This window comes from Phalacrocorax carbo, chromosome 16 (assembly GCF_963921805.1).
Source record: "Phalacrocorax carbo chromosome 16, bPhaCar2.1, whole genome shotgun sequence".
Classification (NCBI taxonomy): domain Eukaryota; kingdom Metazoa; phylum Chordata; class Aves; order Suliformes; family Phalacrocoracidae; genus Phalacrocorax; species Phalacrocorax carbo.
Genome location: NC_087528.1, coordinates 12,336,344 through 12,621,630, shown reverse-complemented (window position 1 = coordinate 12,621,630; position 285,287 = coordinate 12,336,344). Strand labels below are relative to the sequence as shown.

The 285,287-nt window shown below is 49.5% G+C and overlaps 5 protein-coding genes across 10 annotated transcripts; 3 read left to right on the top strand and 2 right to left on the bottom strand.

Moving 5' to 3' along the window:
* The first annotated feature begins 31,833 nt into the window (after positions 1-31,833).
* Positions 31,834-35,288, top strand: PIRT (phosphoinositide interacting regulator of transient receptor potential channels). The gene has a single exon (XM_064467123.1). It carries the CDS (start codon positions 31,852-31,854, stop codon positions 32,248-32,250), a length of 399 nt encoding a protein of 132 aa, XP_064323193.1. The 5' UTR covers positions 31,834-31,851; the 3' UTR covers positions 32,251-35,288.
* A 28,480-nt stretch (positions 35,289-63,768) lies between these two features.
* Positions 63,769-64,434, bottom strand: RNF222 (ring finger protein 222). Its single transcript, XM_009501800.1, has one exon. It carries the CDS (start codon positions 64,432-64,434, stop codon positions 63,769-63,771), a length of 666 nt encoding a protein of 221 aa, XP_009500095.1.
* Positions 64,435-77,388: 12,954 nt separating this feature from the next.
* On the top strand, positions 77,389-105,897 carry NDEL1 (nudE neurodevelopment protein 1 like 1). Of its 4 annotated transcripts, XM_064466812.1 has the most exons (10): positions 77,389-77,480; positions 86,893-86,990; positions 88,520-88,673; positions 89,935-90,083; positions 91,755-91,891; positions 94,014-94,187; positions 95,009-95,100; positions 97,434-97,585; positions 100,789-100,823; positions 105,632-105,897. In XM_064466812.1, the coding sequence occupies exons 2-10, from the start codon at positions 86,905-86,907 to the stop codon at positions 105,637-105,639; spliced, it is 987 nt and encodes a 328-aa protein (XP_064322882.1). In that variant the 5' UTR covers positions 77,389-77,480; positions 86,893-86,904; the 3' UTR covers positions 105,640-105,897. The 4 variants fall into 4 exon arrangements, with proteins under 4 accessions (XP_064322882.1, XP_064322880.1, XP_064322883.1 ...); XM_064466810.1 differs by lacking the exon at positions 100,789-100,823; XM_064466813.1 differs by lacking the exon at positions 100,789-100,823 and having other exon boundaries at positions 105,610-105,897.
* A 2,690-nt stretch (positions 105,898-108,587) lies between these two features.
* MYH10 (myosin heavy chain 10) lies at positions 108,588-216,676 on the bottom strand. 3 transcript variants are annotated; one of them, XM_064467311.1, is made up of 42 exons: positions 216,569-216,676; positions 213,568-213,945; positions 200,152-200,308; positions 177,431-177,458; positions 163,649-163,751; positions 157,592-157,621; positions 153,597-153,689; positions 149,022-149,085; positions 147,283-147,381; positions 146,190-146,333; positions 145,788-145,883; positions 142,245-142,363; positions 141,643-141,795; positions 141,071-141,244; positions 139,123-139,296; positions 137,237-137,351; positions 133,504-133,697; positions 133,113-133,234; positions 132,728-132,797; positions 132,468-132,628; positions 131,736-131,844; positions 131,521-131,652; positions 129,988-130,194; positions 128,649-128,786; positions 127,982-128,105; positions 125,665-125,836; positions 124,698-124,910; positions 124,452-124,596; positions 122,821-123,027; positions 121,648-121,752; positions 120,452-120,604; positions 119,861-120,109; positions 119,102-119,314; positions 118,395-118,607; positions 116,195-116,356; positions 114,608-114,736; positions 113,255-113,343; positions 112,883-113,006; positions 112,570-112,778; positions 111,621-111,729; positions 111,059-111,231; positions 108,588-110,230 (listed from the first exon to the last, which is right to left on the bottom strand). In XM_064467311.1, exons 2-42 carry the CDS (start codon positions 213,910-213,912, stop codon positions 110,086-110,088), a joined length of 5,961 nt encoding a protein of 1,986 aa, XP_064323381.1. In that variant the 5' UTR covers positions 213,913-213,945; positions 216,569-216,676; the 3' UTR covers positions 108,588-110,085. The 3 variants fall into 3 exon arrangements, with proteins under 3 accessions (XP_064323381.1, XP_064323382.1, XP_064323383.1); XM_064467312.1 differs by lacking the exon at positions 216,569-216,676 and adding an exon at positions 215,763-215,780; XM_064467313.1 differs by lacking the exon at positions 157,592-157,621.
* A 17,431-nt stretch (positions 216,677-234,107) lies between these two features.
* CCDC42 (coiled-coil domain containing 42) lies at positions 234,108-284,404 on the top strand. Its single transcript, XM_064467432.1, has 9 exons — positions 234,108-234,175; positions 235,821-235,959; positions 280,052-280,185; positions 280,543-280,648; positions 280,774-280,878; positions 281,419-281,616; positions 282,374-282,595; positions 283,683-283,841; positions 284,330-284,404. The coding sequence occupies exons 1-9, from the start codon at positions 234,108-234,110 to the stop codon at positions 284,402-284,404; spliced, it is 1,206 nt and encodes a 401-aa protein (XP_064323502.1).
* The last annotated feature ends 883 nt before the right edge of the window (positions 284,405-285,287 follow it).

Genomic DNA, 285,287 nt, shown 5'->3' with positions numbered 1-285,287 from the left:
CTTGCAGTGATTCTCTGCAAAGAGGAAAGTCTTCCCATGCAAATATTGTTTTCTTTGATGAGTATACACTCTCTCCCATGCTGAGAAGTATTCAAACCAAGGTTTGCCACACTGAGATCCAACAGGCAGCCTCATCACAGACCAGAGCTGTGCCCAGGCCAAGCTCCCTGCCTCTCTCTTCCATTCACCTCATCTCATTTCCCCTCTGCTCTGCCACCTTTCTCCCCTTCACCTCCTTTTCTCTGCATTCCTGTATTGCAGCATTTCTGCATCCCAGTCCCTCTTCTCCACCTGCCAGGCCAACTGAAGACCTGTCATCTCATCCCGCCACAACCCTACGATGAACCTACCACACTCTCCGTTGCCCCCAGCTCACAGCTCTGCTCTTGTTTTTCTTTCTTACCTACTGATATTTTAGCCTTCCCAAGTGAAAAATGCAGCCAATCATTGTGCAGAGACTTCAGGTAGGGTGAAGAGATGAAACACAGACACACAATGGAAGTTGCTAAGTGAGAGCAGGTAGCAATGATCCACTCAAAAATATTTTGCTAACACTTATGTGAAAAATGTCCCTCTGCAAGACATTTTTTAGTCTTTCTTTGAAAGAATCGCTTGAAGAGTTTTCAGCAATCAGTTGAACAGATTTGCCCCTGAACTTAAATATTTCTAAAATATTTTTGACAAAATACCAATTTCCAGCTGAACATCTGTGTTTTCAAGTGAAGATCCAGAAACATTTCAATGCTTCCTTGTGGCAAAAGTTAAAATATTCCATTTCAATGAATCTTCATTTTTAATTTAAATTTCCATGGGAATCCCTAAACAAAAATCCAGAAACCTGCCCTGTGTGCCTGCCCCATCCTTTTGACCTTTTTATCACTTACTATTTTGTTTCACCCGCAATGTTATTGTCAAATTTAAGGCACGTAGTTGTGTGCATCCAAGTTTTGCCAATTTAGTATTCATTTTCTGACAACACTGGGTTCAGATAGCCTCCTAATTAGTTACTGGCTGCAGTGGAGAGAATTATTGTGAAGAAACACTGGCCTTCTACCCATGGGATCTCATTTTTCTTTGCTATCGCTAGCTAGAAATTTGGAACAGAGCGATGCTTAATCCTGCTGGCCCTGCCAATCTTAGTTCCCCATCTCTCTCTCTAAAGAAACGTGAGGCCGTGTACTGCTTTGCTTGCAGAGGGCTGCTCCAAGCAAGCTATATCTTTAGTAACAAAATTTCTGCTCAAGATGACATGGCAAAACTCTGCAGCAGTTCAGCTTAAGAGGACCTGGGCTGAGTTTTAGTCCTACTTAAGTCAGGGTGTGTCTGGAGGACCTCTCTGGGAGGGGTGTTCTGGCAGGGCTGCTGAGATAGGGATCTCTCTGCTGCACGGTGTTGGTAGCAGAGAGCTGTTCACGCTCATTGTTTATGCTCTCGTTTACTTTTCATTAGTTTGTTAGGCAAATCTTCTTTCAAGTGTTTTCATTCTCATCAGTCAATAAATGATAAAAAGTCAGACACAAAATGTTCTAAAAGTGGAACCACAAAAAGACCTGTTTCCTGTCAGCCCATATGTTCTCAGCAAAGAGAGCTGTATATCCCAGAGGAAAATTAAAGATCTGAAAATTCATCAGCTGAGTTTCTCAGCAGATCTCAATTGCACAGACTGGAAAACAAGAGCCCAGTTCTAGCGGACAACTAAAGATCGCCACCTACTGAAACGGAGTAACGGGACAGCCTGCCGCGTTGCAGCCTTCGCGGGAAAAGGTGAGAAAAATGGCCTTCAATTAAACGGCAAGTTTAACATCGGTGCTGCCAGAACACCTGTTCTGACAACAATCTCAGTACCGTATCGGTGCCGTGAACAGCAGCCACCTCGCAGCTTGCAGGTGGAAGGTGGGATGCCCAGCCCAACAGCATCCCCGCTCCGGGTGCCCGCGGGAAGCCTGGCCGCCACGATGGCGACAGCCACGACCTGTACAAAAAGGGGTAACGCTCAAGGCTCCGGTAAACCTCCGTGTGGCCAGGCTCCATTAGGAAAGCACTAAAACTCCCCTCTCAAAGTCCTAACCCTTACCCAAGGTGATCATGGCTCTGTATTAACTACAACCCAACGAATTACACAATACAGTAATGATGTTTTTTGGCTGGGAACCTTTCCATGAGATGACATATTTCCTTTTGATGGGATTACCCACTCTGTTGCAAGCACAAGGTAATTGTAATTTCCTGGACGGCTACCGAACGCATAAAGGTTATGGGTAGTCTTATTAAGGCTTTCATATTAGTGGAAAATTGTATGTTATGAGCTGTGAGAAAATTAATGGCCATTCTTTTGCTGTTTGCATACAGTTAATTCCCTAGGGGACCTTCCTGTTTCATCTGAAACAGGTGATGTGCACTTTATTAAAAACCCTTCCTTCCAACTACTATGAGGCTCAGGGTTATTTCTTAATATGTCCCGATGAGCTTGCAGAAATGTGTGACCAAACTTCCCAGCTCTGCCCTGCTCTCCCTGTGCCCAGCCAAGAGCAACCTGCTCTTATGCTATTTGCAAAGAAAGCCTTTTGGATGAAGAAGCCAGCTTTATAGGTGATTTATAGGTGATTACGTTGTGGTAGCTACGTGGTGGGTAGCTGAAAACCAAAAAGCGGTTCTCAGAAAAGGCCACAGCAGGGGGAGATTTCAAAGCTGGAGGCTACGCACCTCCAGGAGGTACCTGGATGTTACATAGCTCCAATGCTACAAAGACATCCTCATGTTAGGCTTGGGTGGATGTAGGCCCAGTCGGGCAGTTCCCAACTTGGGCCAGGCTAAGATGTCTCATTTTATCAATGCTTCGTCTTGTTTAAAGGATAACACTGCTGATACCCCTTCATTGCAGGCTTCCTTGCAGCCCTGATATTAGGGCTACACCCACCCTATATTCAGGAGGTGTGAAACCTCCACACTGACTTAGCGTCGATCCAGTAGGCATGAGGAACAGCAAGGTTGATAGAATAGACTAGATAGGTAATGTCTGCACTTCAGCACAGGGCTTTCACATCAGCCCAGGACACAGGATATGCAGCTGGGCAGCTAAAACGTACTTCGGTCCGGGTCTCCATGTCCTTACAGTGACCATTACCACCAGACATACTAGAGCAAACCGCACACACTGTTACAGTCTTCCTGAATGCAAAGAAAAGGATCTGGAGAACAGGAACAAATTTTCTTGGGAGAGGCACAGCATCTCAAAAGTATGTCTGAAAGCTAGGTACAAGTTCTCTCCCAAATGTAATATCTTGGCCAGTCAGTTAAATGGATTTGACCATAACTAAAATGCATCAAACGTGTTACTTCTTCCAGGATGACAGTGCATCTTTGCATATTTTAGATTTCATAAAACACTTTTCTCTCATTTCATAAAAATAAGTATTAATTATACTTTTACTGCCACCCCCACATTTTTGTAGGACTTCAGTTAAAATCTCCTGCTCCAGCATCAGCTCTGAACTCTGGCTGTTAAATTTGGTTACACAATAAAATAGATCCTGATTCCTTGTCAGTGGCCCCAGACTGTCGGGGAGGCAGGGACATCTCACGGAACATGCTTTCAGAGTACACATTTCCAAACTTAGGTCAGTGCCTTGCTTCATGCTACATTTTACCTTTTCTGTGATGAGCACTGATAAGGAGAAATTGTTGTGAAGTTGCTGATGGGGCTGGAACTGAAGTCATTGCCCACATTTTGACAATACCTTCTTATTGCTTCCCATTACGTGGGGATGAATAACTAAGTCGAGATAAATATGGAGGAGGCTGGAGTAAGAATGTAACCTGAGTCATGAATCTTCAAATCAGGGGATAGGAGGGAAAATTGTTTTCTTAGAGAGCCAGAAACATCCGTAAAATTGGTCCTTATCCAGTAACCCTGCCGTGCTCTCCCAATGGTCCATCCGTCTTGTCTAAAACTCTGCCAGATTCCTCCGACCTGCTTCAGACTTTGTTTTGTGACACCAGCAAGGTATTGAAAACAGAAGAGCTTAATGTTGGCTCCCGCTTTGCCAATAGCAAGATCTACGTGCCGTAACTTCCCTTACTGCAAGCGAAGCTTGGTTCAAGAAAAATCAGTTTGTTGTGGTCTGCCTAGGGCTCGTCACTGCAAGGATAATGTGTGCTCCTGTTTACCATGTGGGAACATAAAACTCGTTTGGGCTGAAGTATGATTCATTAACTACCCCCAAATGGCAGTCGGGCTAAAATTATTTTGGTTTTGTTTAACTGAAAAACCTCTCTCCCCGCACGCACGGCCAGGGAGCCGAGCACGGCTCGCTGTGCCTCACAACCCCAGCGAGGACACGAGGCTTTGCCACAGTGCTCCCGCCCCGTGATGACTCCTCCGCCTTGTTCAGTCACATGGCAGATCTGGGAAAACGGACCTACCTTGGTAAATCATCCAGCAGAGCTAGGAACAGCGTGTTGGACCTCGCCTCTCTTCAAGGCTGAAGGCATGTGATGGTCCTTGGTAAAGGAGGCTTAACTTGGCCCCACTGTCCCTTTGCATTTGCAGCCCATCGCCCCACGGGCAGACCTCTGGCTTTGTGGTTCCTGCCTGCAGGAGAGGTCTGAGCTGGCTGTCACAGCTGGGCTGGCTGGGCTAGGGTCCTCCTGAAAGAGGTAACTTGTCCCCTTGTAGGAGTAAAAACATCCATGCAAACCTCACTGACAAGCTATGAGGTGGGGCTGGGACGTCAAGAGCAAGGAATCTCAGATGTGCTTCAAGTCTGACATGACACCTCAGCGCCACAGAAACAACCTAGTCACCATTACAGCACAGGCTGTGGCCCAGTTAAAAGTCTCGTACGGAGGTAAAGGTGGCAGATTAAGACTAATTCGTGCCCTAGCCTTGTCACATTCATCACAGACCCCGTGGTGTGAAACAAAATCTCCCCACCATGGCTACCTACCACTTTACAGGTTTATGCAGGTGATGATTAAATACAAGCTCCTCTGGGTCCTCTGAAAATCTGCAGAATTAAGGTTAAACTTAGTCCCACTTGAGTGAGCTGAAGCTGCCCTGTGCATTAAAGAAGTAAGAAATAACTATGCACAGGGGGAAGGGGACCTTACCTGGGTATTGCACTACCATCCTAATGGCCCAGCAGCTTCATCAGGGGATGCCTTGGGCCCATCACTGCTGAGCTAAATTGCAGGAGTTTAACTGGGAAAGCTGCATAACCTATCATTTGAAATCCAACTCCTTTTTATCCCGGATTCAGGGAAAGACTATTTCCCAATGAAGTCCAGCAGCATTTCACTCTGCCCAACTAACCTCAAAGTAAGGGCACCCTGCAGTTGATTTATGATGTGGCTTCTTTTGATTTAAGAGATAAATTGTCATTGCTTGAAGGTTGGTAGCTCCTTATACAGATCCTTTCGACTAAACACTGAATTCATCACATGCTGTGTATGAGGAGAAAGGAGGATAAAAAGAAAGTGGATCAGGAGGGACTTTTATACGTGATCTCCACATGCCCTTTGGTGGGTGAGAGGCTCTCCAGCGTCAGGCTTAGTTCTTGCTGGATGGCACAACAGAGAGTCTCGAGCAAGAGGCTAGCAAGGGCAACCCATAACCCTCAGAACAGGCTCGCCCTTGCCAAGCCAACACAGCCAAACTATTTGTGCATGAAGCAACCTCTGTCCCCACACACAAAAAAAGCAGCATGATAATTTAAGAGATGTAATCAGTCAAATAAGCCCGGCTTAACTGCCCACATCAGCCTGCCTGCTATGAAAAGCGAATGGCCCTATGAACTGCTTGCCCCAAAATAGTCAGCACCTGGGGCAGGGATGTCTTTCATGCCTTTCTCCCCAGGTGGCAATTTCCAAGTTCTTCTTCAGTTTGCAAATGGGTGTTCTGCTTCTGTCAGTAAAAGCAGACAGAAAATGTCCTTGGGAACCTTGGAGCAGGAAAGTACAGATATTCTTGGTCTGATAATCCAAGCAGGGCCCACCAAAACTTCTTTATTTTTTCGTTTGTTTGTTTTTTAATAGACAAATATTTTCCAGACTAGATGTAGCTACAGGCTGGGGCAAAGGTGACAGAGACAACCGTGCGCAGAAGGCTTGCCAGTGGCTCGGTGGCTGTAGGTGGTAAGAGGGCAGCTGTGTGGGAGGGGTCGTGGGTTCAGCACCTGCAGTAAGGTCCTGCTGCTGGAGGAAGAGGAGCACTTTCTGGGGATGTAGGAACACTAACCCCTGTAGGGTATGTGAGATAACCCTGCCTCCCTCCTCAGCACGGGTAAAGACCCACTGGAGGAGCAGAACAAGTTTGTGGCAGAGGAAAGATGGGGAGCAAGTGCAGAGTCCAAGACAGGGCAAGAGAAGAAGGCAAGAAAAATAAGATCTGTGAATGGCAGCTGTATGAACTGGGTTCATTTCATGTAGAGAAGGCTGAATGCAAACAGTACGGCTCCAGGTACAACTGCAAAGAGGAACTGACCGGTTGGTCCATCAAGTCCATCACGGACAGGACACAAAGCAATGGGTTTCAGCTGAAAAAAAAGTAAATACAGGCTGGGAATGCTGAGAACAAACAGAGCCAAGCAGGTGCCGGGGCGAAGGGCTGGACCATGACACGCTACGGTCCTTTCCAACCCCTGCTCTTCTCCCAGCATTTAGTTCAGGTTAGGAACCTCAATACTGTGAGCCTGTAATTTAAAAAGAAAATAATATCTTTAAGTCAAAACTGAAATAATTGGCTTAAAATTTTAATCGTAAAAGATGGTTGTCTGGGAACTGCAGAAATCTGAGGATTCTACAGTTTCCAAAACTACATAGGGGAAGAATCTCCTCTTTAGCCCACTCCAGGTGGCTGTTATGGTTTCAGAGCATTCATAGACTACATTTTCCACCCCCACTTCTCAAAAACAAAACAAAGCCTGATCCCAGGCTGAAAGAAACTCCCACCATCTCAGAACTTGCAATTAAATTCACCAGAGGTGACAGCACTGGAAATGCTTAAAAATAATCAAGCCACCTTCAAGTTTTCTAAGATTTGCTTGTTTGTTTTTAATGCCTTCCGCTCAGAGGGAGAGGAGGATTTCATTAGAGCTTGAAAACTGCCTCAGGTGGAAGCCACAGCTACGGGGCACCAGGCTGCTGCCTGAAAGGGTGTGGAAAGCTTTATGCTTCCCATTCTTTCCCCCCTCCAGACACAGATGCTTTTTCTTTTTTTCTAACTCAGTAACTCATAAAGACTTAAAGCAAAGGTGCTGCAACCTCAGGCTAATCGGGAAGGGTTTGAATCCTGGGGAGATTTGTTTTGGGGACCCACAAGAAAAATGAAAAAGGTGGATGGATCGGGATGGGAGCCAGGAGTCCAATGGACCTGACGGCGGGTCTCCATGGCCCAGAGGGCAGCCTGGGGCTGTGTGACCCCCCTCCCTGAGCTCTTCCACATACGGATGAAGCTTGGAGGTTCACCTTCCAAACAAATTCCAGCCTTCTCTTTTGGCCAGTGCTGGATCCTGCTGATTTTAAGGCTTGTCCAGGTGTATTGATTCTTCCAGCAGTGAAAACACTGGCATATAAATTGCAAATTGGAGCCAAAGGAAAGCAGCTGCAGTCAGAGCACATGGGATAAAAGAGATTTATAATAAGAGAAAGGTGTGTTTATTCATCTGTTGACCTCAGGCCCTGCATTACTACACTCCCCTTAGAGTGATGCTTGGTGTTGACCTTGAGACGATGGCTTAGCAGGGGCAGTGCAGCCAGCTTTTTATGAGTTTAGCAGAGGCAGAACTATTGCAAGAAAAATGCTCTAGAAAGAGATCCTGTCGAATCCAACACAGCAAAATTAACAGCCTCATTCTGGCCAGGTTAATTCCTTTCTTGTGATTATCATTATTATTCTGTTTTCATATTGCAATAAATAATGTAATTACTAAAAGCCAAGTGCTGATTAACAGAGACTCCCCGCTCTGCTGGCAGGGAGACAGTCAGGCTGGAGACAGGAGAGCGAGCCTCCAGCTCCTGCTGAGGGGTGCTGCGGTTTCCCCGCATGCCACTCAAACAGCAGATCGCTTTGGGTGATCACTTCAAATAAAGGGACTGACCTGGTGAGCCCCAGGGTCCCTTCCAGACCATGCCTGAGCGAGGGTGTGATTTACAGGGACTACTGTAAAGGGCGGAAGGCAGGGGCTACAGGAGACATGCGGATGCAGACCTCAGCGCTGTCTGTGAGTAACTCACAGGCATGTGGGAATCGGGCTACTCGCTCCATTTCTCCAGGCCTGGTTTTCCCACGAGTGTGATGGGACCTCAGGTCCATTCCTTTGCCCCTCAGGGAGAGGATGCAGGGCTCCGAATGCAGCGCAGGTCTGGCTCGGGGAGGAGCGAGGGGGGCACTGGGCACAGTTCAGCGTTCATGTCTGGGAGCCTTTCCGCCCCACCTCGGGTACAGCAGGCAGAAAATTTGGGAAAACAGTAAACTCTCGCTGCCTTTGCCAAACTGAAATAATGGAGAGATACTGAGATTGATTTCAGCTCTATTTAATGAGACATAATTAATCCACCCATCACAAGGCCATAGGATTACACTGGTTGGAAATTTTCCAGTTAATGCGCTATTTGATATTTCCGCCTAATTTTCAAGAGTTTAATTGATGTCTTAATTATGAAAGATATCGCTATTAACACCATTCTCAAAAAATTTCCTATCACTGCTGTAGTTTTACATAGGCGCATGGGCCTCTCACTGCGGTCCCCATGGCAGCCCCTACCCCTTGGAGACAGCTCCTGCCCATGCTTGCTGAGCCAGAACGGCCCAGGAGCAGCTTGTGCAAGTCTGTGTGGAGGACTAGGGCAAAGCCAGGATCAGGGTATCTTTTGTTAGTCCCAGGACAGAGTCCAGCCTTCCCCTTATGCAGTGCAGGTAGTCCTGTGCAAGCCCACATCAAATCAAATAATAAACAAATCAAGGTCCCTGCCAGCTCTCAACCCTTTGCCCCCCAATTTTTCCTAAGAGTAGGTGCAGTTGTAGAAGCCATTCACAGCTTTGCTTCTGTCAGGGACCAGCTCAGAGCTATAATAGAGAAATGGTGGTGGAGTGGTTAGTGTTGTGATGACAGACCTCCAGGGAGGGGGGACTGGAGATGGTCACTTGGAAACCAATGATGCTAAGCTGTCTCTACACTGCTGAAGAGGAAATGAGGCACAAACATCACTTTTGGGCCCCTGAGGCTAGCCTTAATTATTTTTTGCATGACTGTTGGCTAATGCAAAGGCACATGTAAATATGAGGCCACCTCCCAAAGGTACCTGATAGCATTTGTTATGACGAAGGCTGCTGTCAATAATACGCGTGGGAAGGATAGCTCATGTGGCTCCACCTGGTCAAGGATGACGTAAAGGTGGTCTTGATGAGTAGAGGCAGGTCTTGGGAATCTGAGCCATGGGGCTGTGAGAGAAGGGGAGGCTGAGGACACACTGCAAGAAAACTCTGTCTAGAGCAGAGCCCCACTCCTGCACATCCAACCTCAGCATCAGCTGAGACCCAATTAAACACACCAATTATTCAGGGATCACAGAGGAATATTCATTAATGATGTACCCAGCAGACACTTGCTTCATTACAAACACCAAAGGATAAATAAGGCATCTGAGGGATTGAAAGGAGATTCAGCACTGAAGAAGACACCTCTAAAGATCCTTTTCCTCTTCAGGGCCTTTGGAACCCCAAGAGCTGAAGGAGTCCAACCAGCTTTAGAGGTCCAACAACCCTTCCTTGCTTGGCCTCTAACTCTTGACCATTAGCTCAGGCCTTGCCTTTCACTTCTCATAAGCCCAACGCCTCCACCCTGCCTGGTTCCCCAGAGCTGGCGCCCAGGGTTCCCAGCTCACCCTTGAACTTTGCCCAGATCAGAGGACTGGGCGTAAAGGAGCTATAGATAGGTTAACCTTAAGACAGTCTCTCTTAATCTCTTCTACTAGAGATCATGTCTCATGGGGAACCTGTATGGCCCTTGTTGCCTTGACCAACTCATTCCTCCTGGGGAGCACTGACCTCCCAGACTTCCTCTGCTGACTCCTACCTGGCCTGCGACAAGTCTTTCTAAGGAGATGTCTGACCTTCAGGGCTCTTCTACTGACCTTAAAACTAGACAACCCCTCCCAGAAGGAATAGCCCCAAGCTGGAGACCCCAGGCTACCCAGACTCTGACCCAATACTCTGGGCAGGAGGCTTACATCAAAGACCACAGAAGTACAAAGTCTTCACCAAGGGGTCTCAACAGGTGCCCCAGGGCCCTCCTCTGCACCCAACTGTCTGGATGCCATCCACCCTGTGTGGGTATCCAAAGCAAGGCCAGCCAGAAGACAGGGAACAACTGCCAGGGAAACTGGGGGAGATAAGGACCCCTGCCAGCTCCATGCCCCAGCCCACATGTTTCTGAGGAGCAGGAGGAGCAGGCCATTTCTCATTAATTTTTCTTTCCAGGCAATTGTGATTTTGTTGGAAGGAATCTTCCTCATGTCCCGTTCTTTGAAGAAGAGAATGAGGTGACCCCAATTCATAAAAATGAGGAGAATTCACTTAAGAAGATAGATTAAAAAAACCCAGTCTGAACACTGGGGTGGCTGGACTTTGCAAGGCCACAGTGGTGCCTCTCAGGAGCTGGAGCATAGGCACTGTCTTTTCTGTGAACGGGGCTTCCTTTCAGCCTCCTCTTCCCATAGTCCTCACGGCCACACACCTGCCACTGCGCGCTGCTCTCCCAGAGGGCAGATCACCAGTCATCATCGGAGACACCCAGAACGGTAGGTCTAGAAAAGAGAACAGCAGCACCTGATTTCCAGCAAAACCTCCCAGGGATTCCTGAGGCATCTCCTCACAGTGAAAATATTGCGGCTTTTTCAGCTGTTTAAACTGCAGATATTTTTCGTAGGAATTTTCTGCACAGGAAGGAACGTCTTGTCAGCTCCAGGTCTCAGCCTCTCTGCCTGAGATTCACTAGAGCAGACACCCCCTTCCCAAGGCTGCGTATCTGATTCACAAGCTCAGAACAAGCCCCAGGTTATGGGCTAAGCGTATCTCCCAATCGGTTATTCTCTGCCTTTGCTGCACCTGTGTGACCTGCCTGGATACTGCCGGGCAGACCACGCCAGCCGTGCGGAGCGGGGCAGCGGGGACTGGCTGCCTCTGCCTCCTGGCCCCCTCGGAGCTCCACGGTCTGGCTCAGGTATCTCTGCAGCAGAAGGAAGGGGGACGTTGCAGGGACAGCCTGTTTGCTGTGCTTGGACAATGTTCGGCCAGCAGCATCTCGGGAGGAACTGCTTCACCTACAGGGGGTTGTTCCCTCCTGTGCATGCTGCAGCGCAGTGCCTAGGCATGGCTCTAGGGGTGCTTTGAGGGAAAATGCAGCTCAGAGTGGCCTCAAAAGCTTTAGCTGCTGCCATATGAATAACTTTCTTGCCATCCTTTCCCCAGCTGACCTAAACTCTCTTGGATGGTACTGAATTCACCCACAGGGCTGCAGAGAAAGAAGAGCAGGGCCATACCTGTGGGTATTTGCAAAGGCAGAGGGTCCGAAGGCCAGAACCTCCCTCCTCATCTCAGCTGCCAGTCCACCCAGAACCCAACTTCTGCCCACTGCCTCTGTACCCTGATATCCATTAATTGCTCTCGGCAATGTGGTGTGGGAGATGTTCTCTCTCATCAGTACCAGTTACAAATACAACTCCTGTGCAGAATTTGGTCTTCTGCAGCATTCCCAACTCCAGAATAAAACCACATAAAGGTCAAGTTCCCAGTAGGAGAGGCAGAGTGCTCCTGCTGCTGACCTAAACCTGCCTGGCAAAGCAAAGTCCTTTAAAGACCAGCATGAAAAGGCCCCTGGGTCTGAAGCAAGCCAGGGAAGGTGCCTCAGGCCAGTGTTTATGCCCAAATAGAAGAAGAGATGCCATAGTGGGGGGCAGGGAGAGTTGCACATCAAAGGATGCTGCTGAATGATCCCATTCCTTCTGTCTTTTCAAATCCTTCTCCTCTCAAAGCCCAAGGGCAATGGCCATGACCTGACCATGCTGGAAGCTGTCTCCCCAGCTTGAAGGGACTGTGTCAGACATCCTCCCAGTATGTTCCAGTCACACAGATCTCACCACAATTTAAAAATGCTGCAGCTGCCACAACAATTAAAAAGGCAAAAAAAGGAAAACAACATGCAAGCTAGTAAGAGAGCAGGGATGCACATTTATAGCTCCTTATGTACACTAGGAACAATGGAGCCATTTGGAGCTGAAATAGGCTTAGAGTTACCCTCTGTCATGGGGTGCCTGGTGCAGACTGCAGATCTCAGCCCCACCATGTGCCTCCTCGGACTAAGTGGAAGATGGGCCCAGCACCACCCCTCCACAGGACACAGCCTGCTTAGGGAAGATGACGGTGGTGGACCACCACAAGAATTTAGAGGTTTTACAGCCTGTGGGAGATGAGGTAGTGATGGGCAGATACCAGGTCTCATCCTGCTCCACACATGATGAACAAGGGGGAAGAGGTTGCCTGAACCCAGCTAGCTATTTTAGGGCAGCAAGAAAGGTTGCTTTGCCCTGCCCTCTACTGGAAAGCAGGAATTGCTATTACTCATCAGCAGGGACCGAGGCAAAACCCTGAAGACTGAGGTCTAGCAGACTCTCACAACTAATAAATTCATTTCAAAAGGTAGTTGTGAACTGCTTTTAAAAAGCGCAAGCACATGAAAAAGGGGTTACTGCTCCCTGAACATCACTGCCTGTTCTCATCTCATGTGCTGTTCAGGTAGATATTAAATCCATAGATGAGCTAAATGAGTTGATCGTGGCTAATGTTATTACCAGGAGTACCAGAGGAATCAAAGATGATTAGCCACTTGTCATAAAGTCTTAGCACAGAGGACAGAGAGAATTCATTTGTCCCACTGACCTGCTTTTTGTTTCCATGTGATTCTCATTGATGCATACTAGAAATATAGGAAATAAACAGGGAGAAGTGGAAATCTGATATTATAAAACAGTGTAAATACATGGGAAAAATGAGACTTGGAAGTGTTGTTCCAGCAAAGCAAGAAAGGGTAAAGATAGGGCCAGCATCAAAAAGGGGGAGCCAGAGAATTACCGACTGGCCACCGGTGCTCCGTCCGGACCGGAGTTACCCTGAGACTCTAAGCAGCGCTTCCCAGCAGAGGATGTTCGTTGCTCTCCCCCTTGGGAATCACCTTCCCAGCCAACACCCTCCAGCAGCACCGGCTCTCGCTTTGGGCCGGGCTGCCCCTCGCCTGGCCATTAACAGGTGCCTTCACAGATCAATAGGAATGGAGGCCGTGTCTTTCCCTAGTCGTGCCTGCTTCTTGCCTTTCCCTCAGTGCTGCCTTCCTTGACACAACTAATTTCCCAGAGGAGATGGATTGATTCTCTGCAACCACCATGGATTTAATACATGCTATTTATCACCCATCTTGTCACTCAAATGGAAGAAGCGTGTGCCTGCACAATATATATGCAAAAATCTCCATTGCATCTAGTTAATCCTCTGATGGCCATCCATAAATATGAGGGGCCTGGAAGTCATTCAGGAAGAATTTTAATAAATAAATTATTTACATACTTTTTTTAATTGTTGCTCCAATTCTCACCAGCCTTTCCCATTTAAAAGTGTGTCAACCCACAGCAGCTCTCTTGTTTTAATTATGTCAGTCTGCCAAAGCAGGAGAAATTGTGCTGGTTACATCAGTCCCACTGTCTGTGGAAGGGAACACATCAGAGGAAAATCAGTTATCATTGTTCTGACGTAACCATGTCCTACAAGCGATTGCCCCATGAGCTGGCTCACGGTTCCATCTGCTTTCAGAAACATTCAAAGCAGGACCTGGGCTGGGTCTTCTCTACCTGGCAGTAAGCAGGCCATCAACACTGCAACGCATGGTGGGTCCAGCTTCTCCAGAAAAGCACCTCACGCCTGGTGCAGCCGGACACTTGGATGGCAGCCCCAGACACGCAGCTGGGCCAGGACTCACAACGTCCCACGTTTACTGAAGCCAGATCAGACATCAGGTTAAGAATGGTGCACCAGTCATGTAGGTGATTTTTTCCAGTACAAGACGTTGGCATAAAGTAGGTCTCTGGGTACAGAACAAAGTCTGCCCTACGTGCAAAACGGTCCTCTCCAGGACTGGAGATGAAGTGTGGGTCTCCACCAGTTCTGTTCTCTGGAGCTTGTATTGCACAGTGTTCTTGCCCCAGCGATGCTAGCAGCGGGGATTACTGCATCCAATTCAATAAGAAAAATAGCTCCATTTGGCCAGTTTGATATTTCAGTACAACTTCCCCATTTTTTGCAGAAACCAAGCAGTAACAATTTCAAAATAGTTTTTCCAAAACCTATTTCCCATCATAAGCCAGTTTCCCTTTTAAAATCTTAAGATTCTTGTAATCAAATGTCTAGTGACACTTCTTCAGCCCTTGCTTACAGCCACCACCACTTCAGAACTACTCCATCACAAAGCAGTGAAGACGATTACCCAACTTGACCCAGACACTTTGTCCATCTCAGCCTGGCTCAGCTGAAAGAGTTTTCTTCTCATGAGTCTTCAGATGCCGCTACTTTCTCTGCCACCTTTTAATTGTCATTCTTAGATCAGTCCCATTTCTGTGGCACGAATACCTCAGTATGGTTGACTTTCTTAAGTACTGCTCATTATTTCATACAGAGGCTTCTCAATGTCTTAGACTATTCCCAACTGGTCTCTTTAATCATGAGCAGTTCATTGAGAATGCCTAAAATAGTACTTTTTTGCTCCTTATTAGAAGGAGGGGACCAAAGTTTTGTATAAAGGAAAAATTAATAATGAGGGTCTGATAAGGATATTTGGTCAAGCAAGCACTGAACTTCTGGGAAATGCTCACATTCTGGAAACTTTTCTGTGATCTATCAGCAGTTTTCTTCCTACCTGAGCAACGCACAGATTGCAAAGTGCAAGCAAAGACATAACATGCTTTTATTTGCAAATATAAGCATGAATCACTTTTCCCTAAATGCTCAACTGGCTCAAGAATCCATCAGATGTACTTTTGCCTGAGTTACCGTCTGTGAAGGATTTGTGAGCATCTGCAGTGTGTTGTTATTAACAGTCTGTGAGAAAGCTCCTCCGTAGCTTGTTTCTGACCCAATCCCCAGCGCAGTATCAAGCCCTGACAAGTGCAGCAGGACCCATCAGCCCACCCAGCTAGGAAACATGGCACCTCTTCTGTTCCCACGCCATGTTTTGCCCCATATAATTTCTGTCTAGGTCTATGGGATCCAGAGCTACCCAGCAGCCCAGGCATCCACTTTTTTCAAACAAGGATGTGACTAAACTTGCATAACCCAAAATGTTTGAGCCCTTTTGAGGTCACAACTCACATACACCTTGCAGATGTGCCAGCAGCTACTGCCTCTCCCTGGCTTAAAAAGGCATCTCCCCAGGAGGGGGAGAGAGGATGAAGAGCTGACTGCATCAGTGCTGCCCCATGGTGTGTGTACCGAGGGCTGGCACAAAGGAAAAGTCCCTGAAACCTGGACAGGCTGCAACTCCTTTCAACTCCAGTCCTGTCCTGCATTGCACAAAGAAGCTGTAGGAGGACACACGAAGGTCACCAGCACAGGGAAGGGAGTCTCAGATAACTTTGCAGGTGGAAAGAGAAAAAAACACCTCCAGGGATTACAATAAATTGCCACCTTCTTCCCAAAGGCTCCTATGAAACACTTGAAAAAGTGACCTCATTAATTAATGAGATGGGTTAACACTCTCTCCACATACTCTACTTAATTGCAATTCTGTCATTCCCAGTGAATTCTTAAAGCCGTATTGATTATTCAAAGCTCTGTTCAATCAATAGAGCAATAAACCATGTATGCTTAAAAACGCGATTAAAAAGATAAATACATGAGACACTTTAAAGAAGCCACGTCCTTCTGCAGCCCACTTAGCGCTTAGAGCAACCAACAGGTAAATATGTTTTAATGTCCTCATCTGATAGAAGTGGGTAATTTTCTCACAAATTTATTTTAATCCCTAATCCATGTACAAAGCATTTCCAAACAGAAATCATCCCAAACAGTAATGCGCCCTGTTTTCACTGGCTCCTTGCTCCGTGCCCTACACTAAAGCTAGAAATGGATGAGCCGGGTAAGAGAGGTCGTGGCCAACAAGTGAGATCATGTGAGCCTCCTGCCTCGATAGGGGCAGGTGATAGGTAGGAGACCACGGAAACCTGAGGGGTGAGTCTACCTGGGAAGCTGCAGAAACATCACAGCACTGTGGATGAAGTTTCCGTATTGCAAAAAAGGCAGCCGTGTACATGGAGTAGCCTTATTCAGCCCTGGCTGGAGCTGCATCTGCTGGAGTCAAAGGAGCAAGCAAGCCCATTCCTCATCCCTGACTATATCTGTCTGGGTCTCGACATGGCTGATCCTCCTCCAGCTTTGCTTTTTCTTGACTACAGCCTCCCTGCACTGAGCATCCACCGTAGCCTGCAAGGGATCCCTGCAGCCTGGTGCCACTCCTGTTCTCGTGGGAGCCGCGTCGCATAGCACTGAGGAGGAGTCAGGGAAACCTCGTGTCCTCCCCGGTGTGTGAGTACCGTCTCAGCCCTCACCGGCCTGTCATCCTGCCGTAGTTATGCTATCGCCCTGTAGATGTGGATCAAGGCAATCATCTTCACTCCCCCGGAGCCTACGATCTGATTTCCAGCTCCATGATGGTAACTGGTGTTGCTGGAATTTGCTATCATACTGAGTGAGGTTACTGGTGTCTCTGTGGGAGGTGAGACTTGACCTCCCGCTGGCCCAGTGTGACAGAGCTTTCCCAGCAATGCATCAAGGATCCCAACCCTGTCCCTGGCTGTACTGAGGGGGACACTCTGTCCGTCCAAGGCTGAAATCTGTCACTACAGTAAGCCAGGTTTGAAACTCTTCAGCAAGAAATACCCAGTTCCCATTTTGGCCAAGCCTTTTTCTCCTTTAGAGAAACAAATGATATTAATTTGTACAACACATGATGATTTTGGAGCTAACAGATCCCCAGGGCTTTGAACTAGAAAGGATCCAATGTAAGGGCTCAAACCTTGGGGGAGGGGAGGAAACACATTTCAAGGCTTGAGGTGGGTTTTGTCTTCTTCCTTTTTTTTTTTTTTACTCTAAACACTGTGATTTAACAACTACAGGCACTGTTGAACATAAATAAATAAATAACGTGGAGAACTGGGACACACTAAGTTCTGTGATTGCATAAATATTCAAGTTGAAAAGAAATGGAAGATTTCAAAGGTGTAAACCTAATTACGGACTTGTTATCTATCCCCCCGTAGTAATTCAAACATAAAGAATCCTTCCCCATGGGCTAGTAAGGGACCACAGTGCACATCTGAAATGCTGAACCTGGAAAATATAGCATCCTGCCACGGCTCAGCGTTGGCTCACCCTCACACACCCAATCTACTCAGTTAAACTAAAACTAAGGGCACAGCCTTTGCCTGCCCTGATTCTCCCATGAGCAAAGGGCTGGGGCTCATATCCCCTTCCTGGCATGTTGTCTCCTTCCATCACTTGCAGGCTAATGATGCCTTCATCTTGTCTCTCCTTGCAACGCCTCTACTGCATTTGGTGCCATGAGGGCGGACACAACCTGACACTGGTGGTAGAGTCATCCCATGGACCTCCGAGACCTTTCTGCAGCAATGCTGGGCTCTTCCTGCCAGGTTTTCTCCTGCCACCTCCCCTGCCAGGTCTCTGGCTGTATTCCTCCATGCCATGCACAGCCTAGTTTGTCACAGGTCTCACCATCCTTCTGCACAGCTTCCACATGGTCAGCCGGAGATGACTCTGTCCTGAAGGCCTAGGAAAGCTCCCATGGGCTGTGGGCAATGCTGGAGGGTGCTTCAGGTCCCCTCATTGCCTTGCAAACACCCACTCATCCAAGTTTTGCTACCAGTTTCTTATCCTGGGACTTGGGGGCTGAAAGCTCTCACCTTCCTGCTCCTGCCCCACCTCTGCAGCCAGACACTGCCAGCTCCGCTCGCTGCTGAGCTCCAGCTGGTGCCAGCACAGAGCAGCCAGGGCCAGGACAGCATAGCCCGTGCTGGCCCGAGAGCTGGGGCAGAAAGCCAGCAGCCAGCATGGTTTGAGAGGTGCTGAGACTTTCCCTGCCTCCATGGGCACTGAGGTGCGAATGCTACCTCTCCCCTCTGATCAAGACCCTGCAGCTGGTTCAGAAGTGAAAACCTGAGCATCTGAGTGCTCCACCACGTTGCCACAGAGGACAGTGACTCCAGGAAACCCTCCCTAAAGGTGGTTCATGGCCACCATTTGTACCCAGATCCCTTCAACCCCAGTGCTTCCCACCCTGGATTTTCAGGAGAATTGATCTTTATCGATGCAAAGACTGAAGCCGTGGCAGGACATTGGGACCAGGGAATCGAGCAGAAAAATGGGCTCAGGCTCAGTTTGCTCTCTTCCAGGAGATTAAGCAGATGCCCTTGGACATCCCTTTTCAGTGGTCAGGGGCTCCAGGGGCACTGCAAGCCAGCATGCTTCCTAACTGTTTTCGCTTTTATCTTCTTTCCCTCATTTTATTGGTTTTCAGAGCACAGCACACATAAAACCACAGTATGGGAGGAATTATAGTAGAAAAGCCCAATTTTTCGTATTTTCTCTTCAAATTCTTAATGGCAAATTACTTTTAGGGACCTTCCAGCACCAACTATTTGTTAAAACACAGATTAAAACTGCACATTAAGGTGACTATGACTTTCCCACACCATCCTCTGCTCAAGCCATCGGTGATGAGTAGGAACATTGCCCAGAGGGCTGCAGTGCCGGCTCTCCTGGCCTCGCTGGGGAGCATGGGCAGGGTCTGATGTCTCTGCTTGCTTGCTTGGGGCCAAATGATGTCAAACAGTGCAGTGCCACTGCAATCACATGAAACCAGGGCGTGCAGGTTTATGCCAGCTGCAGCCTGGCAATGCTGGATTTGGCCTCGGCAGGTGCGGGGCCAGCAGAGCAGACATGGGCAGCCTGTAGATGGGCTGTGGTTTGGGTCCAGCCATGGTTGCACACACTGTTCATCCTGTTTATCCAGGGCAGAGACAGCTTCAAAGTGATGGGCACAGCCCTTCCCTGGACCATTAAGCCACCAACACCAGGGATTTGTCCTGGGTTTTGCCAATCCTTACCTCAGGGAAAGTTCAACCCCGGAGAAACAAAAACACCACGCAGACCATCGACCCATCTGAGCCCCTTCTCACATGGCTTCTACTATAATAACAACTGAACATCCTTAACACACTGCATTTGACCACTAGTCTCTTTTCCGTATAATAGGATTATGGAAAAATGGCCCTCTACAATCTTGAAATCAAATTTTTAATTAACCTTTTAGGTTTTTCACTATAGTTTGACTTAAATTATTAGTTTTCTTTATCTTCCTTCTCAGGCTTGGGGTTTTCCAATGGGAAAATGTGATTTCTGCAATATTGTCTCTAAAGCCAAGAAAAAAAAGAAAAAAAGAACAGGTGAAACCCCTCCATCCACCTCTGGGCCAAGCTGTGCCATGATGGGAGACCTGCACAGGGGCTGCTCCCTCCCAGCCTCACATGCCCTGCAGCACCAGGAGCCCCACTCAGAGGTGCTGAAGCCACAGAGCTTTTTAGCCTGGGTGTGCTACAGGTGCCAATGCAGAGCTGCTCCAGCAGGAACTGATGACCTGCCCTGACTTTGCTTAGGAAATCAATGCCCCAGCCATGCTGAGCACGTGCTTTACAGCTGCTGCACATGCCACAGCTGGAGGTTAAGTTTCAGTTGCATCCCGGGGGAGGAAGGGGAATTGCAGCTGGGGAACTGGCTGCCACCAGGCTTGGTCAGGGCTCCCTCGTGACTCTTTGGACCATGCAAGCTCCATTTGCTGTGAGACAGACACCAGGGAGAGGATGCTGTGTCCTGGGACAGTGAGGATGGGATGCTAGTGCAGCACAGGGCTCAGCCCACACATCAGAGCACTGTGTACTGCTAAACCCTGTGAAAGCAGTGCCTGTCAGCTGCATCGCAGGTTTTGAGAGTGGCACTACTCGGGGAGAGGGGAAGAGAGTCTGGAAAAGGCTTTTTGGGGTGCAGGTTTCCCAGCCAGAGGCAGGTACTCCTCACATGCCAATTCAATTTGGATTTCACCCGCCTCTGCACAGCTGGGCATGCCAGCACCGCCCTGGCAGGGCAATAGCACCACCTACTGCTGCAAGAACCAGAAATGCTGTGCAGATCCCGCTCGTCCCCAGCAGCACTGTTTTACTGAGCACATCTCCAGTGTGAATTGGAGACGTCTTGTGACATGTCCCTTCATGGCATGTGACTTGTTCCTTGTCCTGGTCATACCCTGTAACAGTTCCACATCCATGGGGAACTGGCATCCCCTCCCACCAGAAAGAGCTGTGGCAGGGCAGATGCTTCTGTAGCACCATAAATATGCTCCTGTTGAGGACAGAGCTATGGGAAGGTGACGGGGGTACCCCATCTGCCACCCCAGATGGGAGGCACAATAGACAGCCAGGAGGAGAGCAGCTTTCCTTTCCCCCCTGCCCAGGCAGCTTCCAAGCAGGTCTCTGCTCTCTTCCGTAGAGCAACAGGAGGGAAAAGCCTTGTTTTTATTTATTTAACCCAGATTAAGGGACTTTCTCATGTCATTTAGGGCAGAGCTAGGATTTGAACAGAAACATGCCTTGCCCTGCCCACAAATCCCTCCTGTCCATCTCTGTCAGTTTAACAAACCCCAGGATGGTTTTGTTGGGGTCCATGGAGCCCATGAGCATTGTTGAAAGCTGCTTTGAATCAAGGATGTCTGTGGACAGGCCTCTCATGCCCGCACACATCCCTGAGCCTGGGGCAGAAGGTTTGGTCTCATGTCACCCACACCTCGCTCTGCCCCTGTAGAAGATGAAGGGATCAGCTTTATTTATAATTTGCTTTCACTGCCTCCTTTGAATGCCTGCAGCTGGCTGTCCTGTATCCTTGCAACCACCCAAGGCTGTCTGTCCAAGTCCTGAGATCCCAACTGAGAGCCCATGGGAGCCTGAGCTCGCTGAAAGCTCTGTGACACAACCACAGCCAAAAGCAATGTGCTTTTTTCCTTTTTGCTGTAGTGAAATGATGCTGCTCAGAAAAGACCTTCACCATCTACCTCCAATGCCACCCCCCTCTCAGTCCAGGGCATGGATAGGCACTGGGTGAGGAAGAAGCAGGGACATGAGGCTGGATACAGGAGGAGTCACAAAGAGGATCCCCTCAGCACGGAGGCATGAACAGGATGAACACAGCAGGACCATGCAGCGTGACCATGGATCAGTGCCTCATCTTTAACAGCTGATGGAGGCGGGCTCTCCTGCTCCCACACAATCATTTGGGCCACCTCAGAAACCACCGGTTCAACTGGAGAAAGTGGAGCCTCACCAACCATGAGACCAGCATGGAAACAACTTGAGGAGAGATGGAAAAGGCAGAGACCACCCAGGAGGGACATGCCTGGCAGGAGCAGTGCCCCAAGGAGCAGACCTGGGACCCATCTTGTTTGCTATTTGAACGAACACAGCTGTCTCACTTTTTAGGCAATTAGTGCCACAGAGGCCACAGGAGCCCAGCGCCCGCCCATCTTCAAGAGAGACCACGTCAACATGGGAAGGGACAGAGGAGAGCAGTGGGTGCTGGCAGGGCAGGGAGACCCTCCATCCGCAAGGAGCACTGCCATGGTGGTGGGCATGGCCTCTGTGAGTACATGAGGAGCAAACACAGGCAGGGTGCAGAGCTCTGGCGAGCAGCAGTGCTAGCAGCAGTGGAAGGACGATGAGCTGGCCACCAGCACGCACCAGCTGGAAGATAAAAGTTAAACCACAAGCTATAAAGGGCTGGATTAGTGTCCCCATTTAGCAAAGCTGGTCTGCCCAGTCAGGTTATGTCAGGAGCTTCATGACATCATGCCTGCGGCTACCTTCAGGACCCAGGAGACTCTGCTGGCTCTCTGGTCTTCTTGTAACACTGCTCTGTGGCACCTCAGTTGCCCCAGTGCTGGGTTCCCTTCTCTGGGCACCTCCTGCCTGCCCTACCTTACATCCCATCCCACCCCATCCCATCCCATCCCATCCTCCCCTACCCTACCTGTCCTAGCTTATAGCATTGCGCTGCTGAGTTGGCCAGCCCAGAGCAATTCAGGTGACACTAGGCATCTCTGAAATTACCTGAGCTGCTCATGGCTCTCTGGACATGGCACTCCTGACTGGAGTGAGTTTTATTACCTCCACCCCATCTACAAAAGGATTAATGGTCTGTGGTGGGCTTGGTCAGCCCTGACCAGTGCATCTGCCCTAGGAAGCAGGTTTGGAGGGAGGGGTGACAAGGAAGGGGACGAAGGTAGGACTCATGCTTTCATTTGCTGCCACTGTGTAGGGTGGTCACCATATCTCACTGTCCAAAGGGACCGGCAGTTCAATGAATTCCTTTTTCACCTTTTGTGCCTGCCAGGGAGCCGGCGATGAGCAAAGCAGGCCACATGGTTCCCCAGAGAGGGATGTGCCCCAGCTGACACGGCCCCACTGGGTTATACACTGGCAGCCACATCGTCCCGCCACTGTGCAGACATCGCTGCAAGCCAAATCGCTGTGGATTTTCCACCACCAGTGCTGCTGAGGTGCTTGGGGCTCCCTTTGCCCCGGGCTGGGGGACAGCGGTGTAACCCCTCCAATTCCAGCTGCAGGGATGCATCGCTGCAGGCACCACCCTCTGTGCATGCTCCTGCCGGTGAGGGGCTCTGGTGGGGCACGACCCGTCGCTGGTGGGCGCAGGGACAGCCTGGCCCTGCGTGCGCAGCATCGCAGTCGCCACCCCACGGTCCCGCGAGGTGGCAGCAAGTGTCCACGGAGGGAGCAGGAGGGCCGGGAGGCTGCGCGCTCCGGCGGGCCTGGGCGGGGGGCGGTGAGACCCGGCTGGGGTGGGGAATGCACCCACAGCATCCGCACGCGGGACCGCTTTGGAGGGATTCCCCCTTCACTCGGCACATCCAGCCCACAGATGACCCCTTGGGGCAGACTCCGGCACATGGGACATACCCCAGCCCCGGGGGGACGTACCTCAGCCCTTGAGGGGATATACCTCAGTCCTGAAGGGGTGTATTTCAGCGCTGGGGGGATGTACCCCAGCCCTGGAGGGATGTACCTCAGCCCTGGGTGGGCAGGAGCCATGTCTAGTAAATGTTTGGCCCCTGGTGCCTTGTTCAGGCTACCATGGCGCAAAGGGGGCTCCATGTTCAAAAGGCACTCCAGCCTGTGACCATGCTCAGAGCCTGTGCCCCTGTCCCTGCCTGCTCTCTGCCACCACAGCTTGGTCCCTGGGGCAGGAAGGGGGCACCAGGGACCCTGCAAGGGGCACTAGGCAAGTGGGAGATGGGAGGGCTGAAATTAATAGGGCCGTGTGATGGGGTAGCTGGCTGAAGCACAGAGCTGGCTGTTCCCCAGAAGAGCAGAACAAGATCAGTTCATCTTGGAGACAGTACAGAAGCAGGGTGTAAAATACATCCTGCTGCAGGTGCTGAAATGAAGCCTTTCCACCTCTATTTTTCCTTTTTTACCCCAGCTATTCCTTTAGGCTAAAAAATTTACCCACTTGCACCTGTACTAGGGAACCCAAATCCACTCAACTCTCCTAATTCTAGAGAATCTTTTCATCTGTTCAAATAAATACTCCCTGAACAATCCCAAAACAGCTGGCTCCTTTGGCTGCTGGTTCCCAGATCAAGGGGCAGTGGAGCTCAACCCGCTACCCCAAGGCTCGCCCACTGTGCACAGCTAACAAATCCACCTCCCATCAAGAGGTGACGACAGACCACAGACTAGGGTGCTGAGCTCATCCCACCTCTGCCTCTCTGCCCTGCCGCAGCCTGCGAGCCTGCTGCCCCAGCTGCCCCTTACTGAAGAGCTCCATAACCTGGCCCATGTCCACCTACTGCTGGCCAGAGGTCTGCATAGAGCTGGACTGAAAGACTTCATCTTGACAAACAGCCTCTAGTCTTCCTGCCTGAACCCTCCACACCTGGATGAGCTGGCTTCCTCCCACCCTGGCACGCAGCCCCTCTGGACCCTTCTCATCCCCTTCCAGCCCCATGTGCTGGCCTGGGATGCTCTGAAACCGGCCCACCACCCTCGTCTGGCATGCCCATCCCCATGAGAGCTCCGCAACTGCTTGCCCATCCCACCCCATCCCGCTCCCTGGCCAGGTCTGCGGCACAGCTTAGGTACTGTTACTTACTGCACCAAACCAACAAAGAGCCCTCAGGGATGGAGGCAGCCCCACCGATGCTGTAACCCAGCTCTGGCTGCCAGTAATGTTTGTGTCAGGCTGGATCCCTTCCCTGCAGTGAGTGGATTCACATTGGTATAAGAGGGTATTAAAGTTTGGCTGTGGGATTGTGAAAGGAGGCAGTACGCCAGAGCCACCCCCGCTATTCCATCCCCCTCCTTGTAATGGACTCTGTACATTAATTAATAGCTAATTCCTAATATCTTGCATCCCTCTAATGTCTCAACAAGGAACCTCAAAGTGCTTTGCAGACACTGGCTATGATACCCTGCTTTGAGAGTGCAGAAATTGCAGCCCAGAGATGTTTCAGGAACTTGCTGATGATCCAAGTCTAGATCAGCAACAGTCTTGGGTCCCTGCTCCAAGCACCACCCACACCAACTTTCCTGCTACACCACCGAACTGCCTCCCAGACTGTGGCCTTTTATAAAACCCTCCCAGGCAAGCTGCCTAGAAGTCAGCCTTGCAGGGGCCCGAGGCAGGGAAACAAAGAGTTAAATGATATACTGATAGGCTGGTGAGCTCATCGGAGCTGGGATATGCTCCATTGTTTATTAGACTCTTAACAGAGCCCAGTAGACAACATCCAGAGGGATGCGGAGCTCGGGGTGAGCCTGGCTTAGGAGAGCAGTACCTTCTGTTGCAGCCTGTCCCACTGCGGTGGGGTGGGCAGCCATCCCTCACCACTCGCTACGTAAGTAGGGTGGATTTCCATGGGTTTAGCTCTGGGGGTGGTGGAAAGGGAGAGGGGCTACAGCATGGCAAGGCTAGGGATCATCCTCTTGCTGAGCCCCAAAAAGGGACTTGCGGATGTTCTTTGCTCAGCAAGACCCTGAGTGTGTTGCTGGGACTGTCTGGGCGATGCTGCAAAGCTGCTCCAAGGGATCCAGGTGGCTGGGCCCAACCCAGCTCCACTACACCACCAAATGGACGCTGGCTCCGTCTCAGTTTACATCCAAGATCTGGTGGGGCTTGTAGGTGATGTGAACTCCCCCGACACATTGCCTTATTTCTCCACCCCTGGTCTCGGAGCAGAGCTAGCCAGTCTGCAGGCACGGCTGCTCACGTAGCCACCGCCAGCCTCCTCCTCGCTCTGGGGTGAGCAGGGCCATGGGGACGCGAGCAGAGAGGATGGGGCTTTAGCCCTCATGCCTGGCACAGACACAAGTCTCACGGTCATCTTCCAGAGCAGAGCTCCCTCAGCCAGCAGGATTCGGCACTCTTTGGGCTGACACACAGCGACAGAAAGCTGGATACTCCGAGCCGCTCCTCCTGTGCCCGCAGGAGCCAGCGGCTGGGTTCCTCCGCGGCGTGCTCAGGGGATGTTTAGTGCAAGACGCCGCCTCACCTCCCGCAGCGAGCCGCTAGCCACCAGTGACAACTGGGACGACAGAGGCACAGCATGGTGAGTGAGCTCTCGGCACTCGGTCCTTTCCCAGGGCATTCCCTGCCTTGACACCCACACAAGGAACAGGTGCTGCCCCCCATCAGCACCTCCCCACGTGCAGGTCCCCCGAGGCAGGCGTGCAGCTGTGGGGCTTGAGCTGTTGGCGGGATGGCCGTGGGCAGGGCAGGTCCCCCACCCCCACCGGGAAGCAGCCCCCCAGTCCCCAGCTTACTCAGTTTTGTGGGGACCTCAGGCACGCTGGCTCACTGAGTATACATCTCACTCTTATTCACTTTGTGCCTGATTGGTAGCCACTCCCGAACAAATTTGGCCAGTGCTAAGCCTCTAATAAAAAGTTTCTGCAAAGTGCATGCATGCACATGTCCATCAGTGCAGCAGCCTCATTTCCCACCCATCCCATGGTCACACACGGGTCCTCTAGAGCAGCTAACCCCTTCTCCCAGCAAACATGGACACACAGTGCTCATCTGGGGTGGGTCCTGTGCTGAGGTTACACATCAGGATTGATTAAAGAGTCAGACTGAGACACCCCAGAGCAGCAGAATAAGCCATGCCTGGAAAAGCCGTGCCCTAAAAAGCACTTCTCAGTTTCCCTCCATTCCCCAGCATTACCACTTCTTCACAGCTGGGACCCAACAGGGAGGGCTTTGCTGCCCACCCGCTGGGGTGGCAGGCAGGACACATCTTCTGGCTGAAGGATAAATGAACCCTTCGGGTCTTACCCCAAGACTTTGCAGAGCACCTGATGCTGCTGTTTGCCAGGGGTCCACCCGAAGCCATCTGGAGGCCACTGGAAAGCCCAGAGAACCATGGGGCAGTGGGGAGGGACTGGGGGCCCCCCTCTGCGGGGCAGCCTGGGGCTTTGGTGGGCCAGTATCTAGATCTGAGATGGCCAGGTCGGGGATGGGTGGGAGAAGCATGTGCACATGTTCAGGTGACCTACCCAACCGTTCCATTGCACCAGAGCTGCCGTTCACCCAAACCCAGTGGTCGTACTGGTGCCAGGCAGACCAGAGCCCGCTTGCTTTGCCTGCATGGGGACGGCTGCCAGAGTCTGAGCCCTCAGGAAAAGCCCCTAAGCCAGGCTGGTCTTTTTGCTTCCCTCCTGGTGTAAACCAGAACCACATCCATGGAGTGCAAGGCTCACTCTGTCTTTTCCTCAAAACTTTCTTATCCATGATGGTTGATTCCCAGAGGGATGTGGGGCTGGAGGTGGGCCTGGCTTAGGAGAGCAGAACCTTCTCCTAAGCTTCCTTCTGCTGCCTGTCCCACCCCTAGTGGGGTGGGGAGCTTTCTTCAGGAAAGTGGCTTGACAGCAGGCAGGAAGGTAAAATACATCTATAAACTTGGCCTGGATTTCCAGCACCATCTGGCAGATGGTTTGCAATATCCTTAGCCTTTCCCCCCATGACTTGTGTGGTAAAATGCAGGGCAGAGACCCCGAGTGCTGCAGCCCCTCTGCAGTGTCCTGCGCACAGCAGCACCGCCAGCAGCACCCACGGCTCTGCCCCCGGGCAGCTCCACGCTCGCCTGCACCACCCGTGCTCCCGTGGGGTGGCACCCGCTTAGTCCCAGCTCCACTTTGGGATGCTGAGAGGGGTCTTCACAAGGAAGAGCCAGATGGAGATGGACACCAGTCCCTGGGGTGATACTGTCTGAGCTGGGGAAGCTCTGGTGTCCCCGGCTGTACAGGGTAGGAGGAAGAAGTGGCAGAAAATGCTTGCAGTGAGGACTTAAGAGGAGCATGAAAGAAGGTCCTGAAGAATCATGGCTGCCTCCCCAAATAAAAAGGAGATGGCCAGGCTGAGGGCTGGACCGGGAGAGTAAATGCAGCCCTTGCATTGCCCAGAGGGCACAGGCCCGCGCTTAGGAGCAAGGACTTTATATCCGGCTGTTGCCCCACTTTTAGCACAACTCCAGCCACATCTGCAGGCTATTTGCAGCATCCCAGGTCCTCGGCTGCAATGCCAGTCCTGAGAGCTGCTGCTGCTGCTGGGGGTGGTGGGTGAGAAATCCCATCTGCAGCCGGCATGGGCTGAGGGACCCAGAGCAGAGCCCTTGGGTGCTCTGCTTAGTCCAGAGCTCTCTCCTCAGCACCCCCATGTAATGTCCCCAAGGTCCTGGAGGTACCCAAGCGCGTGCTGTGCTGCTTTGCCACTGGGATCCCCTCGGTGGGATGGCCTCGGTGGATCTCAGCTCAGAAACCGAACATCACCCCAGAAAGCACTGGAAGAGGAAAGGGAGTAGAAATAGTATCACATGAGGATCTTCCTTATGAAGGGGGAAAAAACCCCAGCGTTGCCGCCACTGCCAACAGCTGCCCAGGATTTCAGAGGCAGTAGCAGCACACCACCAGACATGAAATCTGAGATGTGCTCTGGAGGCATTTTCAAGCCAGCAAATGGTCATATGCTGATGCTCTCCTTACAACAATAACAATTTAAAAAATTGGGAGAAATCTGATAGCATTATCCTTCCAGGCTGCTCAGTACAACCATCACATTTTCAAGTATGAGCACATCTGCAATGAATTAGGGATGGAGCATGGGCAGAGCAGTAACTCTCCCAAGAGCTGCAGATACGTGCAGTGCTCGCAAATGAACTCCCAGCCACTTGCAGGGAGTGAAATCCTCCCCAGGCTAACAGTGGGGAAAATACACGGAGCCTCACGCGAAAGCACATACAGAAATACAAAGCAGAGTATATAAATTAGAGAAAAAAAATTAGAGAAAAGTGTGACCAAAAAAGCATTCTCTGCCAGGAAGTGCCAGAAAATTGATCACTGTCTGGAAATTGTGGTGAAAGGGGTGGTTATGCCAGAAAACAAAAGGGGGAAAAAATGTCCACTTTAGCGTAGATGCAAATATGACTGGAAAGCGATGGTTTCTGCATTAGCCTGACATGAATATCTTGCAAAATGAAGAGGAAGGTGCTCTGCAGCACTCAGAGTACCCCTGGATGCGGAGGGAGGGTGGCAGCACACGGGCAAGCAGGGAGTGGGGTGCCTGAAAGATGGGGCAGGGCAGGCTGCATTAGACTGCTGAGATATGAGATCTGGGCATTATTCCAGAGAAGAAAGCAAACTTCCAACTACAAAGCCAAATTAAAATTATAAAGTGGCTTGATGATAAAACCTCTCCACAATGAGAAAGACAAGAAATGCCAAGACTGCCTAGGATGAAATTTCAGGAAAGTCTTTGCAAAAGATTTGAGCTAGAAGAGGGGGATCACAACGAGCAACGCTATGAACAAGGGAGCTGCTGGACAGGCTGCACACGCCAGCCAAGCAAGAAGTTATCCAGGACCTGGACACATCTCTGAAAAGCTGTAGCTGGTGGGTTTGGTTTTGGGGTTCTTTTTTGGAAGACTGGGCTGACTCCGGGGCACGTTGTATAGGTGGAAGCAGAGCACAGGGTTTGGCCCAGGCAGAGCCAGCCTCACTGCCTCCCCCGAACACTGGACATTGTCGTCACTAGCTGGTTTTTTTGTCTGAGGAGCCTGTGGCTGCCTGGAGCTACAGCTTACAGGAGCAGTGAGGTGAGCTGCATCACAGAAGCTGACAGCAGAGGAAGTTGTACCTGATCACCTGCAGATCTAACACAGCTCTGGCCATCAAAATAACATCTCATGGCAGCTTGTGCTTCTGCGAAGCCAAGGGGTCAGCGTGCTCCACTGCAATCCGTCCAGCTTGCAGAGGTTGGGTTAGCAACTCAAAAGTAAGAAAAGCAGCAAAACTAGAGCTTGCTACCATGACCAAATTTACCTGCCTTGTCAAACACTTGATCATCCCTGACCAAGTGCTGTAGAAGATATATCTGGATGGCAGAAATGCCCCCGTGTCACCCCCAGAGAGGGGTGAAAGCTGCAGACGAGAGGCATGTAAATCATGTCCATTGCTCTTGGCTTTTTTTATTTTTTTGCTTGTTGGTCCAAGTTTGGCAAACCTGAACCATCACAAAATACGTCAATACCACTAGACCTGCATTCCTGCAGCAGTGTCTGTATTGGGGAGACTAAATTGAAAAATTGCATCTGTCTCGTTTCAAAATAAACCACAAAACTTGGCAGGGGACACAGGTGAAAGAATAAGGGAGGTGCTGGCTGGCCCCAAGCCATCAGCATCCCTAGATGGGCACTGGGCCCAGTATGGCCCAAATACAGGCAGGTTTCCTTAAGACCATGCCTCTGGAACTGTGCCAGTTTTGCAGCCTCTGTGCAGCTGCACTGACATGGTACATGCTCTCACATTGATTAGCAGCAACGGGAAACGAGCTGGGGCCGCCAGGCTTCATTCTCATCTCATCTACACCTCGCTGCTGCCCGCTGGAGCCGCAGGTCTTCCCATGGCATATGCAGCATGCAAAGCCAGCCCGGTACCACCCACAATGTGCACCTCCTGGCGAGCCATCCCAGAGGCCAGCAGTGGGTCTGGGTGCAGCCAGGGCTGAACTGAGCACCGTGGGCTGCGTGTGCCAAACGAGGGCTGAAGCAGGTTCGGATCAAAGCCCCGCATAGGCTCAAATCTTGTGCAGTGCTTAGGAAGAGCTGTGCTTGGCAGTGGAGCATGCACCAAGCTCTATTAGCATTGCCCATCCATCCGAGACTCACTGGGGGCTTGTGCCCAGGCCAGTATGGTCGTGGCTTGATCTTGACTGCTGGCCTGAACAGGGGAGCCCCACAGGGACAGCTCTGGGGCTGGCAGCAATAACCAGTGGCTCTGCCTTGTGGTGCTGGCAGAAGGGTGATGTAGGGTCCTGGGCTGCTCCAGGCTGGCACCGCTGTCAGACTCTTGCTGCAGAGCATCCCCATGCCCCAAGGGTGGGGACAGCCCAAACGCCAGGCAGAGGACAGGTCAGTCCCAGCCCTTCTGGCACCACTGACCCCTGGGAGAACACCTGGCAGCTCAGGTAGTTTTCTTTGCAAAAAAAACCTGATTCCTGGGTGCAAAGTTCTCTCTTGCCATCCTCAGCCCTGGTACCTGTGTGGGTTCATCCCTGCTGGGCTTCCCAGCAGCAGGTTAGACGATGCATCAGGAGCATTCCTTGATCCAGCCTCCTGCCCTTGTCTCCTCAGCAGAGCCCTGAGGAAATAGTGGTTAACATAATGCTCAGCCCTTCCCATTTACCATAATGGTTTCTCCGTGCTAAAGGCACTTTGTTTCTGGGAAAATGTGTTTCCTCCTTGAGTTGGTGAAAAAATAATGCCTCAAAAAGCCACACTGCTGACCCAGCCGTCACAAGGTTTCAGTGCTTCTGCTACTGAGCCCAAGAGCCCTCCCGCAGCAGCCTGCCCCAGCTTAAGCTGGAGAAATATTTCTTGTGTGACAAGCATTTCCCCACCTCCCACCTGTGCATTTAGATAGGAAATGAGAAGCTCCTGTGTTGCAGCTACTACAAGGCTGACATGTCTAGGCTGGATGTGGCAATGAGGAACATCCAGCCCCAGGGGGCTGAAGGAAGAACGCAGCTGTGGGAGGGTGCTTTCTGCTCTCCTGCTGAGCACTCCTGGTGTGGCACTCCTGTGCCTCAGTTTCCCCGCCTGCAAGAGAGAGACATGATCATGCCACAAGGTGCTGAGGTGTAATTTGGGGTCTTGGAGGGAAAGCGGGTCCAGGGATACAGAGCTCTTCCCCACCATCACCAAGCCCTGCTTGCAGTCCCCTGACACTGCCCTGAAAGCAGCCAAGAGCCCCAGGACGCTCAGGGTAGTGGGTCCCAATGGACATCTAGTCATCTCACCACTAAATCCCACTGGGAGCTGGTGAGCTGGAAGGTGTCAGGACAGGGACTGTGGGACTCCCACTGCCCATGGGTGGGCACTGGGACTCTGCAGGCATCCTCAGTCCAGCCTGTCTGCAGGACCCTGTTGCCTGTTCCTACATTTCATTGCTCTCATAGCTGTGATGCTCTTCTCTCCCTGCAGTGACCCACAAAGCCTTCTCCACCTTCATTTGACTTGGCACTGATTAATGACCAAATGGAAACCACCCAGTCCATCCTCCATCACTAGCCCTGCTCTGCTCTTTCTCTTTTGTCCATCTCAGGTCTCCTCCTCAGATCCCGTCACCATGGAAATTCCCCCCAAGAGCCCCAACGGGAGTGAAAAGTCTCCTCAGTCCAAGGAGCTGCTGACCAGTAACACGGCCAGCACCCTTTGCATCAGCTCCCGGAGCGAGTCTGTCTGGACCAGCACGTCCAGAAGCAAGTGGGACATATACCACAAACCCGTCATTGTCGTGTCTGTTGGAGCTGCTGTCTTCCTCTTCGGGATAGTCATCACCAGCCTGTCTTGCATCCAGATCAAGAATAAAAATGTTTATAAAATGTGTGGCCCGGCTTTCCTATCCTTGGGACTGATGCTCCTTGTTTGTGGCCTCGTCTGGATCCCCATCATCCGGAAGAAGCAGAAGCAGAGACAGAAATCACAGTTTCTGCAGAGCCTCAAGTCCTTCTTCTTTAACCGCTGAGGGCATCCCAGGACCTTCCCAGCAAGGCTTACCTCCCCTCTGTCCACCTGTGTTGGTTAGCCATAAAAAGAAACATGTTCTTGTATTCGCTTAGAGGATTTCAACCCAGCAAGTCTCTTCCCTACAGGTGAAATGCACTGTGCTAATCTCCCACGTGAAAATGAACTTTGTATTTTGTCCAAGTAATCCCAGAAAAAAAAAAAAAAGAGCAGGATTTTACAGCCCAGGCCAGCAAGGCAGGTCAGAGCTCTCTTCATCGCCCTCCTCTCCAGTGAGCAACCCAAGGTCACATATCGGGAAAAGCGAAACTCCTAAGTAGCCTGGCTCCACTCAGTAGCTTCTGCAAGATGCATCAGCAGCGAGCAGCCAGCCGACTGCAGAGTGCGACCAAAGCCAGGTGTGGACATTGCTGGCTGCAAACGGCAGCTCAGATGTAGAAACTGGGAGGCCAGAGGTGGTTCATCCAGCGTCAGTGGAGAGAAGCAGGAGAAGGTAGTTGCAGGCCACTCTGGATCAGAGGGGACAGCCAGAACAGGCAGCGCACATCACCAAAGCGTAGGAGGGCCAGATGTGATGCCCATGGTCAGGACTTTCCTGTCACCGAGCTATTATGACAGCTGGCTGAGAGACGGCTGCAAACGGGACCTCACTCCTTGCTCAGGGTGGAGCATTCGCAAGCTTTATTTATTGCTCCAAAGGGTCAAGGCGAGGAGCAGCATCACGAGCAGCACTTTTTTGCTCTTCCTGGCAGAGGGTGTTTACGAAAGGCTGTTCCTCCAGGCCTGCAAAGTTTTTTTGCAGCAACTCTGCACTTGCACTGGTGTCTGCCAGAGAAACCCATAAACCTGAACCATCAGCCTATTCGTGTGACCAGAACTGGACCACAGACAAGCGAGACAGGTTCGTTACCTCCACCACTATGTATTTCTGCCTTTAATAAATGTGTGCCCTGCGGCAATTCACCAAGGAAGGCACAGATCCTTTCTGCATGGTTTTTGCTTTAATTTTATATTTTCAGCAGGCCTGATTTACATTGAAAGACAAATTTTAAATGTAAATTCTCAGCCTGAAGAACTGGTCTCAGACTGGACAGAAAGATCCGGGTGCGTATAAATAGGCCTGTAATGTCCAGCTCCTAATTTTGGGTTCAGGCACTGACGAGAGTCTGATTCTTCAGAAGTGCTGATGCAGACTGGATCCCACGGCTGATTTTTATCAGCCCAGTGAGACTCTCCAGCAGAGCAAGCCCCAGCTCAAAGGCCCTGACACCTGCTACAGGATGAGGATGGGCTCGGTGCCGATCAGAAACAGAACAGGAACACAGAAGAGGAGACCCCACCAAGCTCCCCTTTGTAGTCTCCACCTCCACGGGGAACCGAGGCAGCCCCATTGCTTTTCCAAATGCTGTGGGAGGAAGAGAGGCTGGCAGGGGGTGCACTGAGAGAATTTGCAATGTGTTCGCCCTTTGGTTTCAAACAGACAGGGTGTGATAACCTCCATCAGCTGCTGAGGAGAGGAAGCTCGTGTAAGCCCTCAGGTTTCTCTAACCCAGTATCCCATGTCTACCAACAAGGACTACTGAAAAGCACAAGGAATGGGGCATGTAGAAAATAGTCCTTCTGGTTTATGTCCACCTCCCAGCTCACAGTAGCTCAGAGCCAAGCCAGAGGTTGCTCCAGACCACTGTTTCATGGTCACTGATACCGCCAACATGCCCAACTCCTCCTGATTTGCGCAATTTTTCAAATCAGTTTGCACTTTCAGGCTCTGCAACATCCTGGAACCACAATCCCTTCAAGTCCTCTAATTTGCCAGGCACGCTGGAAGCTCTGCATAGCATCAGGAGACATGACTAAAGCAGAGGGTCCTGCTGCTCCAGGCCAGCAGATGCCCAGCAGGTCAGTTAAAAGGGAGTGTTCGCTGTAATCAAGGATCATGAAGCTGTAGCTGTGGGAACTCTGCTCAGGGCCAAGAGCTGATTCCCTGTGGGGAAATATTTAACCTCATCCTGGTCACCTCTGGCTGAACTCCCTTATATCTGAAATTGGTGCCACATCAGCATCTTTGCCTGCAAGTATGCTCCAAGGTGCTCGTGGCCCAAAGCCTTCAAGTGGAAGCATTTGTGCTACCACAGTTTGGCTAACACGATTAACCAGGGAGCTTGGGCTCACTGTGGTACTGCTGCCAGGCTCCCACCAGTAGGTGAGCAAGGAGGACCAGTCCCATGCACCTGGACATCCCCCCCACCAGTGCTGGGAGAACTTGAGGAGGCAGCTCCCAGCCTGGCAGCTGACACAGCTGGGTTACGAGTATTCGAGCAGCTCATGTCCCTTTGCCCCAGGCTCAACTTGGCCCTGTGTTTTGTGTCCTGGGTGGTGCAGACTTGTGTGTCCCTGGCCAGCCAGTGCCAGGTTCATGAATGGGGTGTACAAGGTGTATGATCCGGTACTGGAACCAGTAAACCTCCATTTGTTTCTCAGCCATTCATCATGCCGTGCGAGGCTTTGCTTGTTTTTGCAACCCTGGCTTGGCCTCTATTGATTTAGCTGCCACGGGCAGAGGCCGCTCACCTAAAACTCCTGCTCGAGGGGCGGCTGCAGTGAGAAGAGCAGACAAACGTCAGGACGCATGAGGGGGAAATCATGGAGCAATGCGGGGAGCACCACCGGGTCCGGCTGGCTCCAGCCTGCAGATCTGGTCACAGACAGGTGTCCTAAAGCTGCGCAGTCTGGAGAAGGCACCTGCAACGGTCCCTGCTGCAAACAGCAATGCTGTTGCAAGAGGCTGCTCGGCCCAGGCTCGCTGGCCAAAGGGATGCGACAGGAGGACTAGAAGTACCAAATGTCCTGGAGAGAGGGAGCAGGAGTCCTGCTCTTCATGTCTTATGAGCAAGGATAAGGAGACAGTCAATGAAATGTTAATATGATAAGAAGTCACTGAGACCAAGAATCTAATGGGATTCCAGACTGGTCATTTATTTATTTATTTATTAAGAATATTAGGTTTAATTAAAGCAAAAATTACCCAAGGGAATTTCATGTTTCTGCTCTGGTCTCACGTCTCTCATTTTGTTCCTGCTGGTAGAAAGGGGAGGCTGCGTTATAAAGTGAGATGGATGATGTATCATCCAGGGGCCGCCGTGCAGCGGGGCACACTCAGGACACCAGGCAGAGGAAGAATGGGGCAGGTGCTGCAGGTTTGTTCCCTGGGTGAAGGTCTCAGGGCTGCAGAGGTGATCAGTGGTCACCTCTGTTGAGGTGTTGGGAGCACAGGGGTCGCACGGGAAAGTGCCTGGCAAAAGGATGGGCCCTGCCCAGGTGAGAGTAAAGGCAGCCGACAGACCAGCAAAGCTTGCTGAGAGGAGGAGGGGTGATTTATCAGGTGGATCTTACCATTTGCTGCTCAAATCTGTAGGGGGATAGTGAGGTAAAGGGAGAGAAATGTTAACTGACGGGAAAGCTAGATTATCAGCTAGAAGATCAACATGCATTTAAATCCCAGCAACAGAGTGGGAACTCTCCACTTCGTTGCATGGGATTTAAATGCCTGACTCCTGCTGGGAAGCTGGGTGGATTTTGCATTTCTGCATGCAATGCAAAAAGCTCCCAGCCCTGGGAAATGCATCGTTCTCCTGAAGTGAGAGAGGCTCAGCGGGAGCAATTTAGGGAAACAGAGATGCAGGCTGTCCCGGAGGCTGTTCACAAGGTGTCGTTAGGAGCTGATGTAAAATGGATGCCCTACTGCGGCGCAGCAAAACCCCAGAGGGCTGCTGAAAAGCGAAATCCTGCCTCTGCTGTGGGACCACTGAACTTCTACCTCCCACTGACAGGGGAGCCAGCAGAGGCAGGGGTTATCTGTGGCTTCAAACCAGGGTGACTGGCTACGGGTCAAAAAAGAGACAGCAGAAGCAACAGAGAGGGGTGTGCCCTCTAACTTCTGTAACATGAGAGTGGTGGATGCTGGAGAAGTCCTTGGGGATCAGGCAGCAGCAAGAGCTGAGCTCATGTGTTGCCTCCTCCTGCCACTGCTGGAGACAGCACTGGGCTAGAGGGACCTTTGATCTGATCACAGGGCAGTTCATGCCTTTGGGTCATTCCAACGCACCCGCAAAGCACTGTCTGACGGCTCCCCGATATTCCTCTCTACTCCCACTGAAGCCTGTTTGAATCCTGGTGTGATGCTTTGCATCAAACTAAAGAAAACCATGTTTTTAAAAAATACCAGGTTATCCAGCAAACATAATTATGTCCAGCTCTCACTACAGCAATCAGATGCAATCTGCCAGCTTTCCCTGTTCTATAAAAAGAACAGGAAATCCATTACAAAATTCATTATCTCTGCAGAGCAGTTCAAAGAGGAAATGTTTCTCCTGCATCTCAAAGGTCAGCCCCCAGCAAACCAGCCCGAGCAGGCTCTGCTGCCGATGACACCCTGCTACAGGGCACCTGCAACAGCTCCCTCACTCCTGCGCTTTAACAAAAGCTAAACCTGCCCACGGGTTCGCATACCCGTGGTGCATACCTCTCTGAGGGTGTTAAATTCTGTCTTATCCCACTTCGCATTAATTGGATTCACCCCCGGTATAATCTGCCCGTTTCGGAAGCTGCTGCTGGGAGTTGCACTAACACAAACCCCTCTCCTCTGGAGCATAAATGATTGAACTGTGGAAGGGAGCAGGTGACCACCGGTGTCCGTAAGCACACATATATTCCCCTGAACGCTCCCACCACTCCTTGCTGGAAACACGGCCGAGGGCTCAGGGGGCTGTGGGGGCTGATACCCCGAGTCTCCGCCGGGCTGTCAGCTCCATGCCTCTGGATATTAGCCGGGCTGCCAGTTCAGCGTGCATCCTGACATGCTGCTGGTGCTTCCTTGCACCCTGAGGAGCTGGTGACATCCTACCAGGATGAACTGCCATCGCCTAGCCCTTACGCAAAGCCAGCAGCAGTCCTTCCTTGTCCTTAATGAGCAGTAATGAGAGTAATAACTTTCAGAGGACTCTCAGCGCTAGCAGTGAGTTTGAAACCCTACAAAAAACTCCAGTCTTTCCTATTTTCACACTCGGTGTTAGGCACATGGAAACTATCGAACCAGCTCAGACTTGCACTGTGGCACCCCTCAGAAGGGTGCAGGAAAGCTGCAGAGGCAGATGTGAGCAAACACGCCCCAGCTTTGCCCCTTATCCTTGCTAAGGGATGAGGGAGTGCTGAAGCAGGACTTTCAACAAAACCATGTCAGAGACTGTAAATCTGCTTATTTCTCACTCAGATGTGGTGCTGCTGTGACCAGGGGTGGAAACGCCTCAGCCGTGCAGGCGCTCAGAGCTGCTGGGCATGTGTGTGCAGCCCCAGGGAGGGCTGGGAGTTCCCCCAGCTGGAGCTGGGTGTTGCAGCAACAGTAGTAGTTGTGGTTTTTCTTTTCTTTTCTTCCACTCAACCGGAATATCAGGTTGCAATAAGTCAGCATCAAAAAGGAAACTGTTTATTTCCAGTGCTTTGACCCAGGATATTTAAAGCTCGGCTCCGCTGCACGCAACGTCGGGGATGGGAAAACTTCCCGTTCTCCACATTATGGGGTTTGCAGCATCCAGCCCACCATGAACACCAAAGGTTCAAGGTCTTCAGAGATGTCAATCTCCTTCCCAGCCTCTTCTGTAAGCATCCCTAGGAAGGAAATACGATGAATCCCACCTTGCTCCCAAGCTGGCTGCTACAGCCTGGTTTTAATCCATCCTGAATCCCCAGTCCTGCCACAAACCCCCAGACTGCTGGGGTGGGGGGTCTGCCAGGACACCAGCAAGAAGCAGTTAAAAATGTCCCCCTTGCCTTGGTTTTCTTGGTTTCAAGACTTGCTTGGACCCCATTAGAGGCTATAAAACTTTCCAGCCCTTTCCATGCTGGAGAACCCTGGGATTGGGGCTGGGCAGTGTGGGGGCTCAGGTCCCAGCCATGGGTTGGGGTGGGCCATAGCCTGGAACGCTGGAAGGGCAGCCGGGCAACTTGTGTTGGTTAACCCCTATGGAAGGACTGGGGCAGGGACCCCCAGCCTGCCCAGAAAGTGCTTCCCTGCTTATTCATTTAACCAGGAGCTTCCTTTGAAACTTCTGAGCCTCAAAGTTTATCTAGTCTAAATTCCACCTCTGGGTTGCTCAACCCCTCTCTGATCCAGCATCGACCTTTCCAGCACGTGCCAGTCTGCAGCTGCAGGGCCCTCTGAAGGCAAGCGGAGAAATTTATCTCCCCCACCTCCCTCTTGCCCTCATGAGCTCAGCAGCCCTGGTTGGAGCCTGACTCACCTGGGGAGGGGGGACCCAAATACTCGGTATGTCTGTGTCTGTGCAAGGAAAGCCCCTTCCAACTGCATTTTTTAACCCTCAAGCTGAGTCCATGCATAAAACAGCACCCCGTAACTCTGCACTGAATGCACACAAGCCAGTAAGGCTCAATCTCTCCTAGACCGACGGGCAGTGATGCCCCGGTGCAGGGCTGCTGGTGATGGTTGATCTCCGGAGGGAAGGAGCAGAGCCCTGGAGAGGGTCCAGGGGAGGGGGTGCCTTCTGCAGGTCTGCCCTGCCAGGCCTTGGTACCTCACGCCCCTCTCCAGGTGAAGCATGGACTGCAGGTGTCTGTAGCTCCTGTGGTGCCCCCAGAAGGGACCGTTGCTCCTGACTGCCCCACGGTTCTGAACCATCAACCAGAATCTCCTGGGCAGCTCTCATAGATAGTTATTTATTTGGGATTTATAACTTTTTATACTTAACTGGTCCTTGTGGTGTCCTGTTTGCAGGATTCTCCCCCAACTCGGGGCCTGGAAAGACTTGCTCAGTTTAAAAGCAAAATCCTTGGGACCATTCCTCAGGCTGGCAGATTCAGCTGTCATCCTCCAAGGATGTCCATGTGATGAAGGGCTGGAATTGCTGGGGTGTGGGTGCTTTTTTTGAAGAAAACCTGATTTACTGCTTGGAGAGACCCCCAGGCAGTGTGGGTGGCCGTGGGTGGGTGGGGGCAGCAGCATAGTCTGTCAAGAAAAGAGCTGTCAGGGGAAACTGTCCTACTATCCTTCCACTCATCCTTCCACCCACCCTGCCCACACTGGTAAAAGTGGATTTTAATCCCTGAACAGTTACGACAGCCTGATGTTAATGGGTGCTGTGTGCTTTCAGCCCAGCCCAGCCCTAGAGGCAGGTACTGCAGTTGCCTGCAGCATCACCCACCAGCAGGACATGGTTTTTCCTCTGCCTGCCAATGGAGATCAGGTTGGTTCATGCCAGAGGAAGGAGACGGACTTTCCTCTGCTCTTTCCTTCTTGTCTCCTGCAGAGAACCTGCCTGCATGTCTGATTCTGGGCAAAGCCCTTGGAGGATGTCTCAGCCAGGCTTCGCTCCTGCCCAACCTGCTGCCTGTGTCTTCTTTTCATGGAAGAAATTATTTCATTGGAAAGTTTTTTCATGTCCTTTACCCTGGCAAAAGATAAAGCTGAGCACAGGTATAGGAAGGACAAACTGTTTGCAGAGCTGAAAGTAGCTCAGAAAGTCCCTGGTGGGTGCAGGCAACAAAAAGGGTGGTTCAAGCCCCCAAGCCTATCCCTGGACAAGGTACCAAACAAGGAGGAAGGGAGGGAGGTGGGAGCTTGGGTCTTCCACACTTGGTTACATGCTGGAAGCATTAAGCTGGGGGATTTAAGGGAAGATGCAGCTCTGGAGTATGTTGTGCCTGCTTTGGGAAGGGCCAAAGAACTCAGGGCATCCCACATGTCTGTGTATATGTGTCCCCATGGGATAGTAGGTATTTTGGGAAAGGGTCTCCAGGGAAAGCACTTGAGGGGAAGCTCCTCAGGGTTGTGGGCTCTTGATGTGTGGCTGAGATCAGGAGAGAACAACAGCCCCAGAGCTGAGGCTGGCATATCCCAGGGATTGCTTATGGCAGTAGGCTGGGCTCCCGGCATGCTTCTGCTGTCTCCAATGGCTGTAGGAGCCAGAAACCCCAAGAGGCACATAATTGACAGTCTCTTCTGCTGAAAGCAGCTCTCTCTACTCTTCTGAGAAGATCAGCAATTATTGCTGAGCTGGGCCCTGCAGGTAAATGGGAAGCAGGTCACCAGGCTTGCCCTATGAAAGGCACTGGGCGTGCGTGGCACTGCCTCTGCCACGGCAAGACTCAGTGGCCAGTGGCACCTCAGCCTGAGGGACTGAGGCGCTGGACCAGTGACGGCCCTGGTGGATCCTAGTTGAAATCCTTGCTGGGAAAACCTGCAGCCCCTCCCTCTGCCCAGTGCCAATAATTGACTCTGACTTTCCCTAGTGGTTACAGCCATCATTTAGTGCACGGGTTCCCCTCTGCTTGGCAGGGAGGGGAGGTCAAAGGTCTGTCTGGTTTTTCTGGCTGCTGTGAGTGCTCCCCCAGCCCTGGCTAGATCTACAGGGCTTGGGGATGTGGGGTGTCAAGCATAGGGTCTGGCCTGCACCCTGCCTGCCCCCATGCCTGGACCAGCCCTTAGGGTCCCACACGAGGCTGGTGTGCCCATGGATTACACTGCACAGATTTTGCACAGTGCCTGGGGTTGGGATAAGCCAACAACCCACCTTCCGGCTCTGCTTGCCTCCCACCCCCGAATGCAGCCTTAACCTGGGTCTTGGAACTCCAGTATAGGGAAGGGGTGGCTGGAAACCAGAGGCCAGTATAAGCAGTACTGACAGCTTATTCCTCAGCTGGACCACCCTCAGCTCAACATGTCTGTGTGCCGGTGGCTTGTGCCGGGGAAGGAGCCGCTGCCCAAGGCAAGCAGCGCTGTGCAGAGCTGATTGCATCATGTCAGCAGAGGAGCGGGCAGATAAGCTGTCCCCAGGGCACCGCTGCTGTGAGTGATCAGCAGCCCTTTGGCTGCTCACGGTGCAGGTGCGAGTCTAAGCCAGCTCTCGCCGGCTAAATCCGTTGCAATGGTTTTACAGCAGTGCCTGCCCGCACCGGCGGACGCTGCCATGCGGGTCAGACCCGGGCACTGCCTCTCCCCAACTCCTGCGGCACAGGTCTTACAGACGGGACTGCACAGGAGCGTCTCCAGCTGCTGGCCGCTCCTGGGGAGCATCTGCAGGCATTGCAGCAAAGCTTTCAACAGCCGTGCACCCACCAAAGCCATGTGCCAGCCACAGCTCGATGATGCTCACAGCACACAGTTGGGCAGGGGGTGCTGGATCCCCTCTGCACTGTGGCCTGGCTGGGCTGAGCTGCCCCTGGTCGGGGATATGAAGGGCCCTGCAAAGTATCTTTCAGCAGAGGGCATGTGTTAACCTACCACATGCCATCATGCTTTGAAGTGTTGAACTCTGTGGGATGCTTTCCAGAGGATCAGCATTACCAGTCAGGGCTCAGCAAGGCAGGAGTGCTGGGGGAAGGAGCCTTTCCTAAATCAGTGTTAATCCTGCCCAGCCATGATGTCTGGGCTCCTTTCCCAGACATACAAAGCGGTACAATCACCCAGTGTCTATCAATCAGTGTCTTTCAGGAGGGGGGAGGGAAGGGTGTGCTTCTTTTTACCATTCCTCCCCAGGGATGTGTCCTGAGGGTTCAATATAAATTGCTCTGAGCTTTCACTCAGTCAGGGAAGCTCTTCCTACACTCAGACCTGGGACCAGAGCACTTGGAGAGCAGCTTCACTCCTGCAGTCATGAGTCCCACATCTGAGACCCAGTCCCAAAATGCTCCAACCCTGCATGGAGCTGCAGTCCCTTGAAGGAAACCAGTCCCCTTGTGCTGCAGGAGGGATTTTGCCCTGCCTAAGATGAGCTCATCTGCAGCCCCTGCATTTACAGCAGCTTGAGCCATTCACCACCTCAGGCACAGCCAGCATTGACCCGTGGGGCTGTGGCTGGAAATCCCTGCGCATGAATCTGGGCTGCTGGGTCAAGCAGCACTGTGCTGCCCACCTCTTCTCTCTTCATCCCCAAGAAGATATTCTGTAAAAGCTCAGCCCATGCTACAGGGAGTTACCTGGGTTTCGCTACAGGACAAACTTTCTGAAAGATCCTTCTTGGGTTTGACTCCGCATGATGCAGTGAAGTAAATATTGACTGACTCCTGCTAGCAAAGATTTTGTCAGACCACTTCCATCTGCCTGCTCAAATTCTTGCTGTTCCAGACCAATATGTAACTTGGGGAAGCAGCGTTCATTGTTACCTGTAAAGAACTGGTTCGCTCTTGCCACATACTTTTGCAAACCTGTTCTGGGCCAACTCCAGGAACAAGTGTTTTCCGCTAACATCATCTTTCTAGCTATGGCAGAACTGGGCTAGGAAAAAAGCAGACGAGGTAGGCAGCGTTTTCTGCTCTTTTTCAGGTTTCTTTGGAGCAAAATGCAACTGTTTGCATTTTCCTGAGCCATTAATTGGAGGTGAATGAACTTCTGGAAACCTTTGGTTTCCTTTCCAACCCACAGAGAGACTTTTTTCAGTGTGTCACATTTCCTTTCGTGCTATGATGGGCAAATGGCTGCTCTCACCCACTGCTTGGCAGGGCTCAACATCACTGAAATGCACCCAGAGGGAAACCCTGCCTCCTACAGAGCAGATCCAAGCTGGGCTGCTGATACCCTCCCGAGAGCAACACGAGGCACTCACCTTGCAGCATCTGGCTCACAAAAACCAGAGGCTGCAGTGGAAGGAAGCCTGAAGGAAGCCTTGTCCGCAGTGGTAAACACTGCCCAGGCCACAGAGGTCCCCTGGAGGGACACCAGTTGTACGGGAAAGGCCATCCCACCACACAGTGTCTCTTCCAGAGGGACAGGAGTTGCCACAGCTGTTCCACCCTCCGGAGCGTGGTCAGCGATTCCCAGTTTCTGTGTGGCAACAACCTCCACAAGTTTTCTTGCTCTCTTTTTCATTCCTGGGCTTCCCCAGGCATGGGATGCCGTCCAGGAGAAGACTTCTTCTTCTGGTCTGGTGAGATCAAGGTGGCACCAGCCTTTTGCAGTGTGGGGCTGGACAGGCCTGGATTGAGCTGAGCTCCTTGCATCAGACCCATCTTCCATCATACTGTTTGCTTTTGGAGGGTGTCACTGGTCTGAGGGAGATTCCCGGGGTGTTATCTGCTCTGCCCCATGTGGCTAATGTCTGTCAGGATGAGACCCCAGGCTAGAAAGGACAGAAAAGTCTCAAGGCACCTTCTGGAGCTCTCTCACCACAATAAGAACTCTGTCTAATCACCTGGAAGAGCTCCCTGAAATTCAGTGAACAGAAGATAAAGACTCAGAAAAAGCAAAGGAAATGGGAACTGGATACAGCTGTGGGAGCAAGGTGGGACACAGAAAAGGTCCTTCCTTTCAGAGGGTGATGAGGCTCAGGCTCATCAGAAAACTGGCTGGAGCAGCTCCATCATCATCAACACTGAGCCTCAGGCGGGTTTGTCAAAATGTGGCTGAACTGGGGAGCGAAGAGCTGCAAACCTCTTTTTATGTCCTCTGTCCACCTCCACAATCACCGCAGTCCATTGAAAGAAGAGTTCAGTGAAGGGGTTTCAGTCAACTGAGTCAACTGTTAGTCAACAGCAAGCCAGGTGCTGGGCATGGCCCTGAGCCTTGTGTCACCTGTGGCAGGGCAGGGACAAGGGAAGACCACCGGTGTACAGGCAAACCCAGCCTGAACCCAGGGTTCAGGGGCTGGGGAAGCTTTGGCTGCTGAGCTCTATGTGACTCCCCAGCTCGGGTCCCCACGAGGCTGAAAGCACATGGAAGACAACTAGGAACTGGAGGATGGATTTGGAAGCAAGTGATTTTTTTGGCTAAGCACTCATGAAGGCAGATTTCAGATCATGTTTCATGCAAACAGAGTGACTGGACCTTGAAAGAAGCTGTGCCCAAGCACTTCCCTCCAGCCTGCTGGTAATTAAGCCAGGGCTGATCCTGGACCGGCAAAGAGCAGATTCTCCCCCAGGCCCTAGAGATTAGTTATTTATTTGTGTATTTAAAAGCCTTAATTGTTCAGATGCAGGGTAAAAAAAAATACATCCTGGAAACGGCAGACCCTTGTGATTGGAAGGAAAGAGCACACCCTGGAACAGATGGCTTGCACAGCGCTGTCTGCCATGTGTTTGCAAGCGCCAGCCTGGATAAGGTTAGGAGAGAGGACCAGGGGCCATGCTGGGCATCCTACTCTGCCACATGCTTGCTGTTTATGAGGTGAACACTGGGAGGGGGTAGGAAGGAGCATGGTGACTTTTAGCACCTGGGATTCCCTGGGCAGCAGAGGAAACACTCAGACAAAGTAGGTAAAGTCCCCTGATCCCTCCATCCATCAGCCTGCCCATGGCAGAGCGGCAGTGGGACTGCCCAGGTGGCAGACAGTCCCTGGGTGCCCTGGGTTTGGCAAGGAGATGGGAGAGGACACTCCTGGTGCAACCCCTGGCATCCCCTGGAGTTAAGGCTATCTCCAGGAGGTACTTGCAGCTGGGCACTGCTCCAGTCCCTGATGCTGCCCAGTGGTCCTGTCTCAAGGTTTGGCACCTTCTGCATGAAAAAGAGGTGGGGCAGAGAGCTGCCAGCCCACAGGCCATGCAGTGCTTGTGTCTTGAGATGGCTTTCGCAGAGCCAAGGACTCCCTGGGCGCTCCACCTCCCCCGGACTTGCCCTGTTTGCCAAGCGTGCGCAGACCAGAGCAGCAGGAGAGGAAGGATGTGCCCAGAGTCACACAGCCACCTGGGAGCAGAAAGCAGCAGTCCTGGATCCCACAGAGTGACACTGGCTGCTCAGAGACAAGTCAGGAGCTCTAGGAAATTCTGCCTTATTCGGTGATTCATCACTAACTTGCTTGTTTCCCCTTTTTGGGATGGGCAATGACATATGTTGTCTGACTTGTGGCTTTCCAGCAAGACCTGCTTTTTGGAGGTGTTGCAAGGGTGACTTATTTTTGACATTCTGGACAAATTCCTGTGCCTCAGTTTACCTATAAAGAGAGAGGAACACTGCAATGTTTCCAGGCTGTCACCGGGATGTCATAGCCGGTGTTGTGCAGACTTTGCTGGGACCTTCACATGGCAGATGCTGTTCAAAACTGACACAAGACCCCCCAGGCTCTCAAACTGAGGGAGCTTGTCCCATCTGTGGGATGGGTCAGGACGCATCTTGCACCTTTTAGGCAGGCTGGGTGTGATGCACCTACACCCAGGTCAATCACAGGGTATCCCGGCGGCAGGTCCCTTCCCTGGAGGGCTCACACATGCCGTGCAGAGAAACACACCCCTGGGATCTGCTCCAGGACAGGCAGAGGCGAGGCGGTGGCAGGGCCATGAAACAGTTAAAGCAGTATCTCCCTCCCGATTGTTCTGCAAGGTGTGTTGTGACATTTGTACTTCCTCCTGGCAGCCAGTGAGCAGAGGCAACAAGGGAGAGACTGCTGGGATACTGCCAGTCCCTCTCCCCCATCCTCAGGGTCTCTGCTGGGGGGCCCCACCATGGCCTTTTTCAGGCTCACCGGCCGCTGTGCTGTGATACTCTTCCTAGCCGTGCTGTGCGATGTGATCGGGTTGATCATCCTCTTCATAGGAATTTTTGCTCCGCTAAGCTCCTGGGACTTCTTCGTTTACTTGGGAGCTCTGCTGCTCGCCTCCAGCCTCGTCTTCTGGATCTTCTGGTACACATTCAACATTGAGATCCCCTTTAGGGAGCTAGGTTTTAACTAACCCGTGGCTCCAGCAAAGCTGAAATGGAAATCTGCACTTGGAAGAGCAACGTCACATGCTGGGAAGTTCCAAAGCATCATCCAGTTGGCGAAGAGCATCCAAAACGACCAAAGGGAAGGACCTGCTGGTCCCCGCAGCATCACCCAGCCAGATGGACCTCAGGGGAAAGGTAGCTACAGCTCAGCATGCACAGGGATGCTTTGCTAGCGTTGGGGAGCGCAGAGACATTGGCAGGACAGCCAGACCTTCCTGCTGGTGATAGCCACTCTTCAGGAATAATATTAGTTGTTAAAATGCTCTGGAATGGAATAATGATGGTTTTGATGAGATGAGCCTGTCTGAACCAATCTGGGGAGGGGGATTTTGGTGGAAATTGGAAGTGGCTAGTGTCTGGGGTTTATTTCCTCAATTCTTCCTATCAGGTGATGCTGTGAGTTGCGGGTCCTGGAGAGCCGCCGCTCTCTCCTGGAAACTTTGGTTGTGGAGGGACAGAGAGCACAAGTGGTCTCCCAGAAATACTGCCTGGGCAAATAGAGAAAGTCAATAAGAATAATCTAGATTTAGGCTGTCTCTTAGCACCAAAACCTCTGTGTAAATGGCATGTGATTGAGCAAACCTGCTCGTTGGCATACCCCCCATCACACCAATGTGCACTGAGGGGCTGCCCAGGTTGGGAAGGTTTTGCTGGAGGGGAATGTATTTCCAGCAAGGCAATGGGGAACAGTGAAAAACCAAGTGAAGGCTGTGCCACCAAGGCACCAGTACGATGCCCTGTACACAGCCTGGTGACAAATGCTGAATACACAGAAACTCGGTACAAAGGGCCATGTTTGAACACTGGCTTTGAGATTATGCTTTCTGAATGCCAGGCTGGTCTATAACATGCCCGGTTTGTTTGGCAGTCACCCAACGGGCAGAAAGGTCAGGCAGTGCGGACCCATACACCGAACATCAGCCTGCATTGCATGGAGGGGCTGGTGGTGACATGGAAACATCCAGGTCAGCTAAGAGCTGCTACAGAGGGCTTGGTTTTGGCCTCACGTATGAGCAGCAACACCGCTGCAAAGCCTAACGGAGGTGGAAATGTCCGTGTGTCTGGAGAGCACCGCTGCACGGATGGCGTCCTGCCTCCTTCCCAGCATCCCAAGTGGATATTCCTTCCCACCAGGATGCTGGCAAGGCCGGTGGAGTCAATTAGCCTGAGTTAATCATTGAGCAGCCCCACAGTGCTTGGAGCTGTACGGTACATGACAAAAGGATGATGACAGTACAAGGATAGCCCAGCCAGCAGCCAAGTGTGCACCCACGTACCACGAGCCAACCCTCACCCCAAAAGCTAATGATTTTATAACAGTACATGGGACAAAGTGAAGGCAGAGATGGGGGAGATGTCCCCCACTGACACGCAGGTGAGCATCAGAGCTGAGAACAGGCTCACCTTTCTTCAGTTTTGGCATCTCATCCAGGCCAGTGCCCCCAGGCATATACCTCTCAGTGCATAACACGGGAAGATTGCCAAATGACATGATCCCCATCCACGGGTCACTGGAGAGAAATTTCCTTTCACAGTTTTTTTATAAAGCCTCTCACAACTGGCGAGAAATATTCTTAATTATTATTGTTCACTAATTTTCTTTATTTTTTATCTTGTTGTCAGTGACTGCAAGAGGCAGCAAGGAATTTTTCTCGACTCTCCCGGAGCATGGAAGCTGCAGTGTGAGTCATGATCTTTTACAGCCTTACACTTACCAGGATGCCTGGACCAGGAGTTCAGCTTTAGCCTCCACTACCAGGTCTCAGGGTGTTTTTTCCACCCTTGTGCCCTTGGGACTACCACCTTCAAAAATTTCCTTGATGTGCCTCCAGATAGGAGGCTATAACAAGCACTATCTGGATACTGAAGCTATATAAAAGGAAGGGCAGCGGTAACCAACACCCTCCTTTATTTGCTCTGGGATTTTTAATTGCTAATTCTAAGCCTGTTCAGTCCAGCCTGTAAAGCTTGGCTGAGGGCATTGTCACCATTCAATGTCTGTCCCTTGCTGGGTGCATGCCTGGGTGCGTCACTCCCAGGGAGCTGGTGGCATCACCTAGGGAACCCAGGGGGAAATGGGTGCAAAGTCCCTGTCACCACTTGTCGCTCCTGCCTCCTGGGCCGGTGGGCCAGACCGCTCCTGAACGATCCTTGTTGGGGAGGCAATGTCTCTGCCAGTACCTGACATTGGAAGAACCAGTGCACATCACCAGCACATGGCTGCGGGAAAGCTTTGAGGTGATGAGGGGCGGAGGGTGATGCTCATGGCCAGGAAAGTGCTGTCAGCCCTGTGCCTGCACCTCCTGACATGCACCGATGAGGCCGTATCCAGCTCCATGGAGGAGCAGAGGCCTCCAATGCATCCCACTGCATGCCAGCTCTGGGTTAGAACCAGCACTGCATTTCCAGGGTGTTGCAGACCCCAGGATCCTGAGTTCCCCATGGGGTATTCCTGCTTGCATATTTTCCCCTCTCCAGTTCATCTGTGCTCTCTGATAGCAACCCAACTCACACAGCTCCAGGCAGGGCAGGCACCATTCCCGCGTGGGATGCACAATGGTGTACGAATCAAACCCAGACACATCTCTGTATTTGCACGTGTATGCAAGGTGCCTTCAGTGCCCTCCACCACCTCCAGGCAGCTGACATGGAGGGCCACAGCCACATGCTGGAGGGCCACAGCCACATGCCGGAGGGTGACAGGCACAGGCAGGCCGTGGTGGCTTCAATGCCGCTGGTGCATGGACAGAAGCAACTAGCCAGGCCCTGCGACTGGAGGGAAAGCATTCCACCTGTGTGTGCCCATGGCAGGGCTCTGCGGGATTTCTCTCGCCTCTCTGTCCCACCTTCTCCCATGGCGGGCACCCATGAGCCTGCACACGCCAGCACCACCAGCGCCAGCTCTGATGGTCTTCAATTCCCTTTCCATCCCAGGGACAAAGCTCATTCCTTCTTCTGCTGTTCCCAAACCACACCGGCTGGAGCAGAGTCCACCCCTACCAGAGCCAGCCTCACCAACAGCTAGATAAGCCCCAAGTGAAGCATCTATGAGTCCCTGTCCTTTGGAGGCTCAGTTCCGTGCAGCACTGGGAGAGCTGGCCCAAGCCCAGCACATTATTGACCCAAAAGCTTATCCTTCACCATTGTTTTTTTTTTTTTGTGGTTTTGTACTCAATCCGTTTGCTCCTGGCTGCTGGCAGTGTTTTACAGCCATGGGCACCGTGTAGCCCAATGGCTATGGCACAGTACCCGTATGTGCAGGGCACTGGGAGCCAGCAGCCCTCCTCCACTCCCTGACCACTCTGTGCTGCCCAAGTCACTCCACTGACCTGAACAGCCAGTCACTGAAAAACAGCACCCTCCAGCTTTTCCTGCCCTGATACTTTAACTCCAAAATGCTGTGGAAGCGCATGCCAGGAATCCTCTTTCACAATTCACGCAAGGTCTCAGGACCTTACACCTCCTCCCCTGTATGGCACCACAGCTGCAGTATCCTTTGTTCTGCACTGGGGAGGCACCAGGGGGAATATCAACTTCAGGGATGTCAAGTGTTTGCTCATGTGTCTAGATTTTCAAGGGGAAAAAAATCCTCCTTTTGTGACCAAATATCAGCAGCCTTACTCATACCCTGACCTGGGCTGATCCTGAATATCACTGGGCAGCCCACGGTGCCCAGCCCAGAAGCTGACATGACTGCATGCATGGGCACCCCAGACATGACGGACACCTTGTTTGCTCTCCAGACAGCAGTCTGCTCGTGCTTCCGTATCAGATCTGGATGGTGGTCAATGGTCCGCTGAGTCCCAGTGCTTCGATTGTAGATGTTTTTATCAGAGACATCTTGAATTTCTTAGGTATTATCAAGGTCTGTTAAAGTATTTGCATCTCTTTGCACTGTCTATTTATAGGGAAACAGAAAAGGACTGGAGTGTGAATGTAGGGGAGCAAGCAGATGAAGAGGAGTACCACCAGACAAGGACTCTGTTGTGCTACTCTTGCAAACCCGTCACTGAAAAATACAGATAGAGATGGCTATACTGATCTGCTGGGCGCATTGTTGCCACTCTGGGCACAAGTACTCAAGGCACTCCTTGGACAGTGGATATCCTTTTTGCGTCCTCTCCAAGCACATCACACTCACTCTACCCACTGATGTTGCCTCAGAGGGCCCAACACGAGCAATCTGGTAGCAGTGGAGCCACTGCAAGCTGTCCTGACCATAGGCCTGGTGCAGATCGGCAGGATCCAGCTGACAGGCTGGACCAGTTCCGCAAACCTCACCACACAGATATGAAGAACTGGTTCAACAGGGCTCACAGCTGGAGAGAATGCCTGAGGTGCAGCTGACTCCCCAGCTGGGGACCTCCCCTGTACATTGATGCACTCAACAGGAGGGGAAGAGGGAGACGACAAAATCAGGCAGGACAGAGGATTTTCTCAGCAAAATCCAGCTGGATAGAGGTCTTAGGTATATTTTACCTGATCTCACTAAGGTCCAAAGTACTTTCTAAGTGGCACTTAATGAAATACTCAGAAGATCTTGGTTCAAAGAATTAATGGATCTATGGACAGTTGCAAAGGCCTGGAAAGGATTTAGTGCTTCAGCTGTCAAACCTGCGGTGGCTCCACATGGAAACATACTTCACGGCTGACTCAAACTACAAATCTCGGGTGGGAGGAGAGGAGACCCAAAGACCCATATCTCCATCCTCTTGTGTTCCTGATGCTGCATTCAGCTGACCAGAAAGACCCAATGTAGGATGGAAGCACATATAACACCTATCGCATAGGTCATTCAGCACTTTCCACTGCAGATGCCTCTTTTCTGTTGTTTACAAAAATTTATTACTTTGTGATTTCCCATCCTGGAGAATCTGCCTCTGAGATGGAGTTTGGTGTTTCCCTTGGTCCTCCTCTCTGGAAACCAGCTGACAGGACAGTGCTGGCACTCAGTCACTTCTCTGTTAGTCAAGACACACTCCGATAAGTGGGCTCAATATGGAGGTGCATTGACCTGATGTAGGAGAGATCTCCCCCGCGATTCCAGAAATACCTTCACAGACTTTCCTGTGGTGATGGAGGTTTGATCTGGGCCTGATATGCACATGCTGCTTGTATCCATCAGCCATTTCATGTAGAGCGAAAGAGGCCCCAGGAAGAGCACACAGAGAACAAAACACTTGGGTCTCCAAAGGGAGGGCTGAGCTGGGGGTGCCAACCTTCACTGCTGCCTAGACAACAGCATGGACCCAATTACACTTTATGGGTGATATTTAGGCCTTTGCTCCCTTGCTGGAGTTAATTTTAGCACTTTGGACAATAGCAAAGGCAGTGGGGTTTATGGGCAAGTTGTTCATTGTGGGAGCTACTGACTGGTGGGGAACCTAGCAGCTCTTCTCTGTCTCTAGTTCCCAGGGCATGAGACCTGTGGCAAGGCTGGCACTGGGAGAGCTGCTCTGCAGGGAGATCTGGATAGGCTGGAGGAGTGGGCCAACAAGAACCTTAGGAAGTTCAACAAGGAGAAGTGTAAGGTCCTGAACCTGGGAAAACATAATCCAGGAGTGCAGCACAGACTGGGATCCACCTGGCTGGAGAGCAGCTCTGTGGAAAGGGACCTGGGGGTCCTGGTGGGCAGAAAGCTCAACAGGAGCGAACAGTGGCTGCTGCGGCCAAGAAGGCCAACAGGATGCTGGGTTGCATCAAAAAGGGCATCGCCAGCAGAGAGAAAGAAGTCATTATCCCGCTCTACTCAGCGCTGGCCAGGCCACCCCTGGAGTGCTGTGTGCAGTTCTGGTCCCCGCTATACAAAAGGGATGTGGCCAGGCTGGAAGGGGCCCAGAGAAGGGCCACCAGGATGATCAGAGGACAGGGAAGCTGCCGTACGAGGATAGGCTGGGAGAGCTGGGTTTGTTCAGCCTTGAGAAAAGGAGGCTCAGAGGGGATCTCATCCCCATGTACCAGTACTTACGGGGCAGCTACAGAGAAGATGGAGACTCCCTTTTTACATGGAGTCCCATGGAGAGGACACGGGGGATGGACACAAGTTGCTCTTGGGGAGATTCCGACTGGACACGAGAGGGAAATTTCTCACAGTGAGGACAGTCACCACTGGAATAATCTCCCCAGGGAAGGGGTTGGCTCGGCCACGTTGGGCACCTTCAAGAGTCGCCTGGACAGGGTGCTGGGCCGTCTTGTCTAGGCTGTGCTCTGCCTAGAAAGGTTGGGCTAGATGATCCCTGAGGTCCCTTCCAGCCTGGGATTCTGGGATTCTGTGATTCTGTGATCTCAGCGTTTGCCAAGAGGAGGCAACTGGTGCCCCTGTAGCCATTCAACCATCCTGTCTTCTCACCTGGGAAGGAAGGATCCCTGCTCAACTCCATGGATGTGTGGTGCAGGTCCCACAGCCTCAAAGCATTGAAACAGCTTAGATTTGAAACTTAGGCCTATTTGGGGCTTCATATTGACTCAGGTAGTACAGGGAACCACGTCCCAGTTCCCCAGAACATCAGTCAGAGAGCCGTCACGCTAAGGGATGCCATCAAGCAGGGTAGGAAGCTGTCTTCTGGGGATGGGAAGTGGACCAGAGCCCGTGCTGGGCTGTTCTGCAGTGTTCTGTTTTGTTCTGGGGGAACTGTTTTAGTGTCACCTTTTTGGGACTTTTTTATTAAAGTTGCTACCCTCCTTTTCAAAGCTGTTTCTTTACTGACAGTAGGTGGTGGGGTAAAGCAGGAACCTCTGGTTGCAGCAACTCTGTTGAAGAATAGCTCTTACACAAGGGAGAATCAGAGCTGGAAAACATGATAGCAAGCTTGGGATAAATCATAGAGTTAGAACATCAGTGGCAAACATCACCATTAACCCTTCTCTGGCAATATGAAGAGACCCCCTTCCTGTGCAAGTAAGCTTTTGATAAGAAAAGATCTTTAAAAAACACAGGCACTATTGGTTCTTCTGCTTTTGCAGTCAGTGCAGGAGTGGGCCCTCAGGAGTCATTAACAAAATTTTTCCTTCAAAGATAAAATCATGTTAAGAGGATCTCAGAGTTTTTTGCAAATTCCCATGACTCTAGAAGCAGGGACTTTTAGGAAACAGCGGTTATCAGGAGATCACTGGCCATAACCCTGAGGTAAGCAACTGCACCATCTCTGCAAATGACTGCCCTCTTCCCCAGGCAGGAGCTGACCTTCTCCAGGGCAGCCTGCCAGCATGAAGCCAGATATCCATCCATGGCTGATCAAGGAAGGAGCCAGCCTGCAGCCAGGAATTTTATCAAATAAAGGGTCTGGGGAAATTCTGAACTGACCCCACTGCTCACAGGGCCACCTTCACACTTCAGTCATAGGCAGAGCCAGCTTTGCTCGGAGGCAAGAGGTCGGGTTTGAAAAGGGACCAGCACTCTTTGCCCTGACAGGGCACCCAGGCCTGAGACCACAGACTCCACATTCAGACCCGCACAGCACCTTGCACCCAGGTGCTGGGGGGGGATAACAAGCAGGGTTTGTACGTCCTGCAGTAACTGTTTCTCCCAGACGGCACAAACCCTTCTGCAGCAGCCCCTGCCTCTCCCTGCACAGCTGCATCCACCCTCCAGAGCTCATGGTCTGGAGGGAGCAGGATGTCTGGTCCTGCAGGCAGTCCCTGCCATAGCCATGGCAGCCCTGTGTCCAGCTGGTGCCAGCACAGCTGGTGCGCTGGAGGGAGTGGGCTCTAAACTGGGATTTAACCCTCACCAGCCCTAACGGCTGCAGCTGCCCAGCCACGGAGGTGCCTGGGGCTGATGGATGGGGTGGGCTGCAGCAAGCTGAGCTGCTCCTCCACCCTCTGCACACCAGGCCAGCACTGACATCACCCTCAGACCATTTCCTTACACTGTCCAGGGCCAGGCACTGCCTTGCTACTTGCAGGATCATTTTTCTTTCCCCACCCAGTGGCACTGCAGTTCAGTTGCTGGTATCAGTCACATTCGGGGCACGCGGCACCTGCAGACACAGCGCAGTCAAAGGATCCCAACGCCTGCCCCATCCTCCCGCTCTTCCATCAAAGCAATGCCCATTCAAACAGCGGGGACATGACCAGTCCTGCGCCAGCCGGGGGAGTCAGCCCAGAGTGAAATGCAATCCCACGTAGGGGATCCTGGAGAGACAGGCTCCGGGGTCTGCTTCAGCAGGAGCTCCCTGGCTTGCTGTCGCTGGGAGGCAGGAGGGGCTTGTCCAACAGGTCCCCAGGGGGAAGGACTGTGGCACGCTGCTCTGCAATGTCAGGGATGTTTTCATAGGCACCCAGGAGCACGCACGCCTGCCTGCTACAGGCAAAGGCACTGGCACCAGTGGCTGGAGGCTGGTCTCTCAATACAACTTCTGCCTGTGTTGAGACAAACCAAGGTCTGCCTTTGCCAGGGAGCTCAGTCACGGGGGTCCCGATACTTAGGCTGGGCTGAAATGAAGCCCCCACTGGATCTGAGCTACAGACCCCTGGAGATGACAAACAACCCCTAATGGCAGTTCAGAACTTTTGTGCCACTCCTTGCTCTCCCGGTGCTCTGGGAAGTGGGGGCAACTGAAAATATCCCAATCCCAGTGATGCAGCAGGACTCACTAATGGGGTAGAGAAAAGATGGAGACAAACTCTTTCTGGAAGTGTGCAGCAAAAAGACGAGGCAATGAGCGTGAGCTGCACCGAAGGAAATTCCAGTGGGATGTAAGTTTTTAATAAAAACACAATGAGGCTGATCACAGCCTGGGACATGATTGTAGAAAGCTGGGGGCGATCTTCACCCTTGGAGCATTTCCAAACTTGACTGGACAAGGTCCTGGGCAAACTCATCTAATTATAAGGTCGATCCTGCTTTTAGCAGAGGTTGGACCAGAGACCTTCACAGATCCCTTCTGACCTGTGATAGGCTATACTCTGAGCATGAGCCCTTCCCTGCCATGTAGTGTCCGTAGGGGTCCTCGGAGGCACGCCCATCCCCCAAAGGTCTAGATGATTTCAGCTTAACACTTTCAAAAGTCACATAAATGCAGAATTTTCTGCAGCACACCAGCCACACTGGAGAGCTCTCTCCCAACTCCACAAGTCCTGAGTAGCAGGCCCAGTCCAGTGTCCTGTTGGTGTAAGGTGTCATCAGCACAAAGAATGGCTTGGAAGAGGCTCAGGACATGGGGGATGGTGCAGAGTATCCGGGACTGGCTTTGTTATGCTGCAACCAGACCAGGAAGGTGATCCACCTCCCTTTCCTCCTCACTCCTAGCAACTCAGCTGCCTGCTATCTCTCCTCCCCACAGAACGGATGGAGAACCCATCCATGTCTTCTCACAGCCTTTCTCCAAGCGACTGGAACTCCACAGACCTCAAGGACTGTTGGGGTGGGAGAGACCCCACCATGTCCCATGCAGGGTCTCTGACAAGGACTGCTCTAGTGGAGAGCTTCCAGATCAGAGTCACGGCTTCAGCTGAGCCCATATGGACCTTTGCTCAGAATCGGGGCAAAAAAAGCCTTGGGCAGAGGCAGACCTTGTCCCTGAGCCGCCTGTTGTAACAACACACCCAGCAGCTGCTGTTCATGCCACGGAGCTGTTTGTGGTGGTACATACAGGAGGAAAAGCATGATCGTGCTTGTTTTTCATGAGTAAGGGCAAGGACACCTGCCTCCAGCCTGCCAGCTGAAGCAGAAGCACAACCCTGCAGCCTCCGGGCTGCTGGGGAAAGGGAGGGATGGGCAGTTCCCCGGGGTCTTGCCACCCCTTCCATCCCAGAGCCCATCCCCGCCTCTGCGCCCAGCTCCGCTGCTCTGCCCAGCCTCCATTAACGAACCGGGCTCCGTTAATGCCTGCCTTAGCCCTGGCAGGGCTCCAAATGGATCAGCCAGGAGTGTTAGCCAGAAGCTAATTGCTGCTTATTTGAAAGGTAACTGAGAGCCCGCAGTCATTAACGAGAGGGGTAAATGGAAGTGCTGGTGTCACCAGCAGCCAGAGGCGATTGCCCAGGGGCTTTGCTTTGGCCACTGGGTGGGAAGCTGAAGAGCATCTCCTGGTGACACACACACCCCTCGTGCAGCGCCGGCATCCCTGTGCATCCCCAGGGCTGGCTGCTGCTCCACAGCCTGGCTGGGAGGAAACCAACTGCCAAAGCACCAGCAGCGGCTGCATGGCTCTGCCATCCAGCTGGGCCTCACAGCTAGTGCTTTCCCTGAGTGGCCACCAAGCTAATTCGTGACTGCCATTACCAATGCTCAGCGGTGCTTCATGGCTCCTCTCCACCCGCTCTCGATACAGCCAGTTCCCAGGGAGGGAAAACCTTGGGACCAAACCCTTCCACCAGGGCGGGGGCCAGGGCTGGCCGGGGCTGAGAGCTCGCTCCAGCAGATGCAATCATCAGCTCCCCCCCAAGGATGTGCTCCCACATGGGTCCCTGGAGATCCCTGATATCACAGCAGCTACCTGCAATCCTGGATTGTATCAGTGCCCAGCAGCTCCGACCCTCGAGGCATCTCACCGGGCAGGATGGGTTTTCTAGGAGGTTCCACACTTTATAATTAAGTAAAGTAACCTCAGGCTTTCCTGTCACACACCAATGTTTCTCAGCACGCAGCTTCTCATTAAACCCCTGAGTTTCCCGCATTCGGGCAGCCTGCGGTGGATTACAAACACTGCTCATCTTGAGCTCTGCTGCGGAGAGGACACGTCAGGGCTCCTGTACGCGTGTGCCAGGATCTGTCCGTGCACAGTGATTTGGGTGCCCAGCATGGGCCCGGCAGCACCCCTGGGCACACCCCACCTCGGCATCACTGATCCCCACCTGCACCCAGGGCCAGGAGCATCAGGCACAGGTCTGCCACCAGCAACCCCAGGGAGCACTGGCTATCAAACAGCAGAGAAGTCACACTTAAGACAAGGAAAGTGGATTTTGCAGCTCAATTTGCTGTTGCAAAACAGGACATAATTTAAAGCTAAACTCATTGAAAAGAAGCTCTTCCTAGAAAATACGTTTGTAGGTCTTTGCCAGCAGTTGCTGGAAATAGTGCTGATGATATTTCAGGTTGGTTTTTTTTTTCATGGTAGGTTGCTGAGTTTTGGGCAAAAAGGCTCTGTAAGAATGACACAGAGAAGTCTGAAACCTCCCCAGCCAGCTGAGTGGGATGTGTCGCAGGGTGCTGCTGCCAGGCAATGCAGAGGAGCGCGGGGCCGGCCACACGCTCCTCTGCGCCGTGGCTCTGCTGCGCCACGCTGCCAACAGCCGTCACAGGACAATAAATCAGACCCGCACCGAGGGACTGGCTCCAGCCCGGCGCCTGTCCCACGATCCCTCTGCTGAGGGCCTGGGGATCTCGTCCCGGTGAGCTGCCCCCGCCGAGGGCGTTCATCTCCCAGTGAGGACACTAGCTAAGCCCGCCGTGCACTGCCAAACCTCCAGCCCCATTGCAGGCTCGGAACACCCCACTCTTCTGCAAAGCCCAATAAGAGTCCGGCCCAGGGCCATGCCCCATATGCTGGCACAGGTGAACAATGTAGAAAGGTGTCTGCCATGTGCTGGAGATGGAGCCAAAAGGATCTTGCTGGAGAGACCCAGGCACGGGGACAGCCAGTTGGGTCCGTGTCACCTCTTGTCCATGTGCCACACTGGCCACATTGGACAAACTGAGCCAGCCCCACTCCAGTCTCCGACTGACCATCGCTCTCCAGGAGTCCTGGCTGGGTGCAGGGGAGGGGAGGGAGCTCAAAGGAGCTTCCTTCTCAATTATTGATGGTAAGATCTCAGCTGATGGAGCTGGGGCTTTCAGAGGCGTGTTCCTAATGGAGCCTGCTGACGTCTCTGGCCAGTAAGCACTCCTGGGCCCTGTGCAATTCCCACTTCTCCCATCTCCGTGCCATAAAACTGCCACCTTCTCCTGCTAATGATGCATTATGCAGCCATTACCCAAGGCTCATAGCCCTACTGCCATCATGCAAAAATCCTGAGCTGTTAGTGTGGGAAGTTTCCCTGCTCTCAGGCCAGGGAAATCACACATGCTGGGATCTGCCAAGGGTCCTGCCTGTGCTGGAGGCTGACGGAAGGATGACAGGCCATGTGAGAACAGCTTGCACAGGGAGGGGGAGAGGTACGAGTGAGACAACAGGCATAGCTAGAGCATAGCATGACCTACAGTCATCTCACCCCAGGTCTTTTAGACAGAGGAAGGGAAGGAGATGACAGAGGACACTCAGGGCCGCATCAGCTGGCACCCCAGGTGCTGCAGACCAGTTAGCATGATGTGCTGACTGCCTGCAGGACACCTCCACCTGCAGAGTCAAAAAATGCCATGGATGATGGGTGGAGGCAGTGGTGGAAGATGACTCGGGAATGGCAAAGTTAATGGTTGGACGTTGTGCAGGAGAACATGTTAAATACTGCATCAGGAACGCCTGCCAGCCTCTTGGCTGTTCTGGCTCTGTCCCTTTGCAACGCTGGCGAGGGTTTCCTGGGACTCTCACTTCCTGACCATGTTCCTATCCCACACATGCTGGGCAGGGCTGGAAACACAATCCTGGTGTATGCACAGCGCAAGGTGCCACATAATCAAAGAGGGGGTTCATGAGGGCCGCAGTATCATGGAAGGCTTAGGTCACCTTGCATAGTCCTGTGTATCATCCCCATGCCCACTTTATCTACTGTCCACCCCACATGGAGAGCTGTGGAAGTCCATCCATCCATTCATTCATCCCCACAGCCTTTTATCCTCGCACATGCATACCTCCATCTAATACCCATTTTCATACTGACCTGACACTCCATCTGTCCATCCATCTATTCATCCCCATGCACTCATCACCTGACTCTTCTTCCAGCTCAGACCAACGCTCCTCCCAGTGAATACTCATCTCTGAGTACGCAGGAGAAATGGCTCAAACCTGGGGCGGTTCTGGTGCTCTCCTAAAAAGAGAGCATTACACCCTTGTGCTCATAGTGTGGACCGGTGTTCCTGTAGGGGCTACAGAGGCGCAGGAGACCTCTCTTGGGAGGGCAGAGGACATGTTGATGGGAAGGATCTGTACCCACTCCTTCTTGTGAAGGTTCTTGTGAAGAACCATCCTCAGAAGACTCTGTACGGGCAGACAGCTGCCGTGCCCGAGTTTTCCCTCAACAGGCCCCCAAAACCCATAGCAGGTGATACGAGCTTGCTCCAGATGATAGCCATGTTTATAAAATCACAGAGCTGGCAGAGGCATCCCGACCCCTTTTCCAGCCAACTAGCACCCAGGGGAGGTCCCCAAGCCAGCCTGCCTGCCCGAATGGTGCCGATGCCCAGCAACACACACCGAAGCGCTCTGCCTGCAGCACGCAATGCCCAAGAGCAGGGAGGCTGGACACTGGTTTGGCATCATGTAGCACAGTGGATCCCATTGCCCAGGAGCCCTGGGACCTGCCAGGGGGTGAGTGGGAAAGGCTGCTTTCAGGCCTACACCTTGATATCTCCAGCATGGAGGGAGAGGAGATGTCCCCGGTGGGAGCTGGTGCCTGCTGCAAGGGGGTTGAGGGCTGGAGTCAGTAGCACAATCCGTGTCAGCGAAGACAGGCAGTTACCCCGAGAGCAGTGACCTGCACATCCTGGTGGTCAAGTTAGAGGGCACGTGTCTGAGCTCATCTAGATGTGGCCAAACTGCAGGGCTCCTGGGAAGAGATATGGTCTGGAGACCTCGTCTTCCACAGCAAAGAGGAGAAACGCCTCTCACACCCCAGGACTTGGGGTCCTCTGGCACCTCCACCCTTATGTCACTGCCTAGGACTGGGCTGCCCCCACTAGGCACGGCCAGGGTGGAGGAGATCTTCAGCCCCGCCATGATGGAGAAGAGGAAGGCATGGGCACTACAGAGAGATGGGGCACCCCCAAACTGACCCACACAGGGTGGGGCAGTGGAGAGAGGACTTTCATTTGCTTTAATGGAAGAATGTCTGTTAAACAGAAGTTTAACAGACCACGCCCCACCCCTACACACAAGAACCCACTCCCAGCCCGGGCTGGGCCTTATTTCTTGCCCAAGAAATACTTGGTTTTGCTGGTTTTGTTCCAAAACAATGCCGGGGATCCCGGCATCTTGCTATATCACCGAGAGCCCTTTGTGCTCATCACTGGGTCCTACACAGTCCCTCTCCACCAGGGACGGGTCCCCTCCTCCAGAGCTGCCTGGAGGATGTGTCTTTGGCCCGTTAGCTGTTCTGATGCCATTAGCTGGCCCTTAATTTTGTGTGCACGAACGCTGGCCTTCCTTATCTGCAGGAGAGAGCCATTAGCTTCCTCCCCACATGCACATTAGGAAATAATTGCCCTAATAGGCTCTGCCGGCCGCCTGGCCCATGCATTCCGCAGGTTACTGCCTTGGGCAGGCTGCAGCAGCTCGCGAACAGAGCCTGGCCACTGGGCTCGTACCCGCAGGCAGGGGTACATGACTCCAGCATCACCAGGGCCTCCCATGGGACGGAGGATGAGACACCCCAGCCCTCTCCAGTGATGGAAAGGGCGGGGGGGAGCCGGGCTGGGCCAGGCTGGTAGCATGGAGAGGATGTTGATGTGAGCCATGGGGTGGCCGGAGGGGTGTGTATGGCGGGGGGGGGCATTTGGGATGCAATACCAGTGCTATACAGGTGCAACGGAGCCAGGGCACTCAGGGCTTTGCCAGCAATTGCCAGCAGCTCCCAGCTCAAATCACAAGCGCTAGCCGTGTGCCAGAAGCCTACAGCTACGGGTGGGTGTGCAAGGTGCTGCATGGGGCTGTTCACCAGCAAATCTGGCCGTGAGGGAGTGACCCACTGCCCACAGCCCCACGCTGGCATCTCTGCTGACAGATATGGCAGGGTCAAAGCATGACTATGCAAGTGTCCCCACCCTGCAGGGATGTTTGTAGAGAACACAACCATCCAATACGTGTCCTGGAGCTGCAAGCGTGAGTTAGCCTTGGGGCATTACATCACCGTGATAAACCAAAGCACTGAGTTACTCAGGACTGAGCTGGAAATGGCTCCAATATCCTCTAATAGACACACGCCTGGTGGGAGGACAAGCAGGACAGCATCTGGGGTCTCTGGGTTGCTGGATATCCAAAACTCTTCCCCACGGACCATCAGCAGGGGAGGGCTCAGGAAGGTCTGGCTCTGGCCATCAGCTTTAATAACAAGAAAATAGGATGATGGCAGCTTTTCCATCTGCACAGGAAGGGGCTGGGAGCATCTCTCCCAGATGCAGGCAGGCCCTGACCTGAAATAACAGACACCCATGCCTGCTAGAGCTCCAAAGACGGGCCCTGCTGCCTGGAGATGAGGTGGCTCTGGTGAGGACATGGGGATGGTGGGTGCCCTGAGCACCAGACCTGACTGCAGACTGTTGCAGGAGATACCAGTGCAAACGGCCCTGGCTCAGGCCCACGGGCACAGGAGCATGCCACTGCCAGCAACGCTAGTGGATGCTCAGTGCAGGATTTCCCAGGGAATCTCCAACTCTTGCTGTCCGACCCTCACCGACAAAAGGCAGGGGCTGAGCGCCCAGCGTGCCATGCCCCAAGGCTTGTCCAGCCACTGTGCCAGCCCTGACAGCCGTCCCTGGCCAAGCAGTGCCACCCTGTGGCAAACGCCCTCCTCGCCTCCGAAGGGGGTGAGGCCCATGGACCCCTACCCCAGACCTCCTGGTCCGCGGCACTGGCTGCCCCTGCTGATAACACCCCCCCTTGGTCCCCTCTCTGCTGGTCCTGCTGGAGCCCATGACCCTGACACCATACAAGATATCCCATCTTATCCCAGTGCTGCCACTGAAGCTCTTTCCTGTCCCCATTGCCTTGCCAAAATATCTCCAGGACTCCAGCAACAGCAGCCGAAGGTGGGTTCTTCCAGCCCTACCCCCGAGGAGCCCCACTGGGATGCAGGCGAGGGGGGCCCCACTCCCACCTTCCAGCAGCCCTCTGCCAAGGGGCTGGTTCCCTGGCACCTTGCATTAATTCCCCAGATAGACTAATAATAAGGTTTATTATTAAATAATGAGGCATGGACGCGTCATCATCAGGTAATAATTTCTTATGAAATAGGATTTCCATTCCAGTGTGGTGTCTCAAGCACTTTTCCCCAGGCAATTTCCCAGTGCTTCATGCAGGGGTCAGTGCCATTGCACCCTGGGTGTGGGTGGGGAAACTGAGGCACGGGGTGGGGGAGTGCAGTAACAGCATCACAAGGAGAAGCCAGGCAGTCGGCAACCCAGCCAGAGCGTCATGCCCTGGATGTAACCCCAGAGGAAAGGGTGGGATGGCACAAGCTCCTCTATCCCAGACTGATCGTCCCTTTCCAGCCCCAAGCTGTTCTTATTTGATCACCAGAAATGTTCCGGCTGATCCCAAAGCTGCCTCGGTGGCACTGCTGGCTGTGTTTGTCCTACCTGATGCTCAGCCGTGCAGCGGGAACCTCACTGCAGGGGCATGGGAAGAGTGCACCAGCCCTCCACCCCTCTGTCACCTCCCACGGCGCTGGTGAGGTACGTCCTGCTCCTGCTCACGGGCACATTGGGGTGCACATGAAAGCGCCGTGGCCCTCAGGGCACATTCCCAAACGACGGGGCCGAGAGCAGCACCCACAGGGACAGGGACTGGGTCAGGAGGACAAAGGTGACAGCGAGGGTGCAGATGCTCATTGGGGAAAGTGCAATGGGGGCCCCAGCATCAGCGGGCAGCTCTGGCATGGGGGTAACCAGCAGCCCCCACTCCCCCTTGACAGCAGGCACAGAGGGTCCTAATCTCAACTGTGCCTCTCAGATGTCCACTCCCTTCCCAAACTATGGCCCCTGGGTGGGACCCATCCCAAAAAGGGCAAAGCCTGGGAGGGCTGAGCAGTGCCTAACCTCATTGGCACGGATGAAAATGAGCTGCTGGGTGTTAACCCTCAGGAGCTGGATGTAGGGATGAGGAAACATCACTCTGCCAAGGCACAGGGCTCTAGCAACAAGAGCAGGGTGGGATCCCAAATCTGCACCTTTATGCATGCCAGACCTTTCATTTAGGTCCCTGCCCCATGTCCCACTGCCTGTCCCTGGATCCCCAGGGCAGGAGGGATGCCTGGGACACTGGGATGATGGCCACAACCCTGGGGAGCTCAGAGAGAGCGGTGAGGGAGGGAAAGGCTGGGACTGCCTGGGGGATGAGCTGGTGCCCCTTCTCACCCCATCACTCTTCAGGGAGGGGAGTGTTGGTTGATGGCAGGGAAGATGAGCTCATGGAGGCTCTCCATCCTCTGGTTTCGCTGCCCTTGTTGCCCAGCAGCTACTCACATCTTTGGGATGGAAAGCAATGAGTTTCTGCTCCAGGGTGGCTGCACCATGTACCCCTATGACCTTGACAGCCAGCCAGGAGCCTGGGGACCTCCAAAAGCCCCAAAGACTGGCAGCATGACCCTCCAATGCACAGAGGCCTTGGCTGTCCTGGGCTCTGGGTTCCTGGGTGCCATGGTCACAGCCCCCCAGGAGCTGGGCTGGAGGGGGGGCACCAGCACAGCCCCACCACTCCCTGCACACGCTGTCACAGGGCGCGGGAGGAGCAGCCACCCTCTCTGCTAAGGCACGAGGAATCCACTAGCAGTGTTTGACCTGCCACATTTTAACCAAAAGAGGCAGCAAATGCCAGCATTGACACTGTGAGCGCCTGGAGATCTACAGAAAGGTGTCAAAGTCCATTCAGTCTCTGGCCAGAGGAGAGAGCACCTGGAGCTGCTTCTGGACTTTCTTACAGGATCTTTCAAGAGAGGTCCCAGCCCTTGCTCTGTCCCAGCATCAGTGACACCTCTGCAGTAACTGAGCTGATCCGATCTGTGCTACGAGTCCCTCTTTACCAGCAGCAGCCAAGGGAGCACAGCCGCCAGCATGGCCACAGTCAAGATGAGGAGGACGGCAAGGGCAATGGGTGACTGGCAGCATTTCACCCCCAGGGCCGAGCTGGATGACACCGAGCTCTGTGTTTCCGCTCTGCTTCTCCTCCCCAGGGAGCCACAGTCTGCATCCACCAGTGGCATCCCGTGGTCACTGATGACAAAGATGTGGGCTTCCCGTGCCAGCTCTCCTGGGACGCCCGGCGAGTCCATGGGGCTGTTCCCAGTGTTGCAGGAGCGGTCGAAGCTCTGCACCGGCATCACAAAATGGCTGGGCACCAGCAAGGTGTTGCTGGCCTCCATTTTGGTGAGATGGGACAAGGAGGAAGGTGACAGAGGCATCTCCAGTGTCCGAGCGTTGGTGCTTGCCTTGGGCGGCCATAGAGCCTTCTTCTTGATGAGGAAAGTCACGTAGCGGCAGACGGGGCAGATGATGCTGCTCTGAACCTGGCCGTCGAGCTTGGCGGAGAGCAAGCACTTCACCAGGCAGTCGTGGCAGAAGGTGTGCCCGCAGCTGAGCTTGCGGTGTGTGGCCTCCAGCGGGTGAAACTTCTCGTAGCACACGGGGCACTCGGCCAGGGGACCCTCCTTGCTGGATGAGGTCTCAGACATCCCTGCTCTATTGGCCACAGGGGCTCCCCAGCTGCGAGGAAGATGGGTGGTAAGTTAATAAGGGTCTCTGTTGCAACAATTAGCATAATCCATTTCTTCATCTCTCCTCCTCCTCCCTGCTCTCTTGCCTTTGCCTTCTTGCCTCTAACAGATTCAGTGGGTGGCTACTAGGCATGGTCTCAACAAGGGAGGGCATTGTCAGGAGCATTAAGCCTCTCGGTGTGGCCCTTGGGGCAAGAGAGAGATGATGAGAGTACCTCAGCTCCACAGCCACCAGGCCAACAATGTCCAGCTGCAAAACCACACAGAAAAAGGCATGAGCCCCTGGATGGAGCTGTGTCTACCTGCTTGGCACCCGGTACAGACAAAACAGGTTCAGCTTGTGTCACAAGTGCCTCCATGCTCTGCTGCCAGCTCCAGGTGTGCAGGGGGTGGGAACTCCCGTCCCACAGAGAAACCTGCCGAGGAAAGGGAGATGCTCCCATCCCAGGGGTCACAGAGGGGCCAGGAGGGGCAGGGGGAGGCCAGGTCAGTGGGGTGGGTGGGAGCACAGGACCCCATGGGGATGGAGAGGGAGCATGTTGTACCCAGGACGGGCAGCAAGCACCCGCACAGGCTGCTTCCAGGCTGCTGGAGGATGTCCCAGGCTAGTGGCCAGGCCACCCCCATCTCCAAGCCATGCTCCTCACTCACGCTGGAGCCAGTGTGGATGGCAAGCCCCAGAGACTGGCGTCTCCTGTTAGTCAGAGCGGGTAGGGCAGAGCCCGGGCTGCTCACCTGGCCCCCGCCCTGGCCCAGGGTGCAAGGGGGAACACAGGTCCGCTGTGATCCCCAGACCTGCATCTGGGCTGGGTCTGAGGCTCTCTTGTGCGTCTCCCAGGATGGGGAGCATTCACACAGTAGCTTCAAAGAGGGGAGAGGGAAGAGAGGAGAAGGGACAGAGGAGAGGGGAGGAGGGAGAAGGGGGGAAGGAAGAGAGGAGAGATTAAAACGGGGAGGGGAGAGGAGAAAGGAGAGAAAGGGTGCTCAGGAACTGGAGCTTCACAAAACCTTCAGTTTTTCCCCAACCCTGTAGCATTTTCAGACCTGACCCAACCTGGATGCCCTTTCTCACACGATTGTGCCCATGGGCATCCTCACAGCTGTTTCTGGATGTTTTACCATCCCCTCCTTGGCTGCCCTCCTCTTGCACAGGAGCTACCCCTGCACCAGGATGGCCACAAGAACACAACGAACCATCCCCTCCCCACACAAGAGAAGAAAGACCCAGTTTCCTGCTCTGGTTTAGGAGGGATCAGGGAGTTGATGCTCCCCCAAAATTGCTGCAGAAGGAGACCCCATCCCTGTGCATCCCCTCCATGCCCCAAAGCCCCCTTACCTGCTGCAGGGCACCAGGGCAGGAGCCCCTCCATGCACTCCACTGCTGTCCCCAGAAGCGGGGCTGGCCACGTCCCAGCCCCAGCACCGAGCACCAGCTGGGGAGAGGACTGGGACGCCTATATAACACGGAGGTGTTGGCTGCGCGTTTCATGCGGGTGCGTTGCGCAAAATCTGGAGCAGGGACAGGGACAGCTCCCGGGGAGTGAATGCGGAGGAACTCGTTCGGGTTTTAAAGGCCTGATATTCGCCTGGTTGGCCAGGGAGTGGGCGAGGAGCCGGCGTCAGGCGTTGGAGGGCAGGGACAGGAGGCACAGTCCTGCCTGCTTTCCCTCATGTAATAGGAAGCTGTAGCTGGGCTCAATCCTGGGGTCAAACCCCAATAAAACAGGGACTAAAGGGGATGCAGGGACCCCAAACCCCTCTGTTGCCACAAAGCAGTGTGAGCTGCAGCATCCTGCACTAGGGCTGGGCTCCTGCCAAACATTTCTCGCCTCCACCCATCACCGCTCCCCATCCCTCACCCTGGGCACATCTTTGTCCCCATGTCCCTTCTCCTCCTTATCCCCCAAACACCCATCCCCCCAGCCATGCACTCCCCGTCCTACATCGCTGGACTTTCACCAGAACCCTGGTGTGGCTGTGCATGGCCCAACAAACTCACAGCTGTGCAGACACAGGGGCCGCTGCTGCCTTTCATCTGCCCTGGGAACTGCTCTGGGCAGCGGCAGGAGCCCTTTGGGCTCAGAACAGGCAGCAGTGCCATGCTTGGCCACCTCAGCAGCTGTGGGTGGCTCGTGAGTCACCATCTGGCCACGTGCGGGCTGGAAACCCACATAGAGAAGGTTCCCTGTGGCCTTACCCATGTCCCACGGTGGTGCCCGGCCCTCACCCGACCCCCAGGCAAGAAGCTGAGAGGCACCTTCCATGCAAAGCCTTGCAAAAACTGCCAGCAGGGTGGATCATTCCTGCCACCATCTCGACTCTTTCCAGCCACCCCTCAGCCCAGCCGGTGGCCGTGGGGCTGCCAGCCCACACTCAGGCTTGCTGAGTGGCTTCGCTGGGATCTACGCGGGGATCCAGAGGAGGTCCCCAGAGCTGACATAGTGACCCCAAGGCACCCTAACTGCACACCTTCCCTGGCTCTGGCTGTGGCAGTGCACCTGCGGGGCCTGGATTTGCACTGCCAAGGAGCCTGAATGCCCTGGAGGGCTCAGGATCTCCATCATGGAAAGCCTTCAGGAGAAACCTTGACATACAGCAGGAGTCTTGCCGTGGGGCAGAGAGACGCTCTGCAGAAGCATCCCCAGCACTGTGCTCCTCCAGCTTTGCTAAGGTGCCAGGGCTCTGTAGGGTCTATGGGGCAGGCAGAAAAGGAGATGCACCCCTGGCACCCAAAACATGATGAGAAGGGCCCTGGAGTCCCTTCGTGGGCAGGAGGGGTGGTTTCACATGGCTGGGTGCCGTGGCAGGGAGCAGGTCTGCAGGCGTGGGCAGCAGTATCAGTCACTTGTGGGTGCAGCGGTTGCAGTAGTTACAACATGGGGCTGGTTTCTGGAAGGAGGAGGGTGGGTGCAGCCCTGCTGGGATGCCCCGTCTGCTGGGGCAGCTGCCAAAATGCATCTGCTCTCTGCAGAGAGCACCCATGGTGGGTGGCTTGTGCCCCAGGGGAGACATCTCAAGCCATGAAGCCCTGTCCCTCACTGGAAGGATACCCAGAGCACGTCAACACCTCCCACACCTCTGCTGAGGATTGGGGACCAAGCCACTCCACTCGTTACCCCGGTTTCCTTGGGATAGTCAGAAATTGAGGCTGAAACCTCTCAGGACAGAGAGTGCCAGGGCTGAGGTTGCACAGTCACCGCTGGGGTAAGCGTCCCCGTCCCTTGGCCCCTCCTTGAAGCTGCTGGAGGTGCCAGGTCTGCTTGCATCCACCAAAATCTCCACTGCTGGACAAGTGATCTGGACCAGTGAGAGCAGTCCCAGTGGGGCAGCCACGCATCTCCTCAGCTTCAGTTTGCTCTCTGCTGGCACCAAGGCGGGGTAGAAATTCCTGTTTCCCATACTTTGAATGCTCTCCACAGTCGGAAACTATGAGGTCATGGCTCTATACATAGGCACTGGAAAAACGAGTCTGTCTCCCTTTGCTGCTTTGACCACGCCAAAATCAAAGGGATTTTGGCATATCATGGCCCCAGCTCTGTCAGCAGTTTCGTTATTTCCCAGGCACGGCTTTTCTCGGTGCCTTTGCCCCACTTCCATGTGCAGCAGAGTCTTTCCCGAGAGACAGGATTGCACCTACTGGTGCCTGAAGGACAAGAAACCAGGTTCAGGGGCAAAGCAAGTCCCTAAACGCTGCCTGTATTTTTGTCTCAGGCTTTAAGTGCAGCTCGTGGCCAATGTTTCAGGCCCCTCAAACCCAATGCAGGGCCACAGGTTCCAGGATCCTTTTGTCCAAGCAAGAAGGTGGCACCAGCCTCAGCTTCTCTCCAGGGACCACAGCTGAGACGTTCTCTGCTCTGGGTCGGTGGCTTCCAGTGAACAAGGGACATTTCTGACCCAGAAGAGGACACAGCCCTCTCTGCGGGGCTTTTGGGCAGAGCTTTGCACCCTTTTGCAAGGGCAAGAGGATGCTGCAGAGAAAGCCCTTGTCTTCCACAGCATTGCCCAAAGTTTCCACTGTCAGTGACCAGATGGGGAGGAGGGAAATTGTTATTCTATATAGTTATGTGAAAGTGTTTATTTTCAAAGCACATTTAAAGCCAGAAGCTAGATCTTTATGTAAGCCTGGTGCCAGGCAAATATTCACCATAGGTCTCAATATTTCCATATCAAATCTATGCTGCACTTCTCCAAATCATAACAGATGAAGCAGGGACATTTCCAATGAGCAAAGATGTGTCCCCCATCCCTTCACTCAGCTGGGGCCAGGATCCCAGTGAGAAAACTCCCAGCTTTACTCCTGATGGCAAGATGTATGCGGGGAGCGTTGCCATCCAGCCACAAGCCACCCACGGGGCCAGTCACTCCTGGAAAGGCTGGGCTGGGTCAAGTCTCTGGCTTGGGAAGTCTGTAAATGAGTGATTGCCAAAAGCTGCAGGAGGGATCACCATACCTATATTCTCCTCTCTTGGTGGTCCATGAAATGGTGGCTGTGATGGCCAGTGTCCCTGCCCAGAGGTCTCAGCATGTCCCTGGTGAAGCTGCAGGGCAGGCCCGGTCCAAGTCCAGTGGGGATGCTGCCCCTCCTGCCTTTCCTCCAGCTCCTTTCCATGCTGGGGCCATTACACAGATTGTACCTTTTTCCCATCACCCTTGGGCCAGCACGTCTGGTCCATCCCTCCCAGGGCATGGCCAGTCCTCCCAAACACCCACCCCCCCCTCCAGGTTTTCCCTTAGCAATGCTTAGCCTGAAAATCTGAGGCTTTATAGGAGTTTCTGCTTTGCCCATTCTCCTCCCACCTCTTCCCAGCCCTGACTTAAACAGGGTGAGTGTTGGCATTGGTAGGAATGAGGTGAAGGGAAGCAGGGGGGAAAAGGTAAATCTGTGTTTTACCTTAGCCAGGGGCCATATTTCTGTCTGGGGAAGAAGCTTAGTGAAGGAAAATTACATTCCCAGGGCTGCACCGTGCTGGTGGAGGGTCCAAGGGTCCTGGCCCCTGCCTGAATTATATCCAGTCCTACGCTGTCAAAATAAACTCATAGCTGGAAAAGATGGATGAGCTCTAGGGGCACCCAAGACCTTAAGGACCTCATCCCTTTTTTAAGGAGCACATCCATCTTTTCCCGTGCTTGCTTTGCTTGAATGCAGAGTGGGAGAATCAGTGTCTTTTCCTTCTGGGTGTCTCCATCCTGCCTGTCGGCACCTGGCAGGATGGACACCTGCCATCAAGGTGCTGATTTAGCCAAGATGGCCCAAAACACCTAGCAGAACCTCTTCCTTTGGCTTTCTCCTCAGTGCTTTTTGCCGTGCCCAGGAGGTGGTGCTCTCGGATGTGCTTTGGCCACCCTAAAATAAAAAGTCTAGGGTGCACTGATAAAAAGCCCTGAGCCTACCTCTGCAGAGCTGCCAGTCTGGAGCTGGTGGTACCCACCTGCTGGAACGCTGTCTCTTCCCCACCAGCTGGGATGGGATCTGCTTAATCTCCTGATGATCAGAAATTTAGGTCCGGTCATTTGATGTGACGAATGCTTATCAAACTCCAAGGAACAACTGGGTATGTCCCCAAACCCCTCTCCAAACTGTTTTTCCCACCAGATGCTGCCAGCTTTGCGAAGGGACCTGTGTGGTACCTGGGCATCACAGATCTGACCTGCCCCTGCCTCCCTGCTGCTGGCAGCAAACCCTCCCAGGAATAACCCTGAGCCTGGCGTGAGCCCTTGGAGCCTTATTCTGACACCAAATGTTGGGGATTTGTCCCATGCAGTCCATGCAGAGCCACGCGGCCCCATGGTCATTGGGGTTTTCCCATGCCTGGGAGGGCAACTGCAGTCTCCAGGGGTTCCTTCAATGATTTTACCCCCAAAGATGCCCTCCACCAAGCAGGGCATCAGCTCGCTGCAGGAGCTGCCTATGTTGAGTCTGGGGGCAGCCCAAATGCAATCGCCTGAGATGAAGAGCAAGACCAGAGCTGCACAAACCCCCCCAGGATGATGCCATGAAAACTCTAACTCTAACATGGATGTGGTGGCAAGATCTGGCCCACATCCCCCTCCCCTGGCCCAGGGCTGCCCCTCCACTTGCCTCCCCATCACCCTGGCCCTAGTCCCACCTCACATCCCACCTCAGACCCTCCGGGATGCTGGTAGACAGCACAGGGCAGTTGCTGCAATGGTAACCCATGGCATCATGAGGGTGATGGGGAAACAATACAGTTCTGAAGCGAGCAGCAGATGCTGGGCAGAGAAGAAGCCATCTATTCAGCAGTGGCAGCCGGAGCGGGCAGCTGCCCACTTGCCTGTGCAGAGCCCTGAGCTGCTGGGGCTGCACAGCCTTCCTGGAGACAGGATGGGGAGCAGTGTATCAAAACCCAGGAGGGATCCATCATCACATTTAGTGGTAGTATTAAATGTGGCCAAACGATGGCAGATTGTCCCCTGCTTGTCCTCCCTCCCCGGTGCCCACACCAGCCCCTCTGGGGAAGCACACAAACCCGATGTAGACCCACTATGGTCCCTGTGACCTGTCTCTGCTGTGCCATGAGCCATGCCACCAGTGTGCCCTGCAGCAGAGGGCATTGCCTGGCTCTTTTACACCATCCCCTCTGGCTGCATTTTTACCAGGCAGCTCCCTCAAGCCTTATTCTGGGGGACACAGCACAGAAACCCTGCAATGTTAGCAGTGGTTTTGCCTGCCAGGCTGTGTTGCAGTTTGGGTTTTTCCTCCAAGACTCAGCTCCTGGAGCAAAGGGGTTGCTGCTTTTAACAGGAAAAAGTGCAGGTCAGCTTCTAGTCCTGCAACAACACATCCTGGAGCGGCACGGAAAGGAAAGGCTCAATGAAATGAGCACTGAATGCTTGATTTGGGTTCATTTATTGATTTTTCCAGGATCTTACCATCACGCAGCTAGCAAGGTGCTGTGAGCAGAGAATTTGCAGGCAGAGCTGTTCCACCACCCGGGACCACCCTGTGGGTCACCAACCAGAGAAACCTGAGCAGGTTATCAAAAGGAGGATGCTCGGCACAAAGTGCATCTCCCCAGACATGCTGGCACGAGCAGGAGGACTCTCCTCCCCATTCTGCCATCCTGTGGGGCCTGCAGACCCCGTAGTCAAAATAAGGGAAGGAAAACCCAGCCCTTCCTTCCAGCTGGGGTCAGCTGGAAAACATATAGGGTCCTGCCAACCCCCCAGCCCACAGTGTCCCACAGGGGCATGTGGTACCTGGGGTTCCCCTTCCGCATCCCAGGGGTCACAGAGACAGAATCCCGAGCCGGCGTCGGGGCTGTCGCCACTGTCGCAGCAGTTTCTCATATCTCCTGGGCCCTCCACCTCCATCATGAGGGAACCCCAGGGAAATGGGCACAAGCAGATCCCGGGTGCCTAAGGGGTCACCGCTGCACTCCATGAGCACCCGGGCAATAATCAAGTCAATCAGCATTTCAGGGTGTCTTTGCTTTTGACAGGCAAGTTGAGCTGCAAACAAGTATTTTTAGGAATCACTGGCAAAGTCTGTTGAAGGAAGCAATTTGGCAAATATTTCCCAGGCATTGAAGGCAGCACTCAGATTAGTCAATAAAAATAGCTACATTTATCAAAAAAAGTCTTCATATGGATGGATACAGCCAGCTCGGAGGAGGACTTTGGGTGCAGGATAGAGGGATGATAAATGAAGTGAACCCTTTGTTGAGTACAACAGAGGTTTTTCCTGCCTTCGTGCTAGAAGAAATATCCTGTTAAGTGTCAGCCCTTCCCCTGGCCCTGGACCCGGCCATCCCTCTGGCCAAGCAGCGAGGTCTCTCCCTGGGCTGACTCGCAGGGGATGGAGTCCTTCATCCCCCCCGGCGGGAGGGGGGATGTGGCTGCCGGCTGGTGGCAGCAGCTGCCCTAATGAAACACCTTGTCCTGAAGCTTTCACCTGACCTGCCTTTGCCTGGGGTGTCTGGGTAGCAGTCCTGCTGGGCCATCTGGATACATCCCAGGGGAGTGTTGGGTATCGGTGGCACATGGCTGTAGGTCGAGCAGTGAGACCTCAACATCCCCCCTCCCTGAAAATCAGCCCCAGGCTGCTGCAGGCATTGCAAGGGCAGGAGCCGTGGCCATACGCTGCACTTGGCTTCATCCAGACCCACTCAAATCTGGGGGGCAGAGTCCCCCCGGCCATGCCACAGAGCGGCGGCATGGCACTGCGTGGATTTGCTTTCCCAGCTCTTGCATCATCCCGGCAGGCTGCTGGGCCGTGGCGTGTGCCAGGCAAGCCGAGCCTCAGCCAGCCCCACTGCCGGCAGTGCCAGCGGCCGGGGGACACGCCAGCACAGAGCCATCAGGGTCCCTGCCCCCGGGCAGAGCCGCGGGGTGGCCCTACCTGCAGAATCTCGCTGTCGGAGCTGGGCAGGGAGCACTGAGGGTCTTTGCCCAGGCCAGTCGTCCCCTCCCAGAACCATTGCTGTGCCACATCTCCCTAGAGCTGTTCCCCATGGACCCACACTCCCCAAAGCCCTCCTAGTCCTTTGTCTCTCCGTACACTTCCCTCAGCATTGCCCTGCCATGTCCTTCACAGACCTGCAGTCCCTGTGCCACCCTCAGTCCTGGCCCCCTCCAGTCTCCCTATACCTCTCCCAGCCCCATCCTTCCCTGAATGGCCTCCCGTATCCCTCCCACACCCAGCCCTACACCCTCCCCAGACCTACCCATCCCAGTCTCACACCTGCTTACATCTCCTCCAGCCCTGTCCCTCCCTGCATCCCGCCCTCCCCGTCCCGTCCCTCCCCATGCTGTGTGCTGGGGGCACACAGAGCCTCATGGGACACACATCTCGAGGGCTCCACACAGCCATGATTCAACCCATTGGGTTACAAGGATGAAATATTGCTGCCACTGTTGTCAGTGCAGCACTTGGATGGGGACCACGGGGAGTTGTGGGCAGCAAATCTTGCATGCAGATGGCAGGTCCTGCCCCAGAGGCTGCCTTGGCCAGCCAGGAAAGGAGGCAGTGGGGTGGGGGTATGAGATCATGGCTCTTTGGAGGCAAACATCAGTCTGGACAGGGCTCTGATGTACCCCAGCACCTGCCAGCACTGAGCCTGGCAGACTCGTGACACGGGGTCCTCAGCTGGAGCTGTGCGAGGCCAAAGTCTGAAGGTCTGTGGTCACCTCTCCCAAGCCCAGCAGTGGCCAGGCTTGGCCAGTTCAAGCACCACAAAGCTCCTGAGGTGTAATGAGTTGACAGTTCTCAGATGACATCCAATGGGCAATGCTCACATCTCCAGAGCCACAAGGAGATCTGTATGCTGCCACCCAGCACAGATCAGTGCCCAGCTCCCCAGGCTGTCTCCCATCCCAGCTTCTGCATCACCCAAAGCCAGCCTTGGAGCCCTGCCAGGTCTCCCTGCCATGGCCGGGGCAGCTCAGGCACTGCTTTGCCTCACTGACGAGCAAATCCTTCACCGGGCAGCTGAGAGTCTGTGCACAGCATCCAGCTTTCCCCCAGCTGTTTCAGCTGGTTAAGGCGTACGGGCAGATGGGATTAGTGCTGCTGGAGTCAGGGAGATGTGAGGGGAGATGCCCACAGCCCCATGTGTCCCTCTGGGGCTGTGTCCTCTCTCTGGCTGGGCTGCTCCCAGCTCCATCGCCCCAGCCTAGATGCTCCTGGAGTCAGCAAGACACCCCTCCAAGGCAGGGGTTAGTGAGAAAATCCCTGCCCCTCTCAGAAACACAGCCCCAGTGGCTATTTCTCCCTCTTGCACCTTCGCCAGTGTCTCCCCAGAGGATGCCCAGGAGTACCTGAACTTTCTGGGGCCTCATGTCTGGGCTAATAATTCCCAGCCATAGCTGATCCACACCCACCCTGCACCCCACCCTTTGGGGCTGTCCCCGCCACGGGTCTCCCTGCACCATGGCACAGCCCTTGCAAATATATAACCTGTCCTGCCCCCTGTCCCCCTACTCACCCCACGCCAAAACAATCCCAAGCAGCCCCACACCTGACTGTGGGACAGACCAGGCTCCTGCCCGTTCCGTGCCCCCCTGCCCCCGTAAAAGACCCCCCCCTTTGCTCGAATCCATTACGGCTGCCTTGTCTCCCCCTGGCCTTTCAGCGGAGGGGCTTTTGCTGGCGAAACACAGACCCGGCTCAGCCGGCGGGAGACACGGCCGCATTGTGCAGTCGCTAATGCTAAGTGACTGCTCCTTTGTGCGGCTGGAAGCGCCGAGCCCCTTGGTGAATGGATGGGAACCGCTCTGGCTTACAATGGGGTGCAGCCGGGAGCGACCTCAAAGCAAACATTGACTTAAAAATCAGTGTTAACCAGGCAGGCACGCCAGACCTCTTGGGAAATACGGCCCCTGCCAGTGCTATGCCTTTGTTGCTGGAGGCAAAGCCCCACCAGGCTGGGACAGAGGTGGTTGGTAAAGGCAGCTTTGATGGAGCTGTGGCATCCATCCCTGGTCCTAGAGATGCTGCGCTGATGTCAGCAGCTGGCTGGGACAGCGGTGCTACTGGCCACAGGGAGACGCAAAGGCTATTTCATTAATCTAAGCTCCTGGCCCAGGAAAGAGGGGTCAAGGAGCTCAGGCTGGGGTTTAAAGGATCCCACCAGAGAGAAAAAAGACCCGGGATGTGCCACTCTGCAGGTGCCCCTGGGGAAATTCATTTAGGGTTGTGTAGATATGCCCTTGGCACTTTTATAAAGGGGACACCCCTGCCCCAGCGCACACAGCTCATTTCCAGTGGTCTTGCAGGTCGTGATCTCTGTGATGATTTAGCGAGGACGCAGATCCAGGTTTGGGTTATGCGGCACAGCGAGGTACCCCCACGCAGCCTGCGTGTTGGTGTGCAGCCCGGAGCCAGGAGTGGCACCAACCCCTGCCTCCCACAGACAGACGTCCAGAGGTGTGGACAGACGTGCAGAGAACCCTTGCACCGCCGCGGGTCCCCAGCGAGAGCTCAGCTCGTATCCTTGCAGATGACTGTAGTGCATGTTCATCCCCATGGCAGGGCCACTCCATAATTGAAGAGTGAGGGAAAAAAATGCACCAGGACCACGTGGGATGCACGATGCAACAGTGCATGGCATTTCCTCACAGTTTCTGAAGTGCAGTGAGAAAACCAGGCACCCAGCCTGCTCCAGAGCACGGTGGTGGGCACCCGACCAGAGCTGGGCTGTGCTCACACTCAGCAGCACCAGCTCTGGCTGCTCCCAGCTCAGAGCTGCCCAGGGCTGGATGCTGGGAAAGGAGGTGTTCTCCCAGCCAGGCCTCCAGGCTCTGCACAGCTGCCTTGATCTCCCACTCCGCTTTCCAGAGACGGTTTCAGAGAGCCAAGGCGGGGGTTAGTTGAAGTGAGAAGGTGGGAGGTGAAGGGGGTGGGCCAGGGCTGTGAACAGGGCCACCTGGGCACAGAAGATACAGTGGAAGGTGCACAAATACACACTGGGAAAAGGCTCCATTTCCAAGAGGGATGAGACAGCTCCAAGGGCAACTTGCCACCAGGATGACTTCTCACAGGACGCTGTGGCTTCCCCACCTCTTGCAGCCTCTAATTCAGGTGCAGTGCGTGGCTCGGAGCCGCGCTCTGCCGCACGTCCCAGGCTTGGCCTGACGCTGCTGAGCAGCATTTGTGGCCTTGTGTAATACCCAGGTCACGGAGGGTGACCCAAAGAGTCCTGCGCAGGCATCGGGGGGTGTCCGTGATGCTGGCTGGACGCCTGGCTGGGGAGGGAGTGGTGCGTGCTCAGGTTGCCCACAACCACCCATCCCATCTGCTGTGGGAAAAGGTGGGAAAGCACCGGAGCATGAGCCCTGGATAACCCCGCATATGGGTGGGTGGGACACGGCAGAGGAGAGGCTGTGGGGACAGACGCAGGGACAGAGACGGCTTTGGTGGCGCCCTGCCCACAGAGGGGACAGGCCGTCCCGACGAGGGCAGCCGGCACGGCCGCAGTTTCGGCCACTGCCGCGCCACGCTGCCAGCAGCATGAGCCCACGGCAAGGGGAGCAGGAGGGCATCCCAACAGTGCTGCCTGCTGCTAATGACAGGCTGACCAGCTAATTAGAGAGGGCAGGAAATTAAGCATGCAAACGAAGCTTAAGTATTAGGTCATTGCAAGGGAGCCGGGAGGTCAACCGCTGGGCAGGTCCGGTCCTGGAGGCTCCATGGAGGCACCCTGTCCTCCCCTGCCCGCCGCCCCGGGGGGCTGCAGGGACACGTGCGGCAGGCGCGAGGGCGGCGATGTGGGGCAGCGGGCGAGCCCCCCGCCAGCGGGGAGATGCTGCACCGGGAAAGCAGGGATTCGGAAAGCAGGGAGTCAGAAAGCCGGGATGGATCGGGGTGGTCTTGGAGGCCATCGGCTGCCCTAAGCCTGGCGCGGGGTCAGTGGGGTCCCCGAGGGGGGTTGAAAAAGCGCCTCCCCGCAGGGAGCTGCGCTGCTCTCGGGGCTGCCTGGGGACTGGAAAGGTGTGCAGGGAACGAGGGAGCGGCTGCCAGGATGGGGGTGCCGAGGGAGGGGGTCCCAGCGGCCGGGGCCGCTCCCGCTCCCTTCTAGGGGCGTCCCCTCTAGGGGCCCAGGTCTGCGGTGCCGGTGCCTGGGCCTGCCCTTCCCGGGGGCACCGGGGGCCGGAGCCGCGGGCGGCAGGGAGGCGGCAGCTCCCACCGGGCTGACCCCGGGGGCGGCCGGCGGGGCGGGACGGGACGGGGACGAGCGGCCGAGGCAGCCCCTCCCGCCGCGCTGGGGCAGGGTGCGGGGGAGCGCCGGCGGCTCCCGGGAGGGGCGGGAAGGGCACGCCGGGCACGTCCGGGCCGCAGCCGCCGGGCAGAGCCGGGACGGAGTCCCCTGCCCCGGGCGGAGGCGGCACCGGCGGCCAGGGAAGCCCCGCCCCCACCCCTTTGCGTGCAGCGCTCTCCCCGCCCCTCCGTTGCATCACGGGCGCGGGCCCGCCCCCCCGGAGTACCCGGATGAGGCAGAACCGGCGCCGGCGGGCGGTGCTGCGGCTGTGACAGGGGATGCGCCCCGGTGAGTGGCGGGCGGCGGAGGCCGGGGATCCCCGCGGCGGCCGCCAACCGGCCCGGGGAAGGCCGGGACACACGGGGCGGACCGGAGGGGGACGCGGCCGCGGCGGGGGTGAAGGGGGGGGGTGCCCCTCGCCGTGCCGGGGGCTGCGGGCCCCGCACCCTTCCGCTGATTGGCTGCAAACTGACAACGGGGCAGGTCCCGCCCATCCTCTGCTCGCAGTTGGCTGGCGCCGCAGCCCCGCCGCCTCCCATTGGCGGAAACGAGTGCCTGTCAGTGTCCGGTCCGGCTCGGCCCTGCCCGCCCGGCCACCGCCCTGCGCGAGCCGGGTCCCCCCGCGTCCGCCGCCTGCCGAGGGGCCGGGGCCGGCGGGACGGGCCGGGGCAGCGGGGCGGGTACGCGGGGGCCGGGCTCCCCTTCCCGGCGGGGCCGGCCGTGCCCGCCCGCGAGCGGCGCCTGCGGAGGGGGGAAACACCCCCTTTGTAAAGGTATTTTCGGCTGAGCGGGAGGGAGGGGGCCGGGCCTGGCGCGGGGCCGCCTCCCCGCGGCGGCCGGCGCGGGTTTGCCCTGGAGCTCCCGGGTCTGGCCCCGCAGGTGCCCGCACCGGGCCTATCGCACCGCGGCGCCTCGGTCCCCCCCGTCCCGCGCTATCGCGGGGCCGGTCGGGCCGGGGCCGGGCCGGGCCGGGGTGTCCGGCGGGGAGGGAGGGTGGCTGGGCCGGGGGCGGCGGCCCGGCGGCGCGCTGCTCTGGGAAGGGTCCGGCTGGAATTGCAGAATTCGGGTGGGTTGAGCCAAAGCCGCCCAACCCGCGGAGCCCGCCCGGCCCCGGAGCCGTTCCTGGCCGCCCTCGGGTCTGGAAGGGGACGGCGGGCGAGGTGACTCACGTCCCCGGGGCTGTGCGGTCCCTCCTCGTGTGATGGGGCAGGGCACCTTTTTTTCCTGCTCTCTGTTTCAATGTGGTAGCTACGCTCCCTGTCCGTCCCCGCCAAGTCCCAGGGAGGAGGGCAGCCAGGGCGGCCTCGTTGGTGGCGAATTGCTCTTGACTTTGCTCAGAGCGATTTCTGAATGCAAAGGGTCTTAACCACGTGCGTGCTCAGAAACATGCGGCAGGGTAAGTTCGTTGCCTTTCCTGGCTGTTGTGGGGGAGCACGGCTGCTCCCTTTGCAGTCACTGTGCCTCCTTTGTAGGTGGCTTTGTCCCAAAAGGGGTTTAGTTATCATCTGTCCCCAGTCACAGATGCAGAACTGGAGCTATGATTTGCCTCTCTTCCGTAAAATACTTGGTGGATGTGCCTGGGGCACATCTCTATCGAGTATTTTTCAGTAATTCTCTGTGGGTTTTCCTCCGAGGTTTTTATCGCCTCCCTGTCAGCTTAGCGAGTCCTGTTGTATTTTGTATAAACATGACCAAACTCAAACAGTCCCAGCCTCGTACTCCCCGTTTGATGAGTTTGACCCAAATTGCAGCAGGCATGCCGTAAAGGATGAACACATCCGACGCAAGAGGAAATACGTTGCTAGAGAGACTTCCAGTTAAGTGACTTCTCATTACTGCATCTCTCCCTCGTTCCTCAGGAGGAGGAGAGCTGTCCTCGCCCACCCGCAGTCCAGCTTCACCACCCTTGACCAGTTTGCGCTGGGAGTATTCGGTGACTCAGGGCTTCTCGCTTCCCTCTGACTTGGTCACGAGTGCGGAGAGGCGGAGGGCACTTCTGGGGGCCAGTGGTGGTTATTGCACTGAGAGCGGGTTAGGTATGTGAAGCCACAGTAGAAGTGTTCTTTGGATACTTAAGCAATTTTTTTTCTTCTTTTCTGTTTTTTTTTCTTCTTTTTCCTGGGCACCGCAGAGGGTAGGGTGGCCTTGTCAACGTCAGCGTTTTATTAGAGGTATTAGTAACTGTAAGAGGAAGGAGCTGTCCTGGGACAGAAAAATGACTAAGAAGGCTTTTGTATTTATTTATGTATATTTAAATTTGATGTGTCAGCAATGTGGCTGCACAGGCACGCCGGCTGATAGTGCCAGTTAACTGCGGCTGTACAGGATGTGACAGGTAGGGATATGTAGTGTGTTTTTTGGATTAATAGTGTTAGGTATGCCCTGGAAGAGATCCTCTGTCTTGCTTTCAGACCCAGACCTGGCTGGGCTCTGTATTTGTGTTGTGTACATGGAGGCAGAGCCCGAGCATTCTCTTTCTGGTTCGCGTATGTGAGGATTTGATCCTGCATGTCATTGGGAGTTATGGGGGTGAAAGTATGTGTTCAGAGGCATAGTGATATAATTTCCTTCCCCCCTTCTTCAGGGCAAAGCCCTGGTTTTTGGTTTTGGTTTGGGTGTTTTCTTTTTTTTCCTGACTCTGTAGAGGTCACAGACGTGAGATAATTCCTCATTTGGTGGTGAAGGAGAGATAAGAGAAAGGAAGAGAAGAAAGTGGAGAGAAACCACAAGGCTGATGATGTCTGTGACCTTGGTGCCACAAGGAGTCTTGTCTCTGGAGATGTGTCTGGGAGCAGACTGCCAAAAAGTATAGCAACAAAGTACTATTTATTCCCTCAGTCTATTGGAGTTATTTCTGAGAAACAGGGAAAGTCAGACTACAGGAAGGATATGGTCTTTTTTCAGTCATTCTTGGTGTTTCTGACACCACAAGCGTTATCAAGGTAAAGTATGAAATGAAGTATGTTCAAGCAAACTGTCTTTTTGCTGCTGAACCGCATTCATCCATGGGAAAAATAAGACATACCCATCAAGGCATATTTTTCTGCATATGATTGTGTCCCTCGAGGGCTCTTCTGTCGACACAGCTCAGTAGCAGATTGTGCTGCTTCCCTCTCCTGATCAATGTAGAGTTTGGGGATTTATTTTTAATTCTCATCTTGTTAAGTGCTTACTGAAGAGCCCTCAGGCCCTCTCTGTTGATGGCTGGCCTGTGACTAGCCTTTGGGCAGTGTTTTTCAAAACCTTTTTCCCCTCCTTGGCACTGATAGAACTTCAGAGGTGTAAAAGCAACAGAATTCACTCCTCTTGGAAGAAACCTGTGTAAGTGCTTTTCCCTTTAAGTTTTCTTGGTCACTTGTCATTCTGCAGTGTCCAGAAGCATCTTAGCCCTCTGGCCACCACCTTCCCGTTGAATGTTGTCATCGGGATGGTATTAATTGCTGAGATAATAGGAAAGCCCAAGGGACCTGTGTGCTGTCATTTGTCGCAAGCTCTTTGCTCTGCGTGTCATCAGCTGTCAGATAAATTTATTGCTTCTGGGTAGGATGCTCTGTAATCTTTCAAGGTTTGAAAAGAAACCAGGCAACCGTGACTTTGAGAAGATGCGAGCTGGGTGGATAATCTCCAGAGGTGGTGGTGGTAGGGGGTGTGCAGGCACGTGGCAGCTTCTGCCGGCTGGCAGCCTCCGTTGTAGGGTCAGGATCGGTGCTCCTGGTGCTCATCATATCTCACTGACTTTCCTAAGAGCGTGGTTTTCCAGAGAGCAAAGACTGAGGCAGGGAGAAGCAGCATATCCTTTTCACAGACTTATTTTCCTTCTCAGTTTGCCGTTTGCTCCACACCCTTCTGCTCTGCGTGGATTTGTCCCTTTGGGTTTCCCAGATACGGAGCTGGGAGAAAATTGTTCTCGTGGTGAGGATGTTCTGGGACATGCATGTCTCCAGGGGCCTTTTCTTCATCTCTGCAGATACTGAACTTGCATCAGGAGCACCAACCTCTTCAGATTTTTCTTTTTAAGGCTCTTCAGTGGTGTTACCTGGGAACAAATAGAGGTCGGATGTCTTAAACTTCCCACGTTTGTGAAAGGGATAAATGTTTTTTAATACTAAATTCTGATGCCTTTGGTAGTTGCAGCTTGATTTCTGAAAAGAGGCTTCTTGCGTCAGTACCTTTCTTCTGGTTTCAAGGCTTGTATCCTCGTGCTGGCTTAACTCATCAAGGGTTTTTTTTCCCCACTGGAAGTCACAAGGTGTGTGAGTCTTGGCCATGTGGCATAAAGCATACCTGTTTTATTTGATTAATAAGGCTGATTCCACAAGAAGCTGTTGAGATAAGAAGGCTTTATTGTATGGTGTTTGGTTATCTTAAAGGCTTTTAGTCTGAACCTGGCGCAGAATTCCTGCAGGTAGGATTTGGTTATCTTCTGCCTCCTCTGCTGTCCAATTGGAAATACAGGATTTATTATTACGCCAGAGGAAGGAGTGTTGTGCTGACGTTGTCCTCTGTGACTTTCTTTTTTCCTGAAAGCTCATCTGCTGCTGTTGTAAGAGGCAAGGAGGCATTTGTTGTGGTTCACCAGAGAACATTCAGTTCAAAAATAGTATTGCAGGAAAAGACAGAGGTTTGCTTTCCGAAGCAGTGATGGAAGCAGGCAGCACTCCAAAACGCATATGAAAATGCCTCCGGCTCCTATTTCAGGATGAGAAAAACAAGCACAAATTGATCGGTGAAATCTAATCCATGGCTTTTGTTTGTTTGTTTTCCATATTCTGATAACTGAAAGACAATGCAGATTTGCTTTGGGTTTTGGCTAGAGTGCTCAGGTTCCTTTGCTTTGAATCCTGACTGGGTTTTGGAAAGAAAGTCCAGAGCTTCAGGGGCTTGGGGGGTCCCCTGTTCGTTCTCCTGGTTTGAGAAGGTGAAGAACGGTGGAAACGGGATTTCTTCTGCTTTTCTGTTTGTGAATCAGCATAAAATGGGAAGAGGAAGAAGACCAGGTTGCTGACAGTCCTTCCTGCTCTTCATGGCAGCTCTGGCCGGTGCCAGCACTCCGTGGCAGAGCCACTCCCGGCGAGAAGGGGATGACTGCGGCAATCGCGTGGCGCTTGGCAGTTCTGGGGACTCTGATAGCCAGAATGGGTTGTTATCTTGAGAACTGAAGGCCAGAAGTGAACTTGGCACAATTTCTTTATCGAGTCCTATTTTAGGTATTTACTTGTTTAATTCCAAAGGTCGGCGGACATCTGCGTTGCCTTCAGTGGTGCGACAGCAAAGTGTGGATGGGGGAGTCGTAGCACTGTGACTTGTCGCACTCGAGTGGTCTTGGTTTGCTTAATTCTTCATGTTTGCTGTCTGAAAATATTGGGCAATATTGTGAGGGAGAAAGCTGGCGGCCCTTGTGCAGAAAAACAACGTGTTCATGGACATTAAATAATATTAATTTGCTTTATATGGCAAATATTTGTAAGTTAGTTTTAAATGGGAGAATGTGGGATGATTAAAAACAGGAAGAATGGTTTATCCATCCACTTGAGATGCTGCAGGTGCATCCTGGGTGAATTGCAGCTGCCCCCGAGTGGTACTCAAAATCATTTTGGATGTGCTTCTATTGCTCATCCTTACTGCGATGCGTCAGTGAACTGAGTTGACTCTGAGAGTGGGGAGGAGTGGATTCCTGACTGTGGGAAGGGGTGGGTAAAAGTTGAAGCATCGTGTCATAGTTCAACCTTAGTGTTTTGATCTGATATTTGATCCAAACCCAACAGCCGCCTCCAGTCACATGGAGGGCCCGGGAAGCTTTTTTAAGGTACCGTGTTACACGTCAAGCTGTGCTTATGTTTTCATGGCTTAGCTGAGACATGGCTCCATCAAGATTTTGGTTTGCCCTTGAATGCAATATTCCTTAAGCTACTTGAAAAATCCTGTCTGCATGTTAGTTTGGTTGCTTCTGCTACATGTTTGATTCAGCCTTTGGCTCTTGTAATATCCAGAGGATACTGAGCATCTCACTTGTAAGGAGGCTTTTGGAGGTGACAAACCAGATTAATCCTGTACAAAACCCCCTAGATTTAGAGAAGCTTTTAACCTACAAGCTGCATTTTTTTAGCATGATCACAGCGTGGAAAAGCTGTTCCATTTTAACAGTGGAGAGTTACTCTGTCCTGCTGACTATGTAAGGGGAGGCTTGAAAGGAGCCACCGCATTTTGAACATAGTTCTTGTTTGAGAGCTGCTTCGGATCCTGGAGTTATGCCCGCGTAGCTCAATTTTCCCAGGGTGCTGTGTGAATGCCTAGCTGTCTTGTAATGAATTTCGAGTGGGCAGCAGCATAAGCCTGCTCTCATTTTCCCTGGAAGACGCTGCTGCATTGTCTTGTCTGTATCCTGAAAGCCTCAGTGTTGTTTATCAAAGGCTTGATTCTGCAAGTGCCACGTATGCAAAGAAGCCCGTGAATAGGAAGGGCTTGCCGTGCTGGTTCTCAGCTCCTCACATAATGCCCAGAGCTGGGACAACCAGCAACAGGGTAAAGCAAAGCAGTTTTGTTAAACTCTTGGTATTCTGTGGGCATCCGCTCTCCCACACGTGAGATGTTTAAAATCGTCTGGTTATGCTCTGATGATGCCTAGAGTTGCTTTCTGCCAGGCAGATGCATGTGCTTAGATAGGCCTGTGTTTCTACGCCATAAATAGAGGGAACGGGCAAAGGCTGGCAGAAGTGAAATGATTTACTTATGGCCACATGTGTGCTGGTGGCAGGCTTGGAAGCTGTCCGCATCTCCCAACCCTCAGACTAGTATTTTGGCCACGAACCACCTTGTTTGCAGAGTGTTTGTGTGCTCTTACCTCTGTCTCTTGTCCCTCATGCATGTGAGGGAAGACAAGCGACGTAACTGGTGTACAAAGACTGGGATAGAGATGTTGGAGCTTGGTATTGCATGCTGGCCTTAGCATCTGGTGGAGGTGTTTATGCAGTGCAGTTAGCAGATGAAAAATCCATGCTGATAGTGTTAGGCATGATGGAAAACATGGGGCGTGAGTAGTCATGAACTCGCCTAACCAAGATCACCCGCTTAACCAAGGCGGGCAAGGGATGGTAGACTTGGAAAAGGTCAGCTTGCTCCAGCTGGGTGGGTCTGGGGGGAAGAGTTGGTGCCGAGGGGCCTGAGGTACCTCAGGGCTGCATCTGCTCCCTCTGGTGCCTAAAAAGAAAGAGCCTTTTGACAAGGGAGTGGTGGGGGGGCAAATCTCCTGCCGCAGCAGTTGGTGACTCTGTGCTTGTGGGTCCCAGGCAGCCCTTCCCGCGCCTCGCGCAGGCTGCTGTGTTCGCAGGGGTTCCTCGGGTGGTTATTTCCGAGGGTGTGCCCCACGAGCAGACACAGGAAGGAGCCTTGGGCCCGGGCGTACCTTTTCTCGACTACTTCTAGGAAATGATGTAAGATGCTTCCTTGTAGAAACTTTTTTCTAAACGCATCCTGCATTTGGCTGATGGGTGGCTTCCTGGATGTTTACCTTTTGAGATCAGCTCATCCGGCGCTGTGGGAGCTGACCCTCTGTGCTACACCTCATTTATTTTGGGGAGAATGTGCTTCTTGCTGATCTGAGCCTCTCAGGGGGTGCCAGTTTAGAGGGGAGTGCCTTGGAGGGAAAGGCCAGAAGGCTTTGACTGAAGCGGTTTCAGTGAGATCAGTGTAGGAGTGATGTTACGGGCAGCAGGCAGCGGCAGCCGAGCCGAGCTGTTCACCTCTGCCTTTTCCCGGCAATCTGCATCGCAGCTGAGGAGCTGCCTGACACGCGCCTGAGCCCCAGCAGATGTCTGCTCGCCTTAACGCACCCACCTGCAAAACCACAACAGTTTAGGAGGTGATTCATGGGCTCTACCCCCACCGTAAACAGTCTTTTGTATAGGATTTATGAGTTGTCCCTGTGTTGTGATTGAGCTGCCCTGGTAACAGGTGGAATGACTGAAGCAAGTACATCCAAAGAAATTTTTATCTGAAGAGGTACAGCAGGACTGAAAATATATTTCCTGGGGGAATTATAATGGCTCCACATGTGCGCTTTATTTTCCTAGTGCAGGGCAATGCAGAAAAGGAGACCCCATCAGTTCTCTTGGGCAGCACGGAGACCTGATTCATGACAAACTTGCTTCTACAATAAAGCTGTAGAGTTAAATAAACACAGTGCGAGAGTTGGGGTGTTTCTGGGGTGTTTAGCACCTTCTGGATAAACTCGATCTTGTGCCCTTGGATTGTAGCAGCTGCAGTCTCAGCTGAAGAACAAATGTGCCAATTCTGCGTCGCTTTGTATGTGAGATAAGTGCCAGTCTCTGAAATGAGCCTGTCTGCCCTCTGATGAAAGCATGGGATTGTTTTGTCCCACTTTTAGGTGTCTAGAATGTGGGTCACTGAGATGCGGGACATATTGGCGTGACAATTTTAGGCCTGAAGGGACAGCGTTGGCTATTGATGCCTGTTAGAGTGTGAAAGTCAGGACTTCTAGGTCAGCTCTTACTGACTGATGAGCTTGATGCAAGTGTTGTTTAAAGCCTCTGCTTTAAACAGAAAGGAGGTTGCTTTCAGATTATTCCTCAGGGTGTTAATAACCAAATTTGAGGCTTGGCTTTTGGGGAGAAAGAAAGATGCCTACTGGTAAAAGAGTTGTGGGGTTGCTCGGGGAGAGCTCAGAAATGGTACACGGTGTGGTGCATCTGGCTGGGGTTGGGAACTGGGCCTATCTGAACGCTTCTCTGGGCCATGCTGTGCACGGCAGGACCACAACCACCACTTCGTCGTCTTCATCAGCTGCTGAGACCTGGTGTGTGTCGAGGTCTCAAATATCTTGTGTCCCTGGACTGTGTATTGCTCTGTTACTGAGTACGTGTTGGGTTGTGTTTCTCACGCTGGCTAATAACCAAGCAGCGACGCAAATGGCATCCAGTGGTCCGAGCAGCTGAAGGAAGGCGGTCCTTATCCAGAGAGCGTGGTCCCCCTGCCTTGGCACGGAAGGTCTGAACACCTCCAGGCTGGAAGCGCTGTTGGAGGGCGTGACCATGTAATTTTATGAGAGAGACTGATCTTCCTTGTGTCTGTCTGAGAGGACAGAGGGAGCAAAACTGTGAGGATGACTTCTGTTATCCGCATGTCTTATACGAAAGCAGGAATTAGCTAAGACTCAATGTAGGAAGAGTAAATGGAATTTCAATCTCCGCAGCACAGTGTGTTAGTGGTCGACCTCACGGTGTTTGTCCTTGTTCATTACATGCCTTTGCAGCTGTAATAGTTGTACATCGCTGTGTTGGCGACAGGAGGGAAAATCTCTTTAGGAACATTTTATGAACAAAAGTGGAAGCTGTGACAACTGTAAATTTTAATGTCCTTATCAAGTGTGCTCCTAAGTGAGCTTGTGGCGTTAACTGCTGTTTCAAGCAGCAGGTACAAAATACACCAAAATTTCTGGTCTTATTTCAGGCTGCTGCACGAGCATTTCCAGAAGCTGGGTAAAATTACGTTGCTTGTTGCGGCAGGTCTCTGTGCTGAACGACGCTTGTTAGGGACCGTTAACATCCTGCTCGTGGGTGCCAAGTCCGGATGCCGCTGTAGGAAAGGCTGCGGCGATGAAGCCCAGTATTTAGCAGCAGTTTTGGGGGCGGTCTGCCTGTCTATTTATCCCGAGTGGATTCATTCTTATGTTTGTATCCTGCAGGTCATATTGATCATGGACAGTGAAGAAATCCCGACTTTTTCGAGTCCAAAGGAGGAAACTGCGTATTGGAAAGAGCTTTCCTTGAAGTACAAACAAAGGTACTGTTATAGATTTGGAGGCTGGATTTGGTTCTTAATGACCAGAACATTGTTTAGTCTATTTCTCCGTGAGGCTACAACATGATGGGTATTAGATATTTTAGAAAGAATCTCTGCACTTCCAGCTTTAAATCCAGCTTTAAGATTTCCAGCCTTGTGGGGAGGTGAGTGTTCCTTGCACGGCGCTCCCATGCCACGAACTCCAGGCTATGTTTCGAGCATGTTTGAGCATGAGCAGAGCCCTTTTGCGATCATGTGCATCTTTGTATAATTAAAGTGCTGCCTTAAGTAGTATCTTGATATTTTATCATAAGAAGGCGCCTTTGGGCTTGCCTTGTATCATTACTGTTCCCTCAAGCTTCTTGTAGTTGAATTACTGGTATGAAAAGTGGCTGTTTTGGTGTCCGCTGCAATTTATTGAAGTGTGCTGTGCCTCATAGTCCAGCCTGTACCAGTGGTTTGCATCTTTTGGGGAGCGCAAGGCTTTTTGGTTATCAAAAATGACAAAGAGAGGTTGCTGTCTTGAGTAATGCTGGGCTTCTTGGGGGTCGGGGAGTGTTGTTTGTTTGGGGTGGGTTTTTTGTTGGTTTTTTTTTTTTTTTTTTTGAGTGGGGGGCGTTGGAGGCTCCCAGTTTATTTTCTTTGGAAAGCTTTTCTTTGCATTCAGTATAAATCATCTGCAATTGAGGTGAAGCCAGTTAAAGCTCCCTCAAGCCCAAAAGCCCAAGGTGCAAGTTGCTTTTTTGTTTGGTTTTGTTGGTTTTTTTTTTTTGGGTGGGGGGAGTGTTGGGCATGTGGAGGGGCTCGTCCATGTGGAGAACCTTAAGCTGTTTGTGAGTGTCAGAAAATTCTGTGTTAGACACCAGTTTGAGACCAGTTTGAGGATATGTTGTTTCTTAAAGCCTTACTAGTTTTCTCTGCTGCTTGCTAAGAGCCCAAACTATTATGTATGGTAAAGAGGCAAATATAATAAGCAAGGTATGTGGAGTGGCTACTTCTAGATTTAATAACTTGCAGTGGTATAAGGTAGGCATGTGCTGGCTTCCTGCCGAAGTGCTCAGTAGCCCTAAGATTCAAACCTTCACGCTTTTCAAGAACCTTAAATTTCCATGTATTGCAGAGGTCCAGAAACTGTTGTTCTCTCTTACAATTTTTGACCAAAATCAGGTTAAATGTTTGCTTAATTCATTGACTCTATCAGGTCTGCTAGCAGTGAAAGCTAATGGAATATAAAGTGGTTTTTAGACTCCCATGAATCCTGTAAATAGCCTTGATACAGGTTTGTATTCACACATGCATTTAATGTGGCTGTTTGTTTTGATGTAAGAGAATTAATTTCCTTTTATAGCTAAACTTAATGTAATTTCTCTGTTTCCCCGTTTTTCTTTTTCCCCTTAGAGGTCTATGGATGACACTAAGTACTTTAAAACTCTTGGTTTTTTCAGCTTACTATTTTAGAAGAGCTGTGGATTTTGTTTTAACTTTTGGGAGATGCTGGATTTTCAACTGATGAAATCCTCTCCTTATAGCTTCCAGGAAGCTCGTGAAGAGCTGGCTGAATTTCAGGAGGGAAGCCGAGAATTAGAAGCTGAGTTGGAGGCACAGCTAGTGCAAGCTGAGCAGAGGAATAGAGATTTGCAAGCAGATAACCAAAGACTGAAGTATGAAGTGGAGACATTAAAGGTAGGTCTGTTCTGTAATAGCATTGCCTCTTCTTACAGGTACGTTTTGGATCTCATTTTAGATTGTCTGGTCTGTTCTCGGTCACTGAATATCCAAGTGAAGTAAAGCAGCTGACTGTTTAAGATCCACACTTAAGTATGGCAGGTAGTCCAAATAAGGCCAGCAACTTGCCAGGGAAATTTCTGGTGGAATTTTTCTTGTTCACATCGTGAAACTCTTGTCACGGAGTTAGCGCTCGTTTGTTTGAATTTGCTAGGCTTTGCCAAGTAGTAGCTTTATTAGTTACACGGGCAACATCAGCATAGCAACAGGGTGGATGACACAAGTATGCTTTCTCAGACCACCGTGTTGTCATCTTTCTTTGCAAAGTATGTTTTTTTGCCCAGAAGGTCTCCTTTTACGAGACCTTAAAGAAAGCTGAAGACGGGTGATTTGTGCACATCTATCAGAGAGAATCTCCTAATTCATTCTTAACAGCCGTATCTGTGGAGACAGGAATTGCAGAGTGGTCTGCATGTGCAGAAGGTAACTTTTAACTGGTGCCTCTATCTTAACAAGTTCGTTCTTCTTCTGGAGTCTTGAAAAAGCATCATTTTTGGTAGTTCTTGCGTTATTTTAGGGAAAGCAAAGGTTGGAAACTTACCCAGTGGAGGTAAAGTTTATGGGATTACTTGTTAGCATATCCAGTCCCAGCTGTATCTGTAAGGTCAGTACATGTTTTAGGAAGTCAGTAGTTTTTCCGTAAGTCCCTATCTGTCCCCTCAGAGCTGGTGCGAGCATGTTTGGGAGTCAGTTCTTCCAGTCATTCAACGATGAGCCTGGAGATTTTCTAAGAGATTTCAGTGCCTCCCATTTTTGCTAATGGAGATGCCAGACAATTTCTGGTAACAGTGCGGCTATTGTCAAGGGAGAGGCACTGAAGGGGAGGCCGTGCAGTTAGATTTGTCTCTGGCTTCCTAGATGTTCGAGGCTTCAGAGCAGCTGTCAGTGCAGGCTGCTGGGAACAGATGCAGGGATGCATTTCTGAGCAGCCAGCTGTGTCGTGGCGAGATGTCTGTGCACAATGCAGCGATTGTGGTTTTATACTGTGTCCAGCTCTGTTCAGAGCTGTTCCTTCTACCTCTCCAATTTTTGCTCTCTGTTACCAGCAATCCCAATCAGCAGACTGCAGCGAGGATGTTACTTCTTTTGTCCCGTTTTACCACCGATGGTTTGGAGAGTGTATGCGACTGATATTTATCTCGCTGCTTTTTTCTTTCAGGAGAAACTGGAGCACCAGTATGCACAAAGTTACAAGCAAGTGTCGTTGTTAGAGGATGACCTGAGCCAGACACGGGCCATTAAAGATCAGCTGCATAAGTATGTGAGGGAGCTGGAGCAGGCCAACGATGACTTGGAACGCGCAAAGAGGTGAAGGCTACAAACCTCTTCTTTCCTTAAAGTTTTCACTAGGTCTTTGCTACTCAGATTGATCATTTTATTATTCCTTAAAAGGGGAAAATTACATACACTCAAAAAAACCCCAACAAAGCCTAAGACATTTGATTCTTTGAGCAGTGCAGTTTATCCTTGGAGTTCACCTTCATCAGCTGGGAGCGTTGTGTTACAGCACGAAACAAAAGGCAGGGGGACCAAAGTGCTTTGTGCTCCTGTGAGAAACAAGCAGTGCAAGCAGGCTGAGAGCAAGCCAGGCCAGTGCACTGCTTTTGATACTACCAGCTAGGTGACTCTCATATTTGTGATCCCTGTAGCTCAAAGGCCCTTTGAAGTAGGAAGCTAATGCTTTACATAGTCTCATTTAAATAAAACAGGCCAAAGGAGTCTCCTCTTCCCTTGCATAACAGCTTAATGACTGTAGGGAACAAATATGTCCTTTATAAATGCATAAAATGAACAGGCTGCTGTCAGAAACGCCCAGTTTTGGAGTAGGTCATGCTTCCATTTTGCTGAATGGGAATTTTGCCATTGATTCAGCAGGACCAGGAATGAGCCTCTGGCTATCTGGCAAAAAGATCTGAGCGTTGAGGCCCTGTTTCCACAAGGTTCTTAACCTCATGACTAACTTTTGACACACATGAGTTATGCCACTGAAATCATGGAACGAATTGGGTCTTAGGTAATATCCCAGCGCCCTGCTTTCGGCATTCGCTGGGTTGTTGCCTGTCCAGAGCTCTGGAGAGTACAGCACCACCTGAGCTAATGCTCTGATTAAATGTATGGCTTTGGAGTGTTGTTGTGGTTTAACCCCAGCCAGCAGCTAAGCCCTACATGGCTACTCAGTCACTCCTCCCCAGTGGGATGGAGGAGTGCATCAGGAGAGTAAAAGTGAGAAGACACATGGGTTGAGCTAAAGGGGGTTTCATAGTTAAAGCAAAAGCTGCACATACAAGCAATGCGAATTAAGGAATTAATTCACTCCTTCCCAAGGGCAGGTGCTCAGCCATCCCCAGGGCAGCAGGGCTCCATCACACGTGATGGTTACTTAAGAAGACAAACAACATCACTCCAAACGTCTCCCCTTCCTCCTCCTCCCCCAGCTCCATGTGCTGAGCCTGACGCCATGTGGTGTGGGACATCCCTGGGGTCAGTGGGGTCACTGTCCCGGCCGTGCCCCCTCCCAGCCCCTTGTGCCCCCCAGCCCCTCGCTGGTGGAGTGAGGAGCAGAAACTACCTTGACTCCATGTAAGCCCTGCTCAGCTATAATGAAAACATCCCTCTGTTATCAACACTGTTCCAGCACAAATTCAAACACAGCCCCGTTCTGGCTACTGTGAAGAAAATTAACTCAACCCCAGTCAAAACCAGCACAAGCATGGCTTGGGAAAAATGGAGATGGGTGCACTGGACTGGCTCTTTCCCAGCTCTTTGTTACATCCCTGAGAGCCAGATGCTATCGTGTTCTTTTCATCTTACTCCCTTGCTTCTTTGGAGTTTATTAGTCCTTTCTAAGAAGCATTTCCATAGCTTTCAAATGACTAACTTGAATGTAGACCCTGCTAACATTTTTCTTCTATTATGTTTCTGAATACGCTTTTATGTTGGCTGAGCTGAAGAACCTAATATTCTGGATTTTGTTTCTAGGGCAACAATAGTTTCATTGGAAGACTTTGAACAAAGACTGAACCAAGCCATTGAGCGAAATGCGTTTTTAGAAAGTGAACTGGATGACAAGGAATCGTTGCTGGTTTCTGTACAGAGATTAAAGGATGAAGCGAGAGGTATGGCTTGCTTGATTAGTTCTGTGTCTTGGTACATTGTCAGCTTAGTAAGAGAGACCAAAGCTCATGTTTATAGAAAGCCTCGTGTAACGAAACTTGAACTGGATGCGTACTCGAAGCGTTGGGTATTGCTAACAGTATGTTCTCTGCTCTCTGTGTGTCCAGTGTAGCGAAGAGGAAAAATTTCCTTAGGTAGGGCAAAATTACTGTCAGATTAATTCAGGATTTTTAACACAGGTGAGTACAAAAATGCGATGTTCCACAGGTGTGATAGAATCAAGGAAGCGTGCTTCAAAAGTTCCCACTCGCCGTGGTTTTATGCCTTGTATAGGAAGGGAAAGCACAGGAAGTGAGAGGGAAGTGCATGATACATGGTTAAATAACTTTCTTCAAAATTCCTGTCTCCTGCGTTCCTTCTAAACCTCTTGGAAATAGCCTGGTTTATTTAAGAAATTCCAATAAAGACTGTGGTTAGACCCATGGGATCAGAGGTGTTTGGGACAGTGTTCTGGGATATGATCAGGAGTTGGGAATTCCCCAGTGGGTTCCACACTGGGGATGCTGGGGAAGCATATTTTTAACGGTTGGTGGAAACCGACTTCTCTAATACTGGGGGTGATCTGCACATAGGCCTGTGCCTGCCATTAATATAGTTCAGAGATTAGTGGTGGTCAACTTTTTGTTTCCCAAGTGAAGCCTTCTAAAATAATTCCTCAGTTAAGGCCTATATCTGAGCGGAAGGCAACACACTTGACAGGAGGCTCCGATTTTTTTGTTGTTGTTCTCCTTTGTGAACCTCTGAACCGAGTTTGTGCCCCACAGATCGAAAGCCTCTATTGGAAGCACAGGGTTTTTATAATAAACATGAAAAGGGAGAGTAACTATTTTCTGAGGAAATATATGTGTTGTAGTTTGGGGTTAGGGCAATAATACTGTAAAAACCAGCAAAACCTAGGGGACTGTTTTTTAGAACACTGGAATAATTGGAAAAAAAGACACCATGTTTCTTGGATGAGTCACATGGAAATTTTTAGCATTTGTTAGTGTAGCAAAGCTACATGTTATTGCCCCTGACAGCAAGCAAGAACGCTAGCCACTAAAAGAACTGTTATGGTGTCAAACTCAAATATAACATTTCTGATTGAACAGCCACAAATCCTCTTCTATGAGCCCAAATAGATTTTAGTTTCAGCTGTGCTGTTCTACTTAAAATCCGGTCTAAGTATTTATGATAACTTAAAAGCTGTAATGTACAACTAATTTTGCTCTTGCACGTTGTACCAGATTGAGGCAAGGAATAAGAAGTCTGTGAAAGATCAAGTAGCTCTGCCCAAAAAGGAACAACTCCCTTGTCATGCATTGTTTATTTACACCTAGTCCCTTCTACGGATTTTATTGATTCATTGCTGAGCTGTGGTGGATGCTCTTTGTAGGAAATATGTGTAAAAATGGGAGGGGACAAGGTAGGGTAAGCAGCAGTCTGGAGAGGAGGTGGGAATAAAACATGGGTTTCCTCATCTCCAGTCTCTTCCCTGTTGTTTGGACTACCCAGCATCTCCAGTCCGCTCTCTTGTTTGTCGAGGCATCAAGAAAGCGGACACAACCCTTTGACTGTCTTTGGGTAGTGCCGAGTCCTGTGGATTATTAACCAGAAAAATAATGTGGGGAATTGGAAGCGAGAGAATAGGTCATTCCTCCCTTTCTCCAACCCCTACTTGAGCAGCAGCTGAACGTGGTCACGTTTGTGACCAGCTACAGTTTTTTTAACACGCTTTCCATGGGACCCGCATGAGAGATGGGGAAGAATACTGAGGCCAAGTCACCTGCTGTGCTCGCTGGGACCACGCAGCTCGCTGGGACCACGCAGCTCTCTGGTCTGGGGGCTCTGTTTGCTGCCTCTCTGCTCCCGGCTGTACCGGGAAGTGATGGAATTGGGCTGTGACTGCCCTGCGGTGGGGGTTCTCGCTGCTGGCGAAAGCCAGCACCAGGCAATTAGTATAGGCTTGATGCAAAGTGTCTCTTCCTCCTCCCTCCCAAATGAATAGAGAGACTGTTTGTTAGAGAAATCGGTCGCTAATACGTATTTTTGGCTTTGTTTTTTTTTCCCTTCTCTCACCCTTAGACTTACGGCAAGAGCTAGCAGTGCGGGAAAGGCAACAAGAGGTTACCCGAAAGTCAGCACCCAGTTCTCCGACTCTAGACTGTGAAAAGATGGATTCGGCTGTCCAGGCATCTCTCTCCTTGCCAGCTACGCCCGTTGGAAAAGGATCAGAAAATAGTTTTCCTTCCCCAAAAGGTAAAATTCATAGCAGCTGTGTCTAGTCGTTTGGCGGTATGTTCAGCCTGTTAACAAACAATTTCAGACCCGGTGCTTTTTAGTGAACTTGAAGTAAATGTAGGTACGTGTGGATCCCACGCGCATTGCGTAAGGTGTGTTTAAATCCCGGGGCAGCATCAGGTGCGTTTAAGGAGAATGATGAGTAAATAGCATGGGAAAGGAGGACAGTGAAGCTCAGACACCGCTTCTGGGGGGCGGGGGTTTGCACTCTGCGGTAGATGCCTGCAGTAGACCGCTGAAGACATTTGGGATTGCCGGGCAGTGCAGTGGCCGATGGTTCTGCTGAACTGAGCAGCGGTGGCGGGTAAACAGTCGTCAGTAATTCTGACAGTCCGGAGTCTCTGTGACCACACGTACTTTTCAGGGGTCCTGTTTCCTCTGTGAGGCAGCAGGATGTTAGTCTGCTCCCCTCCCCCACCTGGAAGGCTCTGGACAATCACAAGGATTAATACATTATTTTTCAAATTAGAAAGCGGAGATTCCAGGGGAAGCTCTGGCTGGATTAGGTGGATTGCGGGCAGTGGCCTTGCAGATGGAGAGGGCATGAACTCTGCGTGTAGGTCTGATGGGAAAGAGGGCAGCGGACGGGAATTAAGCTGTCTTTGTTTTCCCCTGGCTGGTGATGAAGTATTCTGTGTGTTATGGTGGGGTAATTGTATGAAGGGTCTGCAGTAGGATTTTAGATTTACCTTTTTTATGTAGAAGTTGATTTATTTACATTTTTAAAAAATGAACTGTGGAGGAGTGGAGCATATAATAAAATGTGCCTGTGTTTGCAGCTATACCAAATGGATTTGGTACCAGCCCCCTTACTCCTTCAGCTAGAATATCTGCACTCAACATTGTGGGAGATCTGTTACGGAAAGTGGGGGTGAGTGCTCTGAACTGAAGTATTCCCAGCTCTGTGCTGCTGCTGTTGCTGAGCTTTCGTCCTTCTGCGCAAGGACAACAAGGCCTTGGCCCATGCTGAATACATGCTGTAGTTTCCAAATTGTCCACATTCAGTGTTTAGTATGTGCTAATGTATTTTTTTTTTTAATTATCTTGATTTGTAAGGCATGTTACTAAGGTTCTGATGCCAGTTTTGGTGACAAAATTCGTATTTGGAGTAGAAAGTTTCTCAGGCACTTCGGTTTATGGGTTTAGACACTGTCACCTACTTCTTCTTGCTTTAAATGGGGCCTGCAGCTTCTTCTGTAATGAGACCAAGGTGCAGAGCTGAGCCTCAGCCTGCGGGTGCCTGCTGCGCAGTTACTGCGTGTCATGGGAGGGGAGCCGAGACATGCTGCTGGCATCTCCTCCTGTGCCTGCGGAGATCTGCAACAGGTGCTGAAAATGGAAAAAAGTCTAGAAACCTCTGATAAGAAAGTGAGAAAATAAGTCAGGAGAAAGCCAAATGTTCCCATCTGTAGTTGATGGGGAAGTGAAATGCATGAGCCTTTAAAGGGATTACCACTGTAAGCGGGGAAGAAGTGGTTTAAACATCTGTTACAGTGTTGTTTAGGATGCCAGGCTTTCCAGTTGAATGAAGACATGACTTTTGAGTTACGAGAAGCTTGTTGACGTGCCTCGGTGGTTAGTGTTTTGAGTGGAAGCATGGATTGCCTCGGTGTCTAGCCTCCAGTGCTGGCTTTCCTCTGTCTCTTGTGGTTAACACTGAGAACAGCAATAGCTGCAGCAGAGACAGTTGTTTTAGCAAAGTTTGAAATTAAAAACTACCTTGCTGCTTGCATTTGGAGCCAGTGAGCTCGTAGTCGGTGTGAAAGGGCAGCAGGAGGACTCGGGGTTCCAGAGTGACATGTTTAAAATGGGATCACTGTGAGTAAGAGTCTGCAGGGGATTTAGGAGGCTTAATCACAATCCTGTGTGATTACTCTGCAAGGACAGGAAATGCCACATAAGCATGCTTCTTCCCCAGCCCGCTCTTAGACACACGCTCTGCCACTGAGACAAAATTCCAGCTCACACATTTGTTTGGTAACAATTATAGGATGTTCAGGATTTCTTTGGGTTTGGCTACTCACAGGATGCCTCATCCCCAGCCTTAGACTCCCTTTCTCTGCCAGAAGGTTTCCCTCAGGTTCCCTTGCTTGCATCTGAGACAGGGATTCACTTGGTGCAGATCACCCTGGTGACGTCCAGCTGACAGGGGCTTTGAGACCAAGAGGTAGGGCATTATCTGTATCTTCCCATGTAGTCACTAAGGAAGCTTCGTGGGTTTCCAGAAGACGACTGCATAGTGTTCAGTTACTTCTGATGGCATGTCAGCACCTTCTTAATGGAATATTTTTCTATGTGGAACAGGACTAAACCCCATGTTTGGGGAGATGAGTTTTTGTCTCCAGTGCACGCATCTGCCAGTGTGTGAATGCCCCCACGCATGGGGCGGATGTAACAAATAGATTTTCTGCTGGACTAGATGGATGTTCATCAAGTTAAGCCTCGGTTTGTGACAGACGACAGAAAGGGCAGGCGATGTTCGGAAGCAAAGGAGAGAGTCAGGATTTTGGTCTCCCTCCTGCCAGGAGTCAGTGGAGGAGGCAGAGACTGTCACCTTGTATAGGGGAAAAAGATCTCACCGGGCTTGCTTGGAAGTAGTAGAGATGAGGTACGGACCACAGAGATGGGCTTAGCTGCTGCCTTTGATTCTTCCTTCTGATGCTGTGGCTGTAGCACCTCTCGTTCTGAAGCATGTCGGTGGGCCTTAAGGAACTGGCAGTGTTCTGCAGGCAGAGATTAAGAAAGAAATGCTAGAAGGCATCATCCTGGGGAAAAATCCAACTTCCCAAATACACAGTCCCTCCCAAAACTTGAGGATTCTACTTTAGGCTCTCTCTTAGTCCTCTGATTAGCTTACGCCAGCCCCATTCCAGCTGCTGAAGCAAGAGGTTTTGGTAACTTCTGCTAAGGATTGTCTTCCTTTCTTTAAGTAATTAATAGTTGACATGTTCTTAAATCTGAGCCCTAATGGCACCGAGTCGTGCCTGGCAGTCCGCATCTCGTTGTGTGGGTTTCCTTTGCGGCAGGGTGCCAGAGAAAATGACAGCTGTGCTCCCGTTTAGTTCAGTTTTTGCCAAAAGCGATCGCTCTGGAGTCCCGATCATGGTGATCTTGGGGTCATGACAAAGCCTGAACTTGAGCAGCAAAGTACTTTCTCTTAATGATACTACTTTTTCTGACATTGTTTTTCTTCCCCTTTCACAGGCCTTAGAATCCAAATTAGCTGCTTGCAGAAATTTTGCAAAGGACCAGGCATCACGGAAATCCTACATTTCAGGGAACGTTAGCAGCGGTGTGATGAACAGCAACGGCACAAAGTACCCTCATCCGGGGCATACTTCTTTCTTTGACAAAGGGTAAGTTGGGATATATTTCTTTTACCCCAAAGGGGAGTGCATTTCAGGATGCTGTTTGGAGCAGAAGTTTTTCTTGGCTTGTTTTTAGCCTACCGCAGCTTTCATCCTATAGGACAAATAATTTGTGGAGCCAAAGTCTCAAGGGGACGGGGGAGGTGACAGTGCTGATTCCTGTAAAGCAAAGAGAAAAGCAAGCGTGATTGTCTCTTAGCTGGTAGGATGTCAGTGCCTGTTCTGTCCCTCTGCTGCCTGAGCTCTTGGCAGCTGCATCTCAGGTGATACAAAACGCCAGGCAGCAAACCCGCTAGTGAAGTGAACGTGCCCTTTTGAAAGGATCCTGAGCAAGCAGTGGTGGAGTTGCCATAGCTACTGGTGCGCTCGTGCGTGGGGAAGTACATTAACTGCAGATCTGGAGATTCCCTTGGTAGGAACAGCTGAGTGCAGGCAGCAAATGCTTACTTGGAGGGCGGTGCCCTGTTTGCTCTACCTCCCCCCTCTATTAGGGAAAAGAAAGCCTCATTAACAGCATCATTCTGGCTGATTGAGGGGGCAGCTGCCTCCGTGCTGGCCGTGCTGTGTGTCAGCCCTGAAGCCAGAAACTGCGTTCAGTGGAAAAACTACCCCATGTGCCTCCTGTGACTCGCCTGTGGTCAGAGCTTCCTCGCGGCCACTGGGCAGTGGTTCATCCCCCATCCCTCATCGCGCAGGGCCCGGTGGTTGTGTGAGGAGCCCCGAGGAGCGGGGTGAGAAGTGCAGCGCTCCTCTAGTGTTAGCATGGTGGTATTGTGAGCTTTGGTTGGCGTCACTGGGCAAAACGCCCTCCGTGCTCCCTGCATGGTAGTAGTCTTCCATGCTAAACCTCAAGCCAGTGCAATTTAATATTAATATTCAGCACATCCTCAATCCAGAATTTATTTTAGAGAATTAAAGATCTGTTACCAACCCAAGGAGTGCCATATACAGAGCAGACAGGCTGAGCTGCCTACAGTCATCCTCATCTGAGCTGAATCGTGTTGCTACGTGGGCAGCAGCGCAAGTTGGCATCTTAGAAACCGGCATTCAGAGTTTTTAGAGCCACTGTTGTTTGCTGCTTTTGGAAGGGAAGAGTTCAGAGACTTAAAAGTCAGTGTCACGCAAATCGGGCAGACTCGTGGGTTGGCTGCATACTGCAAGGCTGAGAGGGGGTCTGTTGCCCGCATCGCCCCGGCAGTGCCCACCCTTGCAGTGCGCAGGCTGCATGTCAGGGGAGCTGCTAGGGGGAGATGATAGCCGTTCTTAGGAGGCAGCATGGCTATATTGAGTTGTGGTGTGACGAGTAAGCTGATTGCTGTGTGGGGTGGGGTCACTTTTAATTATCCAGATTGTCATCACACTTGTTATCTGGGCTGGCTGCCTGGAGTTAGGAGCAGGTTGTAGCTGAAAAAGGCGTAGAAACTCAGCCTCCTGCTAGATAACTTCCACAGCAGAGCTGGAGGATGTTAGTGGGGGTGGAAATGACTGATGTCCTTATGTGCCAGTTGTCAGAGATCCCCGCGTGGCCCTGCTGTCCTGTCCCTCTCCTCCGCACCCTGCATGCTGCTCTCCCCTCCCCTCTCGGCTCCCGCTCTCTTCCTGCCCCTGTCCAGGCCTGCGTACGCGGGGGTGAATGCGGTGTCCGTGCTGTGCACGCATCTCCACGGCTGCTATGTAAAACCTGCATAATTTTGTCTGTGCATGTCAGCTAAACCAAGCTGTTACCTAAGTGAGGTCGGCCCCCTCATGCCAGCTCGCTGCAGCAAAGCCGAGCTGGCGCACGTCGCTCGCAGGCATCGGATCCAGTGCGGGCTGTGGTGGCTGGGCCCGAGGGGCTGAGTCAAGGCATGCCCTTTCTTCTCCTCCTCTGCAGCCCCCATACTCTCCTCCCTGCCCCGAATTGTTGCTGGAGCCTGAAATAGCCATGACTGATCATAGATTCGATCCAATCTGCAGCGCTGCTTAAAGGACAGCCGGCTGTTGGGCGGTGGGATTGGGACAGATGTAACTCAGGCACGTCATTACAGTTCCATCTACTTTCCTTCCTTGGCCATTTTGTTGGTTAAAATGTTTGAGGAGTCTCCATCTCCCATCAAACGCCTGCTCTTTGCTTGCTGAGGGGAGCTGAGCGGGCGGCTGAAGACAGTGAAGGACAGGAGCTGGCGCAGGGGTGGGAGGAATTACCTGAGCATCGCTTTAGGGGAAGCCTGGAGGAGAGCTGGGCTTGCACTGAAGCTTTGCTGGAGAATTGGAAGAGTCAGGACTTAGCTCCTTGTTGTTTTGTTTTATTTCTAAAAAGCTCAACAAAGTCTGGTGTAAGACTAGTTTCTTGCAGACTTGTTCCTTCAGGAACATGATGTTTCTGTCTAGATGCCAGGGCATGGCAGAACAGCACCTGAGGATGTTCTCAGATGGGTAATCATTTTTTGCTGTTGTAATTGTTCTTTCTTGGTTATTAACTTCGATCCAGTTGGGGAATAAAATGGCTCTGACCTTGATGGGCCCCACGGAGACCTGGCGCTTGAACAGCAGAGCTGAGGCAGCATATGGGCCAACACCAGGTGTTTGTTCCTTGGGGCATTAACTCCCTCTTCACTGCCCCCCCGCTCCCCTTCCTGCTGTCTTGAACATCAGAGTCCTTGTAGTTGATGTTTATTCTTAGGTTATTTTTGTGAATCTGTTGGTCTTTGTTTTCATAAAACAAGCTGAAGTTTGAATGTGAGAAGCACCTCTGCTTACCCGCTTCTAGCAGTCCGGTGAAGCGAGTGGGTGTATTTACATAGTGGACACTCTTCTCCACAGCCCTGACTGCAATATATCAGGCTGTGAAATCAGGGTCTTCCTTCGGTTCCCTAGTCTACCTTTTTAAGTTACCCGCAGTTCCCTCTTTTCCAGGGAAACTCAGATGCAGGTGAGTAATCCTGTGCCCTGTAATACGCTCTGCAAGGCTCTAGGCTTCCGTCTGGGTCACGCACTTGCAGCAGCGCGGCGTGGTGGGAGCGCTGGTTGTCGCTGCAATAGGCCCCCTCGCCTGCCCGTGCGGAGCAGAGCCTCCTTATGCGGAGGTCAGAGAGGAGAGGTCTGGCGAGGTTTAGTTCCACGCCTTTGCCTTGCCCCTTTCCTTGCGCCCAGGGTTATGCCCAAGGATGTCTCGATTGCGTGCATAACCTTTTTCAATTTTTCTCCACTAGGCGTGAAAAGGTCATATTCCCCACCTTGGTCATGGGTAAATGAATTCATTTGCAATGATAAGCTGCATGCATTTTAACTTGGTGCTTGGAGGTGCAGAGCTGGTGGCTATGCTAACTGCATGAGGTAGTTCTCGTAGCATTACAAACTAATAATCCGTGATCAAAACCTAAGGCTATAATCTTTCTTTCTCCTTTCTTTAACTAAACTTCTCTGGTGCCGTGACCTGTTGCAACCACAAGATTGAGTGCCGCTTGCTTTCTTGATCTAGTTAACATTTCTTCAAATACATGCATGGTTCCGATTGAATCGGTCACATCAGAGAGGATGAAGTGTCGCTGCTGTTAATTTAGTTAACTTTGAAAGTTAGTTTGCCCTTTGGTCATGTTTTTCCTTCAACATTTTGTTGGCTGTTGACTGACAGGTGCTCGGTCGCTAATGGGAAAGCAAAGGCACGATGTGCCGGGAGCCAGCCGGGCTTACAGAGCAGGGGGGAGGACAGCGTGGTCTGAAGCACGTGGCCAGAGGCAGCGGTGCCGCTGCTGGGCGTTGCGTCCCTGCCTGGCACGGCCGCGCCAGCTGGAAGCAGCCGGGGTGGCACGGTTGTGCCAGCAAGGCTGCGCGGGTGCCGGGGCCCTGGCTCTGCGGGAGGGGGCCCGGCGCAGGCACGGCCTCCAGCGACTCGGGGTCTCACTTAGCTGCCTCGCGAGGGAGCGTGGAGAGTTGCTGCAGCATCAAAAGGTGCAGGTCCCTACTAGCCTAATCTGCCGGAGCCTTGTCCCCATCCTCACATCTCCGCACTGGGTGTTCCTCCTTGTGCTTACTGCTGCTTGGGAGGCAGCGCGGCCCGTTTCAAAGCACGGACCTGCCTGAGAACTCACTTTTCCTCGTGGTTTTTTTGTGGGGCTGGTCTCCAAATATGCTTCGAACACATCCATTTGCTCCTCGGGCTCGGCTGTTCAGCTACCGGAGAATCTTCTGCTGAGGTTTTGTTGGGTACTTAGAGTTGAGGGAGTCTTGGAGATACGGTGCCAAGTACAAACTACAGCTTGACATAGATTAATGAAGAAAAAAAAGATCTAGCAATCGCAGGGCAGAAGGAGCGGTTGGAGACAGGCACAAAGTCCACACCGCTGTAGGGACAGGCGGACCGAAACATCCATCAGAAACCATGGCAGGGGTCGTTTCCAGCAGGGACCGGTGCTTTTGGCTCCCTGTGAAGCACCCCGCGGCTCAGCTTCTCAGGAAGCCCAGAGCAGGGGCATGGCGCAGGCCCTGCAGAGCTGGTCGGGTCTGAGGGCGGGGAAATGAGGCAGAAGGAGGAGGCAAGTGATCTGGCTGGGATTAATCACTGCAAGCAGGTTTGCAGGCCCTTGGGCAGCGTCGGACCCGTGCAGCAGCCCCGCACGGGTGCCAGGCCTGGGCAGAGGGGCCGTAGCGATGTGTGAGCTCCTCCCGGCACTGCCTGAGACCTTGGAGACCGAGCACAAGGACTTCTCTTCCCAGCTCGCTTCTGGGAGGTTATGCAGGAGTCATCCAGCACATTATTTGTTATTTTTACAGTTGCTCTGTTTAAAGTATTTTATTTTCCTTTAGCTCTCTCTCTAACTGCAGTAATGCTGATTTCTTTCCCATTTTTGTGCATTTTCATGTTACCAACAGAAATCCATGGCTGGGTAAGGCCTCCATAAGCTCAGCTATAATGCCAGATTTTAGTACCCCCCTACCTAGCTGCTACTATTTGAAGCCTTTTCCTGTGCCCCACTTACTGAACTGGCTTTCAGCAAATCCCAGCCACTGCTTTATCTTTATTTCTGCACCAAGGACAAGTCTGGGCCGGCAGGATGCGAAGAACGATGCAGGTAACTGACTCCAGGAGCTGATCCTGGGAGAAGCTGCCACAAGCAAGCACTCTGCGCTGCCTTCCTGCTCTCTTTCTTTAATTTGCAAACAGCGGGGAGACCTCAGAAGGCTTATAAACGGGGTTTCTGTCTTGTCTGTCTTCAGCAGAAAGACTCCTCACGTCTCCCCTGTGCGTTGTAGTGCTGTGAACACTCCACATCTCGTGCTGGTTAACGCTTGTGACGACGCTTACAGCGCTCATCCTCTTGCCGCCCTGGCTCTGTGGCGGGGCTTGGTCTCCCTTCTTGTTTCAGGCGTCACTGGATGATTTGTGATGCAGGTGATTTAGGCAGAGTTCTGTCCGTGCGGCATCTGTGCTGAGCATTTGATGGCTTCTTGGTTCCTTGTTCGTATGCCTCTGGGGAGAGGGAAGAGGGCACCCAGGCTGCGAAACATGCCTCTGAGCAGGAGCTGAGGAGGGTTAGGGATGTGCCTCTTCATTTAGAAGGAGAAGCTGTGTCGGATGGAGCTGCCTGCAGGGAGGCGTTCTCCCCGCCGGCAGAGCTCGGGTGCTGGAAACCCTGTCTGGGAGCAGCCGGCGCCCCAGCAGTAGCAATGTTTGAGACGTTCCTACTGCTTGGCCTGTCCCTGGTGTGGCGCCGTGCGCTCACGCCACGCGTCGGGTTTTGGCTCGGGCAAGTCCCGTCAGGGAGGCCGGCGGCGTGGGGGTGCCTGGTGGCGGGAGCGCAGCTGGCTCGGCGCAGAGCGTGCCAAGGTTTGGGCGCTGCGGGGACGTGGCCCCCCCGCCCAGCCCCGTGCAGTGCTGCGGGGATCGCTGGCTTGCAAGGACAGGCCGCGCCGGGAGCGGCGGCGCTTGCTGTGGGCTTGAAAGGGGTCAGTCGCCCTCCCCGGGCGGCCTGTCCCACCGTGCAGGGCTTGTTCAGCCGAGCCGCAGCGGCGGCTGGCCTGCCCGGGGTGCTGGCGTTGGCGGGGCCGCGTCCTGCTCGTGGCAGGAGCTGGCACCGTCCCACGGTGTCTGTCCGTCGCAAGGAGCGGCGCTGAACTGAGCGCAGGAAACGGGGCAAACCCGTAGAGCTTGGCTTTAACGTGACTCATAAACGCGGGGCACTTCCAGGCTGCTGATGGCAAATGTCACTTTTCTCTAACCCTTTCAAAAGGGAGCAAATGGCCACATTTTAATCCTGTTTGGTCTTTTTTTGTTGTTGTTGTTGTTGTTGTTGCTTTGTTTTTTTTCCCCCTGCCCTACTTGGCAGAGGTACTTTCTGGCTGATAACTGATTCGCAGAGTCACTCAGGATCAGGTTGGCTTCGTGCCCCTTCATCCAAATGCAAATAGTGAAATACATCTGCCCCTAAGCCTCTTCCAGCAGCTTTTTATTGTGTGCAGCCAGGGAGGCACTTGCCTTTCGAAATGTATCGAAGCAACACTCACATGGGAGCTGAAGTTTCCGGATAACGGGGGGGAGGTGGGAGAGGTGGTTCCCCCCTGCTCTGACCCCGGCTGTGCCAGTGAGGATGTTTAACAGCAGGATGGGGGAAGGAAGCAGCCCGGCTCCCTGCGGCAGCGAGCTGCGTTACCGTGGGAGCCTCTCCTTGCGGGCAACTGTTGAGATTTTAGCTCTTCATCGGCTCTTCTGGAAGGATTTTGTAACTGCCCAGTGCAACGGCAGCAGCCTCCTGGGTTTGCTGGCAGGGTTTTTGCATCCCTGATGCAGGAGGCGCAAGGTCAGCAGCGCACTGCACAAAGGGCGTGTGGAAACCGCACCGCTCCGTCCTGGGGACGCTGCTGGGAGCCCCCTGCGCTCCCGTGGGCAGTGACGGCAGAGCGCGGGACGTGCTCCTCCGAGCACTGCACCGGGTGCAGCCCAGCACCTGAGAGGCACCAGCTCCCGCGTTGGCTTTTTCCTCATCGGTAGAGCCCTCACGCTTCGTTTTCTTCTTGCCTTTACTCACCGCAGCTCACTGATGTAAGCAGCAAAGGCCGGCCGTCGCCTGAAGTGCCCCTTCTCGCAAGCGTGGCTCTGCCAGGACAGATCCGAGTGGCTCCTCCGGGGGTGCGGGTGGCTCGGGCAGAGCTGGCGAGGTGCTGCAGAGGCACCGCTTGGGAGCAGGCTGACATCGAGGCGGGGACCCGTCCTGCCTCGCAGGGGTGCGGGGCTTCTCCCCCCACCTTCAGCATTACAGACCCGGCCATGGGGGCAGGCTGCTGGTCTGGGGCAACGCGGGGGTGGAGGTGCTGTCCTCATACAGGGACGTAATCGCTTCTGGCTGTCAGGGCTGGGGTGGTGGTGAGCAGCAGATGGTGAGCCTGGGCAGACGCTGGGTCTTGAGCCTAATTACAGCGGCTCTATCATAACTGTAGCAGAGTAGAGCTGGAAAAGCTGTCAGACCCACGTGCTCCTCTCCCAGCCCACCAGGAAGCTGAGTTTTCCACGCCTTCACCTCTCCCAGCATCCTGGGGAAGGGGGGAACCCGTGGGCCCTGGCGGTGTGGCGGCACCCAGCGTCCCCGCTATGCACGGGGAGAGCGCAGAGGCCGCTCTGCTGCGCTTTAACGCATGCTGCGCCATTGCACACGTGTCCGGCCCCGTTACTGGGCAGAGGTGGCGTAGCCAGTGTGACGCTGCCCTGGGGGCCGCGCGCTGCTCGCCCGTGTCGGCAAACGGGCAGCGGTTACGAGGGGAGGAGAGCTGATTGCGGGGACGGAGCCCGCAGCGCGGCTGCGCCCACCCGCTCACGCGGGCCCAGGAGCCCCCGGTCCTCCCGGGCTGGTCACCTCGGCCAGCACAAGCCTGCGCTGGGCAGTGGGTTGAGCACCCACCTCCACGTGTCCCTGGCACCCACCGAGCAGCTGCTGTACAGGCAGGGTGAGGATGCAGCGAGGAGGGAGGCTGTGGTCCAGCTGCTGGTGGTTGGGAGAGGTGAGTGGTGCCTTCTCCTGGGGCTGCTCATCGCATAACAGCCTGTCTCTTGTTGCTTCTCAGGGCAGTAAACGGCTTTGATCAAGGTCCCCCCGGACTGGGAGCGTCCCGACCATCCTCAGCGCCCGGCATGCTCCCCCTGAGCGTATGAGCCCGCGGGAGGTCGTGTTCGGACTTGCAGATGCTTTTCTCAGTCCACCAGGAGAAGAACTGCTCGCAATTCCTCCCCATTCGCGCCCCGCTGGAACACGACCCACACCGTGCTGCCAGAGGAGACCCTGTGCTCACGGCCCTTCATGTCATGTTAATACAGTTTATTTTCTCCTGTTGCTGTAGCGGATGTTCTCTGACTGGGCCCCACAAGCTGAGACACGCAGTGCACTGGTTCAGGGGATGCAGGAGTCTTGCTCACCAAACCTTGGCCAGGCCGCCCCTGGCCCCTCGCTTTCTCTAGCTTAGGTTTGGCGTGACACAAACCTTGGCTGCTCCTCTTAAAAGCTCCCCCTCTTGCTGCCTGCTTCAGCATCCCACCGCTGGGGAGGCGCAGCTCCCGTCCTCCCAGTACGGCTCTGGGCTCCCGAAAGGGGCCCGGGGTGAGGCTGCGATGGCCCTTCGGACATTTGTGGCTGGGAATCAGGTCCAGGTACGTGACTGAGTTTCTGCAGCCGAACAGGTTACGGCCGGGCAGGAGCGCGTCCGCCTCCTGCCCCGTGCTGGAGCGGGCGGGGCGGAGGAGCGTGGAGGCAGCCGCGTGTGTCAGGGCCGGCGGAGGGATGGAGGGGCTGCGTGGCAGCGCGGGGGGGTGACCATCACGGTCCCGGCACGCGTCGGTCGCGCCATCGCGTGCCTCAGTGTGAGCTGGCGGGGCTGAGCGGGGCCGCGGCGCGTCCCCCTGCGCGGCGGCTTCCGCGCCCTCGTGCCCCGCCTGCGTCAGCCACACCTTGTGCACCTCCACGGGCAGGGACCCTGCGAGAGCGTTAGGAAGCCACTAATCCAGCGGGGCCCATTGTCCATGAAACACCCCCCCAGGACCCTGTCACCATCACACCCATGTTCCCATCGGTGTAATATATGACTGGATTTTACAGTGTCACCTACGGGCTTCTGTGACAGTTTTGGGCGACCGTGTACCTTGTGGGTCTTTCAAGCGACGTCTTTGTGCGGTTTCTCTGTCTATGTGCCTCGGAGTCGGTGGATTTTTTTTAAAAACGAACCTGTGAACCCAGCCGGGGTTTGAGCTGTGCTGTTAGAACTCTTCCCTCCCGGTCGGCCCCAGCGCGGTCCGTTGGCTCATGCAGCTCCAGGTTGGTTTATTTGCAAGCGCTGAGAAAAACCCTTGGCACCAGCAGGAGGGAGGTGGGACCCCCCCCTTCCCCTCCCCTGCCGTTAGGGTTTGCGTGGTCCTCCTGTCCCGTGCATCCTCTGCTGCATTTGACTGTTTACATTTGTTTTATTGTACATAGGTTTGTAAACATACTATCTTTTGGCTAAGATCTTTGTACATAACTTGGGCTTTGTAGCTTTATTTATTCAAAAATCTATATGGCATGTTTCAATAGGAGAGTGTACCATACCACCGTGGTGCCACAGCTCATGATGTGGTTTAAAAAAAACAAACCAAACTGAGACTAATCTTCCAAAAATAAAGTTCTTTTAATGTGGAATCAGTGGATTTTGCAGAAATGGTGGCAGAGGCTCTCGTGCGTCGTGCAGTGTTTTTAGCCGAGGCTGCAGCCGAGCAGCTCCTGCTCCCCTCAGTTTGTGCACAGGGGCCGCGGCTGCTGCTGGAACGGGCTGAGCGAACACCTTTCCTGGGCTGTAGCCCCTGGGCCTGGCCCTGACAGCCCCGGGGGGCTGAAGCCTGGGTGTCAAAGGCCTCTCTCTGGCTGCAGCCTCGGGTGCTTTTTGCCTCCTTGCAGTAGCTGAAAGTTGGTCCCTCTGCAGACCAGCGGGGCTGGGGGTCCCCAGGGCCTGTCCCTGCCCCAGCTCAGCCCCCCACCGGCACCGTGGTGTTTGGGTTGATGTGGCCGTGGGGCTCAGCTCCAGCTGGGGCACCGCCAAGGCTGACCCTGGGTCGGGGGGGGGGCAAAGCTCCAGCTCCCAGCGGGGCTGTGCTCTGGGCCCCATCCCATCCCTGGGCAGAGCCAGCAGCACCCCTGGCCCTGCTCCAGCCCCTACCCACACCCCATCCCTGCCCGCACAGGGGAGGCTGCACACCCCATCCCACCCCGACCAGCTCCCCCTGGGGGTGCAGCAGGGCGCAGGGTCACCCCCCTCGCAGCCAACCCTCCTTCTGCCTGTTAAAAGCCCCCAGGGCGCAGTAAACTTCCTCCTCAGAGCCGGGGCTGTCGGCGCCTGCCCTGAGGCCTGTGAGCCAGGCCAGGGGCAGGGATGACCCCAGCGCCAGGAGCAGCCGTGGGGCTGCAGGAGCTGGGAGCAGTGGGGGACCCCAGCAGCACCTCAGTGCTGAGGCTCCCCGAGCTCTGGCAGCTGGAAGCAGGGGGGCCCTTCCCACTCCCCCAGCAGCCCCCATGCTCTCTGCCCCCATCCCACTTCACCCTCATCCCTCTCCCTTGCTCCCAGGCTGGATGGACGCCAGCCCTGGCCTCTGTGCAGATGCAGCGCCAAGCAGGGACCAGCCCCAGGGCACCGGTACCTGCAGCTCCCCCTGAGCCCGGCCTGAGCCTGGGCCCAGCTCTGCCCCCACACCTGCTGCCACAGCTCAGGAAAGCTGACCCGACCCCCTGTCAAAGGCAGCAGGGGGCTGTGCCGGGGCCCCTTCCGAGGGTCAGCGTGAAGGTTCAGAGCTCCCTCTGCGCTCGCTGATGCGGTGCCGCTACAGGGCAAAGGCTCAGCCCTTTACGGTGTATTTAGGTCAAAATAAGAGAGAAAAAAACCCAAGCAAACAAAAGAGTAAGAAGGGAAAAGGCAGCTTCCAGTCATAGTCTCGTTTATTAAGGTCTACGCCAGCCTCAGGCGATGGCTCTTCCTGTAAGTAAACAGAGCAGGCGGCCGCATCTATAATGAATAAATTTATTGTCTTACAAAAATCATTGTCTAGAAATATGGGTAATACAAGAAAACAAGATATTTGCAGTCAGATGCCTGGTGGTCAACAGCCAGTTTGATTAAAAATATCCAAACACACACAACAAAACCTTCGCGACAGATGTTAAAGCTTTTAACCAAAAAAAGGAAATCCATGGTTTGAGCATGTGGCAGAGGAAGTTTCCTAGTTAACACTGATTCATTGTCACTAATATCAATAATACCACTTGGACTAGAGAGGTACGTGATATGAAGCACAGTCAAAATTAATACATTAAAATCATTGTTATATAGGCAAATTATATATGTAACATTGTCTTAGTACTGTAGTGTCTAAGGCACTTTCTGTAATGTCAGTTTTTCAGCTATTTAAACAAAAAGAACGCTAACTACTCACTGTAATACTGTTCAAAATAAAAAAAAAAAACCAACAACAACAACAAAAAAGAAACAGGATTCACATCCACTGGCATGTCAACTCGTAGGCAGGCAACATCCATCGCCCAACCCCTGCGCCCCGGCTCCAGGCGAGCCCCCGCGCGGCGCGGGCGCCCTCCGGGGCCGCGGGAGCCTCCTCTCACGGCGCCGCCGCTCGGCTCCGCGTCCTGAAGACCAACTAACTCAGCCATAAATTAATAAATTAATTTTGCCTGTGTTGCATGTTTATTTTCCACTGGTGTTCACACTAGTCTAGCCTTAATATATATACAGATCTGTCAGGCGCGGTAACAGCAGGTCTCTACAAACACAGAAGTACTGTACAGATGAGAACGGTGACGCTATTTCAGTTTGCCTGTACTGCAGGGACACTAACTGCTGAAGCAGGTGCTGAGAACACTTCAAAAATGATAGCGCAGGTTAAAAATGGACACTACTCGCTCACCCCTACATCTCCCCCTAACACCTCCCGAGGCCTTTTCACAGTTCGCTCGCCGCTTGCGTGCCGATCACGATTAGGAGAAAAAAGAAAGATAGATACGGGTGCGGTTTGGTCTTCAGTGATCCAACAGCCTCAGCGCAGCCGGGGGCCGCCCGAGCACAGAAGAAAGGGAAGGATGTTGTCTGTACAACAAAGCATGCATAGTCGTGACAACGGGTCTGTCCCAACCACCCACCCTCTGGGAATGAAGTTTCTGTAGCGATAAAAAAAGTTTCATCCTTCACATGATGCTTTTATAAAATGGCTTTACAATGAGTATCTGGAAAATAGATGCACTGAACAGAGACGATCCCATTTTGTTTACTATATATAAAAAAAAGCAGTTGTACCTATATCTGAAGCAGGGTACAGTATGGTGAGGCTGGAGAGCCTTAAGACATAGTTGACCTACGATAAGTAACCTTGTAGCATGCCGACGCTCCGTAAGGCAGATTTACGGCCACAAGGCAGTTCGGTGGTCAGGAAAGTCCTCCTCCTTCTGCCCACTGTCATGTAAAAGGTCTCTGCATGCAAACGGTGTGGCAGGGCTCTACTCGGCCGGCGCCGGCTGCGCCTCGTTCACGTCGCTGCCTTTGCTCTCCGCGTCGTCGTCCGAGAGCTCCAGAGAAGCCCCTTCGATGTGCAGCTGGCGCCTCCCGGACCGGCTCGAGGAGAAGGTGATGGGGCCGCCCCTCCTGCGGGCGACAAGCAGGCAGCGATGGCCGACGGGGCACGTCTCGCTCACGGCCGAGCCCCGGCGCCGGCGGCTGCCCCCGAAAGGCCTCCCTGCTGCGCCGGGGCAGCGCGGCTCCGGCTGCCCACGCGGCGTTCTGAAACCCTCTCTGACCAGGGGGCCCCACGCTGTGCCCAAACACCTTCTGGTGCTCTGGCACCCCTGCTTGGTTCACACCATCGCCTTAGTCTGGCAAGACCAGAGTAACCGGAAAAATTGTCTCCGTACAAGCACCAAGCGCTAACCAGGGGGGTTCTCTTAAAATACTGACTGCTCGGTTGTTACGTGCTGCGCCCCCCCACTATTCATCCCGACAAGCCCCCCAGCTCAGCTGCTCTCCCCGTCGAGGTGGTTCTTGCTCTGCACCAGCCTCACTGTTGCCGACTCCCATCCCGACCTTGATCTCAAAGACCTGCTCCCAGCACTGAAACTCCCACCAGAGCAGACCAGGAAGGGATCAGCACCAGCCAGCAGAAAAGCACGACTGAGCTGCCTCCTCTGTCGCATTTACCTGCGCTGGATTGAACTGGCAACCCCAGGGAAGCAGCCGAGGAAAGCTGCGAGTTGCTCAGGCTCGAGAGCTGTCGGGAACCAAACTGTGCCCTGGCAGCTGCTGTTACCACCAGCAGGCTGGGTCGGCAGCTCCCAGCGGGCTCCAGTTTGACCCATCCCCTTGCGTCAGCAGCTCTGCTTCTGCAGTGCCACAGCCGGGCGCTCCGCAAGGACGCGTTACGGAGACGGGCTGCGGGCACCCAACCCCTGCCCGCTGCGACCGGCACCACTCACTCACCTTAGCCTGTTTTTCAGGGTGCTGACCTCCCGGCTCAGGCCCTCGTTCGCCTCCGTGGCATCGTCCAGCTCACGCTGAAGTTTACGCCGGGAAGCATTTGCACGCGTGGCTTCCTCTTCAGCCTCCTCCAGCTGGCGTTTGAGCTGCTTCATTCTGGCATTTGCCTTTTCCATCTAAAGTACAAAACCGGGTCGTTAGAATCAAACTTGGCAGCGCCAACCCCACCGTTGGGGAGCTCGGAGGGGTTAGCTGACGCCCTGCCCTCCCCGACCACCCCAGCCCGAGGGGGGCCGTCAGCCGCCCGGCAGGCTCCGGCGGGGAAACGCTGCAGAGCGCCTGGCTCTGGGACGCCAGGGTACGTAACGGGCCGTCCCACCGGAGCTACCACAGGGAGGCTTCGGCCGCTGGGAGCTGCGCCAGTGGTTTTATGATCAAGACAGGGGTTTTCAAATGTTCAAATGTTTTCACTCAAGTGCTTCTTAAGAAGCCCTTTTTACTCAAAGCAGGGTTTTATTGGCCTTTTCTGAGAAACAGGCCTCAAAACCTAAGCCCCTCCACCTACCTGCTCCTTGTACTGGTCTGCGTGTCGACGCTCGTCCTCCACCTGCATGAAGACTTCTTTCAATTTCTTCTCGGTACGACGCACCAGTTTGTTAGCAGCGGCTCTTTCCCTGGAATAATTGAAAGCCGTAATTTGTCCCAGTACTTGAAGGCTGGGAACGCGTGGTCTGTCCTTGCCAAAAGGCTCTTATCTCATTGTGCAATACTTGAGCCCTCTCAACGTGCCTGCCACCATCAACAGGACTTGGTTTTAATATGCTGGAGGCTGGCTGGGATGCAGCTTTAGCACTGGGGCAACATGAATATGGCACGGGTGCTACAGAGAGGGGATGGGGCTGCGCTGCTTCGCCATGAGATTCAACAGAGCAGCTTTAGAGTTATTGCTAACCAGTAACACAGTCCTCCCACAGAGCCAAAAGCACCAAAGGACTGGAGACGGCCATAAGACAGCTCCTCTTTCTGGGAGGAACTAGCTTAAAAAGAATAATATATATATATATATGGAGGACTGAGATGGGAAGTGCTCACTGGACAAAGCAGACTTCTGCAGAACACAGAATTCATCGCAACTAACTAAAGCTGTCGCGCCTAAGCAGTTCAACGTGCTTCCTCTAACAAAAGAGACCAGGTGACTCAAGGGGATGTTTCGCCTTGTCTCAAGAAACTTCTTGCAGCCCCTTGTGGATCCTGGGACCAAGAGTCAACATATTCACCTGGTTAACTTCAAGAGTTAATTCAGCAGTTTCAGCTGCGGAGCAAATAGATTCTGAAACTTTCCACCCCAGTCACTTTACAGCTGTCCTGTTCAAGTGTGTCCCTCCCACAGTAGGTTTCCAGACAATCAACCCTAATGCCTGCGCTGTCAGCTCACACCTCAGCCCTACCGAGAAACGGAGATCTCAGACATTCGCCTGACAGGGCTAACACAGGCAAACAGATTTTTCCCTTACTTGGCTTCCTGCTCAAGCTGTTCTTCTAGCTGCACAATCTTGGCTTCTAGAGTAGAAATTGTTGCCTTGAACTTAGACTTCACAGATCCCTCCAGTTCCTGCAGCTTGGCTTTCAGCTCTTTGTTCTGCCTTTCCAGCTGCTGCCGTGCATTTTCACTCTTCTGGGCAGCACTCCGCTCCCCAGCTAGCTCAGAGTTAAGTGTGTCAACCTTTCAGAGGAGAAGAATAGAAGATCATTCGGTGCTATTCAGAGCCTCTACTGAGCACACCGAAACACAAGTTGCCCCAACAGTGCTGCCAACACCAGATTCACCTGCAGCGTGGTCTTTCGGAACCGCTCGTTGAGAAGCTCCATGTTGCTCTGTTCTTCCTCAAGCTCTTCCTCCAACTGTGCAATACGAGCTTCCAGCCGGCGCTTCTCATCCAGCAGCGCTGACCTAGAAAGGAAGTATTTGGGTCAAGACATGTTCAGATCCGATACAAAGCAACCGGCTAGTTTGCTTCTGTTACTTTAGGCATAGCAAATTGTCACGAGAAGCTACTGTGCCAGCAGTTCTCTTCATAACACAAGGAATTTTTGTCATGAAGACAGGTCTACACAGAATTCGCGAGCAGACTATGGAGAACTAGAGCTGCTGGTGCCTGAAGTTCTTCAGATGCACAATTAATACATCTGATGACTCACTTTCCTGAAGCGCTGTTTGCAATCTCATCAGCCAACTCATCCCTTTCTTGCTCAGCGTGTCGACGGGCTCTTTCAGACGCAGCAAACTCCTGCAAAGGTTTAGGGGAAGATTCAGCAGGGCATTAGGAATCCCAGAACTTCTGCAAACAATTTAGCCTTCTAATAACTTCCAGGAGATGCGGTGAAGTGTGACATCCCTGAGGCCTCTGGACAGACGAGCAGAAGCAAGAGCTGTAGGAGCTAGCGGTACGTATCATCTTGGTATCTGCCCCCTTAACTGCTATATGACTACGATGGATTTACTTCTCCCTGTCCCTGAACTGCTCCTTGCTCAAAGTCACGAAAAAAAAGAATCATCTGTGAAGATCAGTAACATTCAAGCCCTCAAGAGCAGGAGAAACCCATTCGGTCACATGCTGTAATGAACACACTCAGGTAAAGCAGGCACTAAGTCTGCAAATTGTTTAGGCTCTTCCAGAGTACATAGCACGGACACAAGCGAAGTATAGAAAACAATCTTTAGCCCAATAGTACAGACAGCTCTGAATCTCATGTTACAGAGCTGTATTAAGCGGTAGAAGCACCCAGGCTTTGGCTAAGAAGGACAATTAAATGCACTGCAAGTGCAAGGCTGACAAGTGTGAAGTCCACAGAAGAATGACATGGAGAAGCTCTAGTAAGTCGTCGGTTTGAGCCTTTACAGATAACCAAGCGTAGTGAAATCTGAGCGATTGCTTCCAACTTCGGTCTGCAGCTAACTCAGGACAAGAAAGAGGCAGTCTCTCACACAAGGCAATTCTGCTGATGTCTGACCTTGCGGCAGACCAAGGAGATAACGGGAGATGAGTGAGACGTAGCAAGACTTAGAGCTCTTACATCAATTCCCAACAAGGAGGGAACACACGCCTGTAAGAGCAAGGGATGAGGACCTCAGAGGGCCGAGTGATAAACCTCCACAGACTTAACTGGTCCACCAAGGTCCTGGAGAGACGGTCAGGTTTTTATACATTTCCAATAATCAATTTTAGTACGGACACTGCACGGCGTCTCTCAGAGACTCTCGAACCACCCTGCCAATTTTAGAGTGAGGCCTTGAATCTGTTTAAGCAGCAGTAAAGCTTTCCTGCTACCCAGGCAGGGAAGTGAAGTCCAGACTACTAGAACGATTCCTACAAAGCTGTAAGAAGTCACTGGTGACCTAGGGCAGGGGGGAAGAGAAAGACCTCAGGGCTCCCATTCCTCTGTTCAACTCACTTGGTTGCTTTTTACTTACTTTTTTTTTTTTTTTTTTAAACTCTCTGATCTTCACCTTACTCTAGCGAGAAAAACAAATCTCTTCGATTTCAACCTCACCTCTTGGAGCTGGAGTATTTCTGCTTCGAGACCTTTGAGCTTCTTTTCACTCTCTTTGGACTGCGCAAAGATCTCGTCTCTGGATGCACGGGCTTCTTCCAGCTCCCGCTGGTAGTCTTTCATCTGAGCCTGCAGTTGGGAAGCAGGGGAGAGAAAAAGCCATGCTGCGTTAGGACAGTCACAGGATTTATTAGTATTTATATAGTATGAAGCATTTTGGCCCTTAAGAGGTAAGGCCTTCCTCCCAAAGTGGGTTCATTCCACTTAAATGCATTTTCAGTTCTTGTTTTCATAGTTAAACTTCATTTTCTCATCTTTCCATGACTCAGTTCCTTGTCAGAAATATTATAAGACTTCACCTCGTTTATCTGGTACATTCCTTGCACGAAAAAACTCTAATAAAGAGCCGCTCAGTTACATTTGTTGTGAAACTTATGGAGAGGTAAAGGTCTTGGAATGACTGGTAAAAAGTTCACCTAAATAGATGAAAAACCCCCAAACGTATTCCAAGTATGCGAGGTAAGGAACTATTCTCAGCGCAGAAGTAACACAACGCACCGTCCTGCACACCCAGAAGCACGTACTCGTGCTTCCCTTAAACACTGTTAACACACACCAAGATCTTAACCTGCGCAAGCTTGACTCGAGACGCTGCAAGAGTAAGGAAGTTGGAGAAACTGCACTTAAATCGTACCTGCACCCTTCGAATGCCACCAGTCGTGAGACCACTTATTTCAGGTGCTTGTATGGAAGCGCACAGAGATCAGGTACGAACTCTCTCGCTGTCTCCTCTTGGGCTAGAGAGGCGGGGGGCTGCTACGTACCAGCGTTCTTTGTGTTAACCTACGCCCCCTCTTCATCCAGGGCTCAGTTCCAGAACTGCCCTCGCTCAGCTGAAGGAGGATTTGAAGCAGGATTGCCAAAGAATAAAGCGGACAGGGCAGAAAAGCAATTTAATTTGCCATATGCTTTACGTGGTCTTGCCACGGCCTCGTACTCCTGCAGCTTTGGGCCGCAGCACTGAAAATTTTTGGCAAAACTGAACTGTACCAAATGTTGAATATTTTTCTGGGAATGGGGAAAAAAATCCTTGACACAAGGACTGGATTTTTTCTTGCCAAACTAAAAAGAATGGGCATCTTGGAGCTTTTTAAAAGCAACTGAAATTCACTCCTCCTTTTTCTCTGGAGCGATTTTGGCTGAAAACGCCTTAAAAAGTTCAACAACTTGAGGAAGCAACAGTCAGCAAGAGCTGAGAAATCTGAATTCAAAGACACAAACAACCATAAATTTAAAAAATGCAGCCTGGAGAGCAATACTCAGTAAATCCTTATGCAAAGTGTTGAAATAAAGAAAAAGGTGTCCACTGGATAGAAGTGCGTGGGGGGACAATCTTAACTCCTTACCAACAAAAGGATGAGAGGGGTTTTGAGCAGGTGATAAGTTCAAGCCTCTGCGACATGTTTCAGCATAGTCCAGTCTGACACTCCTGTTGCCTTCAAGCTACAAATGTATTCAATGAAAAGGAACACCCCTGGCCGACTGTCACCGGCAGAGAGAGCAGCTGGGTTGATTAGCTGTGCCTACCTGGAGCTTACGGAGCTGTTTGATTGCTTCGTCCCGAGCCTTGTTTGCAGCTTCTATCTGACCTTCCAGATCTTTCAGATCCATCTCCATTTTCTTCTTGGCTGCCACAGCAAGAGCCCTCTGTTTGCGCTCATCTTCCAGTTCTGCCTCCAGCTCTCGCACCTGTGAAACCAAGGCGTTCAACAGGCTCCGTTCCAGGAACGGCGCAAACACGAAATGCTAACAAAAGGGTCGGTGACTCCAAAAGGCCTTTGCAGAGCAGAATTACCGTTACTCAGTTGGAAGAGACTACAGAACTCAAGCCACGTGGGAAGACGCTGCAGATGGCAAAAACAAATGCACAAATTGGAAGCAGAGATCTCTGAACTGACGAAAAGGAAAGCAAAGACAATAACTCAGCATCTGAAGCATTTCCATTTCATCTGTTCAGCTACTTGGTGAACAGCTGCTTGCCCGGCACATCTATCCACACTGAGGTATCACTCTAGGGCAGATGTCACTAATTCTGATTGAACCACTAAGAGGAAAATAAGTCGTCGAATCACCTCATTTTCTCAAGGAAAAAGTGAAATCATTCCCTTTGGAGCAGCTGTGCTAATGGCATTTATACACCACAGCTTTTTTTCAAAACAGAAAGGTATCTGAGCAGCAAGCCAACGCGAACTAAGCCAAACTTACACGAAAATAAAACTGAGCCAGAAATGCCACACGTTACCAACAGGAGTGACTATGTTTTGTTTCGGAGCCCTCCTCCCTCCTCATGCTAGGTCAAGAGCTCTTGTCCAGTGCAAGGCAACAGCAATTCTGCACTGCAGCGAACTTCAAAAGCCTCCAGGCCATGTATGTTTGTAAGAGATCTCTATATCGGTGATTCTCAGTCATTTTACATTTGTTTTCTTACAATAAATCTTAAAATTTGGGGTGTTTTTTCCTTAAAGCTTAATGTTAATTTAGAACCATCTTCTCTTACAAGCATGAGATTTTAAAGGCATTTCTTGAGTCTCTTCTGATCTGCTTTGTGTTACTAGAATTCTTGAGTCTGGCAAATCTAGAATCTGCCATGATTTTCACTTACACTGGAAGACTGTAACAAAGCGAACAGTTTCCTATCTCTGCATCCATGGATTTATTCCTGTACATCAAATCGGATGGGCCTGCAAGTCCAAATAACATACCCCGTCCTTGAAATACACCCATGCAGCAATAGCCAAACCTGTGCTTGCACACTGAGTGTTTTTGGAGGACTTGCTGGGTCCTGCCCTTGGGTCACGCCAACCCCAGGCAACGCTGCAGGCCTGGGGCAGAGGGGCTGGGAAGTGCCCGGCGGAGAAGGCCCTGGGGGGGCTGGCTGACAGCCGGCTGGGCATGAGCCAGCAGTGCCCGGGTGGCCAAGGAGGCCACCAGCCCCCGGGCTTGTGTCAGCCCTGGGGTGGCCAGCAGGAGCCGGGCAGGGATGGGGCCCCTGTGCTCGGCCCTGGGGAGGCCCCACCTCGAGTGCTGGGATCAGGTTTGGGCCCCTCGGGACAAGAAGGGCCTTGAGGGGCTGGAGCGTGTCCAGAGAAGGGCAGCGGGGCTGGGGCAGGGTCTGGAGCACAAGTGTGCTGGGGGGCGGCTGAGGGGGCTGGGGGGGTTTAGCCTGGAGAAGAGGGGGCTGAGGGGAGCCCTTCTCGCTCTCTGCAGCTGCCTGAGAGGGGCTGGAGTGAGGGGGGGGCTGGTCTCTGCTCCCAAGTCACCAGTGACAGGACGAGAGGGAACGGCCTCAAGCTGCGTCAGGGGAGGTTTAGGTTGGAGATTAGGGAAAATGCCTTCCCTGCCAGAGCGGTCAGGCCCTGGCACAGGCTGCCCAGGGAGGTGGGGGAGTCACCAGCCCTGGGGGTGATCTAACAACATGTAGACATGGCACAGTTTAGGAGGCCTGGGGGTGTTGGGTTGGGGGTTGGACTTGATGATCCTAGAGGTCTTTTCCAACCTTAACAATTCTATGACTGTCAGTAGCAGGCTAACACTAACAGTTGACAGTGACCTGCCCTCAACAAGACCTATTCTATTGTTTGTAAAAATCAGCATTTGGGATTTCGATAGGATGGGATCTTTAGGCAGAGTTTTATTTTTCTGGTAGCAAGTTATCACCAAAGCCACAGACCTTTGGCAAAACATCCTCACACCCTTCCCCCTATGAAGTATAGTAAAATAGACATACTTGTTTAACCAGCATCCTCTTTTTCTCTTCATTCTGTTCATCTCTGGCTTGCAGATCTCTCTCAAACTGGGCTTTCATAGCTTGCATGTTCACCTCCAAACGAAGCTTAGCATCTTCTGTAGCCTGCAGTTCATCTTCCAGTTCCTCAAGCTGAGTCCTCATTTCTTCAACCTGTTGCTCTAAAGTTCTCTTTGACTTCTCCAGTTCATGGACCTAAGCCACAAACATTGATCAGACCTTCTCCTTCAGGTATCTCAACATCAGCCGTTATTAACGGCAAAATAGAGACATTATATGAACTTGGTACATGCTGTGCTGCTCTGAATTGCACGATGAATCAGAACAGGCAGAGCATCATCTCTGAGTGTGTGTTAGAGAACCCGGCGAACACCTGTGCAGGTGATTGGACAGATGAGCCGTGCAATGTCACAGAGAAAATTAGTAGTGAGACAGGCTCTTAAATCTAGCACAGGTGCCATGAGTCATCTGGCCGGCCAGCAACTTCTGCATGTCTTCACATCTTTTGTGAAGAGGCCTGATGCTAACAAAGACCACCTCCCTTTTCTGAGCATTAACTCCTCCATAGTTTCAGGTTATAAGTCAGCTTCAGAAAGTTCTTGTGTCAAATATACTTCTCCAGCCAGGGAGTTTCCCTGTGTTATTCCCCAGGCAGTATATAACAAGACAGGGTGTAGAAATGTACTTACATTTTTGCCCACATCATCTTTAGAGCTCATTAAGTCTTCCATATCTGCACGCAACTGTTTGTTCTGTCTCTCAAATTCTTCCTTAGCTTCCAGGGCTTCTTCCAAAGCCCGAGCCAGAGACAGTGCTTTGGTTTCCTTCTCCCTTGCTTCTGCTTCAGCACGATCTCTTTCCTCTGCATATCTGGCAGAAATGTTCTTCTCTTCTGCCAGCATCTGAACATAAGAAATAATTAATCCATCTCATAAGTTCTAGAATCAGGTCCTTCCTGCCTCAGGTGTTTTAGTCAATGAAGCGGTTAATGCTCTAAGTTTAATTGGCCTTCAGAAGCTGTCTAGTCTCAGTCTTGATCAAAGGGCTAGTAAAAAACCAGCTACAGCTACTCTGGGATGAGATGAGGAAAGCAAGCTACTAATCAGGCTTAAGAAGTTTTACATTATTTTCATCTTCCAGTCTTCACATCCTTTAGTCTATCTTGAGGGATTACAATAATACTCTTAAGTTTTTGTTCCAATAGAATTTCCTTTTTATATATAGAGAGCTTATCACTTGATCTAACAAGACTCAAAGCTGGCATTTAGGTCACCAAAATTATAAGTGACACGTTACTCAAAGGCCAAGCTGCTCACAAAAGATTTATCAATAACCACACTCCTCTAGTCAGACCCTTCTTTATACAAGGCTCATTTATGCAGTAACAATATGAACAACAGGCCATTTAAAAACCATAGGAAGCAGCAAGATCACAACAGCTAGACTACCTGATCAAACTTCTTCTGCTTTTTCTCCAAGTTTGAAACAATCTGGCGCTGATGATCTAGATCTACCATCAAGTCATCCAGCTCTTGCTGCAGGCGATTCTTTGTCTTTTCCAGTTTGTCATAAGCCATCGCCTTCTCCTCTAGGCGTTGGCTTAAGGACTCCATGTCCTTCAGTAATTTCTTCTTATTTTCCTCCAAGCCTTCAATGGTTCCCAAGTCGTCATCTACTTTTTTCTTAGCATCAGCCAACTGAAATTTAATAAAAGAAAATAATGTTTCTTAAGAAATCACGAGAAGGAATGGCAGGCAACAGGTCCAAAATACAAAACGAGAAATAGATGTTGTTGCTAGCTAAAGTAACACAAAAATTGTGAGCTAGCAGGATACCGAGCAGGGGAAAGCTCTGCTCATTGCAGTTAGTTGTACTAGTCATTACTGCTGTGGAGAAAGACCACCGGAAATTTTATTCCAAAAATTGAGTCTAGCCCGCGTGCAAGCTACACGCCATTTTTCCAAGAGGTTTGGGACACCAATTCACCTCACCCGGAATGCGGAGGCCTTACAGAAGTCCTGCCATTTACAACAGCTTACCTGTGACTGCAAGGCGAGCATCTGTTTCTCCAAGTTCTTTCTGGCCTCCTCTTCCTCTTCCTGCTGCTCTTGCAGGTTGTTCTTCTCCTCTTCCAGCTGCCTAATCCTACTGCTCAGGTTGAGTTTCTGGCGGGTTTCTTCCTGAAGCAGCTCCTGTTACACAAATGGGCATAGCCAGAGTTCAGTTTGGTTTGTAGTGTGTTAACTGTGGCCTTGGGCCACCACCCTCCATTACCGACTGGAGTTTCAGGTTTGCTTATTTTTCTCACAGAATTTTTGTACAAGGACATGCTTATGAAGACATCTGTAATTTGGATTCTCAGAAAGGCACTGCTCATTCATTTTGGGCACACTCAAACCTTTATAAAGCATACTTCTGATCAGGGCATCCCTGCCACCCTCTGTTCTAGGAGTTAATGAATGATACCTTCCCATCTTTAAAGGGACGAGCACAGAAGCAAAATTTTTCTTCTTTCAGACAAGCATATAGAGTCCCTATTTTAAACTGAATATACAGCAGCAAATCCTGCAATGGCAGCACACTCCCAAGTTTTGCTGCATTGCTTAAATATAAAGGTCAGTTTAAAGGTAGCTGTAATTTGGCAGTACAAACTTCTGTCATAATGGAAACTAATAAAAGGTGTAGCCACCATCGCCCTCCCCATCCTGCCCCTCACAGACCTCTCCAATTGTGATTAACATAATTCAAGTAGTCACCATTAGCATTGTTATACAGGGTAAAAAAAAAAAGAGTATATTTAAGTGATGAATAAGTGCATACAGCTGCATTATTTAACTCAAACACTGGTACTTCTAAGAACTTAAGCTGTCAGTAAAAGACAGTGTATTGTCCCTCATGCCTTTCGTATACCCCAAGGATCTTATTTATATTAACATTACACTTGGAAAGGGGTTGTTTTGACTTAATACTTATCTCCCATGGAGACTATGAAATAAGAGAGAAACCAAAAGGCTACAACCTATGAAGTAGTGAATCTTAGATAATGAAAAAAAATTGGCCTCACATGTAGCTGAGCAGTCATTATACATCACATTTCACCAGAGTGCAATAGGAAATACAGCTTCTACCCAAGGGACTTTCCAAACCATGAATTACAATGTATTTTGTTATGCAGATAGCATGTCAATGAGGAACAAGGCTTCAGTGCAAAGTTCAAGCTTCACTGCACACACACCTGTGTATCCTGAAGCTGAGATTCCAAACTTGCCGCATCCTTGGCAAACTTAATGCCTTTCTTCTCCGCTTCCTCCAGGAGACTTGAGACATTATCCAACTCGTTCTGCAAAGCAAGCAGTCTAAAGGTAACAGCATGCAGCTGACTCACAGCAAAGCTGACATCCCGCTGGGAGCTGGAGCTGCAGAACACAAAACCTCAACAAATTCCAGGTGTGGTAAGACAACGACAGATCCCAGCACAGAGATACAACAAGCTGAAAATACTGAAGTTTAGTTAGGGACTTGAAGTTGAACATCCATCTTGAACTTCAGGGTATAACATAACGAGAGTCAGGCGTGCTACTTAGCAGAGCACGTCATTCCAATATCTGCATTCATACTTAAATGCTACTTTTAATTATAGGACCCTATGTTTTACAGGACCATTAGTTCAGGGATTGTCAGGGTGGCAGCTGGGTTTAAAGGATCACTGCAAGAGAAAAGGTTACTGCCAGGTGCCAACTCTTGCTGTTTTAGACTATGCTGCTTGTATATACGGTGAGAGTGCCCAAAAGCTTCCCCTGAAAAGGACTGGGCCGTTCCCTTCTTGAAGCACTTCAGCTTGATTTACCTAAAGTACTCGTTGCGGTGGTTCACAAGTCACCCCTGACTGCATTTTGTTCATTTTCTCCATTTGCCAGAAGAACAGGCCTTTACTTGCAGTCCCTATCTGCCAAGCTCCCATCTCTGGAGCACAAAAGCAAGCCTGTGGCCATCATCAATCAGTACGCTTTTGCTCACACCTACAAATAAGCTCAAGCTCAATCTACTCAATTCCATACCCAAGCCAAAAACCTGTAGGCCAGCTGTCAGCAGAGCCTCCTGCAGGCTTTGGTCTCCAGGATGGGAAGCCATGTACTTAGAGGCCACTATAACTCTCACACAGCCCAAGAAGTTCAGGATTAGCGTCGTGGCTGCCCAGCTATCTCCACCTGAAGCACACCACCACTTTAAGGCCCTTCAAGTACGTAAGCGTATGACTGAGATCAACCTCCCACCTCAACTACAGACCCAGCTCCTGCACCCCCAGCTGCATCTGTGGAAGTCATTCTCCTAGCCATTTCTGCGTACGGTTATGGCCTTCCTTTTCTTACATATTTTCCATCAGTTTAGGACTTCCATGGAGCCTTACCTGCAGCTTGTTTGCTTTCTCCGCCAGTTCCACCCTCAGTCTTTCTCCTTCTGTGACCTTAGCGGTCAGCTCCTGTACCTGAGCATCAAGCTTCTTCCTCTTATGTTCAGACTCTGCCTTGACCTGCTGCAGTACCTTCACTTCACAGGCTAACTCCTTGTTGTCGGACTCTAGGCCTTGCTTGTTTTTTTCAAGATTTGCTTTGAACTAGGAAAAAACAAAAGGAAAGAAATTGAACACTTTGTTACATATCAATAAAGTTTTCTGCTAAAAATATTCAGTCCAGCAGATCAGGTTTACACGTTCAAAGATGAAACAAGCGCTCAGCAAATTATAAGTAGGCAGCGTTCAAAATGCTGCCAAGTAACATTCTGTGTACGTTAGCCAAAGGCTAAGTGAATGCAAGTTATTCCACCCTCAGATGTCACAGGTAACTGAGGAGCAGAAGATAATTCTATGAATTCAGCCAGATCTGGGACATCAGTGCTGTAAAATGACTGTTTGAGTAGCACTGCAAGTAGGAAGGAATGTGCCCATTAACAGATCAGCATGGCTCATCTCACAGAAATAAAAGGAAAGATATCAGCTAAAGCTGCCCTGATTTTAGTAGGCGTAGCAGCCTGGAAGCGCATAACAAAGCGTTTTTCACCACTGAACCAACACTTGTCAAAAACCTTTTTAAAAAAGTAATAATCGGCAAAAGGGATGTTTAAGTGCCATTCTTACTATATCACCAGAACTGACATCACCTTAACACAGGACCTTTAAGATTGCAGGGTATTTTTCCACCTTTTCACGCTCTTATTGAGAGTTTTTAATGAGTAAGGAGCAGAAGACGTGTAAGATCTTCAGGTGAGTAAACTATAATTTCCACCAGCTTTAACTACTATGTTTCTCACTTAGTATTTTGAACTAAGGAAGCTTGTGAAGTATTCCCTACGTAAAAATATTACTGCAGCACACGAACTGTCCACACAGTTGTGAATGACCAGAATTATAATTTCACAAAATACTTTTTTTTTTTTTGTGGTGGTGTTGGAATAATTCTACTTTTGAACAAGTCACTCAAGCTACGCCAGTAGGAGCCGTGCTCTCCCAGTACGCCTCCTCCCGCCCGTGCTGGTGTGGTTACCAGAGAACGCAATCCAGCCGTGCGAATTGGCAAGATACCCCACAGGTATCCAGCACTGCAGGTCGCAGTACAAGCACAAAGTTAAGAGCAGCTGGAAGAACTTTTGCACTACCAGTACTCACAGTTTGTTATTTGTGAGTGCCGACATTACAACTGCCTTAGTTGGGAACATTCTGCAGTTTGCTCATGCAGAGAGCTGCGTTTCGCCAAGCAAGCACGTCGGCTGCTGCAGGATTCCCATGGAAGCGCTACATGAATTTATCTCTAGGTGCACCGTTTCCAAGTCTAATGAATACTTTTCAGATAGGTGCCAAGACTGTCTAATAGTTGCAATGTATTCAGGCTGGCAGGATATATTTGATTCAATCGCAGTTGTTCTGCATGTATAGAGGACAACTTAGATCTGCAGGTATCCGTGGAAGGGACCACAACACCTATGTTTACTTATGGAAAGTCCTGAAGCAGAAAAATGTATTTCTGTAATTCATTTTCTTCTCACCCTTTTGGCCTGTTCAAGTTGTTCAGAGAGCTCTTCCAGGGCAGTAGCGTGCCTCTGCCTGATCTCCTGGATCTGTGCTTCATGGTTTTTGGTTTCCTCTTCAATTGCTTTCTTCAGTTCAGCCACCTCCTGCTCTCGCTTTGTCCTAGAGGAAGCATCAATCGTTATTGAAAATCAACATTTTAGTCTTTTAAAAAGTAAAGACGAATTTTAATGGTGCCTTCTTACACAGACATAGGAACCTACCTCAGCTCTTGCTGTGCTGCAGTGGTATCCAAGGTATCCTCCAGTTCGGTTTTTAAAGCCTCCAACTCTTCACTTAAATCTCTTTTCTGCTTTTCCGCCTTGTTGCGTGATGCCTTCTCAGATTCAAGATCCTCCTGGAGCTCTGCAATTTGAGCCTGCAGTTCTCTTATCACTTTCAGTGCGTTGTTCTTCTGAACTGCTTCTTCATCACCTCTGTTAAACAGAGGCACAACAGTTAATGATATTTCGGTAGCTTCCGATCTAAGTCTCACAACAGCCTAGTGTCATTTAGATTACATGCACAAATAGTAACTCAACTTTGAAATCCAACTACAATAAAATAGACCTCCTAAAACTTCACAGAAAGAGAACCACTACTGCACTGTTATTCTCAAGATCCTAACAGGCACAGTGCCCCAGGTACTACAGATGCACTATTAGAATGGTCAAGCTTTCAAGTTTACATCCAAGTGTTCCAGTTTCATATATCTCAACACTGCCCCCAAACCGGTAGAATTTTCTCTTCCCACAAAATTATGGATCACTACTCAAGAAATACAAAAGGTGTTTTGTTTATATTGCAATATGTGTCTGTGGGACTACCACACAAGTCTTTCAGTGATGCAGGAAGACATACATCAAGTAATTTGACCATTAAGAAGACTCTCAGAATTACATGGTTTTTGCCTCCTGAGGCTGAACTTTGGAAGACTAAAAACCCTTCCAGACCTTGGTGAAACATTGTTTCTGGAGCTTTGTAGAGCAAGAATGCTGATAACACACTGAATTCCTTTTTTGCCATGTCTACACCCAGCACACAGGTGTCTAGAGATGCTCTAGTACAAACGTGAACTGGCTTCTGCTTTGACATTCCCAGTTTTAACTAAGTGTACAGTCAGCTGAAATTCTGTCTGGGAAAGTAAGTTTCTACCACAGTTCTGAAGTCATAAGCCCCATCATGCTCTACCTAGCAAGAGCAGCCTGCAGTTCTTCCTCTTTCTTGGCCAGCTGGATCTTCAGCTCTTCAATCTGGGCTTGCAGCTCAGCTATTTGGTCCTGTAGGTCTGTTGTTTCACCATCAAGTTTTCTTTTAGCTTTTTCTAATTCTTGACGGGTCTTCTCCTCCTTTTTTAAGCGCTCTGAAGAAGCAAAGAATTATATTTGTAAGCAATTTTTCTCTTGTCATCCTCAGAAGGTTCAGGGGCAGGGCAATGGGGTGGCAAGAAGGGCGGGAAGTTTAATATATGCTGTGTTAATTCTTTCTCCAGTCTGCAGCTGGAAGGGTGGCTGGGAAAGATGAAATAGCAAAGTAGAACTGTATGATTTAAGATAGAAGGTCAACAAAATCAGTGACTGGAGAAAAAAGTTAGAAGTAGGGAACAGAAAGATAACCTCACCTTGATAGAAAATAAGGAATGGGATCTAACAGAAGAGCAGTTTGAGCTACTAGGGCAGGTGATCACAGACATCAGGATTCAAAAATGAAGAACAACCACAGACTGGAAAAAAATGATACTTGCACAATTTTGGAAGGGCTAGGCTAGACTCCAAGAGATCTACTGGAAAACAGTACAGCTTAAAGAAAATGTGGATAAACCATTTTTGCAAGTATCTGTGCCACTAACTCACACCCCATTGATATTTAGCAAGACTTTGCAACCCTGATAGCTTCCAGTAATTCATTTGTGTAGCTAAGATACTCCTGCCCTAAGGTATTTCTTTGTGAAAACATCCAGTTATCAGCGGCAGAGCAATAAAATAAGAGCTAACTGATCTGCCTGCTGTCTGATTGGGATAGTTACCGGCTGCATTGTTTACAGTTAGCTAATGACCAGGTATGTCATTTAAGTCACAGGATGGTTTTGCTTAGCATAGCATTAGCACAATTATGCATGCATTAGCATAAATGTAAGCTATTAGACTTGTTCAATACTTTGTGGGTCCTCAGGGCAGAGATTTCTCTCACACCCTTCCTAAGCCTGCTGCAGGATCAGGACATTGTCTGCTGTATGGAAAGGGAACCATGTCCAAGAGTCATCTCTCAGAGCCACCCAGGGCTATTTGGGATTTCCCAGCCAATCTAAAGAAGCATTTTTTTTTTTTCTAAACAGTTCCTCATTAAAAAAAAAAAGAGAAAAAAAGGAAAAAAACCCAGCACTTTTATCTCTGTTTTTACATTATATTTCTGGTGAGTAACAGTTAGGGCAGTGTCATAAGGCCAAATTTTGTAATTGAAAAAGCTCATGGTAAACTGAATTAGTTTGGGTTGTTGTCTCCCCCCCAATTTCAGTACCTAGCAGTGCCAAACCCTAGCAGAGACACCTTAATGGCTTCTTGAATCATCTCAAAAGAGTAAATATCATTTTACTGTGCTTTACTAGCCAAGAAATTGCATGCCTTATACTTAAGCTTTAATTTCCATTTCTAAGGTCACCAGTCTGGGAACAGTACCATAACCAAACACATCTGTGAAGTATCTTCAGAAACACCAGTCCCGATTCAAGCACAAACTACTCAAGCATTATCTTCCAGTGAGTAAAGCTTACTTATGCCCATCTTAAGGGCTCTGAATTCAAATGTTAAAGAAAAGGTACATCTATCACCTACTGTCCCTATTAGTTCAATATCTTCCCATAACGTAAGATTAAACTTTGGTTTTCTTCCATAAGCACATCAGGTGTAAACTATGTAGCAAGACAGGGCAGGGAGCAACTTTGCCGTATATTTTGCAACTTTAACTTGGCAGGTTATTAATATTGCACAATAGCTATTTACAACAATAAGTAATTAAAAAAACCCAAACCTAAAATCAAGAAAGGTTACATAAAGGTGACAGAGGCAAAACAATGGCCAAAGAAACTGAACCATTTTAGATAAACAAACCATTAAGCAAAACAACTCAGATTTGCTTATTAAAAAAAAACATACTAGAAGCCTGATGAACGCCTACCAACATTCCTCCAGAAATACATTGTTCTAATGTGTTATTACAGAAAAGTGTAGTGACTTCCCAAGAGACAGATGCTTTACCTTGTTACTAAGGGATGCATGCAACACCATGCATTTCTGAGTGTGCCTATAAATGAAATGGGTCCTCAAAAATGGAAAACTAACAAGTTACACGTGAGGGAGACCGAGCAGCCAAAGTAACAGCTATTAAGGTATCTACATATAAGGTTACACTTTGCAGCCTGGAGCAGACGCTGCATACATTGCAGTTAGTGATCCATTCCTTTCTAGCATGATGTCCAAGCTGTTAATGGGTAAATGCAGTAAGAACAGACCTTCCAAATCAGTGATCATCATTTCCTGCTTGTTCTTCAGCTTGGCCAAGTTTTTGGCCTTTTCTTCTTCTTCAGCCAGCTGAGAAGTACATTCAGCAATTCGATCCTCCATCAGCTTCTTTTCCTAGTTAGGAGAAAGGGGAGAAAGAATAACTTCTAAAATACAATTTGAAGAGTCTCCAAGCAGCACAAATAACTGAATATACAAATTCCATATAAAGGTCTCATACAGCATTCATAATAGAGATCCTATTGCAAGTGACTGACCTGTCAATATTAAGGATCAACTGGAATAGTATAGAAACATCCACATTTGTTTTCCAAGAAAGCACAACTTGGAACTTAACACACGGAAGGCCTGGTTTTAGGACAGCATTTGCTGTACACTTCTGGAAATCCCTTTGCGAAGAGGAGCAGCAACTATGATGAACACTGTTTCCAGCTCTTAGATTTGGAAGACTTGTGAAATTGGAAAGAATACATGGCAAATACCTCCCTTTTAAAGGTCAGTTTAAAAGAAGCTCAGCTTCAACCTGTTCAAACCCCACAGGAGTCTTCAGACACAAACTCCATAGATTCAAAACATTTGAGGCTGCTGTGATGTGAGTTATCACTTGGTACTACTACTACTTATGTGCAGAATCTCCACGGCACATACTGGTCTCACCTTCAAAAATTTGGAATTTTGGTCCTCCAACAGTAGGATCTCTTCCTCCATCTTCTTGATCTTAGCTTCAGCCGTCACTTTTTCAAGCTGCAACTTCTGTCGAGCTCCTTCCTCCTCATCAAGCTGTTCCTCCAGGTCCTGGGAAGAAAGGCAATTGCATCTGTGCATTTTCTAGGTTACCCATATGTGTTTTTTGGTTTTTTTTTTTTTGAATTGGTGAAAAAAATGCATTCTTCTGAAAAGCCACCTGCCCTGACACTAAAAATACATTCACTTTGTTAGATTAATTTATACCAATGATAATGGAATTAAGGGTCATGTGATACACATGGAAATTTTTTATACTAAACTTCAGTTTTGGCTGAAATATGCTGCCTAGGAAACATACACTCACTACAGAGTTTTTCACCTTCTTAATTCTGAAAATTAAAAAAAAAAATTCTACTTAATGACAACCAAATCAGGTCAGGCTTTATGTCAAGTACTTCCTAGCGTACTGCATCTGAATAGGGTATCTCGTGTGAAAGTGGAAGTGTCCGGGAAGAGATGCCACAGCACACAGATCTCTCGATTCTAGTATGAATCTAGATCTCAATATTACAGCTGAAGTGGTTCAGATACTGGCACAAATAGCTAGATGCAACTAGAAGAGTAACAGTGTGTTGTGCTTCTATTCATTCACGGTTTTAAATAAGATTCTCGGCCACACATTAATGGACACTTTAAAAGGCATCAAGAGCTCTGAGATGTGGGGTTTATTTCCCATTCAAGCACCTTGAACGTTTTGAGAGAGACAAGTTCTCAGGTATTCCCTTTTTCAAGGTCTCTGTGTGTTCAAAAGGGAGCATCTAAATCACCTCATTTTCACAAAAAAAAACTGCCAAGTAACTTGGAGGAGATGAAGTTGTCTTAGTTTCGTAAGAGTCAAAGGAGGAATATTCTCCATGATAGTCACGGGATGTCAGTCAAAAAGGGCCATTTCTCTCACCATCCCATCAGTCCTTTTTTCTACAAGAAAGCAGGTACGCCCCAGGCAGTCATTCCCCATTCCCCCCCTCAGAAGCGCTTGCTACATTTAATACTCGATCTGTACATGCTATAGCTACCAACAGGGCATTTTGGCGTTTCTTTTTCTTTCCTCACCCTCATATGCCTGAGACCACAAGAATCTAAACACACCAAACACAGAAGAGAAAAAAAATTGAATTGATTTTATTCCACACATGGTGCCAAGGAGCTAAATTCCTCCGTGCCATAGAGACGCTGAGGGAGCTTTCCCATTCCCACCTCAGCTGTCCTGTTTGCATGCTTTTCCGTTTCCAGTTACCAAAGGGCATACCTGAATATGGCCCTGCATTTTCTTTTTCTCATTCTGCAATATTTGGTTTCTTTCCTCTTCCTCCTCAACCCTGGACTCCAGATCATGGAGAATTTCTTCCAACTCTTGTTTTTTGGCAGCCAAGCGAGCCCTCATCTCCTCAGCTTCTGCAAAGAGCTCCGTCTCAGCCTGCAGCTGCTCTGCAAGAATGTTCTTCTCTTCTAAAAGCTGCAAATATACACAAAAGGTAGTAAAGCAGTAGAAATCTCCCTCATGAGAGAATATACATATGACAACTACAAAGTTAAAGGCCAAGTTCTGCTCCAACTCTTGACTGCCTGGTCAATACCCAAAATCAGAGACTTTTAGCAGAAGGTTTTACAGCAGCCCAGGAGACACCAGCTTTCATAACAGGGCTACAGCGGCATTCACTCACTTGCCTCCCCAGTTTAAGGAGCAGATCCCACTGCACCTCCCCCATGTGCCCCGTTCTACCAGCAGCAAAAGGATGAGGGAAGTGCCTGTTCCCTGGGCTGCTCCTGGCACTCATCCCTGCACAGTGGCAGAGCAGCGCCATGGGTAGCTGGGCTGAAGCTGGCACTTGGAGTCACTGGAGCAGAACTGAAACACGTTACTTCTTGCTGTGTGAAGCTGACAATAGAATCGTCCCAGCTGGGAGGGACAAACAACAATAATCTAGTCCAACTGCCTGACCAAAAGTTAAAGCATATCATTAAAGGCATTGTCCAACTGCCTTTTAAACACTGACAGGCACAGGGCATCTACCACCTCTCGGAGAAGCCTGTTCCAGTGTTTGGCCATCCGCTTGATAAAGAAATGTTTCCAATATCTACTCTGAACCTCCCCGATGCAGCTTTGAACCATTCCCACATGTCTTGTCCTGGGATCCCAGGGAGGGGAGATCAGCACCTCCCGCTCCACCTCCCCTCCACAGGAGGCTGTAGAGAACAATGAGGTCTCCCCTCAGTCCCCTTTCCTCCAAACTAAGACGAAGCCAGTGTCCGTAGCCACTCCTCACAGGCCATGCCTTCCAGCCCTTTCATCAACAGGAACTGACGCTTTGCCATCCCAGCTCTATCCTGTCTCAAAATTACCACAGCGATAAATAAGTCTCTGTCTTTACTGACACTTCCAGCTGTTCTTTAAATTGATATCGATGATACTTACCAGCATAAATTCATTTTCAGCTTTGTCCAATAATTGTCATAATTGCTTCCTCAAGTCTTAAACAGCTACGTACCCCACAGAAGTACCCTACCCTGAAAACACATCTGAAAAGGAAAATGACACTGCTTCTGGAATTCTCCTGTAAACTAGCAAAGGCCAAAAATTAGTTTAGTTTCATTAGCATGACGTTTCTGGAACAGCAGCTCATGCTATATCTTCCTATGCCAGATTTCAGCAGAGTGTGAAAGGAGATAGCTCTCCTGATTCACAGTGCCTTTGCTCAGGAGCACCTCCCCAGTGTGGCTCCCTCACAGGACTGACAGCAATATATTTTCTACATATCAAAAGCTGATCTCAGGCACAAACCTGTTGATGTTTCCTTTCCATTTCCTCAAGTTCTGCCTCCACTTTTGTCTGTTTTTCTTTCACCTTCATTAGCTCCTCGTCCTTGGCTTGAAGTTCTTCTTCTTGACGAGTGACCTGAAGAAGAGGCTTCACCTACGAAGATTTGAAATGAACGAGTAAAAACCTGCATCTACTGGGATTACAGAAGTCACAGAAAGCGACAGACTATAACGAACCTTCGTGAAGACCCTCCACCACTGCCAGTGCCTAAGCTTTAAATATGCAGCGCAATTCCTCTGCAGGATTTTCAGTGCGCTCAGTTGCTGCTGTTTCTTCGCAAAGGCCCTGAAGACAGAAAAAGCAAAGTATTTCAGGTTAAATACAGCTGAGCATCTGTCCGGGTTTTTAGATTTTAGGTTACCCAGCCCCAGAACACTTGCAGACCGTAAATAGGCTTATTTTTAAGTTTCAGTGACTACAGTGACTTATACTACACTCACTCCTTATATAAAGAGGCAGAGCAAGAAATGGATTCACCATTTCCAGAAGAACAATTACAAATGCTGTTTGTTCTTACTTTTAACAGACATTTTTCTTAAAAAGATAAAATTAGGGTGGATTAGACACTGAACTGTCCTTGAATTTCAAAAAAGCAGCTTTCCAGAGTATCTCTAAGAACTTCCAGTGGAGCAAGAAAGAGGGTTTGGGGTTTTTTTGCAGCCACTGGCTGTACCGTAAACAGCTGCATGGGTCATAAAGGGAAGATTAAGGGAAGGAGAAGTTGCTATGGAATGAAGGTACAAATTCTTATTATTAGGTAAAAACGTACCTATTTACCCTTGATACAACTACAGTTTATCAGGCAACACAATTTAAGAAAATCTCTCCTGAAATGGAAGTTTTAGTGTATAGCTCCCGATCAAAGAGACTTGACCGCAAGAAAAATCAAACCATAAGAGCACACGTACTTCCTAGCCAGGTATCCTCTACAGACTGCCTGGAAGAAGATGATAATGTCTGTGATCTTCAGATCTCGTTCTTCTTCTAAGTGTGCCAAGACACCAGCTCGGAAAAAGATCTTGCTCTGTCCAATTCTGTATAAGTTGGGGTCCAGCTCTAATGCTCTAATCTAAATGCACAGACAAGTACATTGTTTTTACATCAAGGAAAAGACCATTTTCATTTCAACTTTTCAATGTTTTAACAATATATAGGTATAAACACTTACCATACGCTCACAGGCTTGCTTACCATCCATAAAACCTTTTGGAATTGCATTGGGAGTAAGGATCTCATACCTTCAAGGCAAATGGAAAAAAAACCCACCTTTACATTCAACAGTAAGCTACTTTATTATAAACCCATAAAGCTGCTGTCATCAAGTGCACAGCTGAGGAATTTCTCCAGAAGTCCATTTTAGATTGGTTTCCCCTTCCCCCGCGTCTTTAAAATAAACTTGCAATAATTAGCTGCCTCGAGTTCAAGCCACTTCGAGACCTCACCCATGGTTTTGGATTTTCTTCCAGTTGGGCTGGGGAAGGGAGTGGGGGTGCCTTCAGTTATTTAACAAGGAACTTTATCTCAAAAACTCAGAAGACTGTTCCTGCTGTTACCTCTGTCTAAATTCCTGGAACACTATCCTGTTTGGAAATCCTTGTCGACAAATCCTTATTCCTTCTAGAACACCGTTGCAACGAAGCTGATCTAGAACCAGATGTGGATCCAATTTTCCAGCCTGGACAAACAAAACAAGCATGATTTTAGTCTTTTGTTTTGTATTAATGAAAAACTGTAGTTTAAGTTTTTCAGGCTACCTCTGCAAAGTCAACTGTCTAGATAAGGGGACGCGTGGGGAATACTGAGAAGATATTTGATCAGTGTGAAAACTTTGTGAAACCTGGCTTCTGATTTCAAGAGGAAGACACAGACAGCATGCGTAACTTAAAATACATGCGAAGACTTTAATTAAGAGAAAGCATTAGAGGAGCGGGCCGCAGCACATACCCTCTTCTCATGATTTGGAATGATGCAGCGAACAAAATTGGGATTAGTGTTTCGGAGCGTTGCCATCAGCTTGGTGAGAGATTCCTTGTACAGTTGGCCAACAGTACGGAACATGCCCTTCTTGGTCTTGTACGCAGAGCCAAAAGCTGTCTCTGTTATTCCAGTGACCTGATCCAGACCCACGATCCGATCCACTGGGAAGGACAAGAGAAAATAATTAAGTGGACTTTAATATTTGTCAGGTATAAAGATAGGCAGAAAAGGGGAGCAATAGTGCAGCAGCAGAAGCTTTGTGGAACGGATGACAGAGAATGCCATCAGTAGGCAGGCAGTCAGCATGTACCGGGGTGCTGTGCAGAAGCAGTGGGACCAAAAGCCACAAACTTATACAGCAGAATCGTGGAGCTTTAGTAGGTACAGACCAAAATATCCAGCTCTTTACTTGCAGTTCTACATGACCAGGAAAGCCATTTTCTTTATTTTAAGTCAACTTGTAAGAGACAAAGTTGCCTGGAAACCGGCAATTATTTGAATTCTTACGATGAAAAATATATCTGGGTTGAATATTTGGGATTAGACATCTGTGCGTATTTGCTTAAAATGAAGAGTCACTTATGGTAATTATACAGATTAAATCTGAGTTTCAGTGAATATTCAGAAGTGTTTTGAAAGCATAACTATTTACAGGAGAATTGGACATAGTGTTATTTCAGCTACAAGAGGAAAAAAGTATCTGCCAGACTTGTGCTAGTCTGCTTTTTTGAAGAATTCTTTCAAGTTTTATACACAATGGCAAAGACCTCCCTAGCCAAAAGACAAGTTTCAAAACAGGAAAATTGCACACCAAAGCACTTCAAAGCTGCCATAAAGCATCAGAATAGAGATTTTTTCTTTCCTTTTTTTCAACATTTTAGGTAAGGATCTCTATGGTTTCTTCTTCAGAAGCACAAATTAGAAATCTGACGGCCATCATTAAAACCTTTAGGCCAAAAACATGAACATGATTCCATATGCATGTCAACAATTATTTAAACGGCTTGCTAAGAAATACACATCTGCCTGAACACCTTAATAATTATAGCTGGCACTTCTTAGTACTCAGCAGATATACTACATATTTTGGTTCTCCATGAAACCCAAGCTGCCAGCCAGAAATGGGCAACTCTATGTAGGCTACAACGTAAATTTTGTGAAGTTATCTTCAAATTCATTCAAACCAAAGCAGAGGGAATTATGCTTTGCTACCAGAATTAGTTTTGTATATGAGAAATAAGTGACAAGATTTTATTTCATACTTGTACTCAACTGGTTTTTAAAGGTCTATAAAAAAAGGAAAATTAAAAGCAGAAAAACACAGAGCAACAAGTTGGAATAATCACTTCTAAGTCTCGCATGTAGTACAGAGCAGAGCCCAGATCCTCCACACAGTTTTGAACACAAGAATCTAAGCAGCTTCTTAAAGTTAGAAGAATAAGTAGGTGGTAAGTTGTTCATAAGATCATATCCCAAATATTTCCTTTGAAGCAGAATTCAGTTCTAAACCAGAAATGGGATAGAGATTACTGGGAATCAGTCTTACAGAGGACGAACATAACAGCTTGTAGATATTAGAAACATGCACCCACCAGGCACCGCTAGCGACTGGACACCATTCAGCTTTTGTTTGGCCACGTACTTTTAAAAGTTTTGTAAATATATCTGTTGATTGTGCATCTTTTGTTTTGCTCCCCTCTGTCTTCCAACTATAACACAGCTATTTATTTTTCAAGGAGGATTATTGAAGTTAAATGTAAGCCTCCCCTCGCAGTCACTGAACAGCAGGACTGGACAATCATCCATTGGCTAAAGCCTCTGAACTCAAGCCCTCTAGTAATTACTTGAGGAAACACCACTAGCTTCCTCAAGTACGGGATGTATCATGAGTAGTGGAACTCTGAAGGCACAGCCTTCACATACACATACCTCTAAGCCTGGGGAGAGGGACACAAGAAGGATGAGGAAGAGGTTGGGTAAACTATCTAAAGCGTCTTCAAAAAGACAGTGATTTTGTTGATTTCTCGATACTTTAAAACTGTGTCCAGCTTCCAACAAAGGGAAATATTGAGGTTTTTAAATAAAAGAACAATTCCAACAAGTCTGAAAGTTTATTTTACTTACTACCCCCACTACAGCTGCAGCACTCACTCTGGTACTTCAATACATTCTTCAGCTCTCCTCCCCAAAAATACATCCACGTTCTAAAACATTCGAGTTTTGTCAATGTTGGACTGCAGAAAGAAGCTTGACAGTGCTACAAAGCTTACGCATTCTCACAAGTGCTTGGAGCTACGAGAATTATCACTTAAGAAGCAATTCTGCATCTCAACATGGAACTAGGAAGCAACAAACCTTTTTATCTGCAATGCTTAAATGCAATGCATAAAATACAGATGTATGCAGCAGCAACTGAATAGGTATGCACTCGGAGACCATTTGCCTTGTGGAGGTATACCTAAGTTTAGCATGAAATGAGAAGTTCATGCAAGCCTACGAGCAAAAATGGTTTTCCTGTAGATACAACGGCCCTGCCTTTAGTAGTCCTACTGTTTTTATATCCATTCACCTGGTGGATCATGAAGACCAGTAATATTGTCATAGAAACAGGCTCTCTGAATATTCTGAATCTCTAAGGCAGAGAAACAGCAAAAACAGAAAGACAGAAGAGCAGATACACAAGACACTTCAGTTAGTATACAGAACAGGTTTATCAATTGCAAACAGACTTTTAACTGCTACAAAAGCAATTAGGCCACAACATAATTCCATGCACAATTCAATTATCTGGGGATGCAGGTTTTGCATGTTTGGACCAAAACACTTTTGCTTCTGCGCGTGTACTCAGAAGGAAAGGAGCAGATATCCAACCAAAAAGTTCTTTATATGTTCATTAAAACTGCTCTCTATAGCTGAACCAAGTTAAGTATTCCCGAGAATAAGAGGGAAACTCAGCATTAACTTACAGCATCATCTGTATCACAAGATTAATTTCCTCCTGGAATAAGAAACTACAGGATTTATATACTGTGGCAGGTAAATATACTCTAATTAATATACTGTGATGTTAAAAATTAGAATAGAAAAATCCTTGCCAGTACTTATTTGGCTATTTCTGCTTCTTGGGCTATTTTGGTAAAAATTTGATAAACACTTTAAGCTGATGTGCAGGTAGACTAGCTAAACAGCAGCATACAGTTAAAATAGGCAAATATTGCATTTGATTTTAATATGCAAAGCACTAGTATGGCCATTGATGAATGTTATTTTAGGGGATGCAGTTTTCCAGGATATGACCCACCACTGCATTTGAAACCACTGTGCTGGTGCTCACGTAAGACAACGTTTTATTAATGGCAGGTCCCACTACAGCCGTTTACACTCAGGACTTGACCGCAGCAACTCAAACTACGAGCTCTGGACAAGATTCTACAGATGAAATTTGACACAGGGTAGCAAGTAGTCAGTGAATATCAGTTCAAGTAATGAACATGAGAAGCAGCTACTCAAGAAATGGTGCATGTGCAAGGGACCGTAGGTGCAACCCAGCTTCCTCGTTGTACTTCTGGCGCTAAACAGTAGAGAAAACACTGCGGATATTTACAACGTAGAGGTGGAGGGTGAGGAGGGAACAGGCACAAAGAAAGTAACTCGTCCAGCAAGGTACAAGTCGCTAACAACTCGGAGCATGATCTCTTACCATCCTTCCAAAGCTCTGCAACAAATTTGTCCGAAGACTGGTGCAGGAGTGTAGCCACATTGTCGTTCAGAGGGTCCATATTCTTCATCAACCACTCATCTGCCTTGTAGTCTACCTGTAGAGCAGCCGAGTTGCACATGATCAGGCAGACACCAGCTTTAGTTTCAAATTTACAAGCATCAAAAGGCTTTCAAAATACCATACTGATGTTTTCCTCCTAGTCTCTTCTTGATGCTTGCTTGCTACGAGTTTGTTGCGCCTCCTTAGAACACTTCAAAGTACCACGAAAAGTTATTATTCTTTTGAAAGAGTAAACGGGAGGTTTCTTTAAAATTTAGTAATCTGACTTTTTGCTTACTAATGGTTGCTATACGTCTTCGGTCTAGTGTTTTTGCCAAAATAAGGCTTCACTGTTCACTGTGAAGATGTGAAAACAACTCCAATATAGATCTTAATTACTTTATCTAAATCACTAGAGAGTAAATTAAGGATGTGCTGCAACATGACTTTTTTTTTTTAAATTTCACTATAGCAGTTATACCTAAGAGCTTTGTTTTCTTTATAGAATGAAGTGTTTATCTTGAAAGAGCCGAATCTGTGGTTTGCAATTAAACTATAGCTCAGCAGTGAACGCTCAAGGCTACCAGCATGGTTTCATCCCAAGCCCAGAGAGCCCAAGGACTCCCTAAGTCCAACACGACCTCTGTGTAGACTAGCGTGTTTTTGCTTCAAACTGACATTTCTGTTTTTAAACAAGGGCTTTGGAAGTAACGCCACATCTAAATGCTTCCAGCGCCCAAACCCAAATCAGATCCTCATCCCAGTGCTTTTTGCAGTAAGAGCTATTTTACAAACGATTCTAGGTTTGCAGGAAATACACGTTCTGACAGAAAATTGAAAAACGCCTTCTGTGAGAGGAAGACACGTAAAGCAGTGCCAGTACCCCCGAAATGCCCACTCCGCTGGCAGAAGCAAAGCATTCTGCAGAACAATTACCTTCCTGCAGCCAGGCACCAAGCTGCTTTACTTCGCTTTGATTACCTAAAGGTAACGTTTTGTTTCACAACTGATCTACTATTACCTGCAGTAATAGTGTCGATTTCATTATTTCTAAGTTACTGTTTTAAATATTGATACAATAAAGTGCATGATTTTTTTATTTCCATTTTTGCTACGATTATCTACTTGGCACCACAGACATCTAAGGATAGGTAACAACAAGCCATTAGTAATTTAAATGAAAATTAAAGGATGGCTTTTAATCATTCGCACAGTTTCTTCTAAATATCAGGGAAAAACTGGTACTAGGATTAAGTTTTAACTATTTATGGAAGTAATTACATAGCACGGCCCTATGGAATAGACCCGGTGATTGTGAAGGTTCCACGAAACGCTGACAAGAACCGCATGGTTATTTCATGGGTCTGTTCACACGGCAGCTGAGCTCCGTCCCCCAACGGGAAAGCGAAGACTGAACTAACAGTAAAAATTAAGATACTAGCTTACCTATAAACGGGGATATACAGAAAATCTTACATGAACTGAGGAGATAAAAGTGCAGAGGGTACTGACACAGCCCTACTTCAAGTACTACTGTCAACTTGGAAACAGATATTCAGAAGAGATTCCTTTCAGCACAAATCCTGAAAAAACTCACCTGTAAGTCCTGACAACAAAATTAAAGGAAGCTGAAATGTGTGCTTAATTTATATTTTTGAATTATGTCTATTTAGTAACAGGAGTTCCATCAGAGCTCTCCGAGTATGTTCAAGAAAATGAAGCAAGGCCTCCCTCCTGCACAAGTATTTCTAAATTTGGTAGCCATAGCACATAGTACTTTCCCAAAACCAACGCTTCTAACCAAGTATTTAACACTTAACCCTTACCTTCCCTGCATAGTGAATAATGCAGAAATCCGCTTTGTCCTTGAGCTGTCTTGGCTTTTGGAACTTCGAGTGGGTTCCTTGCTCTTGGACCAATTTTTCCACAAATGTCTTGTCAGTGGCTTTAGGGAACCAGCATTCTTCATCCAGTAACGCTAACACACCAGGAGGATTTGCCTGCAGTCCAGTTGGATTTACTCTGTGTTAGTTTTTATTTATTTTAATATTCAAAACACAGCACTGAATGTCACAATAAGAAGCTGTCTAAACTGACTCAAATTTGATTTAAATTAAAACAAGCTGTGGGGGAGTCCAGTTCAATGAACGACATTGAGTGGTTCAAACAAATTCATTCCAATGAATGCTGGAGCCAGACATGAGTGACCTGATCTAGTGCTGACAGGAGCCTTGCTTTGAGCAGAGACTGGAATAGATGACCTCCAGAGTTACCTTCCAAACATTTCTCCGACATGTATGTACACACCAGCTCATCCCCATCTCCACAGTAGTTAATGTCATGCTCTAATGTGGGCTAAACTCAAGACAATTATCCCTCCCAGCCACCCAACACTACTGCGGCAGCCGCTGAGCCTCCCCTTGCCAAGCCCTGGGTTGATATCCAGTAGCAGCATCCAAAGAGGTTCAGCAGGCTTAACTTGAGCAGCCAGCATAGTTTTATGTAATGCCTCTCTTCCCATACAATTTAAGCACTCCATTTGAAGGTTTGTTTATTCTTAAAGCGAAGCAGGGAACAAGCAGTGTCTGTATTTTGCAGCTGTAGAATTATTGGATGGGATCATTTTCCTCAGGAAGACAGACCATCGTACACAGGAGAGCAATGGAAAAGGGTTTATAATAATTTATACTTAATGTTTCTAATGAATATAAAGTTTACACATTTGAAGAGAGATGTTCTATGTGCCTACTACGTGGCATCACATTTACAGAACAATTATGAAGGTACTGACATTTGCTTTAAAAAAACCCAAAAGTAACTTGGTGCATTTTAGGATATTCACCTAAACATCTGCATACTGAAAGCATCCACTCTTACCCCCTCCGGCTTTTGGCAGAGGCTTTACGTTCCAAAGAGGCAGAACTTTCTGAAGTTTCACGCACAAAGTGCAAACCTTTGATAACTGAAACAGGATTTCCCTTTTCCTTCTCTAAAAATACCCAGAAATGTGGCTCATGGGCTTTTCTGCTCTTCAGGATGCATAGCATCACCGGCAGCTTGTGTGCATTCTAGAATACCCACAGAAAGGTAGAGAGTAGTAACTGCAAAGCCCTACGTTTAATTTAAAAGGTCATAAAATAATTTTGGCAGCATAGTTCTGAGGTGTGAAGAATGGTAACTTTCAGGAATGGTGATCTTTGTTCTTCGCCTTCCCCCCTGCCCCAACCCAACTGCTCCTCCTGCTCCTGGAAGCCCTCTTCAGCTTCCATACATTGACCAGCCAGAAGAATATGTTAAAAAGCACAGTGATTAAAATCACCTTTAAGATACTGCTTTCCTACTCGCAACCCCACCCTTGAAGTTTCAGAAATTTTGCTGTTGATCTCAAATGAAAAATTTTACCATTCAGTCCTGCAAAGCATCCCAACTGAGCCACCACTCCAAAGCTCCTATAACGCAGTGCTGTTGTTTAATATCAAAGTGACAGGACTAAAGACTACATTAGTACTGGGGCGGGGGGGGAAGGTATAAAAATAGTAGCTTAATATCTTTAGCTCAATGTTCTACCCGAACATCAAGGCAAAATGCCATATGGATAAAAGCTTTTCCCAATACATGGCGTTTTAGACTTTGGATTTCAGCCGTCACGTTAATTCGCTTTTTGTGACAGCTCCGCAAGGAATCTCTGCACAGCCCTACAATTTGCAGGCAGTAAAAGACAAACCCATAAAGGGAACCTCTTCTCCTTAGAGCATTATTAATGCACAAACTTACGGGTCTTTCGATTAAGTCAATGCAAGGCTGCAGATCCAGTCCGAAGTCAATGAAATTCCACTCTATACCCTCTCGCTGGTACTCCTCTTGCTCCAGGATAAACATTGTGTGGTTAAATAACTGTTGAAGCTTCTCATTGGTGTAGTTAATGCAGAGCTGCTCAAAGGAGTTCAACTACAAAAATAACATTAGTAAGCAAGAATAATTCAGTGATGGGATTTATCAAATATCTAGAAGTCAAAAATTTGACCTTACAAGGAAATTCCCCAAAACTCTGCAACATTGAAATACATTGTAAAGAAAAAGGGAAAACGCATTACCCGAATCTCTGATGTTCCCTGTTACATACAATTAAATAACGTATAGTAGAAAAACCCATCACTTACAAAAGAACGATTTAGACTAAAGCAAGACTTTTTGGCAGTATAAGTTAGGGTCGTCAAAGCATTTGCACGCTAGGAAAAAAGCCTCCCGCAGCCTTGGAACGTGCACGCAGGAAGCGGTGCCACACTTAGTCCTGAACGCACGTGAACGGGGAAAAGAAAAAGCTGATTAGCAGCGTTTTGAAGTACCTCAAAGATTTCAAATCCAGCAATATCCAGAATTCCAATAAAAGACGCTCCCTGTCGTTTGGTCCTGTCCAAAGCTTTATTAATGCGGTGAACAAGCCAGCGGAAGAGGCGTTCGTAGGTGGCCTTTGCCAAAGCTTCCACTGCAAAGTCTGCCTGAAAATCCAAACACGAAAATTTATTTACCCTGGAGAAGTCATCAAAAGAACAGAGATGTGGATGTTATCACAAATAACTAAGTAGCAGATGAAGTTTAACAGAGTTAATACCACTGAGGAATGAAAACAAGCAGTAGAAACAGTATGCAGTTTGATTAATTTTATGAAAAATTTGTCCTTAAACTGTTCCATAAAAAAATCCCCAAAAGCTCTCTGTGCATTTGATATGTACAACAATGACATTAAAGAATGAAACCAGTGGAAGGTCAAGGAAAGGGAAAGGTTTCTTCTATTCTACCACTGATTTTTACCATATAAGAACATTTAATGAAGACCGTAAGCTTAAACAAAGCCAGTGGCAATACACACTTAATTCCAAGTCTCTTTATTAAGAGCTAATCAGGACAAGACACAGCTTCACCTCGTTTTTAAAGCATCAAAACTTACTTGTTCTTTGGTCTGGGCTTTCTGAACATAATCTCTGCCGACTTTGATGCGCGGTGTCAGTATGGCCCGGGTGAACTCCATGACATTCATTCCCAGTAGGTGGCAGAGTTTCTGTGCGACTGGAGATCAAAGTAATAAATGGAAACACTTAAATCCTCCAACCTCCACCGCAGCCAGCGACATCGGTGGAACAAGCTACTGACAGACTCTCATATGCCAGCTTAAAAATTGAACTGCCATTTGCAACAGCAGTCGGGGGATGCACCTCTGGCCTGTGCAGAGACCTGCCCCACCACGCGTCCGCAGGCTTCCACCCATCTCAAAAGCCGATGGAAGCCTCTACAGAAGCACACCACTGGATTTTCTTAGGGGAACACGGAAAACACAACATTTCGTGAAACTGCAGGGAAGTAACAGTCCACAGCCCACGTAGAAGTGTTCATTCTGTTACTTCATAGGGAACGTTCATTTTCTCATCTCCAGAAAAAGAGCACAGTATGAGGACGTCACACATCAGCTCCATCACACTACAGGTTGCTTGAAAACTGCTTCAATTTAGCTAGGTGCTGGTGTGACGCTTCTATTATTAATCAAAATACATTGTTTAAAACTATTTAAACAATGGCTTTAATATTTTATACAGAACAACGATGCAAACAGCTGTGCACTTTCTTTAAACACGACGCCAGGAGAGTTCATGCTCTCTGTTATTTGAAATAACACATTACCCACACCATTGTTACATATTCTTGCTGCATCAGTCCCTTTTTCTAAATAAAATTTCCAGTAGGTTAGTGTTCCATACTGCTAAAAATGAGAGTGACACTAAAGGTATTTTTAGGTCTGGGTAAGCGTTGCCCTTCAGCAGGAAGCCCTCCACACTATCCACTGAGTACCTTAACCCCTTATCTTTGTGACCTGACAGCTTGTTGGTTTACTGTCAAAATGAAAACGCTCTGTTTTTACAAATCAGCATTGGAAAACAGATTTTAATATCAATATAAGACTTCCTCTCTCTATATATATTTTTGTTTGTTGGTATTAAAAACACTAGTACATGCTCTTAATATTGAGATCCTCTGTCTGGCCATATATTCCTTTGAAGTGCTCTTAAATCAACACACAACTTAATCAGTGAAATTAGGGTAGCGACTCAAATCAAGCGCTCCTTTCACTTTAGCTCCACAGGAACATTTCTGTGCTTTGAGTATAAAAACGCACATCAGATAAAACTTAGAACCTTAGGTGTCAAGTAGCAAGTGCTGTCAGAATCTTAGGAAAAAAAAAAAAAAGAACAACTTGAAAATATTAAGTAGCCAAGAGCATCAGCTTGGTACTTGGCATAACGGATACTAGATAAAGGATATTACAGATTTTAGGGAAAGAGGGGCTCCCCCCCACGCACTACTCCAAACACTACATTCAGCTCCTCTTTCATGAGCCTGTAACGTGGAATTTGTTGTCTCTACCTTTCCAGTTTGTATAAGCCATAGCTTAGGGAACAACAACCACCACCACCACAGCAGAGGTAATACCAAAAATCGCATCCGGTTCAGACACTGAAGGAGGCTGTAGGCAGCATTTCAGAGCTCTGACTGAAGGAAACAAAACCAGTTTCAAGTCAAAGCTCCCTCACTTTTAAGGGTAGGACTGGTTCACGCTATTTCAGCTTGATCAGTTTTACACTTTAAAAAAAGCGTAATTCATCTTGTTTGTTTATAACTGAGGAAGGTCCATTTAAAGGTGCAATCGCAGAAAGCCCTGACTATCCTGACTTGCGTTGTATTACTGTTGGGTTTTGGATATAAAATGCTGAATTACTATAGAGCAAGGATACTGAAAAGCTCGTATCATAGTTGAAGCATGAATTTATAAGGTTGCTTATGAAGCTCTGCCCTTTCAGCAGAAAGGCTTCTTCCGAAGCTGGTAAGCATGACACGGTCCTCCAAATACAGCTTGTCCCTCCTATTCATCCAGGAAGGCTCTACGGCTTTCTTGTCATCTCTTCTACCTATACTTGAAACCGATATTTGTTCATCTACAGTTATTACCTATAGAGTAGAATTTGCTTTCCATATTCTTTGAATAGGTTCTCATCTCCACTGCCCACACAGATTCCTTCTATGGAGAGACTAGCCTAAGCTATTTCAGACACGTGCCTCAACACAGTGAATCACTATCGAGACACACTTATTTCTCTGGAGGACACTAGGGAAACCTGTCCCAGTGAGATGTGACAGTACAGGCGACAAGAAGGGAGAGATCAGTTTCGCTCAGCGACTTCAAAAAGATACAATAACAAAGAACACATAACCAAACAAAGTAGCTTTTAAATACAAGAGAACAGAAACATGCTTTAACTGTGGTCCGAGCTTTTCAGCATCTCTGCTTTATAATTCAGAATTTTATATCTGGTATTACAAATATCCAATAGTATAAATATATTCACATCCAATACTCTAATTCAGAGTTTATGTCCAAAACCCAATGGTAATACAATGAAAGCCAAGACAGTCAGGAAGTAAGCAGCATTGGTACCTTTCTACATCACACCTTCTAAAAGGGATGAGATGGTTGAGTTGTCTAAGCTGGCACTAAAAGCCCCAAAAACTACTCCCTCACCCAACCTTTCTCCCCCATTGCAAAACTCTTAGTGCCAACTGCCAGCCAAATATCGAGTCAACGACTATTGACCTTTAATCCATGGCTGCTTGCTGGAGCACGGTGGGGCGCAGGCCGCCGCCCTGAGAAGCGCCAAAAGTCTGGGGCGTTGCAGTGCACTTAGGTTGCTCACAATTTAGGACAATTGCAAAATGAGACACAGGCAAGAATTTGAGTTGTGCATGTGCAGCAGGTCCCGTGGATGACAGTTCTTACTGCTCTTCCCACCGATATCACTTCACAAAGCTGGTTTTCCATGGAGCACTTATAAGGCTGGTACTGAAGTCCGAAATTAAAAACTTGAGATTTGCTTCAGCAGCTACCTTTTTTTGTCATGAAATATACTCCTCGAAATGCTGATTGCATCGCAGGTACTAACTGATACATTAAATCTTAGTCACACTGCCGTGCCACTTCAGAAATCAGATTTTTTTCTAAATACAGCATTTTTATGTTCAGCCATTTCACTACGGAAGTTGTGCTTGGCTCCAGGGCTCTTATCATTGGCAAGAAAACTGTGGTTGAGAACCAAAGAAAACAAACAGATTTAAGCATGCGCTTTTTCCTAGTGCTTAAGTCTTTGTAGATAGCAATAAACAACACTACAACTGAAATACTTGTTCAAAGTTTAGAAGCAATGCAAACAGCATAAATTCTGTTGATGGATACTTAAATCTGTCTGCATTACGAGAATGGAAGAGGCGAGTTTTAGTAATTGCCCATTGGCTCCTACCACACCCGTCATGGCCTCTTCTTGGCACAGAATGCTATCAGGGAAGCTCGGAAGACTGCTCTGTGCTTTTAGCGACATGCATTAGACAAAAGGCAGGAAGAAAACTTCAGCGCAAGTTAAAGGACGCCATACAAATGGGATCAACTTACCAGTGTTCTCTGGCATAGAAGCTTGATCGGTATTTCTCTCCTTCTTAAAGGAAATATTTCCAAATTGTAGCACTGAAGACACCACTTTCAGCATTGCTGTGTTACCAAGAGACACATGCGACAGTTTAGTTGAAGAGGGCTCAGCTTAACAAATTTTTCTTCTGTTACTTGTGTCACTTTCCCTCCAAATTCAAAGTGTAAGTTCAGAAAGGAAATAAAGTTCATACTGTACTCTCTGGGCAAATGGCTCTAATTCAGCTCTAGCTCATGTTAAGCAAACATTTGCTGCAGGCTGTCAAGACACTGAAGCAACATCAAATTTGGTGACAATAAAGTAGCAAATGTGTGTGTGCGCAGGAGAAAAAAGTACACTTTAAAAATCCAAAAGGCTCGATCACTTACACAAGATCTCATCATGCGAAAATCCCATGATATGCATGGCTTCCATAGTCTCCTGAAAGTTATCCTTGTCTTGTTGCCCAGGAATGGGGATGTAGCCATTAGATAAAAACCTGTAGTTGTTAAATCCTTCAAGCAGCAAGTCAGCTGTATCGGGGGGAAGGGGAAGAGACAGAAAAATAAGCTAAAGAAATGTTGTTCACACCCACCTGTACTCTGTTCTCACTAAATGTGCAAACTCTGCTTTATGAAATCAGTTCCTCAAATCTGGCTACAAGCCATTATACCAGCTTCTGAAACTCTAAAATTATGAGCGTACCTTCGAAGCTGAAGCCAGATTCCCAGAATCTCTATCTGTAGCAACCTACATGAGCTCTTTAATGCATTAAGCCTGTAAACAGAGCACTGCCTGACTCAGACCCAGCGCAATCTCAAATCCCTATATGGAATATCCTAAAAGGAGCATCTCTGTTGAAAGGTAACAGACACAGGCAGAAACAGAGTTAGGTATTGATGATTACCACATTGAGGATGCTAAACACCCATTTATCTAATACAGCAAAGGAAAGAGTGGATCGACTCTCTGAAGTCTGTACCTTCATATAATTTCACTTATCATAACCTAACAGAAAGTCAGTTATGGGGGGGAGAAGGAAAAAGGAAAGAGCAGAAGATAACCAGCTTATACTGCAATGGCTGAAGAAAGCCGCAGGGTCTCATTACGTTTTGGTAAAATGGCTGCTTTTCTGCCCAGTTTGAAGGCATGGCCCAGAAGAGATACGGCTGTCACTGCTGACCAGGTTTGTTATTTATCAGCTGGAACACTGCAGTGTCAATCCAGCGATTCCCAGCCAGAGGCTGCCCAAACCGGGCTTTGTCACGTAGGAGCCATTTGCTTGAAATGCAACAGTCCGGACAGCATACTTGATAAGAGACAGAAGTTATTTCAAAACAAAGCCACCCGGCTTTTCGTGCTTGTTTTAAAATTCACCATTTCAGGACCAAAGAATTAGTTCAAACATGACTACGTTACCACTGAAATAACAAACGCGCCAGGCAGAAGCAACAGGCTTACAAAATGAAATTCTCAACTTACACTTCAGGTGTTCTCCTGCTCCAGCTAGCAGTTGATAGAAGATATGAAACGTCCGCTCATCCTTAGCCTGACGGACAGCGCGAGACTTTTCCAACAAGTCTGGTTATAGCTAGTCAAGGATCTTCTACAATTTTTGTTTAAAAATGTCCAAGGCAAACCGAACTTTCAAAGCAGGCTATGTAATTACTTTAAGACCAAACAGAACTTTAACAGTAACGACAGGACTACGTCCAATATCAACTTTCCGTAACTTTAAATATGAGATTTCAAATTCAGGCTGGTAGACGCCCACGTTTCGTTTCAGCAAACTCATTTCTTGGATGTTGACTGCATTTCCCTGCTACATGCGGCTGACAACGGTCTGTGACAGATCAGCTGAAGCCGAAGTCAAAGGGGGAGCTGCCCGTTCTTTTTCAATCACCACTTCTATTAAGGTAATTGCTGAAATTCTTAATACCAAAACCCCAGCAGCTGCTGAACTCAGAAGTACTTTATCTGAAGTGCCTTTGTCATTTCTTTCAAGCATTGCATTTTTATATACAACCTGCACTGCCTTTAAACAGCTCCCAAATTCAATTTGTGCCGCAGATAGTGTCTAGAAAACTGCCATAAGCTGTAGTATTATTTAACTTTCATTTCTTGATATTCCACACTGGAAAACAAACGTGGGGCAGGGATGTGAAGTGACACAGTTTACAAGCCACGATGAGTTCTTGTGATGAAGAAAAAATTCCCCTAAGAGTTAAGTCCTGTTTTCACAGAGCTCGCGGCAAAACAATTCATCTGAGCTTTCATAAAAGTAAAAACTGCCTTCATTCCTGCGCTGAGTGAAAAAATCATTTATCATTAAAGCTTATTTTGAATAAACTATGGATCTTTCCCAGCCTTATTGGGAAATTGTATTTTGTGACAGTTCCAAACATTCAGTGCACCTAAAATTAAGCAGTTTAACTCAGAGCAACAGAACGAAAGCTTAACTGCAGCACTGTTTCTGATTAATACTCACATGATATTGTTTACTAAGACTTCCGATTTCATAAATTTATGGCCACCCTATTGCTATGCACCAGGAAACTAAACAAGCTAAAAAAAATGTAAACACACATTTTTAGTATAAAGAAAACAAAGTTAGAGAAGGGCTTTCACTACAAGTATTTTTACTTCTTACACAATCATAAATAAAAATGAACCTTAAAGCTAAAACTGAACTAGGCTTCAGTATTAATGCTAGCAGGTCTCGTGTTATTGAGCCCTCGCTGGTATCTAGAAGGCCTAAGAAAAGAGAAGGTGTCCCAGCACTTCCAGCTCTACCACTTTATAACGAGCATCACCTCCTTCCAGGCAGAGAGCTGCTTCTGCAGCGCTGACGAGAGCAAAACCAAGCTTGTGGCACAATACAGTAGCTCAGCTTCTGATTAGGAAGGCCTTTTTTTCTAGAAACGTTCATAAAGCAAGCACTTTAAGTGGCTTATCTACTTAATACACCCTGCTTTTAAGGCTAGTCTGAAAGTCCAGCAGATTTCAGAGTGCTAAATTCTGAAGTATCCCATTCCTAAGCACGAGTAGGCACGCTGACTCTATGATATTCGATCGGCTATTTTGAAGCAAAGGAAGAGATGGATGTTGCTGGGAATGCAGAAATGTGGTAACCCTTCACTGCATTCCAATGAGTTCTAGGGTTAAAAGCAAAACAATCAGGAAACCTGCATTTTACAGTGATGTGGCGTGAAGTAGGATACATGTCTCAATGTTGGCCCCAACAATATAACCAGTAACATCAAAGTTAATCCTAATGAACTTGCCCTGCAAAGAAAAGAGATTTTTAACTATTAATTTTTTTATTAGGACAAGAAGCTGTCTATATAAAAACACAATCCTACTTGCATTCATATAAGAAGCATTTCACACAACTTCAAATGAAATCTTTTCCCTTCAACATGCTCAGTCATGATTTCAATCTAATACGATACACTGCACATAAACGTCTCCTAAAGATTAAAAAACTGGTGTTCTTGATATGTTTGTCATCCAGACTCACGAAAAACTTTTCTGAAAGTGAAGCTCAATTTCTCACATTGACAAAACACAATGTCTGAGGCTGAAAGCGACACTGAGATTTTAAGTGCACAGATTTCTGTAGCGAACTCATCGGTGCCTAAAGGTGCTTTATCTGCCGCAGCCCTGAGTCTCGGCGTGCTGCCCAGCCCAGCCCACTCTACTTGCATTTCCAAAACCAGGCTGGCTCCTATCTGCATGGCCTTTCTTTTATAACACTTGGTAAGGAAAGGACTAAGAGCGTCCTGGTTTTGGCTGGGAGAAAGTTAATTTTCTTTCTAGTAGCTGGTACAGTGCTGTGGTTTGGATTTAGGATGAGAATAATGTTGCCAGAACACTGGTGTTTTCATTCCTGCTGAGCAGGGCTTGCACGGAGCCAAGGCCGTTTCTGCCTCACACCCCACCAGCGAGGGGCTGGGGGGCACAAGGGGCTGGGAGGGGACGTGGCCAGGACAGTGACCCCACTGACCCCAGGGATGTCCCACACCACACGGCGTCAGGCTCAGCTTATAGAGCTGGGGGAGGAGGAGGAAGCGGGGGACATTCAGAGTGATGGTGTTTACAGAATCACAGAATGGTACTGGTCTTGTCTTCCCAAGTAACTGTTAGGTGTGATGGCGCCCTGCTTTCCTGGAGATGGCTGAACACCTGCCTGCCCATGGGAAGGGGAGAATTAATTCCTTGTTTTGCCTTGCTCGCATGTGCGGCTTTTCCTGTTAAACCGTCTTTATCTCAACCCACGAGTTTTCTCACTTTTACTCTCCTGATTCTCTCCCCCATCCCACCAGGGCGAGTAAGCGAGCGGCTCTGTGGGGCTGAGCCACTGGCAGGGGTTAAACCACAATAGAGAGACACAATATACCCACGTCTTCCACATACACTTCCTTTTCTTCACGAAGGACCAAATAAAGAGCGCATTTCCCACACGTAGAGCAGTTCTTGGAAAAAAAAGGTGTTGCAAGTGGATATATTATACCAATTTTAAGCCACATCAGTTCCCCGATTTGTCACTTTGCTGCAAACATTCCCAACAGGACAACAGGCTCTGGCTGGGAGCTGGACCACTTTTAAGAGCACCATTACTATATTTCAAGTTTGTGCTCCTGAAACACTTTGGCACAGCCCTGGTTGCAGACCTGAGGAAACCAGTGGGAATACCCAAAGACTACTCTGGGCTCTCCGTTTTCATTGCATCCAATTTCTTCAGTCCTCTGTCCACATACTAACAGGATTTGGAGACAGGGAACATCACAGCAGTTTGCTAACAACTGCCGAAACACTCTTGATGGTACCTGCACGAACCCACCTGCCGATATCTTTCGCAGACGCCTTCTGAAAGCGCTCTTACAATCAGTACCCAAATTTTTATTTCTGACTGATCAGTGCTATTGGTACGTTAAAGTGAATTCCTGTTTGGCAGATCCATTCAGCTCAGGGACTGTAGTTCTGATTTTCATATTAGATATTCTACCCTACAAGCTTATAGAATATATGTATTCTGCCAATGGCCCGCCCTAGTAGGTGTGCATTGGGGGTATATTGCCATGCTGCAGGCTGACACCTGCACAAGCTGCTGCAGTCATTTGGGCTATTGCGACTTCTCACCAGAACGCCCGACCCTCCGCGACTCCCCTGATAAAGCCCGTTCATGTCAAACACACTTGTGTGCACAAGCGTGACCAAGTTTCTCCCCCTAACCACACCAGTGAATCCAGAGAAAGGTACAGCCTCCCTACCAGCCTTATCCTGACTTAGCCTCAGAGCAAAGCAACTGATCCGGGACTGTGGTTGTACAACTTCAGCTCAAAGTTATTTCTCCAAAGTTTCAAGAAAACTGATGGAATACTTTAAATTAGCTTCAATGGTTAGTCCCTACTGCTTGATCTACAGCTTGGTTGGAAAGGCAGAGGCACTAAAATGACCGTGCCAAGGAACGAGGCTTATTTCCAAGCATGCCCTGTCAGGGACTGGCACTTGAACTCACGTTTCTGAGTACAAAGAAACAAAGCACTCTAAGCTCAGCTTGTAACAGAAGCATTTATAGTTTTTGCTCAGTAACAATTCCAGAAAGCAATATTTGTAACTGTCACAAAGAATGAACTGACGTGTTCCTGAAATTCAGCCAATAGGCTAGATATAACACGCATGTGTCACCACTAACATGTCAAGAACGGCAGCTGACAACTTTTTACCCCGAACAGGTACCACAGAGCCTTCTTAGAATGACGTGGCTTGAATTTGCCACGTTGCATATCAAAACAAATATGACACATTACGTAAGGTCTAGTCAGTGACATTTTCTGATATAATTCAGAACCACTTTACTCTGTTTCACCCTTAAAAGTTACCTAATTTCTGTTGTCAAGTTACCAGTTCCACAAACAAAAGTAATTGAGAGGAAATGCAGTGATTACACAAGCTGACACATCAGAAGAGGGGACCCACAAGCTCCCTGCTTCAAAGTTCAGTCATCGCTGAAGTCTGTACTAGAGAGGTCACTTATCTAGTTCATCTTCTTAAAAGCAAAGCATTAATACATCCTTTTAGCTAGCACAGGCAAACCTTGCTGTGAAATCTTTAATTATCAGTCAGAGCTGTAGCAGTGGTCACCTCACCACTGAATTCTGTTTCCACTATCATTATAGCACGCAGTACATGGCTTTGTAAAAACCACATCAGAAGGAAGCATTTACTTGTGCAGTATGAACCCAGCAAGCCCACTCTCCTGTCCACTGCAAACTAGAGGCTTTCTGAAACACAAGGAAGCACTGCTTTTGGTAGAATAAAATAAAAAATTATTGCGATTTGACACCAGCCTTATTCCAGCTCTGTCTGGTATTACCAGCAAGTAGGGAACAGGCTGCCATCCTCGCGCTGCCTGGTGAAGTCTGTCAAGCCTGCATGGGCTGAACAACAGCACTTCTCACTTTGTGGGAGGGTATATATTTTTTAAGTTGGTTTTAAAATGGTTGTTAAAGATTATTTCTTCTGCATGAGAAGACACCATCTGGAGTGCATTATACTTGCTCCTTTACAAAAATAGAGCTGGAGCCATCTGAGTGATTATATTCATGATGGCGATGCAGACTTCAATATAATACAAACCAGATGCTAGCATCTTTCAGGAAAAAAGCATCCTTGTTAAATTAGTACAATCTTTGATGGATTCAAGACGTAACAAAGAAATTATTGCGCAGTGAAGCCTGTTGGTATTATAAATACTATACCCAACATATATAAGCATCAAGCAATATTGTAAATAATATGGCTATAAAGTTATCAAAGTTGAATTCCTGTAGCACTCCACTCTCCCGTCTTGATCAAAAAGGCTAAGGGATTTAGTGACAAAGTTTTCCAGAGTCCTTATTACTGGAGCCGAGTTCATACATAATAAATCCAAGCAACTGTTAAAATGTCAAGGCAGCCAAGAAATCTTTTATTTCTTCTGTAAATTTTAGTTTGTCCTCGCAAGAAAAAAGATTTAATACCTCCTATACAGTTTTAAAGTTGTACTAAAAACATCTTTCCCCTGAAACAGTAGATGGCTTTTTTTTTCCTTCAAAGGAAAGGAAGTTTTAAGAAGTGGTAAATGGCTATTCACGCCGAGTTCCACCACTCTTTAAAACAACGGAACACATCAAAAGCGGTTATCTGCCACCAAACCAGCACATCGACAGAAGGTACCGACCCAACAAAAACATCAGCCAGCTACAGGAGTGCCCAACACCTTGGATAAGTCACACTGTCTTTTTAACTTTCCTTCAGTAAATCAGTCTGACAGAAGGGCACGGCAATTTAGAGAGGTTTTTATGTTGAACTTTTGTGCTTTTTTAAAAAAAATTGAGGATGTTCTCTCCAAACCAATCAACTGATGAAGTCACAGCTGTTGAAAAGGCGGCTACGTATTTAGCCAAATCCCATGTTAATGCCACACTCCTTCATACTTCATAGTAGTTCAGCAGTAATTTGTGCACACAAGCCACAGTTGAGCTCTACGGCATAGATACATTTGTTATACTATGAACACTGCTGTCAGTTCGAGGGTGGTTGAAGTTAGAAACTGAATAAAATTAATATATTAATTATTATTGCCCATGACCCCGACACGATGCAGAAAGCATCGCAAGAGAACCTGAATTTGTGGAGGAAAGAGAACAAAGACAGCTTCTGATACTAATTAGATAAATTCCTAAAAAGGGAACTTCTCCACAAACAGCAGTCCAGGTTTACAGATGCTAAAGAGAAAAGGAGTAACTCACAAAGCGGGAGGAGTTGTCGTTTTTCACTGTCTTTGCGTTCCCGAAGGATTCCAGAATGGGATTCGCCTGCAGAAGCTGACGCTCCAGCTCCCCCTAAAAACCACACAAACAGAAAAATGAACAGACATAAGCAGAGTGCCCAGGCGATTAAGGGGTCCCATATTCTGCTTCTTCCTGACAGTCACTTTACCCAGGTTGTGGCAGTGATACCACCTTCAGAAGGGAGTTATTTTTCCCCCTCTCACTTCTCAATCCGCTGATAGTCTCCTCCATCCAGTGAAGAATGTGTTTTGGTTTTTTGTTGTTCGGTTTTGTTGGGGATTTTGGGGGATGGGTTGGTTTTGTGGGTTTGGGTTTTTTTGTTGTTTTGGGGGGTTTTTTGGTTGTTTTTTTTTTTAAACAAGCACACAGACACACACAGAGCAGTGATGGAATAGGACTCCGTGGATGTTGAAAATCATTGAACATGGAAAAGAAAATTCACATTTAGGGCTAATGAAATTAGGCACAGACTTCGAGTGCTTAAGAGGAAAAACTAATTTAACTGTTTTAAGATTTTACCGCCAGGTTATTCTTAAGCTACCCGTTTAGTGATGTGACAGCATAGCTACTTGGAGTACCTATTTTTCAAACCTACTTTCAAATCAGTGCAACACTCCCTCCCAGTCAGCCAGACCTTCGTGTCATTGCAACATCTGACCTGAACGCACCTGAGAAGCGCGGCAGAACGGCGTAAAGGGAACCGAGCAACACCAAACGCAGAGCTCGTTTTCCAATTGCTCAATTCAGCCAACATTGCTCAGTATGTTTAATGGATTTTTAAAAAAAATGTTTCTTTAAGTTCAAGCCAAATGATGTAGAAATCAAAGTACTTATCTTAAGGAAATTGCACAACAGCTTTTACAATTGCTGTCCATGAGGAGGTCTGGTAACAAAAAATGTCTGTGCTGCTTCCATGAGCCCAAGAGGCATGTATGTACACAGGAAAATACGGTATTGTCTTCCTGCTCTAAATGATGGGTTAAAAGAAAAATGAAGCTGTCTGGAATGCAGTCTCAAAAACTAATATGTGTGTTCAAAAACCTGCTTTTTCCAGTTATTTATAGCAGAGATGAATAAAGGTCCCAGACTGAGCATCAAAGAATGGGAAACGTAAGTCTCTGAAGGCCTCCACGTGAGGTCAATTCTTACACAGGAGTTCTTAAAATTCACTAGTTAACACCTAAAAGAGGCTTTTGTTTGTGCATTGCAATATATTTCAAGTCCTCTTGGAAACTAACGGCTGCTTGTTTTTTAATGTGACCTCAAGTTATCTGCTCAAAACTCATTTACTTCCAAATATATTCCCTTTGGGGCTACATATTCTCTGAATTCTGAAATAACTGAAGAAGAAACAAATGCGTGAGCCTTAGCCCAGAGCACACTGAACACGACTCAGGCCACAGTGCCTATGCACGATATGTTAGGTCTGCCAACGTTGCAGTTCTCAGGAGCAATTTTAAATCGACAAAAAAAAAAAATCCACAATTGGAGAAAAACTACACCCCGTTATAACCACTACAGGCACATCTGCGGTTTATATTCTAGAAGTTTCCTATGTAAACGCATCAGTGGGAAAGCATTTGCTCACACCATTCCTCCCGTTCCCCTCTCCCAACCACACTGTCAGCTCCTGCTAAGACACCAAATATAAAAGTGAGAAGCTTGCTTACCATCCTCTACACAGCTTGAAGTAAACCACATTACGTATATTAAACACAGCAAGCATGCCACAGCTTACATTTCAAATTCTAGCTATTCTGGAAAAGAAAGCACACCAACTTCAAAATTGGACTCCTCCACAGAACATCGCTGTGCCACTTGAAAGCACCGCGCTGCGGGCACGCTTCGTCCAGGCTTTAAAGTGCTTCCGTGTAAACACAACCTTCATTTGGTTTTGAACAGAGGAACTTCTGCAATGCCTCATAAGATAATTTTACTCAAATTGTCCAACTGAATGCAAAAAAGTTCTTAGAAGCTCATTTTTACCATCCTCATCTCTGAGGATTTGAAGAAAGCAGCCAGCTGGGTCCTCAGGCGTGGGTGAAAGCCGTGAGCGAACTCGGCGAGCCAGCCTCTGCGGTTTGCACGCGCAAGTAGGCTCGTCGTGGCCATCACTAAGAAAGAGCAAACCTCTCACATGATGTTAAGCGGCTTCTGATTCAGCAGTTTTCATTTTTAGATGAACTGCTTTTACAGCCAAAAAACAATTCTTTTTTTTTTAGGTGTTCAGTGTCTTTGGAAAGAGGGTAGGTTTGGCCCATAGGCGTGCCTCCTGCATAGGCACCTGAACAGAACGTGGAAAAAGCAGTATGGCAGTAGTGTGGAAGAAGTGAAGTCATGCAGTATTTCATGCAGGGGAACACTGAGGTAAGGACAGGCTATTGTCTCAGTTTCAGAAAAACCAGCATCTCAGTGACTCAGTTCGATGTGAAGCCTGGGTGAGGCAGGGAAAACTACATGCTACTCACATACAACAGGGGTCCACTCTGTAGTTCAAAATGACATTGAAACAGAAATGTTAATGGTTATGGTTTATGCAATATCAGCACTTCTGGATTAGCATGTTTCCACTGATACATTCAAAATGTTTGCCAACAAACGGTTTATTTCAACCCTGACATGCTAACTCTAAGCAAAAGGAGTGTTCAAACTAAACACTGCTCCATCTGTTTTTGGAACAGAGAAATATTTTAGTAAAAACGCTTAGAACTGACAGGTTTGCAAGGAGGGAGGATTAGGTTAAGTACTAAGAATGTCTGTAACTTCTGAAAATGAGACCACGGGCTCCGGCGCATGATTGGGTTACAGGGGTTGAACAAAGTTACCGCACCAGCAAAGGCATCGCAGCTGTCCATGGGATTTCTTTTTGCTTCCAATATACCAGACCTAACTTGACGTTTCTTTGATTATTTTCCTTTCCACTACAGTTTAAGTTGCACTGCAGTCAGCTTTCAGGAAAGCGTAAGGGGAAGAATACCATCAGCTAAACTCACTCATGGCGGCTTCTTCAGTTACCAAGCCTTGGTTACACCACACGAGCTGTTGCCAAGCTTTTCCTTTATTTAAAAGCTCATGGCCACGACCAAAAGGCATCACTTACCATCTCAGGTTAGTGTGTGGAGCGTTCGTCTTGCATAACAGGTGGCAGGAATTGTTTCTCTCTTTCCACAGCCTTACCCTCAACTTCCACCTAACCCTCCTCTTTACGCTCCTTCACAAGCACGCTCCGTAGCGCTGCCAGAACTGCAGCTCCCGCTCTCGTACAAGAGGTGGTCTAGAACAGACCGGCTACTGCTGCCCGCGGGGAGGGCGGGATTAGGGGAGCGGGAAACGGGCAGCATTGCCTGCACGGCGGCTCCAGCCAACCTGAGGAGTAAGAGCAGCTGAAGCTCTGACATTAGTTCAGGCAGCAACACTGAACAGACACCACGTCGCTCAGACCACTTATCCTAGGAAGTCAGGGGAAACGCTTGATTTCAGAAGACAATTGGTTATGCCAAGCCTTTTACACTTGAGATCAAAGTCTTTATCAGGTTATCTGAGAAGCTAGACAAATATTCAGCCAAAGCACTAATCAAAAGAGTTTTGTAGCTTCCATCAATCTCTTATTTAGTACTTTGTTTAATATTAAAGCAGCGCTCCGCACTCTCTCGGCAGCACATTAACCACGCATACACACCGCGTACTGGAGGTCAGCTAGGGAGAGGGTGAACCTCTCGCTTCAGGACAGAGCGACGCCACTTGGAAGTGGGGAGAAGTGCTTTGCAATGCTGAGCAACTTGTAAGCCGTTCACTAGTCCTCTCTCTCAATGCCAGTTAAATATTTACAGAGTTTGCTATTGGCTGTGTACCTCTACAGGATTTCCCATGTTCGAAATACAAATCGACAGAAAATAGAAGAATATATATCAGTTTGCCTACATAACTTTAAAAGCATAAAGAAAAACACTTGCCTGATGTTTCACGGGTTTAGGTGATTCGGGCTGTTCATTGCAAACAAACAAATGCATATGTTAGCAAGCAAGCATTCCAGCTGCAAGTTACATCCCAAATTATTAATGTCAGTAGGTTTAGTTTAACTATATACTCACTCATAGAAACTCATAAACTCATAGAATTTAAATTAATTCTAGAAAAGCAGTTATTTGCTTGTCATTGCATGCGCAAAATACTAAAACCCGTGGTTTTGCAACGGGCTAATTCCAAATAAAACACGAGATGACAGACGGACCTTGAGCAGCAAGGAAAAAGGGCAATCGTTTAACTAATTGTGCGCTGCTTTCCACAGGTTTGCCAGACAACATCAAAAAAAGAAACCCACAACACAAAGTAACTTTCTCTACATCCTCGGTCACTGCAAGGTGGCTTTCTATAGATAAGATTATCATTATTCTTCAAAAATCAAAAGGTTATGAAAGAACCGAGAGGAAAGCAATCCTTAAGGAGTCTGGGCTTTTGTTTTTGCACTCTATTCCGAGTATTTAAGAAATGCAAACCTACAATCGAGACAAAAGCTTGTTTCTTTCTTTCGAGAATGACTGTCCACATGAGAAGCAGCAAAATCTTAAACTGGAGAATTTCAAATTTTGTGAGGAAGAAGGGTAAATGAAACACCAATATAATAAAGTAAAATAACAGCCCTCTAAATTCAAATTTGCGCAGATTCTGCAGAAATGAAGACGTTTGACTCCATGATTACTTCCTTGGCTCAGTCTGCAGGTTTAATGATCTTGAGCTTCACACCAGAGAGCCTGGGGGAAAATACTGTGGTGAAGCTCACAGACCAAGAAATTTTCATACCAAGCCAGATGCTCTCTTCCTCCATTTATGTCTATTATTTTAAACAACTAGCACTGGTTTAGCGCAGAATAAGATTTTTGACAGAGGTCTGTAAAGCAGCTGGCAAAGGTTTGGCTTATTCAGCTACGTGATGTGAATTTTGCAAAGCTGCATCATAGCTGCTCAGAAAACGACTCAGGCATCTAAAACAAGGTTAGATGCTTCAAGTATGAAACTCTCTCATTCCGTAGGGACCTAGGAGGCATGTCGCTTGCTTATCTGCAGACAAGACGAACTACCCTCTCGGGGTGTCCGTTTCTGTCCTCACCAGAAACAGAACTGAGCATAATCAGACACATATTTAACTTCTCTGTGTTTAAATTAGGGCAGTTCAAGCTCATCTGGGAAGTCCTTGCTAAGGGGAGCTTCAGTCTGAGAGAGCCTACCCAAGATCATGTACTTCAAAACCAATTACGTTTCTTTTGAAATTAATAAAGCAAATTAAGCAATATAGCATTTCAGCTACAAAGGCAAATGCAGTCACTGAAAGCAATCGTTAACCTGAAAGTACCAGTAATTCTTTCTGAAGCTTAAAATAGCACCACCGTGAAAGCTGGATTTCAGTGAAAATAGAGAGGGTTTGGGGTAGGAAGGCTTTGGGGAGAGGAAAAATGAACAACAGTCTAATTCCATTCATCTGAACCAGAGGTACATAGTACCAGGATGACTGGAAGCGGGGACAGCAGCGGTGGATGGATGCAGTTGTTTACAGAACTTAACCACTTCACATACTACCATGATTGAAAACATCTGCTGATTTCATCTATTTGATCACGAATAGGGTCCAGGTATGTCCATAGTCTACAAGTGCAGCTGTGAGCATTCCCCAACCTCCCGCAGCCTGGAGAACGAGCAAGTTCACAGCCGTCCCTGGGCCGTAAGTGAAACCAGCGCTTTTCCTTCTTTTGGAAAGTCATGTATGTAAATATTTTTTTCCTTTACTATTTCTATATCTTGCACTGACTTCTCTCCCCATCCAAAACCACAAAGTCTGTAAACTAAAGCAGAACTTAGGAGTCAGAATTAAGGCTCACTACTTAACCATATTACAGCAGCTCTAGCACATGGATTAACACCACAATTTCATTCTTTTCTCCTTCCCATCTCACTTAGCACATATGGGAGTAAAGAGGCACAAAAAAAAAAAAAGTCTCATTTTCCTCCCTACCGTCCTTGCTTAGCCTGTCCAAAACCCTCTCTAGGCACATCAGCCTCCTCCCCACACTCATCAGTTACCTCTCCTTATTCTCTTCCTCTCCTTGTATTCTAAATACCCTTTTCTCCACACCTCCTGAGCCTACAGACTACAGAAGAATAATTGAGGGGGAAAGGGAAGAGGAGCATGGGGCAGCTGACCAGTCCAACAGATGCCCATGTGGGGCACCTTTGGTGTGGGATGCCTCAGCAAAGCACAATGGTTGCCTTTATAAAGCTGGTCCATGTGTGGCACACTCAAACAGAATAAACCACAATGGGCTTGGTGCAGACAAAATATTCAGATTTACTGGCAAAGTTTTTAACACTACCAGCCAACCCCCCGCCAAATTCTGTAGAGCTCAAATCTGTTGGATGTGAAGCTAAAGCTTTCAGTTATTTACAACATATCTTTCATCTTCTCTCCCCTGTTACACGCCCACTAGGCTGTACATGTGTCAGTTCTGACTCTCAACCAAGCACACCACAGACAGGGATTCAGCCTCACTTCCATCCCACCTTCAGTCTTTAGATAACCCTATGCTCATAGCTCGCTGCCAAGTACTTCCCCCTCCCCTCCATTACTTTGCTCTAGAAAGCCCAGGCTCTATTCCTAACTTAAGGGACTACCTTAGCCTCACCTCACTCTGACAAGTCTCACAATTACTAAAGCTTCTACATTTTTACCATCACCACCTACCCACACTTCCTAGCCCAGTGCCCAAGACAAAACCTTTAATATTCCTTGGGATTAAATGGGAAATGAGACAGCGCGGCTGCAGAGTCAAACACTCAGAAGTTAGGAAATGCTAGTACTAAGGTTGTTCGGCGCTGTAATTCCACCCTCTGTGGTTACAATATATTGCTGACTCCAGTTCCCACAGGACCCCTGTCTGAGGATGACAGGCCAAGGGCTGTGCAGGACTCATCTGTAGGCACACAGCCACTAGCTGTTAGGCAAGAGGGCTGTTGGGCAAGAAGAGTCTCATGGACGAGCAGCTGAATGCCAAACATGATGAGGATGCCCAGGGGATGGGCAGAGCTCCTACATGATGCTCCTCGCATAAGCCAAGCATTTCACAACCAGTGCTGCTGAAGAATGTGCTTGGGGAGCATCTGTGGCATGGCAGAACGTCAGTGCTGCGCTGGCCACAGCCTGAGGTGTCAAACTGGGGGCTACGGTTGTCTGTAATGCTCTTACAGCATTACAGCCAGGCAAAACAGACTAAGTGAACCCTAGACTTCTGAACAGCGTTGGGAAGATAATTATTCCTTCATCAGCGTACAAATTGCTTCATAAAAGAAAAAAATCCATGCAGCATTTGAAACAGTCTCAGTAACATGAATGTCACTGATAATTTTTAACAGGATGCATAAAAATAAATCCATGACTAGTCTATTTAATAAGCATGTTTAGCATCTTGTCTGTGCACAAGATAATGCAAGAGTTGTACAGATGGGTACTGTGGATCACCAGCAGCCCTCTACAGTTTTCTAATGAATATGTAAACAGGAACAAATTAGGGCTGCATATGTAAACCAAATTCTAACACTTCCTAACTTTTGAGCGTTAGGTGTGTAGGTCAGGCATTCTTTGCAATATATAAATAAAAATTAATTGTTACAGAACAAGGGAGACTCGTTTGTATTTTCAAAGCCATTTTGGTTGCGCAAACATTTTGCATTTTTCACAGACATACACTTAATTCGGTGCTTACTGTGGTACTGCACTGAATGAAGTGCAAGATCAAAATATCAGGCTTTTATTCAGGACACTACCCTATTCTTTTTACTGTGCCTAAACTATGTTTTGCAAAGAGTAAAAACTTTTTTAGTCTTCACCATGACAGTCATCGATGGTTCACAAAGCAGCTGATTACAACAATCACGTTTAAAACTGTCGAGATGACCACCACCATCCTGTTTGATCACACCTCTAAGCAGACAATTAAATTGCCGTTCAACCAGCTATTTAAGTGGAATTGGCCAAGACTGCACTAAAAAGGGCAGCTCATCCTTCCCTTCGCTGACAGTTTCCACTTCAACTTTCTCCTTTCCTTTCTGTGCCTTCATTTCATACCAGTCATGCAGCCACACAAACAATGGAGGAAACTAGTTTCATTTAAAGCCAGACGGACTTCAAGAACACTAGTTCGAGCCTGCATCAGTCTCCAAGCCCAGTGAGCAGCCACAGGAATCGTTACGATGACGAAGCTCAGAAAAGGATACTTGTTTCAGCAGAGGTATGGCACAAAGTGCTCAGGGAAACACAGCATGGGAAAGGCCAAACGACCATGGAATACTTCTTAAACAATCAAAACTAGGGCTTCCAGTGGTTAAGCACTGCAACAGGTTTGCAGAGAGGCTGCATAATCTCTATGCCTTGAGATTTTAAAAACTGAGTTTACAAGGTCTGGGGCAATGTAATCTAACTTTGAAGGAATGTACATTTTGAAAGGAGGCTGGACAAGAGGCTTTCAGAAGTCTTTCAACCCGAGGTCTTCCGAGTTGTCAATAGCGTATTTAGAGGTACGGGGTAGAAACCCTGCCCAATTTCTTTCTCTGCAGAATTCCCTTCTCCCCCAAAAAGATGCAGGCAATTTTACTCCTGTAATTGGAAATTGGGAAAAAAAAATGCTGGTTTTGTTCAAGGCTGCACAGGGGTAAAGGCAAGAACACTGATAAATCAAAACCCAGACAGAACCCCACGTCTGAGGGCTGACGCTCTAAGCAGCATTCCCCAGAGCCACGTCTTCTCCCAACACACAAGACAATGCCATGAACACACATGAAGAAACTTCATTCTAAGGCCTGTAACTAATGTGGGCACCACCTGCGCCACACACAGACCGCGTGATAAATACTTAGATTAATTTTGTTCTTTTCCAGGTGATAAACCAGCAACAGTTTGAATAAGTATCAACACACAGGGTCACGTTATTTGCTCTCAATTAAAGCAAAGATTTGCGTTTCCCCATACGCGTAACTAGATTTCTCCAGATCTGCCTGCAGAGCAATCTTTCCTTCTTTCCCTCTTCAATTCCTTGCTTTTTTTCTTCACAGATTGGTCAAAACTCTTTTTCCAGGACTTTGAGTCTTGGCACATTCAAGAATGTCTTAACGTTAAGCACCGTGTGCTGGACGGTACAGGAATTGTTGCTGCTAAGTCAGATGATATAGGTTGAAAGCTTCCAGCCACCAGAGACACCTGCGGTACTACTGCAGAAAAGCAGGCGTACACCAGTACCGATTACAGCAAGCTACTTGGTCGTAGCAAACATGAGTTAACTTCACTGCAAAGAGATCCAAGTGCTCGTAGCAACAGATATTGAAACCCATTCATATTTTTTAAAGCAAAGAATTACTAAAAATTCAGTGTAAGTTTTGAAGTCTGGCAGTAAATCTGAAGAAAGTTCTACATAAAATCAGAGTTAGTGACAAGTTACAAAAAAACCCAAGATTCTCTGGCAAAGTGTATACTCTGTTGTTTGTAGTGTAATAAAGACCAAGATTTTTATCAGCTGCTGCCTTCTAGATATAGCACGTCTAGCGCAGTTGAAGCTTGATGATTTTTCCCATCTACAAGTTAATTTTTGAAAGAGCAGAAAGCTTGTTCACAAATATAGTGCTGAAAACTGCATCTAGTGGGAACTAAATTCACTAAGAACTGCCCAAGTTAATTAAATTTTTTTGAAAACTGGGGTTTACTGCATCAAAAAGCTTTGATATGCAATAAAGTTTCTTTGTTGCATAAAGCCTTTAATTTCACAACAGAAGTTAAACAGCTAACATTAACCTGAATTTTTGTTGTAACTGCTCATTTCAGGCACTAAAGAGAAAATAATGGTTCAGACAAAGTTACGTGGATCACATTACAGCTTATCTTTAATAAAAGAAGTTGTGGTTCTTGAAAACTACCATGTTTGCATTAAAAAAAAAAAAGAGCAATAAGCAAATGAGAAAATATCCCGACTTACAGGAATATTATGGTCCTTTCTTCCTTTATGGGAGGAAGCAACATGAGCAAGGTATTGAATAACCTTCTTAGTGTTTTCAGTCTTCCCAGCACCAGATTCACCTCTGCAAAACATTTCAGACATTTTCCTCAAAATTCAGTTTCAACAACTTATCAATCCTTTGTTTATAGCAACCTCATTTAATTCCATTTACGGCTTTGACTACGCGACAGACCTTCATTAACCGTCTAAAACCAAAAGCACTGATGTCGAAGGGAGCTATAAGGTATTTGTTTGAAATACTTTCTTCATCCTAAAGATCTCCTGAGCATTAAGATGTTGATACAACGAGTAACATTAGTTTGATTAAAAGCTTTTGACTATATGCCTGGATTCCTTTGTTACTTTAAGTAACAAGAAACAGACTTGCCCTCTGCCTTCATCGCAAGGCCAGAGACAGAATTTTTCAGAGTGCAGATACATATATATTATTTTTTTAAAATCATTATATACACGCGCTTTTATATTTAGCATCGTTTAAATATATTTTATATTCCAGGAGCTGGTTATGCAAATTACCAAGTTGACAGAAACATTCCATATCTTTAGAAGCCAGTTTCAAAGTACAGCAAAACACATCTTGAACAGATTCTTTGCAGTGCTCACCACAGACTTTTTGCTAGTTTGAAGATATATTTATGGCTACAGGGCTACGTGAATTCATTAAGAAATGAATTTATTAGTGCAGAGCGCTACAGTATGCGGATAAATAAAGATAGCAAATGCACATTTCATTTTTAAGACAGAGGCAGATTTAAAGCAGAACATGTTTAGACAGAATTTACTGCAAGGTTTACATATGGGATATTCTAGGCAGGAAATGTGACCAAGTTCACATCACAGCAATCACAAGTGATGTTACTACAGCTTGTGTCCCACCCCCGCCTCCCCCCTCCCCCATGTTTTTTTTTTTGTTTTGTTTTGTTTTTTTAACCCTAGGTCTGGTCTTCAGATAAATGCACACAAAGGCATTACCAGGCCTAACTCAGCCATCATTCAATGGCAGCAAAGTACTGGAGAAAGAGCCCATTTCAAGTGAGACAGCGTCTGCCTCTAGCAACTCTGAAGTTCACGAAGCTAGAAAGGATTTTATTATGGGGTTTTGCATGGAAAGAGTGCAAGTACTTCTGTTATTCAACAGTTGTTCAGAAATTAACACTTGGAAGCCAATTACTTTGTAGGAATGAAGTGCACATCTTGTGTTCCTGCATGCTTCTCAGCTAAGATACTTATAATGGAAATGTTAATTTACACAGGGGAAATCTAAGCACATTCTTCTGCAGTCTTCATAAATACCTTCCTCCACTGTGCTGCAAACCCCAGTTTATTAGCTAGGCTGCATTCACTTAGGTATTTAGTACCTTCAGACCTGCACTTCTTGATCAGACAGGCAGCTTAGAAGCATCCCTATCCTCACAGTACACTTAACATCTGCAAAAATGAGACAATATAGCACTTGAAATTTCAACTTTGCATATACAGAAAGGATATTACTCCAGATTTTCAAAGACAATGGACTCAAACAATCTCATTTCTTCTTACCTTCCAATCCTCTTACATCATGGAAAGCCCACAGGGCAACTGCAATAGAGAGGTGGCCTCTTGCTAAGAGATGGGAGTATGTGCATTTCTCCATCCATGAGCAAGAAGTAATGGGGACTGAAGCAGCTCACTCACGGCCGCTTCGCTAACTCATGACAGCGGAGGAGCCTACAAGAGCCAGGTATGAGCTCCAGGGGAGACAGCTCATCTGGCTGACCCAACAGGACAGTATCACCCCTAGGTTTTGCAGGAGAAAGCTTTTAACTGAAAACACTGAGCAAAATGGTTCTGCAGACAGCCTGCGGGATGTTTATCCCAGCCTCCCGTGCCACGCTGTGGTCTGCACTACTAGAGGGTTAACCAAGGCACCCGATTTTAGTGATGGCATCTGCTTCCCCAAAGCAACTACATCAACCTGTCTGAAATGATTTTTGTTTCATCTTCCTCCCAACAAGACAAACATCATTGGAAAATAATACAGAAGATGAAAGATTAGAAATCACTGTACTCAATCACTCAAAACTTTCCAGAGACAGAGAGGGTAGTTCCCTTAAAACTTGTTGACTAGGCTAGCTTTGCTCATTGCATGAAAAAGCTTGGGAAGCATTACCTAAGGGGCTGGTTACAAGGAAAATCACTCTGAGAATTAGCTAATGGATAACTGGGTTTCCTTTTTGCCAAGATACCATCAATATGCAACACAGAAACTGGGTGTACTTTGGGACTGCTACAAGTGGAACAACACACTTCGACTCTTAATGAAAAATCCCAGAGTCACCACACACAAGACAAATGTGAAGACTGATAAGCAGGGGAAAAAAAAAGCCTCAGATGCCAATTCTTGCTTCCCAAGTCTTTATTTCCAGTTTCCCTCTTACTGCAGTGTTTACATTAACATAATTCATGACTATAAGCAATAATAAAAGCAGTCTTGCCTGTTTCTAGATGTGTATTAAAATATGCTTAATGCTAAAACTATTCCAGCAGGTAAGAGAAGTAAGAAAATAAGTATGGCAAAAATATATATTTACATTCTAAAACAATACTATTTGTTCTTATTGTCATCAGAGCTTGGGAACGCATTATTAGCCGTGCCTTTAAAACTAGATAAATAATCTTTTTTGTCAAATTACAGAAACAAAGTTTGTTAAATTTTAAAGGAGGAAAATCTACTCTGACACACCCGGTGAAGAGAAAGTGGTACAATAAATACAGTCCAGATGTCGACTTTCTAAAGGGGCAGCACACAGTTTTAGAAGAGTCTGCTAATCAACAAGCTTTTTCTGGCGTACACACCAGTAAAGCTTTGTACAGCACAGGAAGGTCAAAAGCTCGCAATACATTCCTTTCGCTCAAAAGCCTTTAGATCTAATAGTAGGTTTTCTTACAGAAAGTCTCTATGCAAGTTCTCATTCAAAAGCAACACCAATGGATGTTATCATCCTAGCTCTCCTCTCCCTGGAGCTTACAAGTATGCCAAATATTTCCTGCAGGATACACTGTTAGATAGCTCTGCTGCCATATACTATAAAAGAATTAGAAGATTTAGGACAAAGTCCTTTTCATTTATAGGAAGAGTGACATCTGCATACTTTAGTTCTTTCCCAGGAGTGCAAGCACACAGATTATAAAAATAAAATAGAATCCTCTACCTCTATCAACCTGCCCAAAAAAGGTAAACTTTCAGTAACACTATGTACAATATTTATGGAGTGGAGATGGTATCACGAAGCTAAAGATTAACTTTTTCAAAACCTTGTTTTAATACAACTCAATTAATATGTTACCATAAATTAAACAACTTAAACCCTTGGCTGAGACACCAGCCGTACTTCAGTCAACAGCAGCTTTGCTAATGACTTCAGTGGGGTCATAATTTTACCTCCGTTATTTCAGTCTCAGTTCCACTTCTAGTAGAAACAAAACCTTATGAGGCTGAATTGAAATGCTCTATCAGCTCAAGCCAGGGGCTATGTCGAAAAGTCCATCCAAGTAAGCAAACCATTGTTAGCAATGGCCTCAAGTGGGAGGTATAAGGTTATTCCATCAATTAACTGAAGGATCTCTCCCGTAGAAACTGTGTTACAGAGAGAGATCAAAGAAAATCTGTCACTGGTAAGTTTATGCAGTATCTGGAGTTAAAGCACTCCTCCCTAGAGCAGCAAAGCTGCTGCTTTGAAGCAGCTTCAAGCACATTTAAAATAGGAAAAGCTTAGCTAGCATGAGCACATTAAGGTTTTTACATGGTTTAAAATACATTGCATGTAATGCTACAGTGTCATTTTCAATAAAGGAAAGTACTCTTCAGGCAAATTCATCTCAGCTACAATTTGGTTAGCAAAACTTAGTGACTGACTTCTCAACCAGCTGCATTTTTACCCTGAGCAACTTGGGCCCAAATCTTGCTGAATGGATTGCCATCTAGAAAACAGGTAAAACAAACATAGCGGGAGACGACTCACAGGTCACAAAGCAAAGAGGCAACAACCAGAAATGGAAGACAGAAGACAGTCACCTGACCTCCAGGAGAGCGGTGTGCTCTTCCCATAGAGCCCACTTATAATGGCAGTTATTCTATGAACAGGACAAATACCTGTCTGGGAAAGACCTGTTCTAAAGGGAAACACTGTTCTAAGGGAAAACAGTAGTGAAGCAGTTGTTTTTCCTATTGTCAAGCAGGTTTGAAGCATCTACGCGTCATCTTGCAATACTTAGAGCATTCAGTATATGGCAGGACAAGGCAACACCACCTCCTCCTGAACCGGCAAAGGAGTTTCTGGATTTTAGGGAAGTCAAATTAGTTTAGAAGCTGCTTACTGATGTCCTGCTGCAGGGACTGGCACCCTTCCACCACCACCCAGCTAGCCATTAATTTCAGTAGCAGATCAGGGGCTACGCAGGACATGCGGAGTACAGTGCTATGAGTCACGTAAGACAGAGGACACAAAAACATGTTCAAAGGAAGTTTTTAAATTCAAAGACAGCCTTTTTTGATCTTGCTACCTGTGCACAAAGCCGCTAGTGCAAACTAACAATATTTGTAAAGATAAGTATCTGGACTACATTAGGACAGTCAGATGCAGTTAGTGTCATCTATCCCATTACAGATCATCTGTGGTTTGGATTACTGAAAAACTAACCAAACAAGCCTGTATTTTCCACGCTAGTAGCCTGGATCACTCGAATCTTTCCCCTGCCCTGGGAGTTTCAGTCTATTTCTATCATTCCTGATCAGCAGCAAGGCCTGGGATGAGAAGATCATCTGGGAGCAGAACGTCCTTCTGCAAAGGAGAAGTGGCACCACCACCTTGGCACCTGGGCAAGTTCTCCTCAGTGCCCGATTTCACCAGACACAGCAGTCCCGACCTGCTGCTCACAGGTCCCGTGGCCAGCAACTCCTCGTTTCATACAAAGCAGCCACTTACTTAAGGCGCCAAAATATGAAAGTATGTGCTTCAATTGTTTGTAGGAGAAAGTAACTGCGTAAGTAAGAGCCCCAACAATGGTCTTTTGTCCTTCTCACAACAGCAGTTGCAAAGAACAGAAGAGACACATTCTCAGACAACTGAGCAGATCTTCTGCCAGTTACAAATTAACAGATATTTAAGTCAAGACCTGTAATTAAAAGGACATCTTAATCACTTGGCTAATTTTCTGAAACAAAGAAGTATAACTGATAGTTTGAACTAGCGCAGAAGAGTCACTAATTGGCTTTCCTATTTACAAGGCTGCTTTATAGCTCTTTCGTTTCTCTCTAGATGCCTCACATCATCTCAACACCAGTTGTCTAGGGAATGTTACAAGCTGGACTGTAGCCAGAGGTTGTATACAAAAATGCTTGGTATTTGCTCCTGTTGTCCTTTAATAAGCAGCCTCTATTCCCTCCGCTCCCCGCCACTCCTACTGAAGCCAGTTCAGATTAGATATCCTTCTACGGGTGCAAACATCTGCTAAATGACTGTTTATCAAGCCCAGCCTCAGTTTTAAGAATACCATAAGCTTGTGGTAAGATTCTCCAATTTAGAACATACTAGCTTAAAAAAAAAAGTGCAGTGCAGCACATTTTCATAGTTGACTTTCCAAAAGTCGCCTTGCAGCTAAAGGCAAAGCCAGGAGAGGTTTGCATATTTCTGATTCCCAGTTTACCACAACAGAAATTCTTCATCTTGGTCATCAGCCTCCAACAGCGTGGCATGCCCATTTAACATTGAGAGACAGCAATAATCAAAGAGAAACAACAAAACTTTGCAGAATGTCAGCAGCTGCAGCTTCTCCAAGGAAAAAAAAAAAAAAGCCTGCAAAGCTGTTTATTACAACTTCACATCTTACAGAAGTGAAAAAACGTACAGTGAGGTATGAGCAAATTGCAAAGTTAGTACCACTCTTCTGTAACTGATTTCTTACAGATGCTGGGTTAATACAGGCTGATAATGTGCTCAGAAGCTAGCAGGAACATGAAGTTGCTAGAACTACATGTAATTTCCTTTCTTTGCCGCAAACTACATATACAGACAGAAGATCCTGAACAAATTATCATTTGCACTCCAACCAAGGGGAGTGGTTAGATGGAAGTTAGTTAAGTCTAGCTTCCCAGAGAAGTGCTGGGTTTGGGGGTTGCTACTTTGCTTTTTATTTGAAACCTGCACTAAAATACAAAGCAATGGAGAGCTCCAGCAGGCTTACCAACAATTTGTTCGTAGTTAGCATCCCAAGACTAACCACCCAACTTCAAAGCTAAAAAGAATTTATCATCATTATTGTTCAGCTCCCCCATCTCATCATTAACCAGGTAATAATCTGGCCTTCATCAATGTCTGTCTGATAAATTGTCCATTGGATTCAGGAACTACAGGTGCCTGTGCATATACTCAGGTTGCTGGTGAAAAACCCAAGGGCACATAAGAAATCACATCACTACTAGCTGAGGAGGTCAGGGTTATACCATGGAGCAGGTAGGATCCTTCTGGACACGGGAAAATGACTTTTGGTTCGCTCTGAGAAAAGTCTCTCTAATACAAGTAACTTCATCAAAAAGTTTCTCCTACAAACTCTGTCCCTGGGGCTCAAGTACTAACCAATTTACAAGAACAGACGTGATTGGGGGAAACGGGAGGGAGCACAGTAAAACAAATAAAGACAAGAAAGGAAATCAGTTCATAAATATACGTAAGATTCTATGCCACTAACTCAAGAATAAAGCCCTGTAGACAAGTCTCTGCAGCAATGTCTATATTTGGCTCCTTAAGAGATGGAGAGCAGAAAGGGAAGAGAACAGAAGGTAACAATGAGGAGAGAGGAAGGCGGCACACCACTTCATGTTCGGAGACAACTCTCTTGTCCTACAGCAAGAGTAGGAAGTCACCTGTGCCATCAAGCCCGGACTGGAGAACTGAATGACAGCCACATCAGCTAGCAATCTGAGTAATACCCTCCTGGAGAACCAGCTTCCATGTTAGGTGAAGGACAAGATGTTCTGCTGACACAAGCATCCAGAGAACGCAGCAGGGGTTTGGGTTTTTTTTTTCCCTCTCCTGGTGTTAAGTTTGACTTTGAGAAAACATTACTAACTGTAAGATCACCAGTTAATGCAAAACTCTTCATCTTTAGGGCATGTCAGACCCCAGACTCCTCATGGGACATCAGCAGGTGACAAAACTGAGACAGGAAACCCAAGTAATCCCCCTACCTTCAGAATAATGAGCTGTGATGGGAGGCATGCTTGGAGAGCCACCCGTCAGGGCAGCCCACTCCACGCAGTGCGTTTAGATGAATGCCTGTACCTGCAGCATTTCAATGCAACACAGGTTATTCTTCAGCAGTTCTCTTTGAGGGGAAAAAAATTAAGTTAATTTTCAAACTGTATTCCTCAAGAAGTTCCACCTGCATATGCCCCCTCTCAACAGGTATACTGCCTGCATACTGTCCTGTCACGCAAACAATGACTGCTCTCTGCCTAATGCTGAGCCACCCTGGATCATTAGGCACTGTTACTCCTGAGGCAAAGCATGAATAAATCTCCAAGTGTCTACATGATATCTGAGATAAGAAATTCTTTACTGTAGCTACAAAAGTGGTTTAACTATGTTTGAAAATACACTAAACACCTTAGCAGTTTCATGACGTGTCTGGACACAGCTAGCTGTTTATCAGAGTAGTGACTGCATGAAGGTAACTGCAGTCCTTTCAGGGGAAACAGATGGGTATTTCCCAAAGATCTGGACAAGTGAAGACAATGAAACACTCTCAATGCCAGATTTAAGTCTCACACTTTCATGCCTAGGGTGAAAAATACCATGTGTACCAGATCTAAACCAGGATTCAGTTGTCTATTGAGTCCAGAAGGATCAAAAGGTTAAGGTCCTCTTGCAGATAAGGTAATGACAAAAATGAGAACAAGAGAGTTTAAAGGTTTTTCAAGGGAAGTATGAATGGATTGGACATTCACTAAGTTAGAACTAAACAAAGGAAGGCGTCTGGAAAAAATGCAGGGATTTTTTGAAGAGGAAGAACCGAAACCAAACCCAAAGGCTTGAGATAGCACCAATCTTACATTTAAGTATGCCCTTGAGAGCAGCACTCCTGGCTGTGAGGAAAAAAAAAAAAGGGGCTGGATCCAGAGAGCTGGTGAGGTGTCACAGAATCCCAGGCTGGAAGGGACCTCAGGGATCATCTAGCCCAACCTTTCTAGGCAGAGCACAGCCTAGACAAGACGGCCCAGCACCCTGTCCAGGCGACTCTTGAAGGTGCCCAACGTGGCCGAGCCAACCCCTTCCCTGGGGAGATTATTCCAGTGGTGACTGTCCTCGCTGTGAAAAATTTCCCTCTCGTGTCCAATCGGAATCTCCCCAAGAGCAACTTGTGTCCATCGCCCTTGTCCTCTCCATGGGACTCCGTGTAAAAAGGGAGTCTCCATCTTCTCTGTAGCTGCCCCTTAAGTGTTGGTACGTGGGGATGAGATCCCCTCTGAGCCTCCTTTTCTCAAGGCTGAACAAACCCAGCTCTCCCAGCCCATCCTCGTACGGCAGCTTCCCTGTCCTCTGATCATCCTGGTGGCCCTTCTCTGGGCCCCTTCCAGCCTGGCCACATCCTTTTTGTATAGCGGGGACCAGAACTGCACACAGCACTCCAGGGGTGGCCTGACCAGCGCTGAGTAGAGCGGGATGATGACTTCTTTCTCTCTGCTGGCGATGCCCTTTTTGATGCAACCCAGCATCCTGTTGGCCTTCTTGGCCGCAGCAGCCACTGTTCGCTCATGTTGAGCTTCCCCCCACCAGGACCCCCAGGTCCCTTCCCACAGAGCTGCTCTCCAGCCAGGTGGATCCCAGTCTGGGCTGCACTCCTGGATTATGTTTTCCCAGGTGCAAGACCTTACACTTCTCCTTGTTGAACTTCCTAAGTTTCTTGTTGGCCCACTCCTCCAGCCTATCCAGATCTCCCTGCAGAGCAGCTCTCCCTTCTGGAGTAGCTACTTCCCCACTCAACTTGGTGTCATCCACAAACTTCATCAGGCTACATTTCATCCTGTTATCCAGATCACTTAAAGATGTTGAATAACATTGGGCCCAATATAGATCCCTGGGGGCCTCCACGTGTGACAGGTCATCACTTGGAAAAGGAGCTATTTACCACCACCCTTTGGGTGCAGCCTGTCAGCCAGTTCCCCACCCGCTGCACAGACCACTTGTCTAGGCCATAACGCATTAATTTCTCCAGGAGGAGGCTGAAGGGAAGCATACCAAAGGCCTTGGAGAAGTCCAGGTGGACAATGTCCACTGCCTGCCCCATGTCAACCAGGCAAGTCACTTTGTCATAGAAGGCCACCAGGTTTGTCAAGCATGACCTGCATTTAGTGAAGCCATGTTGGCTTTTCCCAAAATCACATGCTTCATTTGACTTGTGATAGCCCTCAGGAGGATTCATTCCATAACTTTCCCAGGGATTGAAGTAAGGCTGATGGGCCTATAGTTACCCAGATCCTCCCTCAAGCCTTTCTGGTAGATAGGGGTAACGTTTGCCTTCCTCCAGTCCTCTGGGACATCCCCCATTCTCCATGATTTCTCGAAGATCATGGAGAGTGGCCTTGCAATGAAGTCAGCCAGCTCTCTCAACACCCTTGGGTAGATATAGCCAGGGCCCATTGATTTGTAGGGGTCAAGCAATTCATATACTAAGTCTTCCTTCACTGATGGTGGGTCGGTGTTTGGATCAACCGGCAATTTTGTTCCCAAAGCCTGGGACCCAACAGTGTTGGTAAAGACAGAGGTGAAGAAGGTGTTGAGGACCTCTGCCTTTTCAGCATCATTGGTGATTGACTCTCCTTTTCCGTTTAACGGTGGGCCTATGTTTTCCTTCTTTTTCTGCTTATGGTTGACATGTCTGAAGAAACCTTTGTGTTATTTTTCACATCTACAGCTAGTTTCAATTCGAGTTGGGCTTTTGCTTTTCTAACTGCATCTCTGCACACTCTGGCAATGCCCTTGTAGCTCTTGGCAGATAATCCTCCACTTCTCCATCTCTGGTATGCTTCCCTTTTGGATTTGAGTAGACCCAGGAGGTCATGGTTGAGCCATGGAGGAAATTCAGATAATATTACTGAAGAGCTGACCTGGTCTCCTGCTCTAAAGGCTATGGAAGGCAAAAAAAAACAAGGAAGCTTGATCAACTAGAGGGAGGGAGAGACAGGTGAAGATGTTAACGAGACAGACCATCAAGCAATGGGAGAGACTCATCTCCAGATGGACACAAGGACAATTACGGTCAAGAGAGTTGGAGACAGGAAAATGACAGGGACACCACAACTGTCCACTCATCTAAGCACACAAGTCAAGGGATGTTTTCTTTCTTGGTAGCTAGCTTGAAACACTCCTACTGGAAAGAAGAAAAAGTATTCTGAGGACTGTCAGCTCTACTAAAGATCAGGGTCAATCAGATGATCCAGGTCCTGAGACGACAAGTTTGGGATGAGGAGATGTCTCAAGCCTTTTATGAACTGCCAAAGGACTTTCTGAAACTGCCTCCAGTGCGGTTAAGATGCTCCTTCCACCTTATTTAGTCCTGCCTTAGATTAAGACCTGTAAAACCAGTGGCATGGAAGGGAAACACACACAGGTCACCTTTTCACCACAGGATCAGCAATGCAATAGAAGTCCTGGACACTAGGCCGCTCTTGACCAAAACATGAGACTTCCTTTCAGCCTGCTACACAAGGGAGTTTGCCATGGCCTTGTCCTATTCATGAAGAGGATTTAACATCCCATACAGCCAGATGTCAAGTAGAGTTAATAATACAAAACTGACAAAAGAATACAGCTGTCCCATGAAGCCCATGGGGGAAACCACATTAGGGACAGTACCACAGCAGACAGCTGCCCTTGTAGTTTATTTGTTCAAAAGATACACACTGGGGAGTGCAAATGGGTTTGATGGCACTTCTCTCTGAACTGGACACAGAGCTGAAAAACAGCCCAAGACAAACCTAGTCTAAGAGAAGTGTTTATTAACCTGAACAGCAGTCTGGTAAGCCCTACTCGCCTTTTTTATGGTCAGCATCTAAATGGTGCTGATGATTAGACAGCATTAATAAGGTCTCCCAGGCTATAGTGGAACCTTGGTGTTCAACTTCAAGGCAACAGAAACGCCTTGGATCCTAGCATCTATCACCTCATGTATCTTCATATTCTCAAAATTTAAGACCTAGACTGGATGGTCTTCAGTCCTGTAAGCCCAGTTTGGAGACATGACTCCTTACCTTTCATAATTCTGAGGCCACAGATTTGTCCACATTACTAAGGAAATCTGTATTTCCTTGTAAACCACATTCAGGGACATTGGTCTGTTTAACCTGGTTTTCCTTTATGTTGCTATGTAAGTACTTCAGGAAGAAACACAAGTTAAAGAGGCAAGACAGCCAATAGAGCCTGGAATCTGTTGCTCAAACTCAGCTTTATTAAGACTCCACCACACTTCTGTTAAGTGTAGCCTTTAACACTGGTACAACCAAGACACTGAATTAAAGGTAGCAAAACTTGTCAAGTGTCAGGGTACTTCGACACTTAGTTTTGTGATATGATTTCAGGACAGTGTTAAAATCCTTCAGAGGTATGCTATTCACTGCTTCTTAGCACCGGCTTTGAAATTTTACATGGAGTAGTAGATTTGTCACCAAACATTCTACATGTCCAACAGAGGGCCATCTCTGAGGGTCTTAACATTAGGACTGCACTCAGAGCAGCCCCAGACTTCAGTAGTGGATGGTCGCATTCACCTGAGGTCTGACTCTAAGGACGTGTGTCCATTCCCCACCCCTCACCACCTGGAAGAAAGATTCTGTCTGGAAATGGATTTATGGAAAGCAGCTCGTCAACTGCCTAACCAGGATGTGGAGCTGTCACAAGGTCCAGGCATTTCCTGCTGAAGTGTGCTGTACCGGATATACACCACCGTTCAATTGCCTATTCAGTACAGAAGGATCAAAAGCTTACAGTAACCTTACAGGTGAGGTAATAACAAAATCGAAGGCAAGAGAGCTTAAAGGCTTTCCAATTTGCAAAAGAACAGATCAGACATTCACTAAATCCTGTAGCACTGCCATTCCAACCTTTGTGGTCTCGGCTGACCAGGTAAAGGAGTGTAAGGTTCATGCATAGGCATAAAACATGAAGCTACTTCAAAAAAATTCACCTGGGGCAAGCACATACTGTCGAAGGATCCACAAACACACCAGAACAAAGCATTTCTTTTAGCTCTGGGATCCCATCCCTGCTTTGAGGGCTGTTTTGTACATTGCACATGAGGTAGTCATCACATGAAAACAAGAGTCCTACCTAAGAGTAGGAACCAGAGCTAGACAAGCCTGTGTTAACCGTATCAACTTTTATCTCAGCTATAGAACTGTATTTGCTTCTGTGTCCTTGGGCCCCATGAATCTTATATTCATAGTACCCATAGTTCAAAAGAGCACGGCTTGAAAGGGTCCACCTTCGGTCTTGGAGAGGATCTGATAGTTAAGGCACTTTCATAGGAAGCAAGAGATGAAGAGTTGAATCCTTTCATGCAAGGAAGGAAACTGAACCCAGGTCTCTTTCCAGCAATTAATCTAACCATCGAGCTATTTCAAGAAGCAGGCATCCTCACAAACTATGGCCTCAATGCAGCTGATATGCACTGGCACACAGTATGGTCAACTGATCACATAACCAGTCAGAGGCATGCAAGCTACCCTATCTCCCCTCTCTCCCTCGGATAATTGAGTATGTTAAGTTATACCCAAGACTGCCAACTGCAAGCAGTTTCAGAATGGATCCAAGGTGTGGTTTCACACCACAGATGAGCCATCCTAACCCCCACGCTCCCACCAACAGGGACAGTTCCCCTCCTGCTTGTTCGTACCTCCTGCTTGGAGGCTAGTTCTCCTCTGAGCCCACAGAGTGCAAGCCCAGAGAACTAAACTGCTGAAAAGCATCATTTGTGGCAAGGTCGGTTTTCTGCCAGCTTCGCTCCCTGAACTAGTTTATGGTGGCTGCCAAGCCCCAGTGCTAGCATGAGAGGCTGCAGAAACACACCGCCTGTGTGGGAGAGGAAAGGAAACTGGATCACCCCTTTTAACCGCAGCCCAAAGATAGATCACCTCAGTAGCGTCATAAGCCTGGAAGCACATTTGTACCCTTCCGACTACCCCACCGTTGCATTTCCAGACCCCAGAGAAATTTAAGCTGAAGCCAGAAGTTTGCTCCTGGGTGGGGCAAACTCCGGTACACACAAAGGAAGCAAAAGGAAACCTTAGTGTCAACTTGTTCAGAGTTCTCCTGTCTGAAGCAGATCCAAAGCTAAGCTGTTGCTCAGCAGGGTTTCTAGACCAGCTTTTGATTCATGTCCCCCTCGGGCGCTACACACCGAGTAGTTACAGCACAGCATTTCAGACAGATGTACACTTTTTAAAGCTTTGTTTCTGATTCAGATCTCTTGACTGACATTTTTAAACTATATTTCTTAAACGGCACACGCCCGTAAAACTTTCAGTAAGGTGAATTACAGTATTAAAAGAATATATCCCCACATTAAATATCACTTCATGCTACACCTTTAAGCATTAGTCACTGCCTGTCAAGATTAAAGACAAAGTTTGGTACAGCTGTAGTAGTCAAAAGACCCCTTTCACAACACAGATTTCCAAAAATGCCCAAGAGAAAAGTGTTCACTTACGTGCAGAGAATTGATTGGTCCTCACGGTCTGCAAAACAAGAACAAACAGGGTTATAGTTTGTTTACACTGTCCGGTAATTTGCAATAGAGTTTCTTTTAAATTAATATTTTAAAAAATTCAGCTTTTCAGCTGAAGAATTCTAAGGACACTCTCAAGGAATTTTAATAATATCCTTTAAACATCCTAGTTCACACACACCCCTCTCAAACAACAGCTTAGACAATCCTAAAAGTTCTGCTATTTTATATAATAAAGCCAAAATTTGTTAAATTTAATAGCAATCCACAGTAATCTTTTAAACCATACTTTCAGACAAAGCTGCCCCAATAACTTTTATTCTGTATGTACCATTTCACAGATTAATCAAATTATTTAAAATCTTAAGTATTAAGCAAGGAGGAAAAAAGTTTCAAGTACACAATACTGATGACCAGACACTTGGAAACAGCACTAACATCTCCAGCAAAGAAGTGCTTTACTCTACAGCTTCCCCCCAGCTCCCTTTTTTAAATGAACACATGACCCTAAACTGCCTCCATAATTTAGCTTATTCATTAAAGACTTGTCAAAAAGACATCCAGGGAACAGTGAACAGAGCCGAACTCCACAATATGGTGTGGCTCAGCACTTGTGACACCCACTGCCGCGCTCATCACCTTTGAAAAGAACGCCTGAAGGTCAGTTATACCCTGCGAGAGGTAGTTCATAATTACAGGATCTTTACAGAATATATTTCAACATCATACACTCTATATTAAAAATCATATAATCAAAACATTCAAATATCCCTGCAAAAGAGTAAAACATTTCAGTTAAAGGTGTTCTCCACCCTCTGTTTGAGCCAGGGTTTTCAACGAGTTCAACATCTTTTTCATAAATCTGCATCACAAAGGCCTTGCTTTACACCTCAACTCTCTGTCACTAGCTCCGAGAGAACACAATCACCTCCTGCAAGCTTGGAACCTCAGACAGGTTCTCTTCTGATCAGTAGTTTGTAATGGATTACATTTTAATAAATGAAACCAAGCCTTATTTTGTTCAAGCATAAAGCTCAGCACTCCATGTTAGACGTTAGACTCCCTGCCACTCTCTGCATCTTCTCCTTGAACACAAGGCTCTGAGGGACCACAGAAGAGGGAGCAATTGCCTTGTGATGATCATTATTCCTTCTGGGACACAGAGTTCAACACCTGCAGGATGAACAGACAGCTTCAGTTGCTACAAGGCAACTTCCCCACGTGCTGAACAGATCTGAAACAGATCTATGTCCGTATATACAACCTCAATACACTTATTAGCATTTCTGATAAGCAGAATAATGGGAGCAATATTCCACATTGTTGCTAAATGGGTCCAGAAAAGCTATTGTTAAACGGAGTTGCAAGTCACTGCTGAGTTTTGCTGACGGTGTGAAACCAGTCATCCTACCTACGTAACGAGCAGAGTTCATAGTGCTGTTGAATAACAGTTAGCATTGAAGCAGAATTTCAACTTTAGCTAAGTAACATGTGAAAAAGAAATTAAAAATCCAGCAGCGAGCTGTGTTTCCCCCCATCACGCTGCCCGATGGACAACCCGGACACAAAGCCAGGTCGTGTTGAGCCGCACCAGCTCCCTGAGCAGGCTTGCCGCACAGCGGCGGAAATACAAGCTTCAGCACAGCTAGGCAGGACGGCCGCTCGGGCAGAGACGGGCGCCTGGATTTAGATCAGCGCAGGCTGCCAGGGAACCTGGCGACTGGGGTACGCAGCCAAAACAGAGAGAGGCTGCTGCTGAACGGACAATCGTGTCCTGTCGCCTTCCTCCAGCTGTGCCAGCGCTCATGTCATCCGTGTAGCACAGCCAAGGGGGGAGCAGAAAAGCTGCCTGACAAACTGCTTCTTGGTCTGATTTGTGTTGAGCTGTATCAGGGCCCTTCTACACTGCACGGCTGTACAAACACCTGCACTGGCGAAAGGGAGACCCGAGGTCCCCTTTCTACACAGCAGCTCCAATTTATCCCAGATCAAAAGGGGTGTTCATGCAGACAACATGCATCTAAGCAAGCAAACCAGCTAAAAAAGGCCAGGTCTCCACAAAATATTGCTATTTCAATTAGTTTATGAATAGAAAGTTTGAAGCCATGAAGTCTTTCAAAGGAGACAGATGCTACCGAGCATTGCCACAGCTGGCTGAACCAGAGGCTTGTGGACTGCACGACTGGCAAGTCCTAGACTACAATTTAACACCAAGCGTGACAGAAAATTACATGCTTTCTGACTGAAAAATGTTAAACACATGCAAACGGTTGTACTTTGAAGTCCTTGTACTAGCTTGTTCAAAACTGGTAAGAAATACCAGCGATCCTCTTGCCCATCAGGCAGACAAACTGCATTGGGCTGCACTTCACCAGGAGCCCAAACCAAATGCTGCACCCCTGGGACCATCTGTGTCCTGCAGACGTTAGCGCCAGAAATCCTGCCTCTAGGGTAACAAGCAGAGCAGAACAATTGTAGCAGGAGAGCAGAATATTAGAGTATTAAAAGTGGGAAAAGAAAATATGATTCAAAAAGTTGGTGCCACTCCTGCCAAGGCTGCAGGGACAGCACCAGATCATTTCCTACATCTGTATGATGCGGAGCAACGCCTGCACGGACACACCAAGAAAAGGAAGGGGACAGCCTGTGACTCCAAGAAATAAAAGCCAAGAGCACGCAAAAGCAGTGGGAGGATGACAACAGAAACATTAAGAGAACACTCTAAAAAAGTTTTTGTTCTTCTGGTTTTAATATCCAGCAGCTGGTCTTGCAAGTCCTATCAGAAATAACTTTCTTGGTACCAGCAGGAGACAAACCCCAGAACTGCAGCAGGCGCACGGACTGTATGCCCGGTTGTCAGCATAAACTGGAAAAAAGCACAACCTTCTGACCCTGACCTGTTCCCGGGGTAGCTAACAGTGACTGTGCGCCTCACGGGCAGCTCCGCACACCAGCGAACATAGAACAGTACAAATCATCTGTTCTTTTAGAATAAATTGCTGAATGAATGCCAAGTTGGTAGCATGAGTGCCTAGATCTAATATTTATTGAGACATTTTCTGAAGTGACAACTGGATTTCCCCCTTTCTCACTTCCCAAGAATAACTCCTCTCTAATTTTGTCACGGTAACTAGGCCACTTCGTCAAAAAAATACAGTCCCCTCTAAACTATAGCTCTTAAGTTTTTAAGAAGTGATAAACTGAAGAACACAGGTAACATTTGCCTTGAAATCAAAAATCAGTTTATCTGAAGGCAATGTGCATTTGTCAACGCTTTGTATCATGACATGTTTTACCTGTCGATTTACCACGCTAAGCTAGTGTTCCACAGCATGCAAGACACTGTATAAATGAATTCTCTTACCCAATTAGTCCTAGAAAAAGTCTACAAGTCCAGACAGCCGTATTTGTCACTGCCAGAAGCTCCAGCAAGTGCAGCAGAGCTTTCTTTATCTTCTATGGCCAGGAGCCCAAACTGACACAGACCTTATGAAGAAGTCATCAGGTACCCAAGTATGTTACTCCAAGTCCATCGTTCTGTGCCCATCTGGGCTCTGAACCTCACAAACCAGGAAAGTGGCAGTAAGACAACACAAGCCTTGAGTTCTGCCTTCTGATCACTTACTTGTGCTAATTGCCTGTTCCGGCACCTCGCACTCAACTAACAGAATTACAGCTTGAAGGCTGAGGATACTGCTTTGTGCACTGTCCAATGCCAGATGTCTTTTGGCCCAAGAAAAAGAGCTGACCTCTCCAGACTCATTCTGAAACAGATTCTGACAAAAGTACTGATACAGAAGTTATTTATGGCTTAATTATTTTGATTTTTCTCTTCCCCGCATAACACAATTTATCTGCAGTCTTGACCCCTTCCTAAAGGCTCCTTAGAGCACTAACTACATACCTGTGAGCCTGCCTTCTGAAAGAACTGAGCCCTTATCCAGCACTTTTGCCAGACTGGTTATCTGGGGCAGGAAAGAAACACTAAACTTCTCATCCTTGGACATGCACCTCAATAATACTCCCAAAAATCCCTGTGTGATTCTCTGTGACCCAGCTCCAACCTGAAGGGCAGCAGGCAGCCCACAAGACAGATTTTTTTTTTCTTTATGACAGAGAACATGCCTAAGCCTTAAAAATAATCTGCCATCCTTTGCAGAAGTTTTAGTTGTAATTTTTTATTAAAGCCAGTGCTCTGTGGTGGTTGCTCATGGAAACCTAAGAGTATTTGGAAAACACTGAAATTTCTACATGGGTCTTGTGATTCTTAAAAACAGACCAAAAACATCTCTCTAGCAAAGCCTTCATGAGATAACGTCACTAGGAAACAGATTTGTAGGAATATATAAAGATTAGCCCAATTCAGCAAAATCCCTTGGGATTTATAAGCAAATTGCAGCAGTGAAAAGCAGAACAAGATAGTGGACAATCCTCATCTCCAACTTATAGAGCAACTGAAATAGGAAATACAGATAGATTACTCTGATGAATAGCATTAGAAAATTTGACATTAGTTGCCTCTGCTACGCCACACAAAGGGTGAGAGGGTGTGTTAGTCTGGAATGGTCGATACTCTGGACAGAGTCACAACAGGTTCATTACATTTTGAGCACAAAAGTAGACAATTTAGGGGGGAAAGCACCACTAAGACAACTTAGATCACAACTTTTGCTATCAGCATAAATATCTTTCAAGTTACTCCCATATAACCCCATACAGTTTCATTGTAAGGCTGAGCCAAACTAACAACTTCCAGTCTCTTAGGGAAACGTCTAGCACATTTCTGCTGTACCAGCAGCAGTTTCTGTCCTCCGAGCAGACTCTCGTGCTTGTCTGATCATAGGTTAAAGCAGCTCACTAATCAAAGGCGCTCAGTAAGTCAATTTAACTCAGTCAGATGAACATGAGGACAAGTATGTGGTAGGAGGAAGCAAAATAAGAGGACCAAGCTCTCAGTTCAAGCTACATCATAAGACCAACCCTTTGGTTTTAAACCAATCCAAAAGTCCCACTGGAATCTATCACTTCACTTTAGAGATACACAGCTTGGATTTAAATGTATCTCAAGGCCTTCAAACTACACTGAGGACTGTGACATTCAAGTAGCACAGAGAAGGGTTGCTATGATATTCCTAATTTAAAAACAAAGTTTCCAAATGATGCATAGTCTATGAACAAAAACAAATTTTTGTTTTCTGCTTATAAAATAAGCTTTCTGTAGACTAGTACATCCTTTTGAATGGAAGAATTTGGAAGCACAAAGGCAACACAACCTGACACTAGCCTTAGGCTGAAGTTCCCCACTGCTGTAATTCAACTTGAGCTGCCCAGTTTCACCATCCCACTCCTGCCTTTGAACCAGCAGCCGACTATGCAGATGCACGTGATGCTAGCTCGAGTAGCTGATAGAACTAACAAAATTTCGTTTTCAACCAGATCAGCTCCCTGATCCAGTTTGTAACACAGCCAGGCGAATGCTGGAATTAGTGTACGAACGCGAGAGGACCACCTCCTGTACCAGCCACCCACGCTCTGGCCACCCTAAAGCTACCTCAGACGCCCCCTCCCCGGCTCAGGTGAGATGCAGACCGTTCCCAGCCAGGTTGCTGCTGCCAGCAGGTGCCACCTCCTCCACCCCCAGCATACATTCACCCTGCCTCCCTTGAGCCACCTCCACCTACCAGGAGCCGATCAGGGAGTCACTAGCAGAAAACTAATTCTATCAAAATATATAAAAGGGGAAAGAAAAAAAAAGTAGCCAGCAAAAGGGAGATGGATCAACGAACAACAAGAGTGGGTCTTACTCTTTTGGCAGTGGCTAATCGTTAGATCGGCTTACGCTGTATCAAGCTTTATATTTAGCATCTGGAAGTATCAGGCATCGAAGCATTTCTTTCACCCTTGCTCTCCTCCTCCTTTTGCTTCCATGCAAAGGAAGCCTGACCCTCACACCTCAAGGCTAGAGTCAGCTGCTGCATTTAACACCTACTACCGCAGAACTGAAAGATGTCTTACTGATGCAAGAAGCAGCAGCCACGTTAGGGAAACCCAGTCATACAGCACTGAACGGCACAGACACTTTGAAGAGAGGCCAAGGAGAATTACCAGAATACAAGAAGGACCAGAAGAATTACGGCTCTGAAAGCCTTTTTTTCCCCTACACTCTCTTAAACCTATTTTGCTCGTTTCCCCCAGAGGAACGTGCTCTGGGGACAGCAGCTGGCAGCTCCTCAAACAAACCTGCTGCTCAGCTGCAAAAGTGTTGCCATGTTTTAATGTTTGAAAATCCAGTAAGAATAGATCCTGAGGTTTACCTTACTATGTATATATAATGAAGTGCATGGAGCTTTGACTGTCAGAATACAAAACGTTTTACTCCACAGCCCTTCTCTCTCCAAACTATGGAAGGATTTTTTCCCCTCCTAACTAACAAACTAGACCTAACAAACCCCCTGTTAACTCGGGAAGGTTCCAGATGTACATTAAACACATTTGTTGGGTAATTGGTTCAGGCAGGATGCTCTGAGAAGTTGTAGCTCAAAGCTAGAGAGTCTGTCTACAAAAGAATTACTGTATTTTAACAAAGCAGCTTTTCTTAAAAGCATGACGTAGTTCTGCTTTGGTCACACTATAGTCATTCATAAATTGATACAAGATAGTCAAACAGAAAAGGAAAAATCTGTCTCCAAGTTTCCTACTGAAAGTGAAAGGCAGGAGCATTGGAAGGACAGAAGTTTTATCACAGAACAGAGGTTACAAGTGAACGGACGCCCACCCTCTCCAACTGTCTTTGCTCCCATTGCCCTTTACTATATTGAGATTTTAAGTATTGCAAAAGCCCAGATCTGCCGTTATACCTCATGGTTTGACTCTGAATGGAAGAAGCTATTCGGAGCTATCCCGCACAGTGAACTGCTCAGCTAGAAAGCCTTTTTTAAGCTAAACACAAATACACAATGAAAACAATTCCACAGATGTATTACTTGCTTTCAGATTTAAGCTATTTCTGATTACTTCGACAACAACTACAATTCTTGTCGAACAGTAACTTTCATACAACCATTAACTGCCTTGCAATCCCCCCACCCTTCCTATACGCACTTTCACTTTTGCATTCAGCCTTTAGGTAAGAACATGAAATAAGTGTGCCATGGTAAAAAGGTTAATTCTAGAACAACAGTGGAAATGGAGGTATGTGAGTATTAACCCGCCATCCTGAGTCAGACTGAAAAAAGCTATGGGCTACTGCACATCCAGCCATCAACCAGCAGGAGATCACGGAGGGGGAAACGGTTCTTATTTGCAGGTATATCAAGGGTTGTCCTTCCTAAAAACCAAGCACAAGACTTGTGCGGATCCTTCATTTTGACATAGCCTTTCTTTTATTTCTCCAGAGCATGACATACCTATTCAGCAGTCATAAAATGCCAGCCTCATTTCCATAGCCAGCATAACCAAAACAGTTGATGTTTCTGCTGGGTGGAAGAAGGCAACTGCTCTGATACTTCTCAAATGGGAGTAATTGTCTTTCCAAGAAAAGGCAGTGGTGTAGGGGGAGTGGAGGGTTCTTGTTTATTTTTAGACAATATTTAATACTCAGGTGCCACAGCCCATAAAACAAGAAACGCTTGGTTCCCTGGTCGATAGCCTTGTTTGTTGTGGATGTCAGGCTTGGAAGCTCTGTGTGTATTTGCCCTCTGCTGTAGGTGAACAGGCTCAAATATCAAGTCTATTCAAGGACATTTAAAAATTGAATTCCTGACAAGTTTTGTGAAAATGGGTCACTGCCTGGAGGAAGGAGACCTTCCCATCAGCACAGATTTTGCTGGAGCGCTCACACGATTGGGTCATAAACGCTACATGGCATTAGAAAGTGCGCAGGTGGCCTGACGATCTGCCATCCTTCGATTCCAAGCTCTGAATAACTTTTTTTTAATTTCTTTTCTTTAAACTATGTCCTGCTGGACTGATAAGCAGGGAAAGAGATCTGGTTACAAGGATGAAGCATGCCTTTATATTTTGTGTTTGCCTTTAAAATGTTGCCTAGTTACTCCATAAACTATCAAACACTTCACACTATGAAGTGACTTGCAACAAACATCTCTAACAAGCGTAACAGGAAGACTGACAGGCACAAGTTTATTTGCTGAGCACCTACCTTACTGCAGACCAAGTAGTCCCGACACACTTACCATGAAATTTCTGCAAGAGCACTGTTTATCCTATATTTCACCTCTACCTTTAGTTGTGCAATAATCTTTGCTACATACAGCTTAGTCATTCACTCTTCAACGTACATTTTGCAACTTCACAAAAAGACAAGGGCAGTTTACAGGAATACAGTCGGTATTTTGCCAACAGTAGCTCATTAAACATTGAAGTGAACTTTTCAGAAAGCATATAATTTGCTAACACTATAAAGCTGACATTTCAAGTTATTATACTTAAGTTTAATCAAGCCAGTACTGACTATTTAAGGAAGCTGAACCTACACGTGCCCAAAGCATCTGATGTGATACATCCACCAATGCTAAAGGAGCCGTACAAGATCTTTGTCAGGTTACCCTCTCTGGGAGGTTTCAAGTGACTAAAAGGATGGAGGTATCACACGTATCTTCAAGAAAGGTGAGTAGGGTCATTGCACAGTCCTCCTTAAAGCTGGAAGGAAACTCTGGAGGTCAGAAGTGATCAAGGACACTGGCACTCTTTAATGGGAAGCCATGTCTCTGGAGGTACCTCAAAACCACATTTATCTTTTCCTTCTTGCCTTGTCATCATCAGCTGCTTCATCTGTTGGTCAGTTTTTACATCCAAGTCTTATTTCTTTGAAATAGTCAAGCAATGAACTTACAGAAAATTCTCATTCTTTGTCCTAAAACACGAAACACTAATTTATACTAAAAGGATCAAATTCAGGGGCACTCCATTCCTCATGGGTATCCAGTGCTTTTAAATATTATTATTCTAAATCTTATCAGTTTTGCTCCATCAGCGCTCAGACACTTTTTCCATGTCACACTGAAAGCCCCAATGCTGGCTCAGACACCAACCCATGAAGAATTACTGCACAACTCTCCCTCCAGCCTGCTGACGTCCACTTCAAAGGCAAATACAACAGTGCTGTTTTAAATCAATTATCAATTCCCCACTTTGTTTACCTAGTATTTCCCATATAGCACAATACAAGACACAGACAGTGTCTACTCTATGTCCCCCACCTAGAAACCAGCCTATATGAGAAAGCTGTCCAGCTGAACTGCCACAAACCACGTTTGACAGATGAGTATTTCACTCCTGCCTCTTTTGTGTACCTCACCTAATTGCTCCAAGGTACCTCCAAGATTTTAGTGAAGGGCTGAGATAGCACCCCTTCATTGTAGGGTGGGAGCATTGATGTAGACACTATAGGTGTTCCCACTATTTGTAAAGTTAAAATACAAAAGCTTTAACAAAAAAAAAACCATGGTTCTATCCCTTACCCTAAAGATCTGAGATAGATTCCAACAGCCCTACTTCAGTTTTGCTTGCTGACTGACCGGTAAGTACGTTAATTATTATCAAATGAAGCACAGCAGAGGTCAATCAAACCTCAGTCATGGTTTACCCTGCAACTTGTTGACAGTGAATACAAGTATTTCTTGCATGTCTACAGCAGACTTCGTGACCACACTCGTTATTCACCCACTCACCCCAGAGAGCTCAAGCTACTGCACAAGCGCTCGAGCACAGACACGAGCGCGAGTGGCTAACGTAACACGGCATCATCAAACCCTGGAAGAATAAGGCAAGCTACAAACTGAGACTACTTTAGAAGTCACGAGTTAGGTATTTGCAACATTAGCTTGAAATTACCCAAATTCCTGAAGAAAATTGTGACATTTGTTTTTGGAGTTGCTAGCCAGGGCTGGATCAGCATAAAAGGAGAAAACAAATAGCTGTTAGTCTACGTCCTGCCCACTTAATGAAACTGTGGGTAGCTTCTCCATTACATACCAGATAGAATTTGAATTTTTTTTAGTCCTCATTAAATTTGAAGAAGCTCAAACACAGTTTATGTTTTTGCTGGCAGTCTTTCACTACCTTTATTAACTATCATTAAGAGAAGCTTTACTAAGTCTAACTTAGAAATTAAAAGCGTTGCTACATTTGTGAGCAGAAGTTAATAGGGAACATACTCCTTCCCCTAACAAATTCATTCAAACAGGTATGGATTTATAACAAGACTTGCAAACACCCCCAATCTATCCCGTAATACCAAATCTACTTAGCCTGTTGAAACAGGTGACTGCTGTAGTTCAGGACATGAGAGAATACAAGCCAGCCTTCAGTCTGCAGAAAGACCAGAGAAAACCGCCCAGTCCCAAGGGCTGATCCATGCTGTAAGCAGCAGCCGAGATGTACAAACAACTGATGCATGAAGAGGGAGACAACTTTGACCGTGAGAGTGCTCCTGATGCACCACACCATCGAGCCAGTGGGGCCAGCTACGATGACTTACGTGACTTATTTACCGCCAAAGCCAATGACTGGTTCTCACACAAGCGTTTAATGCAACTTAGCTGAAGGGCAGCAACAATCCAGAAGGCAGCAACTTTCTTAAACTGCTCCAGCTAGAGCTGCGAGGACTCACTCACTTATGCTATTGTTCTTCAAATGACAGAGATGAGCAGTTCTCAGCCTTCCTGGTTTGTGGCTCCCAAAGAGCTTTCCCAGTAAAAACAAGCTGCTCTTAAAACCTTCTAGGCAGGCCATCCCATTGCTTACTTTTCAGTTTTTATTTGCACGCTGCTAAGATTAGTAGGCAGCAAGCCACAGCCCGGTGGAGGTTTATTTAGACTGTAGAGTATTCAGCATAGCAGTGGTTTCTATTCTCCATCAACCCTGCTTAAGTTGTTCTGTTTCCTATGTAGTACAATTTTGCCCAGACAATGGTTACATTGTCGACGGAAACAATGATTCAAGGAGGTCCTTTAACTGTAATATCTGCCATTCAAGCTCACTCTTTTAACTTTTGCTCTTCTCCTTCCCAAACAAACAAGCAAGCACAAACCACTTCACAACACTGGCTGTGAACCAACTTTTACTCTAGTGGGCTCTCCTAAGTTGTTTCATTATGCCTGCACTCCACAAGTTTGGAAAGATAGCAAGTATGATAACAGTTCATAGCTAGGCTTTCTAACTTCAACACAACACAGTCAGCGGTTTGGCTTTTTGTTCTCAGTGACACATAGGACAGGACACAGCTCACCCAGCACATCACCCCACACCCAGGAAGGTCAGCCACGCCATGCACACCCCAATGATTTTAACACATGGCCTAGCAATAGCTGGGCTAAACAGTCAAGCATTTTCCTGATGGATATTTTCTACAACCCATAACAAGCCTTTTGATGAGTATGTTTAGCTGAAAATACTTTAAGTCCCAGATTTGCTCTATAGACTTCTTATATTCTTCTTCAGCAGTGCAGTCGAGTTATTACTTTCTCCGGTCACTGAATACCATAGGAAGTTCTAAAACACTTCCCTGGGAGAACACTGTTACGGTTCTCATGAGATGTTTCAGGAGACAAAAGCTCAGGAGCTTCTACCACTTTACATGCCAAAGTGCTGAGGCTACCCTGCAAGCGTGGAGAGGCACAGCACAGCCAACTCTATGTGCTGTGCAATATTCGAGATAAACACTTGTCTACAGTTAAGACTGGGGAGGTGAGAGGGAATGGATACCTCAGGTTAAGCGAGGCCATTCAAACATTAACATCCTGTCCTCAAAGGACTCAAGCTAATGCTACTTTCTTATATTTTAAACACAGGTTTCCTTTAGGTTTGATTCTGAATAGTTTCTAAAGAAGTTCAATTATTCAGAGGACAAACACTACACTTTCCATACCCTCTTGTGCCTGAATCGCCACTGAGTTCCCAATAAACTATTTCAGCACAACAATTTGAAATTGCACAATAAAATCCGTCCCTCAGCTTTCAAAGGAAAATTCATGGGTATATTCAAATCTCCATTCCTTTGGAAGAAAGGCATTGACCTTAAGGAAATGAAGGTCAAAAGAGCTTTTACTCACACACACACACATTTTCTTCTCCCCTTTGCCATTCTTCTAAACACGAGCATCGTATATTTCTCATGCTATTTCCTGGGGGGGGAAAGGCTTAAAATCCTCTTCTCTCCCTCCCTTGAACACACAGACCTGATGCAAACATTTGTTCCTGAAGTACAAAGCACTAGCATTCACCTGATTGTCAGCAGATACAGTGAGACTATTAAAGTAATCCTTCCCTATCAGAAATCATAATTAAAATCATTGTTTACAAAATGGCTCCGATTGGTGGGGTTTTTTCCTACGTAGCTTAATACTGTTTCCATCTAAAAATTTAGTGTATATTACCCTAAGGGGCAGGGGTGTAATATCCCCCTGTGGAGGGCAGGAGGGAACAGAAGGAGCATCTCCCACCAACTACAACTTCCCTCCACCCACTTTCAGCACCTAACACCACCCTTCTTCCAGCCTTAGTCTTCAATATGAAAGGGATGTGAAAAACAAGGATATGAGAAAGACGATGACTACTATTGTAGGAATTTTTGACCCAGTAAGCACTGTGAGTTCATTCCTGTACTAAAGGCGACATTCTCCTGCAGTTTTGTGGGGAGAACACACACTTAACCTCGTCTTCTAAATCTGATTCATTTCAGATGCTGAATGTAGCCATAAACAACTACCACTTTAAAAAGAGAGACAGTGACATTTTACCAGTTGCCTCTTCTAGGCCAGTTTAACTCTTCGGTGTAATAAGAAACAACACTTACAGAAAGCACCCCAAAAGAGACTCATTGAGCTCCGTGCAGTCATAATAAACTAGCTGCAGTTTCCCACAGCCCCATCAGCCTCTCAAAAGCCAGCTGTGGCAGACTCCTGCCCTCCTCCCGCTCCCACGTGCTGCCCAGCAAGGCACACGCTATCCCAACCACGTTCTACCACCCTCCAGCCTTACAAAGATATGGACTATTACCATTTAATCCACAAGCACTTATATATCAGGTTACAAAGTAAACCTACTGATATAGCAAGATAAACCACATACAGTCAGAATCAGTAGCACACGCCCCAAGAGCAGAAAGGCAAGGACCCAAAATTAGGAGGCGAGGATGATTCTCCAGAACACTTTACCAGTAGCCAGCAAATTCTGCTATTTCCTGATCCATCATCCTCAAATTTCATTAATTCCTCAAACTGCTATTTGGACGAGCATGGGCTTTCAGCACCCACTATATCCTGAGGCACGGCCTACCACAGCTTAGCCATGCTGTTAAAAAAAAAAATTACTTTTTGTTGTTTTGAGCATGTCACTTGTGAATTTCAGGTAATGACCCTTTGTTCTTGAGTAGGAAGGGGGGGAGGAGGATCACTATTCCCTCTCCCTGTGCCACTGCAGATTTAGACTTCTGTTATCTGACCTGAATTATTTGTATGAAGAATGCAGTGTTGATATTCAAAGAACAATTGAAATTGTTTTCCTGTCATACTTCCTCTTCACCCAAAGCAGGGAAAGGCCAGAGCTGCACAAAGCATTGAAGATAAAATGTATTATAAGTCTATGGCAAAAGTGTTTCCTGGTTCCTTTCCCAGTTACTCCCTGCATTCCCTGATTTAACACCGTTGCTGAACACTGAATTTAGATTTCCACGGATCGGCTTCATCCCCTACAGCTCCTACTCGAGCAGTAGCAGCTCCAGCCCCACTCAGGTTCATTCCCCCAGTACGCCCCACATGTGCCACTCGACAGCAGCACTCTCCCACACTATTTTAGCCTCCTATACACTCTGAGGTGCAGCTCTTCACACCGGGCTCTCATTTTTGCTACCCTGAATCACAGTATAAGCCAAGCATCCCCTCACCACCTCTTCTCTTTTCCAGACAAGAAGTTTATAAACAAGAAGCATGAACACAAGTGCAAGTTCCATAGCAGTAACCCTGCCAAACAGTAAAAGCAGAAACCAAACAAGATCAGCCCATCTTTAACCAGTTCTTTACATATATGAAGCTCTTTCCTCATACCACAGTCACTTAAGAGCCTCTGGTTATGATCATTATCAAACTACTTTTGGAAAGCCACATAGGTCATCTCAGAGAGCCATCCCTTATTCGTACAGATTCACCCACAGATCAATGCATTTGCGAGGCTCTTAAAAAGCCATCGGAGCCTTATATATGATTATATGCATATGTACGTTCCTGAAAAGGCTAGTTTTATACTTTGGAACAGTTTCTACCAACATGTTTGGCACCGATCATGAGCATACTGCTCTTCAAATTCCCAGATCTGAAAAGGAATCTCAAAGAGACAGCACCCAGTAGCTAACATCTGGGTGCTTTGGTACCAAACGTCTCGTGCCAAAATGGTCACGTGCAGCACCGTCAGTCAGCCATTCCGTCTCTGAGCTTAGGAATCTGGTTCGTGCAATTTGCTACCATCGTTTTTCTATCCACTAATCCTTCAGTTTGAGATTCCTTGATGTTCTCCTCAAAGGAATGTTCCCAGCCTGAGAACTTCCCTGAGCAACTTCATAGCAGGCCCACATCGAAAGACATAACTGCATGTTTCACCAGCTTTACCATCACTCTGAAGAAGCCCAGAATAAAGAGTTTTAATGCCCTGGAGTATTCAGAAAGCCACAAGCTTTTATTCGCCTTGCTTTATGAAACAGCATCCTAGAGGTGCACAGCACCTTGCAACTCTGAATCACTGAGGAAGGTACACAAAGTCTGTCAGTAGTACCTAAGCAGCCAAATACCTGAACGCATCCAAGTATGGATAAGTGAAAGGAAGCTAGATATACCCCAAGATATAAATTGGCAGTTGTGCCAGTGATGAGCCTTGGGTTATTGAAGGGGAGGAGCAAAACACCACCAGCCCCTCACTGCTTCTCTCCACTTGCTAAGCAATAAAAATTGCTCCTACTTCTTGTTGCTTCCTTGCCAGACTATAACAAAGAAATGTCAGTAGAGAGGAAGGGGAGGAAAAAGAAGCTACTGCAATTGCTATCATAGTCGTTATAGCATAGCTAAACTCTTGGTTCAATGCCCCAGAGGAATGCAGGCACAACTGACAAAAAGCAGTTATTGTGCAAAGCACGCAACACCTAGCAGTGCTGTTACAGTGCAACGTGCTGTCGGGATTAGAATACATTTAAGTTTTTGTTACACAAGCAATAATGTCTTGATGCGTGTCATCTGAAGGCTGAAGCCATGCAGAAGTGAATTATCCATTTCACAACTACCTAGAAATAAATGGAGTTTAAATTAAACTAAAGCTTCAGAGTAGAAGCAGGTGCTGGCTGAGTAATATGCACAAAATGATTCATCTCATGAATGATTTCGTAAGTTGGATGCACTTAGCCTTGAATTCCTGTCTGTAGGCTAGCACAGTCACAATTCAATTATGAGGCCAGCTTGCATAGCAAGTTTTAAAATTGAAATCATCATCAGTTGGTCAGAATATCAACCAAAGAGCCCCATGGAACTGGCAAATATGCCACAACATTTCAGAAGTGGGGAGAAAACAGCCGAGGAACCAAAGAAACTACAAATTCTTTGGTTAACAATTGTCATTCTGGGCTCATTTTTGAATGTAAGAAAGTTACTTCTTGAAGTTACGCAAAAAAATTTAAGTCAACCACTTCAAGTAACACTTCTAAGCAACTAAGCCTTAAGAAAAAGAGTCGTTTACTGTAAATATCATCATGCCTAATTAAGCTTGTAACCTTGAGGTTGAACACCAGTGAAGACCATGGATACAAAGACAAAGATGCATGCTTGTGACAACAGTTCCTAAAGCACTAAAACTTTTTCTTAACTTTTTTGTTACTGTTGGAAAAGACATGATGGTATACTGTAATCTAGTTCCAGGAACCAAGTTCAGTTGAGTTTATTCAGTAAGTAACTGATGTCATTCAGAGATGGTCCAGCAAGGCCCGACAATTTAAATCATGAAAATAACTTTGCAGTCACCAAAGCACACAGATTTAATACCAAGAGACAGAACGGAAGAGCGAGGGGAAGGAGATGTGATATTGCACAATAGGTTTAGCTGACAGGAGCATTTCTCATTTTACCTCAAAATCAAAAATAATGAGGCGGAAGCCAGTTTCAGCATGATGGATTTCAGGGTTTTTTTCTATTTAATTTCTATTTAATTTCTTGCTTCAAGAATCTCTTTCTCTCCACTTGACCATTAAGACCACTGTATATACCAGTGGGAAAGTGATAGAAACCAATCCTGATGTTAATGTTATTGTCACCTAAGTATTGATATTCCTCGCCAACCTGATCGGACAAAGTAAAAACACAGAAATCAGTGTAAAAATAGAGAGACCTATAAACCCTTCACACTGCACATACCAGGCTGCTAGTTGTGCTTTGATTGCCATCCTGCACTTTGTAACTAGTTGAAAAGCTTTGGGCAATTTTTCAGTAAGTCAAGATGCAATGAATTAAGTGCAATATTAATTGCACATATAAGGGGTTCTATGTACGCCTCACATAACAGAGAATGCCAGTCATCACTCCCAGGCTTTTTAGTCTCAGAGCAATTTTTTCCTCTTCCATTTGAAGATTTAATAGACCTTTAAAGAAAAAAGTTGTCATATTTGAGTTTCAGTTCTTTCTTCTGTATCTTTGGTGGGGGGTGGGGAGGAAGTGCCCAAAGGTAGGCCTTACATCAAGATTAACTAAGAAAATCTAGATCAATATGATGATTTTGAGAGAAGTATTGCATCTGTAGGCCGTACTGGCTTCTCCAACACCAACTGTTCGCTTCACGCATTACACTCTTTCCGATAAACCTTCTCTACAACAGGATTAAAGGCAGTCCTAAAATATCAGTGCTAATTTAGTGCTCATCAAGATGTCCTCAGGGAAACAGGATAAAAAGGAGAGACTAAGCATAATTATACAAGAGTAATATTAGTAGGCAAGCTGGTCTTTGGCAACAAAAAGCAAACAAGTTTTCCTAAATATTTGTTCCAAAGATCTTTTAAGTGTCAATGAATAAAGAGGCACAATAAAACAATGCCATACTTCCTCTAGAAATACAGTGGGAGAATAGGAAGGGAGCAGGGAGAAGAGAAAGCCAAGTATGGTAAAAGCACCAGAGAAAAATTTACATTAGTGCTGCTTTCACACAGTCAAGTCTCCCTTGCTAGTAAAATAAAGTCACAGATGAGCTATTAGACTTACAGAACTCGTTTTCTTAAAGAAAATGTTAGTCCCTGTCAAAATGTTTTCTTCTTACTGCCTATAACTTTTAGGAGTACAGAAGAACACTAGCAAGTCTTGCAAATTGTATTACCAAACAGAATTAAGGTCAATGTTGTCACAGGGATTAGCATCCCAATTCCTTATGACCATGTCAACCGCCCAGCAGCCGTGAAAAGCTCAGCATAGCGTTCTTTTGTGAAGCACTCCAACCCTATGCATTCACGCATTCCATTTCTGTTTAGGGCTACACAGTTTCAATGCGCCTAGAAGCCCCTGGGTTATGTGCATCTACTGCTTCAACATAACATTAGGAAAATGAAGAGAAAGCACAGGAGAAATCCACTAAACCACCTGTGAAGTAACACTTACCCTACTACCACACTACTTTGAAAAATAATTACTAGGGGAGAGACAGGGGAAATCCAGTATGTAAAGCTGAATTGCATGCTATTATCTTCTGAGGTCAAGGCACTAGGTAATGAGCCTTTTCCTGAAGAGAAATCCTGACTATCATAACCAGAACACACCCCAGGTCTTGCTTGGTTTCAATAAGACTGTGTTCACGCTCAATCTTTACTACAAGTCTTGCAGAAAAGGCAACACTTAGATCAAGCAATCAAAGACATTTGCTTCCCCTTGCAAAACTTGTCTCTCGAATCCCTAGCGCACCACACTGCACCACCAGCAAACTGTTCAGCTGCAACACTCAGCCATTGAAAATCATTCTCTTGTTCAACTCCCTCTTTCTTCTGACAGCTTACACCAATTCAGTACATCTCTCTGGAGAACACTATTCCCTCTCCAAAACAGCAAACTGGCCTTCTTTGAACACGTTCTGTTTTACAGCCCTTCCCCTCCACCCCTTTGTGCTCCATGTTTACCAAGCACTGAAATAGATTTTCAGCCCCATCTCCTCCCTGCTAAAGGGCACAATGAGAGCTGACCTGTGATGGCTGCAGAGCTGAAGGTCCTCCTAAACAGGAAATTCTTCCAGGGGACAAGAATAGAGAAGCAGTTTGATGACTGGCAGTCAGCAATGCTTCCATCCAACCTCTTCCTAACAGAGCACTGCGAAGTGCAGTGCTCCGATTCTATCGTCAGTTAACAAAATGGAGTGTTTCCAGCTGCGTTTAAGACAAGGAATAACTATCAAGGTGCATATGCATCAGTAGTTTATGCTGACCAAAAAAGCTTTGGATTTCATAATCTAGAACAGAAATCTAGGATTTGTTGTTTAAACATAAATATTATTTTAAGCACACAAAACTTCAGATCAACAAAAACTTGATCTCTAAGCATCCATGCTCTGCATTAAAGGCATGAAAGCATTACGATACTGAACAACAGTTTACTCCCTGTACCCAATTGCCAGCACAGAAAAACTCCATTTTAAGGAACCAGGTTGTTCAGAGTCACAGCTCAGGTCCAGGTATCCTGTTAATCAGCATAAATACATCTAACACCTAGAAATCAGTAGTTTGTGATTAGCTACAAGTAAAGTAAACATGATTATACTGAATAAAATACCACTGAACAGGCCAGAAAAATACAGCCAACCACTTTCATTGATGTAAATCAGTGGCTGAAGTATTTCTGTAAGGGTATGGCCGTATTATCCAAAGGCATTGCATTCCTGTGATTATTAGGATTCAAACGTGAAATTGAAACCAAACACTAGGTGTCAAATACTGGAAACAAAAGTCATTCGGATCAACTGAAATCTATGAATATGCAATAATCCTGGAAAAACTAATCTTCCCTACCCCACTCCCTATCATCCTATCTCTGCCTCCCAAAGCAACTACGTGCACAAACACGACACGAACTGTAGAAGAATGGTTTTGTAGTTATAACTTTCTGTCAGTAACTTATCAGAAAAAGCATTTTGGTCAAGGATCATGCTGCAAATAAATGGTAGCAGAGGCCTCTGATGACTTAATCTGAAGCACTGATTAATAAAGTAGTGCTTGGTTAGAGACCTATTTCTACTAGCCAAAAGTTTCTGATAAACTAATGAAACAGAAAGTGTGTAAGACAAAGTCTAGCAAAACATAAGCCACAGTTACAAGATTAAGGCCATTTTGGGTGTTACGTTAAATCCCTGTCTAGGGGAGAAAACCTAGCTTTCCCTACCGAATTCAATGCACACTCAGTAGCTGACCTTGTGATAACCAGATAATCACTGATAACCAGAAAATAAGTTCAATATTGTAATAATCTCCTACTGTTAAGTATTATTTGATGTCCGAATGACTAGAAAACCTCAGCTGTTGTAACTGCAAGTTTTATCTATATGGAGACTTGAATTCAGTTCCCTGACGTGACTCTTCATCTCTCTGCCTCAGGTCCCATCTAGAGGCTCTGGAAGCAGAGAGGGACCAGCACTGAGCAGAGCAAGGACCAGACTTCTCTACTCGCCCGCTTTAGACAAATACTCACTAGCCATTCTCGTCATGACCAATCCCTGTGTCACAAGGCTATGTAAAGCCAGGGTGATTGTATAAAATCAATACAAATAGCCGCGAGTCTCATACTTCAGGCAAGCATACCTCCAAAAGAAGTCTGTACACCACCTTCCCCCTAAGGAAAGCAGTGTCTGTAAACAGCTCCATGAGTCCATTATAAATTCAGGAGCAGCACTGTTTTCTTCTGGAGGTCTCCTCCTGTGATCCAACCCAATCAGGCAAGAACAGTTTGCTTAGTAAAATATTTGCCAAGCACAAAACTGCTAATGCCTGTTCGGGAGTTTTTATTTCTCCTTGTCAATGCAGTTGTGAAGGCTAACCATCAACATAAAGTTGACTGGCTGATTGCAGTCACTTGCTGAAATAAACAGGGAGTCGCTCCGTACAGGGGAAGGGCACTGGAAACACAGATTTAGTTAAGATTTAAAGTTATTCCTTAATAAACTGACCCTCTTGTATAGTTTCATCTATTCTTACTCCAATCTATGACTTCATTCTTCCAAATGAAAGGAATTCAAAAAAATCAATATAAAAAAGAAAGCAGGCACAGAAAGACACAAACAGAGATTTGATTCAAAATATAAGCCTCCATATATCAATACAGAAAGAAAACAAGACTGTAACCAAACATAAACCATCATGTGAAAATTTTAATTTCATCTTCCAAAAATAGTAAAATTTGTACATGTAGCAAGATCTCCAGAGATCTAAATCAGTACTGGCATGGTACGTGAACAAGTATATAGAGCACCTGAAGTCTGATAACTCCTGACATTGACTTACTTTATTAGAGGACACTTGTCTCAAGAACTTTTCAAAAGTTTGAGATAATTTTAAAAGATATTGTGCTTTTAGAGCGGGAAGCCCTTACCCACAGACCTCTTGAGACTGCTAGGAATAAACTCCTTAAAAGGAGGTTTACTCCGTTCTTTCACATATACTTCTTATTAGGGACCCTCCGATCCGAGCTGTTAGAGGCTGCTGTTCTGGTAAAGAGGCCACAGTTTTTCTTTCATAACAACACACAAAAACAGAGCCCCTACTACCCATTGGAAGGTGTGACAACTCTTGGTGGCCCCAATTTGCTTTTCTTCCATTGCTTGCCCCTGCATCACCCCACTCAGTGGCAATAGCATAGTTTCTTCTGGGGTGAAAGAGCACTCAGCAATCCAGCAACCTGTAGTTTATTATTAAGCAGCCCTAAAGACAAAAGCGTAACTGAAGAAAGACTTACAGCAGTTTATTTAAAGACAGGAAATGTCTTTTTTTTTAAAGATTTACATTTAAACAGTTGGTTAACCTGGTAGCAGAAACAGTGTTTTCTTAGTTTATGTGAACTAGGTCAAATAGCTTATAATCAACTTCCAGCACATCTATACCAGGTCTACAGCAGAAAACACAGTAAGTTCTTCAGACCTGCCCCTTCACCATACACACTTTTCCAGATACAACATGGTCCTCTTTCCAGATCAGTAGAACAGCCACCTAAATATGAACCAATATTGGATAGTATGTCTTTCCAACATGCTACGTCAAAAGCACAATTTTACTAGAATCATGGAATCATTAAGGTTGGAAAAGACCTCTAAGATCATCAAGTCCAATCATCAATCCAACACCCCCAGGCCTCCTAAAGCATGCCCTGAAGTGACACGTCTACACGGTTTGTGATCACCCCCAGGGACGGTGACTCCCCCACCTCTCTGGGCAGCCTGTGCCAGGGCCTGACCGCTCTGGCAGGGAAGGCATTTTCCCTCACACCCAACCTAAACCTCCCCTGACGCAGCCTGAGGCCGTTCCCTCTCGCCCTGTCACTGGTGACCTGGGAGCAGAGACCAGCCCCCCCTCACTCCAGCCCCTCTCAGGGGGCTGCAGAGAGCGAGAAGGGCTCCCCTCAGCCCCCTCTTCTCCAGGCTAAACCCCCCCAGCCCCCTCAGCCGCCCCCCAGCACACTTGTGCTCCAGACCCTGCCCCAGCCCCGCTGCCCTTCTCTGGACACGCTCCAGCCCCTCAAGGCCCTTCTTGTCCCGAGGGGCCCAAACCTGAGCCCAGCATTCGAGGTGGGGCCTCCCCAGGGCCGAGCACAGGGGCCCCATCCCTGCCCGGCCCCTGCTGGCCACACCAGTGCTGACACAAGCCCGGGGACTGGTGGCCTCCTTGGCCACCCGGGCACTGCTGGCTCATGCCCAGCCGGCTGTCAGCCAGCACCCCCAGGGCCTTCTCCACCAGGCAGCTTTCCAACCACAACAGCATCCAGTTCAACAGCATCTGTTTATTTCAACATATTTATAGGATGCCAGCTTCACAGTTTTCATATTTGTCCAGCACAGCCTTAAAGCCAAAATTCAAAGCACGTGCCCACCATAAACTTCTTCTCTAGTCCCTATACTATACATGCCCTATACTGGTTTGGAGGAAAAAAAATTTTAAAAAACCAAAACCTTCAAGGTTAATCATTCCCCTGACCTCTTTTTGAACTCAAACATCCTATTGTTTCATTGTCACTTCAGATTATTTGTCAGCTGCCAAAACACCAACATTTTTATAGAATCAGAGAGACAAATCAGTAACATACTTTAGCTTTCACTTTTCAATCACACTTTCATTCTTCCTTCATTCAAAGCCAGTGCACAAACATCTTTTAACATGAATCTTATCTCTTTTTTTAAGAAGAGAGTATTTCTACTACAACTTCCAGTGCCACCAGCTGGCGCAGTACACTTCCTAGTCATCTTAGTTTGCTTCTGTGCCTCAGAAGGTCAGACAAGTATGCCAACAGGGGTCAGTCTCCAAGTTATTTTTATTCTGAAAGTCTAAGGTTCTAGATAAGAAACCTTGCTCCCCCCTCTAAGTACTAGAGAAAGTTCTGGTCATGTTATAAATTACTATAAAGCTGCACAACGAAGCTCCAGAGTTTTAGGAACACTACAAAGGTTGTTAACTAACCATTAAGTAACATGTAACTAATTCTTACCTTGTAGCATGCATCTATATGCAGATTCAGATATTGCATAAATGTGCGGTGGCATCTCATGGCGCTTCTTTCCTCTGTACATCTCAATAATGTTTTCTGAATAAATCGGGAGGTTCTTGTAAGGATTTATAACTACGCAGAACAGCCCTGAATAGGTCTTAAACAAAAAAAGAGAAACATTTCTGTTAGTAAGCAGTATTGAAATAGAGCCATAGAGAAAACCTTTTTTACAGGTTCTATATTTACCTATGAACAAAATTGAGGTCCTTTTTATTAAGCAACTCAAAGTACATTTTACATTCAAATTATTAGTTTCTAGTTCCCTTAAAAGACTCCTTAATTACCTGCATAAAAAGCAATTTAAAGATAATAAATGTGAATAAATATGAAGCAGAGCATCTCTTTCCCACAGATAAAGCTCCCTTCCATTTGCAGAGTTACAGGATTTATGGACATCTTTTTACGTTCAACTCCTTCAGTAAAATGTGCAAAGTTATTTTTTTCATTTTTGAAGGAACTGATAATTATTTACTAGAGTATTTGAGATTTTGATATGAAAAAAGCCTATTTCCAACCACCACTATTTCTACTATCCTACTATTTTCTCATATCTGTATGCTTTTCCTGCTCGTCAGCCTTTCCCAATCCCAAAGCAGTCTCCTCCTAGAGAAGTCATTCCCTCCACTGTCCCACCCTAGCTGATGGATAGGCAGGCAGCTGGCACTGCAGGCATTTCATAGCCTGCTTTTAGAGCTGATACTGAACAGAAGTTACCAGGACTACTATAACATCAAGAAACTCAAGCACAAATTTTACCTTCCTTATTTCAATGACCCTTACTGAGGCATTTCCATTTAGTCAAAACACATCTGAAATTTTACAAAATTGAGTACGCATTGCAAACGATACGTACAGGTCCACATTTCCCTGTGACTGAAGTATCAAAGACTACTTCAGAACAGTTCAATCTCTGCTCCATAGAAGTTACATATAAGGAAGTTAAATAAATATATAGGGAAGGACAATTCATACAGTCAGCCGCTCACACTCTGTTATCTGGGAGGGACAGATGAGCCCGGCCTGGCTGTATGGGCCTTACTAGGGATCAAAGGTTAAGCTCACAGACAGACAGCTTTGCATCATGCACAAAAGAGCTAATCCATGGTGTTTCCCTGAACCAAGGCAGCCGGGTGGCTCTTGCCTTTTCAGAATCAACCTAAACTGATGGTTTTTAAGAAAGCAAAATCTCTCTATTCACCTTTTTTTCATCGCATGCTTTGAAAGTGTATTCTTTTTGGTCTTTAATATTACTCACACCTTTAATAGCACAGGAAGAGACCCCATTTTGACAGAAATGGGGAGTATCTTTCTGAATGTCAGGAAACCTGTGTTTCTTACCTTTGCAGGCTGAGAGGAGGGAAGGAATGGAGAGAGAAAGCAGACAGCGTTAACAGCTGTTGAGAGCCCACAGTACTGAGCAGGTAGCTCATGATTCTTACAACATTTGTCCATTTAAAAAATATTGCTGGTACATTTTTATGAACAGAGTAGCTGAAATTACTGATCTGCTTTTTTAATATATAAAATATTTTCTTCAGAGGAAGAGGTACCTTGTTCTTTCTACACCTACAAGGGATTCTGAAGAGACAGACAGAAGATGATCTCTGAATTGAATCAGGAGCACCATCAGTAAAGAAAGAACTTGGTTGTATGCCAGATGTCCTGACATAAGGACACTGTATGTTCTTATAGGAAAATAATCTCTCCGCTTTGGTCAGATCTGCCGGACGATAGGCACCTGCAGTACCTTACCCAGCCAAACATCTTTGGTAATAAGGTAATTTATTTCTCAAGAGAAAGGAAACAGATGCTATCAGGTCAACTGACCCAAGCATAAAGAACAACTTATCAGTCATTAACTCAACGTAAGCATGGGGCTGTTGGCAAGCAGGCAGGTCCTCCCCAGCCTCCTGTTCCTACTACTGTCCCTCCTGCCAGCATCAGTGCCCTTGCAGTAACTTACTTGGCTGGATACTACTGAAGAAAAACCTCAAAGAGAACTGGTTGGTAGCAGAATCATCTCCCTGACCAAACCCATTCATGGCCACTAGTGACACTGTGGGGGGAAGGAAGGCAGGACAGTTGTTTTAATAGCGTGGTACAACTGAGCAAGGAGCCAATTAACTGATAAATACTGGATCTATGTTCCTAGCCAGCCGTCCTCCCCATCATGCTCAGCTGAGGTCACCCATCTCATCTACAATTACTACGGGTGACATGAAGGCATCAAGAATTACCACAAGCCTGACTTCCATTCTAGTCTTCTTCAGACAAGGATAGCTAGAAGAAAGGCACATGTTCACCAAGCCCACTGTATGACAAGCAGCTCAGAAATCACTGAGCAGCACCTATGCTGTGTTTCTCTGCTACAGCCACATCTAATTAAAAAAAAAAAACAAAACTGTTTCTGGCTGACTGCAGATGAGAGCTAGTAATGAGCAAAAGAATTCACACAGCCAAAGTCCATTTCCAGATCTGTCCCAGCACACCCTCTGACCAGTGTAACGGCATGAACAGTTGCTGGAGCCAGCAGACTGCTTCCCTCCAGGGTGATCCTGGACTCTCATCCAGCAGCACTTCTGAGCCATGGTTTGTTTTTCACCCACCCAGTTTCACAGACTTGCAATTTGTCTCTGTGGGCTGCTGTTCTGTATCTTACTGTGGACAGGAACTCTCAAAATGGCGACTGATGGCTAAGCTGTAAGGGTATTGCTGCATATAATACCTGTATTACAGTCACCCTCTTTCAAGGGTGACTCCGCAAATTCATCTAAAACTTATAAGTTGTTTTGCTCCTTTTATCTTCAAAGGAAAATTGTTTTCCCCGCCCCAGTATCACTGCCCGTCCCCGGACAAATAACCTGATCTGGTAAGTATAAAGAAAAAATCATATCTCTTAAGTGCTAGGATAAGAACAGCTATTTGAAGATTATCCTTCCCACCTCTCCCCAGTTGCTTTGGCATATTTTAATTCCCCCCCCCCCCACAATCACAGAGTAAGTGTTATTACTATTTAGCTACACAAAGAATTAATAATTTATAAAAAACAAACTTAATCCTTCAGCCCTCTGTTGAGGACACCCAACCTGGAAGTCTTTCTAGACTATCTCCCGATGCAGTAACTGGATGCATCAGTGAACCTGGAACGATCAGAATACACAAAGTCCAGCTAGATGCCAACATAACCTAGCCAATCTAGAGAAAGGCCAGCAAGTGTCCTGGGTAAACAAAAAGCATTAATTTAAGAGGCTCTATATTGAACAGGGCCAATTTAGAAGTTATGAAGCACAAAATTCTTTTTCACTAGTGCTGGGGTTCATTTATGGGAAACTAAACCTAAAGGAGAGGCTTTTATCCCTGTGTCATGACATAGCTGTTGACATGCAGCATCTCAACCTCCAACACCTTGATTTCCTACTCGTTTGCCACTCAGTTCACACTCCTGCAGCTTCCCTGCCGAATTAAAAAAATTCATCTCACTTTCTTCAAAGCATCACCACACTGTACAGCCTTAATTTATTCAAAGGAAGATGGAACCTAGTTCTCCCACAAGGCTCCCAAGTCTCCTGACCCCCATCTGTCGCAGAAAGCAAAGTATGAACATATTGGTGGGTTGTTTTAGTGGCTCGGTAGGCACAAACACAGAAGGGATGCTTTTATTGAGTCAAATTTAATTGGGAGAGAGGTAAAAGGTACAAGTTTTATACAGCTGTTTTATAACTGCAAGTCTGACAATACCAGTATATTACTCTAAGACAGCAGGTTGGAAGTATAGGCTTTCTGCATGGAAATTGAAGACATCAAAAGTAGGCTGAGATTGTTTTACACACCTTGAAGAGCTTCTTGGTGATCAGCCATAGACAGAACTAGCAGGAATACTTGCACACCTGCCTTACAGATGGACACCCTCCTTAATGAATGCCACCATGTAACCATTAAAGATGCCCAGAGCTTTCAGGCACGCTGAAGGGGCAGAGCGATGCCCTGCATCTCCTCTCTGTTCTGCAGCACACAGACTTTGCCGAGACTGTCAGATCTGAATTACAGTTCGGATTAAGGGCTGAAGACCTGCAGTAACTAGCCAGTCTGGATGAAGATCCAAGTTTCATTAGTTTCTCAGCTGACAGAAGTAGGTACATACATTAAGAATATAAAGGCAAGCAAGGATGCTTATTTACCTTGAGAGCACATGATCAGCTGCAAACAAGCTAATTGCCTGAAACACACACATCTCTGCTTTACCGAGGAACAGGATATAGACAATATCAAACAACAGCAATAAGGCATGTTGGAATGCACAGTCTCTAGGCAAGGCTCCAGAGACAAACAGTAAAGCAGTGCTCTGACAGAGGCTTGTTATCCAAACTCTCCTTCAGGACACTAATTGTAGAGTTTGAATGTTTCCAGATGCTTACAAGACTTTATCCAGTAGCATATCATTTAGTAATTTGGATTTTGGTAAGCTATCCCAGACTGCAGAGTTCAGGTTCCTGGCACTGGCCTATCTGAAAACTACATTATATTCCTCGCAGTAAGCAACCCGAGAAAAAGGTATATGTAAGCAAACTACTGGCAAACAGAGCGCACATTGTTTCCAGGTGAAAGCACATGGGAATTTAGGCTCTAAATTTGGAGCATGGGCTCCAGAGCAAGAAAGGTTTTCATGGCCTGTCTTCCCTTAAAACCATATCAAACCTTCACTGCGTAGACACAAACGCTGGTATTAGTGTCAAAAGGCTTGTACGATTCCTTAGATTAATAGCTCAGCTTTACAGTTCTTGCATCAGGAATATGCTGTTACAACTTAAGTTGGTTTCTCCTGCTGCAACATCAAAAGGCCTCTAAAGCATCACTTCAGAGCACGTTAGCAAGATGCGGGTAAATTTGCGGAGTTTGTAGCGATCAGTTTGCCTCACCTCAGTACCCAGGCTCAACATTTCTCTATTTCTTCAAATATAGGAAGTGACAGATTTACTCTATTACTACATAAATAATTAAGCTGAAGTTTAGCATTAGACATCTCCTATTGTTACCTGAAATATAAACCAGCAGTTTCTAGCCTAGAAAGCTAGTTTTAGGCAGTATCCCATATACCAGTTGGGTAGAGCACATTCTCTAGATTGATCAATTGCATCATCAAAGCATTTTCTTGTCTGGTTTCACTTCCTGAGGTTACGGACCCACCATTCACACTCCAAGACCTATCAAGCCCTCTGAAGTTGACACAGTTTTCTCATGCACTCCCCTTTTCCCCCCTATATGAGGCAGTTATCCAATCTTAAATTCAAGCCTTAGAAGAAGGGCAGGCAGCTCTTCAGTCTCAAAGGGGAGGAAAGCAAGGCTGTGGCCTGCGGTGGAACACATTCTCTGCTCTGCACAGAAGGTACCCACCCCCTGCCCACAGCCCCACCTCCCCTCGGGGCAGCGGCAGAGGGCCCACGCAGCTGCCCCAGCACCACAGCAGTGCCCGCACCACCACCCCAAGGCCATGCTCCTTGGCCAGGGCACAGTCAAGACTGGAACCCAGAACTTCTCCCAGACATCGCCGTACAAGCTCAAACTGCTAGATAAAAAAACCAGTAAGTCCTGTTAGCACCCAAGAAGTTGGAGTCAAGGGTGCCAACAGGGTGAGGAACCCCCTGCAGGGTAATGGGAACCTCAGCTCAAGGTTTGAGCTCGTCCCTCAGCCAGACAGAGGCTGGGGGACGACAGCCACTAACTTATTCAGGGCAACTGAAGAGTAAAAGCTGTGCATGAAGTGAATGAGGAAGGGAAGGAGCACATCACATACACAAGCTATTAAAGAAAAAGCACAGCCCAACTTCAGCAGACTTATCTATGGATGTTCTCTACAGCTAGCACTGAAGAGAGGAGGTGCACTAGTACTGTATTTTCACATTTATAGCCTTCGGGTTACATGTTTAAAGACAGAAAGCCCAACATTAGATCAGCAGTGCAGGTTACGCTCCGGCTCAGTCAGCTCACCACCGCTGAGACAGACAGGCTCTGTGCCACAGCCACTCAGACAGCACGACTGCTTCAGCCACAGCAACTGCTAAGAGGTAAAACATGATCGCAGGTTGTGCCAGGGCCAGAAAAGTATTAATATCCTTTCTCAAGGTTCCTGTATAGCAGCATGTTGGAGCTTGACTGCTCTACAGGCAGCTTCCAACGGGCTTCCCGTGAGCTCTGATGCAGGCATACAGCTTGAAGGGTTGCTGTGCAGCACACTGCATTCTGCTGAGCGCTTCAACATGAGTCCATAATCCAAATTATTGCACCTTTTCAGGCTGCTAAGCTACCTTTTTTCTAAAAACACAATAGTTGACAAGAACATGCAGTTTTTCATACCTCTGCTTGCACGAGGGCAGGGAGGGCATTGATTCACCTCCCTTAAATCCCTCAGACATTTCTAATAAATTAAAACCCTACACAGAACTCTCTCATCTTGATCACATTTATGAATCTTCCAAAAATCAGAGATAATTTAAAAACAAGTTCTTGTGTCAAAGCAGCCCTTATAATTTGAACCCCAGCATTTCTTCTGCCATATATTAGGTACTAGATCCAGTGACTGGACTGTGTTAAAGAAAAGATGAAATTAAGTAAAAAAACTCAATGGAGTTTTTTTAGGAGGTTCTTTTACTGAGTATCGAAGACTGGTATTGATGTGAAACATTCCCAACTGGACCAGCAAGAAAGTTAAAGCAATTAGAACACAGAAGCTTATATAACAACACAGATTGTTCTAGGTTACACGCTGGCCTCACAGGAGGCAGCAGCTTAAGAGAAGAAACAGCTTATAGACAGCTCAAGTGCAGTTTTGTAAGAGCTTCCACCCACAGCAGGCTCTGGAACTGAGGACTACAGCATATTTCTCATTCTTTCCCCTCTTCTGCCCCAATGAAATGGAAAATACATTAAAAAAAGGAAAGCAGCACAGGGCTGCAGACCAATTACAGAGGTAATACTTGTAATTATCAGAAAATATCTGCTGAAGTATTTTTAATTGCACAATAGTAAGTATGTTTTCTTCTTTACCGGTAGAAAGAAAACCCAGTAGGCCTATATACAGAGAGCAATAATTTGCAGCAAGGTTCCAGGAGCTCTCAGCCTTACATAAACAGTTTCCGACCCTTTTGAAAAAGTCTTTGCTAAAGAAGTGGAGGAGTGGGTGGGGAAGATAACGCACAGTTCATTAGAGTTTGGAGGACTCTGAAGTTGAATCTCACCCTCCTCAAGGGTGCTTCACCATCTTTTTGTCCTTCCTCAAGGAACAGCAAAACCAGTCACCTCTAATTTGACCTAACCCACAGCATGCAGACATCTTATGCCATGTGTCCCCACCTGGAACGTTCTAGGTGAGCACCCAAGCGTAGGTCAGGGGCTCACCAGCAACCGACAGGACCAGGGAACATCCCATGGACAGTCACACCAAAGCAAGAGGCCATCTGGATATTGACATGGGTTAATAGAAGTCAAGCGTTTGAGAAATTCTATTAATTTTAATCCTTTTGACTGAATGAGGTCAGGAAGCAGTTAAGTAGTAATTGCAATGATTTATGGGGGTACAAGTAACCTACACGTAATCAGCTGTGGGCAACGGACTTCCTCCAGGAGAACTGGGACTAGAACAGATGTGGCAACGCCAACATTTTTTTAAATAGATATTTATAAAGCCCAATGGATTTTTAATATCCTAGTTTTTACTGTAGCTTAGTTACACCCTATGTTTGAGTGAGCAATTCTTTCATTCCATCTTACTGCACTGGGTATGGGAATGGGAACTTCTGACAATACCTTTTTTCAGCTATAAAAGATAAATTTGAACATTCAAAGACCCATTGAACAGACAACATACTATTTATCCAGGAACATCTCTGATATTAGTCTGCCCTTACCAGTCAGGCCAATAAAGCACAGCCATCTGCAACTCAGATGTAACACTTTTCTGGAACATCAGTAAGGTGTGTCAAACCTCTACAGGATCCATTCTGTTAGTGTTTGCTAGTGCACTTAGGGAGAAACCCATTGGGGTTATAATATTTCTGTTAACAAGATGAGCATACAGTTGTGTTTTGTTATTCATCAATGCAGTATGTAGGAACATATAAACATTTTAAATATGCCTTAAAAGGGAAATGGAAGGGTCTTTGTCATCAAACTAAGCACTGACACAAAAGCAGAGCTTTAAATGGCTGGAAAAAGTGTCACCTAGCCCTGACTTGAAAGTCTTAACAGTCATTAGCTTATTCATTCCAATTCCAGCCAGTGTCTGCAATATCAAGAACAAGTTGCTTTCCATTTAAGTAGAAATGAGGTATTTACATTTCCAATCTATGCAGCTAGATGTATTTTGATTAACTGAAATGCTTTTAATATACTAAAAGAAATTCAAAGTAATAAGAAAATAATATCCAGAATGCTGCCTCACAAAGCACTGAAACATTCCTTAGAGTGATCAGGAACCTTCCTGACTACTTTGCTTTTTGCAGTTCTAGAATAGTATAGTGTATCTCAAAATTTACATTCAGACTTCAAAAGACACAAATCATCTTGCTCTGAAGTGAAAGAAAAGGACTCAAACTGCACACTAACTAGCCACTCTCTTCCAGGTACAGAGAAAACAAAATGGTAAAAAACAACTTAAACACTTCAAAAGAAATACTGACACAGTTCTTTCCTTCCGATCAGCCCTATGAGTCAATTTGGGTAGTAAACTTTGAGTAGAAGCCTAATTTTGAACATAACTGACATGCCTATATATAAGCTGAGCTAATACGCTGTTGAAGGGCAAAGAGATCAAGTTGGAGAACACACTTCTTCCTACACCAGAAACTCCTTTACAGCTTTCAGACCTGAGCCGTAGCTCTCCATCAAAGCACCCAAGTATCTCTCCCCTCCATACTGTCAAGTACGGCATCTGTTCCCCCAGCACTTTATTTTCAGACTAAATCCTCTGCCTTGTGTATCACCCCCACGACACCCATCCTGTCCCACCAAAACCAGAGACCTATTTCAAGCGTCTCCCTTTCCCAGGACTCCAGCTGAAGGAGACACCTATAGCTCAACAGCCGAAGTTACTTCTCTAGCTGGGCTTCACACACACTCCCAAAGGCAAACTGATGTCACAAACAAAACTGCACCTGAACCTTACAGCTATCAGCAGAGCAGTTTAAAAATTGAAGTCAATGATTTCCTATGTTCAGATACCATATTGGACCACAAAGAGTATGGAAGAGGGTTCATGAGAAACCCCAGACTTCATGAAGCAGTGACAAAGAGAATTACTAGAGCAGAAATCTTGCCCATCACAGCTTATCACAAAGTACTAAAGCAACTGTGGTCTTGGGAACTTTGCAGCATACAAGGCTGATGGACCCCTAATATCTACTCTTTTCAGTGGATGTCTCCATTTCATTGGCCATTTCAAAGATTCCCTCCCCATAAAACCATATTTTGCTGACGTGACATAAGCAGAAACCAAAATAGTAGTGGCAGATATACAGAAGCCTTCACAGTGGCATTTCACATGCAGGTCTTATAAAAATAAAGATATTTCTTCATGCAGGCTGCAGACCATGGTGACCCAAAACCTCTGACAACTAGACTCCTTTCTTAAAGCAATGTCCCCAGAATGATATCTGAAACTCAGTTCATCGTGCTATAAGGATATTCAGGAACCACCACAAAACCAGTCTGAGCAAATCCATGTCTATTCCAAACATCAAAAGGACTTTCTACACCTCTGGGTATTCTTCCTGGATACCCTTAAAATGAGCTACCTCCAGTTTCTGATCTACAGCTATGAAGGATATTACTAAATACAGACTGATGCTAGTTTTAAAGCTGGCCACTCTAAAGCAGGGCAGGCAGAACAGGAAAGTTTTATATGAAGCTGAAGAATTGACAGTTAACAAGCATGTAAGGTAACCAAAACCCAATAGAAGCTGCCGCTGCAGCAGGACATGAGAGGTCAATTTAGAGTATTAGTGACTCAAGTGATACATCCCCACCATAAGAAATGTTGAGATCCCTAGAAAAGCACAAAATTTGAAAAGATTCAGGTATGAAACACATGGAAGAGTGGTAACTCCTACCAAAGGTAGAAGTAATGAGAAAAACCCTGCTGCAGATGGCTGCACCTTCACAGAACCAACACTTGCACTTGATGAAAATCAGGCCTCAAACGTGAGCAGAGATTGTCTCAGGGACTCAGATTCTTCAGGATCATGCTTAGTCATTGATGGGTTAAGGAAAAAAGTGCAAGAAGTCATAATGGTAGATTTACCCCATGCTCAGGGGTGAAAATATATATATGCATAGCGTCCTTCAAAAGGCTCTGCAAAGATAGTACAGCTTCTCTGAGAAAGAATTTTAATATATTCTTCAGTTATACTCAAAATAAATTTTGTGTCAAGAAATGGAACAGGTGATGTTAAAAGTGGAGCAAGAAATGAAGTTATTTCATTCCCAAAGCAAAACTGGGATTGCTGTAGTTTACACTCCCACCACTCTTCCCAGCAGGACCTGTACAAGAACTGCTACCTTTCATCTTCTGTGCAGTCATGAACAGACCAGAAATAAAGACAGCTCCAAGGACTGACATCATGCTTTTACAAGCCATGGGTCTTCCAAATTCTCCATTTGTGTTCATCTCCCAGAGCACAGTAGTAATGCAACCGAGAGGCCAAGATCATGCCACTTGGCAGACATCAGAAATGTTAGATGTTCCAGAAATTCCTCACCATCCCTACTTAGATGTTACTTGAAATTCTTCTTGCTGAGATGAGCATCACTGCCCAGGTCATGCCGAGGGGCATCGCTTTAGTCAGCCCTCACTGTTCCTCCAGCAGTGTCATCTTGAAGGGGTAGATTATAGACCGATGACTAGACCCCCTGACCAAGTCCCTCAGCTTGTTTGCTTCCCTTCTAGGGATGGAAAGCAAACATGTATCTACTTCAGTTGACAGCCTTTCATCTTCGACTTCCTAGAAAGGCAACACTGTATGCTGCCTCTTGTGAATTACAGGACACCAAAACAGACTCACCACCTCCATCTTAACTACTTGAGACCAACACCAAAATGTACGATTTCTGTTTGGTTATTACAAGAGCACTATCTAGAAATCAAAACAGACCTTTAACTGACCCTTGTCATGGCCAAACCACCATAATTCCCTTCACCAGCTCAGTTAACCATGGTTCTTTCCTTCACGCCAAGCAAACGTCAGCAGGTTAGGCCAGTACTGCGATGGCTCCAGGCTGTGCTGTCAGCAGGAGCAAGGCTAGTGCCACATTCAAGAAGTTTAGGGATCCCCAGCAGAGATCCCTACCAGAACCGTACCAAAAACCCCACCAGCTCATGCTTTTGATGAAGTTTCTCTCTGTGGCCTGTCAATCTTTGCCAGTGCTCAGCCTCTGCCCTAACAGCACTCACAACTGCTTTTTCCCCTCCCTTCAAAACATAAGCTAAGTTTTAATTTCAAACAAGAAGCCATTATTACAGCTGCATAGCAACATTATTCTTGGTAACAGTAGCATCCTCCAGCAATGTTCCTGTAACTCAGGCCTCCAGTGAAGGCCAACGGACCCATTAGCTTCTTGATCCCAACCAAATTCTTCCAGCTCGAGGGCAGGGGAGGTCATTAGTAATATACCGATGCAGTAATCCTCCAATGCGACAGCAGCATCGCAGCGCCAGGAGCCAAGTTTTAGAGTCTGCTGCAACAGTTAAAGAATGAAAGCAGAAAACACCTTTTGGGGAAGGCGGAGCAAGAGGGAAAAAAAAAAAGAGGCAAGTCACCTGTAGGATGTCACTTAACTCCATCTATACAATATGCCAGCCTTTCACAAAGCTGGGTGGCTGACAAATTAAAAAAACTCTAAGTAACAGTCCTGTATCATCTGTGTATATAGAAGAGTGACAGGTTCTCAATACCATCCTCCAGAAGCACTTGTGGCTATGTTTACTCTACAGAGTCCTTGGACTAGAGCTTGCTTTGACCTTTAATGCCTTCAGCTTTTAACCTTCATAATGAAACATGGTTATAATAATTGCAATGAATTTCTTAACAACTAGCATATGATTGATACATACACTGAAAACTTTTGACCTATCAACTTGTTTACTTCTAATTTTCAATCCGGTCCTTCCTAATTATGCAATTAGTTTACTTATAAGCTTGCAGGAATCATTCCAGAAGTACTTTTTGCTGAGCTCTGCCATAAGGGTCTCGGTGCAAGGCCTTGGAAAAGTAAAAGCCAAAAACCCACACAGGAAACTGACAAGGAAGCACAAACACGAAGAACATTTTGAAGTTGCATACGATTTTTAATAAGTCTAAATATTACCAAGGGCCAAGCAAAAAAGGTAGCCCGTGAATGCCTAGACAGAAGGGAAAGTGAGCCAACTAAGTAGCGGAACTAAACAAAATAGATTTAAGCTTTAGAACAAGTGTTTATTAAAATGAGCCAAGCATTTAAGCAGATGTTCCAGTTTCTTTTAAGATAGAAAGTCTACTTGCAGCTCTTAACGACACTCTGACTCAACAAGTCACTATGCAATCAGTTTGCCAAGAGACAAGGAGCTCCTCTTAACTGTACGCCACAGACACTCATTTAATATTGTTCAAGGAGGGAACGGGGTCAAAAGCAGCATCAATGGCGTTGTGATTTCTAACTCTATAGAAAGAGGGTGATAAGCCAGATGTTCCCAATTAGTGCCTCAAGACCACTGGAAAAAAAGAAAGCTTTATCTTATTGGTTTATTTTAAGCACTTGAACACATTCTTTCCTGGCCCACTAAGTTGATATTAGATTCCAAAAAGACATTTTGCATTCCTAGCACTCTCCAACTTCAGCTTTTAAATAATAGCATAGGCTCTCATTATCATTTTTAACGTGCAGCAAGTTAAAGCAAGATATAGGCTTATTCATATGAGCAATTAAACAACAGTAATTCAGCAAAGTTAGGTTTTGTAATCTCTCGTCAGCTCAAACAAGCCATTTGATACTATTCACTGTATCAGTTAAGCATGTCTGAGGCAAGCGCTCTAACAAGCGGCATGAGCTAAGCACCCAGAGTTGCCATTTAGCATTCTATTTTTGAAAGATGCTTGCAGAATTATTTCCACAGGAGAATTTTTATTATTTGTTTTATGACAACAGAGTTCTTGACCTATACACAGTGCGGAAAAATGACCCTGGCCTAATCTAAATGCTAGGGACACAAAGTATTTAGACTATCGAGATCAAAGTCAAGACCTGCTTCCTACATTTCAGGTAAGTAAAGGAAAGGGAATCATAAGTTTGGCTGAATTAGCACCCACAATGAATCTAATAATTAGTACTTACATAGATGAGCCCAGAGTAATACCGATCCTTTAAGTTATGCAATACAGAGGCTTCATTTAAACAGGTTAATTCTGCCATGTCTTCCACTTTCGAGAACTTGGGAGGATTCATCTTCTGAATATCATCTTTATTGACTAGTGCCTTCTTTCCATTCTCTGCCAGTTCGACCAACACTTCATCCCCTTTTTCCTCCTTGATGCTGGCTGCCTCAAAACCATGGCGCTCTGAAGGAATCCAGACCAACTTTTTAGCAGTCCAATCAGCCTGGGTGGCAGGGTTGTAGATTACAGCCCTGTCTACAAAGAGGTATCTCTCCGGATCTTCCTGTCCAGATCTCTGTGCCATTGTAGGAAGTGAAGGTGTCCACTATCAGTTACCCTGTAAATTAGAGAGGAAAAAAAGGCAAAGAGTATTTAACATACCATATTCTTGGTGAACAAATAGATGGAGCTACGGCACATCAATTAAATGATCTATCACTAATACGTGTATCTTCTCTTGATGATGAAACAATGTTAATTTCTTCCATGGTCTGAAGAAGTTGCTATACAACTGAGCGCCCCTGTTCACACAGCAGCCCTCTGAATAAACCAACTGTTGTACAAAAGCTAAAGTGACCTGTCAAGTATAATCGCAGACCCAGCACAGCAAACTCTATATAAACTGTTTTTAATTGTGCACCAACTATGGAGAGATATCACAATCTATGTGAGAACTACAAGCAGAAAAACATATGCATCCATCTTCTGTCCTTAAATAAGGAAGAGCAGCAAATTTCACAAAAGCTTGCCAGGAAACTCAATTTCACTTGACCAGTAAAAAAGATACAAAAATATAAAAGATGTTCAGTGGATAGCTAACTACAGTAACCAGAAGGCAGCGAGAATATGTTTCAAAATGTGGATTTTCAACTACAGACACGAACTTGAGACACTTGGGGCTTCTACAAGCCATTAAGCTAGCTAAACCTTGCTCATATTCTTCATGAAAAACGTAAGACACTGCATTTCTACAGCCAGCTTCCTCAGTCATGAGCGCTGACATTACCATATTCTAGAAAAATGTCTCCAGATCTCAAGTTTACCTCGAGGCTCAAGACGTAGCAAGGACTGCTGTCAGACTTTCCTACAGAGTCATAGGTGATTTGAAGGGGAAAGAAAAACTGCTGACAAGAGCACCTGCATGCTTATTTTACCTATTTGCTTCTATCAAAGAGGGGCCACCACATCCCTAGTTAATAATACTGTCTCATCCAGGATTCCTGGAGCTAGCAGTTTCATCTGTAACTGCCTGAGGAGCAACGAGGTCAAGCCTGACACCCAGTACTCAGGTCATTAAATATCTTGTCTTTTCACACACTAGATCTTTTCTGCTGAAGAATGCTGCATTAGCTAATGGTAGCCTCTTCCAGCAGGTAACCTAAAGGTTAGCTTCAAAAGCAAAGAAGGTTTCGCAAACTGCATTTGTCATCTTTCGTCCTACTGTATGCACCCTGATGGAAGAGGTCCTGCAACACACCCAGCCTCAGAAGAACTTGTAATTAAATACAATAGTTGCCTCTCCATCTACGGCACGGACATCTGTTACGTTGCCCAACTTTAATGTAAAGTAAGCATGAAGTCATTGAACCCTTCAGAGGTTTGAGGAGCAGACCGTTTTCTACTGACTGCTTAATTCAAATCAAGAGGCGATGACTCAACATTTAAAGTATTTTAGAAGAGCCTCTGAGAGAAAAATTCAGTGAAGTGAGAGGGAATCATTGAGGGGACACCTTAAGTGATAGCTGGACTCCTCAGCCAGGAGAACAAATAAATTAGTCAACGTATGCTACAGTTAGCTCAAGAAGCCCACAAATTTAATATCCGAGCCTTCAATCCCCATTCTGATAGCTGTTCGTCTCCGCTGTGCCACAACCCAGCTGAAGTGCCAAAAGAGACCTGGAACACCATCGCTGCCCCCGTGTGCAAGTGCACCTCGGTGTCAGGCCCCTGCAAGCTCCCTGGCCAAGTGTGACAGGCAGCCAAACGCATTTACGATAAGCTCTCTCAGCTGTGTGCATCAAGATGTAGTAAAACCTAAAGGTCAGATAAAACTCGTATGACAAAACTCATCGGTATTGTTCCCCAGGGGGATTAAAGGCTGAAGACTCAGATGAATGCATGGACTGAGTTTATACCAGTTCCTGAGGAACACACCTATCATCGGGGGATCACAGCCAGTGTCAGGGTCATTTCTCCGCTTCGGCTTTTGATTCCACAGGGCCCATCATAAAAGACCCTCTGCAGAAGCAAAGCAAGTTGCAGCTTACTCTACCCAAGCTCCTCTGTTAACAATAGCATTCAAATGAAATACACAAATGAGCACATTTATCATGCAGGAATCCAGCACTCCCAAAAAGCGACTAGTGGGAAAAAGGAAAAAAAAAAGGAAAAAAAAAACCCAAACCAGAAAAAACCCTTCCGCATGCTCCCCGTTCCGCTCCGCTACACAAAAGGGGGGCGCGGGGAGCCCCGGCGGCGGCGGGGAGTGGCATCCCTCGGCGCAGCCCGGGCATTTTCAAGGACAGGGGCAGCCCGAGGAGCCGCAGGAGCCGCGCCGCCCCCGAGCGCCCAGGGCTGATGCTGCCCGCCCGCCCTCGCGCCGCCGAGCCCCCCTCGCCGGGCCGCGGGCCCCGCCGCCGCCCCGGCGGACAAAGGAGGCGGCCGGGGCCGCCCGGCCCGGCGGGGCCCCCTCCCCTCCCGGCGCCCCCCGCCCAGCCGCCGCCCCTCCCGGAGGCTGCGGGAGAGGGAGAAAATGGCCACCTTCCCCTCAGCGATGCGGCGGGGGGGACGCGGCGGCGCGGGCGGGCGGCGCGGTCCGCACAAGGGGGTCTTTGTGTGCCGGGCCCGCCGCCCCCGCCCCACCCCCACCGCGGGCGGGCCCGGCCGCGCGCCCCCGCCGAGCCCACTCCCCCCCTCCGCCCCGCGGAGCCGGGGGCCGCCGCCGGGCCCCGCTGCCTCACCTGTATAGCGCCCGGCCGCCGCCGTGCCCCGGAGCTCGCCCCGCTCGCCCGGCTCCTCAGCACCCGCGCCGCTCCGCCCCCCTCCCGCCGCGCTCCTTTAGCGCCACACCGAGCCCTCCGCCCCCCGCTCGCCGCCGCCGCCAGCCCCGCCCCGCTGCCGCCGACCGCCGTACTCCCATTGGGCGACGGCCACGTCCGTCCGCCGCCGCGCGCTCGCCCATTGGTCCGCGGTGCGGCCGCTCTCCAGCCACGGCCATAGCAACCTCCACACGCTACCCTCCAAACCCCGCCTCTCCGTTTCGCCCCGCCTCCTCAGCGCTCATTGGCAGGCCCCGCCCGCCCGTCGGCACGCAGCTCTCCTCTCACTGGGCGCCCGCCACGCCTGTCGGGACGGGCTCCGCCCCGCGCTGCAGCACGCCCGGCGCGGGGCGCGGCGCGTGCCCGGCGCTGCAGCGGGCGGTGCGCGCGGTGCTGCAGCGCGGGGCGGGCGCGCGCTTTCCCCTCAGCCACCCACACTCCCCTCCCTCCCCCCCCCCGCGCCGCCCCTGGATTTTGGGTCGATAAAAGACATTTTCAGGCCCCGGGGCAGGCTCCCACCGGCGGGAGAGATAACGGGGAGCCCGTCCGCGGGCGCTGGGCGCGGGCCCTGCCCGCCCGCGGGGCGCGGGGCCGCCTCAGCCCCCTCAGCGCTGCCCGGCGGTGGCGGCGGTCACCACAGCCGCGGGCGGGACGGCAGAGCCACCCAGACCCCATTTCCGAACTTCTAGTTCTAGAAACTACCGCAGCCCTCGGTCGTTGCTCCCGGGGACGATTACCCTGACGATTAAAAATAAAAACCCAGCCCTCGCTGCAAGCCTGGTGTGCTCTCCCAGCCCCCGTGATCCAGTCCGGCATCCCCGTGCGGGGTCAGCATCCCCCCTCAGCAAAGCCTGCTCCTGCATGGCAGCCCTTCGGCCCACCAGAGCAGCCCTGGCCTCCTCTGCCTCACGTTGGCCAAGCGCGTGCTCAGATCTGCGATTTTCCCCTTCCTTAAACATAATCCTGAGGCTTTTTGGAGCCCTCCCCCGTTTGCCAGCACCTTTTCTGGATGAGGCAGATAGGCAGGAGGCTGCAGCATGGGAAAAAAAGCCATTCGCAGCGTCTGTGAGAGTCTCGTGGGCTTTGAAAGTCGGTGCCGAGTGGGTTTCAGGCGTTACACCTCGGGGGGCTGCCGGCCTTCGTGCACTGGTGCCACCGCTGCTTGTGGATTCGAGACAGGGACCTTCAACATGGCAATGGCCTTCTCTCTTTTTTTGCAGAATCTCTCCTGTGTTTCTCTCCCTGGCTCAGAAAGCTTGTCAGGGATCACTCGTGGTATGTTCAACCTCTCACCGCAACCATGGCTCGCTCCAGCCCTGCGTGTGATCGGGTAGCTAAAAGCGTCCAGGGTTCCCATCGCCGGAGCTGTGGGTTTTGTTTCTCTGCCCAGACTGAATGCAAATGCGAGTGGCTCAGGAATTAGAGCGGTTTTGGTGGAAGGAATCTGTGTCAGATCCTTCTGACCCAAGTCGATGAGCGTAGTGAGGAGCAGAGAGAAATGGCAGGAAGGAGCATGGAGCCTGGCGGGGGGCAAAGCTGTAGCGGGGGTCCCAGGAAGGGCTGGGGGTGTCAGGCAGCGCCTGGGGATACGAGTGAGGGTGCCTCCCATTTCCCCCATGCTTAGGAAGCAGGACTTTCTATGGACTACCTGTACAAATGGAAGTGTTTCAAAGCAGCATTTGCCATTTCAATACAACTTAGCGTTTCTGGACCGGTTGCTCGGCTCAGAAAGGGAGGCAATAAGGCAAACCATGGGGAGCCAGGCTCTTGGCACGGAGCTGGAAATCATTCAGTCGTCTCTGCTCATCTCTGCACACAAATCAGTTCACGCGCAATTCCTGGCACTTGGATTTATATGAAAGTCTCCCTCTTAATTACCATTTCAGTGGGAGGTCTCGTACATCCTGTTTCACTGAAAAATAAGGGTGTTGACTCGCAAACGCAGGTAGATGAAAGCCAAAAGGCTGAACTGGTTACTCCCCAGCTGTTTTTCGCTTTGCAAGGACTGCCACTCCCGGGGCTGGGACGGCTGAGCTGCGTGGCAAGCTGCCGTAGGCAGCAGAGTGAGGCCAACACCACGTGGACTTTGGGTTCCTTAAATACAGGTATCCAGCGTGCTGCATCTCCCAGGATTTACAGTTTTTCCTCACTCAGCCAACAGGTCTCCACGAGATGCTCGTCCGGCGTCAACGGAACGATGCCAGCCCCTCGGCAGCACCAGGCCTTTGCGACAGAGCAGCCTGCTGAGCATTTTCCTTCTTTTGGAAAAACCACATGCCCAGGGAGCAGCATCCTGCTGCAGTTACGGTCACCCCTCGGCGCGGCTCTGGCCTCGGGACGGTGCAGCACCCAAACCCCGACACCCTCACGCCCCAGGTCAGCACCTCCATGTCATGCTGCTTTGGGCTTCAGTCACAAAACTGCCATTTTTAGGCATTCAGTGTCTTTTAAAAGAAAAACAGAAATATCACACAGAAAACGTCATTCTAGAGACAAGCTGGCTGAAGACTTTAGTTTCATTTAGAAAATGATTTCCCTGGAAAATCTTTGAGGATCCCGTAGATGCCACGTGGAGCATGTCAGGGTTATAGCACTGAGTTAGTATTTTTATCACGCAATTATTTTTATCCAGGCCAGTGTTAGGAAGGAATTCCCCAAATCCACTGAATGTCTTTAACCCATGGAGGGAAAGACGATCTTTTTATCTTCCCCAGGAGACTGGAAAGGACAGAAAGAAACATCTTTTGTAAGGGATTTTTATTTGAAATAGAAACTCAGCTGGTCCCTAATCCTAAAATTGGTTCCCTACATTTAAACAGAAGGCTAATGATACCGTTGCTACTAGGGCATGCTTGTGCTTAAGGCAAAGTGTATCCCGTGGGTGTTGCCAGAGCTGGAACCCAAGCAGGTAAATAAGAACCACTTAGGCTTAAAGCAGTGCTTGAGATTTTTAAAACAATGTGAAGGATTTAGGCAAAAAATGCTCCATTCATTTCTAATTTAGAGGTCTTACTAGTGGTGGCACGTATGGGAAAGCTAATGTCCATACTGGGCGATGTGCGCCTCCATCCCTGGTCTGCTGTGGACATTGCTGGGCAGAATGAGCTTCTGCAAGGGAAAAACACATAACTGACATCCAACAGCTGTGTGTTCCGTTCCATGTCCCTACCAGCATCCACAAATAAGCCAAACAACCCTCATTCCTTGATTATTTGACACCTTTGCTTCCTGCAGAGACTGGCGTCCTCCCTCCCTGCTTTCTGACTGCGGCAGGTTTTGGGCACATCTCCAGGACTTACAGACCCAGGTCTGGCCTCCCCCAGGAGGCCCACGTCTCTGCAAAGCAGGACGTCTAACATCTTTCTGGGTCAATTTTTTTCTCAAGTACTGAACGATACTGAGCCAGGGTTTAGAATTAAATATTGAAATGCAGGAGTTCCATATGCACAGACATGGTCTGTGCTTAGCGGTGACAAGGGGACACGAATAAAATCCATGGGGATTGTTTTCCAGTTCAGATCCTGACTCGCTGTGGCTTTGGGCAGCCACCTTCCTTCCCTGCCCTCGCTCACCCTGCAAAGGGAAGAGACTTGGTTATGCCCGTTTGCCGTTTCACAGGTGAGATCACGTTTGATGTATAATGTGCTTTGACACCTTCAGAAGGAAGGTGCGAGGAAAAGGCAGTATTGCTCATGTAAAACCTGGCTGCTTTGTGGCATGGGATCAAAACACAGAGAAGTGTAGGAATAAAAGAAAAATTATTCCACAATAAAATTACTTTATAATAAACATTTCTATGGGAGAAGCTTGAAAGGAATTGGAAATTCAAGCCTCATGCTTAATGCTTGAGTTTCAAAGCTTTCTGAGATGTAATAAATTACAGTAAGATGAGGTTACACTTATTTCTTGAAGCATGCTGTCCTCCAGGACCGCGCCGTTTATTTTATCTCATATGTCAATAGGAAACGTTCTGAAACAGGAGGTGTTCTCCAGGGCGCCGTGCAGGATCAGCACCAAATATGAGCTTCATTGTCTCACCCATCATATATTTTAGTCCTGGATAGTTTAAAAAGTTAGCTAAATCAGGAATGGAAAGTCTGCTTCTTACTCACAAAAGGGGTTGCACAATAGTTGGTCGGACAGGCTGCTGTGAACCTGATGTCAGATCAGCAAAAATAGCCACCTCTGCAGCAAATGAGTCAAGATCTGAGCAGCAGAGAGAAAGACGTGTTCACTCCAAGCAAGCCTCCGACAACCACGCAGCCGTTTGCTAACAGGTTGTGCTGGAAGCCAACAAACTCTGTAGAAAATCTCAAGCCTCTTCGTACATGACGGGCTGAAGCGGAGGACCTGGCATGAGATCCATCTCAGATCATGCTGCTGCAATCACGCTGGGAGCGAGATCCAGACTCGCACAGGGACCTGTGCTTACCCGCTCCTTGCTTTTTCTCCTCCTTCCCCCTTCCTCCATCCATCACGCTGGGAAGGAGCAGAGGCTGGGAAGGTAGAGCAGGATTTTTGCAACCATGCCTTCCTCCCTCCGCGCAAGGCTTTGGCATGCATTTTTCTTCCCTCAAGGAAAAGGAGGGCTCATTCAGCCAGAAATCTGAACCTTCCTTTCCCCCTCGAAGCAGGAACTTGTCTGCGAGATCTGTCCTCCCCCGCCTCGCTCACCACACCCTGAGATCGGAAATCATCCTCGGGAAAACCGCGTGCGGCAGGTTTGGGGAACTGCCCTTTTACTTCTGGCTGGCTGGGAGCTTGCAAGTCACCGGGCCGAATTCTCACCCCAGTTACACCAATTCACATTGCAGAAGCACTTCTAGCTTGCCAGTACTGTTTTGGAGGGAAAAGGATTTATCCATTATATAGTAGAAAGGCCAGAAAAAAAGATTTCTTAGGCACCGTAGGATCAGAGGGTAATTCAGGCTGGACTGGACCTCAGAAGATCATCTAGTTCAACCTAGGTAGGATTTTGCAGACTTAAAACAAAAATGAAAGGTAACAGTGGAGGTTTCCGGTGGAGCCACTTGCAAAGGGCACATTTCCCAGGGGATCTCTGCCTCGTCCAGAACCGGCCTTTACTCAGCACAACTGCAAGATTAGGTGCTTGGATGCCAGCAGGATGAGCACGTCACACATGCCTCTCCCGATGAGAAAGGTTCCCCTCCTCACATTTCAGATGTGGCATTTATTTGTAGCCTGCTCTTTCATGCCCCATCTCCATGGCCTGTAGGCAGGGCTCGTCCATCAGTACAGCACCCACCCTGGCTGGAAACCCTATTTATCCCATCGTTTTCCTTCCTGTCCCCCTCTGCCCACACTTCCAGGGATCACAGAATGTTTTCTGATTTGAAATAAATACCCCGTTTATAGCTGGGCAAACCCAGCAGGGTGTTTTTTCAGATTTGTTGTATACAAAAGCGATGCCAAGGAACACTGGTCCCCTCCACGGTCCAGGGTTTGGGCTGGCCGTGTGCTGGAGGGGCTGCCTCTGAAAAAGCTCACTGCACCAACGCCCCAGAGTGGGAGTGCTGAGCTCTTGTGGTGGCTGGGGAGTGGGCAGGGGGCAGCCCATTTCTTGGTGCCCCACAGTGGCCCTTGGCCAGGCTGAAGGGCCAAATCCTTCCTAGAATCATAGAAGGTTGGGAGGGACCTTTAGAGGCCATCAAGTCCAACCTCCTGCAGCGAGCAGGGACATGCTTAACCAGGTCAGTTTGCTCAGAGCCCCATCCAGCCTGGCCTTGGATGTTTCCAGGGACGGGGCATCGACCACCTCGCTGGGCAACTGGGCCAGTATCTCACCACCCTCATTGTAAAAACATTTTTCCTTATATTGAGTCTAAATCTACCATCCATTAGTTTAAAACCATTACCATTAAAACCATTACTTTAGTTTAAAACCATTTTCTCCAGAGATCATTTTGTATTTTCAAAATGGCTTCTCTAAGATAGCAAGCTATGTTTTAAAAAACAATTTTCTGTATGATCAACATATTGGACCCCAAAGCAAGTCGCTCAGCCTTTCTTCATGTGGGTGATGCTCCACCCAATGTTCCTCTTGGGCTAGAACCTCCATCCGAGACCAATAGCTCCTTTCTGGCAGAGATTTAATTAAAACCATCTGGTTTTCACCCAATTAAAGGATCAGCAAAGAAGAAACAGTGCTGAAAAGTTTCCACCAGTGCATATCCAGCGCCCTCAGTGGAAGCTCTGGCTGTGCCCCTTGGCCAAGGAGCAAAGGCACAGTAGAGCTGGCCATTCCCTGCAGGGCTGGGGGATGTGCCGGGGCCCTGCCAGGGTCGGGGCGATGCTGAGCACTGAGGGGACACTTGGGCCAGGGCTGCCCCAGGCATCCCACAGCCCACGGGCCGTGCTGCGGGAACGGGATGGGACCCGTGCTGGAAACCAAACCTGTCCTTGCGCATCCCAGCTCAGCACGCTTGCCTCCCACCTGCCCTTGGGGGCTCTTTGGACGCCCTAATGTGCCATGGAGGAGAAAAACCCTTCAGGGCCCGCTCTGAGGAGCAAATGGCCAAAAACGAGCTGAGGATGGCATCCAACAGACCTCAGGGGAGAAACCTTCCACCAAGAGCAGAGAGTTGGTGTTGCTTGAGTGCCTTGGGAGCCTGGCGCCCCTTTTTAAAGACAAACAATGCAATTGGGATGTCTCCCTGCCTTGCGAGAAGGTGTAAGCTCCTCAGGGTCCACCTGAGGAAGGCACGGACATGCCCAAGCGCACCAGCAGGTCCCACCAGATTGCCAGCAGTCTCAGGGCTAGCAGCAACTTCTGTTTCTTCAGACCTGACCCCGAGAGCTTGTGTCTGCTTAGAAAACCACAGAAAAGCATTCCCGAGCCCTGCCTCGTGTTTGAACACGGGGCACAGGTACTGCCAGCTCTCCTAATCCTGTAAAAGCCTCCCATACTTCAAAAGTGAGCATCTGCAAGGCCAGGCTGCAGCACTGCACCCTCCAAACATTTCCAGTCCCCTGCAAGTGGCAAGCAACGGTGTGCAGGGTTTGCCCCAGCGATTTCAGCGTACCGGGGATTTTCCTGTCTTCAGCTGTAACCTCCTGTTAGACTCTGTGCAGTCTTTAATTGGAGCTGATTTACGGCATTTTTATTGCTGCAGACAGCCAGCAGTTGGCACAGCAGGCAGCTTTAATATTACTTTTGCATTTTGTTATTGAATCACCAGCTTGGAAGGCAATTGTGGGGCTTTTTATAGCTGCTGCCTGCTCATGAGAGCCTGGCACCACAGCCCCTCTCTGGTCTTTGAATAAATAACTCTTGCCAGTCGGGCCGGCGGGAGCCCGTCCAGTTGCCCATCAGTGGGCCCAAACACCAGGGCATGAGCGTGTCTGAGCCTGGCAGGCTGGGGAGCTGCTCATCCCGCTCAGCAGCTCCAGCACGGCCACGTTTCAGCCACGGCTCTGGGGCTCATTGGTGGCTTTTCTGTCCCATAAGGTTGGCCTCGAGGTTTTTGCCTGGAGGTTTTCACCACGGTTGTACAAGTGTTTCTCCCAGGGTACAAAACACAGCTTCTGCTGTGGAACGGGAGGTACAGTCCAGGCTGGACCTGCTGCCTGCCTCGGGCATGTCCCAGTCGCTTCCCAGCTCAGGCCAGCAGAGAGGCAGGGGCAGAGGAACGTGTCCCAGCCGCTGTCACCCTCCTGTGTCCAGCAGAGACTGTGACAGACTCAGTGAGTGTAGGGTATGTCTCTTCTGCTGCGGCTCACCCTTTACATCGCTTCTTGGTCTCACAGGCATGAAGGATCTTTGCCCTAGTCCAGTTCGCCTCTGTGCAAGGGGCATGAAAGTATGCCCAGAAGGGAGGAGGGTGGTCTCCTCCCCTTATCAGCTATCGCACATAGCTTGTTTTATTGTATTACATTCTAAGGAGCCGGTTGGTCTTCAGAAGCCTCCTCCGTGGCTATTTATCTTTGACCCAAAGCAGGAAGGTCAGGCCTCATGGACACCAGCTTCCTGACACTGGTTAAGAGCCAGCTGGAGAAACCCTTTCCCCTGAAAACCCAGCAGCAGAGTCAGTGCGTATGGGATGGGAGGTAAATTATTCCTGGGGGATGTTTCTGTGAGGGGAAGCAGCCAGTGATCCTCCTATCACACCCACACCGCAGCATGCCGGGGTACACTGCGCAGGGAGTGCCCACCAGGGCCCTGGCAGCTGGGCTCGCCCTGGGGTGTTAGCCCACAGCCACCATCTAATTCCATTTAATACAGTCCAATTTAATGATTGACTGAACCCTGCTAGTTTAATTAGCAAGCCAATACTCAGCTATCAGCTGATCGTTGAGTTTGTAACTCATGTGCCAACCCCTTCCCTGGGCTGGGGAGGGGGGATGGGGGCTTAATTTCTGCTCTGTCCCGGTAAACAAACTCCCTCGGGTGGGTAAGGGTGAGCAGGGTGAGGAGCAGTTAACCCCTGGCACAGCCCACATGGCACATGAGCGCTGTGGAGCCCAGCTCCGTTGTCCTATGGTCGTCAATGCTTTCCTCGATGCCAAAGAGAAAACAAGCTTGCAAATCCCCGTTCAGGTCAGGGGGCTCACGCATTTGTGGCACTGGTGCTGGCCTGAGTACTGGGATCCCACCAGCAGCATCTAGTGCCCTCCAGGCACCATGCTGTGCTGGTGTATCTTGTCCCCAAGCCGTGGCCCCCAAGGAACGATGGGGCAGAGGGACGACGTGGTGAAGGTGTCCCCAGCTGGCAGGCAGGGACCTGAAGCAGCGTGCCCAGGCTGGGTGGGGAAGGTTTCAGCCTCCCCTACTCCCCGCAGGCAATCTCAGCATCTGCAAAGGGCTGGAGCAGAGCGCAGAAGGGACTCGCCGATCCCAACAGGGACAACTCAGCCATGGGGTGACTTTTAAAAATACGTCCATTGCTTGTTCACAACCCGTGAATGGTGCTGTTCTGAGCTCTGTGGGTGGAAAATGTGGGTGCTGCACGGGAAGGGTGGGAGACAACCACCACGCAGAAGTTGAAGCTCTTGGGTACCACAAAAATGGCTCCCAGAAGTACAAGAATACTGCTCCTACTGTGTGACATCAGGGGCTGAAAGGGCAGAGCATCAGGGTAAGCAGGATACTTCCAACAGGCCAAGGGGCGATGGGCACGAGTTGGAGCACAGCAAGTTCCACCTGAATATGAGGAAAAACTCCTTTCCCGTGCGGGTGCCAGAGCAGGGGCACAGGCTGCCCAGAGAGGCTGTGGGGTCCCTTCCCTGGAGACATTCACCCCCCGCCTGGACGCGGCCCTGTGCCCCTGCTCTGGGTGTGCCTGCTCACGCAGGGGTGGGACGGGGTGAGCTCCAGAGGGCCCTTCCAACCCCTGCCAGTCTGGGATTCTGTGATCTCTCCACTCTCATGAGCATTACCCTGTTCCCATGGTCACCTCACTGTTCCTCTGATCATCGCCCCCTTCCCGTGATCAATACTCTGCTCCCATGCAGGCAGCGTTCCTGTTTCCCACCTTGGTGTGAGCGCAGCCCATGTCAGGGGCATGGAAAAACCAGGGACAAACTTAGGACTAACTAATTACTCCTCAGTAATTGCTCCCAGCTCACAGACACAGAGGAGGGCTGAGCACCAGAGTGACGATGCTCAGTAGAGCTTTAGGATGAAGATAAAGGTGATTTGCAAATGAGTCAATGATTTTGTTTGCAATTGGACTTGTGCCTTTTCTCATGTGTTTAAGATGGATGAGATTGGTCTGAGCATCTGAAAAGGTTGTTTATAAACAAACAACCAGGCTATTAATTATCCTGGATGTCAACCTTGGTCGTCTTTGACTTTGCTGGAAGGCACCGTAGGAAGGTCTCCCCTTGCTGAAGTATGAACCCTGTTGGGTTCAGTTAATCAGGTGCAGCTCCTGGTGCAGGTGTTCACATATCAGCGCAGGAGCGGTTGCAACCACCTTCACCATCCGCAACCTGACTGAAGAGAGTCCACATAGCCCAGTTGCATCAGTTTAATGAACTTATCTAGCAAATGAACATAAGGTGATCTGAAGATGCAGCCACTGCAGCCTCCCCCACCTTGGCTGAAGGATCTTGGTGCTGAATATTTAACAGAGACTTCCTTCCTCCGTGTGTATTTACACCCTGGGATTTAAAAAGGCTGAAATGAACCCTTGTCTCTTTTAGTAGCTCAAAGTTTTGTCATCAGTTTATTTATTTATTATTTCTTAGTTGTAATTTTCAAGGGATATTTCAATGTAAAATCACGTGGATATAAGCGTAGAGGGGGAGTGCTCATACGGGGGCTGTGTTTAAACAGTGCTGAGCAGTGATGGCTTTGCATGGCCAAAGAACTCCAAAGGAGATGAAACAGAAGAGGTGAGCAGCTCTTCAAGTTGAAGGAAATCCCCTAATTTCAGCCATGCAGCAGGGAAATGAGGAGTCGCCAGTGACAAATACCGGGGCCACCACACCCAGGGGACACTCTTAGCTCTAGTGCATTAGCTGGGGGGGGATGGGGTTGCCCGGGGGGGGGAGCAAAGCCACTATTTCAGGGTGCGTAAAGCCCCCACCGTCTCGAGCTTGAGCACACATGGTATAACCATGTCATCAGCACGTCCGTGCAATTACCGGAGCTGTTTTCAACGGTGGCAATCCATGCTGCAGGGGACGGGGCTATCGATTTGCAACAGGAGATGCAGCCGATGTGGGGTTTTAATATACACATCCTTGTCAGGAATTTTATTTTTCCATAGGGCTCTTTCCTCTCCCTCCTCCCATCTCAATTTTAATTTTCTGTCAGGGTCCCAAAAGAGGCCAGCCCTCACCCCTGGCCGAACGTACGCGGGACCTGTAATGAGTTAGGGCTGAACTCTTGCCAGCCCTTCTGGTAACGTTTAAAGAGGACGCTGGCAGCTGCCCAAACCCCAAGCGCTGAGGAGGAAAGAAAGGCAGTGCTTGTCGGGAGTTAAGATATTGCAGGATGTCTGGGAGACGAAACCTTTCAGGGTAATACTGCAACCCACAGTAGCAAGGTAATCCATACACGGCGGAAGGCTGATGAGCTCTCTCGTAGCCAAAGGACCCCTCGAAGCCTGGGAGGCAGAATGCAATATATTTATTTCCGATATTTAAAAATGTGCTTACTTGAAGGCATCTGGTGGAGGAAGAGATTTCAAATCCTCTTGTGTATTTCTTCTGGGTTTTTTGAGGGGGGAAACAACCCTTTTCTGGAAAGCCTGGCTTAGCCACAAACTGGCTGTGGCTGGGCAGGTCCTATTCTGCAGAAGATGGTTTCACAGCTCCATGCTCCCAGCCCAGGTTTTTCAAAGGAGGCAGCTAAAAGTGCTGCAGAAGAGGGGTTTCCAGCAGCCCCCCAAGCTAGGTCTGCTTGGACACCCCCTGCCTGGGCTGCACGTGTGGGATTGGTATAACCCAGCCTGACTGGCTGCCCCGGAGAGCCTCCGTCAGCAGCACGGCAGCTCACTGCACCCATCCGTGTCCCCAGCAAGCAGCGCCAGGAGCAGGGTGGAGGGCAGCTGCTTTGCAGAGGCGTCAGAGCATGGCCCCTCAACCACCTGAGTTTTGGGCAGCTGGGGAGAAAGCAGGCTGATTTCTGGGAGACCTGGGGAATGGCAGCACTCTCAGTTCCCGCTTGGCCCCCGCCTCGAAATCAGGGCTCCCCGGCTCAGCACCACAGGGGCTGGGATGCACTGGCAATCACGGGGCTCCGGGAGATGGGGCGTAAAGACGGTCACAATGTCACTGTATCTGAAGCAGCACACACTTGTGTGGCTGCTGCAGCTCTTGCCTGCCTTGCTTTCCCCTGCCTGTGCCTTCCCGAAGGCATTTTTCCCTGCCTGCCCGCGTGCTGCCAGCGCAGCCGGTGCGGGGGGTGTGAGGGCAATGCAGCCACACAATTCGCTGCTCCACATCTCTGCGCAACAGCGAGAAAAACTTTCCTTAGCTCAGGGGTAGCTGCAGGTTATCCCACACCTAACACAGCGTCCATGCATATCTCCCTAAGCAGGCAAGCACGTAATTCCCTTGTTTTTGTGCCCCAGCGAAGGTGCCCATGCTGCTGTTCTCCCTGGACCAGGCACCTCCTCCTCCCAGGCAGTGGGGACCCCAGGAAGCCTGTTTGGCAGCACCTGGGTGTCCATGAGATACCTTGGTGTCTCACACCTCCTCCCCCCGCCTCTCCTCCCAGGAATGCTGCAAATGCAAAAGCTGACAGCTGCCCAAACCAGCTTTTACCCTTATATAGTATCTGCTTACACTCTTCCCTCCCAAAAGCGGGCTGGAAAAGCCTGATGACGGTGTGGGAAGATAAAGGGCTGCTGCCAGAGCAGGGGTAAATATTTGTCATTTTCCATCACTTTGTAAGAGCAGGCATCAAGGATCACAGGCAACCTGCTATTAAACTGGATTCCAATCTGATTAACTGTGGCTCTGCCGACTTAACCCTTCTGCACCCACCCACCTGCTGAGCCAGCACAGTGCCACCAGCACCAGAGGGGTTAACACTTGTACATCCAGGGAGCGAACTGTCACCAGGGATTAACTGCAAGTCCGAAGGCTTTCTGGGATGCAGCGACTGGATGCCAACAGCAGGTGACAGCTGGAAGCGGGCTGGTGTCCTTGAGCAAAGCCCCTTTGCAAGCGCGCTGCTGGCTGGCGCTTCCCCACTGCCGTTGGGGAGCTGCCCTTCTGAGAGGGCTGATGTCGCATCTTCGGTCTGGACAGAGCCCTTTGCTCCTGGCATCACTGCTGGGGGTACTGATGCGAGTTCCTAATCCCCCCCAATAAGCAGCTCAGCAGAAGTCCAGCAGCAGAGCCTCGCTTTCCCACCCCAACCTGATTGCTTGCCCCATGCTCCTGGAGGCTGGACGTAAGCCTGGCTGCAAGCCCACATGCACCCTCTGCCCCGTGAGTGCAGGGCCCATGGCTGCGTCCCGGCGGCAGCTCCTGCGTCCGGCCAGCCCCGTCCTGCTTCTCCAGTCTCTCCAACACGGGCTGCCTGGCCCCAGTTCCTGCTGGCTTCTACCGGGCCGGTCCCCACTTTGTCAACGCTGCTGCAACCAAATGCGTCCCTGTGGCAGAAACACTTGTCCCCGTGCCGGGCAGCATCCCTGGCTGAAAAGTGTGTGGAAAAGGGCACGGATCTGGCTGGTCTGAAGCCACGTGGTTTGATCCATCAGGGTGGTCCTCCCGCTGCCGCTCTGGCCACTCCGTGACCCAGAGCATCCACCTCCGCTCTCTGCCAGCTCAGACAAGTTGTTTACATTTTCAGCCTTTTCCTTCATAGGCGCAAAGTGTAATATTTCATCTCTTCTTCAGTCCCCTGGGTCTCTGGTTCTCTACAACATCCTCACTCCTGCTTAAGAATAACCAAAACCTGCATGTGTAGTGGGAGGAACATGTGCGGGCAGGCTGGACCACACAAAACCATGCACAGGAGCTGTGTGCAAATGTATTTGTTAATTCACCATCATATCCCCCCCTTCTCTGCTTTGCTGGAGATGCTTTCTCTGCTCCACAGTGACACAGAGGAACGATACACCCGTTGTGGCTGGATTAGATGCAACCCGCTTTTAAAGATGTGTTTCATTTCTCCCCTCCCTGGTTTCGCTACAGGTGTTTTGTGCCTGATCTCTGCATTCCTGACGTGCCTAAAATTCCCTGACGGTTAACCTCAGCTCTGAATTTCCTGGATTTATAACATTTGGGTTTAGGTTAATAGCAATGACCTTGTAATATTATTCACTCCAAACTACTGATATCTGAGCTCCCCATAACTCCAGCTTAATACCATTTTTGCATGTAACGTATATATTTGCTACGCCTGCCAAAGCAGCCTCAAGAGTGTCGGCTCTCTATTTCTGTTCGAACTCATCTGATATCCCAGGCCGAGGTAGCGTTGAAAAGGCTGGCTTTAGTCAGAAATCTCTCCCTCTCACACGTGTGTGCTCTGCAGCTTGGTGGGATGCAGACCTGAAATGCATCCAAGCATCCTTCAGCTCCCCACCCAGCACTGCGACCTCTCGTCCCATGGCTGTGGGCTCTCCCACGTCGGCAGCCTGCGCCTTCTGGGAACCGCTTGGCAGGAGGACAATCCTGCATCGCCTGTGCCTTTCCCCAGCCGCCTGCCAGACCGACTCCCAGCCTTCAGCTCTTTCCTTCCCAGCGCTGAAGAAGTCCCTTAAATATTTCCAAGCTGCTGAGCTGTGGTGCAGAGCTCTTCTGCCCGCCAGAAGTACCAGTCGAGGGGCCACGTGGTGAGCGGGTATAAAGCAGCGCAGCTCCGGAGGTGGCTCTGAGGGATGTCGCTTTACACCAGCTGAAAATCTGGCCTCCGTTGCTTGAAGTTGTGGTTCCTGATAATAACTGCAGGGCAAGTGGGTAGAGGGTAGAAACCTGAAAGGCCCTTAAAGGCGGATACCCATGTGTGTGTTTTACAGTGTGGTTCAGCTCCAGTCCTGGCGCGGGCAGGAGAGGGGCCGGCGGCTCCCTGCTGGCTCAGCGCCCGTGGGCCGTGGAGGATGCGGAGTGGTACAAGCGGTGGCAGTGGGGAAGGCCACCCCGTTGGCATGGGAGCCAAACTGCATTTCATCCCCGGGACGGGACTGCACGGCCGAGTCCTACCCTTATCCCAATTCAGGAGTAGCTGCCCTGCGCTCAGCTGGGCTGCCTGGGTGGGAAATCAATGGGATTGAGCCCAGGGCTGAGTCACGGCGCGGCGTTACCTGCCCCGCGCCCTGCCCCTGCTTGCTCAGCGGTTTCCTATCAGCCCGGCATCGCTTCGCCTTTGAGGGAGCTGCTGGAGATAAACGGCGCTTGGCAAGCCTGAGCAGCCGCCCCTGCGCTGGCAACGCAGGCAGCCCTGCCTGCAGCTCCGCTTCCCCTGACCTGCTGGGGGACGATCCTTGCTGAGGATGTGCTGGAGGGTCGCAGGCGAGGAGGAGGGGGTGTCGATGCGCAGACCCAGCGGTTCTGTACAAGACCCACCCAGGAGACGCGCAGCCGCTGCACGGGAGCGGAGGAGCGCGTGAGAAGGAGGAGCAGGTGCAGCTTCGCACCTCACCGTTGCCACCACTGCCTGCCGGCAGCCCCGTAAAGCCCTGTGCGGGCTCTCTGCAAATGGCCAACGGCCCTGAACAGGCTGGGAGACAGCTCGGACCGGGGGGGGACAGGGTTTGCCCGAAGTGCTGCCTGCGGGCAGGCTCAGCTCTGCCCAGCCTCAGAAGCATCCCAGCTGATGCCCTTGCCCAGGACCGGGTGTTTGTGGTGCCTTTTACTGTCCACAGCCCCTTCTCCTGCCCCCAAAAGCCTTCCTTGAGATGCGGCCCCAGTGCACACCTGGCCCTGGGGACTGGGCTCCCAGGTGGGCAGCCCCCACCTTGAGATGACCCTTGGCCTCACGCAGACCCTGGGCTGTGAAAGTCCCGGGCCCTGCTGACCAACAGCACCAGGGTCATGCAGGAGAGACCGTGACACCGACAGTCCCGAGTCCCCGCAGGGGCACCGCAGAGAAAGAGGTTGGTCTCTCCCTTCTTCCAACAAAATGCCCTTTGCAGAAACCAGCTAGCTAGAAAATGAGAAGCAGGTGAAGCTGAAAGGCTCAGATAGTAAAGACCCCATGTTTATTTTTACTCTGAACTGGTGATTATTTGAATGCTTGTGGTTAGTGAGGCCACCATGGCAAGAGGGGGTCCTGGATACCCCATGCCTGAGCCTCCTCTGAGCTCTCCTGGCATCACAGTGGCCACCAGCCAGGAGCTACCTCCAGCCTTCTCCTGCTTGGTCCTTCATGAACCATACACCCCATCTCCCCAGCTGAGATCTCCAGGCTGTGCTCAGCTCCTGGGATGGGACGCACCGTGGGGCATTGCCTGGCCAAGCTGGCTTCAGCTCAGCCCAGGCTCTCAGCTGGTGGTCAGGGTCTCCAGCCAGGAACCTCTTATGCTCTGGTGAGACCATTGGTCTCCTCCTGGCCAGGCTTCAGCAGGATTTCACAGAGCAGACATTTCTCAGCAGTCTGACAGTCCCACTGTCGCTGTCAATGATTCTCTTTCCCTCCCGTGCCATTCCTCCTTCTCCACCTTGGCGGCTCAGCGTTCCCTGCCTTGGTTTACAGCTGCGATGGGTCTTCTCCACATTTTACAGCTAAGTCTGAAATGTAAATGACTTGTCAGGCCAGCCACAGGTGACTGAACAGGGCTGATTTCACATGCAGGCCTTGAAAACGGCTCTCGAGCCTTCCCAGCTCTGGCAGCCCGGAGTCCGAGTCACCGGGTGCGCGGAGGGAGCGTGGTGCGCTCCAGCATCCCTCCGGTCTGACCCCTGCAGCTGCCCACGTTTACTGGCCTGGAAGATGTCTGCTTTGTGGACGTTGCCACAGAGGTGAAGCGAGGATCCCTGGATGTGAATATTTTCACCTGGATGTGGATATTTTCATCTTACACTCTTTGCCCAGTTAATTCCCATCAGGCGTGTTCCCTCCAGTTGTGCCATATCTCCAATTTCCAGAGCAGAGCAAAAGCTTTTCCACAGGAAATAGTTTTGTCCCCAAATGTTTTTCCTTTGGTTCTTTTTACGGAAAATGTTCTGGGTTTCAGATTTTTGTAAAAAGCTCAACAAGAAGTTAAATAATCCCTCAGTTTGAAACAGAAAGCCTCCTGAGCCACCCAGCCCCTGGCTCGGGTCCCATGTACCTCTGTGTACGTCCTGCAGTGGACCTTTGAGAGCCTCCTGGCTTAGCATCATGAGATGCTTGGCATGCTACTGGCCTCCTGCACCTTCCTGCTAACCCCAAGGACACCAGGTAGCTCGGTGGTGGGACCCTGCAAAGAGCTGGAAGAGCATCTAGTGCCATCAGCATAAGAGGGACAGGTTAGAGCTGGATAAGGAGGCTGAGCTCCTGCATCTCAGTGGGGTATCGGATGCGAGAGAAAAGGTCTCATGGGAAAGACAATGGAGGGGGGTTTCTTTTGCTAAAACTGGGGGCATTTGCCCTCATTTTCTGCTGAATGGGAAATAAAAGATTAAAACTTGGTTTTGTGGCTGCATTTGCTTGTCCCATGGCTGGCAGACAGTACGGGGGAAGCTCTGCAAACTCAAGGGTTGAGAGTTGCCTCTTCTGCATCTTTGCTGTCCCAAATCCCTTCCCACTGCTCCCGCACAGGGAGCGGAGATGAGCGGGTCCCGCTTCCCAGCCGTGACAGCTGCACAGGGCTGATTGTGTCCAGCTGTGCATTTTTTTTCTGTAATATATTACAGGTCACAGCACTGTTTCTTGAGTAGCCCCTCTAAAGATTAAAGGGGGAAGGAGCCGTTTTCATGGGTGGTTCCCATTAGCCACGGCCACACGCTAGCAAGCCAAACAAATAAATTAGGGATGAAAGAGTCCACATCCAACACCCACCCACCATTTTGGCTGATGCTTGGAGACCCACATCTGTAGACCTGCACTGCAGCAAACACCATGCCGGCGGTCCCTGCCATCGTGCAGGAGGCTCTCAGGGCAGGACACAGTGGTTTGCTCCACTACTGGTGAGCCTGCTTTCTGCCCAGCCCTTCATGGCTCTCTGCAGCAGAGAAGTGGGCTCGTTCGTTCGGTGGCACCCACGTCTCGGCCCGGCAGCGAACGCTGGTGGTGGCGCCTGGCCTGGGCTCCTTGCTCACCCACCTCCCCAGCAGGACACACGAAGGTTGGGTGGATTTTTTTACATGATCTTGCCATGTGTTTAGTTGAGAGAAGTCAGTTCCAAGATCTGTTTTTTGCTGATAGAAGGTGTGAGGTAATTTTTATCTCCTGAAGGCTACACTGATTCAGACCAAATGTCTGGTTTGCCCATCTCTTGTTCCCAGCAGTGGCCCAGCTCCTCCAGAGCCTCTTGCTGAGGTTTTGGCAGCTCTTCTCATCTTTTTATTTCACAGAATCACACAGAATCACAGGTTGGAAGGGACCTCAGAGATCACAGAATCACAGAATCACAGAATCGCAGGTTGGAAGGGACCTCGGGGATCATCTAGTCCAACCTTTCTAGGAAGAGCAGAGTCTAAACAAGATGGCCCAGCACCCTGTTCCAGATGACTCTTGAAGGTGTCCAACATGGCCCTTGGCTCCTGGGAGGCAGCACACCTCTCGTGACTCCCTGTCAGGTCGGCAGATGGGTGCCTCAGTGCCCTTCAACCAAGAGTCACCCACCACGAGCACTCATCGTTTCTTTTTACAATGTCCACTGCGTGTTGCTGGTACAGTCTCCCCTTGCAGGGGACTTTGCAGACTTTGCTCATGGGTACCCTCAGTCGTTAAGGCTTCATATCTGTTTCTAATTGTGATGGTGGAGGGTGCAGGCTGATGTGGATCTATTTACACCTTCCCCATTGGAGGGACCATAATTTTTCTTTTTTTTTATCTAGACCTTCCCACAATATGGTGGGACCATCTTCTCTGCCTCCCTGGCCATGGCCAAGGTGGCCATCCCCAGAGGCAGGAGAAGGGAGCTCAGCAGGGCAATCCCACTGGCTGAGCAGTCTGTCTCCATCCTTCCCCGCTCACATCTCCAGGCAGCGCCTTTGAGGGCGGTAGGTACTCTGGCCGTTGCTTAGCTTGGGGTCCCTCCACCCCTGGAACCCAGTTTAAGCAGTTTGATCTTGTGACTTCTCCCTTTGTCATCCCCCATAATCCCATAATTTTCTTTCTGAAGACCCCTTTTAGGGAGGAGAGGAGGATTTAATGGTTTCTGGAGGAGCTGACGCCCAGCCCTCAGCAGAAATCCAACGGAAACAGTGGGCATAAATGACCAGGGAAGAGTAAGATTAGGATAAGCAGACCTCCAGCTCCAGCCTCCAACCTCTTTAGCCTCCAACTTCTTTTCAAGTGCAAGATTTCCTGAGCCTGGTGTGGTTTGTTGGTTTAGGAAATCTCAACAGTTTTCTTTTTCAGGCACTTGTTCGGTGTCTTCTTGAATCCGTGAAAACTTTTTGCCATCACAGCCTTTGGCAAGTAGTTCCTCTGATCCACCAGCCTTCACGGGATGAACCACACCTTCATTTGGCCTATGTTTGGCTTCTCCTAGCTCTATCAGATGACCCTCAGCTTTTGCAATAGATAAGGTGGTGAACAGCAGATCCTATCCATTTTTAAGGGGATCTCTGAGTTCCCCATACCCCTGAGCCACCTCCAATCTAGGCTGATTGGCTCCAGTGGCATTGCTGACATTGCAGAATTCAGCTCAGAGGAGCTGAAGAAGCAAATAACTAAAGCCAAGTCATCTTCTGCCAAAAAAGGAAGAGGTCCACTAGCCAAGTGGTGCTCACAGGCCCTGTGGGTAATGACATCGACACCAACATTCCTGTAAGAAGGGTCTGTATGTGCCCCTCGGTCCATGGCCAGCATGTAGGAGGTTCCTGCTGTTCCTTATCCTGCAGTCCTACAAGCCAAACTCACTCTTCCATCACCTTTGAGATCCTGGAGCAACCACCACCTCAAGCAGTGGCAGCTCTTGGAGAAACCTCAACTTTCCATGTCTCCAGGAGCTGCAGCCAGTTCTGCTGCGGCCGGGACTGAGGGGTCACACACCGCCCTCCTTGCCTGTAGCCAATACCTTCGAAAGTGACTTTTGGGCATGCAAATGGAGGCATCTAGAAGGAGCTTGACGAGTGTTTCCTAAACCTGCCCGTTGCCTCGCTCTCAGCCCAGCCTAACCGGGGTGAGCAGTGCTACTTGACTGGTTTCTATCCAGTTTGACTGGTTTGGCTGTTTCCTTGCTGGTTTCTGGCAAGACAACTGTATTTTCTGGTTTTACTTGCAGGAGCTTTAATGTGGGATGAGCCTGCTAGCTGATCTGCTCGTACGTTGTAGCTCTGACACAGCCTGGGACTGGGGGAATTCCCGTGCACACACGGATCTGTGGTTGTGCAGCCAGAGAGGACCAAGACCTTCTCACCAGTAAGAACCACTGCTTTGGCACCGGGAATGGCCCAGTCCAGGTGACCATATATCCACATTGTCCCCTATATGTGGTAGCCCTGGAAGACCTCCAGCAGCTCAGCACTGCTCTGCTTCCCATGGCTGGACACAGGATGCTCAAACAAAGAGCATCTGCGCTGGGCATGAGGGCTCGGCAGCAGGGCTTCTGAGACAGCCACGGGCTCTCTGTCCTGGCATGGCCAAAATGTGCTTGCCCTCCTGCCAGGAAGGCAGAGCGTTGGCCTCATCCCTGATAAGAGAGATCACCCCGATCCTGGAAATGCTGCTGTGCAGGTTTAGGCTTAAGCAGGCATCTTACTTGAAGCCACCCAGGAAATCTGCAACAAAGCCAGGAGTTGGATGCAGATCTCCTAAATCTCATTTGACATCTTCACCACCAGGCCTGCCTTCCTCTGCCAAGTCATGTCTAGGGTCAGTGACAGAGCTAAGGAGCAAAGAACCGAACCCAGGCATCCCGATTCCTCCTCCCCTCTCTTTGTTTCCACCCGGGTTGGCTCTCCATAAATAAAGGATTAATCGAGGCTGTTACAGTTAACTTGAAAGGACCCTGCAGCATAAATTCATGATCCCAAATATAACCAGTTCCAGGTTAGTAATTAGTGCATTTCTCTGTGCATCGCAGGTGCATCCTGGGAGCTCTGAAACAAGTACAGGATCAGCAAGAAAAATATCTGGAAGCGATGGCAGGGATTTCAGATAACTCTCTGGCTTGAAAACCCAATTGGATTATTGCTGTCTGCCTCATTAGAACTACTCTGTTACCAGAAATCTTTTAGGAATTGTGGCAAAACCCTCAAATTTAATCTCCTACTTTGGAAGTGAGGGTCCCCCGTAATCCCCATATCGCAGGGCTGGCTGGACCCGTGCCAGTATGAGCATGGACAAGTCACCTCACCCTCCCATGACTCATTTTCTCCTTCTCTAAAGTGGCAGTGGTATTTCCTTGCCTTGGAGGGGTGATGAATATTTTCACAGAGCTTTGGTGGTTTTGGATGAAGGGGTAAAACCCCTGTGAAATGCTGTGGTCCTCCCCCTGCTCAGTGAGTCACCCTCGGGCCAGCGACCATGGGGGAGAGGGGCATTTTTTGCATCGTTCCAAGCCAGCACTCGACAGAGGACCGGAGTCGGGCCCCGGGAAGTGCTACACGCAGGACGTGATAAATCTCAGCTTTTGCTGAATCCCCCCAGGGGGAAACTTGAAGCTGCTTTGTCCAAGCTTGTTGAGTTGTAACACATTAAGAAGGAGCCGACTAGTGTCTTGCAGGAGCTGAAACTCTTCCTTGAACAAAAGAACGTCATGGGATGTGATGGGCCTTCTTGGGTTCTAGGGGCTCTGTGTCCTTTGGGCAGAGCTGGGGCCTAAAGGCTATGTCAGGATGAGATTAACAACCCTATTTTGGTGGGGAACGTGGGTTTTTGGAAGTGTTTTTTTCTCTCTATTTCTGGGGTTTGCCCAGTGCTGTCTTTGTCCCTCTGCTTTCAGCCCCCTCTCACCTCTCCAGCATCCTGGCGAAGAACATCCTGGTCAGGTCATCTCTGGAGATGGAACCAGGGTCTGAGCCTTTCTGGTGAAACCTAGCGTCCCTCTGATGCTGCTGTGACGGCGCTCCAGGGCACAGTGACCCCAGAGGCGCTGGGGGGCTGTGTGAGCGGTCCCCGTGCTGCTGGGAGCAGTGCCAAGGCAGGCATTACCTTGCCCTGGACCTTCCCAGGAGGGTGTGTCCACATAGCGGTGGACCAAACCTTATACCTCCTTTGCCCTCATTCTCTTCTCTTTCTCCCAGTCATCTTCCCGTGGTCTGTGATTTTCCAGCCATCCTAACTCATGATTTCCCAGGAGTTCCTTTCTCCCTCCCCGTCCTGCCCCTCCCCATCCTTTCCCAACCTCCTGTTCAGGTATGTTCAAAACTAGGCAAAGCAGGTTCTGCCGGTGGCCCTCAAAGTCCTGCCCGGGAGGTGAATCTGGTACCTGCTGACCAGGGACACGTGCTTATTTGATGGCCCAGGAGTCGAGCTGGCTCCGCTCGTAGCCTTGAGGACAGGTTTGGTTTCAGTGACTGCAGCCTCCCAGCAGCGGGGGTCATGCGCAGGAAGATGTGTTTATTTTCCCAGCTCCTTCCTTTGCAGCCCACGGCAGACGTCTGGCTGACAGTGGGAGCACTGCTGCATGCTTTTTGATGGGTAATTTCATCGCCAGGCGGGAAGGCTTTAGTCTGGGAATCTGTGCTGAGCCCCAGCCAGATCCCGGCGTGGGGCATTTCTGGGAGCAGAGGCTGCTCGCGGGGGCAGCCCCGCTGGTGGCTGTGCTGCTGCCAAGGGGCAGAGGCACTGATGGGGGAGGTCCAGTCAATCCGCCGTGCTCCTGAGAGGTGCAGAGTGAGGTCTGGCTGTGCCACTGATACCCTCTGCTCTGCGGCGCTGCCCACGGGACACAGAGGGGCTGGGTCCGAGCCGGGTGAGTGGATGGGACAGACCGCAGTGTTGTGGGGTATCCAGGAGTTTTTGGATGAGCCAGCCTGGCCCTGATGTTAGGCTGTAGGGACGTTTGCATTGGTGACCACTGTCTCCAGGCAAGAGCTGGTGGGGTGTAGCTCCCAACAGGTCTGGGGTCTCACCCAGCCCCAGGCCAGCACACCTGAGCCTTGGGGCACTACCAGGCTGCTCCTGCTGTGGTTGTGGTGGAGAGGTGCCCACGCACGTGGGACCGCACGGTGGGGGGTGCCCAGGGCTGCTGGAGAGGCTCCCTACATCGTGCTGATGCATCAGATAAGAGCCATCAGGCCAAAGGAGGCGTCCGTGGCAGCCCTGGGCTCGGAAGCTGCTGAGCCTCCCATGGGATCAGAAGAAAATGAGCTATGAAAACGTATGGAGTGGAAGCGCAGAGCAGTTAAAGCTCTGGAGGAGAAACTCAGTGAGTGTGGACAGAGGGTTTAAACACTGCTTCCCTCTGCATATGCAGGTTACAGAGACCAAGGGGAGGGGAGAGGTGGAGGCAGCCTGATTTTGGCACTTGATGCTCTTAATGGCTTTTGTGTAACTCACTGAAAGCCAACAACAAAGCCACTGGAGAAGCCTCTAGTGTCCTGCACTCAGCAGGCAATTGAGACCAGGGGAGATGCTTTTAAAGTGGAAGATGCAAGGAGGTGAAGACCAGACTGGGGCTGGGAGTCACTCTGGACTCTCTTGCTTTTCAGGGCTGTGTCAGCACAGGCAGCAACTCCTCTAGCTCAGGAAATCCTTCATAGGAACATTGTCCGTGGTGAAGAAGACAAGGCTCTAAGCAATCAGGACATATGTTTTTTCTAAGTTAGATCCCAAAGCAGCAGCCAGGGTGGCTTCAGGAGCAGATATTAGCAGTGAACTGAAAAGCGCACACGTAGGCTTGAGGGAGACGTTAGACTTGGCATCCCATACTCATCTTCACCGAGGAGGCGAGCAATCTGAGCACAAAGGTACAAACTGGAAAATATACAGTTGAGAGTATTGTAAGGGTGGACAGTACGTGTAAGCAAGCAGAAAATGCTAGGAGCAAAGATTACATAGCAGCACATTGGCTAGCTGGAGGGCTAGAGCTGTAGAGGATTTTGAAGACATCTTCCCCCGACCAGAGAAACACCCAGCTCCGTGCAAACAGGTAGAAGAGCCCAGCGGTGCCCCAGTCCGTCCCCATAGGAAGGGCTAAGAGAAGGGCCAGGCAGCACATTGCTCCGGACACCCACGCGAGGGTGGAGGTGTGCAGTGATCACCGCGGGAAAGCAGCTGACACAACTCTCCACTCACACCCAGACCCAACGCACTACATATGTAGGAGGAATATTTCCACTGCTTTCAAGGGGAAAAATTGTGGGGGAGGTGACTCATGCCAAATATTTTTACGTTGTGTGCATTAGCCGGGCTCTGGCAGGTAGGCTTGGAAAAACAGGAGCGATCTTATATGCAGCGAGCTCTCCTTTAGGATACACTGACCTCACTGCCATTTGGGTGGTAGGCAGCACTGGGGGGTAGCACAGAAAAATAAAGCCATTTATAATGGTGTTTGGGGCATTTCATTTTATACAGGTGATGTTTTGAGTTGGAAAGAGTAGAGGAACATGATTCATGGGTCTGGGCCACTCGTAGCAACCAGACCTGCTGGACTAAGGCTCAGTCAAAAAAACAAAGACAACAGAATAAATCATCTGTAATGGAAGTAACGTGCCTGAGTGAGAAGTTATTGCAACAAGGTGTGAAAGATAAGGCTGAGGGTATGGCAGCAGCCCCCTCTGATGACAGAAGAATACAACAAACCTTTGAGTGTGAGTGGTGCTGGGAGCCCCGTCCCCCATCTAGCAGCTTGAATCACAGACGTGCAACCGGCGGGGGGTTCAGCCTGCCTGCAAAGTGCATTAAGCATGTCTCACTCCCAGGAGATATAAGACTAGCTTAAATCTGCAAAGGGACACAAGACTGGGGGCCACCTCCTGGGCCACGAAGACCTACTGTGCGCGACAGACCCTCTGGGCCCCGATAGCTGGGACCCCCTCTAACTTCCCAGTGGGAATTTCTCGCGGCCGTTTCATACGCTTTTGTTCTTCTGCAAGTGGGGCCAAACACCTCCAGGAGCCGTCAGTCAGCGAGACCCCAGGAGGACACCGATAGCCATCCTTGCAACCGCATGGTCGGACCCAGGGACCAACTTGGTGCTGGAGCACCGAAATCCCCAGAGGGGAAAACAGCACGAATATTTCATGTCTTTATTTGCAGGAAGCCAATGTTAGTGAAACCTGCTTGACAAACTGCCCTCACAAGACTGCAGAAATACCTTTTCCATCTGCATGTGGGCTGTTAATAGGAGAAGATTTAGTGGTTTCAAATGCATTTCAAGAGCAATTGATAAAAGTGCATAGGAGCAAAGTCCAGAGCTTGAACTAATACTTCTCTGCTGGATCAAAAACGCTCGTCTAGACTCCAGCAGGATGCAAACCGAGTGCCAGAGCTACTGCTGGAGACGAGACTGCAGGGAGCTGCTACGTTATTACCCCGGCACTGTTTGTTGTTTAGCAGGGGCTCTTTATACCCAGTAGGATCTTGTTTAAAGGTTGGTGATTCATAAGACAAAAATAAGGTCTAAAGGACATATAGTATTGCTTCAGCGCTGGAAAATCTAAGATAAAGGCCAGAAGTATTTTAAACTGGACTCCAGTGAACATAGAGGTAGGGAAGGATGTTAGGGCTTATTGAATGTGCCAAATATAGAGTACATCAAGCAAAACAACCTTTAACAATGACACCGGAAAAGCTTATCTGCAAGAGCAAAGTAGCACAGGTTTCTTTATACTGCCTAAAAAAAAAGAAAAAACCCAAACCCAACAAAACAAAAAGATGACCTTTTTCTAGATCCTTATTCTCAGATGTCTAAAACAGCCTTCCCAGATCCACCACAGCTACTAAGGATGCAAATGAAATGCATTGCTAGCGGATGTGGCTCACCTGGTCAAACAGGGGCTGGGCCACACGTCAGCGCTAATACATTTAAGCAAATTGCAGTGAAAGGTGGAAATAGAAGCATAACATCTAATCTTCATTACCGCAGCTTCATGAACGGATGCAAAATGAGGAGCCAGGCTGCAGCCCACACGGTGAAATCACACACCGGTACCAACGAAGGCAGCTCCCGTCTGCTGACGAGCATTGTCAGGACCCGATGCTGCGGAGGGCATGGGGGCGTGTGAACTGTCAACGAAAGAAAACCAAGTTCTCGATCTGATCTCAGTCAGGATTTGCTTCGTGAAAACATCTCTGGTCATATCTACCTGGGACAATGACGTCCATCTGGAGGGTGTTGCTGTAGGCAGCCCATGTTCACGTCTCTAGATGGTGACCCAGAATATGACCAAGGAGGGGAGGGGGGCCACCAGATCAGGCATTTCATCCAGGAAGGTCTTTGGCAACAAACACAACTAGTGGGAGCAGCTGGATGTTTGGGTGGGACAAAGTGGGATGGACAGACAGGCATTGGGTATGGTGGGATGAGGCAGGATGGACAGAGAGTTGCTGGACCACAGGAGGGCTGGTGGCCTCGAGGGGGCAAGCGGGTGCCCTTGGGCACTACCTGATAGTCCAGGGTCGATATGGCTGAGGTTCGCTGTTACATGAGTGCTGTTCATGAGCGGGGACGTGGGGAGCGCTGCCTGTCAGCATCTCTGGCCTAGATGTGGCTCTTTTCATCACTCTCATCTTGCAGTGTGAACAAAGGTGGAAGAAACGCCCATGTGCCTGCCCAAGGGACGCTGCAATGCAAAATTTCGACATCTGCCAGGACGGGTGCCAGCTGCTGGGTATCCACACACCCTGAGCGAGATGGGCAGGGGCTCCGCAGGGCAAGGGAGCCTCATGCTTTGGGCTGCGCAAAAGCAGATCTGCAGATGCATGGGCAGCTCAGCCCCGTGCTGCCCATGCTCGGCTGGACAGTCTGTAGCCAGGGCTCACCTGAGATGCTGTCTCCTGTCCAGTTCTGTGCAGAGCTGCAGGTTTTAACGTGCTTTTCTTTTAATTGCTCCAGCCCAGCCAGACGAGCGAGTGAACGCACTCCCCGGGTCCGCTCCCGCGGATGTGCAAGGCTTTCGGCTGCTGGACAGGCATTGCTCCTTGCAGCTGGTAGGGTGGGGGGGATGGGGACAGCGAGCCCGGGGAAGTGGCCACAGGGACAATGAGAGATGCCCGTGGGCACCAGGGCTGCAGCGGCCAGCCTGGGATTTCCTCCTCTGGGCTGGGGCGATGCTCGAGGGGGACCTGCTGCAATCAGGACACCACAAAAACCCTGGTGAGTGCAGTATCACAGGAATTGTGTAAATATTTTGATTAGCTTCCCCTTGAATCTAGATGAAGGGGAGATTTTTATCGTATTTACTGACAAAACAGCTTTTTTTTCCAGAAGGGAGGAGGAGGCTGACTAACTGCTAGAGGAGGATTCCTGGAGTGATTTAATACCAGATGAAAGCAGCCAGATAGGAGCTGCTGCTCCCCAGAAGCAAGTGGACAGCCACCAACTGCAAGCGTGTTGGACATGGACAAGCTTGTGATTCCTGTTGATTGGGACATATTTGTTATACCTGTCTGTCTGCTTGGAGCTGACACACGAGCACGGGGCAGCACAAGGTGCCGCAGAGCGTGTCCAGCTCCACGGGCAGCTCGGGGCCCTGGCAGCCTGGCAGGGAGGGCCGGCTCCCTCCTTCCTCCGCAGCGGTTCACACAGTTCATTTGAAGGTCTTTGGTTTAATCCCTGTGCGTTGGATGGCATGGTGTCCGTCGTATTAACGCAGCCTGTAAATAACTCTGCGCCAGCCTGCGCCAGGAGGGCGGTGGGCTTTGCAGCATCATTCACACCAATGCAACTGCCCCGCGGGCCGGTGGTTCCTCCGCTGCGGTCTGGACCCGTCCCAGCGCGAGCCCTCCACAGCTGCTGTCAGACCAGAGGACATCCTCTCCTTGCCAGAAGTCCCCAGGGGAAGTTCGGCTGAGCCTGTGAACAGCAGGTGCCCAAAACAGAGGAGACAGGCTGTGACTAATGAAGATGGGATGGGTGGCATGTCCATGAGCAAAGTTTGCTTGGGAGAAAGCCAGCGCAGGGGACTTCTGTGGAGGAGAGGTGTTCACCTCCTTGCAGGGAGCAGGTCCAGAGCTGAGGCATCACCAGGGCCTGGGTCGCTCTGGGGGTGTAGGAGACACAACCACGATGCTTCACACCTCGCCTGCATCCCCAGTGCTGGGGGTTGCTAAATATTGCTTGTAGGGGATTGCTGGCAGCTCCTCACTCTGCAGTTAGCCACCTCCACAGACAGTAAAGATGGGGCTGGGATGGCAGTGGGCTTGCAAAGACCTGGGCAGGCACTGTCCATCCGTCAGTCCATCCCTTCTGCCATCCAGCTGCATCCAGGGTGCTTCTGCCTGGTCACAGCAGAGTGTGACACCCAGCAAAACTGCGGACACCCTCTGTGGCATTGCTATCCTGTAATAAAATGCACCATGATATTCCTTATTTCCTCTGGCAGAGGCTCTTCAGGGCAGAGCACAGCACCAAGCACAACTAGGGACAGCTTTTGCTTCAAGGCTACAAAAACTTTCTTTGAATCTCCTCTGACAGTTTAAACATTTGTGAATGCTTTGCATAAAAGATCCCAATGTACCTTTTGCTTTGAAAAGAAGAATGGATATGATGAAAATATGGTTCAGGGCATGAAAAGGTGTTGGGGGCAAAAACGTAAAAGGTTTGGTAGGAGCAAAAAAAAGAGTTAAATCATTTCCACCAAAGAGTTGTCTTAAGGGGAAATTTGGTTCCAACTCGATCCAGCAAAAACACAGAGGCATCTTTTGGTGCATTTCATACACAAAGGTAATCATTGGAGCAGGGGTGTGTGTGTGTGTGTGCGCGAGAGAGAGAGGTGAGTGCAACGGTGGCTAGCTGATGGGGGAGCTGAAGACAGTCGGGGTCAACTGTCCTACAAGCAGTAAATGGTGTCTGTATCAGGACAACGGTGGCAATTATGGGCCTTATCTCTGCTGGAAGAAAGCCCCAGAAAGTGATACCAGCACATGGAGTAGGTGGTGCATGGGTTACAGCCTTGCTGGTGAGTTAAATGGGTCCTGGGAAAGATCCTGGCTCTTGCATCTTGGCTGCCCCCAGCACTGCTTTGGGGATCCTCTACCACCTCTGCTCTGGATTCTCTTCACCGTGCAGCCCTCCGAGGTGCAGTGCAGAGCTGAAACGTGTCTCCGTGAGGAAGTCACCTCGATGGCACCCGATGGCTCATGCACAGCCTGCCTTGACCCTGCCACTCCTGCAGGTCTGGAATGTCACCACACAGTAGCTGGGCTGCCATAAACATCACAGCAGCAGTTTGCAGAGAGCTATTATAGCCTCATGATCTGAAGCCCTGATTTATTACGCGAGCCTAGGTTGTCAACAGATTGGTTATGATAGAGGGCATGTAACAAGCTATTTCGCATGCTGATTAGACTTGCTTGTCAGTGAATGTCTGCACGATCGCTATCACGAGAAGTGCGTCATGGCTGGGATTGCTTCTCATGACTTCTGAGTCCACAAACCCGTACACAAACCCACAAAATGCAGAGCTGTGGTAGGCCAACAAATAGCGTGGTGCTGGGGCAATCTGCAAAGCCATTGTTCACGTCAGGGGACAGGCACGGTGCTCCTCCAGCAGCCCTTGCACGTGGGAAAACATGGGAAGAGGCTACAAATGAGATTTTAAAATAGCCCTGGCCAGCAGGGGACTTCAAATGGGGCTGAGATGTTCGGATCTGTTCTGCACAACCTGCTCTGCTGGAGAGGGGCCGCTTGTCCCCTGAGGTCGACCCCTTGTGATGTCCCCGCGTTGGACAGTGCTAGTGGGGTTGCTTCATGTGAACAGATGTGGATTCCCACCCTGAACCAGACCTCCAGGGTCAGGGTGTCTTCTCGAATCACCTTTGGTCAATGAGTGACTGTTTTCCGCTGCGGCCAGTACAGCCCCCTTATCCCGGTTTCCCAAGGGAGAGAGGGAGGTGCTGGTGATGCTGGGGCAGCTGGCAGATGGTCGGGCGCTCTCTGCTCCGCTGCACTTTGAGTCCCTCCTTTGCTCCTTGTCCTGGACGATCTCCAGCTCCATCAGATAAGCAATATCCCTTTCGTGTCCCACTTGTTTGACATTGCTCCAGAGAGCAGGGTGGGAAGGACAAGCTTCAGAGGGCTTGGTTGATATTTACGGCTGTCCTGGCTCTCTGCTCTATTGCCTGGGGCAGAGTGAGAGTCGCTCCCTCTGCACCGTGTCCTCAGGGTGCCCACAGCCCTGCTCCACCTGGCCGGGGGCAGGCGGTGGGGATGAGGCTCGGATCCTGCTGCCAGGCGCCCTGGGGATTTCTGCCACTCAGTGGGGCTTCGGGACGTGGCTGAAGGCAGCGTGGGTCAGCACGGGGTCCCACCAGATCCCTCTGCAGGCTGATTCAAATCAGGAACGCAGCAGAAGACTAACCCTGCCAACCAACGTGGAGAGTTTGCTGCGGGGTCAGCTGGTGGGATATGGTGAGCAGAAGAGCTGGAACGATGGGGATGTGCTGGGAGAGAGGGTGGAGGAAGAGGCAGGGAGGGGAGACGTCCCTCTCGGGGCACAGAGGAGCTATGCAGCACTCAGCCTGCTGTCCCTGTACCAGCTTCTGCTCAGCGCAGCTCTTCCCACAGTCAGGTGAAGTCCTTTGTGTTAACGAAGAGGAAACTTCTCCATCCTCCTGACATAATTTCAGGAGTTCAGAGCAAGACTTGCAGTTGGATGGGGCTTCCTGAAGTCTCGAGTGCCATGGGGCCTTAGGTACGTTGTTCCCATTAAAATTAATAATTCCTGACTATCCTAGAGGTCTGGACTGGAGCCACAGAGGTGCTTCGGAAAGCCTGGGACCTTTCGTCCACAGTTCAGGCCCAGTATATTTTCAGAGCTAATCAGTTTCGGCTGGTATTTTCTCTCTGGCACACTGTATTTGCCTCCAGCCTGGCAGCCCCTCAAGAGCGAGGAGCTTGTTATCGTTTTATAGAGCAAGTTAATTTAGTGCAGTAATTTCTGCATGAAAAACGTGCTTGGCCATTGCTGTACAGGTCAAATGCCCTGTTAGCAGAACTTGTGCTAATGGAGAGTCTATTGTGTTGTCCTTCAGGAGATCCCGACTCGTGGCCTGGGAACATTCCCCGCCGAGGAAATGCTCCCAGAGCTGCCGCATGCGGGCAGCCCCCGCATCTTCACCCCGCAGGTCCATTGTCCGGTCCCACCAGCCCACGCCGGGCACAGGGCACTGGTGATGTTCTTGGGGAGGGGAGGCGCACCATGAACCCAGGGGTGTGCAGAGGAGTCCGGTGCTCGGCCGTGCTCCGGCCCTCTCCCTGCATGCCGCCAAGCCCCAGGCACTCGCCCTACTTCACTGCCTGTTCCGCAGCTCTTTCCCAGACCCTCAGCCCTCGCTTTCCTCCCCCAGCAGCCCGAGCTCGATCATCCCGCAGGCGTCTTTCCTGTGGCTGCCCCATCCCCTGCACCCCCCGAGAAAAGAATGCAGCTTTGCAAAAGCAAGGCGGGAACAAAGCAGAAAAGAGCAGTTTTGTATTATTTTCTTTTCTGGGCCATTTTGAATTAATTAAGAAATGTGATCTAAACTATAAATATCCTCCTTCACGTATGATTTATGGCCTGTTTGTTCTGGATCGGTATGTGCTTAATCTCTAATTGTAAGCCCACCATCTGTTTTTATTGATCTGCTTGCCAGGAGAGTTATTGCTCTCCTTGGCCTTATATGGGAAAATTAGGTATGTGGTGAGCTAGCCAGCTCCGGGGCTGCTCTTACGTCAGCGTTGGAGTGCTCGGGAGCGCACTTCCCAGCTCTCCTCTGGCCTCGTGCTTCTGCCAGCCTCTCTTTACCGTGTGAAACGGGAACTTCTGGGTCCCACAAAGCCCTGTTATTTGCAGGAGCATCTGCCTGTCTCAGCCTCCCTCTGTGTCAATCCCCCTTTAGCCCCCAGTTTTCCTCTTATTAAAAATAAAAGTAAGGGGAGAAAAGAGGCTGGCGTGGCCTTGGTGTTTTCAGCTATAAATCAGGCTGCTGCCAACTCAGCCCGGGTGCTTTCAATGGTGGGAGTGTCTCCATGAGAAAGCAGGCTGGATTTATTCATTAAACCTGGGGGGACTCGCCTGCATTATTAACCAGCTAGATAATAGCACCCGAGCCCAGCCCACATGCTCCGCAAGGCCAGAGCGGAGAGGGAAGGATAAAAGCTCCCAGGAATATTTTGAGGCTTAAAGGAAGCCTGTGGATTTGAAGAAAGAAGCGCAATTTATTTGCAGAGCTGGGAAGCACAGAAAGGCAGTGACGGTGCTGTGTGAGAGGTGCTCCCAAAGGCAATGGGGTCTTCATCCCACTCCACTGGCTGATCCCAGTGGGACCGTATCATACCTCCAGCTCCAAGACCCAGCTGGAGTATGGGTGGGAGCCCCCAGTGAAGAGTGGGACAAGTCACCCTCTCTTTGGAGGGCATTTTGGGCTTCAGGATGGCTAAAAAGGGAAGAGCAGAATGGAGAGCGTGACTGAGGCACCTGGGATTGCATGGCTGCTGAGGAAGGGATGTCTTGAGCTTGGAGGTGGCTTGTTGAATGAAAAAATGGGGCTTAATTTGGGGAAAACAGGCCTGGCTTGGAGGCAGGGACCTTGCGGAGGAAGCTATGGCACAGGGACATGGATGTGGGGAGATGTGGGATACTGTGCGTTCTCATTTTTGTCACAGCGCTGGTGCTGGCTCTATGAGTTGAGGGACAGGCAGGGTCCATCCACTGGATCGCTACCTGGGCCACTGGGGACACAAATAACCTTAACTCTGACCCTCTGCCGTGGGTGCTGCCTGGGGGACCAATGCTCTCCGGACTGTCCCAGGGAGCTCCACTGCCCAGCAGACTTTGGAGGCTGTCTCCCAAAAAAAGAAAACTGACCTGTCAGGACCTAGTGGCACCCCTGTCTTTTCCAGTCTGGGGATGTGGCAGCACACCTTTGGTTTTGCAGCTCCCCACCTGTCTGGGGCCTCAGTCCCTTCCCTGGCTGTTCCTGGGCACCTCACGTAGCTGCAATGCTGCTGTGTCCCATCACCATCCAGCCCTGCCCATCACCCCTCTGGACCACTGCCTCCTCCTGCTGAGCTCCCTTCTTCTGCCAAGCTCCCAGCCCATCACGGCAAAGCGGGTGTGATCCCCCCGGCACAGGGGCACAGCACTGCCAGGACCTGGCCCACCACCGCACAGACACCTTCTGAGTTGCAGCCTGAGCCTTATCCACTCCTGGATGAGGCAGTTCCTTGTGCCTGGGATGCTCTGTGTTGTCCTTCACCGCTTGCTCAGCACCACAGCAAACGGCAACCCTGTGGTGGGGTTCCCTTCCCAGCCCTGCTCGGGAACCCACTGCTGGGACACAAGCATTGCCCTTCCCTCCCCTCCCCTCCCTTCCCTTCCCTTCCCTTCCCTTCCCTTCCCTTCCCTTCCCTTCCCTTCCCTTCCCTTCCCTTCCCTTCCCTTCCCTTCCCTTCCCTTCCCTTCCCTTCCCTTCCCTTCCCTTCCCTTCCCTTCCCTTCCCTTCCCTTCCCTTCCCTTCCCTTCCCTCCTTTCCCACCTCAAAAGGAAAACCAGGGACAATCCATTTAAAATGTCCTGTGCATCCCCTAGGCTATTCCCTCAGCCACCCCGGGGCCTCCGTGCCTCACTGCTCCCTCTATACAAACATACCCATCTGAGCAGCAAACGCCTCCACATGACTTGGCAGCCATCGCACCATCTGTCCAGGCTGCCAAAGTCCAACGAGGCGGCTCCACGGTCAGGGCTCCACACCCCCTGGCTTGGACAGGCTCCCTGGACATGTGCGTCACCCCCTGGGGACCTGCGGGGCGCAGGGAGCGGGGCTGGAGAGCGGCAGACGCGTGCCCGCCGAGCCCGCCGAGCCAGCGCAGCCTCCCTGGTTCGGAGGGGCATGGTCTCAGCAGCCCCCGGACCACTTCCCATCCCCCAGCCTGGTGCGAGCGTGGTGCTGGAGGTCCGAGGTGGTGCTGGTGGGCTGGGGGATGCTCTGCACCCGGTGCTGCCTGACAGCTGCAGGGGAGGGAAGTTTTAGGGCCAGGCTCATCCCAGCCCCAGCGAATGGCTGCCAGGCAGGGTTCCCACCAGAGCACCTCGCAGAGGCGAGGGCTTGGCTCTTCTTCTGCCTTGCACCCCTGGGACCACCAGGCACCCGGGGGTGCCCAGCTGGAGGTCTCCCCAGGGCAATCCCTGGCACCCAGAGGTGCCGTGCCACAAGTGGCGGGGGTGTGACGCCGTCCAGGATCCAGACCACAGTCCCGTGCCCGGTTTCTGCTGCAGGGATGGGGGCAGTGTGGGGGCTGCCTCAGCCAGAGCAGTCCCTCCCCATCCCACAGCATGCGTGGGCTGAGCCCCTTCCTCCCCATGGGGGAACCCACTGAGATGGGAGTCGCGCCGAGCCTCTGGCTCTATATTTATATTTCAACCATAAAATGCCCCCTAAATACATATGCAGTTGGGAAGGAGCTCTCGTAATTTGCTCAGTCTCCTGCATCCTCCCATGGTTATTGTTTTAAGCTGTCCCCCTGATTCCAGGGCCCTGGTCTGGAGATCCCCATTCCCAGACTGACTGATGCGTGCGATGACAGAATTTCTGCTGTTGGGCAAATTAATTTCCCATGGGATTGCGGCCTAATATATAAATATAAAACTGACACATTTTTACTCAGCTGAAAACAAAATAGCTTCAGCTCTAGTTTGCATGAGATAACATTTCCAGGAGATAAGGCAGCAGCTGGAGTGCGAATTGCCATGTGATCCCATTTTTCCCACAGATCCCCAGCAATGTTTGTTGGCCAGGCTGTGCAACATCAGCTTTTGATTAGCACCAGCCGTGTCTGTGTTCTGCTTCATCTCACCCCACACCTGCCCCTTCCTGGGCAGAGCAAACGGCCAGGGGAGTGGGAGCAGGGCATCTCGCTGCCTGGTGTGTTCAGGGCTTGCCAAAGGGGATCCTCCTGGAGGTGGTGGTGCTGGGGAAGGCTGGTTCAGACCCCAGCTCTGATGCCTTCAGGCTGGGATTGCAGCAGCCTAGCTTAGCGGAGGGCAGCGAGAGTCCTTCGTGCAGGGGAGGTGATGGATAGCTGCTCCTTGCCGAATGGCCAAGTCCCAACTGGGTCGAAGGCATGGCGGATCTCCTTTCTGCTCCTCCGGGAAGGGAACCATCGAGAAAATAATTTGGGGAATGGGATTTCCACCCCTGTGGGCAGGATCATGCCAGTGCTGAGAACAGGGCAGCTGGGGCCGAGGTCCTGGCTCCTGTCCTGCTGCCCTGTGAGCTGGTCTAATCCCGCGCTGCCTCTAAGGCTCCTTTGTGTATGAGTCCTGTCGAGCAGGAGGTTGTGAGCCCGGGCTGGCAGGGCGGCTTGGTGCCTCTGGGGAGCAGGCTGTATTTGGAAGTTGATCTCAGGGTCCTGGAGCCCTGGATCCGTTAACGCATGCAGCAGAAATGAGTGTGTTCGATCCAGAGATCCTGACCTCAGACCTTATAAATAACCCAACCGAGGCCATGCAGAGTGCCTAAAACAGTTTGGCTCTTTGGCTCCCAGAGCAGTCATCTTCTCTTTTTCCTCTCCTCTCCTCTCCTCTCCTCTCCTCTCCTCTCCTCTCCTCTCCTCTCCTCTCCTCTCCTCTCCTCTCCTCTCCTCTCCTCTCCTCTCCTCTCCTCTCCTCTCCTCTCCTCCCCCTGCCAGACTCCCTCACTGCCCTGGGAACCTGCCCCCCACCCCCCCATTAGTATGATTAAATCCTGAAGAATGTGCCTGGGACTCCGCAGGCATCAAGGCTGAGACGGCTGATGGGACATGCATGGGGGGAGGGTTCAGCAGAGCCAGCATACCAGAGGGGACTTATCTCCAGGCTGTGTAACGCAGGCACAGCCAGAGGCCCTTGGCTTGTTCCTGTGTCTGGGCAGAGCCCATCCCATCCCATCCCGTCCCATCCCGTCCCGTCCCGTCCCATCCCATCCCGTCCCATCCCGTCCTCTTTGCCTTCGGTCTCTGCAGTGTCAGACATTACAGCAGCTCATTGTGAGCCTTCCCTTCTTCCAGATATGCCACTTGAATCTCCCCAAGGGATGGATTAATGGGTTGCTGCGGACCTGCAGCCTGGCGCTGCTTTTCCAGAGCGACTTTCGCCGTGCGGCTTGGCTGCGGCTGTTGGGGCCGTCGCAGCGCCAGGGCCCGCGCCCGCGGCGGCCAGGACGGCCGGCTGCATCCCGTACCGGCGGCAGTGGAGGCAGACAGGGACGCTGACCCTGGAGCTGTCTGTGGGGTGGTAGGGGTTACCCTCCCCCAGGCTTTCCTCCATCTCTGGAGATAGACCTGCTTCAGCAGAGCCCGGCAATGGTCACAGCCTCCCAAGCCCTGTGGGGAATTAAACAGCACAGAATCCTTCTGCTGCCCCAGGAGCAAAACCTTTGCCTGGTTGCTGATCCTGTTTCCAGCCCCTCTGCTCTCCTCCTGGCCGGGTCTAAGGTGTCCTCCTCTGCAAGGAGCCAAGGACCTTCACAGCCCTGGTCCCTCCGGTGGTATGGTCAGAGCAGGAGCCCACACCACAAAGCAGGGACCTGGACCAGACAGATGCACAAAGCAGGTGAGATCCTGATGGATCAGGCAGGGGTGACCTTCAGAAAGGCAGACCTGCGGTGAAGAGGGAGAAGCACATCGTGGAGCTGCCTGGACAAGAGGTCTCATGGACATCCAGGCTGTCAAGAGGTTGATGTTGTTGGATAATCCCAGGGCAAACTGACTTGTGCTTATAGCTGGAGCTGTCTAGACTAGAGCAGGGTGTCTCAGGTGCCTGAGTGAGGGGCCACCCCAACAGCAACGCAGGTGGGAGAGCCTGGGGCAAAAAGAGTCTGTCCAGGAGCGATTCACAGTGGATGGACAGAGCTGGCGGGTCTCTGGCACGATGCAAATCTACTGCGGGAGGAATTCACCTCAGATTCACCTCTAGGTCTCCCTGTTGTACCAGTCGAGGTGGCACAAGCTGCTGGGTCAGGGGTGCCTCCAGGCAGGCACCCACCTCCCTGGGCCTCACCCATCCGGCCGGGTGGTCCTCATACCTCCAGCTGGGCTGAGGAGGGCGAAGGGCTGGGGGCAGTACCCAGAGGCAGCACCATTGATGACAACAAGCGCCATGTCACTAACTGTTGGGGCAGGTCTTGTCCCAGGGTCACGGGGCAGCAGGAGCCTTGGAGAAGGGCACCCGTGGGAGAAACGGAGCAAGCTGAAGCCCCAGTAGAAAGGGGGGACAGAGTTGGGTGGTTAAAGCAAAGCATAACTGGCTGGAGGAAGGACAGATGCTCCATCTCATGGTGTCCCCACCTCTGAATACCTTGCTGAGGGTGTGATTTAGCTATTAGAGAAGCTTCAAGATCAATACAGGACCAAAATGATTATACATGGGAGGTCAAACAAAGGGCTTTATTGGCTTTTCCTGGTCCTAAACTCCCTGAATAGGAAATATGATCTGCCCCAAGGACCTCAGAGTTTAAATCATTAATAAATCCATATTTATTGTGATAAAGGGCCCAAATTATTATTTTTTAATGGCATAAAGGTACAAGATCCAGAAAAAAAAAAAACTTGAGTAAGGGAGAATGGCTTTGTAAATGTTTGCAAAAGACACTTTTATCGCAGAGGCTTAAACTATTCTGCTCTCTCTCTGCCTGTTTGCTGCCTCTAGTCAGCTAGGATATGCCGACCACTTCCTACGAGCCTCAACAGAGACATTACAATGTCAAAAATGTTTTATTCTTGCAAGAAAATTTGGGAAAGGAGAGGCCCACACTTGAGCTGCCATCAAGAGAAAGTCTTCAGTGTGAGCTCAGCCCCGTTGCCAGACATTGAAAAGCCATTAAAAAAAGGAAAAAAATCACATAGTGCAGGTTATTTCAGGTATGAGCTGAAATGCAGCGTAGGAGAACTCTTCGCAGGCAGGAAGCCCTTGAGATCAGCAGGGCTGCGAGCAGCGCGGCTGGTGGGACTGCAGGAGTCAAAGTGCTCTGCACACGGGGGTGGGACGTGCTGCAACCCCAGGAGGGAGGAGGGGGGCTTCGCCACCCAGAGCACTGGTGCCTGGCACGGAGAGGGGCCCCAGCCCCTAGGTCGGGCTCTGACACCACGGGGACGTGGGGAAAGGATTGTTTTTCAGGAGCCCTTCCTCATGTGCGTGCATGCATAGGCTACTCGGCTGTGTCACCAGCAGGTCTCCACCAGCCTACGATCCTCCCTAGATTAAAGGCAAGTCAAAACTGCAGGGAAGATGTGCCGGACCAAGTCCTGATCAAGACTTGACTCGCTCATTTCCAGTCCGGGAGCATTTCAGGGCAGAAGAAGGAGACCTGTAGGTCTGGGGTTACCAAAGCACAAAGGAGCTGAGATGTCTCCAGGGCTCTGCGAGAGATAACAGTAATTTTCAGACCTGGGTGCTCCAGCCTTCGAGGCTTCCCCATTGCATAGACAAATCCTCTGTGGGTTCAGCCACTGCGAGCACCTGAGGTAGCTCGAACCAAACAGGCATGTGCTGGAAGTGGTGTGATGGGTAAGCGACTCTTGAAAAGTAGATCTGTGCAAATAATGCCAAACCTAGAAGGATTTGTCCTCTTTCAGAGCACTTGGCTTGCAAAGCACGTGCATACTTAGAAAGAGCTTCAGGGAGCATTGCAAAATCTACCACATTTGGAGTAGGTTTTGAACACTTCAATCCCTCTTTAATGATACTGTCCAGGAAATGGCAAAGCTTTTGAAAAACAAACTGGCTGGATTCTGGCTTGGTCCAGTTCAAATCGTTGCACAGATATTTTTTTCATGCAGCTTGCTCAATCGCAGCAAAAACATACAACATCCTGCCACAGCTTTCCTTGTTTCTCTGACACTTCTGGCATGAAAATTGGACACTGCAGCAGATTCCAAGGCTCAGTTACAGCCACGCTTGCCCCACGCCAGAGGAATCTGGTTTTGATGGCACTACTGCCAAGTTTATAGATGGCAGCTACATGGTGATTTTAGAACAAGCTCTCCCTGACACGTGTTCTTTTGCCCTGGGGCCGTGTCCTCTGCTTCGCTGGAAAGACCTCCTGATACCCATGGATGGACATCTCCAGGGAGGCTGCAGGATTTCACCATGAAATCTTTGTCTAAATACCTTAGCCACATGCCGTACCCGCCGTTTATGGAGCGCCTGGTAGAAATAGATGGGTTTCAAACACTCCATATGCACCATCTTGGGTGTAAGCACAGAGCAGGGACTTCTCAGAGCTAAGCAAACTGCACTGGGGAAAAGAAAATAAAACATTGGTGTTCTTCCAGTGGTTAATGAGTAAATAGTAATCTATTTTGAACTGTTGGTACAGGAGACGTTTTATGGGGTTATAACTTTTAAAACAGAAAATCGGGAGCCTTTGTGCTAAATCAAGGGCATACACAAGAGGAGGTTACACTTGAAAGAAATCCATATTAGATTTATTAATATTTACTTTAAACCACAGTGAGAAGGGAGACCCAGGGCAAGAATCAGAGGCACCTCTAGAAATCACTTGGTTCTAAGCTGGACCTGCAAACAGCAAAATGCAAGGTTTGGGATTACACAGTGTTTTTGTGAAAGCAAATCTTGCAGCTCGGAGACACACCTGGAGCCACGCTGGCACCTGAGTAACGTCGCTGCTGCGCATTTGACCCCAAAGCAGAACGCCAGGACTAGGCTCAGGGACAGCAGCCCTCCAGAGCTGAGACATGTAGGATTTGATTCCGAGGAGCTCTGCTTCCAAGGGATGCAGCGGGAAATAGCGACTACCTTCAGGGATGCAGCAGGGGGCCCCTGATGGGATGCAGAGATAGAGCAGGCAAGGAAATGCAGTGTGGGAGCAATGAACTGCAGACCCAAGCAGGGGAAGATGAGCCAGACATCTGGTCCAGCATCCGTTTCAGCTGCTCTGCAGCCCGCAAGTGGATTTAGACTAACCACAGAGCGATGCCAGGTGCTGCACGGGCTTGCGAATTCCCTGAAACAGGGCGATGTTGTGGCACCAGCTCCTCGCAGGAAGGAGGAACGCCAGAGGTGCTTGCAGCCTGCTGATGTGATGTCCCATCAGGGCCGGGGTGGCAGGGCGGCCTGACATCCCCCAGCAATCCCAGACCATTGCAAGTCCCTAACGTACGCATGTGCTTTGCACTCCTCTTGCTGGGGCACAGCGGAGGCACGGGGATGGGAAGAAGGGCAAAGAGCTGGGGCGCATGTCTTCTGCAGACCTCTCCATACAGAGCCAGCAGTGGCTGGTATCTCTCCATACCGCCAGGATCAAGGCTGCAGCTTTGTTTCAGCAACACAGCCTTGGCTTGATGGCAGAGGGGGTTCTCCTAGCTGGGCACAGGCCCCAGGACAGTGTGGTGTGGGATGTCCCAGGGAAGCTGATCCACCTCAGCAGGAGCCAAGGGCCAGGAGCAGCTGGAGTGTGTGGCAGCACAGGGAGCCTGCTCCGAGCCAGCCCACACTGGGGCCCAGCAGGGCTACACCCCCCTTCCCCGGCAAAGTCCCCTGGAGGGTCACAGCCCCGGGTCCTGCAGGGCTGGGTCCTGGCTGGGTGCCTGACCCTCCTCAGATGTTCTCAGCACCACAGCAGAGCCGGGGAGCTGTTGAACATCCCTGCATCAGGCTGTAGCTCCAGCACTATTTCTTTGCTCTTTTCCTGGGGATTTGGCACAAAAAATGCTGTCATGCTTTGTCCTTCCCCAATATCTGTTAAAAAAATTACTCTTTCCTGTTTTCTTGAAAATCGGTGTCACACCAGCAAAGCATTGGACTCTGGAGCCTTCATCTGAGGACTTGGCCTTATAAACCTGTGTGCAGAAAACTGGAGCCGCAAATGTGGGAACTCCTTACTGGGAAGCAGCTGGGAGGTGGCTGCCAGTTCCCATCAGCCATCAATTGTCAGGGGCATGTGCTGTAGATACTGATTTCCTCCAGGACCTTCACACATCAGCCTGGGTGAAGCAGCTCATTAAAAGCAGCTAATTGCTGCAGTCAGCTGTGACATGAATTTTTCAAGGTTAGTTTAGTTTAGCACTGAGAGTCCTCCATTTTTCTCTGAAGAGGGTGAACAGCACATGCAGCACAGCCACTCCCCTGCTGCATCGCTCCTCTGTGGACAGACTGTCAGGATCAGGAGTTCAAATCTGGAGCATCCTCAGGGACTGCGCTGTGGTGGGGACACCCAGCCCAGAGGATGCAAAGCGATGGCACCACTCTGGCAGGGTGGCCAACAGGCCAGCTCGGCTTGTGCTCGATGCAGGCATCAGCTTTGCTTTGTCTTGAAATGAGCAGTATCTTCAAAAGTCCTTTTAACCCATTACCTGAGCTTACAGGAATACTGGAGAAAGGCAGAGTCTGAAACGCAACGTGTTCAGTAAAATGTGCACCAGCATCAATATCCAATGCATCTGCTGCAGAGCCCAACTTTGCCCAATTTTGGGTGTGCCAGGGCCAAGAGTTGGGGTGCGGGGAGCACCCTGAGCCCCAGCATCCCCGCACTCTGCATGGCAGGTTGCTGGTCCCACGGAGCTGCCCCCCTGCCAGACCCCCTTGGCGAGGTGTGCGTGGCCCCAAGGTGCAACGTTGGAGGGGATCCTGCAGAGCTTTGCTCGCCCCACCTGAGCAAAGGCTGACTTGGCACCTAGCGGCAGGCGGGGAAGGGAAATGGGCTGTTTAATGGATGTATCCTGTGTTTATGGAGGACCCGCCAGCTATGACAATGCAGATGTTTCCTGTCTCTCTACATCTGCAAACAGCCATTTGCTGGCTGAAAGCTGTTCCTGCCATGAATCTGTGCATTCGGGCTTTGCTTCTGCAATCGCAGACAGCAGCTCACCTCCAGCGAGCGGGAACAGGTCCAGGCAGTGACCACCTCACCCTCTCCAGGGGTTAGTGCCCGTCTGCAGCCAGTCTGGTGCTGCACCTCCAGGGAGTAAAGCCGAGCTCAAAGGCCGGTGCAGGCTTGGCTGCCCTGTAGCATGACGCAAGCCCTCCCGGGGAGGGACGGGGCCATGCGGAGGGCGGCCAGCCCTGTGGAGGATGCGGTGCTCTGCAGGTAGGCAGGAAGATCCCACATGTGAGCAGGTTGGGAGGATGTGACCATATTTACCACCCGCTGTTGTTGAGTCTCCGTCCTTTTCTTGTCTGTCTGACAGCCCTCTGTGCGCCACGACCTGGACCCCTGGAGGCAAGTGTTGCCATCTCTTTTGACTAAAGACTGGGATTAGGAAGCAGATAAAAGCCAGGTTTATCCCCTTTGCTGTCTTGAGGATAACCTCCTGGCAAGGCTGGGAGGAAACCCTCTCCCTTTCTTTGCCAGAAGAAGCCAGTGTGCAGCAAAGACACCAACGAGCAGCTGTAAATGCACAAGGCAACGCTGTTGGGAAACTGAGGAAGGGCTTGGCTGTAGCCCAGCATCAAGGACGCTTTGCTAAATGGGACTCTGGGCTGCTGGTCCCTTTTCTCTAGGATGAGTCATGTGAACAAATTCAGCTGTTTTTCTAGTCTCAAGACCAGGATCTGGTCCGGAGCGGTGGGTGTGACCAGCCAGGTACACAACCAGTGAGTCTCAGCCCAAATCTCCAGGTGAGGTGGCATCAGTCTGGACTCTTGCACCCAAAGGCAACAGCTGGGAAGCTCCCAGAGAGGACTCCCTGCTGTGCCACCTGCAAGTCCTGGCCTCTGGGAGGTTCACGGACCAAGGAAGTCAGTAGGAGAGGCAAGTCCTTTTAGTGCTCCCCTAGGCAAGGCTGGAGCTCTCAAAACACAAGATCTGAGGTTCAGAGGCACCTCTGGAGGTCTGTGGTCCAACCCCTGCTCCGAGTGGGGCCAAAGTACATCGGTTAGCTGAGACTGTGGGATCCCTCAGCTTCGCTGGGTGCCTATTCCAGGGTCTGGCCACCCTCATGCAGAAGGGGATTATTTGTTAGGTGTCATCAGAATTGCCCTGTTTGTGATTTGTGTTTGTTGCCACTTGTCCTTTCGCTGTGCACCTCTGAAAAGTGACCATTGCTGTTGCCTTTATACCCTCCCATTAGGGATTTGAAGACAGCTGACTACCAGACCCCCCTCTTCACCTTCTCCAGGCTGGAGAAACCCAGCTTTCTCAGCCTCTCTTCCTGTCCTGTGCTCCAGGTCCCTAACTATCTCAGAGCCTCTGGGCTCTCTCCAGCTTGTCAGTGTTGTTCTTGTACCAGGGGCCCTAAAACTGGACAGTTAATTCAGAAATTACTGCAAAAGTGCCATATAGAGGGAAACAATTAATTCCCTCTCTTGATGCTCTCCAGTCTTCCTCAGTTATGTGTGCGGAGTCTCTTTGGAACCACAAGAATGCAGAGCACCGTGATGGGACCATGGCACATACCACTCAGAAACCACCTTCTCTGAGGAAGGGCATCAGGGATGGCTTGCTTTTAACCAGTTCAGCATCAATTAGTTCCAACACTTTAAATGGAAAAGTGTGAGAAGTCCTGCAGCAAAGAAGTCCTATCTTCATTACAGTTCACGATGAAAAGCCAGGCCAAGCGAGCAGGACACCGAGTGGAACGGAAACACTGACTGCTTTGCTTTGCTTTGCTATTTAATAGCAAAAAATCCAGTACTCCCTATTCACCTCCCCTTTTCCTTTCCTATCATGCCATCTTTCCAAGAAGCTGAAGCTGCTTTGGAGCCTGCGGTGGATTTCCCCCTCTCTGCTGAAGGGGCTGAACACCATGTCCACCAACACGGACCCCTCGCGTTGTCTCCCCCAAGGTTTCTTGAGTTTCTTGGGCTGTTGCCACCTGGTCGTTATTCACTTTGCAGAGCTGCAGCAAGGGAGAGGCATGAGGCAGGGTGAGGGGGGTCCTTTTTTGTCAGCTACCTCAGAAATGCTGACGAGCAGGCACCCTGCAGCCCCAGGGGAAGGGAAAGGGCTACCAGATCCACTCATGGACACTTCAGCTGGTGCAGTGGGATCGGGGTCAGACTGTCCAGGTTGAGCTGACCCACTGCAAGAGGAGAGGGTGTGCAAGCCCAGGGCACATGCGAGCCACCTCCCCAGACGGGCTATTAATGGTCCATGGGATGGGAGAGCCAAACCCTCCCCTCCAGTGAGCATGATGCCTATTTGCTGGCATGGAGCTGGGGCAGAGCAAGCAACGAGCCTGCTCCCACCCACCCGTGCAGGACTCAGGACTGCTTTGGTTTCTATCACCCTGTGTCAGAGCTCTTCCCAGGGGATGAAAACAAAATGCTGTTCCAAGAGATGCCTCTAGCCCATCCCCGATGTGGGAGGAACCCTGGACAGCAGATTGTTTTCCTTCTGTCGTGGATTCTTTGTCTCCTCTCATCACAAACTCAGGCAGATGCTGGGGACGGCTCCTGGTCAGTGCAGAGCGCAGCTGGTGGAGCCGTCACAGCCAGCCTTTGCTTTGTAAAGCTGCTGTGCTCCAGAGAAGCTGCTGGAGCCGACCATCTTTTCTCATCCGCACTGCTGTGCTGCTAACAAAGCTTGGCTTTTGGAGGGGCACGGTAGGCTCTGAGCTGATGGAGGGCTTTTGGTTCCAAGATTTCTTCTTGCGCCCCCTGAGCTACAGTGACCCCATTCCAGTCTCTTTGGTTTCTCTCTCCAGTGACAAACCTCTGGAGCAGGGAGTGTCTGGGCATGACCAAGTCCTCACCTGGGCTGACCTGTACACTTTCCCTAATGCAATGCGCCAGGAGCAAATATTTCCTCTGATGTCTCATGCACTGCAGTGCCGGAGCAGTTTCTGGGTAAGGATGCCACCCTCGGTGAGGATTTCTACCTGCACTGTTTCAAATGAACTCTTTTCCTACCATCATCGAAACGCGGCGGTAAATTCCCTCCCTGCAGACTGAACAAGTGAAAAAGTCTGCATGGAGCAGAAATGCTCTGCCAGCCCTGTCCAGCCCCAGCCAGGAGCAGCTAACCAGCAGGCCAGGCTGCTCTGGGGGGCACAGGGAAGGCTGGCTTGTCACCAGCGAACCCAGGTGTCTCAGTGCCTTGTTCCTCTAGACCCCAGGAGGACACAGGGCTCGGAGGGTGAATCCCCTCCAGCAGTGCCAGAGGAGGGACGTTGCGTACCTGGTGGACAGTTTCAAGCTGTGGATGAGCCCCAGGAAGCCTGTCCTTGTGGTCCTCTGTCTCTGCAGGGCATCCAGGACCCTGGCCGGGGATGCAGGACAGGGGTGCTGCAGCACAGACTGCTCTGTCCCTTCGTGTCCTGGGGTGACCCCCGACACCCCCCCCGGCTCCTTCCCATCACGGGGTGGCCCACTGCCTCCAGGACAGCTGTGGACCTGTGCTGTGCATCTGGAGCTGTGGAGCTACAAACTCTGCTTTGATGCTGGACGGGTGAAGATGGAGGGGGGCAGGGATTGTATCCCAAATAGTTCATTTGCCTACCAAGCTGTGGGACAGCCTCAACGACCTCCAGCCCTCCCTGCCTGCCAGCCATCCTGCCTGGAGGAGCACTGCGTGGGGGTGGGAGCAGAGCCCCAGCACCCTGCCCGGGTACCGTCAGGCGCTCCGGGCTGGAGGTGGAGGATGCCCCAAATGCCTCAAAACCAGAGGAGTTGAAAAACTCATGGGGATTGAAGCCAAAACGGGACAATTTAGCTACTGTTCCTCAAAATGCTTACTCAGAGCCAGGCCTCCGTGCCGGTGGGCATGGCTTTGACCCCCACCTGTATTTCCCACCCTCAGCCATGCAAACCCACACGCAGTGATGGGAGATGTGGGGTCCAGGGCTCTGAGAGAGCACTGCTGACGCATCCCCGAGAAAAAGGGGGGTTAACTCCAGAGCAAAGGCCACAGTGAAGCAAACAGGAGGGAAGTAATCGGGAATGAGAGCAAAAGCGCAAGCAGAGCGCTGTGGTCTGGCAGTGGGAGTGCTGTGCTGGGAAAATCCTCTGATTTATTGCGAGAGGTCTGGCAGCTCGAGAAAAGAGGGTAACGGGGCCCTGAACAGAGCTTCTAAGAAGCGGCTGCTCCCTGAATCTTTTCCCCTGGAGACTTTGTGCATGATGGGGCAGAGGGTGTGTGGAGACACCTGGTGCAGGAGCCTTGGGGCTGCCCTGAGTGGGGATCCAGCACCCCACAGTGGGTGTCCCTTGAGAAAAGCCAGCTGCAAAAGCAAACCCACCATTTGTGGTGGGGAATGTCGGGGGGGCAGCTGGGACAGCAGCCACGCTGCTCCTCAGCTTGCTGCGGCTGTGCAGCCAGCACGCCCTGGCTGTGCCTGGCTATCCAAACTTGGGGAGCACAGTGGGTGTGGATATCCAGCCCTCTCTAAAATAGACCAGGGACTGTAGGCAGCTGAGTGTCCCAGCAGAGGTAGGTCTCCTGGCCTGGTGGGTGTCTGTATTCACGGTGGCTTGGCTAAAACAGATCTTGTGCAAAAGACACCCTGGCGACTCCTTTGGAGAAACGCACAGTTCTCGTTCCGGGGGAAGCCCTTGCCCTCTCCAGCTCCCAGAGCTACTTGCAAACCTCCTTGGACTCACGGCTGCTGTGCAGGGAGGAACGCAGCAGCCCCACCGTGAACCTGGGTCATCTCCACCCCGCTCAGTCATGTCACACAGCCCCGGAGAGGCTGAGATGTGCTGTGATGAAGCCGTGGCCGCACAGGACTGCTCCGTGCCCCACAGGGGTGCCTCTCAGCAGCAAGGGGAGGGTGGTTCTCTCTGGCTGTCCCACCAGGGCACCAGCAATGGGAGGGTGGTGCCACGTGCCCCTGGCTGCGGGACAAGGCTGGGCAGGGCTGTCCTCCTCCTCGGCACGTGACCAGGTCCAGCCCAGCAGCCCGGCCACCTTCCCGCCTTGTGCTGCATCCCACCTCCTGGCTGCTTGGGCTCCTTCCAAAAAACATGCCGTGAAAATGTCACTACTGGGGTCCCTGGGGAAATGAGAGCATTGATTCAGGCTTATAAAAGACATCCCCACTTAAAAACGTATTAGCCTTTTGGCTCCTCCTGCTCCCACTCCCCTGGGATCGGTGGGGCTCTCTGTGCAGCATCCCAGCCCCAGCAGAGTTGGTTTTGCAGATATTATGGCTCAGCACCCTCTGAAAATTGCGAAGGGAGCTCCCGTGCCTCCAGATGGGCTCCCAAAACCAGTGGGTGTTTGCTGGAAGTGTGATCTCAGGAGCTCAGGCTCCAGTGTGCTTCACCCCCATCCCAGGGTGGGGATGTCTCGGGTAGGAATGGGCTCTGCTCCTGCTGTGGGTCTGTTCCCCAGCGTGCAAGGGGACCTGCTGGGACTGCATGCCCTGGGGCTCCTGCATCCAGCCCCAGTCCCATTTCATGGCCCTGCAGCAATTCCCTTCTGAGCTGGGGGAACCAGCACTGCCAAGCAGAAGGGGCACACAGCTGCCTTGCCCAGGAGAGACAGGAACATGCTGTGGGTTTTCGCCTGCCTGCCTCCATCCACAGGTTGCTCCCAACTCTCGCAACAGGCTCAGCACGTTGCAAACAGAATTTACCCGCAACCCAGAACGTATTACTGACAAATCAAACAACAAACACATTCTTCTCCTGAATTCCTGCTTCTGACCTCCCGGGTGGACCCCGGCAGCCCATGTGCTCAGAAAGGGGCTGGCTTGCTTTCCTGCAGCCTCTGTGCGAGGTCCCACCCTGGTATGTGCAGAGCCCTCCGGGCGGCCGAAGGCTGCCCTGCAGAGCCGCACGCCGGGTGAGCTGCGAGCCCAGCCGTGCTGCCCGCAGGCAGGCAGCCCGGCGCGTGAGCCGCCTGCCAGGAAACCACAGGCAGCAGCACCGGGCAGGTCTCGCTTCTCCATTTAAAGGCAGGGTGAGGCATGAACTGCGCTCACCTGCCCTTCGTTCCTGGGCAAGTCCTTTCTTGGCCAGCTTTGCAGGCTTGCTTCAAGGATTCAGCAGGCTTGGGGGATCTCGTGCTGGGTTGCGGGGGTCCAGTGCCTATCCCTGCTCCTCAGCTTGGGAACAGGGGTCTGCCAAGCCCTTTGCACTGCCTCTTGCTCCTTGTGAGAGCCTTCACCCCACAGAGGGGACACAGGCACAAATGGGAGGGTAGAGGGGACCCAATGGGAACAGCTGAGCCATGAATGAGCAGAACTGAGCCTCTTCGTCCACCGTGGGCCATGGTGATGTTCAGGCTGTGCTCTGGCTTCAAATGTGCACCAGACTCTGGCGCCCGTGGCCAGGCAGGAGCCCTGGGAACAGCTTTGCTACACCAGGAGCGGGGGGCAATCAGCAACCATCCAGCCCAGGGCTCCTGCGGCCGAGACAGAGCCTTCTCTCCTGCTGCAGGTGATCTGGGTGGCGAGCCAGGGAGCGAATGAGCCTTGGAGAAAGAAGCGTTTGCCTCGCAGGCAGCCCATCGTGGCAGGTTTTCACATGTTTTTTCACTCCAAAAAGTTGCCAGAGGCTTCCATCCCAGGAAGCCCATTTGTTAGAGCAGCTGTATGTAAATAAGAAGGGGAATCGGTGGGTGGCAGGGAGTTCCCACGAGGATCAGGATGGCAGGCCCTGGGGAAGACTCCGACCCGGCATCGGGGCTCTGCCAGTGCAGCTCCACCCATTGCACCTGCTGCTGCAGGTTGCGCACAACTGCGCAGTTTTAGGGGAAGGGAGATTCTCCAAGCCCGGGGCAATCCCGAGCAGCTAGAAGGGTTCTCAACAGCAAGAAAGGTGGGGTGAGAGGCAGCAGGGAGAGGCAGGACAGGGAGCAAACTGCTCAGCAGGCAGCAGGACGGTGAGGAGCACAGGGCCACCTCGTGCTGCCTGTTCTCTGCCCCGAAGCCAACTCCAGCCAGCTCCGCTGCTTGTGTTGCCCTGGACACTTTCCCTGGGCAACCCCTCTCCCTGTGCCCTGGGAATATATTCCCTATAGGCCGTCCGGCAATGCTGTGGATTGAAAGGCAAAGGGACATACAGGCAGTGTCAGATCAAGGCTCTCCGTACCCCCTGGTCTTGGTAAAGGCTGGAGGGGAAAATGCTGGCTGCATCTCAGCATCTGGCTCTTCCAGAGCTCTGTGGCTCAGGGTCAGGCTCCCACCCAGCCCTTGGCTTTAGCCTAGCCTTGACCAGCTGATACTGTGGGGTGCAGAGGGATCTCAAGCTGCCTGCACCACCCCAGGAGCTGAAGTTCCCATGAAGGACCTTATAGAGATCCGCCATGGGATGCCCCCAGACTGGCGCAAGCTGGCGCAGTCTCCAAGAGCTGCTGTGCTCCTTGGGATCCATTGCTTGCCTGAAAGCTTAGTTGTTGCATTGCCTCATCTCAGATAGACTTTTATGGCCAGCTGGGGACTTGGGCTTGTTCTGAACTCTTGTGCCCTGTGCATAGTTTGAATTTCCTTGCAGTGATTCAGGGGACATGCTGAACTCTCTGGAAGCTGGGTGATGGCACCTCCTTGCACTCCTTCCTTCCCTGTGCAGCACAGACACCTCCACGGGTGCCTGGAGGGCGTCCCCAGGGCCCCTCGCAGTGGGAGGATAGCACAGTGGGAGAAAAGCACCTGCATAAAGTGACCCAGGGCTATATATAGCACCACGCTCCTTGCAGCCTTCAGATGCCACCCCAGAGCAAGACTTTGGGGTGTTGCAGGCACATCTCCACCTGCTGTCCTCCCAGTGGCAGGGGGACGGCACTCCCTCCTCCAGGGCGGTGGCAGCAGCTCTGGAGGGGCTAAAGCACATCCATCCCCTATTGCTACCCTTGCGTACCCCTGGTGCAACCTGACCTATTTGCCCTTCCCCAGCACAGGCAGTGGCCAGGTTACCGCCTCACCCTTTGCTATATTCATGAGATGGGAACCACAGTCCCCGCTGTCCCCAGGCCAGCTCAGACCGGAGCAGCTCCTGCATCAAGTGGCTGTGATGGAGAGGATGTGCCTGGGGGAGACAGGACACTGGATGTGGACTGGGCTCTGGCTCTCACTTCTAGCCTCCCCCAGCCCACCTTCATCCACATGGCCCCTAGCACTCCATCCAGGCTGGGTTCCTCCCCCACCTTTGCCTTTTTTATTCATCTCAGGACTAGCACTGAGAACTGGCTGGTCTCAGGACAGCACTGTCTATTTCACCCCTTTTGGCTCCCTAACATGGGAAACATTTTGGTTTTGGGCAGTATTTCAAGCGCTCCATCTCACAGACACGTCCATCCTCCCAGTGGAGAGTTGCTGAGGAGGGAAGGAGCCGAGGAGATGTGAGGAGCCCCTGACCAGGGGCTTTGAGCATGGCCCCTGGCTTATTTATGTGTGTAGCAATCACAAACACAGAGGCAGTTGCCAGCAAAGGCCCTGCATCCTTGCAGTCTAGCTTCATGGGACTCTGATCCCTGCTGGAGCTAAGTGTGTGAAACACACTACAGAGCCCAGAAAAGCTCTACAAACTCATCCAGCATCCCAGAGCGATGGGCAGCGGGTCTGCCAGTTGCCAGGGTGGTCATCAAAGACTCGCTGCAGTTTTTCTCTCTACCTGGGGGATGCTCAGCAGGGACGGGCACCTTTCCTGAGCATCCCTTCTTCCCTGCCCTCCTGTCCTAAGGCTTCAGGCTCAGGCACCTTCACCCGCTCCCTGCGAGCCTGGGGACTGCTCATTTCAGAGCCCCAGGGCTTGGGGCCCAAGGGGAGGGAGCGTAAGGGGGACTGTGCACCAGCCAACATCAGACATGCAACATTGCTTCTGGGGCTTTCTCAGCTTTTCTGTCATCTTTCCTTCCAAGGCAGCAGCGTGAAACTGTTGGCCCAAATGAAACTTGTCTTATTTCCAAATACCTCTATGATGAGAAGGTGGTCCCTGGGGAGAAGTGGTGCTCTGCTAACTGGAGGGCAAGTGTAAATTTGGAGGCAAGAGAGGAGCAGCCTGCGAACCTCAGACCAGCGATGCTCTTAAAACTAAGTCAGCCGAGTTTTTACTCCAGGAGCTGATTGTGTCCTTGGTCGCAGCCATGGAAACCTGGGCTGGGAACGGGAAGCAAATAAGATGTATGAAGTGCTTGGTGGCTGCTAGCTGTTTGGTGACACTGTCCCCTTTTTGGAGAGTCACTGCTCTTCGTTGCCCGCAGGCTCTCCATGGTGACATCGCAGTGCCATGAGCCCACAGTCCAGCACAGGCACGGGAAAACCAAGAGACAATGGTCACTTCCCACTTCTCCTCTGCCCCAGCCAAGTCCTAGTCAAGTTTGGACCATCCTGGAAGTCTTGCTGGTGGCACCGCAGGGCCAGCGAGCGGAGAAGGTCCATCCAGACTGTTTGGGGGCTGGAGCCACTTGCTGCGGCATCTCAAGAGATGGTTGGGATGGAGGAGAGACAAACAGGAGGGTCCTGGCAGAGCCTGGGAGGGACAGATATGTCTGCAGCTCTCCAGGTGGAGGCAGCAGCTATATCTGTGCAAGAGGAGACAGCCCGTCTGGGGAGGGACCATGCCATCAGACCCACTTCCCTGAAGCTCTCAGAGCTGTGCATTACCCAGCGCAACTCATTGCAGCAGAGACCATTAGTAATACTGCCAGCTAATTAATCTGAGTGCTCAGTGTGAGCTCCCATAAAACTGCCTTAATAGACTTCCAGCTGTACACTTGCTCTGTGAAAAAGACTGGTCCACACGTCTTTAAACAGGAGGAAAAACCCACACCACCCTTGCCCTGGAGGTTCTTCCCCCTTTAAATACTGCAGTGGGGTCTTTAACAGCCTACGAAGGGATATTGTAGTGGGAGTTTTGGCCGTACCTGCCAACTGGAGAAATCACCTACCAATATGGGTTCAGGACCTCAAGATAAAGGGGACCGAGATAAAGGATGCCTAAGCCTGAGGAGAGGGAAGAGACCCTCAGTACATGTGGAGAACAGCCCTGTTCAGAGGGTTGGCCCCAGACACCCAAAATCCCAGGGGGGACAGGCTGGCCACCTCACTGCCAAGGGCCCTGGGTGGGGACTGCAAGGTCTGGGGACTTCAGAAGTGGAGGAAGGAAAGGAAGGGGACAGGAAAGCATCAGAGGGGCTGCAGCCCTACGTCAAACTAGCGTCCTGCTCTGCCCACAGTTTCCTCAGCTCCATCAAAGGAAGGTGGAGACACCTGTGCCCAGTGACACCCTCAGCTGAACTTCATCCATCAGGCTCAGAGCCTTGTCCACACCAGTTAAAAACATCCAAATTGTCTAATCTGGGGCACATCCTTCCCTGATGGGCTCTGAGACCCCGGATCTGTGTGCAAAACCCATCCTCTGGCTCAGCCTAGGCAGCCGTGTTTCCCCCGGTCTCCATAGACCACAGTGCATCAGCCCACCTTCGCTCTACATCCTCAGGGCAGGACAACGTCCTCCAGGTCACGCCTCAGCCTGCAGCCTAGCAGCTTGGACTCAAGACCTGTCCTCAGAGGCTCTGCACAGTCTCACACACCTATGGAGGGTTCTGGGGACTTGCAGTGACACACCGGTGTCTGCTGGGAGGGCACAAGCCTGGAGCAGCCGGTGCAAGAGGAGCTGCGTGTCCCTGCAGACCAGCCACTCTTCCTGAAGACTTGGCAGCTCTGCAGAGAGCGTGCAAGTTCCTGGGGGTTGCTGAGGCCCAGGGCTGTACAATGGAGAAACAGCCATGGAAACCAGCGCTGGTTCCTCACCTCCAGGTGCCCACCATCCTGGTTGCGTATCTCTTTCTCGCTGTTCAAACCCTCTGCTATATTTCCCAGAGCCTGGGGATGGCATCACCTCCTCATTTTTCTGGATGTGTGGTGAGGAGCTGGAGGCACGTGGCTGCCCTGCATCCTCGTACCAGACGTGCTGCACCCTGCAGAGACCGAGAGTGTGTGGCTGAGGCTTGGTTTGGTGGAAAACAAAGAGATGCCACATTTAAATCAGAGCTCTTCACTCATTTTCAGCTTCAAGTAAGGGTTAACCAGGGAAAAGGCACAAATGCAGATTTCAGGGGTGGTGCAGCTGGAACATGAGGATTCAAAACACAAGGACAAAAGCCGGGGGAGATGGACTTCAATGAAAAAAGCAGGCATCAGCCCACAGGGACCTTCCTGGCAGGAGATCTGAGGGCAAGGATGGCAGGAAAGCTGGTAGCTCCTGAGCAGGACTCTATCTCAGCTCCACGGGAAGTGTTTGCGGCACAGAGACACACAGGACCTGCCAGGAGAGGAGCGGGAGGGCTGCACAAGCCCTCGAACACTGGAGCATAGAAGAGAAGAGCACATCAGCAAGGCTGAACCTGGAGGGATAACACGAGTGAACGGGATGCTGATGGGAGAGCAAAGGCTGCTGCATGCAGGGGCACTAAGGGAGGATGAGAGCATCTGCAGGGAGGTAGATGAAGAAGAGCTTCAGCTCACTGCTCAGCAGGAGAGAAAAACAAACAGAGGAGGATGCAGGGAATGGAGAGGAGTTTGGTGGTTTCTTTTTTTAGCTTTAATCTTCATAAAAATCCAGATGTGACCAGATAGCTAATGAAAGAGGAGGTGAGAAAACAGGCCAGAACAGGAGAGATGGGATACAGGAGCATGTAGGTGCATGGGATGTGTTCAGGCTGGGGGGTCTGGGAGAGCTCGTGAGGGTGCTGGAGAGAACAGAAAGATGGGGCAGGGAGGAACAAACCCAGCCAGAAAAGGGGGAGGGGTTATCAACGACTCATCAGAGTGATATCGGACCGAATAGTGGTGGATTGTTAAATGATTTATAGACACTAATACAATCAGTTCACACCAAATAAGCCTCATGCCCCCGTTTCACAGGACCGATGGCCTGATGGAAAGGAGGAAGTGATGCTATGAAGTGTATCAAGGCTTTGGGCCGCCCCGTGTCTCCAAAGGGGACGCCAGTCCCAGCATCAGCCCTCCTCGGGGGAGATCAGTGTAAAGTGCTGCCACCTGGAGACAAGCCATGTCCTCCCCTTCTCCACGCACTGCCCCACTTTTCAAACACCCTCCCTTTCCTGGGCTTAAGTTTTCATCCACAAAAGTGCCCCCTGGGCTCTTGAATGGATCTTTGACATTGGCCATGTTTTCCAGGCAGGTGGTTCCCTGAACTGAGCCAGGGCAGGGCTTCCCAAACACTTGTGCCAGCACGGGGGAGTGTGAAGGGCTGGGAATGAGCAGCTGGGGACAAGGGACCAGGCTGCGTCTCCAGGAGGCACGGATGGATTATGGCAGCTTAACACATTCATCAAAATCCAGCCCCCCGGGTGACTGTCAGGCTTCAGGAGTGGTTCAAGGAGGTTGTTGGGGCTCTCCCCTGGATTTCTGGACTGTATTTTCCCTCCTGATTAAGACGGTGTGGCTCTAATGCACAAGTAACATCAGCAGATTTGAGCTTTATGGGGTTGCAAGCACTCAAGTTGTGAAATGCAGGTCTGGCAAAAGCATCGACTGCATGAATAGAGCGTGGGGACAGCGGCACAGCCACAGCGGGTCCAGGGTGTGGGGGGGTGCTCTGGGAGTCACAGGGTAAAGAGGAGTCTGCAGTGCCCAAAACAAAACTGGGAAAATCTAGACCTTGGCAGGTCTAATCCTGAAATCTTCCTGTTGTTCACTTGGCACTGATTTCAGCAGGGTTTGTTCATGTCTGGGAGTAAGGAAGGATCTGGTGCACCACTACAGAGCAGTAGAAAAGGACTTGAGGAGGCTTCTGCCCTGTTGCAGGGCTTCATGGTGAACAGCCTGGTCTCCCAGAGGGTAACAAACACAGGAGCATCCCCCTCACAGAGGTGATCCCAGCCTGCGAGCAGCTCCCATCTCATTGCGTCAGCCTTCCCCTGAGCTCATATCCTGCATGATGGGATGGAGTCAGACCTATGCTGGGCTGCAACTAAGGATGAGGCAATAGCATGGAAATGGCATTGCCAGCTGATCATGATGCCTGCTGTGTCAGCACCCAGAAAAGCCCCGGTTGCGCACAAAAATGTTCTCTGCTCAGCAATTGGGAGCGGCAACAGAGACTCTCAGCTTGTGGAAATATCCTGCCCAGCACCTCTGTGATTAGGCGATGTGATTCAAGCCAAAGGCCAGAGCTGACCTCACTTCTGAGCCTGGTCCTTGCTGCAGCACTGAGGGTTGGGAGGCTCTGCCCCAGCTGCGGGCTGGAATGGCCACAGTGAGCAGCCTGGGATCCATGCCCTTCGGCCTCGCTGATTTGAGCTTCCCCACAGGGACTTCACATTTCTCAGGTCTGGTCCTCCTCAGGAGCCACGGTCACAGCTGAGACATACAGAAATCCCTCTGTTATGATCCCTGGGCTCTGACCACACCAGGATCCTGTTTCTCCTCCTCTCCCATCTTCCTGGTGTCCACCATTGTGCCATCTCTGCCCAGGTCGTCTCTGACAGGCTCAGTGGAGACATGTGTGGGGTCTGGTGCCACCAGGCCTGGCAAGAGGATTTTCAAAGCCCAAGAGCAAGAACTAACCCAGGACTGAGTGCTTGGAAAAGGGCTTTGAACTCCTCTTGGTTACCAAAAGGCTGAATCCATCCCAAGAGAAGTGAAGACCTCCAGCTTTGCAATTATCCTGCTGAGCATTTGAGCTCCTGTGGAGCTGAAATCATTCCTTTGATGGGGAAGAAAGGGAGTGCAAGACCTTTCCAGAAGCCGTGGCAGATGAGGCAGCTTCAACTTATGTGAGCGCAGGGAGCTCCTTATCTCCAAAAAACTCTGGTGTGCTGGAAACCAGCTGAGTGCTGGAGCTGGGGGGATTTACGTACGGCAGGGCTCTCTGGAGCTGCAGCTCTGCCCAGGCACACCTTGGGGATCAGGTCACCATCTCTGTCCCCAGCTGGGCAGTATGAGAACAGCTTCGGACTGGTGCCATATCCCAGGACTTGCCTCACCCCAGAAGAAAAAATGAATCATCTGACACGAAAAAGGACACATTTCCCTTTCACCTTGGTGCCTCCAGTGCCCTCCTGATGTTGCCACAAGGCTGGCTGTGCTTGTCAGAGCTTTCCCGGCGAACAACTGTTCATTTGGTGCTTTTGGGTTTGAGATCATTTGCACCACAAAAGATGAACTCAGACGGTTTGGGGCTTATGGGTGTCCCTGTCAGATGAAAATCCAGAGTCATGACAGAGCTATTGCTAAAAGCCAGCCGGGAGAGAGGTCCTAGAGGTGTTTGTACAGCAAACACTGCATTGCTGTAATTATTGCATGAACTCTGACTGTCTGGGCTAGTGCCACGTCTGCAGCCCCATAGCTTGAGTGCTCCCACCAAGGACCAAGTCTCCATCAGCTCCTGGAGATGACACTAAGCTGGAGGCAGGCCAGCCTTAGGGCAGCTTGCAGGAGTTCACTGAGGGCTGTTCAGAGATAGTGGCCTGTGTTAAACCGCAGTGCCCGAACTGAGGGGCTGGTCGCCTCCAGCAACCCGCTCCATGCACACAAGGTTTCAGATGGCTTCTTGGGAGGGGTCATTTTCTTAAGGCTGAGGATATCCAACTGGAGCATGAAAAGCTACTCTCACATCCTTAGCAGAACTTATAGCCAAAATACAAGTCAGGCAAGGACTGATGCCCAGGCACATGTAGTGGCCTGCCTCCAGCAAGGCTAGTGATGAAGTCTACCCACACCATCAGGGTATCCTTCCCCGCTACAGCCCACAGCTCCAGCCAGGCAGAATTCCTCTCCTCATCCTCAAACCTCTTGTTTACAGGTCAGTCCCAGGGAGATTGCAGGACCCGGCTCAATCCAGGGATTAGGCAGGTCCCAGGCCAAGTGACAGGCTGCAGAGCCTGCCAAGGATGCTCAAGGTGGCCAAACTGGATGATGTCTATGTGAGCTGGCCATGGCAGATGCCCTGGATAGTCCATGGAGAGAAGCAGGAGCTTCCAGAAGTTCATTCAGCCTTAAGGGATCAGATATGTTGTGCCCTGGGTGTGCTTATCCCTCTCACCAGCTACAATGGCAGTTTGGGATGCCTAACCCATGGAGACGTCTCCATTCAAGATGTCTACCATGAATTAGGATAATGAGCCCTAAATGTGCTCTTTGCAGGCACAATCCAGATCCCAACACGAACTGAAACCCTTGGGAAGGGGTAGTTGCACCTGCTTTGGGGCAGACCTGTGAGCCTTCACTATCGTCTGGTGGGAATGCATTTTTTGAGCAGTTTAGGCTGTAAAATAGGAGCAGCAAATGATTCCTGAGACAAATAAATGTCTGCTGCTGCTTTTCTTTTGTGTCCAGATGTGTGGGCCTGGGGACCAGCTCTCAAAGCTGGAGAATAGGCAGCATCTGAAGGCAGGAAGCAGACCCACCCCTCCTCCTCCAGCTATTTCATCCCCCCCCTTGCGCAGCCCATTGTAACACGGTCCAGTGATTGCTGCTGCCATGGGGATGTCTGGACACTGAGTCATAGTTTGCTTCTTATTCCTGCTGCATCACCCTTTTTTGATTCACGGACCACTCTGTGCATGAAAGAGCAAACTGTCCTTTTTGATCTCTTTTACTTGCTATAAATATTTGCTGAACAAATGAGGTCTTAAATGGAAACATCCCTGGATACCTGTGTTGAATTGATCTTCTCCAGTCAGAAGGAGTGTTCCCTTTTTCTCTTATTCACCCAAATATCCCAGCTGCTGTTCTCTTCACTGAGAGCTGGCAGCACATACTCACTATCTCCTTGCTTCACTGCCATGCACAGGCACCCTTCTTCTAAACAGGCTGAACCACACCAGCATGGGAACAAGCAGCTGAAGCGCCAGGGATGGCAGGGAGGTGTGGAATAACTCTTTCCAATTAAGCCTACACACCTCTTTCATTAGAGGGCTCACCAGTCTATTCCCTTTTTGCAACCCAGCTAAGTGAGAACAGAGATAACTTATTGCAAGGAAGAAACTGGACAAGTTACTGCCCTGACAGTGGAGCCTGATGCACACAGCAACCCGCCGTGGCAGCCAGGGAAGCCAAAACCAAGCTCTCCCACGGACATAGGCGGGAAGAGCAGGCAGCTCTGCTCAAAGCCTACAGTGAAGTGGGATTTCAGGAGGCACCGCAAAACTGATGGTGTAACCACCGCAGTTGGGGGTGGCTAACCCCTGAGCTTGTGGGACTCACGTCTTACAGAACAGAAAAACTAGGCAAAAATTCGAACACAGAGTACTGCATCCTGACTACCTATGCGCTTGCCTTTGGGGTTATGAGTTTTCAGGGGGTTGTTCTTTAACTGGAAACCTCTGTTTAATGGGGATTAAAGAGCCTTACAAGATCCCATGACTCCAGGAGGTCAGGCTTTAGAAGTCCCTATATAAACACACAGTGACTAACAGTGAAACCTTCACATATCAGGGAAATTTCCTGAAATGACACCACCATGCTGTTAAGTTGGGTGCCCCCAACTCGTTCTCATCTTCAGCGTGTCACCTGGACTTGGAGAAAGCAATAGGCGGTGGCTGCCCTGCAGGAGCCCCAAGGGCAGGTCTGGGCCAGGGCTAACACTGAAAGCAGAGGCTGCATGGCAAGAAAGTTCGCTTTGACCCGAATGGCAGAGGCAGAGGCAGGCAGGGTTTTCCTGTGGCCACACAGCTCTCTGGCAGCAGATCCGAGCTGCCCTGTGCTTTCCCATTAGCCCATGCGGTCTCTCAGGTGCCTGGAAATGACTAAGTGCATTTAAGGGTGTGCTAGTTTGCAAATAGGTGGGGAGTCTGGTGTTTGGAAACCACTTCTTAGCTCCTTCTGCTTCTTGCATCAGCCTCCAAGACTGAGCCTCCTCCTGCCCCAAGCCACAATGTGGGAGGTGCACCCTGAGCTGCCCTTTGGATTGGGGTGCAGGTACAGATGTTGGGCGAAATCCATGTCAGGGAACCCCAGGAGAGGGAAAACATCTGCTCCACAGAGCAGAACCCACCTGGCCAAGAGGCACTGAGGTTCTCAGAGGAGATGGGCATCTCCGACAGCCTTGGCTTTCTGGGGATTAAGCCAAAATCCAGCTGTGCCAGATGATTCAGAGGGAAGGTAACAGGGGAGCAGAGTGGGGTGGAGGGCACCGAGCAGTGACTCAGGGTCCCTCACCCCTTCCCCCTTACACATCAGCACATTCATCCTGCATTGCCATCAGCATCAACTGCATTCACATCGACGGGGCAGGCGGGGCTAGGAACAGGGCAGAGGAAGGATATGCTGTGCAGAAGGGCCAGACCCACCACCAGAAAGGCTGCCTGGAGTTATCCCAGGGCAAGGAAACAGGGCAGGACTGCACACTTGTTTAATAAGTGCTCCCTCTCCTGGGCCATGGCCACACTGTCCCAGAGAAAATTCGAGTGCTTTGGCAAACCGGGATGTATCTCAGGCTGGACAGACCCCTGCAGTGGGGCAGGGACCTTTCCTCAGCTCCAGACAGTCCTGGTTCCACATGGGAACTGCTCCTCAACTCCAAAAAGCCCTGGGCACTCAATGAACATCCTGTGTATGAACATCCCCACGCTGTCTGTGCCAACTAAGACGCAGCACCGTGTTCTCCCTGGATAGGAGCTCATCTTCTCCCTTAAGCCTGTCCCCTGGGGACTTAAGAGCTGGGGAAAGATGCTGGGAAGAGATTTGGCTATTCAAAATCATCCCAGTACAAAGCCCAATGTGATTTAGAGGAACTGGTTATCACCAAAGGTGTTTTGTACTGCGCTGGGAGCTTCTGAAAGCCAGGAGGGAGAGTCTGTGAGCTTTCCATCAGCCTTCAACTCCAGGGTCTTCAAGAGCAGAGGAGATTTAAAAGAGGGAAAAAAAAAAGCAGTTTCCTTCAAAGAGTAAAAAGGTGGGGGATGTACCTAAGGGATGAATAGAAAAGGTTTCTCCTGGGTAGCTATGACTCAGAAATGGCATTTTCTATATTCTAATAAGGGATGTCAAGTCAGAGGTAATTTATTCATGGCAAGCTGATGCAGTTGCTATGGAGAGCATAATAGGAAGAAACTCTTTTTTAATGCATAGTGTATTGAGGAGGAAAATGTTTGTCAAAGATAAAACCTCAATGTGAGGATAAAAACAGCAAACGGTGATAAGGAACATTAAAAAAAAAAAAAAAAAGGGTGTCTGCAAGCACTTTCATCATCGCTGTGAAACGCAGGGTCTGATCTCACCCTGCTCGGCTTCCCTCCAGCTGGGCAGAGGATCGATCCCAGCTCAGCGTTTCCCATCCACCAGATGCCAGCCCAGGAGGGTCCAGGCCTCTGGGAAGCAGGTCTGCTGACGGGGAATTTTGGTTTCGGAGTAGGCAAGAGCCAGGAGAGCACAGGGGTTTGGGTGATTCATGGGCCGGCTTTGCCCATCCTGCAGAGACGAGGGTGCCACAAGATAGAGAAGGGAGTCGGTGCGGATGCCCAGAGCACCTTGGTGCTGCACGGTGGGTACCTGCTAGGCAAGCCAGCAGTGTTTTCACCTTCAGGGGAAAATACACACAAGGTGTATTTTCAGACCCACTTGGTCACCTAAGTCTTTCCCTCTCCATCCATCACAGCATTTCCTCTCCCTCCTTCCCAGACCTTCCTCTTCCAAGCATTGCTTTCTTCTCCTCCTCCCCTCCAACCACAAGAGCTGAGATCACCTTTCCTAGCTTAGGTTCTCCCTAAGTCCCCAGGATAGTGGCTGTTTGGCACTTGTTCCCCTTTTGATTCCTTACTAACCTTTCTGATACAGACATTGGAGCTGAGTGTGCTCTCCAGAGCAGACAGCAGTTCTGGGCAGAGCTGTGGCTGGGCAATGCAAGCGCGAAGGGCTCCATCCGAGCCTGGGTGTGCTGGAGATGACTGTTGGGAAATACATGAAAGGGATTGTTCTTGAAAACATGGAAAAGCCCAGAGATACATTGTCAGGGGTGACCCGTGACTGATACCCTAGCTCAGCCATGCTGGGGACCAGCACAGAAATCCTTGCGCACATACAAGCTTCATCAGTGCAAATGCGGTTGAGCTCAGAAAACAATGGCAGGCCAGGGATCCCCAGTAACGTACCCAGACAGACCCAGCCACCCTGTCCAGGCTTCTCCTGGGGATGTCCCAGGAGAGGTTCAGCCCCCTGTGCCACATGGGAAACCCTTCGAGGTCAGTCCATGGGAGCTGCTCTCCAGAGCACCTTCCCAGCACCCTGGTAGATGTCACTGGTACCCTGGTAATGACAGGGCATTTCACACAACGTCTTCTGGACTTACAGTCCTGTCCTCATCCAGCTGTCTCACACAGAAAGTAACCCCCCCTGAATAAAGTTTTGGGAACTCCTGGCCTCAGACAATGGCATGAGACATGTTTTCTGCGTTGCAAGTATTTTTTGCTGGTCGTTATGGCATTGTGGTGAGAGTGAATGTCACAAGGTGCTGTACAGATGGGGGACACAAAGATCTCCAATCCAAGCAGCTCTGCTGTCTGCCAAAACAGGGGGGGTGGAGGCAGGAGCAGAGGGAATCCATGAGATAACGCTGGTGGTGGCTGGTCTGTGGGATGTTACACAAGAAAGGCTGAGAGTAACACAAGCGATTTGAGCTTGGCTCTGCTGTGCTAAGGCAGTGGGCACTGCAGCTCCCCGCTGCCAACACGTGGCGAAAAGGATGCAGAGGAAGGGGCTTTCCCTGGGCACAAGAGTACTTGGAGATCCCCAAAACTCCCCGGAGCCCTCCTCCACTTAGAATCATAGAATCATGAAGGTTGGAAAAGACCACTAGGATCATCAAGTCCAACCATCGACCCAACACAAGGTTTGATTGACCTTCCTTGGACTCTGCCACAACTTCTACTGATCAGTAAGAATAAAACCTGGTGGTGACTTCTCCTTCATTCATAAACCTGCAGGCAGCAGTAGCTTTGCTCAGAGCGTTCAGCATGGAAAGCGAGAATCCTACAGCTGTCTAGGGGGGAAGGTAAAACCCCAGGGATTTCATTACGGGCTGCGCTTTCTATCCTTGCTGCGGAAGGGCAGCACCTCCTCAGGAGCAATGAAATACCGTGAAGCCAAAGGGGCAGGGGCAGCCCTGCGGTGTTATACGTGCCTAACAAGCAGAAAGGTGACTGGTGACATCACTTGCTCCCTGGAGCCCGTCTGTCATTTGTGTGACAAAATGTCATATAACGGGGAATTCTCAGTCAGACTGGAAAGTCAGCCGGTGCTTCCCCTTGGAAATGTCTGTCTCCAATTATTCATAACGATAATGAACTTTAACTGCTTGAAGCGCTGAACCTGGTGCCCAGCACCTGCCTCAGACTTATCTCCCCAAAACCGTAGGGTTGGTTTTAGTTGCAGACAGCACAGTTCAGCCACTGGAGGACAAGGACACACACGGCTCCGCAGCTCTGCGTGTGTGAAAGAGCAGGCCACTATCGCTTCCCACACAGACTCTGCCCCAACTCCTGGCTCTGCAGCAAGTACTTGAAATTCAGACTTGCCGAGACCTTCCTCATTGCTCGCCTGGTGGATTCCTGTGCTCTGCTGGGGACCAGCAGCCCCTCCAGCCCAGGGGATGCAAGGGTGGGCAGGGCTGTTCCAGAGAGGATCCCTGCCTGCTGAAGGGCTGAGCCCCCTCACCTCGCAGGCAGGCATAAGCCCCGCTCCCAGGTAAGACTTGTCCCACTCCCAGGCAAGACTTGCCCCTGCCAAGGTCCAGAAACTGCTCCGGAAAACCAGGTTTAATCTGCCTGACCTGTCGGGATGGGAACAGCCCCATGATGACCTCGGGATGGACAGAGGGGAAGTCGCCTGTCACTGATGGGACTGATTTGAACCTCAGTAAAAAAATCCAGGTGTATTCAGTGCTTTTCCTTGGGTCATTCGTCTCTAAATGGAGCACCTCTCTTATAACAAACGGTCCCTTCCTGGGCCGTACATCTTCTTGCGGTTTAAAGTGCCAGACAGATCTGGCAGACTTTTCCCAGCTCCTGCTGGTTTATAATGAGCAAGGGGTGACATTTGCTGGAAAACAATTTCCCTGATGCAAGACAGGGTTGTAACAGACATGAAGATTTTCCCCCCAGAGACTCATACCCTTTTCCACCAAGCCAGGGGTGTTTCAGCTTCAGTAGCTCACAGAAATTCTCCCGTATGTTAAGCCAGCGAGGAAGCCAGACGCTGACAGAAGCAAACATCAGAGGGTGAAACCTCCTGTGGAAGGAGCAGATCCCAAGGACACCATCATCTGTAGGTTTTCCCCCACCTGGCCCCTGAACACCACCCCTTTATTTTGGGCAACGGACCTTTTTCAAATGGCTCGTTCTGGAGAAAAAATAAAACAAACTTTTAAAAAATCAGTTCATTTTTAGCAAATGGTAGAGCTCAGCCCCAGACAGAGAGGGAACCATGGGCGGTACAGGGATCAAACATCCCTGGGGATGTGCCTCAGTTTAACTGCCTTCCTATCTGGTGTTTTGAGAGAGAAGGAGCAAGCTCCTGCCCTGAGCTCTGAGACTGGGATGTGGATGTCGGGGAGCTGAAATACCTGCCCAAGACAGCAGACGTCACAGGACACAGGGGCTGATTTTTAACAGATGAAGAACTGGAGAAAATGAGGTGAAGGGAGAGAAATCTGCGTTTGTTCATCTTTCCTTTAGTGCTGAAGGGTCCTGGTCCTGGACACAGTGGTCAGTCCCCATCACCAGCGTGGGACCATCACCCTGCTTCAGTTGTCAAGTAACTGCCAGAGCATCTTTCAACGGCCCCCGGCAACTGTTCCACGCCAACTGGCCACCAACAGCTGGTGGCCACAGGCATGACTCGGGCAAGGAAGGTCCTGGGAAAGCGAAGGCCAGAGGCACCCAGGGCTCACCCCCTGCCCAGCTGCCTCTCCCACGCACCACCAAGGCCTCAGGCTTGCAGGGCAGCCCCTGGGCTGACCTAGAAGAGGAGCAGTGCCAGGAGGACCTGGGCTGTCCGGGTCCTGCTGGTGGCTGGAGCAATGGCCACCATGGGTGATGAAGACCTGTTAGCCTATTTCTGCATGCAGTACAGGCAGAACCTCCTGTCCTTGCTCAGGTGAGGGGACTTCTCCACCTGCCTCCATCCCTTCACCCTCTTCTCCTGTCTCCTCCTTCCCCCATCATGGCAAACTCCCATCCCTTGCATCTACCACTTCAGTCTCTTCTTGTACCTCCCTTCCGCAGCCCTGTTCCTCCCTGTAAAACACCCTTGCTCTGTCAGTGGGATCCCCACTGGGGAGGGTTGGGATGCCATGATGTCAGATGGGATCTGAGACAGTGTTGGGTTGCTGTGCCCCGTCACCCCACCCAGGGCTGGGAACACAGTCGCTGTGGGGTGACGGGGCAGAGCAATCCAACACCCTGCCAAGGCACGGGACCCAGTGTGTAACCTCGAGGAAAACTTCTGTGGCAGAAAACTCAGACTGACAGAGGAGGACTCCCTGTCTCCATTTATTCGCCTCCAGGAGAAGAAGAAACAAGCCCAACTGATGCAAAAAGCTCTGGAGGAGAAGGAAGAGGTGAGAAAGACGGGAGGGTGCTGGGGCATGGTTGGGAGGGCTTGTGGTGGTTTGGAGGGCGGCTGTGGGCAGGTGACTGGCTCTGGGTGTGGGCAGCCATGTCACACTCTCCCTGGTGCTGCCAGGCCTTCAGGGAGAGGATGAAAGTCGTAACCTGCCGCTGGAGGGACCTCCACGCCAAGGAGGCTCAGCTGAAAACCTACATGGAGAAATCTGGGAGTACTTTAAAGGTACACCTGCCCCTGATCAGCTTGGCTGACATGACCCCGAGCCACACCACCACCTCCTCCCCTCCCCTGGGGAGATGGTCTTGGGCCACTTCTGTCCAAGCCTCCCTTGAGCCTGGAGGTGTGAGGACCAGGACGGGCAGGGCACAGGGTTTTGTACCGCAGATGTGGAAAGCCCTGGTAGGGCCTGTCACCTACCAGTGTGATCTCCTGAGGGCCCCAAACGTCCCACAGAAAGGGTCTCGGCCTGTCCCCACTGTTGACACCCTGGTGTCTTCCAGGACCAGGTACAAGTAGGTCTGAAAATCAGACTGCCATCCTGGGTGCCTGTCTCTGAGATCAAAGGGTCAATGCAAGAGCAAGGGCCCTGTTAAACAGGGAGTGAAAATGCTCCCAGGGGTGCTCTAGTACTGGTCTCTTCTCTGTGAAGGTATCTCCTCCCAGTGCCATTGAGTGACCCAGCTCCATCTTCCCTTGCCTTCTTTTCCCTCTGTGTGTGTGTGTGCATGTGTGTGTGTGTGTTGGTGGGGGAAACACCACCAGGAAAATGATAATATGCGAATCCAAGCTCTGAAGAAAGCCAGCAAAGAGAGAGAGAGGAAGATGCAAAAGGAAAGTGAGCTCTTGAGAGCTAAAAGGGAACTGGAAGCCCTGAGAAATAAGCACCAGAAACTCTGCAACAAAGTGCAGAAGTATTCCATCTTCAACAAATACCTGGAGGATGTGGTAAAGATCTCACAGGTGAGTTTGGACATGAGAGAGACAGATCATAGAGCCTTGGGGAGGGCTTTACATGGGTGTTAAACCTAGAGGAGATAAGGCAAGTCCAGGGAAATCAGAAAACTTGGTCAAACTCAGAGACCTCAGATGGGATGGGAAGAAATTCCCTGTAACCAAGGCGAGCCACAAGGACAAGAGTTAGGGGAGGAGAATCAGGGCAAGAGGTGAAGGCTTGAGAAAACCAAGAGAGACCTGTTAGAAGGGGGGAAAGCACAAGGCTGAGGGGAATGTGTACCCCTTTGTGTCACTGTTTCATGTCACGCTGATGGTTTGGGAGAACTGAAAATATTCCCAGGAATGGGAACCCAGGCAGTTGTCAAAAAAAGCTGTGCCCTCTCTCAAGGACGCACAGCCATCACTCCATGCATTGCTCATACTCCTGCAGTCCCAGCTGCCCCCCTCCCATGTCCAGGTGACTCGGTGCTGGCAGTTGCAGTTGAGCTTTGTGTTTCATCAGAGCACTGCTTACCTGGCTGCAATATCTCCCCTTACTTACGGCAGTGACAGCTCTGGGACTGGCACAGCGGGACGCCATCATACAGGGAATGTGGTGATGCTCACAAACCAGCTGGGGCAATAGTCTCGTCAAGAAGGGAAGTTCTTTCAGCTGGGGGAGGTATTGCCCCTGGTCAGGGCAGGGGCCAAACAGCACAAGCCTTGAGATCATGATGAGGGGGAGGGGAGGGGAATTACTAACACCAGGAACCCTGTACTGCAGTTTGAGGAGATCCAGGAAGTCATTTGGCGCTACAAGACGCTGGTGAGGATGCACAAGGACCTGCTGCAGTCACAACGGGACCACAAGGAAATGTCTGAGCAAGCCAAGGTTCTCCTGGACCAGTACATGGTAGAGAAAGAAGCTGAGATCCTGCAGTACCAAAATGAGCTGGTGCAGCTCCAACTACGCTTTGACCAGGCTCAAAGTGACATCCTCCTCTGGGTGAGGAAACGTGGGGCGGGCAGGGGAAGATCTCCAAGGCCTGGCTGTGTCAAGACCAGCTGATGGAGCATCCCTAAGCCATGGGGTCATGGCAAGGGCCAGTAGCAGCCTTTTTGATTGGAGGAGATGCCTAATTTCATTCCTCCAAGGGGTTGTAGAATGAAGAATGACGGACCATGCCTGGAGCAGGTTGCATCGGGGTTAAAACAAGACCCTCACAAAGCCATTGTGATCCTTCACTTCTTGCTTGAACTCATAGTCAAAAGCGATCAGCTAACCAGGCTTTGGGGAGGTTTGCCCTGGCATAAAACCCAAGCAAACTCCACCACGTGCCTGTTGGACTTGTCTAGCCCAGTCATCCTCATTTTCATTCACCATTCCTTGCAGCATCATCCCTGTAATGGGGCTTCAGTGTGGCATGTCCATGTTCTCCACTGTTCCTGGCTCAGGCCTCAGAGTGAAGTTGGTTTTGCTGATTTTTACTATTTGTTCTCATCCTTTGCACAGCATCTGCCCACCAGGGCTCACCCCTTCCTCTCCCTCCTTACCAGTCCAAAAGTGGCCAGACTGGTGGTAAACTGGGCTGTAACGAGGCACGAGAGCGTGTAGCCAGTGCTCAGTGCACAGAAATGCCCTCAGCTCTGATGGCCTCTGCTCCCTTTGCATCACCCTGAGGGGGCCTTGCCAAATTCCCCTGTTGGATACTCCAGGCTCCAGGAGTTGGGTCCCATCAGGCGAAGATAGAAAGGACCTGGCCTGGGAGGGTGGCAGTGGGATGTGCTGCTCCCAGGGTATCAGCCAGCCCTGCTGTGGGAGTGCAAATGGGGAGGACCCGCCAGAGTGAGGACTGCAGGAGCTGGCAGAGAGATGGGGAGGTTCCAGGCATGAGGAGCTGCTGTGGTGGTTCCTGGATCTGCTTCCACCACACCAAGCTGAACCACCTCCAGCACAGCCCTGGGCAAGGACAGGTTCTTCCTAGCAGAACAGATGAGTGTGGAAGTTAGGCTCCCCAGGCCAGGGTCTCCAGTGCTGAAGCAGCATCTTTGCTGGGGCATGTCCCCATGCTGCATGTTTCCTCTCCTCTCAGGAGACTCACTGGGCCAACATCCAGAACACGACCGCCAAGAAAACCCTGAAGCTGGGAACCATCAAGATGGCCATCCTCAACCTCTTCCAGCGTGCAAGCATGCAGCTGAAGGCAAACCTGAACGTGCCAGTGGATGACAGCCACAGACAGCTGCGCATGGTAGAGCCAAGCCAGACCCCTTCTCCCTGCCCAAAAAGAGGAGCAGGAATGACCCTCAGCTGCCCAAAGGGAGGGGAGAGACCAGAGAAATCAGTGTGCCCAACAGAGACCTTCCTTTTCACCTGGGCTCTCTCTTGGGCACAGGGAATGGGCAAAGGACACCAGGCAAACCTGTCTTGTCCGAGGAGGGGGAGCAGGGTGTGCGCCCCTGTGGGGGCAGAAGGAGTGGGAGCCAGGCAGCCTGGGGCTGGGGATGCAGGGGATGCAGATCAACCCCTGGCTAAGGTTTGGTTTCATTCACTCTTGTCCTGAACTCACACTCACCCACAAAAGCCCATTCTGGTGGTGTGGATCCAGCAAGGCAAATGCTTTATCCTCCTGCTCAGTTTGGTTGGTGAAATTTGCCCTCCGAAAGGGCCAACAAGGTCCCCTCTGCCTCCTGTTCCCATCCCTGCTCTGAGCTCTGCCATCTCTCTTCCCCACCCTAGATTCAGCATTTTATCCAAGACCTCACAGACATCTCTGTGGAGGTGAAACGGAAGGACAGGCAGAACCACCAGTGAGCAGCCATACCTGCGGAGCTATAAGGGAGATGCCAACATGACCTGCTCTGCCAGCAAAGGCTCAGCAGGGTGGGAAGAGAAGGAGGAGGACAGAGGGCCCTGCAGATGTTGTAGGCCCCACCGTAGGGTTCACTAGTGAAGTTTCATACCTTTCTGGCTCTTACATCCTGCACAGCTGCTGACACCTTTTATACTATTAAACATACCCAAATATTTTAAGGTGTGTGTTCATTTCCTGAGAGGATTGGAAACATGAGAGCAGCTCCATCCCGCAGCTTCACCCCAGGTGCCACTGGGGTGCCTCCTCTGGCAGATGGGATTCTGGTTGCAGGAGACAGTGTCCCAGCAAAGTGTGCAAGATGGGGAGAGCAGGCTGGGACAGGAATATAGTCTCAAATAAAGGTTACTCCTAGTGTTCACGTTTGGATATCCCGCTCAGCCTAAGCTCTGAGATATTTGAGAGGGATGTCACAATGGGATGGGGGCACTGTGCTTCGGGAGAGCTTCAGAGATTTCCCACCATCACACCCAGCACATCCCTGGATGTGGATTTCTCTGCACAGCCATGTGCTACCACGAAAACTCACCGTCCCCCTCAAGCTGTTAGGGAGAGTGTGGAGAACAGATGTCGGTGAAGGATGAACCATCCAAAGCTATTGCACCAAGCATTAAGCTGTTCATCCTGAGTGCTAACATGATGAATACACAAGAGAACTAAAAATGGCACTGGAGACACACTGTGGAGTTCAGGCCAGGCTCAGAGTCTTTTGGGAAGGACATTTTAATGGACCAAGGACCCAATGACATAAGCTTACAGATTTTGAGGGATCACTGATCACATGCACGTGCTCCCTTTTCTCCAGTAGTTACTCCTGTCTGAGTC

Coding starts and splice junctions, on each gene's coding strand:
- NDEL1 (XM_064466810.1), top strand. CDS start 86,905: ATGGACAGTGAAGAAATCCCGACTTTTTCGAGTCCAAAGGAGGAAACT. Junction 90,084..91,754: donor GACTTGGAACGCGCAAAGAG/GTGAAGGCTACA, acceptor TTTTGTTTCTAG/GGCAACAATAGTTTCATTGG. Junction 94,188..95,008: donor TAGTTTTCCTTCCCCAAAAG/GTAAAATTCATA, acceptor CTGTGTTTGCAG/CTATACCAAATGGATTTGGT.
- PIRT (XM_064467123.1), top strand. CDS start 31,852: ATGGAAATTCCCCCCAAGAGCCCCAACGGGAGTGAAAAGTCTCCTCAG.
- RNF222 (XM_009501800.1), bottom strand. CDS start 64,434: ATGTCTGAGACCTCATCCAGCAAGGAGGGTCCCCTGGCCGAGTGCCCC.
- MYH10 (XM_064467311.1), bottom strand. CDS start 213,912: ATGGCACAGAGATCTGGACAGGAAGATCCGGAGAGATACCTCTTTGTA. Junction 139,297..141,070: donor TTGACTTAATCGAAAGACCC/GTAAGTTTGTGC, acceptor ACTGGACTGCAG/GCAAATCCTCCTGGTGTGTT. Junction 113,344..114,607: donor AAATACTCCAGCTCCAAGAG/GTGAGGTTGAAA, acceptor AAACCTTTGCAG/GAGTTTGCTGCGTCTGAAAG.
- CCDC42 (XM_064467432.1), top strand. CDS start 234,108: ATGCCGGCGGTCCCTGCCATCGTGCAGGAGGCTCTCAGGGCAGGACAC. Junction 280,879..281,418: donor AATCTGGGAGTACTTTAAAG/GTACACCTGCCC, acceptor AAACACCACCAG/GAAAATGATAATATGCGAAT. Junction 281,617..282,373: donor ATGTGGTAAAGATCTCACAG/GTGAGTTTGGAC, acceptor CCTGTACTGCAG/TTTGAGGAGATCCAGGAAGT.